Source organism: Podarcis erhardii (genome assembly GCF_964252035.2).
Source record: "Podarcis erhardii genome assembly, chromosome: 15".
In the NCBI taxonomy this organism is placed as follows: domain Eukaryota; kingdom Metazoa; phylum Chordata; class Lepidosauria; order Squamata; family Lacertidae; genus Podarcis; species Podarcis erhardii.
In genome coordinates, this window is record NC_138505.1 from 12341957 (window position 1) to 12561643 (window position 219687).

The 219687-nt window shown below is 47.9% G+C and overlaps 10 protein-coding genes and 3 long non-coding RNA genes across 28 annotated transcripts in view; 5 read left to right on the top strand and 8 right to left on the bottom strand.

Annotated features, from left to right (window-relative positions):
* Positions 1 to 36369, bottom strand: part of PLCB3 (phospholipase C beta 3) — a 67657-nt gene extending 31288 nt beyond the window's left edge. For both annotated transcript variants that reach the window (XM_081840872.1, XM_081840871.1), the window contains exons 1-14: positions 36236 to 36369; positions 22194 to 22271; positions 16437 to 16505; positions 14855 to 14998; positions 11810 to 11889; positions 10619 to 10672; positions 8983 to 9058; positions 8625 to 8725; positions 6942 to 7108; positions 5102 to 5248; positions 4463 to 4620; positions 3048 to 3130; positions 2828 to 2912; positions 1719 to 1902 (exon numbers count right to left, since the gene is read on the bottom strand). In XM_081840872.1, coding sequence (XP_081696998.1) covers positions 1719 to 1902; positions 2828 to 2912; positions 3048 to 3130; positions 4463 to 4620; positions 5102 to 5248; positions 6942 to 7108; positions 8625 to 8725; positions 8983 to 9058; positions 10619 to 10672; positions 11810 to 11889; positions 14855 to 14998; positions 16437 to 16505; positions 22194 to 22271; positions 36236 to 36334 — 1525 coding nt within the window. In that variant the 5' untranslated portion in view covers positions 36335 to 36369. The remainder of the gene's footprint in view (positions 1 to 1718; positions 1903 to 2827; positions 2913 to 3047; positions 3131 to 4462; positions 4621 to 5101; positions 5249 to 6941; positions 7109 to 8624; positions 8726 to 8982; positions 9059 to 10618; positions 10673 to 11809; positions 11890 to 14854; positions 14999 to 16436; positions 16506 to 22193; positions 22272 to 36235) is intronic.
* Positions 36370 to 42496: 6127 nt separating this feature from the next.
* On the bottom strand, positions 42497 to 48200 carry LOC309330133. Its single transcript, XR_014151299.1, has 2 exons — positions 47559 to 48200; positions 42497 to 43039 (listed from the first exon to the last, which is right to left on the bottom strand). It is a non-coding gene; the product is annotated as an uncharacterized lncRNA (long non-coding RNA).
* Positions 48201 to 50800: 2600 nt separating this feature from the next.
* Positions 50801 to 60843, top strand: PPP1R14B (protein phosphatase 1 regulatory inhibitor subunit 14B). The gene is made up of 4 exons (XM_081841466.1): positions 50801 to 51705; positions 57025 to 57108; positions 57888 to 57920; positions 60344 to 60843. The coding sequence occupies exons 1-4, from the start codon at positions 51478 to 51480 to the stop codon at positions 60410 to 60412; spliced, it is 414 nt and encodes a 137-aa protein (XP_081697592.1). The 5' UTR covers positions 50801 to 51477; the 3' UTR covers positions 60413 to 60843.
* A 2615-nt stretch (positions 60844 to 63458) lies between these two features.
* LOC309330127 lies at positions 63459 to 65248 on the top strand. The gene is made up of 2 exons (XR_014151291.1): positions 63459 to 64447; positions 64780 to 65248. It is a non-coding gene; the product is annotated as an uncharacterized lncRNA (long non-coding RNA).
* A 364-nt stretch (positions 65249 to 65612) lies between these two features.
* LOC309329991 (peptidyl-prolyl cis-trans isomerase FKBP2-like) lies at positions 65613 to 72272 on the bottom strand. Of its 4 annotated transcripts, none has more exons than XM_081841365.1 (6): positions 72126 to 72272; positions 69746 to 69924; positions 67063 to 67175; positions 66347 to 66393; positions 66108 to 66143; positions 65613 to 65777 (listed from the first exon to the last, which is right to left on the bottom strand). In XM_081841365.1, exons 2-6 carry the CDS (start codon positions 69911 to 69913, stop codon positions 65716 to 65718), a joined length of 426 nt encoding a protein of 141 aa, XP_081697491.1. In that variant the 5' UTR covers positions 69914 to 69924; positions 72126 to 72272; the 3' UTR covers positions 65613 to 65715. The 4 variants fall into 4 exon arrangements, with proteins under 4 accessions (XP_081697491.1, XP_081697490.1, XP_081697488.1 ...); XM_081841364.1 differs by lacking the exon at positions 72126 to 72272 and adding an exon at positions 71545 to 72046; XM_081841362.1 differs by lacking the exon at positions 72126 to 72272 and adding an exon at positions 70980 to 71456.
* A 7679-nt stretch (positions 72273 to 79951) lies between these two features.
* VEGFB (vascular endothelial growth factor B) lies at positions 79952 to 94832 on the bottom strand. Its single transcript, XM_081841422.1, has 7 exons — positions 94228 to 94832; positions 90388 to 90442; positions 87802 to 88001; positions 85924 to 86000; positions 84437 to 84469; positions 82257 to 82382; positions 79952 to 80555 (listed from the first exon to the last, which is right to left on the bottom strand). Exons 1-7 carry the CDS (start codon positions 94300 to 94302, stop codon positions 80510 to 80512), a joined length of 612 nt encoding a protein of 203 aa, XP_081697548.1. The 5' UTR covers positions 94303 to 94832; the 3' UTR covers positions 79952 to 80509.
* A 5551-nt stretch (positions 94833 to 100383) lies between these two features.
* Positions 100384 to 146225, bottom strand: DNAJC4 (DnaJ heat shock protein family (Hsp40) member C4). 2 transcript variants are annotated; one of them, XM_081841323.1, is made up of 7 exons: positions 146087 to 146225; positions 133201 to 133342; positions 125813 to 125912; positions 110993 to 111207; positions 109140 to 109313; positions 102664 to 102750; positions 100384 to 100683 (listed from the first exon to the last, which is right to left on the bottom strand). In XM_081841323.1, exons 1-7 carry the CDS (start codon positions 146208 to 146210, stop codon positions 100536 to 100538), a joined length of 990 nt encoding a protein of 329 aa, XP_081697449.1. In that variant the 5' UTR covers positions 146211 to 146225; the 3' UTR covers positions 100384 to 100535. The 2 variants fall into 2 exon arrangements, with proteins under 2 accessions (XP_081697449.1, XP_081697450.1); XM_081841324.1 differs by having other exon boundaries at positions 146100 to 146172.
* Positions 146226 to 148894: 2669 nt separating this feature from the next.
* On the top strand, positions 148895 to 159210 carry NUDT22 (nudix hydrolase 22). Of its 2 annotated transcripts, none has more exons than XM_081842637.1 (7): positions 148895 to 149013; positions 153634 to 153787; positions 156402 to 156899; positions 157252 to 157362; positions 157473 to 157570; positions 158226 to 158319; positions 158832 to 159210. In XM_081842637.1, the coding sequence occupies exons 1-7, from the start codon at positions 148910 to 148912 to the stop codon at positions 158934 to 158936; spliced, it is 1164 nt and encodes a 387-aa protein (XP_081698763.1). In that variant the 5' UTR covers positions 148895 to 148909; the 3' UTR covers positions 158937 to 159210. The 2 variants fall into 2 exon arrangements, with proteins under 2 accessions (XP_081698763.1, XP_081698764.1); XM_081842638.1 differs by having other exon boundaries at positions 158226 to 158247.
* A 2004-nt stretch (positions 159211 to 161214) lies between these two features.
* On the bottom strand, positions 161215 to 169119 carry LOC309329914 (rho guanine nucleotide exchange factor 11-like). Of its 5 annotated transcripts, none has more exons than XM_081841139.1 (12): positions 168968 to 169119; positions 168083 to 168288; positions 167233 to 167408; positions 166077 to 166223; positions 165250 to 165329; positions 164828 to 164953; positions 163975 to 164092; positions 163330 to 163508; positions 163155 to 163230; positions 162212 to 162379; positions 162019 to 162106; positions 161215 to 161337 (listed from the first exon to the last, which is right to left on the bottom strand). In XM_081841139.1, the coding sequence occupies exons 2-12, from the start codon at positions 168112 to 168114 to the stop codon at positions 161262 to 161264; spliced, it is 1266 nt and encodes a 421-aa protein (XP_081697265.1). In that variant the 5' UTR covers positions 168115 to 168288; positions 168968 to 169119; the 3' UTR covers positions 161215 to 161261. The 5 variants fall into 5 exon arrangements, with proteins under 5 accessions (XP_081697265.1, XP_081697267.1, XP_081697263.1 ...); XM_081841141.1 differs by having other exon boundaries at positions 166077 to 166158; positions 168935 to 169115; XM_081841137.1 differs by having other exon boundaries at positions 168935 to 169109.
* A 2197-nt stretch (positions 169120 to 171316) lies between these two features.
* On the bottom strand, positions 171317 to 184760 carry LOC309330192. The gene is made up of 2 exons (XR_014151361.1): positions 184476 to 184760; positions 171317 to 171862 (listed from the first exon to the last, which is right to left on the bottom strand). It is a non-coding gene; the product is annotated as an uncharacterized lncRNA (long non-coding RNA).
* On the top strand, positions 174812 to 187848 carry LRRC71 (leucine rich repeat containing 71). Of its 6 annotated transcripts, none has more exons than XM_081841008.1 (16): positions 174812 to 175610; positions 179235 to 179353; positions 179622 to 179741; positions 180933 to 181073; positions 181204 to 181279; positions 181406 to 181480; positions 182147 to 182215; positions 182625 to 182784; positions 183798 to 183881; positions 184094 to 184183; positions 184767 to 184913; positions 186024 to 186129; positions 186238 to 186326; positions 186841 to 186949; positions 187252 to 187367; positions 187556 to 187848. In XM_081841008.1, exons 2-16 carry the CDS (start codon positions 179260 to 179262, stop codon positions 187679 to 187681), a joined length of 1602 nt encoding a protein of 533 aa, XP_081697134.1. In that variant the 5' UTR covers positions 174812 to 175610; positions 179235 to 179259; the 3' UTR covers positions 187682 to 187848. The 6 variants fall into 6 exon arrangements, with proteins under 6 accessions (XP_081697134.1, XP_081697132.1, XP_081697131.1 ...); XM_081841005.1 differs by lacking the exon at positions 174812 to 175610 and adding an exon at positions 178131 to 178445 and having other exon boundaries at positions 182625 to 182760; XM_081841004.1 differs by lacking the exon at positions 174812 to 175610 and adding an exon at positions 178132 to 178445.
* A 2590-nt stretch (positions 187849 to 190438) lies between these two features.
* On the top strand, positions 190439 to 198132 carry TRPT1 (tRNA phosphotransferase 1). Its single transcript, XM_081843026.1, has 7 exons — positions 190439 to 191903; positions 192400 to 192481; positions 193458 to 193627; positions 194135 to 194309; positions 195131 to 195187; positions 196118 to 196228; positions 197630 to 198132. Exons 1-7 carry the CDS (start codon positions 191811 to 191813, stop codon positions 197689 to 197691), a joined length of 750 nt encoding a protein of 249 aa, XP_081699152.1. The 5' UTR covers positions 190439 to 191810; the 3' UTR covers positions 197692 to 198132.
* Positions 198133 to 198210: 78 nt separating this feature from the next.
* Positions 198211 to 219127, bottom strand: FERMT3 (FERM domain containing kindlin 3). Its single transcript, XM_081842935.1, has 15 exons — positions 218937 to 219127; positions 212602 to 212771; positions 211634 to 211867; positions 210015 to 210140; positions 209198 to 209366; positions 208470 to 208572; positions 207687 to 207794; positions 206270 to 206404; positions 205620 to 205669; positions 205191 to 205315; positions 204438 to 204544; positions 203508 to 203717; positions 202581 to 202705; positions 199397 to 199538; positions 198211 to 198936 (listed from the first exon to the last, which is right to left on the bottom strand). The coding sequence occupies exons 2-15, from the start codon at positions 212759 to 212761 to the stop codon at positions 198757 to 198759; spliced, it is 1974 nt and encodes a 657-aa protein (XP_081699061.1). The 5' UTR covers positions 212762 to 212771; positions 218937 to 219127; the 3' UTR covers positions 198211 to 198756.
* Positions 219128 to 219687: the final 560 nt, after the last annotated feature.

Below are 219687 nucleotides of genomic sequence, written 5' to 3' on the forward strand. Positions count from 1 at the left end.
CGGCTTACACATCATAGATTCTAGTTGAAGAATGTGTTAGCTGCTCAGGAAGCCTGGACTCATCTTTTGCCAGCTACAGATGAAAACAGATGCTCATCTGAAAGGTGGGGACAGACTACAACCAGTACATCACCGCGGTGCTTAAACGTTGGGCACTGTGCCAAATTCAAGGTTCTGGTATGAATTTACAAGGCCCTTAACAACTTGTGGCAGGGATACCTTAAGGGAGTTCCCAATTCTTCACATCCCTGCCCAATCACAGAGTTTTGCAGAGGGGTGGTCTTTGTTCGTGCCCCCCCCCCAATGGCTCAGAAGCATGGCTTACTTCCTCCTGGAGCCATGCAATCCGTATTGTGGGCCCAATTCTGAGATCAGACAGGCCTCTCTCCCTGTTGAACTTCAGGTGCTCAACAAAGACCTTTCTATTCTAGCAAGCATTTAAATAAGCTGTATAAGAATAAGCACGAAGGAGGTTCCCAGCCTGCTCATAGGTCCTTATAATATCAGTGGAAACAGTTGGTCTTGGAGAGTATTAACCGCTTCCAATTTTAACCTGAAGATTGCCACTTGTCCAGTTTTAATTTTAATTGTTTGAATTAATTGTGGGATGTATCTTAATTGATTGATCGCTTGTATTATGCATATTGTCTTATTTATATGATGTTAGCCACTCTGAGCCCAGCTTTAGCTGGGAAGGGTAGGATACAAATAAATATTATTATTATTATTATTATTATTATTATTATTATTATTATTATTATGCCTATTTATAGAACTTTAATCTCCCCCCCCCATCACAATCCTTTATAATAATAAAAATTTCAATAACTTGGTACAGATATGACATCCAATATAATAAATTCCCACAACTGAGACAGAATGTGCATTGTAAAATAAAGCAGGTATAAGTTATTTTGTTATCAAACCAGTGACCAGAAATGCTTAAGAACTGCATCTGACCAAAAGAGTCTTTTGCAAAATCAGAGGCAGTAATTTACCATTTTGTGTGTTAAAATATAAACAATGAAGTAACGGAGAAAAATTTCCACATTTTATCTCCTCTAGCCTCTCTATTGCACTCTGTCGTTTTCTACTCCCATCGAGTAAAATGCATGCAGCATCCCCTTTGTGAAGCAACTTCCATGCATGTAACTACAAGTAAGAACCTGCTTAGATCTGATGTTTGTTAGCCCGTGAGTTTTGTTCTAGATGGGACACGGGTGGCGCTGTGGGTTAAATCACAGAGCCTAGGACTTGCTGATCAGAAGGTCAGCGGTTTGAATCCCTGCGACGGGGTGAGCTCCTGTTGCTCGGTCCCAGCTCCTGCCAACCTAGCAGTTCAAAAGCACATCAAAGTGCAAGTAGATAAATAGGTACTGCTCCGGCAGGAAGGTAAACGGCATTTCCGTGCGCTGCTCTGGTTCGCCAAAAGCGGCTTAGTCATGCTGGCCACATGACCCGGAAGCTGTACGCTGGCTTTGGCCAATAAAGCGAGATGAGCACCGCAACCCCAGAGTCGGCCATGACTGGACCTAATGGTCAGGGCTCCCTTTACCTTTGTTCTAGATACCGTATCATTTTGGACCAACGGGTTCTTTTATTGACTGTGGTGAAAAACTGCCTTGTGACCGTATACGGTTAAAAAATGGTCTATAAATATTGGAAATAAATAAATGCACACACCTATGTCTGGCTCTGCAAATAATTAAGACGCATACCTAGCGCAGGGGAGCCGGGCTCACCCACTCCGGATGAATCGCTGTAGGAGCTGGGTGTCTGCTCCAGGAGCCTTTTCCGAATGCTGCCTTCAGATCCCTTGCCGTGCACACGGCGCTTCTTATTTTTCACCAGGATCCGGCCCAACAACTCCTGGGGACTTGGCAAAGCTACGCCAGGCTGAAGCTGCGGGGGGTGGAGCGAAATGGGAAATGTTAAGATGTTAGCAAGAGCAGGAGATCTTCACAGACTAGGAGACAAGGCGGGTGCTGATGCCCTCAAAAGATAAATCTATTCACAGAAGGGAAGGAGGTGTAGCTCAGTGGCAGAGCTGTTTTGCGTGCAAAAGCCCACAGGTTCACTACCTGGCAGCTCCAAATAAGATCTTGGTCTGAAATCCTGGAGCGGTGCTGCTTATGAGTGTGGACAACAGTGAACTAGATCAGGGTGGCCCAACTGGCTGCACAATGCCTTGTCGAGCGGGGAGTGAGGCCAAAATTTGACACCCCAGCCTTCACACTGCCTTCCCAAAGTCAGGTAAACAAGGTGCTGGGCTTTGGGAAGAAGGTGCGATGCTCTGGCCGGGGCCTGACGCTCTCCCACCTCCTTCCCAAAGCTGGGAAAACACTAATTAGACTTTGGGAAGGAGGCAGGAGGACTCTAGGACCCTGTCAGAGCCTCACACCTCCTTCCCAAAGCCCAGTGTCTCTGAGTGCTGCATACAGCCCTTGGGACTACCCTGAGCTAGATAAACCAAGAGGATGCATTCACCAGATGCCCATTACTTGATTTGTTTCTCCAGGCTGAACTCTAATTCTCTGAAGCTGTCAACTGAGCATGTGCAATGGCTGCCCGAGCCGTACACACCTCAGCTTCACCACAACTTCCGTTTTCAAATTGGATGGAGGCTGGTTTGAGGCAAAGGACATCAAACAGAAGCTACAGGGTACCTGTGGATTGTGGCTAACATCAGGCGTACTCGGTTTCAGAAACCAGCAGTGCGAGCAAACTGGAGTGGTCATCTGAACACAACCTAAGTAAGGACCACAGCCGCTCCCAACCAACCCGCCCACATGTCATTCCCCTGGTTGATCTTGCTCCCAGAACACACCGGATATTTATCCAAAGGATCAATAAGGAGAGCATCCCCAAATATGCTGCGGCAATACTCTGCCATCTTCGCCTGCTGCTTTGCTCTGCGGAAGGAAAACAAGAAACACAGAGGAAAGGTTACCAGTCACACAGGCCTCTCTGATCATACAGCGCTGTAAGAAGGAGAGGGATGAGGATGACAGTCTCAGACAAGCCATTGCGGCACTACAACTACTCACGAGTCAACGTGGTTCTCAAATGAGAGGATAACAGGGAAAGGTGAAGTCTTGAAGGCACTTTCAGCAATGGCCTCTATGACTTCCTGTAACAGAGTGAGGCAGAGAAAGGGGTTAAGGCAGAAGTGGGGGGTGTTTCCAGCCTGAGGGCCACACTCCCTTCTGGGCAACCTTCTGGGGGGCCACATGCGAGTGGTGGGAGGGGCCTGAGGCAAAAGTGAGCAGAGCAACCTTTGCAAATTTTACTTTTCCACAGTAGGCTGGTGTCTTCACACACACAAGCCCTTCTAGCCTCCATTCTGACAATCAAGAGGCACATTCGAGTTCAAGAAAGTGCAGAAAAAGTGAGGTGCGAAGCAAGGCCAGTGAAGGATGTGGCCTGAGGAGAGGGGGTGTGGTATGTGGAGAGTACTGAGGGCCTGGGGAGGAGCACATTGAGCCCCCAGGCCTGAAGTTCCCCACCACTGGCTTAAGAGGTCAAGAGCACTTATTTGCTTACAGTGGGAGAGTTTGGGGTGGGTGGGGAGAGGTTGCTACAATGGACAATAAACATAAGAGAAAGTTCCCCATCAATGTTCTGACATGTTTCAGGAGGATTCTGCTCCCACACCCAGGCCTTGAACAAAAGGCTGAACACATGGATGGGGAGCCTCGCAGCCTCTAAACACATTGATGGACTACAACTCCCATCATTCCTCGCCATTGGGTCATGCTGGCTGCAGCTGATGGGAGCTGGAGTCCCACAGCAGCAACTGGGAGAGCCACAGTTTCTGCTTCCATGACTAAAATGATATCAAGCAGGGACTGGACCTCTGAGGTCTCACCCTTGTTGGATAACTGGTGCTTCCATGATCAGAGGCAGTCCAGATCTCCACCTGACTATGCCAACCTCGGTCTCACTGGTTGCAAATAAGCCTTTTAAGGTAATATTCCAAGCTTACCTCAGGAACAGGTGTGGGGAACTGTTGGCCCTCCAGATGCTGCTGAACTACAACTCCCATCAGGCCCAGCATGCATGATCGGTGGCCATGCCTGAAGGGAGTTGTGGTTCAGCAACATCTGGAGGGCCAGCGGTTTCCCCAGACTTGTTTAAAAAGGACCCTCCAGGTACAGATTTGGGATGTTTCCTCCTGCCAGTTTAAAGCGTGAGGAGAAAACACTCCCTTCCAAATAAGTTGTGGGCAAGGAAGGATATCATCACCTTCACTGCCAAGGAACAGTACTCATTTCAGGAGTCTCTCAGTGTCCCGCCCTCAATGGGACCCCTGCTAACTTGGAAGTGGCGCAACAGGCCAAGTAGACTGCCACTGATCACATGCTGAAAAACTGGAAATGGCAAACACAGGTAGGAGGTTGGGCACCCCTCTGTTGGCCTTGGGGACTCTTGCAAACAGCCAACCGGGCTGGGTGCCAGTTACCTTGAAAGGGATTTCAGTCGTCATGGTGAATCCGTGTGTGATGAAGGGCTCCTCGTCTTGGGGGCGCCCCTTCCAGCAGTCCAGCTCAATGCAACGGCAGCCACTCAGCAACACCTGCCGGTACATCTCCACTGAGGAATTGCCTGTCAGCTGCCCAGCTTTTTTGAAGGGAGAGGGAGAAGATGATGGGGAAATGTTAGATGCCTGGGGAGAGGAGAGACAACCAAGCAACGATACCAGACCTCAAATCCTTAGAAGAGGCAAAATAAAACGTGAAATAAAGAAGGCCAGTAACTCTGAGCACAGAGGAAGACACTTGATCTCCAACAGGGATGCATTTTCTGCACAGCCGGCCTCTCACAAAACAATTTCACCTCAGGATATAATGAGGAAGAATTGCTCTGCCACAAAAAAAAAAAGGCAATCATCTTTCTCAACCCCTATTTTCCTACACCTCCCAGAGTTCCCTGGGACTGACTGTGAGATGCCTCTGAGAACTGCAGTGCTGGGGGGGAGAACAGAGGGTCTCCTGAAAACTCTTGGCTCCCTTAACAAACTACAGCTCCCAGAAGACTTTGGGGGTAGCGCAGGCGGCAGGCACCCACATTCAGGGCAAGTGTCTCTGTTCGGTGCACGTACCTGTGAGGTAGGTATTATGTGAAGAGTTAATAAAGTAGCTGCTTAATGGCTGGGTCATGTCGTCACTTAAATCCAGCTTTTCGGGGGGCACAATGGTGTTCTCTTCTCCCCCCAGGTAGCGGCCAAACCCTTCCATTGACATCTGGTCTGCAGAAGGACAGACGGGGAAAGAAAAGCAGGTTTATAGAAGTAGGCAAGAGAAGAGGCATGCTGAAATAAGTGGGGGAAGGACTGTGTTTATCTGTGCCCCACTTTTATTTATTTAATACATCTATACACACAGACACACACACACACACACACACACACACACACACACACACACACGGGGTTGCTCCCCCTACCCACCAAGCCCTTTGCCAACCCTCCTTTTCCAACACCTAACCAAACTGCCCCCCTCTTTGCACCTCATTCACCCCTTTGCCTAACCCCCAAGTCCATCCCCACTCCCCTCAGTTTGCTGAGGCCCCCTTTTTTGTCTTCTTTCTATGCATATTTTTTTTTAAAAAAATTATTGATTTTCCAAAAATTATAAACAAACAAACATAAATCCTAACTGTAATTATTCCACTCTTAATAACATTGTTACATGACTTCCTCAAATCCCCCTGGCTGAATTTCAATGTATATCATTGTAACAGTTTTCCAAAACAAATTTCTCATAAAATTTACTTAATCAATTAACATCTTTCTTTCTTTTCATTTTAAATTTAAACATATTATTCTATAACATTACATATTTAAATCCTAAACCTATCTGGTATTTGCAAGTATTTCTATTTATGCTGCAGCCCCTTTTAAAGGAGAGGGGGAGGCTCTTCACAAAGCTGTTTGCCAAACCGCTCTAATAACAATAATATTATTATTTGCACCCCACCCATCTGACTGGGTCGCCCCAGCCACTCTGGGCGGCTTCCAACATATACAGAAACACAATAGAACATCAAACATTAAGCACCTTCTCCCTTCTCTTAAACAGCTTGCCTGGGCTGTCGGCCACCCACACTGCTTGCTTGCTCGCTTGCCTGCCATTATACTGGGATTTATTTCTCGCCATTATTATTCATTATCTTTATATACCGCCCTTCATCTCAGAGCAGTTCACGAGATAAAAATACAGGATAAAAGCACAAAATAAATAGTTAAAATGAAAACTAAACGAAAGAATAACACCCCCCCCCCCACACACACACCAAACCTCTCAAAAACATTTAAAAGGCTGTAGAATATTAATCAGCCAAAGGCCCGGTTGAAGAGGAACGTTTAGTTTGGTGCCTAAAGGTATATAATGAGGGCTCCAGCTGAACCTCCCTGGGGAGAACATTCCAGAAATGGGGAGCCACTACAGAAAAGGCCTTTTCTCATGCTGCCACCCTCCGGATCTCTTGTAGAGGAGGCACACGAGGAAGGGCCTCAGAGGAGGACCTCAGGGTCCAGGTCAGTTTATATGAGGAGAGGCGGTACCTTGAGGTATGAGGTCTTTTGGCATGGCTGCTGCAAACCATAGCATGCAACAGCCACATTTTGCATGTACATAGGTAGGTATATACACCCTATAATACATGCACCCACACCCACACATACACACAATAGGTATACACCCCCCACTTTATATCTATTTACACAAACACACCCACAGACAAATGGAACTAAAAAACAGTAACAACCCTACAATACAGTACAAAACAATACCTCCCACCCAGTGCAAAAAACAAAAAAATTGAGCAGCACATTTTAAAAACATCCGCCACCACCTCCACCCGCTCTGTATTTCTCCATCATCATCACCACCACAACCTGCATCTCCCAGCCCAAATTCTGGAGAGGGGGGCAGGCTCACCACGCTGCTGGAACTGTTGGTTGGGCTCATACTTGTTGATTAGCTGGCGCACCTGCTCCCGAGTCAGTGGCGGGTAGAGGATCTCGTTGAGACGGGGGTCTCTTTGCTTCTGGTTGATAAAGTCCATCAGCTGGTCCAGACTGAGGTAAGGCTTCCCCTTGGCTCCGCTGTTTGCAAAGGAACAATCAGAGGGAAGGCAGAACAATGGCGCTTTGGCCAGTTCCAAAATTTGCAACTGATAAAGGAGGCACCCCCGCCCTTTAGAATTAACAGAACAGAACAATTCGTTATTGCCAAGCCAATTCATGTAAGTCACCTGAGAGACTTCAAAAACGCAAGCCAAACTGTTTGTGCAGAAAACAGGAAGTTTGCTTGTTACTGGAATAAAATGGTCGGACAGGACATCAGGTCGGGAATTCTGGCCGCACTGAAAGGGCACCAAGAACTAACAACCCAGAACTACCTAGAGCAGTGTTCTTCAACCTTGGGTCCACAGGTGCTGTTGGACTACAACTCCCATCATCCATAGCTACCTCAGCCAATGGTCAGAGACGATGGGATTTGCAGCCCCAAACCATCTGAGAACCCAAAGTTGAAGGAAAGTGGCCTAGAGGAGAAATGGGGATTTGTGGTCCAAAAACATCTCAAAGGCCACAGCTCCCATCAGTCACAGCCAGCACAACCAACAGTCATGAAAGATGGGCATTGCAGTAGCCCTACATGAGCAGGGGCTCATGTCTCCCCTCACCCCAATATACGGCACATTTAGACTGGTGCTTTTTTGCGAGTGTGCAGTGGTGCCTCGCAAGACGAAAAGAATCCGTTCTGCGAGTCTCTTCGTCTAGCAGTTTTTTCGTCTTGCGAAGCAACCCTATTAGCGGCTTAGCGGCTTAGCGCTATTAGTGGCTTAGCAGCTTAGAAAAAGGGGGGGGGAGCGAAAAAAAATCGCAAGACTCGCAAGACGTTTTCGTCTTGCGAAGCAAGCCCATAGGGAAATTTGTGTTGTGAAGCGCCTCGAAAACGGAAAACCCTTTCGTCTAGCGGGTTTTTCGTCTTGTGAGGCATTCGTCTTGCGGGGCACCACTGTATTCTGCAGCATGTCATTGACGCAACAACAGTATGTTCGCGGTGGATTTATACTGGACTGTCCACACATCATTCCCTTTTATTAGTCCTTCTGTGATGCTTCCCATCTGGAACGACACTCTTGCATCATAGCGCAACAAAAGCAGGGTGAAACCTCCCCCCAGAATGTCTGCAAAGTGTATAAAGTTACAGGATCTCAGCAGGAAGTGAAGGGATTGGAAATGAAGCAGTGTGTCCACCCTAAAATGGTACAAAAAGGCACAAACGGTACTGAAAGTGGGATTGCATATAACCACTCTGACCCCATCATCACGAATTATCATCGACGCACAATGAAAAGGACACTTGGAGAGGCCCCACAGAACACAAACATGAACATTGCTTATTCAGAATGGCATCTTGTTTAATCAGGATTATATTGGTTTTTGTGTAACTGTTTTTGCTAACATTTGCATAATCTGTTATCAAACAAAGATACGCTGTACTCTTTTCCACAGTAATCCTCAAAGCAAGAGACCAAGTCGGTTTCCTCGCTTCAGATATCCTGTCCTTCCACACCACTGTCTGTCCCCCGTCCCCGACTCTCCTTTTACTCACATTTCCAGCAAGATCTTGTCTATGTCTGGACGAAGGCAAAGCTTGTTCAGGAAGCGTTCAAAGATCTCCAGGGTGAACTCTTCAGGTTTGATAGATTCACTCTAAGGAGCCAGAGAGGAATAAATAAATAAAAGACAGTGTACCCCACACTACAGTTCTGGGGAGGCCAGGTAAGGGTCAGGGGGGAGGAGGAGGAAGAAGAGAAGGAAGAAATCAGAGATAAGAATAGAGTCAGGGAGTTAGGCTGGCTTTGTGGCAGCAAGACCAAGATCCAGGGGGAAGGATGAGGAATGCTGGGAAGGGAGGAGAAGGTGAACAGCAGGCAAGAAATCAATACATTTTTTTTAAAAAGTCATACCCTGTTAAAATTAAGACCGCAGGACTCCAGGGCCGTCTCCACCCGCTTTTTGTCAGCTGAGAACATTTTCAGGATGCTACAGAAGGAGGGAAATGGGAAGCTCTTTATCAGACTTGCAGAGCTAATGAAGGTGGAAGCAACAAGCCAGACATGTCGGAAGGAGACCAGCAAAACAGAAATAGGCCAAAAAAGGGAGAAGAACGTACGCAATACAAAAGGAGGGTAGCCAAGACAGTGCCTTCCAGATGTTGTTGGACTACATGTCCCATCATCCCCAGCCGCTGGACATGCTGGCTGGAGCTGCTGGGGCTTGGAGTACAACCATTTGTGAAGTATACCATGTTGACTATCCTGGAGCTAAGCTTTTTTTAAAAGAGAGAGAGAAGCAAAAGGCATCCTGACTGCAGTATTCAAAGAGATACAGTGGTACCTCGGGTTAAGAACTTAATTTGTTCTGGAGGTCCGTTCTTAACCTGAAACTGTTCTTAACCTGAGGTACCACTTTAGCTAATGGGGCCTCCCACTGCCGCCGCAGCGCGATTTCTGTTCTCATCCTGAAGCAAAGTTCTTACCCCGAGGTACTATTTCTGGGTTAGCGGAATCTGTAACCTGAAGCGTCTGTAACCTGAAGCGTCTGTAACCCGAGGTACCACTGTACAGGTCAAAGGCCACCTGGGGCCAAAGGGCAGGGGGAAGGAAATTAAGCTTCAATGGAGCTGATGGGCATGGGGTGGAGAATTTATTTATCAGGTTGTCGCCTACTGGTGTGCACTCTCCAGTTTCCCTCTGTGCATTTCGCAGACTGCACATGCAAAGAGCAAAAGCAGCTGCTATTCACAAGGAAGCAGGCCTTCCTGCTGGGGCACCCACTAGGGAGTCAGACAGCTGCTTCAAGGAGCCATCTGGAGTGCCAGCCCCTCAGCAGGTCTCCAAAAGTAAACCCTGCCCAACCACACACCCCTGGGCACGGTTTCAAACTGGTAAATCTTCAGGAGGGGCAGCTGCCCTTGCAGTTAGGGTTGTAAGAAGGCACCATTTGCAGTTCCATCCTGCATTTGTTGGATGTTTCCGTTCTGCTGCAGTTCACTTCCTCTACAAGCAACATTATTTGTCTTGCCGACTGCTATGGCAAAATTACGCACTTTACATAATTAATGATGTGATTATGTAATTGCAAAATTAATTACATAATCAAATTATTGCTGTCATTACAGTATTCCACCTTATTCATTGCAACACAAAGGAAATGCAATGCAAATCGGGAGGGGGGCGGGGATGGCGAGAACGTAATCAATTACGTATCATTTACAGACTGAAAGCAGAAATGGCGAATACGGATCATAATCGCCAATTTGATTTCCATATCAGACATGGGACACATAAGGGGACACCTGCAACTTCTGCTACCATTTCCATTGGAATTCTCTGACATCGCTGTTTGCAATGCCCACTTGGAGTTGAAGGGTGGCTATAAATAGAAATAATCTCTCTTTGGAGTGACACCTCTCTCTGAGCAACAGACCCTAGAAGCCGAAGCTTCATCAGGGGCACCACATAGAACGTGGGCCTCAGGACAGAAGAGGGAGGTGGGGATAAAGCAAGCACAGCGGTTTTGTGGGTGAAAATATAACCTTACTTCTTGACAGGGATCCTTGCATCCTGATTGACCTGGATCTTGAGCCGAGTGTACCTGTGAGGTTATAATTGAGAGTCAGCTGTATACCACAAATTTGCCTTCCCTCCTACTAACCTATGCAAGGCAGCATAGACAGGGCTGTCCAGCTCAGTCGAGAGAGCAAAGGATCACTGTGTCCCTCCCACAACTGCGATAAGATATTTTAATTCCTTATGACTGTCCCCTTTCAAGCAACGGAGCCCCACCAGCCCTTACAGCAGGCACGGAAGATATTTGGCCCTCCAGATGTTACCAAAATACAACCCCCCCATCCACCCCAGCAAGCATGGTCAACAGCCAGGGATGATGAGAGACATAATAGTTCAGCACTATCTGGAGGGCTGAAGGTTCACAACACATTATCTTACAGGTAAATAGGTAGAACATCCTATACTTCGGCCTGAGCCACCAACAAGAAGGCAGCAAAACAAACCACAAAGACCAACAGCCCCAGAGGACACAAATCCAGAGGGACATGGGAAGCTGCCTCATACGAAGTCAAATCACTGGTCCATCTAAGCTCAGTATTTTATTTTATTTTAAATGATATTTTATTAAGTTTTACAATAAAAACACTACATATACAACAAACATCAAAACACAAAAATACAAACAACATGCAAGAAAAAGAATGGGAAAAAAAGAACATTTTGTATTCCAAATTAAAATTAATTAACAAATTCATTCTCATTAGCTTTATCCTTAAGTAATTCCTTTCTCATATTATACTTTCCCGATTTCCGTCTAATATCAATCCCTTCTTTCATATTTTTGTTTAACTTTTTTTACTAGAACCCCTTCATCTCATTTCAATGTCTCAACATTCAAAAATTTTGCAATGTTTTTGTAAATAAATTTTAAATTTCTTCCAATCTTCTTCCACCAACTCTTCTCCTTGATCTCGTATTCTGCCAGTCATTTCTGCCATTTCCAATTTCCACCATTTCCACATCTAAGCTCAGTATTGTCCCCATTGCCTGGCAGTTGCTCTCTTGGGTTTCAGACAGGGGTCTCTCCCAGGCCTACCTGGAGGGGATGATACCAGGGACTGAACCCACAACCTTCTGCATGCAATGCAGACGCTCTGTCACTGAGCTGTGGCCCTTTCCCAGGAGTCTCTACCCTGTTTAAAACGGCAGAAAGTCGACTCACGCTTTTTGCAGGAAGGTGTTTCGTGAGGCGTTCTGAGCCAGGATGTTTGTGGATAGTTTGAACAGCTCCTCGGTCCACAACTAGATAGGAGAGGAGAGGCAGAACAGGGTGAGGCCAGCCGCTCTCATCTGCCCTTCCCCATCCCATCGGCACCCTCGGGCCTAACGCTCCAGCCCATACCCTCGAATTCGGATCATTAAGCAGGGCAGCCATACAACACATGCTGTCCAAGTTTGGCATGGTTAAAAAGGAAAAAGCTGTATCATTTGGAACTTTTTGAAGTTATAGAAGTTACAGAAGAACAGCTATATTTGTATTCATTACAGTAGCGGCATTTTTTTACCCGTGCCTCTAAGCAACTTATAAAAAGAAAACAATGACAACATTAAAATAAGATAAAAGCAGCCATAAACAAAAACTAAAATACTCAACCAACAATATATTTAAAAGGAACAAGTCCTACCCACCCCACTTAAAAGAAGAGCACAGGAAGGGTCACAAACATAATTATCCTCCCAATTAGAAACCATTAAGCCTGGGTAAATAAGAATGCTTTTTGCCTGGTGCCTAAAAACAGAGAGTGATGGCACCAGGTCTGCCTCCCTGGAGAGAGCATTCCACAAACAGGGAGCCACCCTTGAAAAGACCCGGTCTTTCATCTCCCATGCCTCTCTTGGAAGGGACGCAGATGAAGAACACAGAGTCTGAACTGATACTCAGAGTAGACCCATTGAGTATTATGGACATGGCTAAGGTCATGTACACACTTCAGATTACTCTGCATCAAGTGCACCTCAAGGGCTACATTCAATCCATATATATCTTAGGAAACACAGTACTGGGTTTTGATGAGTCCCCCGCCCCACTAAAAAAAAACAGCTTCAAATTGAGCAGGGGGGTGAAAACAACTTAGCTGCATTTTTAGCCAGTAATGTATACACAGCCCAACTTAGGCCCACCAATTTCAACAGGTTTTCTTGGAGTGAAATTTAGCTGGCTATGATTCAATGAAAGATGCAAGAGAGAGGCTTATAAATTGTGCACAGTACTGTTATTTAAGTGGATATTCCCATCAGTCCTAGCAAGTGTGGCCAATAGCCTGGGATGATGTAAGTTTTAGATAAGCAGCACCTGCAACCTCCGAGCGGTTTACAAGGTCAGTTTGCTTCAAAACACACACTTAAATTACTCAACCATCTCTAAGGGAAGTGGCTACTACTGACATACACCCCCCCCCAAAAAAGTGCACTATTAATGTTATTATTGAATATTTCAGGTTTTTTTTCTCTCTGCTCCTCCATAAATTGATTTTAGAAACCAGGACTGGGTTAGTGCGGGGAAAATACAGGTATTGACAAAGGAACAGGAACAGCAGCCAAAAACCAGAAAGAATACGGACACCTATCCTTACAGCATCAGTGACAAAGCTGTAAATTAAAGCCAATTCTAAACCAAGATTGATTAAGCAATAGAACTGTAAGTGCATTAGAGGAACAAGGTCTAAGCCTCAAAACTGGGGATGGCCATTCATTACAAGACACTAGTGGAGGGAGGTTGTTTTGTATTCTCCAGCTTGCGATCATTTGTGACCTGTGAAAATATCTAGAAGGTTCAAACAACTGGATTCTGGGTTAGTTCTTCCTTGGGGGTGGAAAGTCTGGGGCTCTCCGGATGTTGCTGAACACCAGCTCCCATCACCCCATTGACCATTGGCCAGGCTGGGTGGGGCTGATGGGGGTTGGAGTCCAATCCCACAGGTTCTTCCTGGGGCTGCTCTGTGCATACACTCCCAAGTGCACAGTTTGCAAGGAGTGTGAAAATGAAGTGTCAGGCAGCTGTCCTGCAGTACCCCACAAAATAATTAAAAAATGACAAGGCAGTTTCTGGAACCTGGAAGATCAGCGTAATTTATCACAACATGGTCTTTATTTGCAGATTAATTCATACAGATTTATCATATAGATTTACCTTATTTGTCCCACGCGCTGGTTGCCAGTCCGGGCCCAGTTCAAGTTATTGATGCTAGCATACCAAGCCCTAAATGGCTTGGTATCCAAATACCAAGATGGCCTCACACAGTATCAGCCATCTCAGATCCTGTGACTCACAGGTGAGGCCTTGGTGATGGTACTGCCACCAACTGGGAGCTGCCCAGATAGCACACCCCTATGAAAGGGTCTTCTTGGTGGTGGCCCCCTGCTTGCGGAATGCCTACCTTGCTGTGCAGAGTGTCTCCTTCCATATCAACATTTGGGAGGCATTTAGAGACATTCCTGTTCACTCAGGCCAAAAGATACATTTCCTGGCAACCCTGAAATCATTGGCTGAGATAATTTTTTTTTTACTGCTTTTAATGATATTGTTTTAATGATGCATTTGCTGCCCTGGGCTCCTTTGGGAGGAAGGGGAGGTTATAAATTGAATAAATAGTGGTAAGCAACAACGGAGGCAGCCACAATGCTGGAACTGGGATGCTAAGGCACTTATATGAAGATGAATAATCCATCTCGAACAGAAGAACCGGCCTCATTATTTAATGGAAGGTTACTGTGTGGCGAAACCTTCCAGATACTGGCTCCATTTGCATTGTACATTGACAGCAGCCTCATGCCATTTTAAACAATCATGGCTTCCCCCCAAAGAATCCTGGGAACTGTAGTTTAAAACTGCTGAGAGGTGTTCGAAGACTCCTATTTCCTCACAATTCCCAGAGTTCCCTGGGAAGAGGGGCCGATTGTTAAACCACCCTGGGAACTGTAGTTCTGTGAGGGGAATGGGGGAGGGTCTCCGAACTATAGCTCCCAGGATTCTTTGGGAGAAAACATGATTGCTCACAGTGTTATGCATCGTGCACATGGAGCCACTGTTGGGATTCCACCTCTCAGGTACTCTAACCACCAACCATGCTGGCTGGGACTGATGGGCACTGAAGTCCCAACATCATCATCTGGCAGGGCCATAGGTTCATCCTTGTATTAAAGAACTGTTGCTTTCTTAAAAAAAGAAAAAGAAAAAGAAGAGTTCAGGGTGACACTCCTGCCCTACCTTGGCCGTATCATCCGGAACAACTGCCATGAAGTTGAGGAAGCTGACGTTGACAAAGTCTGGACCGTGCACGACCGTCACCAGCATCTCCTCGGGCCGTTGCTCTGGCCCCCCAAAGCCAAGAATCTCCCGGATCTTCGGGTCCTACAGAAATCAGAGTGCAAAGGGGAGAAGTTAGCCTGACTGGCACCAATGGCATTCCCAACCCTATATGCCTAGCGAATGCCGTTAAACATGCACTTTTTGTGTTATGCAAATAGCAGCCTGGGACCTGGCAAGTTAACTCTCTTCCCTCTGCCAGGGTGCCAACAAAAACTACCTCTCTGGAGCTGTTCTTTGCATTTCACGGAAAGCTCCCATTTCGTGCTTCCCTTGAAATGCAAATAGCAGTTTCAGAGGAGGGAGGGACAAGGAAAATCTTTCCATTTCGCTTTCTCTTGGTTTCTCATTTTTCACATCTTAAATGCAGTTCTGCACATCACTTACTTTTCCAAAAGCCCTCTTGAAAGTAATTCAGCATTTTAGTGCACGTTCCTCCTAATAAGACACATTTCTGTATGCAGTTCTGCCTAATATGCATATTTTTTACAAAGCAGTTTCCACTAGTATTGTGCAATTTTGTATGTTACTTTCACTAATATTTGTACTTCAATGCACAATTTACCCCAGTTTTTGTACATACTGCTTGGCTGGAAAGTGGTGCTGCCAAATCTGGAGATGTGCTAAGGTTAAAGGGCGGCTGTGTTGTCAGTTTTCACATTGCTTCAGAAAGTGTGAATTGGGTGAAGTTTGCGTTCAATGCAAACTGAACCAAATTGCTCCTTGATCCCTGTTTCACTCAGTGGGGACACAGTGGTCACTGTGATTTGTGCCTAGATGGTCCCAGTAAAAAAGAATTTCAGAAAGTATCCTGCGGCACAATGAGGTTAGTGTGTGTCTGGCCATTAACCAGAAGGTTGGTGGTTTGAGCCCATCCAGGGATGGCTGTGGGCAGGATTCCTGCACAGCAGAGGGTTGGAGGAGTAGATGGCACCTGGGGTCTTTTCCAACCCTACAACTCTATGATTTTATGATTCTACCTATTAGAGATCCCAGAGAGTTACTGTCAGAAAAACAGGCAATACGGTGGCCCAGGGCCACATTCACACCATACATTTAAATCAGTATCATACTACTTTAGATTGTCACGGCTTCACCCCCAAAGAATTCTGGGAGCTGTTTGTTTGTTAAGGGTGCTGAGAGTTGTGAGGAGACCACAGTTCCCTTCACAGAGCTACAATTCCCTGTCAATACATTTTGATTGTTAAAGAACTCTGGTAATTTTAAGTACTGGGAGTGGGAAAGGGATCAGCCAGCAACTACAGCTTCCAGATTTTTTTTGGAAGAAGCCATGGCTGTTTAAAGTGGCATAAGACAGCTCTGTGTATGGCAGAAATCTGCAGCTCTTCAATGTTGCTTGAACTGCAGCTCCCATCATCCTTCACCGCTGACCATGCTGGCTAGGCCTGAGGGGATTTGGAGTCCAACTATCTCTGCAGGGCCACAGGCTTCCCCATCCCTGGTGGAAGGGAATCACCATTACCTTTGGTAGCTTGGCATAGCGCCCGGTCCGAGTGTCACGGATACAGCTGATGTCCAAAACGTCAACTTCCTGAGAGGGGAAAGAGATAGAGAAAGAGAGACAAAGAGAGAGCGAGAGAGAAAGAGAGAGTTCTTGTCACTTAGTGCTCTTTATTAGCAGAGACTACATATTTCCAACAGGCTTCTCCGCTAACGAGAACTGCGAAACGTGTTAATTAGGTTAGATAATGAGGTCTCTTCCCTCCGCGGCAAGTAATGTATTAATTTTAGCTCCTTTTTTGCCAGTTGCCATATTTCATACAACAGACGCTTACTTTTGCATAATTAGTTTAAGGAGAATGTGGCCGGGGGAGGGGGGACAAGACGCCAAAACAACAACAACAACACACATTTGTATCCATTATATTTTGCTTGCAGATACCCATTAGAATAATTTGTCGCTTTGTGTTCAGGAGTCATAATGCAAAAACCTCCTTTCCTGCTCTCTCTGTAATGGAACCAGAAGGAAACAAATTTTAATTTTATTGTACTAGATTTCCATTAATTACCACTGTTAGTTTGTGGCTTTTTGTGAAGTCCTTAAAACTTTAAGAACATAAGAAGAGTCTGGCTGGATCGAGCCGGAGGCCAATCTCTCTCTCAGGGGCCCTCAAGATGCTCATGGGAAGCACACAAGCAAGACCTGAGTGAAACAGCTCTCTCCCCAACTTGGGATTCCCAGCAGCTGATACCCAGAGGCATATTTCCTCTGACAGTGGAGAGAGAACACAGCCATCGTGGCTAGTTCTGGGTAAAGGTAAAGGTAAAGGGACCCCTGACCATTAGATCCAGTCATGGCTGACTCTGGGGTTGCGGCGCTCATCTCGCTTTCTTGGCCGAGGGAGCCAGCATACAGCTTCCGGGTCATGTAGCCAGCATGACTAAGCTGCTTCTGGTGAACTAGAGCAGCGCACGGAAACACTGTTTACCTTCCCGCCAGAGAGGTACCTATTTATCTACTTGCACTTTGACGTGCTTTTGAACTGCTAGGTTGGCAGGAGCAGGGACCAAGGAATGGGAGCTCACCCCGTCACGGGGATTCGAACCGCCGACCTTCTGATCGGCAAATCCTAGGCTCTGTGGTTTAACCAAAGCACCACCCACATCCCTGTTCTGGGTACATTTCCTCAATTATGAGCTCTCTTTTAAAAAAAAAATCACTAGCCTTTTGACTTGTATATAAGAGAGCAGATGCACACGAGTTATTCAACCCAATTTCTTAGCTTAATACTCAATAAACCATTCCTTTCTAAAAAGTTTTTTGTCCTGATTTCTTATTCTTCCGGTAAGTTTCGCCATTTCTGCATATTCCATTAGTTTCTGTATCAATTCTTCTTTCGTCAGGACCTCTTCAACCTTCAGGGCAAATAACATTCTTTTGGGCAAATAACATTCTTGCAGCTTTAGTCACATAAATAAATTCCTATACTGTTTGGGTAGTTCTTATCCCATAATTCCCAAGAGAAAAGCTTCTGGGGTTTTCTTATGAATGTTATCTTAAACATCTTCTTCAATTCATTATATATCATTTCCCATTAAGCTTTAACCTTATTACAAGACCACCACATGTGAAAAAAGCTGCATTCTTTCGCTTTACATTTCCAATGCAGATTCCACTTTGATTTATACATTTTTGCCAATCTACTAGGTGATAGGTACCATCTATATAGCATTTTATATATAGCTGCAGTTAAGTAAAGGAGGCTGCAGCAAGGTTGCTGGCAAGAGTGAGACTTTGTCATCATATGACACCTCTGCTCAGAGATCTGCACAGGTTGCCCATTTACTACCGGGCCAAGTTCAAGGTGTTGATGTTAGCACAAAGTCCTTAACATTTACTTGCAGGATCGTCTTACTCCATATATTATACCCATCCGACTGCTTCCTTCTGTGAAACTGGCACTGCTACAGGTGCCACGTAATACTCATTCTGCAGTTGTAAGAAATCAATCTTTTGCGTGTGGCAGCAGCACCTACACTTTGGAACTCCCTGCCTATTGACACCAGGCAGGTGTTTTCGCTACTGTCCTTTCAACACTTGCTTAAAACGTTTTTGTTTAGGCAAGCCTATTCTAACATGCAGGATACTGAAATGCATTTTAAACTCTTTTGCTTGAACAATATATAGAGGATAGTATTATATATACTGTCTTTTCTCTATTTTATTTCATTCTCTTTAATTTTAAGTCATAACTCAGAGGCTTTATTACAATCAAGTGATATAAATGTTGTGAAATATAAAAATAAAGTAAAGTAAAATAAAACAAAATACACTGACTTTGCAAAAGCTCTCCAGGATTTTAGGCAGGGAGGTGGTACTCTCCTTCATTGGGGGTTATTAAACAGAGTGTGGGTGGGCATCTGCCAGGGATTCATTATCTGTGATTCCTGCATTGCAGGGGGGTTGGACTAGATGGCCCTTAAGGTCCCTTCCACCTCTATAGTTCTGTGATTCTGCCGTTCTATGACGCTCTCCCAGCCCTGCTTGGAGATGCAGGGGAATGAACCTGCAACCTTCTGCATGCAAAGCAGATTCTACAGTCCTTTTCCCATATACTGCAATCCTAACGCGGGGGGGGGGGGTGTCAGGCGAGCTGGCATTTCCTGCACACCCCCAACAGACAACAGAGTGCTTTGATTTCCCTTCCTCGCCTTTCTCCAAGCCATTCTGCTAAGCACGGCCTCTCTCTCTTTTTCTCCCCCCTTCAGTTCCCTTTTTGCCATTCAAGCAGCTTGGGCTGTATATATAGCTACTTAAGCTAACTGTTTTGTCCTGGGCAGCTGCCAGATGCAAAAGAGCTTTAACCACAGGGAAATTGTGTGGTAGCAGTAAGAGGAGGAGAGGTGGAGGGGGTGGCAGGAAACAGGGCTTCCCTCCAACCAAAAGGAAATTGCTGCTAGGCGTTGGAGTGGGTAGGAATACGGGATCAAAAGAGCTCATCCAAAGAGGAAGGGCTTGGGGGTGCAGGAGGTGGGGGAGGGGGGAGAGAGAGATAATTTCTCCTGGGGCTCAGGCATCCCATGTGAGCCATAAACCCTTGAAAGACATTGCCATTGCTTCTCTTGTAGGAGGACGGAGAGGGAAATGCATCCATAGAGGGGCTTATCTTTTAAATCAGGAATTCGATGGCTAACAACTTAGATGGTTTCAAAACAGCACTAAACAAATTCACAGAGACGACTACAGTATAAATACTGCTCCCAGTGTGGTAGGCAGATAGCAGGCCTTGGGGCGCCAGTTGCTGGGAATCACAAGTGCTGGGAGTGTCCTGCCCATGGGCTTCCCAGAGCCATTTGCCACATCCCCACTATTATACCTCTTTGATAGCCATGGCTCCTCGACTCCCCCCCCCCCCAAAGAACCCTGGGCAATTTGTTATGGGTGCCGAGAGTTGCTAGGAAACTCTATAACTCCCCTCACAGCGCTACAATGCGCAGAGTTCAAGGAAAGAAGGGTTGGTTGTGTAACCCGCTCTGGGAATTATAACTCTATGGGCGGTTTCTGTGGCGGACACCCAGCTCTTTAAATGTGCTTGAAATGTATGGCATGTATGGAACCTTGAGAGCACAGAGACCCAGGTTCACATCTGGCCACGAGGATCATTGGATGGAGCACAGGTCAGCCCATAGCTGTCAACTTTCAGATTTGGAAATAAGGGATCAGCAGCCTCACCTGTCCCAGGGACAGTCTATGGGATATCTAACAAACCGGGATAGCAGCAGGAAGCAGCAGGAAACGGCTCTGGAATAAGGGAATTTCCCTCAAAAAAAGGGAAGGTTGACAGCTATGGGTCAGCCACTTCCTGCACTACGGAGCAGGGATGTTAGGAGGATTACAGGCAGCGTTAGAAATTGAGATATGAATGCTAGGAGCTAAATGGGACCTTAAACTTAGGTTATGGGTGCAACAATGGAATGTCTAGACGCGCTTTTTTATAACAAGAACACACAAGCTTGCTGCTAAAATGTTATGTTCATTTTTCACATGGTTTAATCCTTCCCCTGCCTGTCCCCTAATACTCTTTAAGAGGGTCTCTTCTCCAGTCTTCAGAGAGTAGCTTGAAGTGGGGAGGCAGAAAAAGGTCTTCTTTTCCTTCCACACTGCAGTTTTAACCCGAAATCTTAGACACAGTACTGCATCCCCAGAGCTCAGAAACTGCTCGCGCTGATGAAATTCCCTGTCGCAAAATGTGCCTGGAACAATGGGAGTTTCGAACACTGATTACAGGGGAGGCGATTGTATACTCCACCATTAAACTGCTGGGAAGGTTTGGGAGTCTTTTTGAGAAAAATGTTAGGGCCACTTCAGAAAAAGCCACACTCAAGTCACAACGTGCCTTACTGATGTCAATGCACGATGAACTCTGGGCCTTTACTGTCTGTTACAAGTATTGAGGTACAACGGCCAAGTTTTGGGGTGCAGGTCTCCGGAGGATTCATTACGAAGCCGGAAAAGCAAAGGAAGCAATTGGGACAGGAAAGAGAGCAGCAGCCGCTGTTTCAATCAGTTTTTTTTTATTTTTTAAAAACCCGCTCCCTCCCTTTCCGCCTCTCTCCCTCTCTTTGGCTCCCACCCCAGAATTCTTGCCAAACCAGCTTAACGACTCAAAAGGCATTGACAAGAGAGTGGAATGAACAGCCTGGGCCTCTGCACAAATCACTCCTTCCCCTGGGGCCAGTGAACTGCACGCAACCCCAAAGGCAGGGCCCTGGACAAGCCGGGTGCTCTGTACTTTCAACACCTTCCAGCAAGGGGCGCTTGGAGAACTCCACTCTCCAGCCACCCAGCAGCATCCCCAAGTCACAGGCAAACAACCACATGCAAGCCCATCGAAAACACTTTGTTGTTGTTGTTGTTGTTTAGTCGTTTAGTCGTGTCCAACTCTTCGTGACCCCCTGGACCAGAGCACGCCAGGCACTCCTGTCTTCCACTGCCTCCCGCAGTTTGGTCAAACTCATGCTGGTAGCTTCGAGAACACTATCCAACCATCTCGTCCTCTGTTGTCCCCTTCTCCTTGTGCCCCCCATCTTTCCCAACATCAGGGTCTTTTCCAGGGAGTCTTCTCTTCTCATGAGGTGGCCAAAGTATTGGAGCCTCAGCTTCAGGATCTGTCCTTCCAGTGAGCACTCAGGGCTGATTTCCTTCAGAATGGATAGGTTTGATCTTCTTGCAGTCCATGGGACTCTCAAGAGTCTCCTCCAGCACCATAATTCAAAAGCATCAATTCTTCGGCAATCAGCCTTCTTTACGGTCCAGCTTTCACTTCCATACATCACTACTGGGAAAACCGTAGCTTTTACTATACATACCTGGCTTCCCCCAAAGAATCCTGGGAACTGTATTTTGTTGCGAGTGCTGGGAATGCTGCTGCTGCTGCTGCTGCTGCTGCAAGTGACAGACTACAGTTCTCAAGATTTGGGGGCAGGGATGTGCTTCAGAGGTACAGAATGCACACAGATAGACACAGACATGCACACATCCTCGCAATGTCGCCGACCTCAAAAGATAAAGGACACGCTCGTAAGCGCCCAAGCGTTTCCGGCCTTGGTCACCCGTCACAAGTGATAAGAAGCTTTACTTTTAAAAAACGAAATGCATATAAATAAAAATGCAGTTTGAAGAGGCTGGAGAGAGAGAGAGAGAGAGAGAGAGAGAGAGAGAGAGAGAGAGAGAAGAGACAAACAGAAAGACTTCTAAAAGCAGAGTGCATATATCTACCATATTTGGGCCAGTCCAGTAGAGGAAAAATCCTTTAGGGTCAACCCGTAAGGTCACCAGAGCCCGGCTTGTTGGTTCCTAGGAATGGGGGGGGGGGGAGAGAGAGAGAGAGAACAGTCAATACTCTTCCACCAAGCCATAGACGACAACTTTCCCAAAACTGTTTATCATATGTTGATCTCCTCTGTTTTGTGCAACTCACAGGGGTCTCCCACTCAAGGGACAGGTCCAGTACACAACTGCCAGCTTCGGAGATTTGCCAGCTGTGTGCCAGGAGCCATCAGGCAGTAGTTTTAAACAACAGCAACCTATTGCTTGTGAAATTTATATAATCCACCTGGCCCCAGGATGGCAGACAATAAAGAAAAACCCTCCAACTTTAACATCTTGAAAATTGTCTTTAAAACAATTCAGAAACGGTCGCAAACAGGGAAAGATCTTTACATAAAAGGCTTGTTGGATGAGGAAGGTCTTCAGGAGGCACCAGCAAAACCACCTGCCCAATATTTAGCAGGAGGGAATTCCAAAGGCTAGGTACCAAAACCCTAAAGGCCCAATTCCTACATTCTGTGGAATGGGCCTCCTAATGAGATGGCATTTGCAAGGCATAATGATCAACCAGGTTTGTAAGGGATGGAAGCTCAGCAACAGTGGTCCATACACTGATAACCTTCAGGCCTGATTGCTGTAATGTGCTTTACCTGGGGCTGCCCTTGAATTCAGTCCGGAAGCCGCAGCCGGTGTCAAAGGGCCAACACACAGTTCATTTAATTTTATTGAACAGAATCTATATATTGCTTAATCAACAAAACCTATAAGCAGCTTGCATACAATATGAATATACCATGAAAATCGCTGATAAAAACCAAGTATTAAAAACAAGCTCACCTTAAACCACTTTTTGAAAAACAGACGGTTTAAAAATACGTATTATTAAATAATGATGATGATGTAGTGAAACAGATGTCTACATGTCTGGGGAGGGTTTCTTGAACAAAAAAGGCTTTTAGCAAGTGCCAAAAAATTGTACAGGCAACGACTAATTTACATGCGTCCAATGGATGCTGACTGCGCACACACGCATTGCGCCAAACGCAGAAGTGACATTTAAAATGGCAAAACTGGGACGAAAAAGGCACAAAACCAGCACTTAGCTATCCCACAAGCCTTTGCACTGACTGTTGAGGCCTGTGGAGAGTTGGGAGTTTGAGCAAGTAGGTTTGGAGGGAGTGCTGCTGTTTTTTAAAGGGCGTTTCAACAGTTTCCAGAGGTTTAGAAGGTGTCTGCAGGCTTTTCCAATGGCGTTTCAAATATAGGCGATTTCATGTAAATGAGCAATGCCTTGGAACGTAACTGCCACATAAACTGGTAGTTGCCTGTACAGCGAGAGCAGTTGCTTTGGGGGGTAACCCATAGATAATGCCTTTGCTGAAAGTGTTGCATTGGCTGCCATTTTGCTTCTGAGCTGGATTCAGAATTTGACTACTGGTACCGATATGGATCTGAACCAAATTGCCTCACCCACTACACCCCACCCCAGTCAGGTAAAGATGTTCATTGTCGGAGGCACTAGGCCCCTGAATACCAGCTGCTGAGAACCACATGAGGCGAGTATGCTGCACTTTGGGGCATCCCATAGGGGACATCTGGCTGGTCACTGTGAGGGAAGCCTTTGGTCTGATCCAGCAGCTGGGCTCCTCCTCCTCTTCTTCTTTGAATTTATATACCGCCCTATACTGGGGGGGGGGGGGGTCCTCAGGGCGGTTCACAGAATAAAATCAAGATACAAAACCACAAAACACATAATAAAAATTAAAACAACCCAATAGCCCCCCCTCCAAAAAAAACCACATTTTAAAAGGGCATAGGATGTAAATCAGATCAACCAAAGGCCTGGTTAAAAAGGAATGTTTTTGCCTGGTGCCTAAGGGTGTGTAATGAAGGCACCAGGCGAACTTCCCTGGGGAGAGCATTCCACAGATGGGGGGCCACTGCAGAGAAGGCGTGTTCTTGTGTTGCCACCCTCCGGACCTCTCTAGGTGGCGGCACACAAAGAAGGACCTCCGAAGATGATCTCAGAGTTTGGGTAGGTTCATATATAAAGAGGTGGTCCTTGAGGTATTGCGGTCCTGAGCCATTTAAGGCTTTATAGGTCAAAACGAGCACTTTGAATTGAGCCAGCTAACTAACTGGTATCCAATGCAGTCGGACCAGGATCGGTGTAATATGCTCAAACTGTCTTGCTCCGGTGAGCAACCTGGCGGCTGAATTCTACACCAGCTGAAGTTTCTGAACCATCTTCAGAGGAGTTCCTAATGTTCTTAAGACGTGCTGATGGCGCCATACACCCCTGCAAGAAAGCATGTTGCGACTCGAACATGTGCCTTGCACTCCCAGTTCTCTGGAATTCTCTTCCCTTAGAAGTCAGGCAAGCCCCAACACTGCACAGTTTTCAATGGTGGTTGAAAACTTTTCTCTCCAGCCTTCTCAATTCAGTCATTTTTAAATGATCATTGATTCATTAATTGCCTTCTAAACAATTATTGCAAAGCGACGTACAATTTTTAAAAAAGCATGCAAACAGCAGATGCGGGTTTTGGTTTTTTAAAATAAAAACTAAAAACTAAAACCTAAAACCATATAAAATTGCCGTGTCTAAGATCCATTTATTCAGCTGGGAAAGCCAGCCACAACAAAAATTACTTCAATTGTTTCCGGAAAGTGCAGAAAGTGCCTCAAGAGGAATGCTATTCCACAGAGCAGAGGCTGTCCCAATGAAAGCCTTATATAGAGTCATATAATTAAAGAACTGGAAGGGACACCAAGGGTCATCTAGTCCAACTCCCCAGCAATGCAGGAATCACAGCTGAGGAATCCCTGACCTATGGCCATCCAAGCTCTGTTCGGAAACCTCCAATGAAAGAGGGTCCACCACTTTCTAAGGGAGTCCTTTCCATCGTCAAACGGCTCTTACTGTCAGAAAGAGGCAGAAATTCAACATGTATAGCTTTTCCTGGCACAGGGGTGCAGATGCTGAACACCTGTCTGATGTTGCAACAGTTACAGGCACAGGATCTGTGTCAGGGGGGAGTAAGGCACAAACCCTACCAATACGATCCCCACCAACTCTCCCCGCCATGGGTAACTCCATTCCAAAACAATTTGAGTTGGAATCATAAAGTATCTACCTGTAGAGCAGTTTTATACAAGCGTAAGATTTCATGCCCCAAGGAATCTTGGGAACGGTTTGAGGCCTTAGCGGTTTTTGTATGAGAGGCCCAAGCCCTCTCACCTGAGACACCAACTTCCGAGGGAGAAGGGGGGGGGGGGCGCTGACGTCACTCACATGGCGTTGAGATGTCGAGAGGAGCCAGTGGCAGAGCCAAACGCAGTGGCAGCATGGGTTCAATGGCCGGCAGCTCCATCTCCTGCTGCTGCGTCTGCTTCCCCAGTCCTTCCCCTCTGTGGCAGGAGGAAGAGAAGGAGCTGGCCACAGAATCTGGGCCATGTTCGGCTCCACTCTTGGCCTCCTTTGCCTCCTTTGAACATGGGGGGGGGTCCAGCCTTTCCCCCCAAATATTGGGGCCCCCAAAAGGGCTTGATCCCTAGGAGTTGGAGGCCCTGCCTCTCACGGTAGGGCCCAGTGTGCAGCAGCTGTGAAAAAGGCAAATTCCATGCTAGGAATCATTAGGAAAGAAGCTGAAAATATATAAATTGCCAGTTTCATAATGCCATCATACAAATCTATGGCACAGCCACATTTGGGAGTACCATTCTAGTCACCTCAACTGAAAAAATGGATATGGCAGGTTCAGGAACAGGCAACTGAAACTGGTCTTTATACAACTTTATTTCTTTGGTTGTCCCAGAGAATCCTGGGAAATAAGAAAATGATCAGGGGGGTGTAGCAACTCCCCTGTGAAGGAAAGTTTACAATATTGGGGGCTTTTCAGTTTAGAAAAAAAAAAAAAGGCAAGGAGACATGATTGAGGTGTATACAGTGTAATGCACAGTGTAGAGAAAGCAGACAAGGAAAAATGTTCTCCCTCTCGTGTAACACTTGAAGGAAGCATTTCTTCACACAGTTAAAATTATGGAATTTGCTCCCACCTGAGGTAGTGATGGCCAACAACTCAAAAAGGCTTTAAAGGGGGATTTAAACAGTTTCCTCATTGAGAGGCTTGAAGCTACAAGAAACCAGACAGAGGGCTTTCTTGGTATTGGTGCCCACCCTGTGGAATGTCTGTCTGTCAGATGTCAAAGAGATAAACAACTATACCTAGGACTTTCCAGAGACATCTGAAGGCAGTCCTGTATTGGGAAGGTTTTAATATTTGATGTCGCGTTGTACAGTTGTACCTCGGTTTAAGAACAGTCCGGTTTAAGAATGTTCAGTTTACAACCCTGCAAAACTGGAAATAGTGTCCTGGCTTGAGAACTTTACCTTGGTCTAAGAACGGAACCCGAATGGTGAACGGGCACCGGCGGCGGGAGGCTTCATTAGGGAAGGCATGCCTCGGTTTAAGAACAGTTTTGGTTTAAGAATGGACTTCCGGAACGGATTAAGTTCATAAACCAAGGTACCACTGTATTTTTAAATTCTGTTGGAAGCCACCTAGGGTGACTGGGGCAACCCAGTCAGATTGGTGGGGTACAAATAATAATTATTATTATTATTATTATTATTATTATTATTATTATTATTATATAAATTAATGAAGGCTAAGGGAATGCTCTGCCTTTGTTGCATTCATTGTCAAAGGCAGCATGTCTCTGAAAACAGACTTCTGGAAATCCCAAGTAAGAAAAGTGCTGTTGAACCCAGGCCTTACTAGCAGGCTTCCCACTACGGCATTTGAGTGGCGAGGCTGGGAGGGAGTTTCATTTGTTGATGTTAATTCGTTAATTCTGTTTCTGTCTGAAAAACCAATAAAATGTGTGTGTTTTTGAAAAAGACAGAGGTCACCAGCAGGCTTGAGGAAACCCTGTGGTGTGCTAGAGTACAAAAAAAACCCTTACAGAAAAACAAACAAACAAACAAACAAACCTAGAGATGGAAAGCCCCCAAACATCTCAGTGATGACTGACCATGTTCAGTGGCCACAGAATAGTGACTGACTTCAGGGGGTGGGAGAAGAGAAAACCAGACCTGGAGGCTGCCTATAGCAAGAGAAACCCACAATAGGAACATTTGAAGCTGCCTTATACTAAGTCAGACGGCTGGTCTATCAATCTCAGTATTGTCTTCACACTGACTGGAAGCATCTCTCCAGGTTTTTCAGGCAAGGGGTCTTTGCCAGCCATACCCAGGACTGAACCTGGGACCTGGTGCATGGAATGCAGGTGCTCAACAACCAAACTATGGTTGCTCCCCTAAAAATAGAGATTCTAATCCTCATGGTTCTCAACGAACGGCCATTTTAAATAGGAACATAGGCAGCTGCCTCATGCAGAGTCAGGCCACTGGGTCTGTCTAGCACAGACTGGCAACAGCTCTCCAAGATTTCAGACAGGGGACTCTCCCAGCCCTACCTGAAGATGCCAGGGATTTCACCTGAGACCGTTGGCATGCGAGGAAAGTGCTCTACCACTGAGGTATAGCCTTTGCCAAACATTTAACTGTGACATGTTATCATAGGCCCCACTTGTGACTATTAAATTCAGCCTGTAAATCTTTCAGTCTTTAACTTAGACCCACCCAGCTTGGGGGGAAAGTTTCTCTCACTACCATCATCCAAGCTCTTTAGGGACTCCATCCTCACCCCCACTTGCCCTCAGTCCTTTTAATACCTTTTATCAACACACAGCTCACATCACCACTCAATACCTGAAATTAGCCTCGGAAGCGGAAGTGTGTAAGGGACAGCTTAGGAAATGGAGGAGAAAGAGCCTACCACTCATCTGCAAAAACGCTTAGGATCTGCACAATAAGCTCAGGTCTCCAGCCAAACAGCAGGAAAGAGCCCACGCCCAGATCCGATGGCTTTCAAAGCAGGAACGCTCCAAAGGAGACCCCCTAAGTCTTGCACGGGAAAGTAAGTGGCCTGGGAAAAGTGGAGAGAATCAGGCTTGGCGTCAGCACCAGGCATTTTCTGGCAGCTGCCCAGAGCCCCCTGGCGCCGGCAGGACCCCCTCTGCCCCCTCCTCCTCTAGTTTACAATTTGTCTTGGGCTGTATCCATGTTAGCCCTCCTCAGAGTAGAGCTATTGAAATCAATGACCATGACTAAGCTCAAGTCCATTCATTCCAATGGGTCTTCTCCGAGTAGGACTTAGTTGGATACCATGCACCACAGGGGTAGCGGATGTAGTGCCCTCCAGTTTAGTTGTTGAACAACAACATTCTCCCCTAATTGTAGGCCAAACTGAGTGGGGCTGATGGGAGTTTGAGTCCGACAACCTCTAGGAGAGCATTGTGCTGGCTTCCCCTGATCCACGTGAGGCAGGCAGCTGCCATTTTAGATGCGTAGCATGGCATTGTGGGAAACCTAAAGTAGCAGGTACCTCGCCATCAGGCTTTCCCTCCAACATCAATTTATTTAAGTTCCCGGGGTGGGGGATATGAATTCTATAAACAAACAACAAATAAATAAATCCCCCTTAGGTACTGGCCATCACAGTATCCTGCAGCAGCTCATTCCATAGGTTAACAATGCGCAACTCCTGTATCCACACCACCATATATTGAAAGCCCAATTATACCACTTAAGGCTTAAGCAGTCATGTCTTCCCCCAGAGAACCCTGGGAACTGTAGGTTGCCCCTCAGAGAGCTAAAATTTCCCCCCCCCCCTTAACAAAGGACAGTTCCGAGGATGCTTTAGGGGAAGCCATGTGCTTTACATGTATGGTGCGAATGTGACCTATGTGAAGAAACACTTCCTTTCGTCTTTGCTCATTCAGCTTCCTTACACAACCCACGGTTCTGAGGGAAAGTGAAGGGACCTCTCTCTCTCTCTCTCTCTCTCTCTCTCACTCACTCACTCACTCTCTTCACACCATGTATAACGTTATAAGTCTTAATTACGTTGATTATGTCTCCCTAGACCAGATTAGGAAACCTGTAGCCTTCCAGATGTTGATAAGACCCCTCTTATCATCCCTGGGCGTTAGCTACGCTGACTGGGGCTGACGGGAGTTGGGGACCCATCTGGAAGCTTACAGCTGAAGTTCTAAGCTAAAAAGTTCAAACATCTCTCAAACTTTCCTAATATAGAGGAGTTGCTTCAGCCGCCCTGATCATTTCAAATGCACTCTCTGCTACTTTCTGCAGCTCTGTGATATCCTTTTTTGAGACTGGTTAGTCAGAACCATACATAGTATTCAAACAGTCTTGCGCCATATATTTACAGTATTGGGAAGCTTTACGAAACTGGCAGGTCTGCTTTCAGATAGCTTGCCTAAGAATCTCCAGCAAGGAATCTCTCCTTGTTGGTGCTGACACACAAAGCAGGTTGATGTTTTCATAGAGTTATCCAGCACAACCCCAGGATCTCCCTTTTCTAGTTAGCCTCTACCAGTTCGGAACAAACCGGTTTATATGTTTATATATGAAACCCTTTACGCTTACTTACACTAAACCCCAATTGCCGTTTTTGTTGGCTGTTCGTCCAGTGGAGATATTTATAGTCTGCTCAGATTGTCACCATCCTGAACAGTTTGCTGTCACTCACAAACTTGGCTAGCTCACTGCTCACCCCTGACTCAAGATCACTTATGGATGTTAAACAGCACCAGACCCAAACAATACAGATCCAGCTCCCTCCCCACGACCGTGAGAAATGTATACTTATCCCTACAATTTATTCTTTAAGCAAATAACAATCCATTAAGGCAATGCACAAAAGTTTACTAAAAATTCTTTGGCCAGAGATTCTGTTAGTTAGTACAAGAATGGTTTTCTCTTTGCAAAAGCCGTGCTGATTCTTCCTCAGCAAGGCTTATCGTTCAACATTCTTTATCATTCTAGCTTTAATCATGCTTTCTACCAATTCTCATGGGACAGACATTAAGCTAAGAGGCATCATTTCTGCATCCCTTTTCAAAAAAATAGTGTCGTGCTCAGCTATGCCCTAATCATCCAGTAAAAAACATTATTTTTGTTAGACCAGCAATTTCACATTTGAGTTCTTAAATAAGTCTTGGGCAGACGCACTGACTCATAAACCTCGAGCCCTGGATTCAAATCCCGCTACTCAGCCATGAAGTTCAGTGGGAGATTTGACTTAACCTACCTCACAGGGTTCTTGCAATAATAAAGTGGTAAAGGGAGAAAAACCCCAACCCTGTATATGCTCTGAGCTCTTTGCAGGGTAGAATGATAATCTAATAAAAACATATTGAATCAAGGTTCCACACACACACCACCAAGCCTCCTCCATTTTTTAAAGACTGCTTACACACCATACATTTAAAGCCCACCCTCCCCGACCCCCAATAATCCTGGGAACTGTATTTCACCTCTCACAGAGCTATGGTTCTTAGCACCCTTAGCCAACTACAGTTCCCAATAATCCTGCAGGCCAAAAATGTGCGTTAAATGTACAGTAAGAATGTGGCCCAACTGTATAAATACAAACAGGGTAACCTGCATTTTGCTGTGCCAGCTTGCAAAGTTTTGATTAAAATTAGAATGCACACAAAATCCTATTTTCCCTGTCAAAGATTTTATTTCACTGCATTGTGCTCCACACTACACAGAAGCAACTATGAAGTTCCTACCCACCACCCCACACTTTGCCTTTGTCATCTGAAAGGATTTGGCTGTTCTCAGTGCACCCTCTCAAACTCACCCCCCCCCCATCCATGGCATCACAGGGCTGTGGGAATCCCCCTTAGGCCCTGTATTAGTGGGGGGGGGAGCTCACAAGACAGGAATTTTAATAGAGACCATATGCACTCCCATTGGTCAGCACGCTAAATACCCAGAGACCCTGAAACTCTGTCTGGAGATGAAAAGGAAATGGGGGTGGGCACTGGAGGCCGGGAGCTGGTTCCGGACACTGCAAAGGACTCCAGAGCGGGGGGCCATTTCCAAGCAGCTCTGTAACAGCATGCCCCCACCCTGCAAATCTTACATCACCCACCCACACAGAGAGCCCTTCCCTCATCAGCTGCCCTCTGGACTGTTATCGCCGTGGGAACATTGAACGGGAATCATTGTTCCAGGCTCTCCCACTTATGATAAGGAAACCACTGTAAAAATGAGAACCTGGGCGGAGGCAAAGTCAGTCAGGGATCGTATCTAATGCTCACACATTGATATTTCTGGGGCAGGGTGAGGAGAGATAGAGGGTGGAAAGGCAAAACACAAGGCATCCCCCCCAAAATAACCCAAAACGTTTAAATGTCAATATCGCCATCACATGCCAGCAGCGATTTCAAGGGTACTTAAGAGAAGCAAAGGGCACCCTGATATCAGGATAATGCAGGAGGAAGAATGAGGGGTACCTCAAGATGAGCTCTTCATTTGCTGGAGAGTGGAAGCACACAAAACCCCGTTCAGATTGCCCTGTCTAATCCTACAAGCCCCAGTGAAGCCACCCATCTGTACGAACCTGTTGCACCGCTCAGGATATGTCAGTCAGGAGAGCAAGAAACTCTTGAACTCAAGGTCATGGGTTCGAATCCCATGTTGGACAAAATAATCCTGCATTTCAGGAGTTGGACTAGATTACTCGCATGGTCCTTTCCAACTCTACAATTCTATGATTCTTTTAAACTACAGGTTGTCTCCAATACGTTACTCCTATTCAGAGTAGACCCACTAAATTCAATGCACATGCTTAACTGGGAACCATTAATTTCAATGGCTCTACTCTAAGTAGAATGACTTTCTTCCTCTTTCCTAGCAAACATGGAGATTCCCTCCACTACATAGACACCTGCCCCCCCCCCCATTTTATCCTCACAATAGCCCTGTGAGGCAGGCTCAGCTGACAAAGATCAAAGAGAGATTGAGGCAATTGCTACCACTCTCCCCCAGGGAAATTAACTGACCTGGGAAATTATCCGTTTTTGAGAACTGTTTTGAAAGGAAACGGATGGGAAGGGGGAAATTAGCCGCAATTTGCTGCTTTGACATTCTGGCCCCGCAGATCTGGGCTGGGATGCTGGAGAATGAGGAGAATTAAGATCAGAACCAGACAGGGGAGGGAAGAAGGGAAAGTATTCCTTGTTTCCCCATGTTGTTTGCAGTGTTGGCTGGGCAGATGAGCTCTCCATCTTCGACCATTCCAGGCAAGAAACAGGATTCCCCCGAGAGAGGATTTGTCCTCACAGCTGTTTGAGAAGCATTTCTGAGGCGAAAAGGGGGGGGGAGAGGGCCATTGGGGGTGTCATTTGGCAGACACCTCAGAAACATGTTTTCTCAGGCTGTGCAAATAGTCATTAGATTCACATCCTTGGGTAAAAAAAGGCGGGGAGAGAAAGTAGCAAACAATCAGAGTGAGGGGTAAAGAAGAAATATGGGCAGTTGAGGGTTGCAAAATCCCTTGCTTTCTCTCACCCCCAGACACATGTACACGCATGCACCTCTCTCAAACCAGGCCCACGTGTCTTGCCTCCAAAACAGCCTGCCACCCTCCCAGCACCAATGTGGCCTGGCACAGGATGCCACAAATCACTAGGCCCACATACCCCCCACACACACTCCATGAATTTGCCACATTTTAGAAGAGATCTTCTGGGCGGGAGTGCAGAGACTGGGTGAGATTGTGGGTGTTTGCAGGAATTTTTCCAGCAAGGAAGAGTAAAACGCTGACCAAAATGAAAATATTGTCTGTATATTTTGCCTCCTATCTCAGGTTCTACGAATGCTAAAAACCTGACTCTTTGGTAAAAAGAAAAGAAAACTGAGACTATGGTTCCTCACCAGGAGGGAACTTCACCCTTCCCCACCCCAGAGTGAACACCCACAGATAAGACACAAAACTGTGAGCGTGTTTACACACAAACCACAAACCAGTGTCAGAGATTTCTTGTTAACACCAAACTTTCGCCCAGTTTTCCTCTAACAGAAGGAGACAGACTTCCCTATCCATGCTCACCCTCCCCATAATATCCTGACACAGGAGTCTGGGTTGTGTATACAAAACACACACACATGTGCACAAAGAGAAAATATCACTTTGCGTGTACTGGAGCTTCCCTTAGCATTTTTCCTTAACAGTTTCAATCAGGACAAGTCCTGAATTCCTTCCCTTAAGTCCTGAATCTTCTCTACTAAGGGGTGATTGCCTGCCCCCCACTATCTTCCCCCCCTCTCCCTGACACAAAAACCCCCTTTGATCAATGAGAGGGGCCCAGGCCCATTGATCTAGCTTGTATGTCTTTTTTTTTCTTGCCTAAGGCTCTGGGCTTCCTTTTTTGGGGTTGGATAGAGCAAAAGGAAGGAAGGCCAAGAGGGCTGTTGTCATAGTGCTTAGATTGTGAAACCCCCAGCAGGGCCGAAGGAGGGAAAGTAAGGGGGGGCAGAAGTCAGAAGAAGCTTGTTCCTGCCCCCCAGTAACCAAGGCCCTAAGGGAATGGAGGAAATAATCAAGGATTTTTTATTTCTGCCCCACAATCACTGGGCCCCACTGAAGTGATCCAGAGGGTCCCTTCGCTGTAAACACCCAAAGCCCCATTCAGGCTGATCTGCCAAATCCACCCCCACAATTCAAATGCCACCCATCTACTCATTCTAGGTCCCACATATAATATTTATTGGTTTTTAACCTCACTCTTCCACCAAGGGCCTCAGGCCTCTACCTCCCTTCCAGTTCTTCCTAAGCAACTACACTCTATTCCGAACTTAAAAATGGAAAGCGTAATGCTGGTGGTCAACAAAAGAGGTTCAAAGACTGTCTCGAGGCAAATCTTTTAAAATGTAGTATAAACACCAACAATTGGGAAACCCTTGCCTGCGAGCGCTCCAGTGGAAAACAGCCTTTACCAAAGGTGTCATGGGCTTTGAAGACACTCGAACTCTGGACGCAAGGGAGAAACGTGCTAAGAGGAAGGTACGCTTGGCAAATCCACCCGTGATCAACTCCCACCTGGAAACCAATGTCCCCACTGTGGAAGGACGTGTGGATCCAGAATTGGCCTCCACAGTCACTTATGGACTCATTGTTAAAACCGTGTTTATGGAAGACAATCTTACTCGGCTACGAGTGATCACCAAAGAATAAGAAGATGATAAACTCTCCCCACACCCGACACCATCCGCCCATCTCCAAGACAGACCCAAACTCATAGAGCTTCAGAGACTGCCTTTGCTTCAATTTTGGGTCTAAGTAGCTCAGTGGGGCAGGCCTGTATGCATCTGCTGCAAGAATGCACCCCACTGAGAGCACCCCATGAGCATACACACACTCCAAAGGCTTGGCCAGTCCCCTTGCAGGCAGATTCCCCTATAGGGAACACCCATGCCCCATAGAGAGCCCCTGTGAATTGCAGTACAGTACACAACCTCTTTTTATAATAAAAAACACTTCATGTTCATGTACACACACCAAAACCAACATTCGGGGCACATGGGAGTATAAATGCACCGGAAACTAAATGGAAGCGGGTGGGCTGGGGGAGAGACAGGGATAGGGGGCTGGCAGTCAACAGAGGATTCAACAAAGCCTCCCTCTTTTTACAAACACTGAGAAAAAGTTGGAAATGTTGGAAGGGGGGGGGGAATGCTTCTTGTCTCCCTAGATACCACCCAGCGCATTGCACATTTAAAGAAAAAAATCCTTCCGGCGCAAGGAAGGCAAAAAGATAGCTCGATTTGAAGACTTCGGGAGGTTAAAGTTCCAGAAAAAGGGAAAAAAGGCAAGGAGGGGTCTGTCTCCAGAAAGAGTCAGGCTAACAGGAGAAAAAGAGAGAAAGCAGGAAGAGTGGGAGGGGGGAGAAGGCATCAACTCCACCCGGTGCCTTGACAGCTCAGGGCAAGGGAGCCTTGGAGAGGTCACGCTTGGGGGCAAGAGGGACGGGGAAGCGCGACAGGGGAGGGTCAGGCTGAAGTTTGGAAGTGGAAGTTGGAGGATTGTGTTGGAGATATGTTATAAGGGGGCTTAAAGGAGAGGAAAAGGCAGCTTTGGGGCCCACCGAGAAGGTCTTTTTCAAGGAAAAGTGGCTCTACAAAAGGAAGAGATAGGGTGGGGTGAAACAAGCAAGTCCGAGGGGACCCCCGTGTTTTCTCCAACCCCTTCCCAGGTTGTTGCTCTGCTGCGAATTGTGGGTATACATGTGTCAAGAAATAGAAGCCAAAAAGAAATAAATAGCAGAATTAGGGACTGGGAAGGGGGCTTCAAGGAAGTGGGGGGGGGGTCCCCACTTAATACAGAGACCTTTTTTCTCTCCTTTGGGAAGGGGCACCTATGCAAACCATGGGGGAGCTGCAGATAAGTGAAAGGGGGGGATTTGTTTCTGTAACAGAGTTTGCACGAAGCCACCAAAAAAATAAATGAATAAAATAAAACTCAAATGTAAAGAATTGGGGAGTTGCAAAGGAATGGAATTTAGGAGTGTCATAGGAGATAAGGGGGGAAGGAGGAGGAGAGTAATCTAGAGAGGGAGTCAAAAAGGAGGTCTAAAGTGTAGGAGAATAGAGGAATAATATATTTCTCTCTACAAGAAGGGAACCCCCAGTAAATAAAACAGCGGGGTGTAAAGATACAGATAGGGGACAAGATTGCTTCCCAGAAAGGATCCACCACCCCACAAAAAAACCCAGAGGCAGCAGCAGAATAAGAGAAGGGGGAAAGCAGGGGAAATGGGCAAACTACCAAATCTTTACTTTTGGAAGTCAGCGGGTTCCCCCCAAAATAAACCAATGGGGTACACGGGCATGGAAACAGACTGTTGCGCAGGAAAGTCCGACAATCTGAAGCGAGGGGACAAGTGAGGGAACGGGGGCTTCTGGTGGCCCACGCACCCACCCCACTGAAAAGGGGGGTCCTCTCTAAGATCAAAGCAAGCCTGCAGAAGGGAGGGTGGCTATTTTGCAAGAAAAGTTTGCAACGCGAGGAAGGGGGAGATGTGGGCTCGTCCCGCCCTCCGAGACTCACCTCGTCCCATTTGATGAACTTGCTGCCTTTCATCAGGGTCTCCGGGACCTTCAGGGGCTCCAGCTGGAGCGCGTGGACCTCCGGGCGCGCCCCGGCCATGGCTGCGGCGCTCCTGGCCCGGGACCCCCGCTGCCCGTGCGGAACCGCCGCCGCTGCCTCTCCCTGGGCGGGGACTGCGCGCAGGGGTGGGACCGGCCCGGGAGAAGGCGCTTAAAGAGACCGCCCGGTTCCTTCTTGGAGGGAAGCGGAGGAAGGAGGAGCTGCGTGGCGGGGCTGGGGGCGAGGACTCCGGCGCGCAGTGCTCCGAGCGCGCGTAAGCCCCGCGGGGATGGTGGCGAGGGTTTACTTCTGGAGAAACCTGCCCGGGAAAGTAGACCGTGCGGTGCAGTGGTTAGAGAAGCTCCAGATGTTGTTAAGACTCCAACTCCCATCATCCCTGGCCAGTGTCCATGCTGGCAGTGGGCTGATGGGAGTTGGAGTCCCAACAACATTAACTTATGGTCTGTGTATGTGGTTTGGGAGCTGCAGGGTCAGGGGGAAAACAATGCTGTCCAAGGTTGTAAAGACTGCGGAGAGAATAATTGGGTGCGCTCTTCCCACCTTGGATCAAATCTATGCTTCCAGGTGCCATAAGAAAACTGCAGAGATAGTGCAGGATAGTGCACACCCCAGAAATGATCTTTCAGATTCTGCCTTCTGGAAGAAGGTACAGGGTTATAAAGACTAGGACTAGCCGTCTGAGAAAGTTTCTATTCAAATGCGATTTTGGTTTTAAACGCAGTGTAAGGTAGTCTCTAGGGCACTGTGGGTTAAACCACAGAGCCTAGGACTTGCCAATCAGAAGGTCGGTGGTTCGAATCCCTGCAACGGAGTGAGCTCCTGTTGCTCAGTCCCTGCTCCTGCCAACCTAGCAGTTCGAAAGCACTTCAAAGTGCAAGTAGATAAATAGGTACCTCTACAGCAGGAAGGTAAACAGCGTTTCCATGCGCTGCTCTGGTTCGCCAGAAGCGGCTTCGTCATGCTGGCCACATGACCCGGAAGCTGTACGCTGGATCCCTCGGCCAATAAAGCGAGATGAGCGCCGCAACCCCAGAGTCGGTCATGACTGGACCTAATGGTCAGGGGTCCCTTTACCTTTAAGGTAGTCTCTATGTGAGTATATTGTATTCAGTTATGGGGTATCAAAGTTTTTAGGGGCTAACCAGGCTGGGATAGCTGGCTTGTTGGTTTTTGAATGTCTGATGTAGATTTTTCAATTTCGCTGTTCTGCATGGGACATGACAATAAAGATTATCGTATCGTAAGGGAGCCCGCCTGCTCCCCCACTTCTAGGTTTAGGGTGTCGGATTCAGATCGGGGGAGACCCGGGTTCAGTTTGTGCGTCCCGCCAGCCACAAACAGTAGAAGAGAGTGTCCCCACAGGCACCTGGATGGCCGCTGTGAAAACAGGAAGCTGGACTAGATGAGCCATTGGCCTGATCCAGTAGGTTCATTTTCTTTTCTCATGTTCTTACGTTGAGGCCAAACAGCTTCTTCTGGAAAGCTCACATTTTTTTCCCACCTAGAAGCAAATTGGTCCTCTGAGGTAGACTGCCCCTATGGCTGGAGGCTCTACTTAGCTTCCACTGCTAATAGTAGACAGATTCTCTCCATCCTATGATCAGTGCAATTTGGTGGTGTGGACCTGGAGGAGACCAGAGTTCAAATCTCCACTTGGCCATAAACCACACTGGATGGGCATGGGGACAGTCACTGCCTCTCGGCCCAGGGTTGTTGTGTGGGGATTGAATGAGGAGGGGGAGAAGCATGTAAGCCACCTTGAGCTCCTTGGAGAAAAGATGACAGGATATTAATTCAATCTATTATTATTATTATCTCTTTTGCTCTCAGCCAAGCCTACCTCATAGGGTTGTTGAGAGGATAAAATCCACACATGTATTCTGAGAACATTTAAATTCCATCTAGGGCCATGCTGCCAAAACAGTAGATACTTAATCCATCAACCACTTTTCAGGATTTCTGAAATCCCAGACCTGTGATACGGGTCTCTCTTGAGGAACTGTATCTTTGTCCTGCAAAGGTGGTTCCCTACTTCTGTTCTAAAGGTTGCAGAAAAGATTGGGGGAAGTCTTGCACCCATTTTATAGATTATGGGAGAGGGAGAGTCCTGGGATGGCAATTATTATGCTGCCGGATGTTGGGTGGTGGTAGTCAAGGAACAGCAAATGCGGAAAGTGCTTTAAGGCACTGAGGCTGGCTGTATATACATTTAAAGCACACCCTCAGAAAAAAAAGGATACGGTACTAGTTTGTTCAGAGAAACTTCCTCAGTGATACCCCTTTGTCCCCATCTGCACTATTTCAAGCCGTTTCATTGCACTTTAAACAGCCATGGCTTCCCTCACCAAATCTGGGAACTGTAGTTTGTTAAGGGTGCCGGGAGTTGTTAAGAGAGAGCCCCAGTCACCTCACAGAGCTACAATTCCCAAAGTTCCCTGAGAAGAAGGATTGAGTATTAAACCACTCTGGGAATTGTAACCCATTCAGGGGAAATAGGGTTCTCCTAATAATTCTCAGCACCCTTAATGAACTACAGTTCCCATAATTCTCTGGGGGGAGCAATGACTGTTTAAAGTGCAGTGAAACTGCTTGAAATAGTGCAGAAGGGGCCATTGTTGCTGTTCAGAAGGGCTATAGTACCAACAAACAAACAAAAGTGGGAGAAAAATATGCCAGAACTTTTGTGGTGTAAAACATTCCTGAATTTCAGCAGGATATGCACTCCTTGGAAGGGAAGCGGTGTGGGGGACCCTCCCCCCCAAAAAAAACCTTTGCAGGTACAAACGGTATTGAACGTGGGAACCTGTGTGACTGCTCTGATAGCACCAGGAACGCAAATCATCACAAGTATGAAATAAAAAAGATGTCAGCGAACTGAGGGGCTTGTTTGTTGAGAGGGCAGCATGCCATGCAAGCCTAGGCAAAATGAAATTTAAGTGCAAGCTGCTTTTGAGATTTAAGGTTGTGGGCCCTTTAAGGAGGCAGAAGAGTGCTGTGGCACTGGGTCATAAACATCATTAAATGTCGCTCATCTCTGATCTTAGAGTGGGATGGGAATTTCCCCAGCTTACAGCTCCTAGCCTGAGTCACTCACAACAACTACGCCATCTCCAGGGAAGAAAGGCCTAACTAGGAAAGGGAGGTTATGGCCTTTGATATCTGGGTTGTGGTCCCGGCCTTCTCCTGCTCTCCTTTTCCACAGATGTGATGTTCAAACTGCTGAACAAGGCTGCGTATACACCATAAAGCACATTATAAAGCACATCCCCCCCCCAAGAATCCTGGGAATTGTAGTTTGTTAACGGTTCTGGGAATTGTTACTTTGTGAGGAGCAAACTACCGTTCCCATGATTCTTCAGGGTTAAATCATAGAATTGTAGAGCTGGAAGGGGTCACAATGGTCATCTAGTCCAAGCCCCTGCAATACAGGAATCTTTCACCCAATGTGGCGCTCGAACCCACAACCCTGGGATTAAGAGTCTCAAGCTCTACCGACTAAGCTATCCAGCCATACTCTTTCAAGGTACAACCATCTCCCTAGTCCAAAATGCAGGCCACTACACCAGACAGTCTCCATGGCCTGTGGTTGTATACTCACCATACACTGAAAGCACATATTTCCCCGCAAAGAATACTAGGAACTATAGTTTACCCCTCACAGTGCTACAATTCCCAGCACCCTTAACAAACTGCAGTTCCCAGGATTCTTGTGGGGAAGGGAGGGGGGGAAGCCATGTGCTTTTAAAATTATGGTGTGTCCACAGCCCAAGGCATCAGATCTCAAGCTAAAACTGTCTTCGCAGGGCCGCCGTGGGAAAGGAGGACCTCACCAGCTGTAATTTAGTGGCCAGAAAGGTCAGATGTGCACCAGGAAAACCTAGAGAGAATAAAATGCTGTTGTTTTGTTCCAGGCTGGAGGGCTTCCCCTGTACAGAGAGCGATCTCAGCCGCACCCTGCTTTCAAGAAAGTTATTTAACAGGATCATAGCGCTAAGCCAACTTGGCCGTAGTCCACGGAGGAAAGCAGCCTTCGCTTTTGAACTTCCAGGGAGTTGGGAGAGAATGTAAACACAGAGAAAAGGAAGAAAACAGGTCCTGACCCCACAGACTCTCTTCCTCGTCTGCGGAAGGGAAAACTGAATCACAGCCACCAAGTCACAGCGCAGAGGCTATGCTTACATCTGAGCGAACTCTGAGCGTATGTGTTTGCATAATCAGGGTGGGAAGGTTGCAAGATAAATTTAAAAACAAGAACAAGTCATTATTATTTTGATGTTGCACTGGATAATGCTTATTCCACTTCCTCCCCCACTCCCCCCATTTTCCTGCCAGGGTTGTGGGCGGCCTGGAAACACACCTGAGAAAGAGAGCTTTGCATTTCTCTACAAACACAGACATGGATATATATATATATATAATGGAAGTGAGAGCTGGACCATCAAGAAGGCTGATCGCCGAAGAATTGATGCTTTTGAATTATGGTGCTGGAGGAGACTCTTGAGAGTCCCATGGACTGCAAGAAGATCAAATGTATCCATTCTTAAGGAAATCAGCCCTGAGTGCTCACTGGAAGGACAGATCCTGAAGTTGAGGCTCCAATACTTTGAGAAGAGAAGACTCCCTGGAAAAGACCCTGATGTTGGGAAAGACAAGGAGAAGGGGACGACAGAGGACGAGATGGTTGGACAGTGTTCTCGAAGCTACAAACATGAGTCTGACCAAACTTCGGGAGGCAGTGGAAGACAGGAGTGCCTGGCGTGCTCTGGTCCAGGGGGTCACGAAGAGTCGGACACGACTAAACAACAACAACAAAATATATATATATATATATATATATATATATATATATATATATGGGCCAGACAAAAGCCCATTGGCTTCCTTGTATCACCTGACATCCGCTGTGTCTCGAAGGTGTAGTACCTCCTTCAAGCCAGAAGTATTGGTGGCGCCCAAGTGCAAGAAAGAGAGCAAGCCAGTGGCTCCCTCTACTGGTGAACTGCCACGGCAACACAAGCTTAGATCAGGCTTGGTCTCTGGTTCGAGACCCAAACCCTCTACGTCGTCAGGGAATGCATGGCTGCTTACAACAGAGTAGCAAATACAGTGGTATCTTGGTTCTGGAACATAATCCGTTCCAGAAGTCCGTTCGACTTCCGAAACGTTAAAAAAACCAAGGCACGGCTTCTGATTGGTGCAGGCGCCCCGGAAACAATAGCCGACAGCCACATTGGACGTTCAGCTTCCAAAAAACATTCAAAAACTGGAACACTTACTTCCGGGTTTTCGGTGTTCAGGAGCCGAAATGTTCGAGTACCAAGGCATGCAAGAATCAAGGTTCCACTGTAATACAATAATTCATGTTTCCAAATTATCAAAAGAGTTCTCCTTGACTGTAACAGCCTTGGCACATGTAGATAAATGCCTGCTAAATGCCTTTAGACATGTAATGAATATTTTATTTTAGCAGCCTAAAAGTGCACTACTGGGGCTGTCACATAAATGTGAAACTCACACCTGTCAACTGCAGGAGGTATAATAAAAATAAAAATAATATTATTTGTACTCCACCCATCTGACTGGGTTGCCCCAACCACTCTGGACGGCTCCCCACAGATATAAAAAAAATTAAGCATCAAACATTTAAAACTTCCACATATGATGGTTCAAGTCCCCTCTCTTCTGAGTGCAACAAAGCCACTTTTTAAAAGAATTTTTGCAGTTAGGAAAGTGATGAGGAAATGCATAGAAAAACGTTGGATGAACAAATGATGAGTGGGAAGCATATCAGGATCGACGTTCAGTAAAGATAATGCATGGTCCGACCTCCACATAAGCATCCTACAAGCAAATCGGGATGAAGGCTCAATAAACAGGTGCCCAGATGAGCCCTGTGACCCTCCAGACATTTCTGGACTACAAATCCCATCGTCCCTGACCATTGGCTGTGCTAGCTGGGGCTGGTGGGAGTTGGAGTCCCAACAACATCTGGAAGGCTATCAGTTCCCAACTCCAGGGCTAAATTGCACATTCTGGTTCAAATGATGTCTCTCTTCAACTCTCGGTTGCCCATCAACAACACGCAGACCTTCCCACAAATAGCACGGGGGTCAAAAGGTGCTTTAGAGTCATGTAGGGCAGCAGAGAAGCTGTATATATAGCTGTATATATAGACCCCAGGATGAGTTACACAGACACACACACCATTCCTTTTTTTAATACAAACAATTTCTATACTCCCACGATGGTTCCAGGGGCAATAATTTTAGCATTTGGCTCCTTTTATGGCGAAAAGCTCTCTTCCAATCCCCAACCTCGTTTATTAACGGGGAGTTTATTTTAGTCTTGACAAGATGGCAACGTTTACTCCCGCAACGCTTAGTTCATCTTCCTCCGTTTGACACTTTCTGTGCAAGACGGGCTGGGTGCCGAATCCAATTCCATCGACTAGACACACGCACCCCAGGGCCACGATCCACAGGAGACGGTCTTCCGGGGGAAAACCTTGAATAAATGAGCAGAGGATTCTGGCAGTGCAGTATCTGAAGAATTTCATCAGGGATCTTCAGCTGTCCAAGCCAAATAAATAGAGAAATAAAAATAATAATACCCCCGTCATTCAGTGAAGCTTGATTCATTTGCTTAAAACAATGAATCATGTCAGATTACAAGGCTGAATGTAAACATCTGACCAGAGGCAGCGCCCAAAGGAGACACGCTTGACCGTCTGCCAAGGTCCCACACCTAGGAACAGGAAGAGAAATTTGATTCAGTTTATATCTAAAGGCAAACGTACCTGATTTGCACTTTACAAAACAATAAGAGAACAGAAACACAGCCATCTCTCGAAATTTGCACTTCTCTGAATTTCACAACACAGATCCGGACAAGTAATGTGTACAAAATTCACATACTAAAGTGTGCATGTAAATGCATATATTTTTTTAAAAATAACATACGAACATTGTATTGCATTAGGCAAAATTGCATATAAAAAAGTGTATATTAAGAGGAAATTGCCTTCAGATGTTGATGAATCTTCATGAGGACTTAAAAAAATATGTATCCCAAACCAAACTTTAGACTGGAAAAGGGAGAAACTGAGAAGAACCAAAATTGATGTATTTGCCCATCCCTACTTACACCCAATTTAGAAACTTCCCTATACAGGGCTGCCTTCAGATGGCTCAGGGCTTAGAGAACTCCATAACCTTCAACATTTCCCAGACAAAAATAGGGACATCCTGCCATACCCTCCAACATTTCACCAGTGAAATTAGGGACGCCCTAAGGAAAAATGGGGTGTTTTGAGATCAAATCAGAAACCAGGACAGCTTCTGTGAATCCAGGACTGTCTCTGGAAAACAGGGTCTGGCAGGGTCAGTGGTTGCTGGCCGAGTAGGGTAAATGAGGCCTTGCCCCACCAACCTCTGCCGGCCCTCTGTCAGCCCCCACTGGGCTGCCTCCTTACTTACAATCAGTACAGGGGTAGAGTTGGCTGCCAGTTTCCTCCACCTGCATCTCAGTGTTGCCCCTTGGAGAACTCATCATGGAAGAGGAGGAGGATGGGGACAAAACTAGAGTGACCGTCTCTGCCTGCCATTGCCTCTGGCTCCATCTACTGGCGGCTCCCTGTCTTCTGCCCTCCTTGACCTAATGGGTACCAGCCACCCATGGTAAGGGGCATGGCTGGGGAAGGGGTCTGGCCTAAGGAGAGGGCCAAACAGAGAGCAGGTGGCCTCAGGTCGTCCACCACCGATGTACTATAAAATCTAAATAATAAAACACAAGACCAATAATTGCAAAAATCAAATGAAACGATCTGTTAGAAGGCAACATAACACTGGCTGTATTTCTGTTTATTTTCTATGCTTGAGATGCAAATCCTGGGCTGTATCTAACTTAACTTGCACTCTGAGTAGACCCAATGGAAATAATGAACCTAAGCCATGCCTATTAACTTCAGCAGGCCTACTCTGTGTAGGTCTAGCATTGGCTACAACCCCTTATATTTAACCTGATCAGATCGGAGAGAATAAATGTTTCACCTCCTGGCTCATAATCTGATATCTTAGAATCAGGCAGACCAGGCAAAAATCTAGTTTGGGTCTAATACCAAAGAAAGGTATACGATTTACAAATTATTATTGTAACTATGAGTAGCATGGATATCACTACAAACATATTAATGCAATATACCCAACAATGATACGGTCTGAATTTATTTTTTCTTGTACACCCCTTTTCATAGAATTGTAGAGTTGGAAGAGACACTGAGGCTCATATGGTCCAGTCCAACACCCTGTAATGGGGGAATTCAAAGATACAGAATCCCCGGCAGATGGTCATCTAACTTATTTCAAAGCTTCCAAGGAAGGAGTGTCTACCCCCTTCCAAGATAGTCTGCTCCACTGTCAAACAGCTCCTAACTGCCAGGTATTTCTTCCTAATGTTTAGTCAAAATCTCCTTTCTTGCCATTTGAATCTCTTGGTTTCAGTCCTACCCTCTGGAGCAGCAGAAAACAAGCTTGCTCTGCCTTCTGTGAGACAGATATTTAAAGATGGCTCTCATATAATAAATAATATAATAATAAATTTTTATTTGTACCCCGCCCTCCCCGGCCAGAGCCAGGCTCAGGGCGGCTAACACCAGTAAAATTACAATTAAAAAAATCAATTTAAAATACAGGTTAAAATATAATTTAAAATGCAACCTCATTTTAATAGTAGATCAAAACCATAAGGGGAGGGAAACATAAGGGTCAGACAGTCCAAACCAAAGGCCAGGCGGAACAGCTCTGTCTTTCAGGCCCTGCGGAAAGATGTCAATTCCCGCAGGGCCCTGGTCTCTTGTGACAGAGCATTCCACCAAGTCAGGGCCATTACTGAAAAGGCCCTGGCCCTAGTTGAGACCAATCTAACCACCTTGCGACTTGGGACCTCCAAAATGTTGTCATTTGTGGACCTTAATGTCCTCCGCGGGGCATACCAGGAGAGGCGGTTCTGTAGGTCACCTCTAAGCCTCCTCTTCTCTAGGCTTAATGCACTTAATGGTGTGTTTTTTACTGTTTTATAACTTTAGTGAGTATATTATTAAAATTTTATGTAAAGGGGGGGGATATAGCTTGAATAACTTTATAGAGGGCAATGCAGCAAATATTGAACAAACTTCTATTTGTCCATAACACAAAAATGTGCTGACCCCAAAGGCACCTTAGCAAAACCTCCCAGTAGTTCCATGTCCAGAACTAGGACCTCTACACATCCTTTGCAAGGAAAGCTTTAAGAGGCGATCACATAAATGCTTTAAAAGGAGACAATGAACTGCACTTAGAATATGTGAATTTTTAAAATTACTGTTATTATTTTAGAACCAACATGGGCTGAGCTACACAGGGGAAGAGACCACTGAACTTGGGCTCTGACATACCAGGCATTGCCATAGGGTTGTGGAAAGAAACCCTGGAGAAAGCAAGATAAAGGCCAAACTGAATGTGCCGTTTTTGGAGTCTTGCTTCAACACCTGTGGATATCTGTTGTCCTGGGGAGACCTTGCCATCTAGTGGCAGGTGTGGAGAGCTGCAGGCAAAAAGCCTGTTGAAGCAATTTTCTCCTCTCCAAGCCAAATTACGAGAATGAAGGAAGGACGACTTGAGGGAAGGAAAAAGGAGAAGTGGGCGTTGCATTTTTAAATGGGCATTTCTGTGCAACTGTAGAAAAGCAAGGAATTTGATACCGGATGCAGAATTCAACACACACATACCCAAATTCCACCTCTGCTTTTTTGTTTTAAATTTCTAGACCTTATGTTTATCAAGATTTACCTGAACGAAACTGCCCTGGGAACATGACTGGAGAGTAGTGCAAAAAGACATAAGAAAATACTTGTGGACAATGTTAGGTAGAATCTCTGCTTGGGGTTGACAAACTCTACAATATGCTGAACTCAATTCTCCCCCCCCCCCAATATTTTTTCTTGTTTTTCATTGCTGAATGGATGTTTGCTGTGTAAGCCAGTATAGATCCATATAGGTCCATTTGCTGAATTTGCATAAGGGATGCAGGCCACAGACTAGGCCTAATGATTAGAGATAGATAGATATCGACAGATAGCGCAAAACACAACAGTGCCCACTAGAGGTTAACTATTGTATTGTTTTTCTGAGTCACATCATAGCTGTCTTGCCCCATCAATCATCATCATAGCCAGGGTTCTCTGCGTGAACTAATGATTAACAGGGAGATGTATAAATAAATCAGAAGATGTACGCTCAAGATTCAGGTCAAACAATACGAAGGACTTCTTCAAAGAGCACCTACAGCGCATTTCCCCTTCCAAGCTGGGCAACCTAGAATGCTGCTTCAGACAATTCTGGGTGCAACATCAAATAATATATATATATATATATATATATATATATATATATATATATATATTTTAATGATATTGTTGAGATGGAGAAGGTGCAGAAAATGGGCAATCAGGATGCTATTGAAGCATCTCCCATATTTGCAGGGGGGGTGGCGGCTTACAATTTGTGGGTCTCTGAGGGAGCAAGACACGTAAGGGGAGACACTATTGAAGAGCCTATGTGATGGAGAAATTGGACTGAGTTTTTCCCTTTCCTGTTGAGTGGAGGCTGGTTCATTTGGCAAATGGGGCACTGCCCCACCAACCTCAGTCTGCCCTCAGCCAGCCCCACCTGCTTTCCTTCTTTCTTGCGACCAGTCCAGGAAAGTGATCCCACCTGCCTCAGTCTCAGTGTTGTCCCTTGTAGAATTCAGCAGGAAGAAGGAGGATGGGGACAAATGTAGCATCAGCTCTGCCTGCCATTGTCTCTGGCGCCACCTACTGTTGGGCTCCATGCTGTCTGCCCCATCAGACCCAATGGGCACCAGCCAGTGGAGCTGAAAGGAGCTGATTCACTGCGGACAAGAGGAAAGACTTGCTCCCGCACAGCACATTGTTAACCCTGCCAGCCATCAGTTTAGGGGGCTTTAAAAGGGGATTAGACAAATTCACAGAGGATAAGGAACAATGGCTACTAATCATGACGGCTATATTACCTCCATGATTAGAGGGGGGCCGAGCCTTTGAATTACGAGTTGCTGGGGATCACAAGCGAGAGAGGGTTATTGCTCCCATGTTCTGCTTGCATGGAAACAGAACTGTGGAGTTGGAAGGGACCCTGAGGGTCATCTAGTCCAAGCCCTGCAATGCAGGGATCTCAGCTAAAGCATCGACGACAGATGACCATCCAACCTCTGCTTAAAGACCTTCAAGGAAGGCAGGCCACAGATGCTGATGTTTTCAAAATGCAACCTCTCATTCTGGAGAAGATTTAGGTTCCAAGGAAGGAAGCCACATGGGTCACACGGAGGATCAGCCTGCAGAGGAAATGGGGAGCAATTGTAAAATGTGCAGAAATGTAATTTGAATTTGCATCCAGGAGCACATAATGCAGTATGCAAAATGGCCTCAGTTTCCCGGGGTCCTAGGTTCTTCACTTTAAAAGATCTCGAAAAACAAGTGGTGGGGGCAGGAATCTCTGTCCAAAATGCCAAAGAGCTGCTGCCAATCTAGCCTATACTAGCCAACGATCTGACTCAAACTTCCTATGTTCAGAAGTGTGCCTTGCAGCTGCTGGCGCTGCTGCTTCCCCCAACTCTGGCAGGAAGTGGCTGAATTAAGCTTCTGTTGGGGCCCAAACCACGTGGTCCAACTCCCCCCCCCCCCCGCCAAGAGTCTTGTATCTTAAAGCCACAGAGGTCTTTTTTAAACAAATTTGGCATTCAATCACACGGTATAAGGTTGTTTCCAGACTCCTGCTTAGGCAATGCTGGGACCAGGAGGATTAAAACTCAGATCCAGCACTTGCTGAGAGTCTGCCTTTCATTTGTGCATTTCACTGTGCAGAGAGGAGAAAGCCCTGTGGGGTGTTGGTAGCAGAGATTATGCCCTTCCAAATCCCAGTTTCTCCCAATCCACTGTGAGCAGGGTCTCTGATTTTTTATTTATTAAAAAAGCTACAAAGAAACCAACCAACCGTCTCTTATTCCAGGATAATAGCCTGCTGGATATCTGCCTGATGTGATGCAGTGAAAAGCATGCTGTATTTTTTGCAGTTTGTGTTTTTATGTTGTAACCGCCCTGAGACCTGCGGGGATAGGGCAGTACATATACATAATTAATTAATTAATTAATTAATTGGATTATAGGTGCCCCTGCAGAACAAAAAAGGGGCATCTTTCTCAAGAATAAATGCAGATATAGTTGAGATAAGCAATTGTTGCTTTGGGGCATTGCTCTAATCTTCATTTTTAAACCACAATCTGCTTAGAGTTGAAATCCGAGTACCTTGTTAGCTGATAGTGAAGGGGATTAAGGGAAGTTTATCCGGAGTCAATAATCAGGATTAAAAACAATACCATGATGTGTATCCAAACCAAGGCAAAGGGTGACAACATCCCAAACACAACAAAGCCCCTCCCCAGAACCAGATGAATCACAGTACTGGAAGCGCCAGGGTTACATGCTGACCCTTCCCCCTTTAAAAAATAAGTATCTCACTTCCTCCTCACCACCCTGGAGTTTTGCCCTCTTCAGATTTGGAAATCATATTTAAATAGGACAAATATGCTGTTGCAGAATGGCAGAAGCAGGAAGCAATGAGACTTTGCAATTGGATTGGGGTAGAAGTGGAGTGATAGGGAGGGGTGTTTGTTTGTTTGTTTGTTTGCTTTGCAGAAATAGCCCCCCACCCCACTTAACTGGAAAGCTCCACGGGACTCCTCCTTTAACCAAAGTGGCTTCAGTTTTGTGTGTATACGTCACATATACACAGACAGACAAAATTTGTGTATACATTAGAAAGCATACGTTCTTCCAAAATGTCTGTACACAGACAAAATGATTCAGCAATATCATTACCATCACCAACGCACACACACACACAATTCATATATATACATGATGCAGTTGACGCAATGAAAAATGTATCCATCTGCCTGATATGACATCCATATTTGTGCCTATCTGGACTAGCATATTTGTATACATGCATATATTTTATCGAGTGAAATAAGCAAGCATGTGTCTGTGTACAGAGACTCACAGTGCATTTTTGGGCCGTAGTAAACTGAGTTTCATTCATGGTTATTGAAATTTCATACATACTTTTATCAATATATTACATCATAAATAAAGGCTTGCACCAACTAAGTTCTACTTTGAGTAAACCCATGGAAATCAATGGACGCAAGTGAATCATGCCTCTTTATCTTAATGGGCAAAACAAAACAAATTCCTTCCAGTAGCACCTTAAAGACCAACTAAGTCAGTTCTTGGTATGAGCTTTCGTGTGCATGCACACTTCTTCAGATCTGAAGAAGTGTGCATGCACACGAAAGCTCATACCAAGAACTGACTTACTTGGTCTTTAAGGTGCTACTGGAAGGAATTTGTTTTGTTTTGACTATGGCAGACCAACACAGCTACCTATCTGTATCTTAATGGGTTTACTCTGAGTAGGACTGACATTGGATACAAACATCGGATCACAAGCACTTGCACTTCATTATTCCATTTTTGTTCCAACAGGCTTTTCCAGCTGGCTAAATGAGCCTTTGCCCATGAGTGCCTGTTTTGTATCCTTCTTATTTTGTTTTATTATTATTAACATCTATTTATATGGCTCTGTGCACAATAAAAAAAGCAATTCCTCTCCAAATCTCGTATAATCTAACACTATTTAAACGCATCTGCCTTTCCCCTGCTGTTTCTGTTCTTTATTGTACATCACCTTGAGACAATTGTGTAGAAGGCTATGAATAGATTAATAATAATATTAAATCTTTTGATATGTAAGAAAAAAAAATATGTTTCTGTGTCTAAATCTCTCTCTCTCACACACACACACATACAATTTGTGGTTCAGAACTACCCCTGCTGCTATTGATGTCCTGACATTCACGTGGACGCCTTAACAGCATCCATACGATGCCAGTCAGGTCACAAGCATTAACCTAATAAACAAATGAAGCCATTAAACTAAGATTAACCTGATGGAAGCTAATCCACCCGCCCCTCCTCTCTTCCAACAAGGCGCGCGGAGAGATAGAGATCAAAGCGACTGACAAAGCGGAATTTTCAAACCATTGTGGCAAAGCAGACAGAAATTGGTGCGTGCGTGTGTGTGTGTGTGACAACCGGGCACACCCTTTTGATAAGAGAATAGATTGAGGAGTGGGCGGAGGGGGGTGGGGGAGAAAACATGTCTCCAGACAGGAGATCTGAAAGGGGGGGTGCATTGGGGTGGGGTGGGGCAAGCTGGGGGGGGTGGATGTGGTATCAAAGAGAGAGGCGGGCGCCCAGCCGGCCAGCCCTGGGGGTGGTCAGGCAGGGCAGCTGGGCAAGCGCTGGCTGGAGGGAGAGCGACGTGCTGGCCCTTTAAGGGGGCGGGGTGGGGTGCGGGGGGGGGGAGCGGGGAGACGGAGCCAGCGCAGCAGCAGCAGCAGCGGGACAAAGGGCCGAGGCGAAAGCGGATCGGAACCCGGACTGGACCTGCTTGGCTTAAGGAACTCCTGAAGCGGAGTGAAGCAATCGCGCCCGGAGGGTGGATCGGGTGGGCGGAGAGTCGAAACCGGTTTCTAGTTTTGCAAACAAAGAGGAGGAGGAGAGAAAGAAAGGCGGAGTTCGGGATTCCGGTTCTGGTTCGGCGCCGAGTTATTGCCCTTGTGTGTGCAAGAAGAGGCCAGATCCAGACCCCATCGCACGTGGCGCAGGGAACAAGGAGCAGCGATCCATCATACCAAACCAAATAAAAGACCCCCCGGTTCCTTCCCTGGGTTCGGACTGCACGTGGCGCTAGTCCTCTTGAGGCTCGGTTCTGGGCAGGCTTCGCATCGAGCTCTCTTTCTCTCTCTCTGCCTGCCCCTCCCTCTCGGTTTTTGGTTCAGCCGAGTGGGGTTTGGGTGGGGAAGCCCAATCCGGTGCTGGGGCTACTTCTGCCCTCTGGATCCAACCCGGGGGTCCCCACCACGTGGCGTCGGGGAAGGAAAAGAAGACAAAAGGAAGACTCGCCAAGGCAGGAAGCGGAGTCAGCGATTCCGTGTGTGTGTGTGTGTGTGCGGTGGATCCGCGCTCTTTTTCCTTCTCGCGCTCCGGTTCCGATCCGGTTCGGATGGCGGCGCCTTGCAGCCCAGAGAGCGGCCCCCCGGCGGCTGCGGGGACGGGGCCCCGGGTGTATTTCCAAAGCCCCCCGGCGGGAGAACCGGCCGCAGAGGAAGAGGAGGGCCCGGTCCGGCGCCAGGGGCGGGTGACGGTGAAATACGATCGCAAAGAGCTCCGAAAGAGGCTCCACTTGGAAGAATGGATCTTGGAACAGCTGACGGTCCTCTATGACTGCCAGGTAGAAAACTCCGAAATCCTCTCCTCCTCGCGCGGGTTTCCCTACAATCCCTTATAATTTAGCTTCCTTCCATCATTCAGGTGCTAGATCGCGGCCCCTATAAACCAGACCCACTTTATGGCGTCCCCTTATGGAGCCTGTACGTGCATTTCAACCGCTCACTCAATGAATCTTGTTCTTACAGTTGCAGGCTTTGTGCTACTCCCACCCCACAAAAATTACTTGTAATAATTTCTTTTTTAAGGTCTCTGCCCCCAGGATCTTGCTCAGTCTTGAGGAAGGAAAAGGTTTATGGACCCCAAAGTATACCCTATGCCCCAATACCATCTTGATCTGGAGGGCAGGCCTCCTGGTCACATAAGCAAAACCTTTACAATAATATTATTTCCCATCACAGCAGTACAAAGAAAGTGGTGGATAACAAAGAATGAATGAGACGCTGTCTAGAAATGCAGGCTTGACTTTCAACTTGATGCTCCTGCCACCTCCCCAAAAAGTCCCTGGAAATCCTGACCCTTTTATGTTGGTGTCCCCCAAACCCACTCTTCCGGAGACTTTAATGTCTCCAGCTCCTCCACCCTGTTACATCCTCCTTATCACCCAACTTAGATCCTAGGTCAGCTCATGCAGCCTCTTCCCACCCCACCTTGTCTCCCCATATATGCTGCCCCATTACCCTCCAATGCAGCCCGGGTTCAGGGAGTGGCTACCCAGGCACTCCCACCCCTGTTACCTGGTTCTTTTGTCGTCAGGTATTGTGCAGGCTCTGAAAAGGGACATTGAGGACTAGTGACCCGCAGAGTGGGGGTCTCGCTCCTTGGCAAATTCCACCCACTGAATCGGGGGACCGTTTCTAACCCAATTTACACCCCTATGCAGCCCCTGCCCCCTCCCAAGCTTCAGGCCTTCCCCCTCTCTGCAGCCCCAAGAACAAACACCCTTAGTTTCTGGAAGGCCCCCCATTTCCACTGAGTGTGCCTGATGCCACCCCTCCCATTTTTTATTCCTCCCCAAGCCCACACTTGGGTGCTTGTTCCCACCCTCAGAATCACAAATTTGTAGTTTCAAGGCCTGCGCCTCTCCAGAGAAAATGGTTTCCACAGACCAGAAAAAAAAACTCTTGCCCCAGCCCCCCCAAACCCAACTTTTATTCATTTATATTTTTAATTTAAAAGGGCATTATCTAGCGATTTTTGGCTCACCAGGGCATCTTGTGTTCACTCAACCACCCGCCTCCCCTTATCTCCGCTGGGCATTTGACCCTGTGCCAGTTTTCCTCTTTCTGCTTGCCAAATTTTGGAGCGTACGCTTCAGAAGTGACCACATGCCCAGCAAAATGCTTCACCCTCTCCCTCCCGCCCCAAGATTCTTCTGTTCTTCTTCTTCCCTGCCCTGGAGGGGCACCATCCCTGGAGAGATGGTGATGCCAGGATCCCTGCTTTTATTCCCCACCCCCTCCAACTAATGGTGAAGGTCACTTAAGGTCACAAGTACTCAAAGGCCTTCATGGGGCCTGTGTTCGAATCCTCCTTTTCCCCAACCCCTCTTAAAAAAGAGCAAGGCGGGAGGGAATTATCCTCTCCTGATTTTGCAGCATTGTGGGTGGGTGGAGGGATTGTGATGTGGGGAGTGGCGTTCCCCACCCTCTCTGCTGTGCATGCTATGCTCTTCTGGGTTTGGAAGTGTGGCCTTAGGCCGCAAATGCAGCTGTCTCTTGAGAGGAGCAGCTGTCTTTTAAGACACGGCTTTTCTTTTCCTTTCTTTAACGCTGCAAGATGCTTGTTGCCAGAAACCTTAAGGGGAAAATGGGTGGGTGGGATTGAAACCAAGTAGGGGTGTGGGCAGTTGATGGTGCTAACCCTGCCGCCCTCCCCCTGGACTTGCGGCCAAGGTAGCATTCGAACACGAGACCAGTGTCTAATTTTTTTTACTGTCCAGGCCGCAGCAGCAGGATCAACTTTCTGTCTGCCCTCTCCTTGTGTGTGTGTGCCTGCACACACACCCCGCCTGCCAAATGTCATCTGGCAGCTGGCCAGCCCGCTTACTGGGGTGGGGGGGGATTTAGCTGGCCATATGGGGCTTGCGTCTGAGTAGGCTAATGGGGCAGTAAGTAGCTAGTCAAGGGGGTCGGAAGATGAGCCGCTGGGTCTTTGCAAAACAAAACACACACTAGTTGATTCACAAATGCCAGGGGGAGTGTGTGCGTGACCCAGTTACCTTTGGCCTTGTTCTGCGGCTGAGAATGTACCTCAGCTGTATGAATTCTCCTTTGCATCCCTCAATGACTCCCTTGTTACCAGGCTGCGCCTTTCGGCTGGAGGTACCAGTCAGGGCAAGTCCTGCGTGGATTTAGCAGGGAGCTTAAAGGAGCTTAGGGTTGCAGCCAACGCAGCCCTGCTCAGAGTAGACTCGCTGAAATTACTATTTATTAGATTTATATACTGCCCTGCATCAGAAGGTCTCAGGGCGCTTCACAATATTAACATGAATGGACTTGCATTGCTCAGTGCCTTTTATCTGTTTCAATAGGTCTGCTCTATAGTAGGATTAAGGGACGCTGGTGGCGCTGTGGGTTAAACCACAGAGCCTAGGGCTTGCCGATCAGAAGGTCGGTGGTTCGAATCCCCACAACGGGATGAGCTCCTGTTGCTCGGTCCCTGCTCCTGCCCACCTAGCAGTTCGAAAGCACGTCAAAGTGCAAGTAGATAAATAGGTACCGCTCCGGCGGGAAGGTAAACAGCATTTCCGTGCGCTGCTCTGGTTCGCCAGAAGCGTCTTAGTCATGCTGGCCACATGACCCGGAAGCTGTACGCCGGCTCCCTCGGCTAATAAAGCGAGATGAGTGCCGCAACCCCAGAGTCAGTCACGACTGGACCTAATAATCAGGGGTCCCTTTACCTTTACTATAGTAGGATTATCCCCATTTACAACCCTTAATCTGCAACCCCTAGCCCCACTTACGTGGGAGAAAGCCCCACTGAATTATTATTAGTAGTAGTACTATTATTATTAATCAATTAAATTTGTATACCACCCTGTACTCAGGTCTCAGGGCGGTTACAATGTAAAATTACAATATATAAACACAAAATAAATAATAAAAACAAACAAACCCCTTTATTGGGGTTGTTCCCCAACACATTTTAAAAGGGCATTGGATATCAATCAGCCAAAGGCCTGGTTAAAGTGGAACATTTTCGATGGCCGCCTAAAAGTGTATAATGAAGGTGCCAGTGGGGCTTGCTTCTGAGTAGACTTGGTTAGGAGCTGGCTGCTGGGGTCTCCAGCTGTGTTTGGACTACAGTTCCCATCACCCCTGGCCACTGGTCCTGCTAGCTGATGATGGGAGTTGTAGTCCAAAAACAGCTGGAGACCCCCATTTGTGAAACCCAGGACTAGATGATCCTCAGGGTCCCTTCCCACTCTCTGATGCTATGAGTAGCATGTACGGGAAACATTTCAAGCACATGGTTCCTCCCCCCCAAAAAAGAATCCTGGGAACTGTAGTTTGTTACAGGTACTGGGAATTTCAGCTCTCTGGCAGGGGAAACTACATTTCCCAGGATTCTTTGGAGGAAACCATTACAGTTAAAGTGATACAAACATGCTTTAAAGGTGTGGTTGTGGATGCCAAACTCTTTTAAGACGGTACCTACCATCCATATTTTGTTTTCCTCCAAAAGTGACTTCTAAAACTTTCAAAACTGCTGTCCAATAAATAAATGCTTTACACAACAGGTTGTGGATCCCCCCCCCCCAAATTTACTCTAACTGATGAACTGACTAAAAGTCCTCTCAGGAAGGCCTCTCTGCTACCCTAAAGCCTAGGGAATTAAGGTCTGCCTCCAGTTTCCCACAGATTGCCTATAACTCCCTCTAATAACAAACTCTGGCTAGTGAGGGAAAAAGATGAGGCTTTTGGGGGAACCCCAAGGTTTCCAAAAGTACAAAGAAAAATTGTGGGGAACCTAAGACCGCACCCCGCCCACCTCCCCAAGCAATCCAAGAGTTCCTGTTGGCATGGGGTATCCTGAAAAGGGCATGCCTGGGTGGATGGCCGGCCATGTTTTGTTACCACTCTTGAGTACCTCTTGAGTGCTAAGCACTGTACACAGTACCAAAGCCTGGTGTATAAGGCAGCAGAATTAGGTGGTTTGAGAACATTTTCTGCCTTGATGACGTGCATTGAAAGGCATATGTGGAGGAGGGCATTGAAATGATCCGCTCTTTCCCACCTCCTTTTTCAGTTCCAGTTTAGGATTAGGCCACCGACCGGCATCCTCCTGACCTAGAAGGTTCAACTGTTCAACTTTTAAAACAGTTGAAGCCAGGAAAGGAGAGAATGACAATGATTAATCAGGTGCCCACCCCCCCACCCCCCCCAGCACAACCTTCACAGTTGGGGACTAGGGTTGGAAGCCTTAACATTGTAGCTGCTTGAGGGGGTGTGGCAATGCCTGCCCCCAAATGAGCTGAACCCCAAAGGGGCGTGTGTACACACACAAACAAAACTTGTAGCAGATGAGTGTGGCAGGATTCCAGTCCTGGGAAGTCTGGAAACAAAATCCTCGATAACATCCCTCTCTTTGAGAAGGCAAAAAGAAAACAACAACTTACACCCAACTGGTCTTTGAATTGCCTCCATCTATGGGGCAGGGAGATGCCCTTTTACTAACACCTTAAAAAGGTAAAGAGGCCGACTCTGGGGTTGTGGCCCTCATCTCACTTTATTGGCCAAGGGAGCCAGCGTACAGCTTCCGGGTCATGTGGCCAGCATGACTAAGCTGCTTCTGGCAATCCAGAGCAGCACACGGAAACACCGTTTACCTTCCCGCTGGAGCACAACCTATTTATCTACTTGCACTTTGACGTGCTTTCAACCTGCTAGGTTGGCAGGAGCAGGGACCGAGCAACGGGAGCTCACCCCGTTGCAGGGATTTGAACCGCCGACCTTCTGATTGGCAAGTCCTAGGCTCTGTGGTTTAACCCACAGCACCACCCTACTAGACACCTTACCAATGCTGAAATTATATGGAGAGGTAGGTAGGGGGTGAAGTCCCCCCCCCCCACAGAATCCTAAAAGGGGTTGTGTTGTTCCTGTAATCTGAACACTGCAACTCTGCCCTTTATTATACAATTTTAGTTCATTTGAAGAGTTCATTTGAATCGCGCACTCTCAGCCTTCCCCCCCCCCCCATCCACTGCCCTGGGTAAGGTTTTTACATGCAAAACTCCTTTCATGCTCCAGCTACACACACACACCTTCAAACAATAAAATGACTGGATTCCTGGCAGGTTCTTCTCTTTGTCTTCTTATAGGAAGAGGAGATTCCGGAGTTAGAAATAGATGTTGACGAACTCTTGGACATGGAGAGTGATGAGTCTCGGAGCGCCCGAGTGAAGGTAGGAGCTGGGTTGGAAAGGGGGAGGGTGTCCCTTCCTTTTCCACAGCCCACCCCCCCCTAAAAAAGGAGGGGTTGAGAGGAGGGGGCCCCCCCATGCACTGCCTGGGAAGACCAGATGCTGTTTTCGCACAATGGCAGCCAAGCAGTGGGTGGGCTGTTCTGGTCAGCAATCTGGAGACCATACGTATCTGCCAATATTTCTTTATATATAAATAAAGAGAGTGGCCTTCTGTTGCTGCTATAAACACTCGGGATTTGGCTAGAGATTAAGGGTGAGTTTTAGACTGGGATTTCTATTTTCGGAATGTATCAGAAATGGGGAACCTACAGATGTCACCAGGCTCCCATTAGCCCCGCTTAGCGTCACCAGTGGGTTTGGGGGTGATGGCAGTACAGCGACCTATCTGGGGGGGTGGGCACGGGTCCTCCCACACCTGCTCCACCACCAAGCTGTGGGTCTTCCCCTAAAAATTTAAGATCCAAGTCCTCATGGTTCTCAAAATAGGAACACTGGAATCTGGTTCATGTGGAGTCAGACTATTAGTCTATCTAGGTCAGGGCAGCCAACACTGGCTGGCAGCTGCTCTTCAGGGTTTCAGATGGGGTTCTCTCCCAGCCCTGCCATTAGGGATTGAACCTGGGACCTTCCGCATGGAACAGAGATGCTCTGCCATGGAGCTGTGGCCTGTCCCTCAATGAGATCTGGGCGGACAGGGCTTCCCGCTTGTCCAAACCTTTGGCATCTAAATTTATCTTTTCTTTTTCCAAAAAAAACAGGAGCTCCTGGTTGACTGTTACAAGCCCACAGAGGTGAGTGCTTGCCTGCCTACCCTGAGTCCACCCCACCCCGCTTTTCCCATGACCCCTTAAATGCTCCCACATCCTTCCCTTCGAGAAGCCCCCCATGTCCCAGCCCTCCTCCCTTCGCAGCTGCTTTCTTGGCAGATCAGGAGAGCAGCAGCAGCTGCCTTTGCCCAGCGCCAGCTCCCAATCTTCTCCTGTTCCTTCCTTCTCTCACAGCAGGGAAGAGAGTCCCCTCCCATTCCGGCACCTGTTAGGGGAGGGGCTGCTCAGCTGTCTCCCCTCCTCACCCTCCCTTTTCCCCTGGCAGAGAGATTTCAGGGAAGGATCTCAACTGCCACAGAAAGCTGCTGGTTTCATCACAGAACGGGAGGCGTTGCTTGCGTTTGTCGTTTCTGCCCCCAGGGTAGAAGTAGGCAAGAACTGTCTTGCTGGATCAGGCAGCTCAAGGGTGGGCAACCGCAGGCCGTGCTGCCTGGCCCACCGAGGCCTCTTTGTCTGGCCCTTGGGACGCTCCCCAGGCCCTGCACTGCCTTGGCTCCCCCTTCCAGCTCTTCCGCCTGGCTGGAACAGAGATCATGCCTCTTGCTTGTCTGGCCGCAGTGAGCTGTCCTGGTAGGAGGCTCTGAGTTTTGTGGGGCTGGGCTCTGCAAAGATAGAGTCTGCTGCCCCATCCACCCATGGGCATGTGGCCCTCAGAAGGCGGCTCCCTAGGAAATCGGCCTCAGGGCTGGGAAAGTTTTCCCCATCCCTGGCCTAGATTCCAGTGCAGTTCCTAGATTTCCAGCAAGTTAAGAAGCCAGCAAGCCAGAGCATGAAGGCAGTGCTCTCCCTGCCCATTTGTTGCCTGAGTTTGTAACACTCCAGTGTACTGCATCTGAAGCTGGAGGCTCTAGAGCCTTTAAAGCGAACAACAATGAGCAAAGAATCACTTTGCTGTGAATTATAGTGGTGCAGCAATGAAACTGCCCGCACATTTGCAAAGCTAACCAGGGGCCAGTATGGTTTCAAATTGGATGGGGGAGCGTATGTTGTGATTGCTGCATTGGAGGGGGTTGGACTGGATGACCCTCGGGGTCCCAACCCTACAACTCCCCTCCCTACTAGTTTTTATCAGCCAAGGGAGGCACGGGTCCAGGGCGCAAGTGGTTGCCCTGACCGACCCAAACGCCTTGTCTACATCTGAGCCTTACTGACGGAAACTCCTCCGACACAACAGGACCAGGCAGCGCTCTGGGCACCCCGTGAGATTTCATCTGCTTTAAGATCTCGTGGATGCCATTGATTTTATTTTCAAAATGCTTTGCCAACAAGTCTGGCCAGACTGTAAGAGTCCCCTGCACCACCTGGACAAGTTCTGCCGGATGGCACAATGAGGATGCAATGGAGGCAGCCAAGTATGCCTTCTTTGTTGCCTCCACTGCCACTAAGCAGGCTCAAGTCTGAGCCCTCACCAGTGTTTGATCTGAATCCTTCCATGCAGATACCCCTAGAAGTTCACCAGCAGGATGCAAAGATGCCTGCCAGACTTTGTTCATCCCCGGTGCCTGCATTTCGGGGGTAGACTGCCTCTGTTTGTGGAGGTTCTGCTTGGATGTAATAACACATTTAAAGCAGAGGAGAGGAACTTCTCTTTCTTAATCTGAGGGCCACATTGCAGGCTGTACCTCAGGTTAAGAACTTTGCTTTAGGATGAGAACAGAAATCACGCGGCGGCAGCTGGAGGCCTCAGATTAAGAACAGTTTCAGGTTAAGAACAGACCTCCAGAACAAATTAAGTTCTTAACCTGAAGCACCACTTTAGCTAGTGGGGCCTCCTGCTGCCACCGCGCTGCCGGAGCACGATTTCTGTTCTCATCCTGAAGCAAAGTTCTTAACCTGAAGTACTATTTCTGGGTTAGCGGAGTCTGTAACCTGAAGCATATGTAACCCAGGATACCACTGTTTAAGCAGAGCCAGAAGCAAAAATGGACAGGGCAACAGATGTGTACATTCCAGCCACATAAGACCAAGAAAGCAAGAAGCATTATCACAGTTCCAAGTTTTCTCACCTGCATTAAAACCTTCTGGGCTAATGGGTATCATGTGATGTAAGTTCCAAAAGTTAATGATGCACTGAACTATTGGGGGGCAGAGTTAAAATACGCAGCCAGCTCGAGTCTACAGTTGTGTACACACTGTATGTTTAAAGCACCCAATTCCTCCCCCCACCCAAAAAAAAGGAACTCTGGGCACTGTATTTACCCCCCACTGAGCTACAATTCCCAGCACCCTAAACAAACTAGAGTTCCCAAGATTCTTTCCCCCCCTGTATGTACGCAACCTAAAAGGGCAGATTAGAGATCCGGTGCCTATGCCTTCTGCATTGACTCTGGGTTCCTTGCTAACGACCCACCCTTTCCTCCTCTCCCCGGCCTCCTGTCGCCCACCAGGTTTTCGTTGCCGACTTGTTAGACAAGATCCGTGGGATGCAGAAGCTCAGCACTCCACAAAAGAAGTGACTTGCCACTGGTGTGATGATCTCCCATCGCTGCCCTCCTTCCTCTTTGGAGAGTTTGTCATTGAGACTCTGGCTGCTGGCTGGGTTGGAGAGGGAGAAGGGAGCTTTTCAGGGGTCCAGTGGAGAACCAGCTACTGCCCTTATAAGAGAAGACCTTCCCTTTTCGGTGGGATTGCCTTGATAATCAAAACCATCTGGACACCTTTTTAGCAATACCAAGCTGCTCCTTCCTGTCTTGTCACCCTCCTCCACCCGTGAGCGTCAGAGGAGGGGAAGAGGAACGTCTGTTTTCCAGGGGAAGAGAAAGAGGGGTAGGATCCTGAGAAATCTCTCTCTCTCTCTTTTTTTTTTTTTTTAGAACGTTTGGGTTGGTTTTTTTTTTTTAATTATTTGCGTTTTTATATAAATTTAATAAAAATGCTTTGAGAACAAGGGTCTGGTTTCTGCTTTAGGGGACGGAAGTGTGCGCCAGGGCAGACAAGTGTTTGTGTACGTGTATTTTAACAAAACCTTTTCACTTTTAAAAAGAAGAGAAAGCAGTGTTATGCAAGCAAGTAGTGTGGCAGGCCTTGGGGGTGAGAACTTGGGTTCAGATACTTACTTGACCAGGAAAATTAACGCATAGGCAAACTTGGCCCTCCAGATGTTTTGGGGCTACAACTCCCATCATCCCTAGCTAACGGGACCAGTGGTCAGGGATGATGGGAGTTGTAGTCCCAAAATATCTGGAGGGCCGAGTTTGCCTATGCCTGGCCTACAGTCTACCTCTCAGGGTGGCTTTTATGATGAAATAGAAGGGTGAGGAGGGGAGAGAAAAGAGGGCCGCAGCCACTGTCTTTAGTAAAATAGGCTATAAAACTGAATACAGTGGTGCCTCACAAGACGAAATTAATCCGTTCCGCGAGTCTCTTCGTCTTGCGGTTTTTTCATCTTGCGAAGCACGGCTATTAGCGGCTTTAAGAAAAAGGAAACAAACTCGCAAGACATTTCGTCTTGCGAAGCAAGCCCATAGGGAAATTCGTCTTGCGGAACGACTCAAAAAACAGAAAACTCTTTCGTCTTGCGCGTTTTTTGTCTTGCGAGGCATTCGTCTTGTGAGGTACCACTGTACCTGCTTCTCGCTTATTACCAGTACTAGTAAAAACTGAAGAGTTTTGGCGATTTTTGGTTTGCTGGTGAATTGGCAGGACATTTGTGTCACTCCCTGGCCAAGTATGTAGGACTGGAGTGGGGAGAATCCAGGTTCAACTCCCTTCTTGGCCAGAAAACATAATAGGTGACCATGGGCAAGTCGCTTTCTTGGCCTATAACCTATCTTGCAAGGCAATTGTTGGGCGAGGGCAGGGTGGAGGGGGCTATGGATGCTGCCTTTTGCTCACTGAATGTGAATGAAATAATATCCACTTCTGGCTTATCATTGTCACCCATACTGAAAAACAGTAAAAAACAGAAGTGTTTTGGAGATTTTTTGGACCAGCTAGGCTGGTGAATTGGAAGTGAAGAGGAAATTCTGCTCCCTGCTCCCCAGTGGACCTTCTTCCCCTTCCTCACCGCCTGCAGCAAGTATTTTCAACCAAGTGCATCTGCAGGCCAGGCCAAGTGCAGAGTTACAGGTCCCCCAGTTAGCAACGCTGTCCCTGGTGGGGACGCAGGCGGAGCCTCCCCCTCCCCTTCACTTGTGGCGGGGCTGAACTCAGCAAGGAAAGAATGTCTTCTGGGGCCTGGAACTAATCTGGCTTCGTGTTTCCTGCCTGAAGTCACCAGGCAAGTTTTTTTTGTGTGTGTGTGTTTTGCGAAATGGCCGGAGCTGGCCCCGGCCTGATTTTTCCACGTGGCTCTTCTTTCCAAACCAAGATGCCTAAGAGGGGTTGGCACTGGCCCCAGAGGGGAGGGAAAGGAACAGGGAAAGCAGGCACCAGAGCCACAGCCTTGCCACAAAACACTACGTGGTTCCCAGACTGGGCAGGGCAGGGCAAGAGAGATGCTGTCTCAAGGGTGGAGCAGTCCTCCTGGCTGCTGCGACCGCAAGCTGCATCTTGCAAGGCTCCCTTTGGCTCTCTGCCGCAAAGGGCGTGGTTGCCTTTAAAGCAGGTGCCTCATTTCCTGCAGCTGGAAGAAAGCCAGAGTTCGCTTTCTGCCAGCAAGCACAACCTCCCCAGTTTGAAGAAAGAGGCTAAGCCAGGGGTGGGGGGAGCTGTGGTCCCCCAGCTCTCCTTGGGCCCCAACAACCCCATGGCCAGGGATGATGGGAAAGATCCAAGAACATCTGGAGGGTCTGGCAGGTTCCTCACCCACAAGCAAACCCAGTTTCTCACTGTGGCCTTGGCAGAATTTGTTTTTATGAAGGAGGGGTGGTTTAGTTCTCTCCCGCACACATACTTTTCCCTGCTTTCCCTCCTTGGTTGATGCAAGGAAGTAGTTCGCTTGCAAAGCCGCTTCTGCTTCTCTGTGCCAAGAAACCATAAAGATTCACGTGCCAAGGGATTCTGCTGCAGCAACTCACAGTGGGTATAAGCCACCAACCTAGATGGCTTTAAAAAGGATTTGACAAATTCAGAGGGTTAGGCTACCTGGCCATGTTCTCCACTGTTGGAGGCCATACGCCCATGAATGCCACCTGCAGGAAACCTCAAGAAGGAAGAGTTGCTGTTACACTCTGATGCTGCTTGTGGGTGTCCCATTGGGGCATTTGGTTCGCCACGGAGAACAGAATTCTGCGTGCTAGATAAGCCCCCGGCCTAGTCAGACAGGTTCTTATGTTCCTAACATCCTAGGTTGTTTTAATTTTATTTTGGGCATGGGGGCGGGAAGCAACTTTCTAACCCTTATGGCCAAAGGATGAGTCTTGAAAGTTATGTGGTGAGAATCACACTGAAATCAGAGTGTGGGAAATGGCAATGCTTTCTATGCTCTAAAGGTGGGGATGGGGAGTTGTGCCTTGCTAAATAGGATTTTTTTGTTTGTTTCTCCACAGCCCTGACAGGAACAATTAATTATACCACACACGAAAATCACTTCGCTGGCATTATTTATGGAGGTTGCAAAATTAGGCACAAATGCAATTTGTAGGGGTTGGTGTTTTTTTAAGTACAGCGTGCGCACACACTGTCTCAACTGTTCTTCATGCTGAACAAGGGAGGCTGGAGAATGGTCTCTTTGCAAAAGGCATTCTGGAGCTAGTCCCTCTCTGTCAGGGAGGATAAGTGAGTTCCTCACAGCAACCCATCCTGCCCCTTCACTATAGCCTTCTGCAGCAATGCTCACAACTGTTCACTTTCACAGTAGACAATACTGGCAGGGTCCCAGCAGCTTTCACACTGGTGGTTTCACTGGGGGAGAACACCCCCTCGCAGTTTTCTGCTCTGCAGTGCAAACTTATCTGTTATATCATGTTCTCACCCTGCTTCACTGTTCACAACTTTCACGGCTCGTTTATTCAGTACAGGTTGTCCTGAAACAAACCCAAATTGCACTACAAAGTCAGCGCATGCTTCAATTAATTAATTACACAGGTTGTTGGGAACGTGGCTTCACAAATCCCCATATGCCTCTTGTGGAGGTCCAATGCCACAAGCACAGAAAAGGCCCCCAGAATCCCTTGAAGTCTATCACAAGGGGATTTTGGGATGTGCCGCCTACAGCAAAGCACACGATATTCTCCAGAGCTTGCTTTCTCTTGGCAGGTGGACAGGACCAGACTGTGGGCAGCACAAGTCCCCACGTTAAGCCAGACCAAAGACAGAAAGGTTGGCTTTGGACAGCCTGGCCACCATGACTGCCCAATCCTGCTGCCAGCCACACACAAAGCACAAGACTTGCCTGCTCTGCAAGTCTTTTATTGGGCTTCCAATGCCCCAATACTCTGGGAACGGAGAATCTGCAGCCTTCTAGATGTACGTAAACTAAAACCCATACCCTCTCAGGCCACTGCCCAGGCTGATCGGAAGCGACATACCCTACAATCCAACGCCATCTGGATTCTGGAAGGACACAGGCTGCCTGTCCCTGGCAAGCTCTCTGTGAAATTTCATGTACAGTGGTGCCCCGCAAGACGAACGCCTTGCAAGACGGAAAACCCGCTAGACGAAAGGGTTTTCCGTTTTGGAGGTGCTTCGCAAAACGAATTTCCCTATGGGCTTGCTTCGCAAGACGAAAATGTCTTGCGAGTTCCTGCGGGGTTTTTTCCCTTTTTTCCCCCTTTTCCTAAACCCTAAGCCGCTTATCAGCTGATCCGCTAAAAGCCGCTAAACCGCTAATAGCGCTAATCCGCTAAGATGTCAATGGGCTTGCTTCGCAAGACGAAAAAACCGCTATACGAAGAGCCTCACGGAACGGATTAATTTCGTCTTGCGAGGCACCACTGTATAGGGAGCTGCCTTGCTTAGGAGCCCAGCCCTTAGTCGATCTAGCTCAGTATTGTCTACATCTGTGTTCTTCAAGCTTGGGGCACCAAATATTGCTGGATAGGGCTGGGAATATCTGGTTTTCTACATCACAATAGATCACCAGCTAAACTTATTGATATCCCGATATATCACAATGTCTGAAATAAGGATAGAGCATTGGCTGGCTTCACGGTTTTCCCCACATAGTGATTTTAGTATAGCAAACACACACACACCCCCCCAAAATATTGCCAGGTCAAAAATTATGAAACTCGTATCACAATATGGACTTCAAACTGGTTTTAGATGATAGATTGCCCAGCCCTACTGCTGGATTACAACTCCCATCATCCATCTGCTTAGCAAATGGTCAGGGATGATGGGAGTTGTAGTCCAACAACATCTGATGAGGCCCAGACACCACTCAAAACTGACAGGCAGTGGCTCTCCCGGCCCCACCTGGAGGTGATGGGATCAGGCCAGAGACCAGACACCTACAAGGACTTGAACCCCTGAGGCTGCCTTACACAGTCAGGCCAGCAGGGCACCCAGCCTAGTAATGTCTGCTGCAACTGGCAGCCTCTCTCCAAGCCTCCAGGCAGAGGCCTTTCCTAGTCCTCATACCTTAAGTCATATTTGCCGAAGATGGCAGGGGTTGACCCTGGGGCTTTCTGCACCCAAATATTTGGGGCTCCCCCCCCCCCGCCACAGAGGTCAGACTGGCCCAAATCTTGAGCCCAAGGAACCCTCCACCTCCTTGGAACAGCGTTGCCCCTTCTCCTGCCACCAGGCCACCCGCTGCAGTCACAATACAACTCTGGTCTGTGCTTTTATTTGGCCCATCGGTATCAACAAATCCTGAGTCGCGTCTGGAGATTACCTCCCCTCCCCGCGTGCCCCCTCCCCCGAAGAGATGTCGCTACAATTCCTGCCTTCGCTCAATCTTCAGCAGCTCAACTTCAAAGATTAAGGTTGCGCCACCTGGGGGGAAAAAGAAAGGGAAATCACAAGTGCAGGCTGGAGGGAGCGGTGCTGCGAAGAAGCACTACCCATCCCAGCCCCTAGAGCAGGTGCCAGAGGGCCCCTGGAAGCTTTGAGGGCCCCACAGTTGACTGCCTGGAACTCGAGCGGGGCCACTAGGTTTTGATCCCTTCCATTCTCATCTCCTGGTTTTCAGAAGGCCAGTAGGGAGAAAGCAGCTTAAGAGCATGGTATCAACACTTCGCTTGGGGTGGGGAAGGAGCCCCTGCCCATCTGTTCAGAATCCATAGCAGGACTGATTCCAAGGGGGAAAGGGCACGCACGATTTACCTGGGATTTTGGGTGGTGCTCCCCGGTCCCCGTAACCTGTGAGCAAAGGGAGAAAAATGGCAAAGTTACCCAAGAGATCAAAGAGTTCCCATAGTGCAGGGATGGCGCGATCTGTGGGATTGTTGTGGGATTTCAACTCCCACTGAGCCCTGCCAAAAAATGATGATGGCAACCACCCTGGGGCAGGTTCTGAACCCAGGAGCCCGATTTCTTCCCCCTCCCCCGTTCCAGCTCCTCACCCAGCTCAGAGGGGATGACCAGCTTTCTCTTCTCACCTTCGCACATCCTAGAAAGACCAAAGGAACAGTATAAATTCAGTTACCAACCAAATACAGTACACGGCTTTGCTGCTGTACAAAAGCAACACGAAACAGGAGGGCTGGAATCTGACTTGAAAATAATTACTTCATTCATATCACTTAATCTTCCCTTCTAACGTTGCCTAGGGGCAGCTATCAATATAAAAATTACATACAAATGAAAAAGAAGCACACTAAATGTAGTTAACACTGGAGAGAAGCACAGGATAGATGAACTGTCCTGATTAACAAGACACTTTAATAAATAAAATGAGCCGGGACAGATGGATTTTCAAAGGTCATTAGAAGATGCCAGCCAGATCTCCTGGGTGCAATTGCACAGAGTGCTCTCCCCCAACATTCCCGCCAAAGGTGCCGCTGATGCAGTTGGAATACAGCAGAGGCCCTTCCTTGAGGTCATGCCCAGATTATGGAATTCTCTGCTCTTTATAATAATAAAAAAAAGTTCCAGGAGACCCAAATAAATAAAGTTTTAGGAGCTTTCCAGCATCCTTTGAGAAGGGAGAGTCAAAATCTGTGCTTCTGACTTGCCACTGGAGAAATTGCTTTGTTTCCCCGTTCGGGTGCTTGAAAATCAGCAACCACAACACAGCGGTCACTGCCACACCTGATCCCTGCTGGAAGGAAGAATTTACCCAAGCAAGCCCTGATCCCAGCCTTTAATGACTTGTCCAGTTCCTAAGGAGAAGATAAACGGCTGATCACGAGTCAGGCTGCTGTCGAACTCTGTCCCATCCTCCAGCTTGCCCTATGAGAGAGTGTGGAAGTTAAAAGGGGTGTGAGCCAGCCAGGGTTTCTTCTTAAAACATCCAAGATGCTGTGCTTATTATCCCAAAAGAAGAACAGCCCTGTGAAGTAAGCCCAAATAGAGCCCATCTAGTCCAGCACCCTGTTCTCACAGTGACCAACTGGATTCCTCGACAGGAAGGCCACAAGCAGGACCCAAGAGCAACTCTTGAGAGCCAGTGTGGCGTAGTGGTTAAGAGCGGTAGTCTCGTAATCTGGGGAACCAGGTTCGCATCTCCGCTCCTCCGCATGCAGCTGCTGGGTGACCTTGGGCTAGTCTCTGAAGTCTCTCAGCCCCACTCACCTCACAGAGTGTTTGTTGTGGGGGAGGAAGGGAAAGGAGAATGTTAGCCACTTTGAGACTCCTTAAAGGGAGTGAAAGGCGGGATATCAAATCCAAACTCTTCTTCTCTCCCCACTTGAGATTCCCAGCAACAGACATTCAGAGACATACAGACAAGGGAGCCAGTGTGGCTAGCAGACACTGATAGCCTGGTTCCTCATGGATTTGTCTACTCTTTTAAAAGTCATCACTACATCTTAATAAAGTGAATTCCATAGCTTTAACTATGTGCAGTTTTAACTAAGCACATGTATACAAACACCCTCCACAGCAGGAGGATGGCCCTCCAAGTGGCCCTCCGGAGTCCAGTCATCGCTGGACTACAACTCCCATCATGCTGGCTGGGCTGATGGGAGTTCAACAACATCTGGAGGGCTGAAAGTTCCCCATCCCTGCTCCACCCTAGTAAAGAAACCCCAGGGTGTTTCAGCCTTGCTCTCTCACTGACTGACTAACTCAGGGCACATTCACACATGAGTGTCTATCACTCAGTGATTCACTGCTCCACTGCAGAAAGTGACTCATAAGAACCTGAGAGGCGGAAGCCCTGCTGGGTCAGAGCAAAGGTGAGTCAGGTCGAGGGCCCTGTTTCCTAACAAGGGTTAATGAAACGCCTGTTGAGAAGGCCATGAAATTAATTAAAGCAGGACATGAAATTAATACACCCACCCTCTTTTCCCCTACTGCTCAGATGACCAGGGGCCCTCAACTCTGGAATCCTGCCACCATCCAGAGCAGGGATAACTGCCAAATTGAGATGGTTTTAAAAGGGGATTATTTATTTACTTGGTACATTTCTGACCCACCCTTCATGGTTCGATCCCAGGTCCACTTACACATAAATTTTTAATTTATAAAACAAACACATCCCTTTAAAAAAAAAACTTAAAAAGGGAGGACAAGACTATCAGTGGCTACCAGACACTAATCTCATGATGCAACCCCCAGGATTGTTTTTGAGTACCATTAGCTGGGGGGAAATAGCGCTGTCATGCTTATGGGATTCCCAGAAGGATCTAACTGCATAAAAGAGAGCTCTGCTGCATGAAGCCAGTGGTCCATCTAGTCTAGCACTCTGTTCTCAATGGGAAGCATGCGAGCAGAACCAGAGGGCAATGCTGCTCTCCCTAACTGTGATTCCCAGCAACACAGAATTCAGTAGCATACTGGCTGGCTGCTATGGGAAAGAGGAAACTGAACTAGGTAGCCTTTGGTTTGATCCAGAGGGGCTCTGCTTATGTTCTCTGGCCAAGCAGAGGTCTGGAAATTGCAGAAAGGAACGAGTTAGAGTAACCTTATGTCCATATGGTTGGAATCAAAGGGGGGTAAAAGCTCCACGCCCTTCTCCTCCTCACACAGGGAACACAAAATTTTTCTCTGGTTGTCCATTTCCTGCATTCAAATTGCCACATAACACAGCAGTCATTGTGTGAGTCAGCAAGGATGCATGGCTGAAAAAAGCAGCTGAGCCAAGCATATGCTGCAATGGCAGCATTTAGTAGTGGGTGCAGAATTCAGTTGCTTCAAGAATTCCTTTTTTAAGAAAGCTAAGCATCTAGTCCTTATGGTCACAAAAATTTCCGTCAAAGCCTTGGAGATAATCCTAGTGAAATCTCAGAGGGGTTGCTGAATTCAGATGCCAAGGAGTAGACAGTTCCATGAGACACAAGACACGTGTGCCTAATTTACAGTAGGATTCTTTTTTTCTTTTATTTCTTTCTGTTGAAGCTCTGAACTTGGGTCACCCACAGACGTCTGCCTTCCTAAACAAACCCAACCCCACCAACTTAGCAACCACACACACACCAATTTTGGCAGGAGTTGCTGACTCAGGTCTGCTTCAGGTCAGGGATGGGGAACCTGCAGGCCCTCCCGGCTGTTGGGCTCCAGCTCCCATCAACCACAGTGAGCATGGCCAACAGTCAGGGATGATGGGAGCTGAAGTTCTGCAATACCTGGAGGCAGGCAGGCAGGTCCCCCAGCCCTTCCCAAAGAGCCACAACTCCGTGATGAGAGAGCAGGGGCTGGAGTCTAGAAATGCATGAAGGCCCGACAGGTTCTCCACTGGATTACAATTCACCCTTTGACAATTATGTCTCTCCCCCGTGGCTTCTGGAAAAGACCCCGCAAACTTCAAGGTGCTCAGCTAACACTGACCTGCCCTTCCACATCACGCCTGCAGCACTCACCGTATAATGCATGTGGAGCACATCACCCTTGCGGGACTTGATGGGGCAGTTGTCCACCCGCTTCTTGACCCCAATCTGGAGCTTCCGTTTGCCTTCCGTGCCCAGACCTAGCGAGAAGACTGCACACAGTGCCAGAGCGAGTAATGTTGCTCCCTGGCTCACCTGCATCGCATAAGCTCCTGGAAGGGCAGAAACTGGTTAGCTGGGGAGAGCTTTCTGTGGCTAAAAGTCTACTGTCACCACTATCTCTTGCTTTGTTGATCACAATGTTACAGGAAGGCAGAAATGGAGCTGGCTTCCTGGCAGTGGTGTCGCTGCCTTTTATCAGGAGGCAGAGGGAAGTTGGAGCTGTCTATGTGCACCAATGGGAGTACTTGAATGGCTCCACCAGGGTGCCCACAAAGCCCTGATTTCCCCAACACTTCACCCCTCCCTATAAGCAGCAGTGACATTGCTGCTGGCAAGCAGGCGCGGCAGGCCCTCCTCACACTGGGCAAGCCACTTCTGCGGAAAGGGATCCATTCAGCAGCTGCCAGACATAGGGTTCGGTTCACTGTCCTTGTACATACAGGAAAAGGAATAATGGGGAAGAGCTCCAGTCCTTCCATGCCGACACATACCAAGACATGAGTTCTATTTGGGAAGGTCTACAACACAGTCATAAACACCTGCCTTGCATGCAGAAGGTCCCAGGTTCAACTGTCAGGTAGGGCCCTGCCCCGTTTTTCACATGGTGCCCCAATGAACAGAACAGAAGCCTCCTCCCCATGAAGGCCCATCCTTGAATTACAGTAATTCATGCAAATTCAACACTCCCGCCCCAGTCGCCAGCACCCCCAGCTCCTACCCTGGCATGCAACAGCATGCGGTCCATTCAGGTCCCCCCGGGAGCCTCCGGACCCTGACTTACCCGTGCGGCCGGAGGCGCCTTGGACTCTGCTCCCTCCCCTGGTGGCAGCCGCCGCCACCCCACTCCAGATTCTCTCAAGGATACTGGGCTGTAGCCACCCCAGGAATAATCCAGCAAGGTCTCTCTGCTCCACCCTCCCTCCTCTACTCCCTAGTCCTCTAGACAGGATCTCCCCATATGAAATCATCCTTATTTCTAACCCTTTCCCTCAGGTATGAGCCTAGCATTTCCTCCCCCCTCCCTCCCAGGTGCAGTATCTCCCTCCCCCAACCCATGCCCCCCAAATAGCACCCCCGCCCTAAGATACCCCATATCCACCCTCACCTTGCCCCCCTTTCCTAGGGCCCTCCTTACGGAAGGTCCAAACCCTGGTCTCCTCTGCTTCATCTTCTTCATTACAATTTGTCACCTTGGCCCAGACCCACATGATCCCAGCCCCAGAGGGATCCCTCACCTTGTGAATCCAGACATCCCCAGGACCCCCACCCGCAGGAACTGGCTTCTCTCGGGGGATCCAGACCTGGCTACGTTCTGGGGAACAACCGACACCCCTAGATTCGGGCTTCCACTCTCTCTGCTTCCCCTGGGGGCTGGCTTCCCGTTGCAGCCACGGCAGCCCCATCCTATCAGGGGCCCTGGCTGGCTTGCGGGGCACCCAGACCTGCCCAGAAGCCTCCGCAGGGTCCCGGTACCACTCCTTCTGGACCCACATCCCAGCTCCCCTTACAGGATCCCTCTGGGGACCCACATGCCCCAAGATCCCCCCGGAGTGGCTGCGGCTGACGCCCCGCGCCGGGAACTCTGGTTCCTCGCCGCCTCTTCCCCTGACCACCCCGGGGCCCCCCGCACCCAACTCCCAATCCTCCCTGTGGGAGAGCTGGGTCCCCACCTCTTTGGGGGCGCCCTTTCCTTTCACGGCCACAGCCACGCAGGACTCGCAGACCCCCACGCACCACGAGGCTCTCTTCTCCTGCCTCGCTGCTTGGCTGCTCCTCCCTGAGCCGGGCGGAGGGCGGCCCAGGCTCTCCAGGCTCCCGCTGCCTGGGGGCCCCCCAAACCCACGAGGCCCCCATCTGCTCATCGTGACTCTCCTCGGGCCACCCTGTCCCTGCGGGGCCTTCCCCACGGCTGGGGCCTGGATCCCCCCATTGTCAAGGGCCCCCACGCCTGGACCCCAGGACACCTGGGTCCCGACGTCCCTCCGCTCCAGCTTCCGTGGCTCCTGCGTTGCCGCCGGCCCTGCGAGGCCCTCCTCGCTCCCAGCCACCCCCCACTTGGGCGCGCCGGACGCCTGGGTCCCTTCGGGCCCGCTGGAGCCTCCCCGCTCCCTCCAGCCCGCCTCTTGGGGCTGCCCCATATCTAGGTCCCCAGGCTGCTGCTGCCGACCCTCGCTCGGTCCAAGGCTCCTGGGCGCCCCCCTTCCCTGTCCCCCCGTCTCCTCAGGACCCCCCATCCGCCCCCCCTCCTCACCTCTCCTTTCCTCAACGGATACCACCCCCCTCTGCGCATGCGCGCCTCGTAACGCTGATTTGCCTAACAACAAGGGAAGCAGCCATGGGGTCCGCCATGTTCCTTCGCCCGCCCCGAGGCAGGTTGGCCGCCGTCACGTGATCAGCGCGGCGCCATGTGACAGGCGCTCGGCTAGCTATTTTATAAAAATCAATGACCGGCATTATGATTCTGGTTCTCCTCACTCGGGACATGGGAGAACTAATCAGAGAAATAAAGGCATGTCCCCCCCCCCCTCAAAATACAAAAATTATAACGGCCCCGGCTTGCACGTGACAAGGCCAAGGCGTCACTTCCGTTCTGGGCTGAGCTGCAGTAGGCGCACTGACGTGTGAGAGCTCCCCCTGGTGTTGGAGTGGAGAAAGGGGGCTCCCCGGCCTCTCTGAAAGTGGCCTCGTATCCACGTGGCTCCGATGATGATGATGATGATTACCCCGCCCATCTGACCAGGAGGCCCTAGGCACTCTGGGCGGCTTCCAGCAAATAAGCCTGTTGTGAAATGAGCCTCTTGGTGAAATACAATTTTTTGGAACATATTTCTCCAATGCGATTTTATTTTTTAATTGTTTATTAAATTTATTTTTCTTTCTCCCTACGCATTGTAAAACCTACATTTCATCCAGCTCCCAAGTGGTTAACAATAAAAATTGATTTTATTTTTTTTTAAATCATTGGGTAAAATCTTCCTTGGCATGCACTTTATTTTTAATGTATTTATTGATTTAATATTTTTCATTTATTTCAGCAGTCCCAACGCACGCTGACGTTGGAGCACATCTCACTGATGGGAAATGGGGCTTACTCCCCAGTAGACATTCATAAGTTATTTCCTACCCCGCCCCCGCAGTCAGGTGAATTTAGGAACACAAGAACCTGCATCAGATCTTGGATCTATCTAGCTCTCAGTCTACATTGACTGGTAGTGGCTGTCCAGGATTTCAGTCAGGGGTCTTTGCCAGGGATACGTGGAGATGCCAGGGATTGAACCTGGAACCTTCTGCATGCAAAGCAGATGCTCTACCGCTGAGCTATGGCCCTTCCCCAAATGTGCTGCACCCACTGCATTGCAGCCTCTCCTTGTATGATGCAAACCAAACGAGCAAGAGGAGAGGGTCATTCACCCCTGATGCTCTAGTATTTTTGTGCGCCAACACCCATCCTCCCTTCCTAGCTTTTAGTAGTGGCCTTGGGAAAGGTGGCTGCGGAGAGAGATTTCTCCCCCCAACTCAACATTCAGGCCTCCAACTGGACTCTGTAAATATTGACTCTTCCAAGGTTAGGGCCAAAGTCTGCTTGGATACCCCACAGGGCAGCTTTTCCAAATGCCCATTCCTGGGAAAGACATGGCCATGTGTCCCAGGCTGCCCATAGGACATGAACCCAAGTTAGGAGGCCCCACAGGTCCCCACCACTTCCAAGAATCTTGTTTCTGAATGTGGCCAAAGGTCACTCTCATCCGATGCCCTGTTTCCAAGGCCGGCCAGTCAGATGTTTTTCGGGAAGACCACAAGCAAAGAGATGGAGGAAAGAGTCCTCCCCTGTAATTGGCCTCCCTGTTCTCTGGGTATTGTGCCTCTGAACATGGAAGTTCTATTTTAGCTGTGGCAGTAAGGCTGGTTCCAGAAGGTTGGCAGCGCTTGGTATTTACCAGAGCCCCAAGACCCATGGCGCTGCAACGTCTTCTTCGGACAAAACACCCAGGAAGATCAGGAGTAGCCTGGGAGAAGTCTCAGTTTGCACATCATAGGTATTCCAAATTATGGGGGCCCAATGAGAGTTCAGTGCCTGAGCCCACTCCCAAATCCTGGAGCCATTGATTTTCCTCCATGGATGTGTCCTATCCCATTTCAAAGCCAGGGAAAGCAGTTGCTATCACCACCACCTCCTGAGGTAGCCAATTCAATAAATTAACAATGTACTATGTGATGAATTAAATTTATTTTGGCTGTCCTGGATGTCTTGCCAGTCAGTTTTGTTGGCTAGCCCCAAGTTCCATTACTACAAGAGAGGGTGGGTAAATCGCCTTCCTCCCCACTTTCTTCACGCAACACATGCTTTTATCATCCTCTGTCGTGCTTCTCTTGGGCGTCTTTGATTCTTAACCCAGGGATGGGGGACCTCAGCCCCAGGGGACATATATGGACCTCCACAGCCCTCCATCTGGCCCTTGGGACCCTCCCCAGGCCACACCCCCTCCAGGGCCCAGCTCTGCAACCTCCTTGAAGGTTTTGCCTGGCTGGGATCTGTCCTTGAACTGTGATAATGCTCTTGCTTATCTGGATGGGAAATAGAATGTGCATATAGAAACCAACCAATTGCACAAAGGTAAGATTTACATTTGTTACCCCACCCATTTTTGCCTTTGGCCCCGCCCACCCCTGACATGTGGCCCCCAGGAACTTGTCAAGAATAGAATGTGGCTCTCAAGCTGAAAAAAATGTTCCCCACTCCTGTTTTAACTGAAAAGTCTGAACTAGAGTTGTTAGGAGACTGCTATTCCCCTCCCACAGCTACAATTCCCTGGGAAAAGGGATTGGTGGCTAAATCACTCAGGGCATTCTTTTGGTACTGACATGTTTGCCACCCTGGAATCCTTTGGTGGAATTACAGGACTGTACAGTAAGCCCACAACCTGTGTGCATGTATCTTGTGCACATTCAGCCTTATGGACTTGGGAACGATTAAAAAATATACTGTATATATTAAGGGGGCAGATAGGGGAAAAAAGACTTCTGCAATCCCAACTGCCATTGCACCTAATGTGTTTTGACTATGTGCAATTTTGGCTTTAGGTGCAGTCCCTGGAACATAACCCCTGTGTAAGTTGCTGGCTTAATTTATAAATTTAGCAAAATAATAATAATTAGGGTTGGCCCAGGTCAGGAGCACCCCAGACCCTGAGATTTCAGGGCCCAAACCTGAGACCTGGGGAGGCCACTGGTGACATCATCAAGGGCGGCCCATCCATTAGGCAAGATGAAGCCACTTGCTTCAGGCAGCAGATCTGCCTCCCTGCACTAGCAGGCTTTCACCCGTGCCTCACATAACCCCACTGCCCTTGCCACTGCATCAGGGCAAGATCGGTGCCAGGGTGTAGGCAAAACACCTCGGGCCAGCCCTGGGGGTCATAGGGAGACAAGCCCTGGTGTTGTGATGGGGGTGGGCCCTGGTGATTCTTCCTTTGCGCTCCCTCCCACCACTGAGCCCTGGAGACGGAGGTTAATTGGGAGAGGGGAGGGGAGGAGGGCAGATCCCTCAGAGAGTCTGTGCAATAATTTGGAGCTGGCTCCCACTGGACTAAAGCTTGCAAGCTGCATGCGTAGTCTTCTTGATCAATTTTTTTCCAGGCACTCTCTCTGTGGAGATTTGAGCCCTCCCCCTGCCAGCTGGAAGGGGCCAAGCAAACCTGGAGGCTTCAGGGCAGCCCTGGAGGTCTGGCAGCCCTAGGAATAATAGATAGCGGAGTATGGTATGTGACCTGGTCAAGAGAGAGGGGGAGGCAGGAAGCTCCCGGGCACAAGTCAGCCAAAGAAGGGGAAGGGTGAAATATTGTGCAGAGGCCCAGGCGCCAGAGCCGAGGCTGTGAACACACTCAATGCAAACCCTTCCAAAGAGACCACCACAATATATTAGACATATATGGTCTGGAGACTAGCCGATAGTGAAATATGTAAATACTTGTAAGTGTGACAAAATGAGCAGAAAGGAGAGAAGACCACGGACACGTCATCTCAAGGCCAATCAGCCATTCTAAAGACAAGACCTTCAAAGGCAGCCGTGCTGCCAGCTCAATGCAGTTTTGCGATGTGATTTAGCCATATATGTCAAAGAGCAACTGTCTGTTTCCCAGCCTCTGTTTTGGTGGATGATTTTGGCCAGAAGTTAGAATTGACATCCTCCCCGCCCCCCAGCACCCTTGGCTCTGTCCCTGGTCCAGGAACCAGATTCACAGAGATGTGAAAAGCAATGCTTTTCTTGCCATGCCACAAAGGGAAACCTAGTCTCTAGTTCAGGGGTCAACGGGCCAAATCTAATTCACAGGCCAAACATCAGACTCCAAACATTTGTCCCTCCGTGCCATTTTTCTGCACCCATGGCTAACTGCCCCACACCCTGATGTCATTTCATGGGGAAACTGGCTGGTGTACCTGAACCCTGCAGTAAGTAGGATTGACACATCCTGTTCAGGAAGTCTGGTCCTGCTTGGGCCACTCCCAAGGGCCAACTTGGACAAATGGGTGGGAAAGCCCACCTGCCAATCACCTTACATCAGTGTAACATCAGATGATTGGCATGTGGGCAGTCCCACCTACCTGTTCAAAGTCAGCCTTCTGGGGAGGTGGGTGGAACATTCAGAGAGCTGTAGATCTTTGCGAAGTGCTGGGGAACCTGCCTCCTTCCAGATATTGCTGGACTACAATTCCCATCATTCCTGGCCACGCTGGCTGAGTCGTGAGTCCAGTAACATTTGGAGTGCCCGCATGTAATTATCTGTATGGCAGGCTTTGCCCAGTGATATGCGTACAAAGGAAGAAATGACAAGCCTTCCCCTGAGCACATGAGGAGTGCATACGCACACAGTTTCTAGGATTCAAAGGCTTCCAGGTTGAAGAACCTGTGGCTTCCGCAATTGGGAAGCCTTTAGAGTCCTCGCACGTCCCCATTTAGGATCAATCTGCTTGTTGTTATGGAGCCAGCTCCTTATTCTTCCAGTTATGTGAAACTCACACAGCCAGGATCCCCCGACACACACACACTGACACACACACAGAGCAGGCATGGCCTGGGGAATCCATGCGGAGAAGCACGTCTCCGCCTGGCACTGCCAACGCTGGGCATGGCTGGGCCCATTCAGCCAGCCTGGGAAAGAAAGGAGCGAGGGACTCAGTCATTCACGGGCCCTGAAAAGAGGAGTCGAGTTCCACCGGGCTGGGGAGGGCCAGAGGGAGGGCGCTGTGCTAACAACGGCAGCCCAACTGGAGCTGCAGGAAAAGCCCGGCACTGCTTCACCCTGGCCAAAATACCTTGCCAATTTATAAACTGCTACCCATTAGCCATAATAACTAAATGGGAACGGTGGAGCAGCAAGTAGACATGGAGCCAAACAGAGCCTCCACAAGCAGAGGCAGTCTGCTCCATACCAGATGCTGGCAGTGGGAGATGGCTATTGTCTCCATGCCATGCTTTGTGGGCTTCCCAGGGGCATCTGGCTGCTGACCACTGATGGAAGCAGGATGCTGGGGCAGTTAGAGGGTAGACTCTGGATTTTTACATCTCTGTGGCCTGGCAGAAGACTTGCTTGTCTCTTCCAGAAATGCAAAGAATGCCCTTCTCAGAATGAGGCAGCCTCCTCTAGGGTATAACAGGGATCCCTTGTGGATACTTTCTCATCCATTCATAGCACCCGCTTTTTTCCCTTTTGCAAAACCTTTGGCAGAAAGTCTGCTTCCATGTATTCAGCAGCAGCTGGGGCTAAATATGTTTCACTGAAATATTCCACCAGCACTCCTTTACCCCGTCTACATTTCCTTCCTCTGCCCTGAGGCAATTTCTAATTTGTAAGCTTGCCCCCTTTTACTCTGTCAAACACCACTGAGATCTATAAGGAGTGGGGGACCTTTGGCTCTCCAAATGTTGGTGAATTATAAATCCCCTGGCACCTGCCCATGCTTGATGGAGCTGATGGGAGTTGTAGTTCATCAACATCTGGAGGGCCAAAGGTTCTCCACATCTGCTGTAGATGAATAGAGATTAAGGTTTTAATGCCACAGTAAACATGCATGTGCCCGGGATGCTTTCCACTGTGGGCTAATAGCAACTTAGTGGAGTGTGGGAGGGGGAGGGGGAAGCGTTTTGATTCAGGAAATGGCACAGGAGAAAGTGTGAAATACAAATTTCCTCTTTTCCTTGAGGTTTTCCAGATAAGCTGGCCTCTAGAAGTACCTGTAATTAAGAACGTGCACCTGAGTTTGATTATTTCCTCCTTCCTCCCCACCCATTTTCCTTTTGTGCTATGTCTTTTAAGAATATAAGCCTGAGAGCAGCCATAAATGTCTCATTTACGGTTGCCTATATGCTGCTCTAGAAGTCTTTATTTGGCTGAAGAGCAAAATAAAAATTATTTAAATAAATACATAAAATAAAGCCTATCTTCCCTGAGCAGCATTGCCCTGGCCAATATTAGAGTCCCTTCTGGCTGCCATTAGGTAAATTGGGGGGGGGGTATGGGAAGCCTGCTCACAAATCTCCTGCACAAATAGCATTGCATTTGCTCATGCTTATTCCTAGGGACGCGGGTGGCGCTGTGGTCTAAACCACAGAGCCTAGGGCTTGCCGATCAGGTGGTCAGCAGTTCAAATCCCCACAACGGGATGAGCTCACGATGGGATGAGCTCCCGTTGCTCGGTCCCTGCTGCCCACCTAGCAGTTTGAAAGCACGTCAAAGTGCAAGTAGATAAATAGGTACCGCTCTGGCGGGAAGGTAAACGGCGCTTCCGTGCGCTGCTCTGGTTCGCCAGAAGTAGCTGGCCACATGACCTGGAAGCTGTACGCCGGCTCCCTCGGCCAGTAAAGCGAGATGAGGGCCGCAACCCCAGAGTCGGTCACGACTGGACCTAATGGTCAGGGGTCCCTTTACCCTTTACCTATTTCTTATCCTCCAAATGCTTTCATTAACTCCAGATTCGACATTTGAATTGACCGCTCCTAGGGGCAGGGGGCTTACCTAACATCTGCTCTAACCTGTGAAGCATCATATATATTGCTAGCCTGTTAATTGTTAAGTTGTAACTGCAACAAGATGCTGCAGCACAGCAAGATGTTGTTTGAGAATCCAGCTAGCTGTGCCCTATTCCAGAACACTCCATTCCATATCCACCTAATAGTCAACCACCTTTCTGTGGCTATTGCGTATGCTCAGTCCTTATTGGAGTGTTTTTGGGGTTTTCCCCGACTTAGGATTCTTTTCCTAAACCTTGTGTGTGTGTGCGTGCGCAAGGGGGAAATAGCTGCTCTGTCTGGTGTTTGTGTATGTCAGTACATGCATTCATTTGTTTGAGTGAGCAGGCTTATCAACGGTCACTCATTAGATGAAGTGCCCTGGGCTTCATAAACATTTAAGTAAAGCCAAATTTCCCCAGATGTTTAACCCAGGAAGCTATTATGAACGGGAACACTTTCACTGTAAAATCTAAAATACCTTTGAAAATACAGCTGAACTCACCCCACCTGTTGCCTCCTTCTCCCCACCCTATCCTAATCTAAATTTAGGAGCATAGGAATCTGCCTTCTACTGAGTCAGACCATTGGCCCATCCACCTCAGTATTGTTTACTCTGACTGGCAGCTGCCCTCTGAGGTTTCAGGCAGGCAGTCTCTTCTAGCTCTTCCTGGAGACGCCATGAGGGACTGAGCCTGGCATGTTCTGTTTGAAATTTAGATGCTCCATCACTGAGCTACCACGAGGCTTGTCCTTTGCCGCTATGACTCTGTCAAGCAGGGTTGCAAACATGGCACCCTTGGGTGCACAGGTAACCCACAGAAGCCTTTCCTGGTGCCCACAAGGTCCCCTGCTGAAATCAGGCTAGCTCATAAACTAGACAGTAGTCTGTGCTTGATCTGCAGTGTGTGTGTGTGTGTGTGTGTTGCCCACAACAACTTCTCTGGTTTGTAAATGTGCCCACTAAAATGGGCGAACCCCACACAAACTACCCACGATGAAGAAGAACGGCATTGTGGGATGGCGTTCTGGAAGGCACGCAAGGTAGAGAGGTCGCGGCTCCCAGGAGCTGTGTCTTAGTGGCAGATCTTTATGTTAAGAGTAATATTCCCTCTCATAAAAGAGCGGCTCTTTGTGACTCTTCTCCTTCGGCCTGGAAGAGGGAGGGATGCCGGAAGCTTCCCCAACGCACCACAAAAGGTGGGAAGAAAGCGAGTGAGGGGCGGGTGGGAAAAGAAAAGAAAGCTCCCTTAGAGGAGAGACAGTTATAAATTAGAAGCAGCCCAGGGGAGGCCCAGGACAAACAGACGACCAGTTTAGCGGTTGTTGTTTTTAAATATGAGTGGGACTGATCTCAGTGTCCTGACACTGAGGAGATGCTCCTTCAGTCTGCCTTCCATGGGAGTGTGGTACGGCTCTTGCGTGTGGTACAGCCTCCTTCCGCTGTGAAGAGAGGTAATCCGGTATGGTGTTGCAGTGGTAGATAAAGAAGACTGCTTCTCCTTCCCCAGCGACCATTGGACGTCTCCTTGGCAAGTCCCGTGCTTCATTCCCACCAGAGAAAAGTCATCACCGGACCGAGAAAGGTCCGAGATCCAAACTCCTCCAAGTCCTGGCTTCCTGTGCAGCTACGCTTTTGCTTTCCTGCCGGATCGCCTGCGGTGTTTCACACACCTGCAGTAAGAATAAACCCTCCTTTAAAAATGTCCTCTGGTTTCTTTATACCTGTGGGGACTGGCTCCCACTGGGGCTGGCAGGGCGGAAGTCAGGGAGCCCAGCAATAGGTGGGAGCCGAGGCAATGACAGTTGTAAGGAGAAGGCAGGCAGGCATAGACTGAATATTCAAACAAACCGCTGTGTTGCAAAGAGAATGTCAACAGTCTAGGCAACACGGTGACCATATACATACGTAACAGACAATCTTTATAAAATTCCTTCAAACCATAAAATGTTCAGAATGAAACCATTAGTCTCAAAGTCTCTGAAAATCTTTAAATGAAGCGAGGTACCAAACTTTGTACGATGAAAGACAAGCTGTGAAGCTTTGTGTATTCAACAAATATGATGTCCAACACTGAACAGTGATTCCGGATATTGACTACTGTTTCGTAGAATTCTTTGTCAGTGTGGTGGGAGGATAAAGAATGCTTCATAAACCCATCTTATTTTGAATGAATGCATGTAAATGAAAATATCAAATGCTGTGGAACAGCGCTCATGTAATAATGTAGTCACCAGTCACCATGCTGACAAAGAATTCTACGAAACAGTAGTCAATATCCGGAATCACTGTTCAGTGTTGGACATCATATTTGTTGAATACACAAAGCTTCACAGCTTGTCTTTCATCGTACAAAGTTTGGTACCTCGCTTCATTTAAAGATTTTCAGAGACTTTGAGACTAATGGTTTCATTCTGAACATTTTATGGTTTGAAGGAATTCTATAAAGATTGTCTATTACGTATGTATATGGTCATCGTGTTGCCTAGACATTGTTGGCATTGACTGAGGGCAGACTGAGGGTGGTGGGGAGGGACCCCCTTTGCCCAAATAGAGTAACCGTCTCTGCTTGCGTCCCTTCAAGGGGTCACAGGAGGTAGAAATGTTTTCTGGGGTGCACTCATAAAACTAGCCCCACCCCCTCCGTCTGGCACCTGCATTCCGAAAAGGGTGACTTTCATAATGGGGAACCAAAGTTTAAAAACTTGAAGCCGTTGGTTTGAGTTCTACCCCCATAGCAGGAGAAAACGTGCTTGTTCCACATGGAAGATGTAGCCTGCATGTTTTCTCCTGCTCTTGAGGGTAGGACTCAAACCAATGGCTTCAAGTTACAAGAAAGGAGATTCTGACTAAACACCAGGAAAAACTTTCTGACGGCAAGAGCTGTTTGACAAGTGGAATAGTCTCCCTCTGTGGGTTGTGGATTTTTCCCCTTCATTGGAGGTTTTTAAGCAGAGGCTGTGTCATGGACACTTTAGTTGAGATGTCTGCATTGCAGGGTGTTGGACGAGATGACCATTGGGGTCCCTTCAAACTCTACGATTCTATGAAATGAAATAAGCCAAGTTGTTGGCTTGGATCCAGGTACCTTAAGAGGTAACATTTCCCATAATGCCCTGGGAGTTGTGGGCAATTAAAATGGTGGCCCTAAGCCACAGATCTGACGTCGTTGCTACTGGCTGGAGCTGCTGCCCGTTAAAGCCTGCCAGGGCCCATCAAAAGATTGGGGGGGGGGGTGCCACTAGCACGCACTTGGCCCGAGACTCCCTCAGGCCCAATAGTATCTGGAAGGTACCACACTGGCGGTCCCTGGCCTGAAAGCCCACCATTAGAGGGATGTTCAGGGTTGGGGGGGGGAGGGAGGTGAACCCCACCTGCAAGTGGCCTTGTTGAATTCCCAGCCACGCTGCTGACAACGGACGGAATCACGCTTGCATACGCATTCACATGTCAGTGGGTTGACCCGCTTCTTCCTGTCCGGACAGGGCGCGCAAGACGGGCTGTTGGGAGAGGAGGATCCCAAATGAAGCAACATCTTGGAGGAGTGCCTTCCAAATGTGTGGGGTTACAAGCTCACCCCACATTTCCCCTCTTTTTAATTGTTTTCAGACAGCGTCCCTCCTGTGCCTTTTAGCATGTGGAGGGTATGTGTCCCCTTTTTACAAAGGACATTCCTCGATTTGGAGCTTTGGGGCTACTTTTGGTTGCAACATTATTGGATTTTTAAAAAAACAAGTTTACCTATTGGTGAGCTTTGTGTTCATTTAAATTTGGATGTACATTACATGAACCATTGATTGTTCTTTTTATTCCCCCCCCCCCCCACTATTGGTATTATTATGTATTCTCACTGTACTACCTTGTCAATTAAGCGGTGTTAAGAGGTATATATAGAAATTAATTGTATGTATTAAGCAGGATATAAAAGAATTATTGTTATGGCCAAAACAGTTTTGGATTGCTTTTATGCGAACTGCTTTGAACACAGATGTATTTGCAGAAAATGTGATTGATAAATAAACTGAATATGACTAGAGTGAGTCCTCTGTTTGAAAGGTTATCTGGTCCAAGTACTTATGGCTCTGGGTTGCGTCCGTTGTTTGTTAAGGGTGCTGAGAGTTGTCAGAAGACACCTATTCCTCTCACAGAACTACAATTCCCAGAGTTCCCAGGGAAGAGGGGTTGATTGTTAAATTACTCAGAGAATAGGGGAAGGGGGGGTTACTAACATCTTTTAGCACCCTTATCAGACTATAGCTTTCAGAATGTTAAAGTGCTGTAATACTGTTATAAACGTATACTGCAAATGGGGCCGAAATTCTATTCAGGGTAGACCCCCTGAAATTAATAATCTATGCCACTCATGCCCATTAATTTAGGGGGCCTACGCTGAGTAGGACTAATATTCAGGGGCGGAGCAAGGGTGATGTGGTGGGGGCGGTCCGCCACAGGTGTCACCACTGAGGGGGTGACAAAATGCCGGGGCCTGCTGCGTCTGCAAGCGTCTCTCCACGCTGCCCCAAACGGTCGGCCTGCCGCCTCCCCCTCAGCTGTAGGGTGGCTGAGTGGGAGGAGGCAGTCAGACTCCTCGGAGGCCCCTTGGGCGCAGGGCACATGCCCGATCGGCTTGCTCCACCACTGCTAATATTGGATGCAACCCAAAGAACCATAAGATGTATTTTAATGCAGGGAGTTGGACTAGGTGACCCTAGATGACCTTTGCAACTCTAAAATTCTATGACTCTATTGATGCTCCCCCAACATCATCATCATCACCATCATTATTATTACAATATTATAATTATTAATTACCCACCTTTTACCCTAAATTCCAAGAGCAGGTAACAACAATTGCAGCAATTAAACTATTAAAAACCAGTTAAAAACCTACAACCACAGAAATAAGGTGGGTCGTAAAAATATACAGTGGTACCTCGGGTTACATACGCTTCAGGTTACATATGCTTCAGGTTACAGACTCCGCTAACCCAGAAATAGTGCTTCAGGTTAAGAACTTTGCTTCAGGATGAGAACAGAAATCATGCTCCGGCGGCGCAGCGGCAGCAGCAGGAGGCCCCATTAGCTAAAGTGGTGCTTCAGGTTAATAATAATAATTAATAATAATAATTTATTATTTGTACCCCGCCCATCTGGCTGGGTTTCCCCAGTTAAGAACAGTTTCAGGTTAAGAACGGACCTCCAGAACGAATTAAGTACTGAACCTGAGGTACCACTGTACATCTCAAGTTTCAGAGTACAGTGGTAATTCTAGTTTTGGATGGGATCCGTTCCGGAGGTCCGGTTGGATCCTGAGGTTTCCTGAACCTGAGGACTGCTTCTGCGCATGCGCAGACCGTGCGGCGAAACCCGGTAAAATACTTCCGGCTTTGCCACGCACGCATCCCGAAGTTTACGTAACAAGAGGATAAGGTATATGGAGGTTTTGACTGTAATGTTTGTATATTGGTACAGGGTGCTTGAGGGGAATTAAAACCTACACACACACACACACACACACAAAATAGAGGCCTATAAGAGGGAGAATTTTTTTTACCTGTGCGTGGGCAATCTATAAACTTCCTTTGGTCTGAAAAGCAGAAGAATAAGGTTAGTATTTGGTGCTTGTTTGGCATTGATGGCTCCCAGCACTACCTAATCATTGCTCTTCCCCTGCAAGCCTGCGAGCAGAATTATAACTGGCTTAAGAACATAATAAGAGTCTGGCTGCTGGATCAGGCCAAAGGCCCATCTAGTCCAGCATCCTGTTCTCACAGAAACTTATGGGGAGCCCGCAAGCAGGACCTAAACACAGGAGTGATCTCCCCTCCTGAGGCTCTCTGGCACTGGCATTTGGGATCATACTGCTTCTGAAAGAGAAGGGTGAACCTAGTCATCCTGGCTCATAGCCACTGGCTAGTAACCTTCTCCTCCATGAATTTGTCTAATCCTCCTTTGAAGCCATCCAGGTTGGTGGCTATCACGAAATGGTCCCAGTCACCTGGAGAAGAGTGACTAGTGGGGTGCCACAGGGTTCTGTCTTGGGCCCGGTCTTATTCAACATCTTTATCAACGACTTGGATGATGGACTCAAGGGCATCCTGATCAAATTTGAAGATGACACCAAACTGGGAGGGGTGGCTAACACCCCAGAGGACAGGATCACACTTCAAAACGACCTTGACAGATTAGAGAACTGGGCCAAAACAAACAAGATGAATTTTAACAGGGAGAAATGTAAAGTATTGCACTTGGGCAAAAAAAATGAGAGGCACAAATACAAGATGGATGACACCTGGCTTGAGAGCAGTACATGTGAAAAGGATCTAGGAGTCTTGGTTGACCACAAACTTGACATGAGCCAACAGTGTGACGCGGCAGCTAAAAAAGCCAATGCAATTCTGGGCTGCATCAATAGGAGTATAGCATCTAGATCAAGGGAAGTAATAGTGCCACTGTATTCTGCTCTGGTCAGACCTCACCTGGAGTACTGTGTCCAGTTCTGGGCACCACAGTTCAAGAAGGACACTGACAAACTGGAACGTGTCCAGAGGAGGGCAACCAAAATGGTCAAAGGCCTGGAAACGATGCCCTATGAGGAACAGCTAAGGGAGCTGGGCATGTTTAGCCTGGAGAAGAGGAGGTTAAGGGGTGATATGATAGCCATGTTCAAATATATAAAAGGATGTCACATAGAGGAGGGAGAAAAGTTGTTTTCTGCTGCTCCAGAGAAGCGGACACGGAGCAATGGATCCAAACTACAAGAAAGAAGATTCCACCTAAACATTAGGAAGAACTTCCTGACAGTAAGAGCTGTTTGACAGTGGAATTTGCTGCCAAGGAGTGTGGTGGAGTCTCCTTCTTTGGAGGTCTTTAAGCAAAGGCTTGACAACCATATGTCAGGAGTACTCTGATGGTGTTTCCTGCTTGGCAGGGGGTTGGACTCGATGGCCCTTGTGGTCTCTTCCAACTCTATGATTCTATGATTCTATGATTCTATGGCCTGTCTCTTCTTCAGCAGCCCCCCACCCTTCTGACTCTCACCTGCATTCACAGGTAGTGTGCTCCTCAAAAGTCAGCTGCTGCAAGTGGCTGCGTTGGAACTTGCTCAACAATAACACCTGGAGAATGGGAGAAAGGAAGGAAAAAGGAGGCCATAAGAGGACTGTTGATGGTTCTGACCCAGAATTCATCTGGGCAAGGGATTGAGGCCCGGTGGCCCTCCAGATGATGTTGGACAAACTCCCATCATCCTTAGTCATGCCAGCATCTCTACCCATCAGATGGGACGTGGGTGGCGCTGTGGTCTAAACCACCGAAGAAGAAGAAGAGGAGGAGGAGGAGAAGTTTGGATTTGATATCCCGCTTTATCACTACCCGAAGGAGTCTCAAAGCGGCTAACAATCTCCTTTCCCTTCCTCCCCCACAACAAACACTCTGTGAGGTGAGTGAGGCTGAGAGACTTCAGAGAAGTGTGACTAGCCCAAGGTCACCCAGCAGCTGCATGTGGAGGAGCAGGGAATCAAACCTGGTTCACCAGATTACGAGTCTACCGCTCTTAACCACTACACCACACTGAGCCTCTTGGGCTTGCCAATCAGAAGGTTGGCAGTTTGAATCCGCGCGATGGAGTGAACTCCCATTGCTCTGTCCCAGCTTCAGCCAACCTAGCAGTTTGAAAGCATACCAGCCACGAGTAGATAAATAGGTGACGGGAAGGTAAATGGCATTTCTGTGTGCTTTGGCATTTGTCACGGTGTCCCGTTCCACCAGAAGCGGTTTACTCATGCTGGCTACATGACCCGGAAAGCTGTCTGAGGACAAACACCGGATCCCTTGGCCTGAAAGTGAGATAAGCGACGCAAACCCATAGCCAGCTTGGACTGGACTTAACCGTCCAGGGGTCCTTTACCTTACCTTACCCTTCAGATGTGGGGCAAGTGGGCATGGCTTAGGGAGAAGCAGCCTCACAGGCCAAATTTTGCCCATCATGGGGTCCAAATTTGGCCTGGGAGGCTGTTTCTCCCCAAACCAGAGGTTCCTCACTCTGCAAAATGCGGACTTTAGGGGCCTAAAAAAAGGAGCTCCCACCTTATAAAATAAAAATAACCAAGTATCTGAATAACTAACTAATCAAAGGACAGTATATGTGTATGTAACTTGTTAAGATACTTTTACTCACCTTGCAGGGCTACATTTTCCAGAGCTCTCTGTGGAAAGGGATTGGTTGTTAAACCACTCTGGGAACTGTAACTCTGCAAGTGGAATTGGGGTTTTCTAGCAACCCTTGGCCCCCTTAACAAAGAATTATTTGGGAGGAAGCCATGACTGTTTAAAGTGGTATCATAGTGCTTTCCGTTTGTGGTATGAATGTAGCCAATATGTCTAAAAATATTGTGAAGCTTTTTATTTTTATAATGATATTGAGAACAAACCAGAGCAAATATTCTGGAAAACAAAAAACCCCCAGATTTTGTGGCTGTGGTTCACTTATTTACTTTTTCATTTTTGAGGGTGGGGGCAAGTTAACCTCACATGTAACCAAGAACTGGCCTATCAACTTTGCAGGATCCTTCCCTCTTCTTGAAGGGTGCTAGGTGTCCTGGAAATATCCTGAGCCATGAAGGCTAGCCCTTTAGGATGAAAGGGGCACTGCCCACCTGCCTCAGTCTGCCCCCACCGAGAATATAAGAAGAGCTTTGCTGGATCAGGCCTGTGGCCAACAGTGGCCAACCAGATGTCTCTGAGAAACCCACAACGGCTGTCTCTGAGGGCAACTCTCCCCACATGAATTTGCAGGCATCCTGCCTCCACAGGGAGAACATAGCTGTTGGCTGCCACCACCACCACTCTGGAGGGCAAAAGGTTCCCTGTCCTGGCCTTACTGAGGGGATTTCCCCTATTCTTGCCCCAGTTCGTTACCTCCATGGTCACTGTATACGTCCGGGACGGCATACACTGTGCCGATTCATCAGCGCAGCAGCCGACACAGCGCTTTAGAGCCACGCAGGAGGGCACAATGAGGTGGCTGATGACTAAGTCCGGGTACTCCTTGTCCAGAGATACCATTGTCTCCTTGGCTTGGCAGGCGCTGCGGCTGAACACCTCCAGGAACCTCACCACTAGAAGAAGAAGAATCATTGTCAGAGGGCTATCTCTGAGGAGGGAGGGAGGAGGAGGTATCCATTTCAAACAGATTTAAACACTTAATTTGGTGGCTCTGACTAGGGGTGGGCAAATCCGCTAATCTCCGTTTCTCATTTTTCCTGGCTTAAATTCAGTTCTCATTTCTGCATTTGCAATTGGGTGTTGTTCTTTGTTTTTAAAGTGCTCATCAATTTTTGTCAGCGTTAGTGTGTATTTATCCCAATATATACATAAGAAGAGCCTGCTGGATCAGGCCAGTGGCTACTGTGAGAGCATCCTGTTCTCACAGTAGCCAACCAGATGCCCGTGGGGAGCCCACTGCATGCAAGATTTGGGCACAAGAACTCTCTCCCCTCTTGTGTTTTTCAGCAACAGGGAAATCAGGAGCTTTACTGCCTCCAGCTGTGAGGGCAGAGCATAATCATCATGGCTAGGAGGCACAGATAGTCCTCTCCCACATGAATTTATCTAATCCTCTTTCAAAGCCATGTAGGTTGGTGGCTGTCACTGCCTGCAGTGGGGGGGAGTTCCACAGCTTAACTGTGTGCTGAGTGAAGAAGTACTTTTTTTTAAATAGCTGTCCTGATTCCTCCAACATTCAGCTTCATTGGATAGCCATGAGTTCTAGTGTTATAAAGAGGGAGGAAAAAATTCTCTCCACATATATATATATTCTTTCTACACACCATGCATAATTCTATAAACTTATTTCGTGTCAGCTCTTGTTGAGATTTTTACTAAGCCAAAAAGTCCCAAGGCTGGAACCTTTCCTCACAGCGGTTGTCGCTTCATCCCATGGGTAGGCAGCCTAAGGCCCGGGGGCCGGATGCAGCCCAATCGCCTTCTAAATCCGGTCCGCAGACGGTCCAGGAATCAGAGTGGTTTTACATGAGTAGAATGTGTGCTTTTATTTAAAATGCATCTCTGGGTTATTTGTGGGGCATAGGAATTTGTTCATTCCCCCCCCAAAATGGTCCAGCCCCCCACAAGGTCTGAGGGACCGTGGACCAGCCCACGGCTGAAAAAGTTTGCTGACCCCTGCTCCATCCCCTTGACAATTTTAGGTTGAGCTTTTCGGAAACTTTTCCAGCTATACGATATCCTTTTTTGAGGTGAGGTGACATATTGGTACAGTGGTACATACACTTCAGGTTACAGACTCCACTAACCCAGAAATAGTACCTCGAGTTAAGAACTTTGCTTCAGGATGAGAACAGAAATTGTGTGGTGGCGGCAGCGGGAGGCCCCATTAGCTAAAGTGGTGCTTCAGGTTAAGAACAGTTTCAGGTTAAGAACGGACCTCCAGAACGAATTAAGTACTTAACCTGAGGTACCACTGTACTCAACTTTGCCTTACATGCACATCGTTTGGCAAAGCAATTTCCCCTGACGTAATCCATTTCTGTCCGTCATTTTCAGGAATATATGCATTTTTAGACACCCTTTCTAGTAGTATATACATTTCTAGACACATTGGCTAGAGAATGGCATTGCAAAATTAGGAATTTCGAAGGGCAGCTGTTTTGGTTTTTGTATCATTTCAGAAAGTTTGAGTTTGTTAGTTCAGGCTTTCAGTGCAAACGGAGCCAAATTTATTCCCCACTCCCAGAGAGAGCCCCTTGGAGTGTGATACAAATAGAAGAAATAGCTAATAAAGCTCACACATAATTATCAATGGGCATGGTGCTGTAAACCATCAGTAGGAATAAAAATAAACCAGAGTCCTGGTTAAGAAGTCTAAAAATTTGAGAGTGAGCAAAGGGGGAGGTAGCAAGTTTATTGAGACTTGGACAGGAAGGGGATGGCAATAGTGTCCAACAATAGTTAGATCCTATCATCCTATCAACAATAGTTCAAGATCCTATCCTGCTAATTAGTTTCTTTCCCCATTCAGTGAGGGAAAATGTGTATATTAAGGAAAACTGCAAACAAACCTGGGCATGTTAGGAGAAATCCACCCTAAAATGCCAATAAACTTTTGTGGGGATATTTCTTTTTAATTGCAGACTGGTGTGGAAATTTAGAGAGCTGAACTTATAACTGGGGGGAAATGAGAAACTGAGAGAACCCAAAATGGGGAGATTTAACCTGCTCTTTCCTTTCATTTTATCATCACAACAGTTCTGTGAGGTAGGGCCAGGCTGTGAAGAGAGTCACCAACCCAAGATTAGGTCCCGCAGTGGGCTGCATTTGAACCCAGGTCGCCGCAGTCCTAGACAAACACGTGTGAGCTCAATATCTGGGGCTGGAGGAAGATGTGTTTTGGGGTGTTTTTTTCTAACAGTCCCTCTCTCTCTCCGTCCAGGAGTAATGCGCAACCCCACCCTCAAAACCACTGTCCTCAAACTCCGTCGCTCTTACCTTCTGTAACTGGCTCCACAACTGGTTCCATCTCATTAGTTGGATGCGGCAGAATCTGCAGATAGATCAGAAACAGCAGCAGATCAGAAATAGGGAGGGCACTTTGAGGAGTCTGCTTCAAGCTATCTGGGCCACAGGGATCCATGCACTGGGAACCTCTGGGCTTGATCACTGCCATGCGCCTTGCATGGAGCCTGGTCCAGAGACTCCAGATCCTGCAAAACACTCCCACTAGTCTGTTGGTGGGGACAGACCACAGCCAGCACACAACACTGGCGCTTAAAAACATGCGCTGTTGTGGGGGACATGTCTGCACCATTTTATGGTCCCGTCTCTCCCCCCCTCCCCCACAGCTCTGTTACGTGTAGCAGCTTTTTTGAGCTATGCCACACATACACACAAACACGGCAGCCATTTTGTGACTGGCGCTAATGGCACTTCCTGAGGATCCCAAATGTGCCTGCCCAAGAGGTAGATTGCCTCTGAACATGGAGGTTCTGTTTACATGTCATGGCTGAACAACCACCTCCACAAATTTGTCCAGTCCTCCCTTTTAAGGCAGCCACCACCGCATCCTGTGGCAGTGAGTTCCACAAGTGAATTACGTCATGTGGTGTGAAGGAGCAGCCCTCTCTGCCAACAAGAACATCATTAGAGCCCTGATGCTGGATGAGGCAAAAAGGCCGATGGAGACCAGCATCCTGTTCTCAGGGTGGCCAACAACTGTCTATGAGAAGCCTGCAGGCAATGTTCCCCTTGTTCGTTCCCAGGATTTTCCTCAATTCCACTTGGTTCTCTAAGCCTTCCTTCCATGGCATCGTCATCAGTGCATCAGTGGTAGCAAATTCCAGAAGCAGGTCACACACACATAGTAATCTTCTTTCTTTCTTTCTTTCTTTCTTTCTTTCTTTCTTTCTTTCTCTCTCTCTCTCTCTCTCTACCTACCTACCTACCACTGAAAGATCCCAAGGGGGGCAGAAGACATGAAGGCTGTAAATGTGCTATAGGAATTATAATCTGCAACTGTGTGTATTTACTATACATTGAAAGCACACCCAAAGCACACTCTTTCCCTCAAAGAATTCTGGGTGCTGTAGTTCACCCCTCACAGAGTTGCAATTCCCAGCAACCCTTAACAAACTACAGCACCCGTAATCCTTTGAGGGAAAGAATGAGTTTTAAAGGCATGCCGTGGTATACACAGCCTGGATCCCTAGAGCAAATGGATTTTTATACGGTTTTATTTAGAATATTTATATTGCCTGCTCATAGAGATGCCTGTCACTGAGCCAGTTCCCAGTGTGTGCATAGTGGTGTAATGGTTAGGCTGTTAGACTGGGACCTGAGAGGCCAGGGATTCAAATCCCCACTAGGCCATGAGTGGCCTTGAGCCAGTCACAGCCTCTCAGCCTCACCATGGTTGTTGTGAGAATTAAATGAAGAGGGGGAGAACCACATATGCCACCTTGAGCTCTTTGGAGGAAAAAACTTGGGATATAAACACAACAAAATATTATTATTATTATTATTATTATTATTATTATTATTATTTTGCATACCACCGTACACCCACAGATCTCAGGGCAATTTACAATACAAAACTACAAAATAAAAATATTTATAATAAAAATAAGAACAAACCAATCCAAAAATCCCGCTAGCAGCAGCACCACTGAGAAATGTACTATTGGCTGTATTCACACTGTATTTCCCAAAGAATTCTGGGAACTGTAGTGGCTTAAAGGTGCTTGGATTTGTAGCTCTATGAGGGGTAAACTACACTTCCCAGAATGGTGCTGGAGAGCGGCAGGCCCAGTGCCAGTGGGGCATTAGCTGAAGGCCCCAGGGGCCTGGAAAAGTCCCTCGGCAGCTCGAGCCGGCTGCCCCACCACCCACCACCCTCCCTGCCAGGCTCCTGGGTGCTTTTTGGGCGGCTGGTGTTGCTTTTAAACAAGAGCAAAGCTCAGCTGCCGCCACCACCAGTGGCTGCCCGCTGTCTTATGTAGCTCAAAGTTCACGTCCACACCATACATAAAAAGCACATGTTTTCCCTCAGACAACCCTGGGAACTATAGTCTGTTAAGGGTTCTGGGAACTGTAGCTCTGTGAGGGGTAAATCTCAGTTTCAAAGGTTATTTGGGGGGAAGCCATGTGCTTTAAATGTGTGGTGCGCTTTTACAGAAGTTCCGCGTAGGATGACAGCCTGATCGGTGGCTGGACACATGCATCATTAAATTACCCATATGGTGGGCAGAAAGTGCAAGCGCACATGGGGCCATGCCAGGAAGGAAGGAAGGGAGGGAGGGAATTTATTTGTCAGAAGCCATGTGGCAAGAACCCACAACTCTTGAATAGCCAACATCCAAGTGGCCAAAATTGCCTATCTGCTGATTGGTGCACGGTGACTCTGTTTCTAAGCTTTGACCCACAAAATGCCCTTCTCTGTAGTGTGAGGTGGGGGGGGGGAGCAGTGGTTTGTAATGTTGCTGTAAGGATCCTTCCATGTGCAATGCTTTGAAGATTTGAAAACTCAATACAGGTGTTATCTAATTTGTAACCTTTATTATTATTTACTGTTAATTTGCAAATCCTGCCTTTAAAAGTGGCATGCAAATTATGAATAAGGTCCAAGGTGGGTTATTGCTGGTTTTTGGGTTGTTTTTTTTTAAGAAAAAGCTAACAGTGCAATCCTAAAGAACTTTACTCAGAAGTGAGTCCCACTAAGCTTACTGTTACTCCAAGGTAAGCGTTGCATAGGACGGCAGCCGAAATCCTGATATTCTCTCTGGCTATCGTTTAGACACAGCTGGAGGGAAATCTTTTGGGGATTTTTACCTCTGTGACTGGCTAATGTGAAAGGATTGTTTATGTGTCCCAAGGTTTAGCTCCGTGATCCGTTTTTGATTTTTAATAACTAAGGCTGAATCTTGGAAACCCCTGCGAAGCAAAGAGCCTCTGAGCATTTGTCAAAGGACACGAAGGGGCCCCTAATCTCTGACAAGCAAAGTCCTTACATAGACCCTCTATCTATCTATCTATCTATCTATCTATCTATCTATCTATCTATCATCTAACTATCTGTCTATCTATCTATCTACTGTTATTTAAGGGTACTGGGAACTGTAACTCTACGAGGACTAAACTACAATTCCCAGAGGGGTTTTTTTGGGGGGGGGATGCACTTTGAATTTGTACACAGTTCGAGTGGGGCACCCAAAGCAAAGCATCAGGATTTGAGTGAAACGGGAAAAAGTGGGGGGGGGGGGGAGAGAGAGATAGAAATGCCAAAAAACTTAACAGTCCAACCAGCACCACAGCTTTGACAATCAACGCATAATCGATCACATGACACAGTGCACACACACTATTTGAATGGCAATGCCCATCAACTGGGGGGTACCCCCTCTAGTATTTTATTGGGGGAAGGCAAAGGGACCTCGGCCCCTAGTAGTTGTGGCTCCTATGTCCTATACCATCTGGGCACACCAGTTTGGGCTATGAACTTCTCCCCGCGCCCCCTTCAAAAAAAGCCTCGCCCCTGCCTGCAGTCCTGACAGCACCCCATAACCTCACCCCCTTCTGACACACCTCTCTGTCTTCCTCCGCATTGGATGCCCATCTGAAACCCACCCAGCCTTCTCTGCCAGCCCCCATTAGTGCCAGCTCGCTATCCCATGCCTCTGGGGAGTTATTTAAAAAACGAAACAAAACAAAAAAACCCAAACTTGCTTGCCATCTCTCTCTCCTCTCACCCCGCTTCTTGCTCAATGCCAGGGGCTTTTGGGTGCCCACTCCCAGCCACGCTCTCCGTGCGCCCCCCAACGTCCTGTGCCCACCTACCGTCGTGGCGGCGCAGTAGTGCAGCTGCAAGGTGGTAGCCAAGAGGAGCTGAAGGGCACCGCAGGGGGCGTTCATGGTGGTGCCAAGGCTGCCGCTGCCGCTGCTCCTGCCGGGCAAGGGGGCACACGCGCCCGCCTCGGGCTCCTCTTGGAGACTTTTCTCCAAAGTTTGCTGGCTCGGCGGCAGCTTCTGGGGCTGCTCTCCAGTCGATTGGGGAAGGAGGGCGTCCAGGATTCCCGCCCCCCCCCCGCGCCCCTCCTCCAGGATTTGCCACTCAGACAAAATGCCCAGCCGACGGGCAGCCGCCACTCAGGAACTGGGCATTGCCCCTGCACCTGGGCATGGCTCAGATCAGCCTGGTGCCCGGCGCAGCCGCTCGCTTCTCTCTCGGTGCCATCCTACTCCCAGCACCTGGGCGCAAGGAGAGCCAGGGGCGGGTACAGGTGCATCTCCGCAGCTGCTGCCGCCGCCGCTGCTGCCCAGGGAGGAGGTGGCGACGGCGGTGTCGTCGTGCCAGGCGGCCGCAGAAGTAACTGGGCTCCAAGTCGAGGGGGGAGAGAGAGAGAGGGAGACAGAAGCTGCTGGCACAGCGAGGAGAGGGAAGGAGGCAAGCGAGCTCTCATGTGACTGTTCAATCCCACCCTAAGGGAGGGAGGGAGGGAGGCTGAGCCTGGCTGCTGGCGCAGGTCAGAGAAAGAGAGACCGGTGGGGGGATAGGCACCCCCTATCCCAAGAAAAACCTTGAACCATACAGGTCAAGGAGGGTCTGCTTCACCCAGCATCCTGCACCCCATCACACCTTAAAGCAGCCACAGCTGGATGCTTTGGAGAGGTTTCCTCTAGAACTGGTGAGGGCAGCAGGCTTCAGGTCCCTTCAAACTCTACAATGTTGTGAGTCAGATGGTTAGACTATCCAGCTGTTTTCTGAAAACTGATAGGCAGCCGCTCTCCAGAGATTGAAGCAAGAGTATCTCATTGAGGGATGAACCACTCTGCCACTGAGCTATGGTCCTTCTCTAAAAAATGAAACAAGATTATTCCAGTCCTCATTGTCTGCTCTATCGCTGAGTGATGTGTGTGGGTTTTGGGGAGGGCAGTTATCTTCTGCAACATGACATGGCGGGTTTATATTGGGCCATCCACACTGCCCTTTCGCTCTGTTGTTTTGCGAGGCTCCCCCAGGGTTAGCGCACTCTTGCTATTCAGAGGGGCGCTCTTGCGCAACGAAAGCAGGACAAAGCAACAGCAGCCCTGGAATATTTGCGGTATGAAAAGTTGCAGAATTTCAGCTGGAAGTTACAAGACTTGCACCGATTGGAAGTGACGCAGTCTGTCCCAAAACCTTTGCAGCCGGTGAACAAGAAGATTGAAAGCAGGATTGTGTATAATCGCCACCAAGCCATCATGAACACAAATCATCATGCCTTCTGGAAGCTCAGAACCAGGAATGGAGGTGACACTGCCATCTCTTGCTGTTTGTCCACACAGCAGTTTGGCATTCAAAGGTAGACTACCTCTGGAGTTGGAGGTTCCATCAGGCACTCTGCTGGGCTAAAAGTTGGCAGGGTAGATTTCTCATACGCTCCTCCTCCTCCTCCTCCTTGGGAAGAGCCACAGAAGTCCAAGGGGCCATTGCACCTGGCCCATATTTTGTGGCCAATGTTAATCATGCAATTTTATAATATTGTTGCAACCTGCCCTGGGTCCTTACGGTGATAGGTGGGCGAGAGAATCTGAGAGATACGCCAGTGTGACGTAATGGTTAGAGCAGGCATAGGCAAACTCAGCCCTCCAGATGTTTTGGGACTACAATTCCCATCATCCCTGACCACTGGTCCTGTTAGCTAGGGATCATGGAAGTTGTAGTCCCAAAACATCTGGAGGGCCAAATTTGCCTATGCCTGGGTTAGAGTGTCAGACTATAGGACCTGGCAGAGCAGGGGTCGAATCCCCACACAGCCATTAATCTCACTGGGTTACCTTGGGCCAGTCACCATCTCTAACCTACCTCACAGGGTTGTTGTGAGGATGAAACGGGGATGAGATGAACCATGTACACCACCTTGGGATCTTTGGAAGATAACAGTGATATTATATATATAAATAAATATTTTAGGTGGTCGATGCTGTGACTTGCAGTTTGTTCTACCCCAGAACGGGTAAAATAAATACACAGGGTTGGAGGGCACGCTCTGTCCAGTGTTGGCAAGGTCTCCTGCAGACTTTGCCAACCTGGTGCCCTCCAGGGTTTTGGATGGCAGCTCCCATCAGCCCCTCCAACTGGCAGGACCAATTGTCCCCCCTGTAATCTAACAACTGTTGTTACCCTCCCTAGCACTTATATTTTACAGCAAACTTTGCCAGCCTGGTCCATTTCCCCCCATGTTTTGGACCGAGCTGTATTAGAAACCATTGGGAGGGCACCAGGTTGGCAAACTTCCCCTCAAATGTGAACTAACAAACTAAACCACATCCTTTACCTAACTCTCCTAGAGAGTCCTTACCAGAAGAGGGGACCCAGGAACACAGAAAGCTGCCTTCTGCTGAGTCATACCATTGGTCCATCTAGCTCAGTATTGTCTACACTGACTGGCAGCAGCTCTCCAGGGTTTCAGGCATAGAGTCTCTGTCGGCCCCACTTGGGGATTGCACCAGGGACCTTCTGCATGCCAAGCAGATGCTCTTGACCACTTGGCTACGGCTCGTCCTCCATGAAGCAGACTTCCTAAGCAGACTTAAAACCCTGGTACCTGGTTCACCAATTAAGACACGATTACGCTGCTTTGCTTGCTAAAGGAATCCAGCGACTGGGGAAATGCCTGGATTAGCCATGGGGTAGATGGGGAGGGGGAGATGTGCCGGGTCAGAATGGGAGGGGAGGGGCATGAATTCCACCCAGATTAGAGGGGGCCAATGCCTCTTCCTATCATTGCAAGGCTTTTCGTGCCTGAATTCCTTCAGTCCCGCTTTCCACATTTTCCCTCCTCCAATATATGTTAGAAGTAGCTCTGGCATGGCACACAACAGGGATGTGCAAAGGCCATATCATCTCCTGGAATAAGTGAAGTTAGCTATATCCCTGTCCCCTGCTGCAAAAACCTGGGTCATTTATGGGCAATTTCTGTTGGAAAACTAGGTGCTTCCTGAACCAGCCAGCAGGGGGTGGTAGCTGTATAACACACACCCCTGCAGAGATACTGCATGTGAATCTATGTGCAAGTACACATGAATGCACATGCAAGAGGCACACTTCTATTTCATTATTTTGGTTATGGATGTTTATGTCCTAATGTCCTAAGTGTCACTAACTTAACACCCCGCCTGCGAGATTTGCACCGGCTGCCAGTTTGCTGCCGGGTCAAGTTCAATGTGTTGGTACACATAAGACCATATACAGCTCAGGGTCAGGTTAGCTGAGAGACCGCCTTACTCTTTATGCACTCAGTAGATCCCTGTGATCTGCGGGGGAGTTTCTCCTGCAAGTTCCAAAGATCTGGGAAGCCCACTTCACAGTAGCTCAGAGCAGGGCTTCTAGGACGGCTGCCTGTTGAGAAACAACAGGCACCCTTTGGAAATAACGGAAGTAATTATTGTTCCAGCAGGTTTTCTCAGCTGGATAAATGGGTCTTGACCACAAGCATCTATTTTACTGTGTTTTGCTTTAAGCGGATGGGCATGTTTAAATTTTTTAAAAACCTGCTCGCTGATTTCATTGTACATTGCCTGGTGATGATTGTGGGGAAGGCAATTAATAAAATACTGGAATGATCATAACGAATGCTTTGCCATTACCCAACTTCGTAAGCTCCCACATGCCCAGTGGCGTAGCGTGGGTTGTCAGCACCCGGGGCAAGGCAAGTAATTTGCGCCCCCTAACCCGTGGATTTGCGCCCCCTAACCCGTGGATTTGCGCCCCCTAACCCGTGGATTTGCGCCCCCTAACCCGTGGATTTGCCCTAACCCCAGATGTTGCGCCCGGTGCGGCCGGCCCCCCCTGCACCCCCCACGCTACGCCACTGCACATGCCGCATCCTTTGCGTGAACATGTGCACACACAGGCCCTCCTAGGTGCTGGGGACATACATGTACAAACCCTTGGGCATGCTCCAGCAGTTGAGGGCTGCTCCTTTATCCCCCTGCCGCCTCCCTCCTGAGAGCAGGAAGCTTTGTAGTTCAGGCCCCTGCGCACAATGAGATTAAACCAGCATTTCACACATAGTTCCCCTTGCAAGCCATGGTCTTGCTAATCCTCCCTGCACGTCACTCTGAGCTACCTCCAAAGGTTCATTTTCTCCTACACTCCCCCACCCTCTATTTGCTGGAAATAACAGGCTCCAAAGGGGGCAAGGGGGCACAACCTTCCTTTCAATACTTGAGTTTCCCTCTACTTAGTCCCTGGCTGAATACACACCATATGGTTCCCCCCCCCCAAAAAAATCCCGGGAACTGTTGCTTACCCCTCAGAGAACTACATTTCCCACCATCCTTAAGACACTATGGTTCCCAGAATTCTTTGAGGGAAGGCAAGTGCTTTAAATGCATGGTGTCTGCGCAGCTCCTCTTTATTGTGCCCCGGCACAAAACATTTAAAGCCACTGAGGCATTAAGCCCAGAGAAGGCTGCCTGTGGTATCTCTGCATGAATCACTGGTCTAGGCCTTTTGTCAATCAGCCACTGCCCAAGGCGGGGTAATATTGCCATGCCTTTGCACTGAGCGCGACTGAATTGCTTCCACTGTGGAAATACAGAATTACTAGCCTTCAGAAGAAGTTACCCATTTCATCTCTGAGTGAGTAACAGCCCTAAGCAATCTCCTTCCAATCACACTCAGAACAGTGAAAAAGAGGGTAGATGAGCTGTTCTGAGGTCCCATCTCGATTATGCATTTAAGGCAATGCCATAGCACTTTGAACAACCACGGCTTCCCCCAAAGGCCTGTAGTTTTTCTCAAGGGTGCCAAGATCCATCTTCCACCTTCAAAGAGCTTTAATATTTAGAGTGGTTTTAACAGCCAATCCCTCTTCCCAAGGTGCTCTGGGAATTATAGCTCTGTGAGGGGAATAGGACTCTCCTTACCTTGCCTTCGCAAACAACAATTTCTAGGATTTTTTGAGGAGAAAGCTCTGTTTAAAGTGGCATGATAGTGATTTAAACATATAGTGAAGATGGGACCTGGGTGTGGGTGGGTGTTTAATTCTTGCTCTTACAAACCTCTCATGTTTAGAAAATGCTGCTTCAGACAACACAGAGTGGCAAAGCAAGAGGAATGAGTGGCGTGCTGTTTGGTTACCTGGAGGTTCTGCTCATCTGAGCTGCCCACATCAAGACTGCAGGTTTCCACTTTCCAGGATGGGCTGCAACACTGAGTTGGAGGATGAGGGAAAAGCTGTGTGTCCCCTTTCCATATTTGAGGTGTCACAGGCCCAGCTGTGCTGGCTGATGGAGCCTGAAGTCCACAGGGCAGAGGAATAGACTGGGCCAGTTCCAACTGCTGAAATATTCAGCAGCCAGCTTGGGAGGACACCCTAGACCTGAGGTGGGAAATATTTTTCAAAATGAGGGCCACATTCCCTTCTGCGCCACACTCTGGGGGCCGCATGCCAGTGGTGGGTGGCCCCAGAGCCAAAAGTGGGTGGAGCGACCCATGCAAATTTTACCTTTGTACAGTAGACTAGTTTCTACACACACTCCCACAGCACTCTCTGTCTTCCCATCCAGGAAAGCAGTGTCAAAGTTCAGGGAAGCATCCCAGCCAGGCAGAAAGAAGGATGTGAAGCAGGACCAGTGAGGGGTGTGGCCTGAGGAAGTGAGGTGTGCTGTGGGGACAGTCCTGAGGGCCAGGCATTTGGCTCCCACACCTGAGCTGCCCCACCCCTGCCATAGACCAAGAGCTGGCAATGCAGGCCGTTGCCAATCCTGGCTCCTAGACCCTGCTTCCAATTAAACTCCTGGGTGGAGAAACATGCTTTAAGCCAAGCCAGACCATCGGCTCCATCTAAGCTCAGTAATGTCTGCACCTGTCCAGGGTTTCAAGGCAGGGGGTCTCTCCCAGTCCTACCTGGAGAGGCCATAACAGGGTGGAGTGGAGGAAGGGCAGAGGGCATATTTCTGTGTGGCAAGAGAGGTAGGCCAAGGAAAACAACAACAGAGGCCCAGTTTTCACTGCACAGCGATGTTTCTATTAGGAAGGAGGACAAGTGGAGAAATGGGTGGTGGAGGCTCAGAAATGCCCCTTCCTCAGCAGCTGGCCACAACCAAAGGCAGGGAACCCAGGCTTGAGGATTTCAGGTCCAACTTAGTTTTTCTTTTCATTTGGCAGTGGAGATGGGGGGAGCCGTTTCCCTCCCAGAGTCCAAGGCTCCTCCTGGAACTTGCTTGGAGATAGCGCTGTTTCGCTGGGCGAATTCGGCATGCTTCTGCCGCAGTAGCTCCTGCTGCTTCTGGAAGCCGATGGACCTGGGGTGGGGGAAGCACAAGCACCGCGGGTGAGAACCAACCAGGCTTCCTCCAGGCAAGCAAGCTCAGTGTTGCAGAGTGCTAAAACAAGCAGCCACCTTTATCAGCCCAAGGGGCACACTGACATTGCGGGAACCTTCCAAGGAGCCAGTGATGGTCAAAAGAGGGCAGAGCAATGGATGGGATTCTCACCCATGCACAGGAAGCCCCATTGCAGTCATGCAGAAATCAGTGGTACACACACAGAAAGAAGACACACACACACACACACACACAGAGAGAGAGAGAGAGAGAGAGAGAGAGAGAGATGTCTCTCTCCATATCCAGGCAAGCAAGAAGCATCATCAGAGTTCAAGGACACATTCCAGCCAGGCAAAAGCATTCAAGGAGGGTGCAAAGCAGGGACAATGAGAGGCATGGCCTAGGGAGGAGGTATGGCCTGGGGAGACTTCCGAGGGCCAGACAGAGGGGCCTGGAGGGCCACATTTGCAGCTTGGGCCTGAGGTTCCCTACCCCTACAGTAAATCAAGAGCCTACTCAAAAGCGCTGCAAACCTTAGTACTGTGTCCCACATAAGCACACGTTGCACTGCAATGAATTCTTATCCCAGTTTTCAATGATACCAACTTCTTAAGTGCAGCCTTATTATGAGCTGGGCAGGGACTTACAGTTTTGTTGCTTCTAGTTTAACTATTTATTTGTGCTTTTATACTGTATTTTTATCTTGCGAATTGCAAGATATTTTGATAAAGGGTGGTTTGTTGGTTTGTTTGTGTATCACATTTGTTAGTCATTTTAGCTTGCCCAAGCCAAACCAGAGTGGCTTACAACCAAACCAACCAACAGCCCCACATTAAAACCAAGGATGGGTGGGAAATACAGTATCTGGGTTTACAGTTAACATTAATTTGTCTGCCTGCTAATCGTTCGCTCACCCCGCACTTTCGCACTTTCCAGTGCATCTCCCCGTAACTATTGTAACCGAAAGAAGTTGGCATTTGTTGTTGTTTTTTGAAGTAGGTTTGTTGCGCTAGGACGACAGAGCCCTTTAATCCGCTTTAAACGCCCAAACCTAAAGTTCTGATAAGCGCATGAATCCCTTGTGCAAAAGACAGACCATCTGGAGACATCCTAAGAGAGAATCCCAGGATACCTTGGGAGAAGAAGCCACTGTCCCTTCCAGACTGTTTTACAGGAAGGATTCAATTGCATACTGGAAATTTAGGTTTGCACAATTAAAGGAGATCAAACAGCTCTGGTGCAACGAATCCAAGTTAAAAACAACAGGCAGACCTTTTTGAAGTTAGGAAAACAAAGTTAGGAAATGTACTAAGGAGTGTGGGATAAAGGACTGACTAGTGGAAAGACATGCAACCACCACACAAGAAAATCAGAATGGAATGACAATGAGTGCTTGTATAATCTCCCTGCAAAGAAATCAGAACAAATTAAAAATAAGGTACTGGGGGCAGAAATCCGCATCTCAAGGATCTCAGCTTTCAATTTATTTATTTACTTTTAAGAGGCAAGTTTCTAGTCCTCATAGCCTCATGGGTTTCACCTGTTGGGGGTGGCAATTGCCCAGTAAAGTCACTTAAAAAAAATAGGAAGGGAAAAAAAAACTTCCAGTGGTCACACCATACATTTAAAGTACTTTTATACCACTTTAACGGGCTTCCTCCAAAGGATCCTGGGAACTGTGGTTTGTTAATGGTGCAGTACAGTTCTCAGCACCCTTAATGAAGTACAGTTCTCTGGATTCTCCATAACTGCTGAAATGGTATAATAGTGCTTTAAATTCACAATGTGGACAACTTGTAGGGTTCAGTGCTACCCAGAGCTTTGACTGTACTTAGCAAAACTTAAAAATAAATTATGGAAATTATGGAAATTAAGGAAAATACAGTCATGTTGTAGAAAGAATACAGTTCACATTGAGGGTCATTTATGTGGGGTTAAAAAAAATGAGAATACATGTACCTAGCCCGTTCCTTGCTCTCATTATATATCTGGGTTATGACCCGGTCCTTCTCATCCATGAAGTTGTTGTGAACTTTCTCCAGCTTCCTGCAAAAAAGGAAGAGAAAAAAGGTGTTTGGGTAGGTTTAGAAGTGGAACAGAAGCAGTAAAGCATTACTGGTTAGCGTTGGTAATGCATTTAACAGAAACTGCTGTACTGCAGCAGAATGGAAACAGTAGTGCTGATTGCGAAGGACCCAGGGAGGGCAGAAATCATTGTGCCTCCTTATAGCCCTAGCTCAAGACAGAGGCCTTCCCTGGGGTGGGAGTGCAAGGAAACAAGAGATGGTGTAAGACCAAATATCCTGTTCCCTTGCAGGTGGGGGAAGCAGTCAGATATATTTTCTGCCCTGGTCCGTGACTTTTTTTTACAACTGGGGTGGGAGGGTTTGGGGAGACAGATGTGGAAGAGGATGAGATGGACTCTTTTGGTTCGGAATTCCAAGTGGACAATGAGGTCCATCTAGCTCAGTGTTGTCTACACTGAATGGCAGCAGATCTCCAAGGTTTCAGGCAGGGATCTCTCCCAACCCCACCTGGAGATGCCATCAGGGATTGACCCTGGCACCTTCTGTATGCTAAGCAGTTGCCCTGTCAACAAACAACAGCCCCCCCCCCAATGTTCCCTGCATTCTATGTTTCAGTTGCACACAAATGCTGTTGGTGCTGGGTGTTTCCTTCCATTTGGCAGACTGCCTTTCCCTCTCCCTGAATGTCTGACAACATTATATTCACAGCAAGTCAAAGAGACTGCTACTGCTTATTCCACTAGTGCCTCACCTCCTGAAACAACGGCAGGGGTGCCACGGTTCTAATAAATACAAGTCCTATTGATGCGCAGGGAAGAAGAGCTAATGAAGGACTCAACCCACCCACCCTGTTTCCATCTTCCCAAATTTCCATGAGAAAATGTCTTGCCACTTAATAGCCTTTTTGTGTGTTTACCCTGGGCTCCACAAAACTGGGCTTGTGTGGTTTTGTGTGTGTGTGTGTGTGTGTGTGTGTGTGTGTAAAGCAGGGAGGGTGGCAGAATTTGCTATGAGCAAACTGAACTGGCCCACAGACTGCTTGTCCGCTCTTTGCAAGACAACCTTCCTTGCAGATTTCCCCTAATACTGTTTTGCTTTTAGCATTTTTCTAATATGACAACATTTGTTCCCACACAATTTACGGCTCGTCCAGACTCCCCCCCCCCCTCCCCACTTTCCACAAGGGAAAACCTGCTATTTATCACAGAACTGGTGCAAACAGCAATTGGGTTTTCTGCAAGTGGGCATTTGCTCCAATTCAGTGGTACAGAGCAGGTTTTCCCAGGCAAAAAGCTCTCAGAACCATGCTTCCTAGGCATGGGACAAACACAAGTGTGGACACCATCACTAAATTTGTCCTCAACTGTCTGCTAACTGGGTATTGCAGAAATGTGTATTTACTTTAACATCACAGTTGAAGTGTTGACGTGATTATGTTAGCCATTAACCACCATTAACATTCATTGTTTTATCGTTAACCTTTCTCTCGCCTTTTACCCCTGTGGCTTAGCCAAATGCACGGAGAAAGCACAGCCACTGTCTTACATCTTAATGTGAATCCATGACATCTGTTGATGCAACCCAAAATGGGCTTTGTGTGTATTTTGTGAGAGTTCAAGGGCAAGTCTGATGCACGTATTTTTTTCTAACAATGTCATAGTAATGGGTTAATTTTCCTATCATCTTGTTTATACTTATTAATCCATGCAAAAAGACAATTTGCAGTTTTTGTTCTTTTTTTCCTGGGCAAAGTGCAGGGGGGGGGGGAGGTTGAGGGGAAATTATCAGCACTCCCTGAGAGCTATGCCTTGGCTCTTGACCAATTATGAACTGAGCTTTTGGGGGTGTGGTGAGTCACTCATTTGCTTGGCAATATACGTGAAAATGCTAGTCGGCTGACAAGAAAAGAAATGGCAAAGAGCTGTAACTCCAGTGAGTGGCTGGGTGTGGGGAAGAGATTCATCACCGCCTCATCATCCTCACTTGAACTGACAGTAACCCTGCAGCAAGATGCATGCTTCAATGGGCAATCATCGGCTCATTGAGTTTTCAGTCAGCTCTGAAATCGTCATAAAAAAGTTGAACAGCAACGCTATTTCCGAAAAGCTGAAGGACCGGATCAGGAACAGTTAAAAATAGCGAAGTGAGAACTGAAACGAAACGGTACGGGTGACGAGTCCGTCGAATTGGATTAGATCCCGAGTGTAGAGCGTTTAGCTTCTTGAGCAGGCAGACGGCATTGCCCGTCCCAGAATCCTTTGCAAACGCCGCCTTTCGTTCTTAGCCAGCAAAATAAAATGAAAGGAATGTTTGTGGACTGACTGACAAGTGCATCCCTCAGTTCCCAAGTCTTTATCTGTGGGGAGATCACTCAAAGGTTCTGGAAGCGGGATTAAAAAAGCAGGCTGGCAACCGCCTGAGGAAAATGCCAGCTGAAATCTATCCATGGGTGGCCTCCACTGGGCATTTTTTGGTGGGGCAGGGTTGTGTCTTAAGCTCCACCAGCTTCGACAGCTGAAGGTGCCCTCCCTTGACAACCTGGGAAGAAGCAGGAAGCGGCAAAGCCGAGGCTCCCTCGCCCCAGCACTGTTCATACTGGGTGCATACCTCCTCCTCCTCCTCCTCCTCCTCCTCCTCCACCACCACCACCCCAGACATGTTAACTGCTCTGCAGAAAGATCCTCTGATCGCCGCCCAATACTGCTGCATGAATGAAAAGTGAGTGGATGCATTAATTATTTTATGAATGAAGAAGAACGTAAGAAGAGCCTTTATGGATCAGGGCAAAGGCCCATCTAATCTAGCTGCCTGTTCTCACAGTGGCCAATCAGATGCTTTTGGCATGTGGCGGCTCTCCAAGATTTCAGATGCGGTCTCCCCCAGCCCTACCTGGAGATGGAACCAGGGGCCTTCTACATGTAAATCAGATGCTCTGCCCCACACCCCCTGAGCCACAGCCCTTCCACAAACTTGGGGGAATGAGAAGCACGGACGGAGAGGCAGTTGATGGCAAGATGCCCTGCAAAAGCGGGAGGGGCATTCTTCCCCTGTTGCTCATCTCCCCACATGGGTGTGGAATTTGATTCACCCATGTGCCCTGCCCCCCCTTTTCAGGCCCCTTTAAATGCCCCTCCCCGTTCAAGCATAAGCAGGCATGTTTAATTGCATTAGGCTTGATTAAAGGCTGCTCACGATTAATCTCTCCCTGGTCATGGCCGGCTAATTAGGCAATGGATTAGAATTAGAATTGGCTGGCTGGCTGGCAGCCGGGGTTGGCAGGCTGCATTGCTGGGAGGGGGGCGGCGAAGCAAGCCAGGGGAAAAAAGAAAGGGAAAGAACCAGCTCAGCACCAGCAACTGCACAAGGGTCCACCGTACCAACAAGATAGGCCAAAAGGATGCAAAGGCAGTTGTCTCCGGAACCATGAGGGCTTGCGTCCCTTTCTGGGTTCAAAAGGAGGGACTTCCCCTACATGAAATCTGTGTGAATGTAAACCAGCACCAGCTTCTGCTAAAGAGCCCATGGCCTACAAGTGTCTGGTGTGGGCTCCTTCTATCTGCCATGCATGTTGCAATTATCCACGAAGCTCCCTTATAAAAGGACATACAGGCAACTCCCCTATTTACCTGTGTTCAAGGCACAAGCAACCGCGACCTCACGCATCGCTGTGAAGCCAGAAGTGGCATGAAAAGGGTCAAAAACGGCCTCAAAATAGTACAGAAACAGCAAAAATTGCACACAAACAGCATCTAAGAATCCCACGAACCTTTGCAAGTGCAATCCCAGCAGCCCTTGCACCTACCTTTGGAGGCTGTGGAGAGCTGGAGTTTGAGCAAGGAGGTTTGGAGGGAATGGTTTTGGTGAAGTTTGGTGGGATTTGTTTTTTAAAAGGTTTTTCAAGGGCTTCCAGAGGTTTAGTGCATGGGTAGGCAAACTAAGGCCTGGGGGCTGGACTTGGCCCAATCACCTTCTAAATCTGGCCCACGGACGGTCTGGGAATCAGCATGAGTAGAATGTGTCCTTTTATTTAAAATGCATCTCTGGGTTATTTGTGGGGCATAGGAATTCATTCATTTCCCCACCCCAAAAAAATATAATCCGGCCCCCAACAAGGTCTGAGGTACAGTAGACTGGCTCCCTGCTAAAAAAGTTTGCTGACCCCTGGTTTAGAGGGTGTTCACAGGCTTTTTTCAATGGTGTCCCCAATACTGTATACACATTTTCACTTAAATGTGCACATATCCCCCACACAGAAATAGGAAGTTGCCCGTACTTTTTCATGCAGCACGTAGTTAAACTCGCTTGCATAGGAGGCAGAGAAGGCCACCAACCTAGATGGCTTTAAAAGAGGATTACAGTGGTACCTCGGGTTACATACGCTTCAGGTTACAGACTCCGCTAACCCAGAAATAGTACCTCGGGTTAAGAACTTTGCTTCAGGATGAGAACAGAAATCGTGCAGCGGCAGCAGGAGGCCCCATTAGCTAAAGTGGTGCTTCAGGTTAAGAACAGTTTCAGGTTAAGATTGGACCTCCGGAACGAATTAAATACTTAACCCGAGGTACCACTGTAAATAAATTCATGGAGGAAGACAGCTATGAAAGGCTACTAGCCATGATGGCTAAGCTCTGCCTCCACAGCTGGAGGCAGCCATGCTTCTGAATAGCAGCTGCTGGAAGCCACAGGAGGGGAAAGGGCTCTTTTGCCCGAATCCTGCTTGCGGGTTCCCCACAGGCATCTGGTGAGAACAGGATGCAGGATGAGATGGGCCACTGACCTGATCTAGCAGGCTCTTAGCTCATTATTGCCTCCACCAACTGGCAGTGGCCCTGCAGGTAACCAGGCAAGAGATTCTCTCCCAGCCCTATGCTGCCAGGAATGGAACCTGGGACCTTCTTCATGCAAAGCAACGATGGCTTCAGCTATGATGGGGCTGATGTCAGCATTTGGAGGGCACTGGGTTGGCAAAGGGAATTCATGGAGAGAAGACAGCTGTGATCAATAAGTGGAACCTCCATGAGCAGGGGCAGTATACCTCTAAACAACAGCTGGGCTGTGAAGAAACCAGGAAAGGGAAAATCTTGCTTTTGCGTCCTGACTGTGGGCTTCCCCTAAGCACCCAGGTTGGAAAGAGGTTGGTGGAATAGTTTGGTTTGATCTAGCAGGACTCTTTCTGTGTTCTTATTCTCTCCATGTTGCATGGGGAGGGGAATGTGAGTGTGGCTTAAGGCCACCTGGAAAGTTCACAGCTGGGGCAAAATTTGAACCGAGGACTTCCTCATTTGTAGCTCAAGTGTCTTAGCTACTAAATTGGAAGGATCATTGCTCTGTGGCAGAGGGAGGGACACCTCCTGCCTGCAGAAGGTCTCAGGTTCACTCACTGGCCCCTCCGAAGAAAAAGATTTCAAGCAGCAGGCGAAGGGAAAGGCCCATCTCTGCCCAAGACCCTGCCGGTCAGAGAAGGCAATATTAGGCAGGATGGGCAAATGGCCCAGCCTGGGAGAAGGCAGCTTATAATGTTCCAGTGCTCCTGCCTTGAGCTCCTTAGAGAAAAAGGTGGGATATAAATGCAAAATAAATAATGATCAGCAAAGAACTGCAGTGGGTTGGACTAGACGACCCTTGGGGTTCCCTTCAACTCTACAATTCACACACACACACACACACACACACACACTCCACCAAAGAAGGGAGAGGAGTTGGCTCCCAGTATCAAGGAACAAGAGTGGCTTGCAAATCACACAGCCTCCTCAGAACTTTTGGGGCTGCCCACTTTTCCACGCAGCTTGTCTTCATGATGGTAAAGCAGGGTGGTGTGGGCAGGATACCTTTGGAGGCGGTCCAGGGGTGAGGAGGCAGCAGGGCGTGCTGTCAGAGAAGATTCCCAATGCCCTACTTAGCTCTTTGCCCCTGCATTGGCTCAGCAAACTATGCGGAAGAAACTAACGCAGCTAAATCTGTGCGATGCATTGTCTAGCTTCACCAGGGCAGCGATGGGGAAGCTGTTATAGCCCGATGGCATATTCCCTTCTGGGCAACCTTTGGGAGGGGGCGGAGAGAAGGGCAAAAGTGGGTGGAGCCAAGGATGCAATTTTTTACCTTAGTATAGTAGGCTAGTTTCAACACCCACACTCACACCCACACCCCTCTCTCTCCTTCCTCCAGGCCAGCAGGAGGCGCTATCAGAGTTCAAGGACACATCCCAGACAGGCAAAAGCACTCAAGGAGGGTGTGGAGCAGGGCTGGTGAGGGGTGTGGCCTGCTGAGAGTTCTGAGGGCCAGATACAGAGGCCTAGGGGGCCACTTTCAATCCCCTGAGCTTCCCCACCCCAGAACTTTAAACCTGGAACCTTCTCATCTGGTTTTGGGTGGTGGGCAGGGACGGAGGAAAAGGGAGCAGCCCCATACCTGAATCCTATGTAGTGGGCAGATAAGCCGCCCACTATGACGAGCAAACAGTACGCAAAGATGTATCTGTTCTGGCGACGCTTCCTCTCGAACTCGGGGCCTGAGAATGACTCTGAAGGAGAGTAGTGGAACTGTTGCCAATACCGTACGTCCTCGTTGGGCTCTGATGCGCTCCTGCAGGGAAAAGCAGAAAGTCAGCACAGGGCTGGCACAGAGACCGCTGCACTCTGGTTGGCTGGCTGCTTACAGAACTGGGCAGGTGCAAGATTTTTTGGTGCCCTCTACAGTTGGGGGGCGAACAGGGGGCTGTAGAGCCTGAAGGAGGAAGTTCTGGCCTTCCAGGTGGGGTTGGCCTCCATCTCCCATCAGCCCCCAGCCAGCATGGCCAATGGCAAGAGATGATGGGCAGCTGTAGCTCCAAAACACCTGGCAGCCCAAGCTTGAAGAGCCCTGACCAGTGGTGGTGCAATGTAATTTTGTTATGTACTGAGTTGAATAGGATCCAAAATGCAGCAGTCTGATTGGTCCTAGAACAATGCAGCAGTATGATTGGTCCACAGGAGCCACCCAATCCAGCTCCAGGTGGAAGTGAATCTGCAACCTGATTGGCCTACAAGAGAATCCTGGAATTAGCCAATCACGTGCGGCCCATTGTGTAAATAATGTATATAAAGGAGATATTTGGGGGGAACTTTCATTCCTCACTACTATAAGCTGAATAAAAAGCATGAAATCCACACTCGACTTCGAGTATATTTCAAATTGCTTAAGGCAGAGGACAAAGAAGGATAGCGATCAATGGCTACTAGCCAACGGCAAGGTTGCCTCTGAGTCCCATTTGCCAGGGATCACAAGCGAGGAGAGCCTTCAGGTCCTGCTTGTGAGCTTCCCATGTGGTCGGCCCCTGCCAGAACAGGATGCTGAACCAGATTGGTCTGACCCCCCAGATGGGCGGGGTATGAACAATAAAATTATCATCCCCATTATTATTATTATTATTACTACTGCATACCCTCCAACCTTCCTGCGGATGCGTCTTTCTGTACCAAGCTCTCAAAGGAGCCGGCTGACTCGCACAAGAGTACAGCACCTCTGCAAGTGTTGGTTCATCCTCCTCCACGAGCTCAGCACTGGAGGGAGAAAACGGGACATTCCGGGATTCAAACCAGAAGCTGGGATGGCTTCTGCAATTCCAGGATGTCCAGAGGAAATCAGGACACTTCAGGGTACACTGGGAATCGCAAATGTGATTTTATATGGTGACCCGCCCTGAGATCTGTGGATGAAGGGCTGTATAGAAATTTAATAAATGATAATAATAATATTGATTGGGATGTGGGTGGCGCTGTGGGTTAAACCACAGAGCCTAGGACTTGCCGATCAGAAGGTCGGCGGTTCAAATCCCCGCGACAGGGTGAGCTCCCGTTGCTCAGTCCCTGCTCCTGCCAACCTAGCAGTTCGAAAGCACGTCAAAGTGCAAGTAGATAAATAGGTACCACTCCGGTTGGAAGGTAAATGGCGTTTCCGTGTGCTGCTCTGGTTCGCCAGAAGCGGCTTAGTCATGCTAGCTACATGACCTGGAAGCTGTAAGCGAGATGAGTGCCGCAACCCCAGAGTTGGTCACGACTGGACCTAATGGTCAGGGGTCCCTTTACCTTTACCTTAATAATAATATTAAGTGGGGAGAGTTGCTGTTGTGCTCAGGTTCTGCTTATCAGGTTCCCATAACAGGCACAAGGAGGTGAGAACAAGATGACGGACTGGATCTTTTACCCTTATGTGAGCCGTTGGCGTGAAGCTCGCAGGACAGGAAGCTTTGTTCCCAGAGCTGGGGGGCATCTCTCGTTCCGTACCTTTTCCCGAAGTTGCCCAAATCAAAAGGGTTCCTCCAGGCACTACTGCTGGTGCTACTGCCATGGCTGCCTGGGGGAGGCCGAGCTTCTTGGGCTGCTTGTGTGCTGTCGTAGCGCCTCCTGCTGCTGACCTTGCTGAGCACCCGGTAGGCCTCATTGAGCTTCACAAACTGGCTGTGCAGCTCAGGGTTGCCTGGGTCGCTGTCGGGGTGGAGCTGTGGAGAGGAGAGGAGCTCAGGTGGTTAGAGCGCAGTGCTGATAATGCCAAGGTGGCAGGTTCTATCCCCGCATGGGACAGCGGCATATTCCTGCAACGCAGGGGGCTGGACTAGGTGAACCTCAGGGTCCCTTCAAACCCTATGAGAAAAGGCTGGCCTCATACGCGCCCCTCCTGCACCCCCCCATCCCAAAGATTTCCCAAAGAGGATTTGCTGCAGCTTCTGCTTCTCTGGTGATTCACAGGTCATGGTGGAGACCTGACTTACCGTAAAATACTGAGCCAACTGGCTTAATATTTATTATTATTATTATTATTATTATTATTATTATTATTATTATTATTATTACTACTACTACTACTACTACTACTACTATTTGCATTTATAGCCAACCTTTTTTCTCTCTCCAAGGAGCTCAAGGTGGCATACATGGTTCTCCCGTCCTCATTTAATCCCCACATCATCCCTGCAAGGTAGGTCAAGTTGAGAGGCAGCGACTGGCCCAAGGCCTCCCAGTGAGCTTCACTGGTGAGTGGGGATTTGAGCCCTGGTCTCCCAGGTTCTCTTCTGACACTCTAACCACTACACCACACCGGCCAGCACAAAGCTTATGCAAAGGTCAGACTGCATCCAGATTTTTATCTGAGCATTTGTTTTCCTTTTTTTACTACAGCGAGCATTCACCCTGCATTTATTTTATTTGATCAAGCAATTTATGTGCCACTTAACTGCAACAATCTCTAAGCGGTTTACAGAGAATAAAAATTAAAACTATAAAATCAGACTTCAATTAAAATGCCTGCTGGGAGAAAAGAAAGGTATTCCATAGGCACTGGCAGTTCAGCAGGGAGGCGGCTCGTCTGACCTCAACTGGAAAGGAGGCCCGTAAGATTCTTCCTGATTTGCAAGCAGGGCATTTGCAGGTCTTCCCCTTAACCAGCTGTCCAACCCACACTTTTCAGCACATTTCCCTATCACCTTCTTAACCACAATGGTGAATTTGTAGCCCTAGGGCAACGGAGCACTTTAATTCACCTTAAATTGTTCAAATCTAAATTCCCCACTGAATCAGAGCAACTGCCAATGGGGTTTTCTGCGGACCAATGTTTGTTCCTGAGCAAGGGGGCAGGTCTTCACTGCCTGAGGAATATAACATCCACCTGGGAACATCAACCAAGCCTGTTCGCAGTCCCCTGTCAAACAGTTCATCTGCTTTGAAGATCAGGGGACTAGGCAGACTGGGACTTGTTTCTGGTTGCAAATCCTCTCAGAAGGCCAAGAAGAGAGGACCTTCTCTTCTCCCTCTGTATATCTGTAACACACAAGCCGCCTGAGAGCAAACCAGCTGGATTCGACTTGCCAGAACTGGCATTCTAAGTCTTGAGAGCATTTGGCACTTCTTCCTGTATGCACTTTCTTGCAAGCGTATCGTTGCTTCAGAAGGACTAGAAACTTGCTGCTTTGAGTTTTTGTGACTGAAAATGGAGATCCTCAGAAACCGGCCTCCAACACTTCTGCAGAATGACAGCATAGGTACAGCTTCCCAGAACCACCTTAGCCTTCCTCTTATCAGATGTTTTGGCTAACATTTAAACAGTCACTGCATCGCCCTCCCAACGCCCTCCCCGCCTCCTGCAGTCCTAGTCTCACCTGCTCTAGTCTCTTCTCTTTTTGGTACAGCATCTAACACACTGTTGGCTTTGAATAGAAGCATAAGAAGCTGTTTTTTCCTTAATCAGACCATCGGGTTCATCTAACCAGGGGGCTCTCCAGACATCCTTTCTACTGTGCATTCATGATTATTTGTGCTCATGGTGGTATCAGGGCATTAATTTGCACATGGCCCCACTTTCAATTCCGCAAAAGTATCGGGCTTGCATTTCCAATCGGCGCACAACCCATAACTCCCCATGAAAACTTGCAGCTTTTTATATCACTGAATGATCTACGGCTGTTGTTTTTAATCCCGCTTTACTTCCACAATAGCACAAGAGTGCCTCCTCCAAACGACAAGAATGCGCTAACACTGGAGAAGCACCACAGAACAAATATTAAAGCAGAACGATGTCTGCATGGTCCAGTATAAATCCTAATGGACCATGCATATTGCAGAGTACACAATAAAATAGATGGCTGGAAGGGTCCAAAGACACTCCGGTCACCCCAGGCTGGCACCCTCCTCTGTAAGCTGCTGCTGTCTGAGCTTGGCTGCCAGGGAGGTGAGGCATTGGACTCAAAATCTCTAATTCTATCTGGCTAAGCTGTAGTTGTCTCCTAGCTGAGCTTTTGCAAAAAGCTGACTACCAGCAAAGGGGAGAAGGGCCTCGCTGGCTTGTTCCAAAAACAATATGTTGGGACAGAGACCCTGGCCTGAGGCTGCTGCTGCCCCTGCACTGGCCGCCCCTGTATTCCCACAAGACCATCCATCACAGAGCCGTGCGCAGTGGGTGGCAACAAAGAGACGTTGCGAGCCAACATGCCGAGACCAGGAGCTCCTCTGCTTCCCGGACCGGAGGAGAGGCAGGCGAAAAGAGTTCAAGGCTGCAGCCTGATAAGTCTCTTCCTGAGGAAGATCCCAGCAAAGACTGCATTCCAGGCTGTCCTCACAAACTGTTAGCAAGGAAGGCATGGGGTGAAGCTGGGTGGGAATTTGTACTCAAGGGTGTTCATGGGTGGGGGGGGGGGAGAAGGACAGTCTGATCCCATAGCCTGGTCCTGGTAAGAGCCAGGAAACCTTATATGTGTATCTGCACCAGTCCAAGAGGAAGGTCCTTGAGGACTTCCTGTGTAGCTCAGAGCTTTGTGGGCCCGATTGCTGTGTTTTTTCCTAGCCCATGGGCTGAATATGACCATGCAGGTATCTTTATCTAGGCCCCAGGACTCTTCCAGCCTCCATCTCACCTCATCATACCCTGCTCTGAGCCCTCCTTGACTACTTTTTGCCATGGACGATGGAGAGGTGGGAGTTTATTGGGTGTAGAATGAATTTGTTTGTTTGTTTGTTTATTACATTATTACAGTTGTAATCTCATAATGCAGAAATCTCTGGATTTCACATAGATGGAACATGGCCTACCGTACAAAGCTCTGTCCGCTTTCCCCTCTAGCCTTGCCCACTGCTGGCATGTGCCCCATCCCCCAGTAGGTGACCCATAAAGAAATGTGGCCATGGGGCTTTAAAAACCCCGCCACCTCTGGTCTGTAGTTGTAACCCACCCTGGGATTTATGTGAGGCGCAGGAGGACTTGGCCTCAAATATCTAGATGAACGATGGCCACTTCCTTCCCCGCCGAACCTCTTGGGAGTGGGGAGGCTCTTCGTAATTCCACTGGACTCTGAAACTCAGGGTGGGGCCATTCATGTGGCAGCCCCTAAGTTGTGGAACTCTCTCCCCACAGAGGTGGGCCGGACACCTTTGTCAGATAGCTTTTATAATATGCTGAAGACCCTTGTGAGAGAGATATTTTCAGGACCCACCCTGTTCCTGTGACTGTCATTTGTTTTAAACTGTATTTAATACTGAATTTTAAAATGTTGGGACCTTAGGGTGAAGGGCAGGTAAGAAACCAAAATAATGAGAATATTTAATAATGCTATCTTTCTGTGGGTTGTATCCGACTAAGTTCTTTTCAGAAGTCGGTGAACTTAAGTGAGTCATGTCTATTAACTTCAGTGGGTCTACTGTGAGTAGCACTTGCACTGGATACAACCCTTTTTTCCTTTCTAACTATAAATGCACAAACACAACAGCACTCTCCCTTTCTCCCTCTCATACACAGATACACACTTGCCATCTTCAGCCTCACTTTTTAAGGAGCTCAAGGCAGTATAAATGGTTCACTTTCCCATTTTTATCTTCACAAGAAATACCTGAGGTAGGCTAGTCTGAGAGAGCAAAGGGCTGAGGGGAGATATATATATTTTTGAACCAGTACCTCTTCAGTCCTAGACTTGCCACTCTAACCACTACACCACTCGGCCTCACCTAATGTCCTCTCCCTGCTAAACGAGGGCACTGTACGAGCACCTAAAAGGCCCCCGGGGAACAAAAGTGGGGTACAGAGCACCAAGGAAAAACCACCAGGGCGAAGTTGCCGGCAAGAGAATCTCACACTCGCCGCGCCATTCAGCTTGTCATCTTGACACGCTCCTCTGATTTAGCGTCGAACACAAGCAATTAAAACAGCCCTGCAGTTAAAACCATGGAGGCAAGAAGGGGGTGGGTGGGATTTTGGCTGGTGGAGAAAGAAATGAGGGGAATTTAGAATGGGGCACTTGTTCTCCCTGGAGGTAATCCTTCGGGTGAAATGAGTTCCCATAGACAACTCAAATGCGGGCTTGGCGGCGGGTGGGAAGGGGGAGAGGGGCCTGGAAATAACAGGGACCTCTCTCCTCGTCCGACTGCAAATCATGTCAAGTTTGTAGAAAACAAAGCGGCCTTCCTCCTCTTCCTCCTTCCAGGAGCTGGTTGAAGTATTTCAGTGCTCCCATTCAATTCTTAAACGCCTGTTAACTACCATGAAGCCACACGACAAATCTCTCTTTTGCTGTCTCCACCACAAAATCTTAAACTTTCAGGTTGGTTCTGGCTGCTTCCTGGCAACCAGTTAATTGACCAGTTCATCCTAATTTGTTTGAAGAAAGTTTGAAAGGAGGTCAGAGACCATTCTGGCTTGATTTCATGGAGGTTGAATTGCATTGTTGTGTCAAGCAATTGTTATTCCCCGCTACACACACAGACACCTTGCAGTGAATTTACCTCTCACTTTCCTTATCATAAATATCAGGCTTTTTGGGGGGGGGGGGCTGAGAGATGTTTGCTGCACAAGAGCACCAAACTCACTTTAACTGTGCAACCTGAATTTGAACGCAGGACCTCTAGACGTCTTTTTTTTAAATTGCGCATTCATGATGTTTTGGGATCACGGTAATATTGAGGCAGTTATACGTGACCCTGTTTGCTGCTTCATTCCCCATTGGTGCAAGTCTTAAAATTTCCTGCCAAACTCTTGCTAACATTTTGCACCAGAAGCGTTCAGAAGGTTCTGTGTCTTTCTTGTGCCCCACCCCCACGGACACAATAAGGGCGATAATGTTGAACGAGCATCACAAAATGACTAATAACTCAGAACAATGTATTGGCGTTCTCGTATGAATCTGCCACTGATGCACTATTATTGAACCAATAAATATACTTGGGGGGGACGGGACCCAGCAGTCTGGAGATGGCCCCTTGTAGCATTTTCTCAAAGGACGATGATTCCTAATCAAGTAATTCAGCTCCTGAAAAGCATATTCCTTTACTGTTCTTTTTTTAAAAAATCTGTTTATTTCATCAACACTTGGTGGCTGCAAAAAGCCTCTCACTCACTTTGGTTCCAAAACACATGGCACTCGCCCTCGTCAGCTGAAGGCAAATACAGCCTCCCGGGACTGTAATATGTTTCATGACCACAGAAGAGCAAACATCCCTTATTGCCTCTCCCCCGTCTTCCGGCCCCCCACCCCCGGCTGGCTCCCCACAATGCAAAGCTGGCATCACTCAGCGGAGGCCAGAGCAGTGGACAACAAAGATGTTCTGGAGCGATAAGGGGGTTGTTTCAGTTGGAGGCTGCATGCAGATTTTCCCCTTACATGGGGAAGTGGCGGGGGGTGGGGGGGAGGAAGCCCAGCACAACATCCTGCTCCTTTCAGGCCCTTTAGGCGGTATTAAGGACAGGGCAAGTATGTCAACTTCAGTTTCTCCTTTTTCCCATTCTTAAATCCAGTTCTCCGCATGTACACGTCAGCATGCAAACTTACGAAAATTCATCAAGATTTTAGTGCGATGTTTTCTTCTAACACACAACGCAACTCTGCCTAATACGCACATTTTTGCAAGCAATTTTCCCCAATATAACGTGGGCTTTTTGTACATGATTTTCAGCAACAAACGCATTTTACGCATTCCTTACCATAGCATGTTTGTGGACATCACTTTTGGCTGCAGAAATGCATTGCAAAATTCAGAGAAGTAGGGCTCTCGACGGATGGCTGTGTTTTGGTTCGTGAATTGTTTGGGGAACTGTGAACTTGGTAGGTTCGTCTGGACTGTGAAATGAACCAATTTTCTCCCCCTCTCTGCCCCCGTTCCCTAGCCATGATGCCCGGCAGATAAATAGATGTTCAGAATGTTAAAGAGTTACGGATAGCCTGCCGGTCCCTCACCCAGCCCCGCCGTCAATCCTCCCCAGCTAAAAAGGAAGCGCAAAGCTCAATGTCCTTGCAAAAGAAAAACGCTTGCTATGCTGGGCAAACCAATAAATCCTCCCTAATGGTTAATTAAGAGATTTGACGCAGGAAAACAAGCAAGCTGGAGGGGGAGGCAATTGTTTTAAAGCAGCAGGTCAAACGCACACAGGCAGACCTTATTCTCCACTGGTTTAAAATACCAGGGTAGGAAGAGAGGGACAGAGGGCGATGTGGGGGGGCAGGGGCAGGAATGTGCCAAGCAAAGGAAGAGTCCCAGCTGTGATCTGTCTTTTTTGGAAGAGCCTGGCTGGGACAAGGTTGTGGGTTCCCAAAATGTGTCCCCACTCCCAGCGCCTCCAGCCTTTTGAACCCCTGTGCAAGCCCTTCCTCTGCCAAGCCGCCATTGGGCAGCTGCTTTGAGTTAAGGTCCCTCCAAACTGGTTTTGTGTGGGTAGGTGCGTTCTGCAACACGCCACTGATAGCGCAACAGTGCATTAGTAGTGGGTTGATAGAGGGCTGCTTGCAGATCATTCTGCTTTATGAGTAGTTCGTAGAATCCTAGAGTTGGAAGGGATCCCAAGGGGCATCCAGTCCAACCCCTGCAACGCAGGAATTACAGGTAAAAAATCCCTGACAGATGGCCAACCAATTTCTCTTCAAAAACCTCTTATGAAGGAGAGCCCACCACCTTCCCACATAGTCCATTCCACTGCTGAACAGCTCTTACCGTAAGAAAGTGATTCCTATGTTTAGTCAGAATCTCCTTTCTCATAATATGAATCCAGTGGTTTGGGTTGTACCTTCTGGAGCAGCAGAAAACAAGCTTGCTCCGCCTTCCATGGGACAGCCCTTTAGATGGTTGGAGATGGCTCTCATATCAAGCATTCTGAAATGCTTGATAATAATATTTTATTATTATTTATTGTGGGAAGCTGAATGTGCATAGATTAAATGCGCGCGTGTTGCAAGTTACAAGTAGTAGTTGTAGTTGTAGTAGTAGTAGTAACAACAACAACAACAAATGTGTGCAAAAATACATTAGGGAACATTTGCAACAATATACGTATTAGGGGAAATTGCATATGGGGGGGGGGAAATGTGTACATTAGAAGAAATGCATACTGAAACACTGGTGAATTTTCATGAGGATTAAAAAACAAATGTATGTATGTATATTTGCAAACCGACGTGGAAATGTGAAAAACTGAAATTAAGAGTGGAAAAATAAGAAACTGAAAGTGATCGGCTTGTTTATCCCTCCCTGCAACCAAGGATGGCTGATTTTGTCCTCGTGTGCACTTGGGACGCTCCTCTTTGGCCCCAGGCACAGGTCTCCTCTCTATTTACCTTGCAAGTGGTAGCTTTCGGGAATGGCGCTAGACAGCAAACACTGGCCACTGGGCTGCTGCCTACAGGAAGAACTGCATGAAGTGAGGTGGGGGAGAGGGGATGTGCGTACAGCAGGGCTGACTTTACCTCCTTCAGCAAAAGGGAGTGGTGAGCTACCAACTAGGCCCGGTGGGGGGTTGTTCTCTTCTGATGCCCAGGCATTGCCAAATCCCTCCTGCCCAATAAAGAGCTTCGGTCTTGAGAAACCCTCCTTTGTTTCCACTGCAACCAAAGCTAACCAAACATTGCCATTTCTACCTCAACGGTCCGCTAGCGAACTTGAAGGTATGCAAGACCCATCTCTCCGCTCGACCCCTGGCAGACAGATTACAATAACACTCTGCAAGGCTGGGGTGGTGGAGGAGACATTTATATTGCATAGATGGGGCAAGGATGGGGAGGGGGAAGATGTTAACCAATCGCAGGCAGGCGGATTCTAAAGCCTTAGAGGCATCTTGCCCCTTTGCACCGAGCCAGCTCCAAAACTTTTGCAAGAGTGCCTGGAACGCCCCCAAATTGTACAATGTTTGGTCTGCCTTGATCCTTTCCCCCAGTATGATCTCCCCTCTCTCCTGCAGGCCTGGCTCACTCTCCTCTAGCAGGAGAGGGCTGCATGAGGGTGGAAGGGAGAAGGAGGGAGTGGAGCTGGCGAAAGGGACAGAACGTGCCCCTAGCAGACCACCTCATGTTAAAAATCTACTTGGGTGAGGGGATGAGGCAAGCCACAGACAAAAGAAAAGAAAGGGAAAGAGCCCCAGTTAAAGATTGATGGGAAGTGCTACTAGCTACGTGGGGCCTTTTGACATCGCCACCGCCGCTCTCACTCCAGCCCCAGTTTTAATTCCCGCCCGGGTTAGAGAAACAAGCAAACGTGTTCCACATTGGCCCAGACCTAGAGGCCCTTCCGCCCGGCCAAAAGAGATAAAAAGATTCCCAATGCTAAGATTCCTGGGCAGCCCTCCAAGGCAGCGGAGGCCAGAGGCGGGTGAAGGAGGGAGCCAGCCAAAGCGGCCACAACTGGGAGAGACGGTTTCGCCATGGAACAAGGGCAGGGGTTTTCCCAGAAGGGATTCTGGAAGAGAGAGATTGTACAGTGAAGCAGCAGGGGGACTTTCACGTGCATGGCTTAAATCAGCCTTGCATTTGACAACTTGTCTCTGGTAGCCATGGGCGACCGGAAATCCCACGCAGGCGAGTGACTGAGCTGACGGAGAAGGGATGTATCCATTCCATCAGTGGAGGGAGGTTTGCTTGTTATGCTTTTACAGGAGGGGAAAAGTGATCATGAAGTGGCACAGTCCACTTCTGCCATCTCAGGACTCTGCTGCCTTATGCTATGTGTGTAAAATCAGGACTTGGTAAGAGAATACAGGAAGATATGTGAAGTTATTTGTCCAACATGTTCAGTATTGTTTCCTCTGCATGGCAGCAGCTCTCAAAGAGTCTCACACAAAGGAGACTCCTTTCTGTCACCTGCCATCTCAGGGGTGGGGAACCATTTTCAATTGGGGGGCCGCACTCCCTTCTGGACAGCTGTCTGAGGGCCACATGCCAGAGGCAAAAGTGAGTGGACCATCAAAGATATATTCTACCTTTGTAATGTAAGCTACTTTTTCCACACACTCTCTATGTTTTTTTAATGCATTTGTATGTGATATACCACCCTCTGCACAAGTCACAGGGCAGTTTATAACTGAAGCATGCAGATAAAAATCTGAAAGAATAATGCGACCCTTTAAAAACACAAACAACAACAAATCAAGGAAAGCCAGTTAATCTGTCCTCCACTGAAACAAGCAAGAGGCATTATCAGAGTTCAAGTTACACATTCCAGCCAGGGAAAATCACTCAGAGTGCAAAGCAGGGCCAGCGAAGGACTGCGGCCAGCAGAGGGTTCCAAGGGCCATACAAAGAGGCCCAAAGCGCCGTATCATCCAGGCAAAAACGTTAGTCACAATCAGTGGTGTTTCCACTGAGCTGCAGTTCAGTTTCTGTCAAATGCTCACTGTCTGTAACTATGTAACTCTTTAAGTAACTTATATTCATTTCAATGTAAAGGAAGCATCAAAACAATGTAAAAAAACCCAAACACCTCATCAATTGTGCAGTGTTTGTGGACTTAGAAGCAACAATGATGTGGAAAAATACCAATCAAATTCATTTGACTGGTTTTCATTCCCAACCACAAACATGCAAACTCCTGCAATTCCCACTTCCTTTTCCATTGGAACTCTCTGGTATTATTATTTATTACTATCTGGTATTACTATTTATTTGTTGCATTTATACCCCACCTTTTTCTCCAAGGAGCTCAAGGCAGGGTATATGTTTCTCTTCCTCCTCCTCCTCCCCCTTGAATCCCCACAGCAAACCTGTGAGGTGGCTTAGGCTGAGAGGTAGTGACAGGTCCAAGTTCACCCAGTGAGCTTCAGGGCCGAGTGGGGATTTGAACCCTGGTCTCCCAGGTCTTAGTCCATCCCTGTTTGAGGATTTAATGCCTGTTTTTATAAAATGCAGTATGGCTACCAATGGGGACAAAATATGCAAGAGGAGGACTGGCCACAGACCACAGGCTCAGCCTACAAATAAAGCAGTTTCCCTCCACCCCACCTTACACCTCTGAATAAATTGCCTCCACTTCTGATTTGTCACACCCTCCACCCCAATCATCCAGACGGGAGTTGGGTCGAATGTTCTCTTCCTCACTGGTGCAAGGGCTTGGTCTCAAAATAGCTCCTCATTCTCCCATCCCTGATGCAGCTACTAACTGGGGACATTGAGCCCAACCAGAAGCAAAGGGCAAACAGTCGCTCCCCCCCCCCCCCGAGAGGTCCAAGTACCACTTGGAAGCGATCAGTTAAATAGCTGGGGTGGGGAGGGAACAGATGCAAAGCTGCTTTCTGAGCAGTGGGGGGGAAAGGATGGCGGCAGGTCTGGAAGATGTCACTTTTTTCAGGGGCAGAGGGACAAAAAACAGCTGCGCGCAGATGGCGAGAGAAGCTATAAAACACTTGGCACAGGGCTACCTCTGCTGAAAGTGATATAGTGGGTTGTTGTTGTTTTGTAATGGCTAAAGAATAAAAACAAAACGGGACACACAGCAAGAGCTGCTACTGCACAGCTGGGAATCCCACCCCACACAAATTCCACGCAGAGGGAGCCCAGATTTGCAGCTCTGAAATTCTAACAGTCTTTAAAAGCACAAGTGACCTGCTTGCACAATGTAATCCATTTTGCAACTGCCGGGGGCCCCTCCAGACTGCTGGGGTTTGAGGGTGGGCATACTCTGCAACATGGCACTGATGCAATAACAGCGGTGGGCTTATATCGGACTGTCCAAACATCGTTCCATTGTGTTAGTGGATCGGTGATACTTTTTCAACTTTACAGAGTTCTTGTGGCATTCTTACTCTATAGTACAACAAAAGCAGGGCAGAAACTAATAAACCCTGGAATATTTGTGACATAAAAAGTTATAGGATTTCAGAAAGAAGCCATGGGACATTCATTGGTTAGAAATGAAGCAGTCTGTCTGCCCCAAGACATTTGCAGCAACAAACAATGCTGAAAGCAGAATTGTGTATAACCACCCTGGTACCATCGTGAGAACAAATATGCACAATAAAAGGGACATCTACTATAACTCACTATAATAATCTCAATAATAAAAAAGGGACATCTGAAGGGGCCTTGGATGTTTTCAAATTTCCTAATGTTTGGGGCTGGAAGGCAAAGGACGGGAGATCTGGCCCACGGCAGTGAAAGGTGGGAGAATTATGTGGTCTATAGAAGCTTATTTCCAGTCCCACTTTTGCTACTCTAAAAAGCCCTGGAAAAAGGCATGGCTTCCAAACAACATCCTTTGCAGTCGTAAGGCCTAGAAACTATTTTCTTTTTCTTTAGAACGAAGGCAGAGATTTTCAGGATTCCACACAATTAAATCCAACGTTTGCATACTGTGCGACTGTGCACATTTGAAGTGCACAATACCTGGAAACTTGCGTAAGGTTTCTGCGAAGACAGACGGTAGTACTGCCTTAACGAGCTTAGGTCTGAGCAGAGCAGGTTTAAACACATTTTGCCCCAGAAACCCAGCAGTCTTGACCTTCGGGGGGGGGGGGGACCTAATTGCTGGAGACGCAACTGTCCCGAGTTCATCCACGCTGGAAGTTAAAAGCACCAAGCAGAGGGATTACTAACTGCTCTGTGGAAGATTTTGCAACCACATCAAAAGGGTCTGAACCTCTGGCACTGAGGGGGGTCTGCTTCCTCCTTAGTGGCGCCTAGCCAAGCCGAGAGAAATATCCACTGGAGCCACTCTAATTGTGGGCCCCTCCAGACTGGTGTCCTATTGAGGGTGTGTTCTGCAGCATATTTTTGACACGATACTTGAGCATTAGTGGCAGATTTATTCTTGTTTCATGATGCTTCCCTGATGTTCCCATGTGTCAGCAGCGGGTGTCAACTCACACGGCATCTGTGAAGTTAACACTTTGTTTGAAGAATGAAGAAAGCTCAGGAGGCCAGGCCTAGTGAGCACAGCAACTCGTCCTGTTAGATCTTGCCCCACTGAGGCAGTTGAGGGGACTGAAGGTCCCCACGTTCCCACACTTCTCTAAGTCTCCTCCTTCTCTGAGTCCTTCCCAAGCAATCTGAGACTTTGCTGTCTTGCTTGCCTTTGCTCTGCCCTCTTCATACCTCTTCTGGTTCTGGGAGACCAGGGGGAAGGGGAGGTAGTCACAGCAGGAGAGGCAGACCCTCTGACTTCATCTCTGTTTCTTGGCCCCTCTGCTTCTGCCTCTGATTCTGGGCTGCTCTCTGCCACAGACATTAAACCCTGCTACCTCTACAGCTTCCAACACCTCCTCCTCCCAGTCTGCTCCCTTCTCCCTCTGACCACCCATCCTCATCCCACCACCAATCTCCTGGCTCTGAGACTTCTTCCCTTGGGGGTTCCCCAGCTGGTGCCTCCCACCACTCCTCTGCATGCATCGTCATCCAGTAATGACACATTACTGCCATCTAGAAGGGCTGTAGCACCACAAAAGCGGGACAAAAAAGGATCCAGAACATTTGTGTATAAAAAGTTTCAGCAGGATGTTACAGAATATGCACTGATTGGGAATGAAGCAGTGTAACCAGCCCAAAGCCTTTGCAGGTACAAACCATGGAAAGTGGGATCACGTGTGACAGCCATAATAGCATCATGAGCACAAATTGTCACGAATGCACAACGAAACAGACATCTGGAAAGGCCCTGCCTCACAGCAGGAGGTGCAAATAGGTTCCCCAGCTTGCAAATGTGTCCATGGGCTCCAGAAAGGGTGGGTTACCCTACGATGCTTCCTGCAAGGCCAACTAACCACGGACACTGGAAGTGCACCAGAAGGAAGGGGCTATTGCTGAGTGGTAGAGCATCAGCGATGCCATGCAGAAGGTCCCGGGTTCAATCCTGAGCATCACCAAATAGGGTTGAGAGACACTCCCTGTCTGAAAACCTGGGAGAGCCGCTGCCAGTCAGATTAGACAATACTGAACTCAATGGACTTATGAGGTGACTCAGTATAAGGCAGCCTCCTACCTTCTGCCCAGGGATGCTCTGCCAGCCTGATGCTACAATGCAAGAATCATTTTGGCTTGACACATTCAAAGGCAGAGTCAGTCACTGCAAATATGCCTGTTCTGTGCAGTATGGTGAGTGCCATTTGAGGTCTACCAGCTTAAGTGGCTCCCTAGGCTATCTATATGGTAGAGACAGCTCTAGAGTGCCTTTGGGATCAGAGCACAAGAGACTGTTTGATTTTAAAAAGCCAGGTTGCCTCTTTCTAAAGCAGAATTCAAAGGAGCACCCTCCTGCAAAAACAAACACTGTGCTGGTTTTCCTTCGGGAAGTGGATCCAGGGCTCTTTCGGCTCAACACTGCCCTCTTCAGGGAAGAAGGGAGAGGAGAAGATCCAGGACATACCTGACCGTACGCAAAGGATGTTTTAGGTAGCTTTAGAGATGTCTTTAGTGACAGCCATGGGTGTAAGAAAATTTTGCTTCAGTTCACATTCAAAGGCAAACCTACCAAATCTGCATTCAAAATAATGGGCAAAGCGAAACACAGCCCTCCTCTGAAATGTGTGCTTCTTTGAATTTTGCAATGCAGCTCTTCAGCCAAGCAACGCATACAAAAAAAATTACACAGTGTGCATTAAATACAAACATTAGTAAAAATAGCATGTAAAGAATGCATTATATTAGAGGAAATTGGTTTGCAAAAATATATGGATTAGGCAAAAGTGCATATAAAAATACTTACATGCTGATGCATTTTTATGCAAACTGATGTGGAAATGTGGGGGACAGAATTTAAGATGGGGGAAATGTGAAACTGAAAGTGACAGGTCAATCCATCCCAAGTTACAGCACACACAAAGCTTAATTGCCCTTCTCCCATCCAACGTAATCCACAGTGGTCACTTCCCAACCGCCTCTTTCATCCTATTTTTTCCACACAAAGTTTGTGGGAAGGTTAAATGATGTCGGCTATTTACTGTGCATATGCTTCCAGGAAGGGTTACCCCACACCTTCCGGCACATCTTCCCATCCACTTCTGACGGACTGACTGTTGTCTATGCTGGCTGAGGGTGACGAGAGCCGGAGTCCAAGAACATCTGGGTGGCCAAAGGTTCTCCATCTTTGGCCTAGCAGGTAGGCCTCTCATAGCATCCTAATGGAGAGGTTCAGCCACCCTTGTGTACATAACATACGATGAAAGCACATGGCTTCCCCCAAAGAACCCTGGGATCTGTAGGTTGTTAGGATGCTGGGAACTGTAGCTCTCTGGGGGTGAGCTATAGTTCCCAGGATTCCTTGGAGGGCAGGGGGTGTGCTTTAAATGTAGGATGTGTATGCTCACCAAGTCAGCTTCAGGGGGTGCTGTTTCCTCCTGCAAATGTATATCCCTCTGTCCCTCCCACCCATTTTATAACACACCTTCTTTGACTTGCTGAAGAAGGCCTGCTTGATCTCCTCCAGGGTGGCATCCTGCTTGATCCCCAGCAGGTCATAGTAGCTGCTGTTCCTGGCTGGTGACCTACAAGGAGGAGGAATTGGTTATGCTGACGTCATCGCCTATGTCTCCTCCCCACCCACAAATCTCTCAGTGTTGACATTTGTTTATTTATCACATTCATGTACTTCCTTTCCTCCAAGCTCAAGGCGGCATGCATAGTTCTCCTCCTCCCCTTTTCATCCTCACAACAACCCTGTGAGGCAGGTTAGGCTGAGAAACAGTGACTGCCGAATGGGGACTTGGATCCTAGTCTCCCAGGTCTTAGTTCCACAGCTACACCACATTGGCTCTGACATGTGCCACCAAGCACTAGTGTGGCCATTTTAAGTCTTTACCATTCCTAGAAAGAAAGTTAGGAGAGGATTGGAGTATCTGCGTATCTCTCGTTGGAAACAGAATGTATGATCTATTGCTGTATCAGGGGAAAAAAATAACAAAGAGATTACATGCATCAAATGATATTGTCAGGGAACTGCCATCGGAGAGACAGGTGGTGGACAGGCTCCAGGAGAATAGGAGAGAATCTGCAGCAGAAGAGGGAACCAGCAGGGGGAGTGCAGGAGTCACAGCGGAGGGGAGGCTCTGGGATGCTTCCAGTGAGAGTAGTGGAGAGGTAACGGGACCCCCGTTGGGAACTCCCACCCTTCGCCGGAAACTGTCACGCAGAGAGTCACGAAGGCGCATGTCCGTCAAACAGCTTTTATGTTGGCGTAAATTCCGTAGACGCCCACTGTCAGATTCTACCAGCGACTGACGGAGTCATGCTTTGGGGGCTCCGTTAGTGCATCGGTTTGGATGACCAGCCAAACCCCAGAGGGATCAAGCTTTTACGCACAAGCAGCTCATTATCCCATCAAAGCAATCTGACAGTCTTTGAAAGCAGCTTGTGCAAGCAGAAGGCATCATGAGCGAACCAGCCGGAACCGGAGGAGCAGGAGCTGGAGCTGGAGCAGGTCCAAGCCTGCAAGAAAGGTACAGGGCGTTGGAGGTCCAGCTGGCGCTGCAAACGGCGAGGCTCGAGGAGAGGAGGGCTCAAGATGCAGATAAGGGGAAGACCACCCCACTTGCCAGACGGGTGCCTGGACTGGTGCAGAAATTTGGGGGGGGATCCCCGGAACTATCAAGCCTTTAGGACAGAGATGCAATATGCTCTCAATCTACTGTTTGATGACTTCCCCGACGAGAACTCTAGAGTGGCGTACGTGATTGGCCATCTAGAGGGAGGGGCGAGGGACTGGATTCGGCCCCTGATGGCAGCCAATAATGAAATCTTAAAGGACACAATGAAGTTTTTCCGCGCCATGGACTTGATGTTTTCCAGTGAGATCGAGCAGGGAGTGGTGCGCAGGCAGTTAATGGCGTGTAAACAGGGGAGCCGATCTGTACGTGAGTACTGGACTGAGTTCACCATGCTGATTCATAGACTTGGGTGGGACCTTGCTAGTGAACCTATTCAAATGCTGTTTGAAGAAGGTCTCTCTCCGGCAGTGAAAGATGAACTTTCCCGGGCGCCTAGGGCGGAGTCTATGGATCAGCTGACTAAATCAGCGCTGTCCATAGGGGCACGCCAGGAAGCTAGAGCTATGGAAAAGCGGGAAGGAAAGGGAAAATTTTTACCAAGCTGGACCTTAGGGGGGCATATAACTTGATACGTGTGAGAAAGGGGGATGAGTGGAAGACCACTATGTTCACCCCCTTGGGGGCCTTTGAGTACCTCGTTATGCCTTTCGGATTACAAGCGGGCTCCGCCTGCTTTCAATCATTCATGAATCACGTCCTGGGGCCACTGCTCTACAAGAACTGCGTAGCGTTCTTAGATGACGTCCTGGTGTACTCAGACAATGAGGAGCAGCATGTGCGAGATGTAAGAGAGGTACTGAGCAAGCTGCGAGAAAACCGGCTGTGGGTGAAACTGGAGAAGTGTCAGTTTCATACCAAGGAGGTGGAATTCCTGGGGTACCGGTTGTCTGACAAGGGATTGGCCATGGATCCCAGCAAGGTTCAAGCGGTACTGGAATGGAAAACACCAAAGACCAAGAAGGACGTGCAAAGGTTCCTGGGCTTCGGAAACTTCTATAGGAAGTTCATCAAAAACTTTGCCCATTTAACAGCGCCCATCACGGATTGTCTTAGTAGCAAAAAGAAATTTGTTTGGACGGGAGAAGCGCAGAGGGCGTTCGAACGCTTAAAGCAGGCGTTTGCGTCGGAAGAGCAACTTTTGCACGTGGATCTACAACAACCAATGAGAGTGGAGACTGACGCGTCAGACCGAGCGGTGGGGGCCGTTCTTCTCCAGCCGGGAAAAGATACGTCTGAATGGAGACCGTGTGCATTCTTCTCGCGGAAGTTGAACAAATCCGAGAGGAACTACACAGTGTACGACCGAGAACTGCTCGCCATTCATGAAGCATTCCGGAAATGGCGGCACTTGCTGATTGGGGCGCAGCACAAGGTTCAAGTCCGAACTGACCACAAAAATCTGGAATACTGGAGAACAGCCCGAGTGCTGAACCAGAGACAAGTGAGATGGGCCCAGGAGTTCTCCAAATTCCACTTTGAGATTCGTTACGTGCCCGGCTCCGAGAACGTGAGGGCGGACGCTCTTTCCAGGAAACCTGAGTACTTAGAGGGGGAGGGAGCGCCTGAGGCAAGGCATGTAATCCCTGAAGACCGCTGGGTGTGTGGGGCGGCATTGGTGGGGCAGAGGGAACTGATAGAGGGTACGGAGAACGATGAATACGCCCAAGAGAAACTCAGAGAGCTCCGGAGGACAGAGGAGAACACAGGGGGGTTCGAAGAAAAGAACGGGGCGTTGTATTACAAAGGGGCACTGTACATACCCGACGAGGAACTGAGGGGCAGAGTACTCAAGCAGTTGCATGACAGCCCCACAGCGGGACATTTTGGACAGCACAAAACCATGTGGTTGGTTACCAGGGAGTTTTGGTGGCCCAAGGTGAGGGAGGACGTACGGGAATATGTTAGGGGTTGCGACAGGTGCCAGCGAGCGAAAGGAGAGAGGGTGGCGCCAGCGGGGCTATTACAACCCTTACCCACGCCCGAAAGGCCATGGGAGGCAGTATCCATAGATTTTATGACGGACCTGCCAAAATCCAAAGGCAAAACAGCTGTCATGGTGGTGGTAGATCAATTAACCAAGATGTGTCATTTTATAGCTTGTTCACATGCAGTCACAGCGGAGGAAACCGCCAAGTTGTTTGTAGAACATATTTTTAAGTTGCATGGCGCCCCCTTGAGGGTTTTGAGCGACAGAGGGAAACAATTTACTTCCAGGTTCTGGAGGAAACTTATGAGCTTACTGCACGTAGAACTCAATTTCTCAACTGCCCGGCACCCAGAAACCAATGGGCAAGCGGAAAGGGCAAATGGGATTTTACAACAATACCTGAGGTGTTATGTAAAAGACAGAGAAAATGATTGGGTGGATAAGTTACCTCTAGCAGAATTTGCCTACAACAACGCGGAGAACGTGTCCACAGGGATGAGTCCCTTCCTGGCAAATTATGGGTGTCACCCCCGGGCATTCCCAGGAGAGGGAGGGGAGAGGTGGAGCGTGCCGGCGGCGGAATATTTTTTTGAAGAGATGGAGGCGATCCACCGTCAGCTTCAACTTAACTTAGAGAAAGCCAAGGAAGAATATAAGAAGCAAGCAGACAGAAATAGGAGGGAAGGTGAAACTATAAGGGTGGGGGACCGGGTGTGGTTGTCCACCCAAGGGCTACCGTTCAAGGGCGGGAGTAAGAAATTGAGGCCCAAAAGATTGGGACCCTTTGAGGTCATACAGCAGGTCAACCCAGTGGCATTCAAACTCAGGCTGCCCAGTCACATGAAATTACACCCAGTATTTCACAGGTCATTACTGTCGCCGTACCGAGAGGGACGTGAGTGGGGGGAGCGTGAGAGAGAGGCCACCCAAACGCCCGTGATAGAAGAGAGAGAGCGCGACATGAACGTGGCAGGAATCATTGATTCCAGGTGGAAGGGGAATCAGGTGGAATATCTGGTAGAATGGGAGGGGGAAGTAGAGTCGGAAAACACTTGGGTACCAGCAGAGGTAGTCAATGACGAGGTTTTAATAGAAACATTTCATCAGCGTTTCCCAAGAAAACCGCAACCCGTGGCACGATTTAGAAGGGAACACTTTGGGACCACCGATGAGGAAGGAGAGTTTGAAGGGTTCCCAGAGTCAGGGGTGGGTGAAGAAGCCGACTCTGACGAAGAAGAGGAAGACGGGGAGAGAGACGGTACGCCGTGGCTAGAAGTGTTAGAATCCTCGGACGACGAGGAGAGTTCCTTCAGGGGCTTTCCGCCCTCACCGCCAGTGGGAGAGGAGGCGGGAGGGGGTGAAGGGGGCCCTGGGGGGGAGGTGGATGTCAGGGAACTGCCATCGGAGAGACAGGTGGTGGACAGGCTCCAGGAGAATAGGAGAGAATCTGCAGCAGAAGAGGGAACCAGCAGGGGGAGTGCAGGAGTCACAGCGGAGGGGAGGCTCTGGGATGCTTCCAGTGAGAGTAGTGGAGAGGTAACGAGACCCCCGTTGGGAACTCCCACCCTTCGCCGGAAACTGTCACGCAGAGAGTCACGAAGGCGCATGTCCGTCAAACAGCTTTTATGTTGGCGTAAATTCCGTAGACGCCCACTGTCAGATTCTACCAGCGACTGACGGAGTCATGCTTTGGGGGCTCCGTTAGTGCATCGGTTTGGATGACCAGCCAAACCCCAGAGGGATCAAGCTTTTACGCACAAGCAGCTCATTATCCCATCACAGATATGAATGATGCAAATTATTTTGTTGACATACGGCATCCTTTTATAAAACACTTTGCTGATAATCCTGAAGAATGGCAACTACCAAAATCACAGAATGGATTTTGGCAAACTTAACCAGGTTGATGAGTTCAGGGGGTGGGGGTTTGGATTTTGGTTTTGTATTCTTTCCTTTCTTTTTTTTGGTCATTGGAAATAAATAAAATAATATTTTAATAAAATAAAGAAAATTATGAGGCTAAATGTGCTGGTACCTTTTAAGTGATTCTGTGAAATGAAAGGGAATGTGGCTACCTTGGATACTTTTTCTGGTACCTAGGAATGCTCCTTGTTGCTGATGGACAGCAACATCATAGGTGTGTGTGTGTGAGAGAGAGAGAGAGAGAGAGAAAGAGAGAGAGAGAGAGAGAGAGAGAGATGCTATTGTGTTGTGTCAGTGGCGCTCTCTTAAAATTTGAAGTCTGGTCCAAAAAGGTTGACAACTCGTGGTCCACACATGCTCACACTCCCTTTCCTGTCCTCCATCCAAGCAAGCAAAAGGCATTTTTAGAGTTCAAGGGCACATTTCATCCCAGGCAAGAAACACTCAAAAAAGTTGCCATGCTTGGGTGTGGCTCGGAAAGGGGTGGCGGTGGCCTAGGGCAGGCTTCCTCAACCTTGGCCCTCCAGATGTTTTTGGCCTACAACTCCCATGATCCCTAGCTAGCAGGACCAGTGGTCAGGGATGATGGGAATTGTAGTCTCAAAACTTCTGGAGGGCTGAGGTTGAGGAAGCGGAGAGTCCTGGGGGCCAGAGAGGCTTTGAGGGGTGCGTTTGACTTCCAAGCATGAGGTTCCTGATCTACACAGAATAGCAACAGCTCTCCAGTGTTACAGAGAGGAGTTTTTCCTCCTACTTGGAGATGAGAGGATTGAACCTAGGAGACTTCTGCATGCAGAGCAGACACTCTCCCACTGAGCTGTGGTTTTTACTAAACAACAACACAGGCAGTTGGTCTTTAAGGTGCTCAGTTGGTCTTTAAGGTGCTACTGGAAGGAATTTTTTTATTTTGTTTTAACAACACAGGCGTTAGTCTAGAGGATGCTCAGAAAAGCAAACAGGCTGAGGGTGGCACTGGGAGCTGACATACAGGGCTCTTTCCCTCCTTCCCCTGGGTACACAAAATTCAAGAATCACTGTGAAGAGTGCTTGGTAAACGATACGCAAGAAATAAGTCTCACCTCTCCCCCTCCCCCCCACATGCATACAGAGAGAGAGGAAATAAAAGAACAGGCGGTTCATTACAAACTCAAGAGGACAAGACTGAAAAGAATATGCATAACATCCACCAGCTGTGTATATAATATCCTCCGTAATCCACCAACCAAAATACTCTGTTATCGGTAAGGACCAGAATGGGAGCAGCTTGCCAATGGAAGAGGATGCAATTCTCCCACTTCCTGTGATTCCTTTTTTTGTTTTGGGAATAAATCTTGATAATTCAACCAGAGTAAATAGTTAAAGGAAAGGAGAGAGAGAATTAAACAGGTGCGGGCCTGCAAAATGGGTGGGCTGTTACGCTTCGTGGCTCCTTGCCACTGGAGACAAAAGAAAAACAAGGGAGATTTCATGCGCTGGGCAAATGCAATGGGGTGATCCCCTGAGTGCAGCGTGGGGGAGCCTGTGGGGACCCTCTTCTGAATCCAGAGTACTCCAGAGAGCAGTAGAAGGGACCTGGAAGCACAGAAGATATATTTGGGGTGGGTAAGAGCTGCCTTGTATCATTGCTCTGCCCTGCTCAGTTCTGTGTCCTCACCGGCAGTAGTTCTCCAGGATTTCAGACAGAGGACATTTCCAGCCCCACAAAGAGATGCCAGGGATCGAACCCAGGACCTTCTGCATACAAAGCAGTTGCTCTACCACTGAGCTATGGCCCTTCCCCTCTCTTACCAGCCTTATGGTATTTATCCCAGGCACAGTCACTCCAGAGGCCTTATTCCGCCTGCCTGGTATTACAAACACCCCTAAGCCCTTTTCTGTGACTGACAGGGGCTCTGAGGACTGAGAACACACACACGTCCTGGATAGCACACCAGGCTTAAGTCCCAGCCTAAGGCCACAAGGTCCTGGGTTCATGTCCCCAACATCCTGTCATGACCCTGGGACTGGTTCCCCTTTCTTCAGGTGAGAAGACTGAGGAGCCAGAAGGGGAAATGGAAGAGAAACGTCTTTGGCAGAAGCCAAGAGACACTAGATTCAGACTTAGGTTGCATAGACACTACACATTTAAATCACACGGCTTCCCGCCAAAGAATCCTGGGAACTGCATCTTGTTAAGGGGGCTGGGAAATGTAGTTCTGGGAGGGATGAACTACAGTTGCCAGGATTCTTTGTGGGAGGAAGTTATGTGCTTTCAGTGTATGGCGGGCACACTATTGCCAATGCATCATCAGAAGTCTGCTCTCATAGTGTTCGTCCTGAGCTTTGTTCAAGGCCCTGCATTGTAATACATCCCAAATGAGCCAGGAGGAGAGCACTCACCGGCTACAGAACGCGGTAGAAAACACACGGTGCCTGGCACTTTGGTACAGCCAGCAGCAACGGCACATGGAAAAGGGAACAGCTAAGGTCATATTCAGACCTCTCGAAGAGCGCCACACCCTGGTCCTGGGAAGATGCCGACCTAGGAAAGAGAGAGAAAGGGAAGGCCTCTGGGATTTGAACAGTTGATGGATGGTGTGTCTGTGTGGTGCTTTAAGGTCTTAAAAGCATTTCACGGGCATAGATTGACTCAGTAATCCGTACAACGGTCTTGTAAGCTAGGCCAGCATAATGAACATCCCCCATGCTGCACTTGGGAGAGTGAAACCCAAATTTAAAAGTGGCTCAGGTAAGGTCACCTCGAGAGCCTTGCTGCCAAGCCAAGATTATTTTATTTAAAAGATGTGCATCAGGAAGCACTGGCAAAGTCCCCCGAAAGGATTTTTCCTTCAGATGGCAGGTTTGAAAACAAGTTGATCCTCTCAAACTGTCCCATTCAGTCCTGAAACATCTAGAGGGCACCATGTCACCAACTGGCACCTCTCTGGTGAATGCCTTGTGTACTTTGTACTGGGGACCCCAATTGGGGGGGGGGGATTCTTTAAAAACTTGGAAACAGCATAAGGGCTGTTGTGCTAGGATTGCCCAGGCCCTTGACCTTGCCATGCTGGGTTTGTGAGGGTCTTCAAAGTCAGGATAGGCAGGGACAGGGGGATGCTGCTCAACGACTGATTTAAGCTTCACCCACCCCAACTGGAAGAACCAGCAGGCTAGGAGTCTCTGGTCATATTTCCACGATCTGCTGAACTCTGGCCAGGAACTCACAGGTGGTTGTGCTTTGCTTGGCTTCTTTCAGTTGTGGCAGCCCTTCCTTCTCTCATACAGCTGCACTGGCTTCCAATTCATTTCCAAGGACAATCTAAGGTGCTCCTATTAGCATTTAAGCCCTTGAAAACCTTAGGCCCCAACTATCTGAAAGGTCACCACCCTTGGAAGTTCGGTGGGGATGGGGAGAGGGCCTTCTCTGTGGCAGCCCCTAAGCTGTGGAATTCCCGCCCCACAGAGGTGCATCCTGCACCTTTCTTTATATAGCTTTTATCGTATCCTGAAGACACATCGTTTAACCCTGGCCTTGGCCCTTGACACCATATGGTGTCAAAGGCCAAGGCCAGGGTAAAGCGATGTGTCTTCAGGTGTGTGTGTGTGTGTGTGTGTGTGTGTGTGTGTGTGTGTGTTAGGACCCACTTACCCTATTCTTGGGATTGTAATTTGACTTGAACTATTTTTTTTAATAATATTTATTAAAGTTTTTTAAACAATAAACAAAAAACATACATAATAACATAGTCTTTTCAAATTTCCACATTTCATTCTCCTCTTTGGACTTCCTCACATCTCTTGTTCCTGCATTCTGAACTCACAAATTTTGCTAGCAAATTATTTACTTGTTTCCATTCATATCATATAATTATCCATTATTAAATCTCAAATTTTAGAATTTAAATCACACTTTTGAGATCTTAATTTGAAATATTGTTTATCCAAAATTTGTCTTTTCTTTCAATTACATTCAAATTTATATTCCTTCTTACTAATTTGTTGGAGCCGTGTTATTACAAATCTTACATCTTTCTTAACATTCATACAATTTACAATGTTTTTGTAGATAATCCTTAAATTTCTTCCAGTCCTCCTGCACCAGTTCCTCTCCCAGGTCTCGGATTCTGCCAGTCATCTCAGCCAGTTCCATATAATCCATCAGTTGCATCTGCCATTCTTCTAGCGTGGGCAAATCTTGAGTTTTCCAGCATTTAGCAATGAGTATCCTTGCTGCTGTTGTAGCATACATAAAAAAAGTTCGATCCTTCTTTTGCACACTCTGGCCGACAATGCCTAAAAGAAAGGCCTCTGGTTTCTTAGGGAAGGTATACTTAAATACCTTTTTCAGCTCATTGTATATCATTTCCCAGAAAGCCTTCACTCTAGGGCAAGTCCACCAGAGGTGAAAGAATGTTCCTTCAGCTTCTTTACACTTCCAACATTTATTGTCAGACAGATGGTATATCTTTGCGAGCTTGACTGGAGTCATGTACCACCTATATATCATTTTCATAATGTTTTCTTTCAAGGCATTACATGCCGTGAACTTCATACCGGTGGTCCATAACTTTTCCCAGTCAGCAAACATAATGTTGTACCCTATGTCCTGTGCCCATTTTATCATAGCTGATTTGACCGTTTCATCCTGTGTATTCCATTTTAGCAGCAAGTTATACATTCTCGAAAGTGTCTTAGAGCTGGGTTCTAACAATTCTGTTTCTAACTTTGATTTTTCCACCTGGAATCCTAATTTTTTATCTGACTTAAAGGCTTCTTTAATCTGAGCATAATGTAGCCAATCTTGCACTTTCCCCTTTAGTTTCTCCATACTCTGCAACCTCCAATTGTCTCCATCTTTCTCTATTATTTCCCAATATTTCGGCCATTTGGCCTCCATATTGAGTCTTTTCGGGGCCTTAGCCTCCATTGGTGATAACCACCTTGGGGTCTTGTTTTCCAATAAGTCCTTGTATTTTGACCAGACATTGAACACTGCTTTTCTGACAACATGATTCTTAAAAGCCTTGTGTATTTTAACCTTGTCATACCACAGATATGCATGCCAACCAAAAGCATTGTTAAATCCTTCAAAGTCTAAAACATCAGTGTTTTCAAGAAGCAGCCAATCTTTCAACCAGCAGAAAGCTGCTGATTCATAGTAGAGCTTTAAGTCTGGCAGGGCAAAGCCCCCTCTTTCTTTAGCATCAGTTAGTATCTCAAACTTAATTCTGGGCTTTTTGCCCTGCCAGACAAATTTTGAGATATCTCTTTGCCATCTCCCAAAACACTCCATTTTATCCACAATCTGCAAGGTTTGAAACAAAAACAACATTTTTGGCAATACATTCATCTTAATAGCAGCAATGCGTCCTGACAAGGAAAGTTTCAGTCTTGACCAAACATCTAGATCCCTTTTAATTTCAGACCAACATTTTTCATAATTATCTTTAAATAAATTCATGTTCTTCGCTGTTATGTTTACCCCTAGGTGACTTGAACTATTTTTAATACTGTATTTTTTAAACTGCTGCAACCCAGTATGGGATCTTACACTAAAGCACAGGTAAGAAAACATGTAAGTAAATTATTATGATTGCATTATCCGTCAGCTGCTTCAGATGTCTATTAATGCCTGGACTTTCTCTGACCCATAAGATTGGATCATGCTTATATTGTTTTCCTGTTTTTTATGGTGCACCTTTATTGTTGTTGTTATTTATAAGACTTGTTACCTGGAGATCTCCGAGTAGTTAAGAATACAGTGGTGCCCCGCAAGACGAACGCCTCGCAAGACGGAAAACCCGCTAGACGAAAGGGTTTTCCGTTTTGGAGGTGCTTCGCAAAACGAATTTCCCTCTGGGCTTGCTTCGCAAGACGAAAATGTCTTGCGAGTTCCTGTGGGATTTTTTTCCTCCCCCCCCTTTTCTAAGCCGCTAAGCCACTTATCTGCTTATCCGCTAAGCCGATAAGCCGCTAAAAGCCGCTAATAGCGCTAATCCGCTAAGGCGTCAATGGGCTTGCTTCCCAAGACAAAAAAACCGCTAGACGAAGAGACTCGCGGAACGGATTAATTTCGTCTTGTGAGGCACCACTGTACATTTTAAACATCAATGCATTATACCATAAAAACAGAACAAGACAACCCCTTAACAGCCGTAGGAAGCATTGGGAGATAACATCATCGTAGTTCATCTTAGGACACACTTGTATTATTTTTATGCTGTATTTTTTGTATACCACTTAGAGAATTTTAATTATTAAGTAGTTTAGGGCTGCTTTTAAATTAACTAAAACACTTTCCTGCCGTTGAGTAGGAAAGTGGACTAGATGATCCCCAGATTTCACCCACCCAGAAAATGCTATTGATTGTTCATTTCTGCACAGTGCTGGAACAAGACTCCATGTTTGAATTCTCTCCCAGAGAAGTAGGAGGAATCTTTATTTCCTTGCTTCTAGAAAAATAGTACATCAGGCAGAAGGGCTATACTGGCTGAACCCTTGACCTTTTAACATGTCAAATTTGGCCCGTTGCCTGACAGCTGCCTCTGGTGTTCCCAGTGTTAATCCAGAGCCAAACAATTATCAGAATCCACAGAAAACCTTTGGACGTCCCCCTCCAGACGTCCTTTTTATTCTGTATTTAATCATAGAATCATCAAACTGTAGATTTGGAAGGGACCACAAGTGTAATCTAGTCCAACCTCCTGCAATGCAGGAATCTTTTGCCCATCGTGGGGCTTGTGATTGTTACTGGGACAATTCTACACAATCCCACTTTCCATAATTGTTTGTGCCTGAAAAGGGTTTTGTGGTGGACGGACCGCTATGTTTCCAAACAGTGCGTGCCTTGTAACTTCCTGCTAAAATCCTGCAACTTTTGTGCCGCAAATGCTCTTGTGTTTGGCTGGCTGGTTTGTCCCCCTTTCGTTGCTCTGCGGCGCAAGAGTGCCCCCCTCTGGACAGCAATACTACGGTAAACATTGGGAAAGCATTGCAGAGCAGCTAATAGAATGGAATTATGTGTGGACAGTCCAGTATAAATCCAGCACCAATGCACTATTATTGCGTCAATGGCAAGTTCCAGAATAGACTATCACACACACACACACACACAACCCCACCAATCTGGAGGAGCCCCATGGCTGTTATCTCCCGCTGACCTTGAAGCGGCCAGGGGACACCGGTCCCTTCCTGGCTTCAGTCAGGCACTCCTTTAATCAGGAGCCAAAAATTATAAAGATGCAGTTCTCCATCTGCATCCCTGTCATTCGGCTGAGTTGTTGCTATGGCAACCACCCTGCGACACCCCCCCTTTTCTCTGTCACGTCCCATCGCCACAAAACCATCAACGTGCCTCCCTTTGCCCTTTCTCAGCGACAACAAAATAATCATTATGATTTCTCGCTGTCTCCTCCAGGTCCAGGCTGCACTGACGGCTAGCTTGCTCCTGAGCTGATGTGGATGAGGAAATCAGCAAGCCCCCCCACAAAATTCATGCCTGGCCAGCCGCCAGCCCCCACCCTGACAGCTGAAGTGCTGAAGCAAACATTAACCAAGCAGAGGAAAACCATCTCAGTGGGAGGCAAGCCTGTTAAAACGGGGGAGCGGGTTTGCGATGTTACGCATACGCTGTCATTTTCCTGCCGTTTTTTACAGATAAAAGAAGGATTTGCCACCTGTTTGGCTTCCCAAAGCGCCTTACACTGGCTCAAATCCTCTCTCTGCAACCTCTCCCCACCACTCACAGGATAACAGTCTTGCGAAGTTAAAAATATAACACGACAGACATAGGAGGCTGCCTTGAACTGAGCGTCACACACCATTGGTCCATCTAGCCTAGTATTGTCTTCGCTGACTGGCGGCAGCTCTCCAGGGTTTCAGGCAGGGGGTCTAGCCCCACCTGCAGATGTGGGGAATTGCATGGGATGTCCTGCATGCAAAGCAGACACTCTGCCCCTTCCCACACCCACTGGAGATGCTGGGACGCCTGGGATTCAAGAGAAGAGAACACAATTTTAGAGAAAACGTCTGCTTGCAGGAATCGTATTTCCCCCAAATATCATCACCCCCTCTAACTTCGCCATCCCTTGGTTTCTCAATGCAGGAAGAAGCGAGGAGGCAAAGGAGAGTTGGGGGGGGGGGATACATGCAAAGGTAAAAGAGAACACTTTTTAAACAAACACCTTGGAAGACTATTCCTCATGGGAGGTTTTTAAACAGAGGTTGGGTGACCACCTGTCAGGGACTCTTTAGCTGTGATTCCTGCGTCGCAGGGGGCTGGATCAAAAGCCCCTTGGGGGTCCCTTTCAGCTCTACAGTCCTGTGGTTCCATGAAGTGATTGCATCTCCTTGACTGAGCAAACTGCCCCAAGAGAAAGGGCACTGACTGGCTGCCTGGATGACTAGCAGTGTATTTTTAGCAAACTGTTTTGCTGGCCCGAGTCAGAGACCCGTCAGCAGGGCCACCACCACATAAGGCTAAACTCATTTCAGATTAATTCAGTGGACCCAGCGCATTGCAATTCTTCCTCTGTTTACAGTGGTACCTTGGTTTTTTAATGTCTCGGAAGTCGAACATTTCGGTTTTCGAACTTCGAAAACCCAGAAATAAATGCTTCCGTTTTCGAACACGGCTTGGAAGTCCAACAGCTTCCGCTGAGTGTATATGTTATCTTTTTCAATTTTCTCTATTAAAAAATTGGCAGACCAATTTTTGCGCAGCTGTTTCCAAATGTTTTTCCGAATGGTCTTCCGGAACAGATTACATTCGAAAACTGAGGTACCACTGTATTTATTTCCATTTCAGAGGTAGGCCAGGTACTTTTACACACACACACACACACACACACACACACAGAGAGAGAGAGAGAGAGAGAGAGTGTTTCCACCACCATCTCTTCCTTTCTGCCAACTCAGCAGTATTAAGTGTTTATTTCTCCTTGTTTCTGAGTTTGCAGAAACACCATCTGGCTCATTACAGTGTGGAGCACATGGAAATAAATTCTACACCATTAATCAGGACAAAACAAACAAACAATCAGATAGAAAGAGGCCAAGCCAAGCATCCCAAAAGGGCAGTTGTAGGTGCTTTGTAGGCACCAGCAGCTAACACTTGGGGAAGGGCAGAGGATCAGTGGGAGAGCATCTGCTTTGAATGCAGAAGGTGCCAGGTTCAATCCCTGGCTTCTCCAGAAAGGGCTGGGACAGTTTACCAGCAGGTTAATCACATACAGAACCTTATTCCAAAAAATAACTTAATACTGTAGCACTTTCTTCTAGCAGTGTTCAAAAAATGGAATACTGATCGAGGAACAGCAATCTTTTCTCATCAGGGAATGATAAGAGCCAGCTGGCCTTCCATTAACATGACTGTATGGTCTGGTAGACCCAGGAGAGTTCAATTTAGTCCCTTTGGATGAAAACCTGTGTCCTTCAAGCAGAGGGCACAGCCCAATCAGATTTAGATAAGGGACAGTGAAACCTTCTGACCCATTTGTCAGAGCAACCAGGGCTTCTGTCTCAAAGCAGGTAGAAAGGCAATGGAGCAAGGAGACTAGGGATTCAGTCCTTGCTCTCTTAGGTCCCCTCCCAGGCATCCTTTTTATTGTGCCCTCCTGACGATTTGCGCTTGTGGTAATGGTTATACCCAACCCCTCTTTCAACACTGTTTCATGGAAGCATAGAATTGTAGAGTTGGAAGGGATTCCAAAGGTCATCTGGTCCAATTCCCTGCAATGCAGGAATCTCAACTAAAGCATCAATGACAGACAGCCATCCAACCTCTGCTTAAAAACCTCCAAGGAAGGAGAGTCCACAACCTACCAAGGGAGACTGTCAAACAACTCTTACTGTCAGAAAGCTCTTCCTGATGTTTAGTCAGAATCTCCTTTCTTATAACTTGAAGCTATTGGTTCGAGTCCTTCCCTCTGGAGCAGGGGAAAACAAGCTAGCTTCCATGTGACAGCCCTTTAGGTATTTGAAGATGGCTATAGTATCTCCTCTTTTGACAATTTGTGGCAAACCACAGTTTGCTATTTTGTTCATGCAAGGTAAACAATGGTTTGGGCAAACCATAGTTCTACAAACCACAACACTGAGGTCACAACTGTGGCTGACGTAAGCCACAATTTGCAAAGCTCACTTTGCACCTCCATTCATAAAGTGCTAAGGTGTGCGTGTGTGATGTTCACATCACTGCTGACTCGTTTTTCTAGTCGGATTGAAGCTGGTTTGAGAAAATAATGCATCAAACAGCAGTATTTGTCAAGAAACTACAGGATCAGCATGGATGGTGGCTAATGTTGTGCAGATTAGGGTTGAAAAGCTAGCAATAGGGGTGAACCGGATGCAGAACAAGCAGCAACATGAACATACTCTGAAGTTTGCATATTAGAAAAAGCAAAAAGGTTTGGAAAGAACTTGCCCATCATATCCCCAAGGAGAAATTTCAACTGTAACGGCACAGTGTCTGCGACTCCCAGTCCCTGCAGCAACTTTTACCATACTAATCAAACCAAATGCTAATTAGAACAGCTCATGCACACCGAGGCTTAGGCTGCAACTCACTTTTAAAACCTCACTGCTCCTTTCAGCCAGTGTAGCAAATGGGAGCCAATCCAGCTTTATTGCTAGTATCATTTCTGCCCCCCCCTTTTTAAATTAACTTTTTTTTTTTAAAGACAAGTAAACAAAGCAGCCGGGACCCACAGGCCATTTGTTTTCACAGTAATCCGGTCGCTTACCAGCAAGCACTACCTATTAAACTAGGCCAGGTTAGTTGCACCCCAGGGAGAACTTCAAGAAGAAGTGCAGACTGGAGGAATTTAGGACCGAAGAAGTTCAAGCAACAATTGCTTAAAAGAAAACAGAAATAAAGGCACAGGGTGCAGGGGTGAAGGAAAGGAATATTTTGAAGCGTCTGACAGCTGCTTAAAATGCGCAGGCTTGGAGCCCCCTGTGGGGTATTACGGCTGCACACAAAACAACCTTGAAGCTGTCGGTTGCATGCTGTGCTTAAACCCCCACAGGAAATACCGAAGGCACAGAGTGTTGCTTCAGTCCAGTGTAGCCTATTCAAGGGGAAGGGGGTCTTGGGTTAACCCAGGGGAGCACACTGTAACCTGGCAGACAAGTCTGAGCTAACAGCTAAGCCACAAGAATTTTACCAGCTGAATTTAAACCTTGAGAGGCTATCGCTGGCCTGGCAATTGTGCACCAACACAGGAAGTCAGTCCATCTGCCTCAATATTGTCTACACCAAGAATGAGAAATCTGGGACCCCCCAGATGTTCACAGAATCATAGAACTGTAGAGTTGGAAGGGATCCCAAGGGTCATCAAGTCCAACCGCTAAAGCATACATGACAGATGGCCACCCAAGGAGCTTCCACTATCCCTGGCCATTGGCGACACTGGCTGGAGTTGGAGTCCGAAAAACATTTGGAGGGCCTCACAGGTCCCTCAATCCACTGATGGGATGGAAGCAGCTCTCCAGAGTCTCAGAGAACAGTCTTTCCTGGGCCTGCCTATACATGGCTTGACTACTGAGCCATGGCTGTTCCCTAAATGATGGTCTGCTCTGTTGAATGAGCAAGGTCAAAAGGCCAAGCTCCTAATATTTAGACCTGGCTTGGCCAATCTCATACTGTCTCCTGCTGCCTTCATGGCACTGATGCTGTGCTGACACAATGCAACCTTTCCCAATCTGGGGATCTCTAGATGTTGCTGAACTCCATCAGCATGGCCAGTAGTTAAGGATGAATGAAGTTGAGGCCCAGCCATATCTGGAGGGCCACAGGTACCCCACCACTATGCTAGATGGACTTCTGATGTCCTGATGCCACATAACAGCCACTGGCCCTCAGAAGACAAGCTCTACCTCCAACTTTTATTGGCTGAGCAGCTCTGGTATTACAGACTATCTATGGACATTCCAACTTCTCAAGAAGAGTTCTCAGTCCAGCTCCAGCCAGCATGGCCAGTGGTCAGGGATGATGGGAACTGCAGTTCTGCAACATCGAGAGGGCCACAGGTTAGGGAAGGCTGACCCAATGGCTTTGGTGCCCAAAAAGGACTCTTACCTCACACTGTCTCACACTGTCTCAAGTAACCTATAAGAGAGCTGGGGTTAACAAGTCACACAAGAGTACCTACTTTTTCAGTGGGTACAACTGGAATCCTAGTGGGCTGTGGTATTTTAAATTAAAGGAGAATAGCCAGAATGTTTTACATAGTATGATTTGTGCAACTGGAAGAAAAGTTAAATGGGGTGGCCACAGAACTGTGCCTGCAGATGCTTATCAATATGAATTGTTTTACACAGACGTAACTCGATGAATGTAGTAAGTAAAATAAGGATTATCTTCAAACACAATTTTTAAAAGCCACAAAACTTCAAGAATGTCTTTGGTTTTTCTTCATGGTTTGTCTCACATGTCAAAGTCCCTGACAAACTCCACTTGACCTACAAATGTAACATCCATTTCCATGCTGTTTTAAGCCCAAATTTAGCCTTCATCAGGCAATGGGGCGGTGGGGGAACTATACTCCCCAATGGAGCTGGGGGTGGGGAGCAAGGCGAGATGAACTCCTGGCATTCCTTAAGCGCAGCAGCAAAACAAACAGCAATTAGGTCACTAAAACAGGTTTAACTCTCTTACTTCTTACACGCCTTTTTTTGCTTCCTCATCCCACAAGGATTGCTATAAAGTTGAAAGGTATCTGCTAATCTGTGCTATACAGAGGGTGGAGGAATGTTTTGGATATCATCTTTTCCCTTCAGCTAATGCTCACACTCACCCCTACATAGCCAGGCCACTCCTTTCAAAACAAAGACAGTAAACTTTTGTAAAATAAAATATTTTTTTAAAATCCCCCAAAACAACCAAATCTATTATTTCTTTCAGGTATTTATTTACCACTTGAGAAAATTTCTAAGCAGTGATGGGCATGGTTGTAAGGCACATCAGACCATTGCCTGAAGCTAAGCAAGTCTGAGTCTGATCAGCGTCTGAATTGGTGGCCACCACATGGGCACTGTTTTAAGCTCCATGATAAAATATATTCACATATTCACATACATACATACACACACACACACACACACACACACACACACCACAAAAAAAGCCCAAGCCTCTGCTGCAGAACGTGGTAACTAAGGGCTGGTAGTCTTTGGGGCACTTCTGGACAACTTGTTTATTGAGCACTGGTCCCAATTTGTTTCAGGGGAAGTCTTCAGGGGAAGACGCTGCACCAAGCAAGCAAGCAATCCCACACTTTCCAATGGATTTCCAGCCTCGCACCCAGATTTTACCGTAACAGATTTCCACCCCACTTTCCTGTTTTCAGGAAGTCTGGGTTTTGAAAGTACGTAATCAGGCTTACTGCGCAAGACGTCCAACTGTGCAACCACAATGTGAGTGAATCCCACCCCAAAACAGCAACGGTATGGAAGCACCCTTGGAAATCTTGTGCTCTTGCACACTTCCTGTGACCTTTTCACACAGAGGTACAGAAATATCATTCCAGGAATGCGAAAACAGAGTGGAGGGCAGGGGTGGGAGTGGTAGCAATTGAGGATTGGGGCCTGAATTGCGGGGAGCTGGACCACACAACATTTGGAGTCCCTTCCAACTCTACAATTCTATGAACACACAACATGGGGAAATTGTATCACTGGTGTGGACCAGAAACAGTGGTATAGCTATGAAAAGAATACTTAAACCATGCATTGTGTGAAGCCTGGTGGGCCAATTATTCATTTATTAATGTATATCCTGCTTATATGCCAAAATGACTTCTAAGTAGTTTAGAATTAATCAAGAACACAGCAGGGTGGTGGGGAGGCACTCAGCTACTTGTCTGCAAGATAGTGCCTTATACAGAAGCATTGTAACAGCATAATCCTAACCACACTGTGTTGGGGAAAGGGCTGTAGCTTGGTGATAAGAACATCTGCTTTGCATGCAGAAGGTCCCAGGTTCAAAACCCCGGCATCCCCTGGGGGAGTCTCCCTGCCTCAAACCCAGGAGAGCTTCTGCCAGTCAGTGTGCAGACAACACTGAGTTAGATGGACCAAAGCTTATGTTCCTATGTCTGCTCAGAAGTAAGTCCTAGTGAATTTAATGGAACTTACTCCCAAGTAAGAGAGGTTAAGACTGCAGTCAAAGTTAGCTGCTTTTATCCCCCACAGCACTGAAACTACTGAGACAAGTTACTAAAAACATAAATCCAACTGATGTTCATCTAACTTAGCATGGATTGCGCCCACTATGTCATAGTAAAGGTAAAGGTAAAGGTGAAGGGAACCCTGACCATTAGGTCCAGTCGTGGCCAACTCTGGGGTTGCGGCGCTCATCTCGCTTTATTGGCCGAGGGAGCCGGCGTACAGCTTCCAGGTCATGTGGCCAGCATGACTAAGCCGCTTCTGGCGAACCAGAGCAGCGCAAGGAAACGCTGTTTACCTTCCCGCTGGAGCGGTACCTATTTATCCACTTGCACTTTGGCGTGCTTTTGAACTGCTAGGTGGGCAGGAGCAGGGACCGAGCAACGGGAGCTCACCCTGTCGCGGGGATTCGAACTGCCGACCTTCTGATCGGCAAGTCCTAGGCTCTGTGGTTTAACCCACAGTCCTTTTTTTATTATTACATTTTCTGTTTTACAATTTAAAATACTCATTTTACATCCTTAAGTTATCAATGACTTCCCTTCTTCTCTTTCCATGGATCATTTTACATATCATGAATCCCTGCCTATTTCACAGAAACTATACCGATCAGTATTCCATTACTGCATCCATCAAAACTTATTTACACTGTTGAATTTATCCTAATGCTGCCAGCGTTTTCAGCTGTACACAATTATTTCCCATATATTCAATAAACATTACCATTATAGTTATGTATAACACAAATCTGTAATATTGGTATTTATAGACTGGCTATTTGCACGAAAACCATTAACATCCCAAATATGATCACCCCATAATTAATCGGGTGCGGGTGCCCAAAATCAGAAGGGCGGAACCATACAAATGCCGGCAGATTTTTCCCGGGGTAGGAAACGGGAGGGCACTAACGTCAAAAGCAACAGATAATGAAGAAGGCAGATACTGTTGCAAGGAGCGGGGTTTGAAGGACCAATAGTTTTGAACAGTGTGGAAACGGAAGGCGCGCTGCTATTAAACGAGCAGTTAAATCAATACCGGCCCCCCAAGGCCGAAGGGGGAGGGAAGGATAACGCAAGGAGGAAAGGGGGAGTGGTAATGGTGGGGACACGGCGGTTACCATAGAAACTCACAGTCAGCCCTCGGGTCGCGACCGCCATTTTGATGCCGCCGCTGCCTCTTCCAACTCGCCGGCTGCACTTGGGCCCGCCCCTTTCGAAAACGGAGGAGGGGTGGAGCGACATCCGGGCACTTCCCAATCACCTTGGGCTAACCTAGTTAGGAGTCAAGTTGACTTTTAAGCTAAAACCTTTTGTTAACATTAAAAGCAAATCCCATTGAATGCAATGGGGCTTACACACAGGTGCAATCGCAGCCGCAATATAAACTGATAGCATTTGTATATTGTAGTTCCTTTTCCTGGAATATATAAATATGAAAATACATAAATTTGCCCAATGGTTGCATTAGCAGTTGTATACATTGCATGCACTGCCTTTTACAACAGGCGTGTCATGTGAGATGCAAAAATTGGGCAGATCTCCTTACTGTCACTGGGAACCTGGGTTTCAATTTGCAGTGGAGAGAGGAAAACTTTACATGCATCACGTATATGTGTCCACAGTTAATAGTTAATATGTTAAAATTGTTTTTCTTTTTCATGTTTCTGGGAGTTGCTCCTGAAAACAGTTGTGAGGCGCTTCCATGGGCATGATTATGTGTTTTTAATCCACTAGAAGGAAGGGGAAAGGGATTCACTGAGACCAGATAGATAGGTTCCCCACCCACATCTTAGAAACTGGGCAAAGTCTCTGACATGATAGGGCCCTTTGGTAACCAGTCTTCACTGCTGATTGCTTAAGGATCAGGGGCCAGTTGAAATGTTGGCCACCGGAGGTCTGTGGCATCAAGTGCCTCTCTCTCCTCCAAAAGAACTGCTGTCCACAACTTGTTTGCATTGAACATTGTTTTCCTGATAGTAGCCCACAAATGTCTGAGGTCAACACACAGCCTCTGATCCAGACAGGTCAACAGCTACTGACGCAGACTATGCTAATGCTGCTTTGCTTTTTTTTTTTAAAAAAAATGCAAATGAAATACAAGCTAAATCCAGGGGGTTTAAAGGGCAGGAAATGTCAGGGCCTCAGCCAAACCTGCCTGCCTTGACTTGAAAAGGAGATCCACAGCAAGCAGTGCTGTCTCTAAATGAAGGCTGGGGACAGATCACAAGTCCTCCGTCACAAAGGTTGTGGGAATGGTGCCAACAGCCAAGGGAAGAGGGTGCAGGAGGGGCTCTTGCCAACAAAACCCACTTTTGTCAAAATTGCTACAGTGACTTCACCCTTTCACTGGGGAAGGGAAGGGGAGGGATAATGGTCCCTTTTCTCTTGCCTGGGGTTCCCCCTACAATGGCTCCAGTCAGGGCTGCTTAGTGGAAGTGTCAGAAAGGGGATGCTGTTGCCAAGGGAGCAGGGACTGTCATGAGGGGCAGGACCCCCACATGGTGTCAAGGTGAGGTTATAGTATAGAGAGAGAGACGGAATGGTGAGATGTTCAAGAGGCTGTACAACTTGGAGATTCAGTTTTATTTGAAGAAAAAAGGAAGACAAGAGACTTAATGGTGTTTTTCTAATATTTGGTTTATTTGCAAATGCATAAGCATAAACGGAGACAAGCTGCATACACGCCCCACAGAACATAAGAAGAGCCTAGCTGCATCCTGTTCTTACACTGGCAAAGCCAAATGCCCCAATGGGAAGCCCACAAGCAGGACCTGAATACAACAGCACTCTCCAAACTTGCAGCTCCCTAACAACTGGCATATTGCCTCCAATAATGGAGGCAGAACATAACCACCATAGCTAGTAACCATGGATAATCTTCCTCTCCGTTGATCTGTCTATTCCTCTTTTAAAGCCATGTGTTAGTGGCCATCGTATGTGAGCAAACCTCATAACTGAAATATGTGCGGTGTGTTTTTCAACCCTTTCGGTAGAAAAATCCCCTGTAGAGTATTTGTTTCATGAAGCCAGATGTTCCCCAGCAGGCAATAAATTAAAAAGCAAGCAAGACTTTTACCATGACAGGCACCATCTTGAATCCAGCCAGGCTGTGTTTGGTTTCCATTTATGCCGACATAACTGGAGAAATACTTCAAGAAAGAAGCCCGGAAACATTTCTCTCATTTCCTTTTCGGACAGAACACTCCTCTTATTTATCTACTTTGTGGCCTTCATTGTGTTCTGTTATCTATTTCACAGCCAGGCTTGAGGAAAATGAAAGTTACCAGTTTATTTTGGTGGGTCTACTCTAAGTTGGAGTTACTTGGACACAACCCTTAAAATTTCTCGATTTCTAGATGAACACAAACAACTGAAACAACTTTGGGACAGCAGACAGCAGATGCCAGCTTTGTGTAGCTAATAAATAAAGTATAAAAACTGTCTTTGGGATTAGATAAACTTCTGTAGTCTGCATTTTTTAGATTGTGTTGATTTTTCCATGGAGTATCTGGAAAAAGGACCAGCCACCCCAGAAGCAGAGGTTTGAGGCAAAATACCTTGAGGTCTTTAGTGCTGGTCAGCAAGGAAAAATTAGTCATATAAAAGGAGAATCCCTGGATGCCAGGACCCAAGATTGTGGCAAGTACTCTTTGGTGAGAGAACACCAGCAGAGATTTAAAACCACAAAACATGCAGCAAAGTAAAACATAGAAATATAGGCTGTTAGACCTTTATAACAGTCCAAAGTAGTTCACTCTTCCCCCAACATAGAAAAAGCTTGGTAAGTTAAAAATTGTTTCTTTACAAACATGCCAAAGGTCAGGTTCATGTGCTTTTCCATACATCAGTCAGAAAACACAGGCTGTACAACTTGGCTTAGTTACAGTGGTGAAAGTTCCTAAATTATTGGTATAGGAACTCAACAACGACTTGTAAGAGCCATGCAGTCTGAGCTGCAGCAGCCAACTCAAAACCCCTTCACGTTCCAAATTTCTCAGGCAGACTGGAAGGAGAACAAAGACTTGATTACCTGTTCCCACTCAAGGTGAGCTAAGCCTGGTATTAATTAGACCTAAGCATGATGGTTATATGAGGCTGATTATCCCACATCTACCTTGCTTTGTATTCACGTTGATGAATGAATCAATAAAATTTCATTTGCTTTAGCTGTTAATCAGGCAGGGAGTGTCTCAGGCTTAGCAGGATGTTTTAGAAAGATAATAAAAGAGACTCCATGGCACACACAATACAATGGAACAACAACCCAGTTTCAAATGTAAATGAATTTAACTGAAAATTTGCTGTCATTTAACTAGTGGTGGCTGGTGCCCATTGGAATTGATAGAGGGGAAGGTAGGGAGTCCTCACAGTAAGTGGATCCAGAACCAATAATGTTGTTGTTGTTGTTGTTTAGTCGTTTAGTCGTGTCCGACTCTTCGTGACCCCATGGACCAGAGCACGCCAGGCACTCCTGTCTTCCACTGCCTCCCGCAGTTTGGTCAGACTCATGTTTGTAGCTTCGAGAACACTGTCCCACCATCTCGTCCTCTGTCGTCCCCTTCTCCTTGTGCCCTCCATCTTTCCCAACATCAGGGTCTTTTCCAGGGAGTCTTCTCTTCTCATGAGGTGGCCAAAGTATTGGAGCCTCAGCTTCACGATCTGTCCTTCCAGTGAGCACTAAGGGCTGATTTCCTTAAGAATGGATAGGTTTGATCTTCTTGCAGTCCATGGGACTCTCAAGAGTCTCCTTCAGCACCATAATTCAAAAAGAACCAATAATAGGCTGAGCCAACTAATTCTAGTTTTGTTCTGCAAGGGACAACACAGAGATGCAGGTGCAGGAAGCTGGCAGGCAGGGTCAGCCTCTGGACCAGTTGCAAATAAGACAGGCAGGTAGGGTTGGGGGGGGTGCCTGAGGGCTTCTTCTTTCTTTGGCGATCACTCGTAGCTGAGTAAGATTGTCTTCCTTAAACACGGCTTTAACAGTGAGTCCGTAAGTGACTGTGGAGGCCAATTCTGGATCCACACATCCTTCCACAGTGGGGACATTGGTTTCCGGGCAGGAGTTGATCACAGTGTGGATTTGCCAAGCATGCCTTTCTCTTAGCACGTTTCTACCTTGCGCCAGAGTTTGAGTGTCTTCAAAGCCTTCAAAACCTTTGGTAAAGGCTGTTCTCCAACAGGAGCACTCGCAGGCCAGTGTTTCTCAGTTGTCAGTGTTTATACTACATTTTTTTAGATTTGCCTTGAGACAGTCTTTAAACCTCTTTTGTTGACCACCAGCATTACGCTTTCCATTTTTAAGTTCGGAATAGAGTAGCTGCTTTGGAAGATGATCATCAGGCATCCACACAACATGACCAGTCCAACGAAGTTGATGTTGAAGAATCATTGCTTCAACACTGGTGATCTTTGCTTCTTCCAGTACACTGATATTAGTTCACCGACTGAAGTTGGTAGGCAGAGCTCCATTTATCTTAACAGAGCAGTCTCCACTGCATTTAAAGGTAAAGGTAAAGGGACCCCTGACCATTAGGTCCAGTTGTGACCAACTCTGGGGTTGCGGTGCTCATCTCACTTTATTGACTGAGGGAGCCGGCGTACAGCTTCTGGGTCATGTGGCCAGCATGACTAAGCCGCTTCTGGTGAACCAGAGCAGCGCATAGAAACGCTGTTTACCTTCCTGGTGGAGCATTTAGTAGTGCCCAAAATCTGCGCTCTGGACAAAACATGGTTCAAAAGTTGGCACCCTCCTCTGGCTTTTGGCTTTTCACAGCGTCCCATTCTGCTTCCATCAAGCTGGGATGAGCAAGGAAGTGGGATATAGGGAGTTCAGAGCAATAGGGTTGTTATGTTTATTTTATTTTCTTCTGGCAGGATTCATTGCTGTGGGATGCATTGTTGTGTCAGTTGCCTTGAAAAGATTAGTCTGCATAAAATGCTGCATCCGTTTAATGACAATTCCAGGGCACAATCTAGTTGGCCTTAAGGTTGCCAACTGAGCAGGGAGGGAAATGCCCAGCCTGTTGCTAGTCAGTTTTGCGCTACAGAATAATCAGTTGAATCTTTTCCCACAGCACTGAGAAGTTTCCCCGAGATTATTTCCCAAATAACTGTCTGCAGACTGAAATGGCAGAAGAGCAGGGGCAGAATGAAAAATTGGCCGCTCCAGTTTTGGCCTATAAATATACCAGCGTCCTTTATGGATACAGCAAGGAGCTGAATGTATACCTTTCCTTTCCCTCCCCCAGTTATTATCAGCCCCACCCCCTGTGAAGTGTTCCCACTGAGATTAAAATTAATTAGTCCCAATTACAAATCAGATTACACATATCCTCTTGGGGGTCAAAGCTCTTACTGAATGAAGCTATTGCCAGAGGGGGCGTGTGGATATTTAGCACAAACGAAATGGGGGCTGGAAAGTAATGTTAATTTCCACACATGCCAAACCATCAAAATGCCTTTCTGTGAGACTGTGAATGGTAAGGAGCTAGGAGGGAGATAGGCTTTTCAGCATTCTCTGCTATAACCATTGCACACACATCAGGAATCATGGCTTGTCATGGGCTGTCTGTTGCTGTGTTCGGTCACACTTAGGAATGAGAGAGGAATTTCATTCAGTTCTCATTTAAAGGCAAATAATCTATCTAATTTGCATTTTCTGAAACAGCATGTGAAGCAAAACACAACCACCCTTCAAAATTTGAACTTATCTGAATTCTGAGATACAGTTCTCCAAACCATGTTTACAAAAAGTAAGATATACTGTATTTGGGGAAATGGCTGCATTAGTTAAAATAGCATACAAAAAGGCATTAAGAGGGAATCAATTGCAAAAATGTGCCCATCAGTAAAAAAATACAGTAAAAGCATACAAAAATGTGTTTATTAGGAGAAAATCTCAATAGAATGGTGATGAAGTTTCATGAGGATTTATTTTTTAAAATCACAAATTGTTGTAGAAATGTGAACTTCATTTAAGATGGGAAAATGAAAAACTGAGAAACTCAAAGTTGGCAGATCCTTCTATCATTTTCAGAGTGACAAAATACATTAGGAACTAGCATTTATAAGGACAGCTATTGTTCCAGAGCATATAGCAATAAAAGAAAGCAGGGAAGGGTGTACTTTAGTGGCACAGAACAAGCCCCCATAAAAGGATAAAACTCTCATATACACACTTTAGTTGCAAGGTGGCATTGGGCCAGTTGCTCTGGTGTTTTTGCCTCAAAGGATTTCTTCCTTTATCTATTTCGACGGTTTCATCTATCTTCCTTGTTACTGCTGTCAGGATCCTAATCAGATTCATCAGTCTCTTTTTCTTCTCTCCCTCTCAATCCCAAATGAAACTCTTCATTCGGCAATTTTCTTCTCCCGTATTAAATTGTGACATAACCAGCAGCTCCCCAGCTCATGGTGGCTGTCAATCAGCTCGCTTGCGTTTATTACACACTGGTGTCAGAATGGGATTAGCGCAAACCAATTTGTGCTCTGCGGAGGCAGGGGACAGGGAGAGGACTAGGGAAGGCGCTTGATCTGAAAGCGGGGGGAAGGGGACAGCCACAAGCCCCTAGCTGGTTAAATGTAGGAGTTTTTAATCGATTAAATCTACATGTGTTCGCATTCTAATTATAAAATTATTCCAGGTAGGAAAAAGCCTACTTTGCTTTTACATGTCACGGCAGGCCCTAGTGACATAGGCGCCGACTCCATGGGGCCTGAGGGGGCCCGAGCCCCCTCAAAAATTCGTTTGGGGGGGCTCCGCCCCCCCAATAATTTAAGAAAATTATTAGTTATATTATGCTTTGTAAAATCACAAAATTATGTTGGTATTTTTTATTTTCCTTGTTTGACGATAGTTACCTTTTAAAATACATTCAGTAATGAGTTAAAACAAAGCCACTCCCGATCTAGAGAGGGGGTGGGGTTGCGGGCTCTCGACCCATCAACAATCTCGCGGGGCTGGCGTCAGCCCCGCGAGAAGCGGGGATTCCCCCTAGCTCATTAATATTCACCACCCACGGCGGCAGCCAATCGGCTGCCGCAAAGGGCGGGCCCTCACAGGTTCACTTAAGGTCGGGGCAGCCCGGGGCTCGCCCCTTTCGTTCCCCCAGCAGCAGCGGTTTGGAGGTCTTGGGCCCCCCCAATATTTTTTATAAGTCGGTATGGGCCCCCGCCCCCCCAATATTTTTTATAAGTCGGCGCCCCTGCCTAGTGAACATTTGAACATGAGGTGTATCAGGCCAGCGGCTCATTCAGTCTAGCATCCTGTTCTTGCAGTAGCTAACCAGATACCCACTATGGGAAAATCAGTAAATGGATTATGTTTAGTGGTCACAAAATGCAGGGCAGGGATGAGAGGATGAGAATGGAATGGCATACCTTCCAAACAAGCATGGCTGGCTTAGATTGGCATCCTGAACCGGAACACTGCGCTAATAAGTAGAATCATAGAATTGTGGAGTTAGAAGGGACCCCAGGGTCATCTAGTCCAACCCCCTAAAATGAAGATATTTTGCCCAACGTGGGGCTCAAACCCACCACCCTAAGATTAAGTGTCTCAGGCTCTAGCGACTGAGTTCTTACTAATATTATTACTCCTCTCGTAGTAGTAATAATAATAAGTTAAAGGCATAAGGATTGGATTCACTGATTTTTCCGGCAGCCTAATCCTGGAAAAGAAGCGTGTCGGTATCAGACAAGGGGGCAGGCTGATAAAGCAAGCGGTTCGGGAGCTGCCCGGAGCCGAGGAGAGACACAGCAGCAGGCAGCGCCGCTTTGCAAAAGCAGACTTCCTTCCGGGAGGCGGCGGCAGAGAGGTAAGGAGCCTGGCTCGCTAGCTAGGCCCCCGATTTCGGTCCTTTCCAGACACACACACCCCTTTCCGATCTCGCTGTAGCGCAGCGGAGAATGAAATCGAGACGCCTGCCCGGGCGGGCGCACAGCAGCGCGCGTGGGCACCTTGCAAACGGGGCGCGCGCGTAGTTCGCAGGCTCCCCTGCCGGTGGCGCGGGGCGCCGAGGGTTAATCCGGATCGAACCGACGTGGCGTCGCCGTCACTTGCATAATAGGCGACTTTAATTAGGCAGCCCGGAATGTGCCCGGTTAGCAAATGCGCAGATTAAACGCTGATTGTCTTGGCTAGGCGCGCGCGCACGCAAGCACACGGTTAACAAATAACACCAATAAAGCATACGAAGCGAGCTCCATTGTGACGTCCGGAGCATAACAGGCATGTGTTTTAATTGGTGTGCTAATTCAGCCCTCTTGGCTTCACGTCGCTTTCAACAGCTGGGGGGAAAGTGGCAAGCGAACCCATCTGTTCCCCCCTGGGTAGTAACAGTTCCTGTCTTTCTTCCTCCCAACCTACCAGAAAGAAAGGGATATTGTTTTGTATTTGTTGGGAAAACGAGCAATAAAATCATACAGATCGAGACAAGATTACAGTGCAGGCATGATTATATTCAAATGGAGCTTCCGAGTATACAGATAGTCTACCTTTGATTACTTTATACCAGGCAAGGCTGTGAGATTCTCAGAAATGTCTAGCCGGCTTGTGGTGGTAGATCTGGGATAGGGAACCTTTGGTCTTTCAGATGTGAAAGCTTCACTCTGCTGGATGGACCTCTGGGGTTCTGATGTCATGTAGCAGCCATTGGTACACAAGCAGACAGAGCTGTGGAACAGACGACCTCAGAAGGTGGTGGACTAATCCATCGGAGGTTTTAAAACAGGTTGAATGGCCATCCATCAGGGATTCTTGATTCCTGCATTCCAAGGGATTGGACTAAATTATGCTTTTCATCCTTTCAAACTCTACAGCTCTATGATTCTATGAAGTCTAGACACGCTTGACTTCTAATCTGTATTGGCTGAGCTGCTGTGATATTCTGAACTATCTATGACTATTCCAGCTGCTCAAGGAGAGTTCGTAGTCCAGTTACTGTGAGGAATGATGCTTGTCAGTTTGCCTGGGATTAAACCTTCATATGGACTTGATGGAAGGGAATGCTGCTTGGGAGGAAGTCTGTTTCAAAGTATCCTTAAAATCCAGATTATTCTATAAGAATGGTAACCTGCACCTGGGAAGGGAGGTTTTGTTCTGGCCCGCAGAGGAAACAAAACAGCTTATATTATTGTAACTCAGGGGTCGTAGGTCGGTGGTAGAACATTTGATCTGCATGCAGAAACTGCTAGCTTCTCCAGGTAAGGCATGGGATCTTCCCTGTCTGAAACCGTGGACAACCACTGCCAGTCAGTGTAGACAATACTGAACTAGATGGACCAATGGCATGGTATGAGGCAGCTGCCTGTGTTTCCCAGCAAGCTGAGCTTTAACACCTCATAGTGCTATCTCTTTTACTGTAAATACTTAGTTGTACATTCTCTCTTACTCCTTGTAAATTTAAAATTAAACTAAAGTGTATCGGACACCTTCTGGAAGTGTGAAGCCAAGATACAATCACCTAAAATCCCACACCTTCCTTCTTAACTCTCACCCTTCCTACAATAACTAAATCAACTGTGTACACACTGTATCTTTAAAGCACATTATTTTCCTGAAAGACCTCTGGGCCCTGTAATTTTCCCTTCACGGAGTAACAATTCCCAGCAAGCCTTAACAGGCCACAATTCCCAGGATTCTTTTGGGGAAGTCATGTGCTTTAAATCTACGGTGTAGGCACAGCCTGACTCAGTCAAAGATAAGGCAGGTTCCTCCATTTCTACTCTTTTATTGATATCTAACTCTTTCAGACTTGGCTTATTGTTAATTCAGTGTCTGTGCCAATTAACACTTGCTAGTGTATTTTTAATGAGCATGATAATTCCCCTTTGGATAAGGATGACAGTGATTTAGATTTATATTTGTGGTCCTTGTTAACCCTTAGGGTACCAAGTTTCCGAGTGCGTTCAAATCTCAAAAGTCAAAAGAACCCCAAAGCAGAGTCAGGGTTGCATGTGAGAACTGCAGGCTTCTGTGCAAAGTGCACACTTCATGTCACGCCCTCCTGGGCGATAGGGAGCCAAGAGGTCCTTGCTCTAACCCATAGTCACTACTTCCTATTGGTGCTATTTTTTAATGCCTTGGGCACAATTTCTTCTGTGGGGGTGGGAGAAAGCTGCACAGATCTGAATATTAAAACAAAGGAGTCAGGATTTTTATTGGCTCTGCCACTGTGCCTTTAACAGCAGCCAGACATACCAGGAAATGATTTAACAGTTTAAGTGTGTTGAGCTGCTTTAGAGATGCGGGGGAGCTGGGCCTATACAAAAAGTTGGCAACCTTGCTCTTGGGACTTTTTAAATTTTTGATTTCTGTGCATCAGGCAGCTGCAAAAGGCACAGGAGCAGAGCCAGAAAACTACAATAGCAATCCTACTGTGGCAAAGACACCGGGGATATGGGTGGATAACTTTTATTCTTATCTTCCAGGTGCCCTTAGATGGACAGAGCAGGCAGAAGATGGATCCTGATATCTCTCTCCTCTTCCAGTGCCCATCTCCCAATGGCATCACAGAGGCTCAGGTCCGAGCTGAGCTCTCCCCACTGTATGACCGGCGCCCACTCCCTGGCGACAGGGCCTGGATCGAGACAGCTTGGGTGGCACGTCGCCAGCAGAGCCCGTGGCTCTTTGACGGAGCCAAATTCCGTCTCCACTCAATCCAGCTGGAGGGGGACATCTTGACCTTCTGCCTCGGTCTCACCTGCTACAAGGACTTTGTGGGCACCAACTTGGCGGACGCAGCCGGGCAGCTCCAGGAGCGTGGGCGTGAGGACTTGGGGAACAGCCAGGCCTACCTCGCCGAGCCCCTGGGAGTGGGCGCCATGCTGCACACAGCAGATGACAAGTTTGTCTTTTTGCGGCGGAGTCAGTGCGTAGGGGAGGCGCCTGGGAAGATCGACATTCCTGGAGGCCACCCTGAACCGCAGGTTGATGGAGTGCCTGGTTTTATGTCTTGGGGGAGTTGCTGTTAACAAATGGGTCAAATTTCAGTGCTGTAAGAAGTGATAGGGCAGGCATCAGCTTTGCAGCTTATCCCAAGGGTTCCCCTGAGTCCATCTCCTTAATTAAGGTGGACCACAGCTTGGAAGTTCTCCTGCCACTTTAGCTTGGAGGCAGAGCATCTGCTTTGCATGCAGAAGGTCCCAGGTTCTATCCCCGGCATCTCCAGGTAGGGCAGAGAGCCTCCTTGCCCGAAACCCTGGAGAGCCATATGGGCCATAGAGAATGGAGCTGTGTTCCTTGAATGGGCCTGTGTTCTTCCTGTGCCTCGCTTTGCAGGTTGTCATGGGAGATGCCACCTTGGAGGGGCCTGTCCGTCACCAGGACCTCCCAGGAGAATCTGTGGTCAAGGAGTTGTTCTGTTCTGTGCTGCGAGAGATCCAGGATGAGGTGAGGAAAGGGCAGGGAAAGGGGAGCGGCCAACGACTAGGCTGCCCTCCCCTCGTCTCTGAACCAGTTTTTGAGAGTGACTCTGAACCAGCTCCCCCTTCCCTTCCCAGGTGAACCTTCCACTGCCCACCCTCAGCAGCCCAATGTTGCTCGGAATAGCCCGGAACGAGACCAGTGCAGGCCGCTGCAGTGCTGAATTCTACATCAGGTAATGTGCTGAATCCTGATCTGAAAAGTAGGCCTCCCTCATCACTATTATCCTGGTACCAAGCTGTGGTTAGTTATGAAGGGTGCATTGATTTCCACCCCCCTGCTTACGAATGTTTTCGTTTTATGCATTATATAAAAATGATTCCATGAGCTGATGGGGCAGCACTGTAGGAAACAACCCTAAAGAAAGATCTTTGCCAGGCTCTGAAAGGAGAATAAGGTAGCTGTGCCAGCCAAATCACCCTGGAGTTAGCATCCCACAACTGGGGTGCCACCGCTAAGAAGGCCCTCTCTCTGGTATACATCTGCCTCATCTTGGATGGTGGTAGCATCCACAGAAGGCCCTCTGTAGAAGATCACAACGCATTGGTACATACATATGTATGGAGACAGCTTGCCCTTCAATAGAAACTCTTCTATTGAGCCCTACCCAATAGAGGCTCATCCATTCTTTGTCCAGCAGCTCAGCTGCCCCATCAGGGTACAGCCTCAGCTTCTCCCTCCTTTACCCCACAGTGTGGGCCCTGCCATGGACACCTCTTTCTCCAGGCCCAAAGTCTCCCCAGTTTAGTCTTCAGCTCCTAGTCCCTATGCCCACCCTCAGCTTCGCTGGTTGCTTTCTTCTCAACTTTGCTATTCATTAATTAATTCAGGTGCAGTCTCAGCTCTGAGCAGGTGAGGCACCATTATGCTATCGGGGGCCCTGAGGCCCAAGAGTCAACCAGCATCATCTTTGTTGACAGAGAGGTAAGTGCTGGAGCTGGAGGCAAAAGTGTGTAGCTCAAGGGTGGGCAGCCTTAGACCTGGGTGTCAAATACGGCCCTCCAAGCCTCTCTGTCTGGCCCTTAGGCTTCTTCCCAAGCCACACCCCCCCACCGGCCCTGCCTTACACACCCTCCTTGAGTATTTTTTGCCTGGCTGTCTTTGAACTCTGATTATGCACATAATTATTGGGACCCAATTCCTAGTTTATATTGGTAAGATTGGACAGCCAGCCATCTAAGCATACAGGAATCTCCTAGTTTCCCCATTGGCAAGTGCTAAGGCCCCTTTAAAGAAACATATGCCTCCTCTGGAGTCAATTTAGAGTTAATTAGAATACATTAAAATGAAGTTCATCGTCCCCCTTTTTGCATGCCAAGGCACTGTGACCCTGTCACCCCCAATATAGTAAAATAACTAGACAGGACACAAAGTGTAAGTGTCAACCCCATTTTCTGCATCTCTTTTAACATATGGCTGCCTTTTTCTCTGTGCAGGATGTCCTGACAATGGAGCAGAGCGGGGACTTTTGGAAGGAACTGTGCCCATCAGCCAAAGGGGCCATAGAGCTCTACAGAGGGGTCATGGGCACATGCCAATGATGAGCCCATTGGGATGAGGTACTTCGAGGAAGTGAACTACTCTCTCAGGGACTATTCAGAATTACTTTACAGATTATCCGGTTACCCCAAAATCACCAGCAGTCCTTTGGCAAAGAAGGAATATTATGCCATGGATACGGATAGTGGGATTATTCTCACCTCCCAAACCTCCCTTGAAACTGCACTGGCTGAGACCCACCTTAGCGCCTTGTGAGCCCTGTCGCTGTGCCTGTTTGTGCAACCTGTTTCTCAATAAAGTAGTATTATTTTTTAATTATTAGTTTTCTCACCCATGGTGTGATTTCAGGTTTCCTAGCATGCACTGGGCCTTTCTCTGCACCTCCAATATCCTCTTCTCATCTCAGTTACTAAGAGCTTCCTCTTCCCCCTATATCAGATTTCCCAATATATCTAGGTGTGGTGCACCCTGTTTGTACAAATTATTTGCCAAGAGAAGTGAATTCTGCAAGCAATGTTGCAGGGTGGAGTGCTCAGTCTTCCAGCCATGCCCTTTCCCAGGATACTCCATTCCACTGTTGGGCACAGCAAATGCCTCTAAGTACCAGTTGCTGGAAACCATTGGAAAGGAGAATTGTTGTTGTGCTTGGTTCAAGCTTGCCGTCTTCCCAGAGGCAACTGGCTGGCCACTGTGAGAATAGTATGCTAGACTAGATGGGCCACTGGCCTGATCCAGCGGAGTTTCATCTGGAGCGTCTTTAAGAGGAGAAAAAACAGTTAAAGTTAGGAGTCACTGTAAAATGTCCATCAACCTAAAAAAGAAAGAAAGCAAGAAACCAGAACTGCAGTAAAACTCACCACGCAATCTCATGGGAGGCTTTTTAACAGAGGTTGGATGGGCATCTGTCAGGGAATCTTCAGCTGTGATTCTTGCACTGTGATTCTATTTTCATAGTTATTTCTGTTTCTTTTGCACATGCAAATCACAAATGTGCAAAGAACTGCAGTAAAAAGGGCCCAAGATGAGAAGGGCTCCCAAACCGCTCAATGAACAAAGTTTGCCTCCTCCCAGGAAGAAAAGGGGCAGTGAGGCCGGACCCTCTGTTTGTGTGCTACATTTGCACATGGTCACCCTACAGCTATGGAGTGTCTCCAGAGTTGTGCAAGAGCCTCAGAAGACTGAGGAATTGGGGGAGGGGGAGCAGGGTGGCGTGAGAGCAGTTGCATTTCAGGGATTTAGCTGATCTTCCCCCAGAGCGTTGCTTATCTGGATTACTAGCAGCTTGGAGGCAATTAACAAATGGGGATCCGGGTCCCCCCACAATCCCACTAGTCTTTCACCCACCGCCTGAAGCGGATTAGTGTCTGAGCTGTGACCCGAGGTGCTCAGGTGCTGCATTTACTTGGCTATTTCTGCTTTATACAGGGGACATCCCTCCCCAGCCCCCATTACACAACAGGCATGGCTTCAATCCATGGTGGGTTGCCAACTGTTGAGGGTGAAGTGCCCTAGTCTGCTCTTGTGCAGTTTAACAGCTGCTTCATCTGTCTAAAGCAGTGTTGGCCAAACTTGGTTCTCCAGCTGTTTTGGGACTACAATTCCCATCATCCCTGACCACTGGTCCTGTTAGCTAGGGGTGATGGGAGTTGTCCAAAAACAGCTGGAGACCCAAGTTTGGCCAACACTGGTCTAAAGGAATTGAGAGGGAATCCCCCCCTCCAATGACATGAAAGGTTACCTCAAACACCTTGCTAACGCCAGCAGATCAAGCTGAGGTTGAAAGCATAGGTGCACGGGCAAATAATAAAAGCTGGCAACCTGTAATCCATGTAAAACTCCAATCTGTCAGACTCCAAAAGGGTGTGAGATTAGGGACAGCTTCATACACATTGTGTTTTTCTTAACTCTTCATGCTTTTAAAAAGGTTATTATTTATGAAGCATAGTTAATGTGCCCTACACTTTACAGAGGCAAATAGTTCTCTGCCTCAAAAAGTTACAATTGGTAAAAGGAGGCAACTCTCCACACAGCCAGAACTTCTCATGCAGTAATTTGAGGCATGGGGGGATGCTGCTTAGGTGCAGGAAAGAACAACTTCCTTTATTTTCTTGTTACCATCTGCAGAATTCTGTTTTGATAACCTCAGTTGGCCCAGAAAAGCTAGTATGAAAAAACGGCTCTTGACAACCCATTGGTCTTAACTAGTAGCAGGAACAGTGTTTGAGGAGCAGGGTAATTGGTGATGGTACAACAGAAAGATCCCCCCAGCCCTGCCGCTGTCGCCATTTTATAAAGTCTGTGGAATAATGCAAAAGGGTCTTCTAATAAAGCTCTGTGAATTTAATTTATTACATGTGAAGTTAATATTATCTCAGATTCCCTGAGGGCAAGGTGGCATTTCCCTTGGCGCGCCTTACTGCCTCTTCCAGAAGTTCCATCCACCTGCCAGGAAAAGAGGGGAGGGGAGAGAAAGACTCACTAAAAGCCCCTGAAAGGAATGGAATAGCTGTGATTTGTCATTAGAAAGGCAGACATTAAAGAGAGGCTCCATATTAATCTCGGGGGCATCTTTGTCTGAGGGAGGGGGTACCAATATCTATATATTTTATACATTTATATTTACATCTGTGTCTGTGTCTGTCTGCCTGGATATTTTTGGGACCCACCTAATTTGTGTGACTGTAAATTGTTTTAAACCGCTATTAATATTGTGCTCTATTGTAACACACACACTAGGACCTTAGGGTGAAGGGCAGGTAATAAAATATAACATTAACAATTACACACACACACACTTTTAAAAAAAACCACAACAACCACAGGTGTGTGTGTGCACATGTACAGAAATAGCTGGACACCTGCCCAGAATGGAAAAAGGCAGCAGGAAACAGGGCAGGGCAAGGCAGAGAGAGGAGCAATTGAGGGCTGGTTAGTAAAAACAACTCCAAAACACATCCTGGATACATTCCATCAAGCTCTGCTTGTAACTGGACAGCAAACAGTGGAACAGCAACAAATATCCATGACTGAAAAAGCAGGAAAGTGGGAAAGGTAAATGTGCCACACCCACAAAGAAATGTCTGTTCCAGAATTGTGGGGGAAACAACTGGTAAAAAATCTTACATATTCTTTTCTGAAGGTGTTGAGGCAACGAGCTCATACAGATGGGGTACCAATTCGAATGTGCAAATGACAAAGAAAGCTCGCGGATCTGGACAGACAGGAGAGACAAGATGGAGGAAGAGGCAACACGCCAGGGCTGGTCTCCCTAGCTTACAACCTTTAAATGAGGAAACATGGTTTTATCCCATTTTACCTGTGGCCACGGAGCGGATCAGCACCACATTCAGCTTGAGGACGGGGCTGATCGTTTGCCAAGCGCCTGAGGAGCCCCACACCCTCTTCCTGTGGCACTTGAGAACCAGTCTCTCATCCTTCCTCTGCAGGAGCAGCAGGAGATTTTCCAGCAGCAACACGTGCAAGTCTAAGAGAGGCAGAGATTTTGGAGTGGCTAACCAGCTCTGCGTATCCAGATAAGAACATCAGGAGAGTTTGGCTGCAGAATCAGTCCAAAGGCCCCACTAGTCAGAAGAACAAAGGAAGCTGCCTATACCAGTTCAGGCCACTGGGGTCCATCTAGCTCAGTAATGTCCGCACTGACTGGCAGCAATGGCACTCCAGGATCTCAGGCAGGAAGTCTTTTCCCCAGCTTGACCTGGAGATGCTGTTGGGGATTGAACCCTGGACTTTCTCCATGCAAATCAGGTGCTCTGTCACCAAGCTAGGATGGCCCTTCTTCTGAAGGCAGCCTGTCTGGGAGAGTCTTTTAATCTGTGGCCTGTTGCTTTAGAATTTCAAACACCACTGGAAGTTTTGATGTTTCAACAGCTGATGCTTTAGTTGTTTTTTGGGGTCTTGCTCTAAAATTGCTTTGTTCTGTCAAACTTTCTGCAAGCTGCTTGGTTCATCTAGCTCAGAAACCCAGCCAGATGGGTGGGATATAAATAAAACTATTATTATTATTATTATTATTATTATTATTATTATTATTATTAGTCTGACTGGCAGCAAAGGCTCTCTTGAGGATTTGGGGCTCAAGAGTCTTTCTACCACCAAGCCACAGGGCTGCCCCACTTGGATTACTATTAAAAGTGGGATATAAACAAAGTCAGCGAGAGAGGAACTGCACACAAATCTTCACTATGAGAGGCCTGTGCCACATGTGTGTGTTCGTTGAGGTGAGGTTGACAGCCACGTACCCACAGTCTTGTCTTTGCGCAGGCGCCAGCGCAAGGGGCCCTCGTAGATCAGGCAATGATTCCGGAGGTCAATATTCTGGACAGACGGGACAGAAAAAAGGCAGCATTTTGAAGAGCAGGGAAGTAATATAAAAGCAGGAACTCAGGCAGAGGGCGATGATGGGGAGGGCCATACCTTGAACTCCGCTGCCAGTGCGTTGGTGGTCCACTGCAGCGAAGTGGTGTCCAAACACATCTGATAGGTCTCCAGGCGATGATGGTTTTCGGCCTTCTTCACAATCTCTTTCACACACTGAAGGATTTCCCGGCATTGGTCCCGAGCCTGGCACAGCTTCTGGTGCTCTGAAGACTGCCCTAAGCAAAGAAGGTGCAGAGAGAGAGAGAGGCTGTCACACTGCTGTTAAAGTTTGTTTCTATTTACCAAAAACTTGGAGGCTGCTTTGGAAACACAGGGGTGGTCCCTAAGTGGTTCCCAACACAAAACAGACACAACACTGCATTTAAAGGAAAAACGACCTTGGACAGATGAGCAGCACTGCAGTAGGAATACATAATCCCAAGCAATCCTTGTTTTCTCATAAGAAAGTTGGCCTGTGAACAACTCTTGCAACCCTGCAGCCCCACCATCTGCTAATACTAGCAATGGAGAGGTGTGTATACTGTACCATCATCACTGATGTGTGCATTCACTTTCCACAATAGGCTACGCTCCATGTAGCCCACAACATCCAAAGGTCACAAAGCATAACATTCAAATTATAGGAGATACGACTCTCCTCCCTCTCCCAGGACACACATAAATATGTAAAGACAGAGATACCATCAGTGTGTTTGATAATATTATCCAGCAGCAAAGGGTAGTTTGTCAGCTGCTGCATTTCGGAGAGGATGAGATCTTTCAGTTGATGGTGGCGGCACTGGTAGTTGCTCTCTGCTTCCTGGGAAGGGGAGACAGACAGACAGACAGACAATATGCTTCTGTGACCATATGGAGACTGGAGACATGTCCTGTCTGTGGGCTTCACTTTGGGGCATCCGGCTGTCAACTGTGAGAATAGGATGCCGATGGCCTGATCCATCTGCAGGGCTCTTCTTAGGTTCTTATTCTTATGGTGGGCATGTAGGTTTGCAAAAGACCCATCCAGGGGACAGTTAGAGAATCACCTTCCTGATGGAGAAGAAGTGCAGAGATTTCAGGAGCCTTGAGATCTGGGTCTATGGCAGGAAGAACAACAACATGCCCCAGGAAAAGAAGGAAAGCAGGAGGGGGAGACGTGAGTCGATGGTGGAGCTGTTTTGTCATTGTAAAAACTGAGGCTGGAAGTATGTGTATGGCAAAGGGGAGAACAACATAAGATGAGTCTGCTGACTCAAGCCAATGTCCCATCTAGTCCACCATCCTGTTCTCAGAGTGGCCAACCAGATTTCTGTGGGAAGCCCACAAGCAGGATTCAAGCACAAGAGCACTCTACCCACCTGTGGATTCAAGCATTATTCAGAAGCACTATCGCATTCAGGGTGGGTAGCAGGGAGAGGAGGACAGGCCTCTGGCCCTCCAGAATGGAGAAAGAGCCCTCTGGGGACTTCCTCTTGCACTCCGCACTGAAAGCGCAGACCCAGCATCTGAGACAGTCCCTCCCTCCCCCTTCCTTAGCGTATGAGCACAAAGATACCTGAATGATGAGCCGGAATCGAGTGTCCTTCTGCAGCTTGGTCTCAATCAGCTCCAGGGCCTTGGACTGGTTCACGCAGAAGTCAGAGACTGCCTGTTGGATCTCTTTGCGTGCAGGCCCACCAAACTGGGGGAAATGAATTATTATTATTATTATTTATTATTAATACCCCACCCATCTGGCTGGGTTTCCCCAGCCACTCTGGGCAGCTCCCAACAGAATATTAAAAATACAATAAAACATCAAACATTAAAAACTTCCCTAGATGGAAGGGGGCAAAGGGGGCAGGGGAGAGGAAACACTTCCTGGTTAGAATCAGACAGGTCAGGAAATCAAGGGGCCAAACTCAACTGGAGCCCCAAACACTGCTTACACACGCAGTCGCATCACCACCAGCAGCCCATCCACTCATATATTGTTACCTGGGAAAGCATGACGTGCCCAATTTCATGGATGATGGGCCCTTGTTCTTGAAGTGTTTTCATCGATTCTGACAGAGAACCTGGAGAAAGGACAGGAGGAGGGAATGGTGAGAAAAGGGGCCTGGGGAAATAGCCACAGCAGAGATGGGAGGGGGAGAAGGACAGACATGGTCTCTATCTCTTTTTTTATAATCATGCCCCCGGTGATGGGCCTCAAAGCTGGCCCTTACAGAGTGGCAGACCCTCCAAGTGTCCCCATTTTCCAGGGACAGTCCTGGGTTTACAGAAGCCATTCCAGTTCCTGATTTGTTCCCAGAATGTCCCGCTTCTCCTTAGGACGTTCCTCTTTCCATTGGTGAAATGTTGAAGGGTATGGAGTTATATGACCCCTAAGCCAAGGAGATAAGACATCTGAAGGCAACCCTGTATAGGAAAGTTTTTATTATGCTTTTATATTTTGGAAGCTGCCAAGCATGGCTGGGGCATCCCAGTCAGATGGGCAGGGTATTATTATTATTATTATTATTATTATTATTATTATTATTATTATTGAATAGGATGTCCCTATTTTTATCTGAGAAATGTTGGAGTTCCTGGGGAGCGCTGCTGTTGCGCTCAGGTCTAGATGAGGCCCCCTTTGGCCTTATCTAGCTGCCTCCTGCAGGGCTCTTCCGATCTTCTGCTCCAATGGTCCTCCTGAGCGAGGGCCTTTGATGGAGGCGACCTTCTACCCCTGACCCGCCCGTGAGCAAGCAACGATCTGTGCGAGACACAGAATGGGGGCCTAGTCCAAAGGGGCTCCGACTGAATAAGAGAGGCAGCCTTACTGTGAATCTTCAGCAGCTCTGGGAGGTTGGGGAAGAGGAGGGCCAGCTCCTCCTGCGAAAGAAGTTTCTCCCTAAACATGCGCTGATAGAAGAAGACAGTCAGGACACGCAAAAGCCGCAGGTGAGAGGCTTCTGTCACAAACAGTTCTGTGCAAAGAGGGGGGAAGAATGTCAGCTAGAGGTCAAATCCCAGCAGGATCCAGGAATGAGGCAGCTAAAGTGGGTTCATTGAAAAAAGCCTTGGGTTCTGCCTTTCAAGAGCAGATTGATCATGTTCTCTTCCTGGAGTTGCTATGGAGTTGCTGTTGGTGGAGCATTAAGAAGCTGCCTTCTTCAGTCAGACCCTGATCCACCTGGCCCAATGCCTACTTGTCTTTGACTGGCAGGTGGCTCTCCAAGGTTTCTGGGGTCTTTCCTTCTCATTCCTACCTGGAAATGCCATCGGATACTGAACCTAGGGCCTTCTATATGCAGAGCATGTGTTCCACCAAGGGGCTGTGGCCCTTTCACTAAAGATAAAACAAGATTCCAGTTCTCACAGTCCCGGATAAAGGGCGCTGATTTAAATGAGAATGCAGGAAGCTGAGTGAAATACCATTGGGCTCTCTGGCCCAGTGTTGTCTATAGTGCTTGGCAGAAAGTGCTTCTCTAGAGGGGTTCAGAAAGGGGACATTCCCAGCTCTACCTGAAGATGCCATCGGGGATCAAGCATGGGAGCTTCTGCATGCTCTCCACCACTGAGCTATAAGTCCCTTCCCCAGCATGGGCACCAATATGCAGCTGATAGCTCTGGTTACCAGCGCAACACACACAAACACCATTCATCTATGGATTTCCCTTCCTCCTCAGAGACATTACAGCACACTTCAGGGCCAATAAGCCTTCTTCCCACCCTGCTCCCCTGGCCCTGTGTCAGAACGTTACGGGTGTCCATCTTTACTGACCCATGTGGGTCTTGCCTGGAGGGAATTTCACTAATGGCCATTTTTAAGAACTAAAAAGTTCCAAGCTACATGTACAGCCAAGGACCCAATTTCCAGGAGAGATCTCACTAGGCACTTCTTCCACTTTTGCTTAAAGTAAGTTGAGATCCTTCTAGAGCCCCATTACTTTCTGAGGGTAACCCAAAGTATGAGCCACAGAATGACCTCCTCACCATTGATGGCTTCCTGGTGGTCAACCTCCCGCTGTGGCAGGGAAGACGCAACATGGCGGCCGACAGTGTCTTTCCACTTCTGTGAGCTCAGGTCTGACACATAGAAGAGGTCATCCCCCAGCAAGGAGGGGAGGGAGGGGTCTGAGGTGGACCACAAGTTTGGCGTCTCGATGTTCCTGTGGGGGATTGAGGAAATGGGAGAGGCAGGATGTCAAAAGAGGGTCTGGTAAAGGTCCTCTGGCCTCATAGATTGATTTTGGACCTTTCTTGGGGCTCAATGTTTTACATATCATTAAGGAAGGAGACATGGATTTCCGTTATCACATTCTTGGTGGACAGACATTTTGCATATTATGTATACTTTACCGTTTGATTTTATTGTATTTTGTATTTTAAGTTGTTTTGAGACACTTTAGTAACAAGTGATTAATAAATAACAATGATACCTCAGTGGGACCCAAGGGAGTGTTTTTATATGAAAGGCTTTCGAGCTGCATTTAAGCCCCTCTGGGGCTTCTTCCATGACTTTGGCCAGCAGTGAACATTGTGGATGTGGAAGAGAGGGAATAAATGACAGGAAGCATGTTGAATGCAAACGAGGAGTGTCTCTTCCTCCTCCTCCACCACCCTCCTACTGACAGGAGGGCCTTTGTGTTCCTTGTGTTCCTGACCACTCCATATAAATGGCCTCCCTCAACCAGGTGCCCTCCAGATGTTGTCAGACTACAACTCCCATCAGCCCCCAGCCAACATGGGAGTTACAAGGGTCTAATAACCGATGAGCATCTTCAAAAACTGGCCACAGGGGACCACCCAGCTTCAAGATCTCTCCCCTACCCCCCAACTTTACCTTCTGTGAAAAGAGGACAAACAGCCCCCCATTGTGCAACAGGAAATGACAAACTGCCTGCACTTTCAACTGTACTGAGGAACACAGATGTCTACGCTTTCAGCGGATCCAAAGGCAGATGTCTGCACTTTCAACGGAGCCAAGGAAGGCCAGTGTCTGTACTTTCAGCTGATCCAAGGCTCAAAGCAGACTCCTCACCAGGCCTCCTGGGAAACAAATATGAAGGATCCCAATGTCGGTTGTGAAGTCAGAGTCTGGCCTATCCCTTAATTTACCACCCATCCTGCCCTCTCAGTTGGGCCAGGCAGCTGGATCTAGGCCACCCTTATAGTTAGTTCCCCTAAATACCCCCAGCCTCACATGCCTCTGGGACATCAAGGGAAATAAGGCAAGCCTTTTAATTTTAGTGTGTGGGCTTCATTGTATCATGGAACCAACTTCTCTTTCAACTCGGGTACACACCTGCATTCACAACATCTAGGCATCTTTTATAAGACCCACCTGTGCTCCCAGGGACCTTTCTTGGTGCTTAATTTTATGATTACATGAAAATCCAAACTTTCCTCCAAATAACTCAAGGAGTTGTATGTGGCACTCCCCCCCCAAAATTATCTGCACAATAGCCCTGTCAGGTAGGCTAGGCAGAGACTTGGCCCAAGGTCACCCAGTGAGCATCACGGCCAAGTGTGGATTTGAACCCTGGTCCGGAACGAACCGCTACACTCCAGTATATTATAATTTTAACTACCCTTCCTCGTTTGCTATTTCCAGGGAGAGAGATGTGGGAATCCCTTTCTCCTCCCTGACAGACCCTCTGAACAAGGGGCTGAGACAGGTGCTCCTTGTGTTTACCTGGCTCGTTCGTATAGAATAATGCATGTCTACCTGTATTAGTAATTGAGATGACATTGCATAAATAGGTGGGTATATTAGAAGATGTAAGGTAATGTTCTATAGGAAAGGGGAGGTGGACTGTTAGTGGTGAGTGATGATTGGCTGAGCCGGCATTTGAAGAGTGGTTTGAATGCTGGGAGGGAGTCGGTTGAGAGTCAGTTAGAGCCTGGAGATCAGAGAGGGAAGAGCTGGGGGTGGATGTGAAGCAGGGTTGGTTAGATGAGTGGCATAAGAATAGAATAATGGCCTGGTTAGAGCTGTACTGTAATAAAGGGACAGATAAGATACTCGGACATTTGAAACAATAAGCTTATGTAGTCAAAGGCATTTGCCACAGATTTCTGACACAATGAAAAAGCTACACAGATGGGAGATTTCATTTCATTTTCTTAAAACGCACATAGACCTTTACAACTGAACATTGCCTTCCGTTAAGAGTTTGGGTGTAATCCTTGACGCCTCCCTTTCCATGGAGGCGCAGGTTACAGCAACAGCCAAGGCGACATTTTTCCACCTTCGCCGCATCAAGCAGTTGGTCCCTTACCTTTCCCGCCCCGACTTGGCCACAGTGATCCATGCGACGGTCATCTCCAGGCTTGACTACTGTAATTCGCTCTATGAGGGGCTGCCCTTGAAGCTGTCCCAGAAACTCCAGCGGGTGCAGAATGCTGCAGCGAGGCTCCTCAGGGGGTCTCTGCCATGGGAGCATATTCACCCAGTGCTTTTCCAGCTGCACTGGCTCCCGGTGGAGTACAGGGTCAGATTTAAGGTGCTGGTTTTGACCTTTAAAGCCCTTCACGGCCTAGGACCCTCGTACCTACGGGACCGCCTCTCCCGGTATGCCCCACGGAGAGCCTCAAGGTCCATAAATAGCAACACCCTAGTGGTCCCGGGCCCTAAGGAAGTTAGATTGGCTTCAACCAGAGCCAGGGCCTTTTCAACTCTGGCTCCGGCCTGGTGGAACGCTCTGCCTCATGAGACCAGGGCCCTGCAGGATCTGATTTCTTTCCGCAGGGCCTGTAAGACAGAGTTGTTCCGCCTGGCCTTTGGCTTGGAGCCAATTTGATTCCCTCCCTCCCTCCCTCCCTCCCTCTCTTTTTTCTTTTCCTTCTCCTCCTGCGATGAGGCTACATTTTAATATTTTAATGTTCCATTATTTTAATGCTGTATTTTATTTTTGTTTTTAAGTTGTAATCATTCTTCTTGTTTTTATTATTGTTTGTAAGCTGCTCTGAGCCCGGCCTTGGCTGGGGAGGGCGGGGTATAAATAAAAATTATTATTATTATTATTATTATTATTATTATTATTATTATTATTATTATTATCTTGAAGCCCTCATTTAGTGTTTTTTTCATTTGATCTTTCATAAATCTGTTTTATTCCATCACTTGCCTCTTCCTAGTCTATATAAGGGCTACTGATGGCTCCTAGTCACAATGTCTGTGCTTTGTCTCCACAGTCAGTGGGAGTAATGCTTCTGAATACCAGTTGCTGGAGACTGGGGCAGTGGCAGAGGGGTGGAGAGCACTCTTGTGTTCGGATCCTGTATTGAGGGTTTCCCTCAGGCATCTGGCTGGCCACTGTGAGAACAGGCTGCTGGACTAGACGGGCCACTGGCTTGATCCAGCAGAGGTCTTACGTTCTTCTGTTCCGATCTAAGTGATCTGGGGGTTGGGGGTGGGGAGGGGTATTTGGTAGGAAACCCAGGAAAGACCCAGCTCATAGTACAATTTGAAGTGAAAAGGTGGCACAGGGAAGAGTGAGCAGTGCTAGAAGACCTCAGAGCAAGGGGGTTGGCACAACACCCATCCCTTCCACCCGTCTGTCCCCCTGCAGCTTCACAGGAAAGGAAGTAAATTTATACAGTATGAAGGACAATTGCAAGCAATTAACAACACTGGCAGGACTTATTTAGGAAGACTTGTAATGTTGATTATATATACCTTTATACATATTGGTTAAATTTTTTGACAATGGAAAGGACATAAATGTAAAGAGGAAGTAGTATATAATGCTATGATATAAAAAAAGAATTACGGTAACCATGAGATGGGAGGGAGGGAGGTTGACAGTTTATTTGAACAAACTGTAGAAAAATATGAATGTATTTTAATAGTATAAAATGGAAACTTAATAAATATTATATTTTTTAAAAAGGAAAGGAAAGGAAGCTCATAGGAGGTGGCCCTAGGTCATCGCCTGTCAGGCATGGGGCAAGCAATCATGGCAAAAGCTTCCCTTTGCAAACATCCTCCAACTAGGCCATCACCACCATGCCTGCTTCCCAGAAATTACTCAAGCTCAGCCACAGATTTCTGACACAATGAAAAAGCTACACAGATGGGAGATTTCATTTCATTTTCTTAAAACGCACATAGACCTTTACAACTGAACATCAGAAAACACCTCCCAGCTTCCTCTGGCCGGACAACACCAACAAGGGCCCTGGTTCCAAGGCAGGGTCAAGATCCTAAAGTCCAGCGGCCTGTCTTTTTATTTTTTTATTTTTATTTTTATTTCAAAATGCCCATAGTTGGTCTTGAAGCCACCACAACTCCTGGGAGAGGTTGGGGGGGGGGGGGAGAGAGGAATGTTTGCAGGGTGGTGGTGTGTCACCAGCTCCTCCTCTTGGCCAGAGATGGTGGTAAAACAGTTGCTCTGGCAGGGGAATGGGATGTGTGGAACAGGGGTGGTGGTGAAAGTGGCTCCTCTTGGGGGGGGGGGTGGCTTCTCCTCTTGGTGGGATGCAGGGTGGGAGCTGCTTCTCTTGGTGGGGCAGGGTGGGAACAGTTTGAGTGGGGTAGAGGGAGCTCTGAGGGGTGGCTTGGACCAGAAGAATCTCCTTTCTGTCCCAGTGTACAATTTCTACAGGACTGCCTTCTGGCCTAGAAAAGAGAGAAGGAAGGTACTTTACAACTGCCAAATACAGCACAGCCACCAGTCTGACTCGCAATGGGAGTATCTCCCCACCCCACACCCCACAGGCTCCAGCTCCTGAAGGTATTTTTGAAGGTGGTGGGCTGCTTGATGTGCCTGCCTGCTCACCTTTTCATCACAGCACTGAGGTGAAAGCTCTCAATATTGGGGGGTGGTAGTGGTGTCAAGGATTTTTCAAAGACCTCTCCATTTGCTCTCTTCTCCAGCTTTGGGCCCTCAGCCACTTCTCTCTTTAGAGGAGCAGACCTGATACTCTAGGCTTGGACGCACCCCGCTTATTTGCTTTTGAGTCTAGGTGAACAGAGAGGGGCACTCTTGAACAGCACATGGGGATCAGGGTGAGGTGAGGACTTGCAATACTTACACAATGAAAATGAAAGTGGAAACCTCTTCAGTTTTCTCATCCTACATGAATGACTTGCTCTGGAAGAGCAGCTAGGAGATTGGCACCACTGGAGACCACCCTCTGTGCCTTCTTTGATTCTTTCCCCCAACACACACAGGCAGCTTCCACCAATTTGTTCTCTGGCTCTAGAGTCACATGATTCATACTCCCCCTCCATTTCAACCCATTAACCTGCCTTTCACAACTGAGGCCAAGTGCAGATGGGTCAGAACTTTGATAAGAGGAAGTGGAATGGAATACCAAGTCCTCCACATCCCCATTCCTTTGGCCTGCTAGAGCACCGTCCCACCCCTCAACTCCTTGCTTTCAGCCTGCTGAGCTTTTGTGAGAGCTGCTTGATGGTCTGGAAGATAATCTTGGGTGAGACATCTAGGGCCACTGCTGAACCTTTGAGGGAGGTGGGCAAAGCATCCTTCATACCCTCCACCTCTTCTGAGCAAGAGGAGACATTGTGGGGGTGGGGGGGTGGGGAGGAGAAAGAGAATTGTGAAGGGAAAAAAACCTGAATTACAGGAATCACATTATATGCCCAGCACCTCAGAGAACTCCCAGGAAGTACCAAGATGGGAGGGCAGAAAAAAGGGAGATATATCTAAGAGTCAAGCACTTGCAGATTAAATCTAAAAAGGTTTTAAGCAAGAACAATCTGCTTCCAGAAGGATCCACAGAGTCCCCTGCTCCTGTCCCATCATCCTCTTGTGATGTGTTCCCTTGCACTGTTGGATCAGGATCAGGAAGGTGGGTTAGTCTGCAGTTGCAGCTTGTCACAATACAAAAGGGTTGGTTTTTTTGCAGATGGGAAGCCATTGACAAGGATGGCTGAGATGGCACAAGCTAACTGTGTCCTCTGTCCCCCCCCCCAAAAAAAAATCCCAATGGGGAGCTCTCACAGGGACAGGCTTGCCTCCGGCATCTTGATACCACCCTTGGCCCTATTCCCCCGGCAAAAATCACCTATCTGCTTCAACTCTACCAGAGGGAGGGCAATCTGAGGGCAATCTCAGAGAAGATACACCTCCCCCATTAGCTATGGCCTCAACCGGCAGTCGCAGGCCCACCTTTCTGTGCCATTTTGTGGTGGCTGCCATCCCCTTCCAGGTGGAGGAGAACCCCCTGCATGTTTGCCAGCACCTCAAGGTAGCTCCTTGGAAGGAAGCACCTGCATCTCTGTGGGTGGGTGGGGAGGTGTATGGAAGATAACAAAACAGGACAGAGGGCTTCCTCCCGGATTTTGACCTCCAGCTCAATAACATTGGGACCTTCTTCTTAGGCAGGGTGGTGACTGGGAAACATTTTGCTGTGGGGGGAGGGGAAAAAGAAAGGCATTGGAGAGTCTAAACCAAAACAGCCACCCCATCGATGTCCAAAATGGGAAGAAGCCAATAGTGGGGAGGAGGGGTGCCAACAGAGAAGACCTTCCCTCTCTCCCTGGTCTTTTCAAAGGGAGAGGCAGGAAATGAGCAGGATACTCCCAGAATGCCTTGCAACCCTGTTGGATCTTCACTCCTTACGGGTGTGGGTGTGGGTGACTATCAGCCACTCACCAGAAGTCCCTAATCTCCTGCTTATCTTGCTTCTCTGCTCCAGGGTAGGGGAGACTGCACTATCCACCCATCAAGCTTCACCCACACCTCAGCAGCAAGCAGCAGAATAGCAACAAACACACAATACTGAAAAAGCAGGAAAATGTGGAAGATAAATATGCCACACCCGCACACAGAAAAGTCTGGTTCAAAATCTGATTGGTTTGTGACATAAGCCATGGCCGCCATCTGGAAGCCCGCTTGAAGTCCTGGGCTGTTCTCCCAAGACCCCTCAACCCTCTCCTTCCACCTCAGCAGTTTGACCATGAAGGGTACCCTTCGCTACCATCTTCTTCATCTACTCCCTCCTACCGAAAGGGGAAATGGGGTGGTTGGAAACAGCAGGTAAAAACCTTACATCTTCTTTTCAGAATATGTTGAAGCCACTAGCTCATAAATCTGAGGTCCTGGTTCAAAGGTGGAAATGATGAAGAGGACTCACACATTTGAATGGAGAAAAGAAACAAGATGGAGGAAGAGGCAACACGCCAGGGCTGCCTTGTTTAGCTCACAACCTTTAAACAAGGAAACATGGTTTTATGGTCTCCCTTTTCATCTGTCACGGTCCGGTTCACGGGTGATCAAAGTCCTAGCTGAGGACGTCGGGACCGGGGGCAAGATGGTGGGGTAGGAGCCGGAACGGGAGTCCAGGAGTCCGGAGGCCGAGGATCAGAGAGCTGGGAGTCAAGAAGCCAAGGGTTCGAGGGTCAGGAAGTAAGGAGTCATGGTCAAGGGTCTGAGGAGTCAAGGAACCAAACGCAGCAAGGTAGGGAACATGTTGCTGCGGCAAAGAGCTGAAGGGAAATGCTGACCTTATATTCCTTCCCAGCTCTTGCTACCAGGTGCTGTGAGTTACCAATCAGCCTCACCTGTGAGGCCGCACCTTGCCTCTTCAGAACAAACTTAGGAAGGCCCCAGTCCTGTTCACAGGGCCTGGCTCCTGCACGCACACCTGACATCATCCATGAGCAGGGCTGAACATCTACTTGTTGTCTGAAGAGCCCAGCACCCTCTTGCTGTGGCATTTTAGTACCAGCCTCACACCCTTTTGCTTCAGGAACACTAGCAGATCCTTGTACAGCAACGTATGCAGGTCTAACAGAAGCACAGATAGTGAGAGAGGTTGTTGTTAACCTGCTTCATGTATCCTGATGAGAACATTGAGTGCGTTTGGCTGCAGAATCAGGCCAAAGGCCCACCTAAGTCAGAGGAACAAAGGAAGCTGCCTATACCACTTCAGGCCATTGGCATCCATCTAGTTCAGTACTGTTGACACTGAATGGCAGCATTTATAAGTGCAATTGGTCTGTATGAGTTCACTTTCGTGAAATCTTTTTCTGGCTTCAAAAATAGGGTTAATGTACATTTTCCATGTTTGTGGGACTGACCCCCCCCCCCAGATGTATAATAATGTATAAACTGAATAATTTTGCAAACCATGGGGAGAGCTCAGTTTGAAACACTTGGTAATATTTGCCGGAGAATCCATCTGGTCCCAGTGATTTACCTGTCCTAAGGTGCTTAATAACATTAGTAACCACTTCCTGAGAAATTGAAGTGACCCTGCAATGCTCAAACCGGATTACAACGTCCCTTGGGAATTCACCTGCTCTGCTTTTCCCAGTTGGGACTCTATGAGCCCCCTCTAAATCCACTGAGGGCAGTGGATTATAAATGGAACCATATCCGCCCCTTCTGCTTTTTCAGGTAAACCACAATATTTAAGGTTTTCTGTCTGTCTCTGTCTGATTTTTCTTCTAGCTTAAGTTGCCTTTTGAAGCAGCTGAATTTCAGATTGATTTTCAAGGGCTGTATTCATAGCTTCATTAGATGTTTTGAAGATTTCCTTAAGGTCTCCCAATAGTGAGTCAAATCATCTTTCAAAGAAGACTAGAGCAATTGCCCAGTCTGAGGCTAACGCTTGTAGGATTCAGTTTATGTAAGCGCCTATGACACCCTGTCGCCCTCCATATTGAGAGCAGATTTCCCACCTTTTTGTTGTCCCAGGCCTCCCTTTGCCATTATAGAGTAGGCCTTGCGTGAGGCCTCAGAACAGATACTATTTTCTCCCTTAAATCAAGTTTTACAGTTTTGCTTTTTGGACCTTGAGCATTACCTTACTGGAGTTGTAAATTTCTGGGTGCCAAACCACTTTTTAAAGACCACTTGATGCATTTATTGTCCTGTGGCAATCAGAGACATTTTGATTCTTGGCTACCCATGCCCCTGCATTTCATTTCTATCCCACCATTTTCTAAGCAGCTCAAGGTGGTGTATATGGTCCTATGTCTTAACTGTTTATGTGGATGTGCAAACGCAGGAGGGTCCTCATGAATCATGCGACAGCTTTGGAAGTCAAGGGGCAGAAAAAGGCAGCATTTAAACGAGGGGAAGAGTAGTATAAAGCCAGGAACTCAGGCAGAGGGGGAAAGGGAGGCCATTTGAACTCTGTCACTGGTGGGTTGCTGATCTGTTCCAGAGAGGTGGTGTCCAGGTACTTCAAATAGTTGTCAGGCACTGCTTGTTTTCTACCTGCTTCACTGCCTCTTTTGCATACCAGAGAATCTCTTGGCATTTGTCCCAGACCGGGCAAAACCTCTTGTGATCCAAGGCCTACCCTCAGCAAAGAAGGTGCAGCGTGAGAGAGATGGGCTGACAGCTACTAGTGGTTTATTTTTATTTACCAAAAATCTGCAATCTGCTTTTGAAAAACGGGTGGTCCCAAAGCGATTCACCACACAAAGCAGAAACGTTGCATTTAAAAGCTCGCATTTAGAACAAACTGGTATTGTAAAATCAGATTTAGAAGCAGGCACAGGAGCCAGTCATAATGCAAAAAGATCCTTGTTTGCCGATACAAGAGTTGGTTCCTGAACAACACTTACACACTACAGGCACAGACCCACAGTGTGCTAATGCAAATGTGTGTGCATATTACATAAACACACAGCATCACCTACTTGCGTGCTGACATTTCACAGTAAGCCATGCTCAAAGCAGGTCACAACATTCAAAAGTTATTTACATAATAACAGTGCACAGTTCATTCAGCCAAGTGGATACTTTGGGGGGGGTCTGTATGTCTCTTTTCTCTGCATTGCTTTAAGAGACCCCCCCCAAAAAAAACATTATAACTGATTTCATGGAATAAGACCTGCACTCATTAGATCTGACACTCAGCCATGTCTGTGTGTGAAGATTGTGTTTTTGCTAATAAAGAGTTAACTTCAACTTTGAACGGTGTGATTTACTGACTGGCACGCTTTCTGACAATAGGTCTGGCCACCTCTCAATATATTTTGGCCAAACTCGGCATGAGGGTTCCTGAGGTGGGACTGGCAGTTGTCATTGATGTTTGGACACCAGCCATCATTTTAACTCAATATGGTGGACTGATAAGTCACTTTGGTATGACTTCACCTGTTTTATGGCATAGGCTAGGCTTCGTAAGATATCGTTGCTCAGCATAAGGGTTCCCAAGGATGGGGGCCAGTAGTTTTCATTGATGTTTGGATGCTGGGTGCCATTTTGATTCAAGATGACAGACCCAAACATGACTTTAGCCCTCTTGGGGCATAGGTTCAGCCACCAATCAAGACAGCATCACCAAATTCAGGATAAAGGTTCCTAAGGTGGAGTGGCAGTCTTCATTGACATTTGGATGTTGAGTACCATTTTGATTCAAAATGGCAGACTGAAATATGACTTTGGCATGACTTCCCTTGGTTTTTGGCATGATGAGTCCACACTCACAAATAACACTACTCATTTTAAAAACACTTTTTTGTTTTTGTTCCTACAAATCTGTGGGTGGCACTAGGCACTCCCTGCTAGTGTGTGTATGTGTGTAGGCTTCTAAGCAGAGTCAAATGGAAAGGATGGCGGGGGGGGGGGGGGAGATTTTAGGGAGAAAGTGTGGGTCTATCTCAGGGGTCAGCAAACGTTTTCAGCAGGGGGCTGGTCCACTGTCCCTCAGACCTTGTGGGGGGCCGGACTATATATATTTTTTTTTTGGGGGGGGGAATGAACGAATTCCTATGCCCCACAAATAACCCAGAGATGCATTTTAAATAAAAGCACACATTCTACTCATGTAAAAACATGCTGATTCCTGGACCATCTGCAGGCCAGATTTGGAAGGCGACTGGGCCGGATCCAGGACCCCGGGCCTTAGTTTGCCTAGCCATGTATTTATTCCCCCTCCACCCCATTCAGCTTGTATGAACAGGGGAGATGGGGGAACCTGTACTCTTGTCAGGCCCTTTGGGGAAGGGCTGGGAAGTGGGGGTCTCCTGCTCCGCCCCCCATGCCAAAAGTTTCCTTCCCCAACCACCTCTCCCCAGACCATAGCAAGCAGCACCCAGATCAAGCCCTTTTGGTGATAGGGGAGGTCAGGGAAAGCGGGAAAGGGAATATGCCTCTTTCTAGCTCTCTTCTCCCCACTGCAGGGGCCACAGGGCCCCGAAAGACCCTGGGGGAGCTTCACACGTGCCCGTTCCGCAGGCGTGGCGGCGGCGGCGCCCTTTGGCGAGCAGGTGACAGGTGGATGGAGGGGGATGCCTTGACTTTGGCCATCAGCGCTGCTCCTGCGCCCTCTAGTGGCAACGGGGCTTACTGCAGCCGCTTCGGCCCTGCCTCTTTCCCCGCCTAGCTGCTGCCGGGTTTTGGTTGCCACGGCGACCGCGGCCTACACAGCCGTGCGAGGCCTGAGCTGAGTTGAGGGAGGGGGCTGACCTCGATACTGATATACCGCTGTTACCTCTGAGGCGCGCGGGGGTGGGGTGAGGTGGGGGGGTGGGAAGAGGGTTCGTCACGTGGCCTTGGCAGGGAGACTCACCTTCTCCAATAAAAGTGGGCGCAGCCTCGCCTTAGAGAGCTTCAGCCTCCCTCTCAAATCCTGCCCCATCTCCCTTAGGGTCCTTCTTAATAAGTCGCCAGCACCCACTTTGAGGCCCCTCCTGCCCGTTAGGACTCCACCCCACATATCCCCATGGCTGACCGTCAATTGCTCCCTCTTTGTCCCGTTTCCAGACCCTCATAGGGACCCCCAACCCACTGCTACAGAAACCCCCTCCCCCGTTCAGCCAAGGAGAGAGCCTTCTGACAGAATTTTGAATCTAACAGATTCCCCCCTCCAGGGACCTCCAACATCTCAAAAAAATCAGTCATAATCTAAGGGCCTTGAAGCTCCCCCCCCCCAGTCTCTGTTGCTTCTCCCAGAATTCATTAATCCCCCCCCCCAGCCCTCACATCTTTCAGCTCTTGTCCCCATTCAGGGACCTTCACCCTCCACTTCCTGCAATCTCATGATTCGTTTCTTTGTCCTCACAGAGTCCTTTCCAGAGGGAGGGGCGCCATGGGGAAAAAAGGAGAGCGGGGGGCCAAGGACAAGGCTGCAGCCTTGGAAGAAGAAGCCAGGAATGCTGCCAGAAGGGCTGAACATGGGGAAGGTAGGAAGATCTACTCTGCCCCCCCCCCCATCTCTCATTCTGCTTTGACTCAGCCACGCTCTAGGGAAGTTTTCAATCTCATGATGATCCTGCGTGGCTGATAGATGGTGGCTTGCTGTGTTGAGTTCCACAGTTGAGCATGGATTGCATCTCAGCTCCACTCTACTCTAGCCACTAGCTGCCACCACCCACATACAATCTTAGGATCTGAATCCCAGCTGCTTGGTCTCTCTAAAGCCCTCCCGGGGCTTCTCCCCTTTCTTCACAGAGGAATACCAGTGCACAGGGATCCTGGAGCAGGATTTCTTGGAGCTCTGCACCCGGGCTGGATTCCAAGAGATCCCAAAAGTTACACTGAGGCCACACCCCAATTCTTTCGCTGTCCAGGGTGAGTGGTGCTCGTTCCTCTCAATAACTTCATTGAGCTTTACATCCTCTGTAATATTTCCCCACTTCACAATGAGGCACATGAGTTACAAATACTGGGGTTGGGGGTCAAGAGTTTAAGGCAGTTCTCGGTGCTATCTCCGCCGTCCCCTTGGAAGTTGCTACTTCTCTGCAGCACAATCCTGACAACAAACGAGTGCATCTTTGCTCAAATGCTGAACCTGGTAGCATTTTTCTTACAGTGCCTCAGTTACCAGCATAGGGGCAATCAACTCCATAAAGTATTATAAACATCCCAGGCATCTCCAAGTTGAGCTTGGAAAGATTCCTGAGAGCTGCTGACAGTCAGTAATTGCTAGAGGGACCGATGATCTGAGGCGCTTTAAGGCAGCTTCCTATGTCCCTGTTTAACTCAATTAGAACCATGAGGACTGGAGTTTATTTTTAGAAGAAAAGGAGTATCTCAGTGGCAGAGCATCTGCCTTGCAGAAAGGAAGCCAAAAATTCAATCCCCAATGGCACTTCCATGAAGGGCTGGGAAAGTCTTCTGGTCTGAAACCCTGGAGAGAACCATTATTGGTCAGTGAAGCCTGGATTGGGTTAGATGGACCTCAAAGGTCTGACTCAATACACTTCAGCTTCCTGTGTAAAGATGGCCATCTCTTGAAGCTATCTATACCTCCAAAATCCGTTTTCACAGAAGATGAGGCATGCACTTGATCAGCCTTCCCCCACATGGTGGCCTCCAGATCATGTTGGACTACAAATCCCATCAGCCTCAGCCAGCACACCCTGCGCCTGTCAGCCCCAGCATTGTATGGACATGCTGGCTAGAGCTGATAGAAGTTTAACATATGGAGGGCACCACGTTGGCAACAGTCACCTTTCCACAGACAGGTGGGTACAGACAGATGGGAGAGCAAAATTCTACCCTCTTGGGAATGGCCAGACCAAAGAGGCAGCTGCTCGATGGAGAGACATCAGATAAGGTGGAAGAGGCCAGGTAAGATTATCGCTGAGCAGAGAGGAGGCCATGTCTGGTCAATGAATCCAGAAGGGTTTGGTGCTCTGTAGGGTGCCAGCTTAGCTTCCCTCCTGGAACCATGTCTTGCTCCTTACGGACCCACGAGAGAAGCTGCCAGGCTCTTTCCTCCTTGTTGCTACCCTGGTGAGCTCTGACTTGTCTCCACAGAGGAGCCTGACCCACTGGCCGAGAGGGAGGGTCCCTACATCATTGCACAGATCCAGTGCAAGTATGCCTTCTTCCGCCCCACCATCCAGGTGGATTTGGAACATGAGGACCCCAAAACCACTAAGGAGATCTTCATCCGGAGTGAGTGAGGTGCTGTCCCTCTCCCTGGTCCACACAGACCTTCCGCCTCCCCTCTTTGTGCCCCCCTGAGCAGGGTGGGCTGGGGGCTTCAAGGCCAATGAAAGCCCCACCTGCTTTTCTCTGTCAGCAGACTGGAAAATTGAAGACAAGATGCTGGGTATCTTTGCCAAGTGCCTGCCAGCTCTTTCCCACCTCCAATCAATTCGGTGAGTGGCCCAAAGTCCTGGGGCAGGGGGCATGGCTTTCAGGCTAGTGGTTTACCCAACATCCTCCTGCAAAGGGGAATACTTCTCCTGAATTCCTAAGTTTCATCCACTCTGCTCTCCTTTCAGACTCTGGAAGGTTGGCCTGACAGACGTTACCTTCCTCTCTCTCCTCTCCATTGTGCCAACCTGCTCCACACTCAAGTAAGTCTTGGCTCAGGGCCTGTCAGGCCTCAGCCAGGGTCTCCTCCCCTCTGTCAAGTGATGAGGCAGCAGCCTGGGAGTCCAGAGGCAGACAGGATGGTCACTTGCAGCAGGCAGGAGCGAGGGCTGAGGCCCAGGCAAGGAGGAGGGCAACACATTTCTCGGACGGATGAACTGGCTGGAAGGCTGGGCTTTTAGGGGCCCAAGTGAGCCAGAATTGTAGGAATGGGGGCCAAGGCTGAGGTGGACCCCTTGGCACCACGGAGCTTTGGGCAGCCTGATGCCCTGAGATGCTGTTGGGCCCCCACCATCCATGATCCTTGACTGACCATTGGCCATGCTGGCTGCTGGGGCTGCTAGGAGTTGGAGCCCAACAACAACTGGAGGGCCACAGTTTGAGAAGAGATGGCTTAGCCAGCCAAGGTCACGGGAGATGGCAAATGCTGCTGGCATAGACAGGAAGGTGTTCAGTCTTGGCACCTACTTCCCGCCTGCAGAAATGCCCTGGTTACTTGATCCCACAAGCACCATCTTGATTTTTTCTTTTTAAAAATAAGATCAACAGTAGAATAATGGAAAGGGGCAAATGCCTGACAGTGGCTCATGTGCATTGGGTGGGCAGAGAAGGAGAGCATATCCACACCCCTCTTCTCCTTCTGCTTGCAGGACACTGGCCGTGGAGGGAAACCCTATGCGTGAGCGATTGTACCACAAGCTGGTTGCTGAAGAGACCAAGTGAGAACTCAGGGGATGCCTGGGGGGAGATTGGGAGTGGAAGACTGAGCTCTGGGTGTGTCTGGGGGAGGGCGTGTGCATGCATGTGTGCATGGAGGTCTCTTGCCTCTAGCATACACAGAGCCCAAAGGAAGGGAAGGACCACAGCTCAGCGGCATAGAATGTCCAAGGCCCAGTCCCCGGGGATGAGAAAAGATTCCTGCCTAAAACTCTGTAGAGCCACTCTGCCAGTCAGTCTTGACAATACTGAGCTAGATGGACCAGTGGTTTGACTTGGCATAAGGCAAGACAGGAGCCATAAAATATGTGTCTGGTGCAATTGCAGTAATCCAGGCCCTTTCTAGGGCAGCTGGGTGCCCAGTCCTGCTGAGAAGTGGCCTCTCCTTTCTTTCTTTTCCTCTCCTCTCAGCTTGGCCCACATTTCCCTCCGGAACAACGAGATCGATGACGAGGCGGCCTTACTGATTGGGCAGGCGCTTTCTTCTCTCAAGGGCTCAAACAAGAACCTTGCCTCCATCAACCTCAGCTATAACCACATCACAGATGTGGGTGCCGGCTACATCGCCGATGTGAGGAGGCCTGAGGCAGCTCTGCACCTAGGCAGGGGCCGAAGGATTCAGGGCCTACATTCTGCTCTTGGAGGTTCAGGGGAGGGAGGGTGACTTTCTCCGAAGAAAGCTAGGAGTGGGAGCTACTGGCAAGAGTGCTGTAGGGACAGACTGGGAGGTGGTTTAGAAATAGCATCCCAAGACTGAAGAGATGGGAGAGAGCGGTTTGTCAGGATGGAGGAAAGGCTCTTGGGAGTGCAGTTCCTCTGTCAGTTTACAGCTGACCACTGGCTCTTTGGTGATCCAGTAGCAGTTTGCCCTTTTTCCTTGGTGTGGCTGGAAAAGTCTCTGTTTGTAATTTTGGCGTAGTGAAAGCTCTTTGGTTCTCCTAGCCAGGCATGGCCAAACTTGGCCCCCCAGCTGTTTGGGGACTACAATTCCCATCATCCCTGACCACTGGTCCTGTTAAGCTAGGGGTAATGGGAGTTGTAGTCCCAAAACAGCTTGAGGGCCAAGTTTGGCCATGCCTTTGACCTAGGCAGAAGATGCCATTGGCTAAGGTGCCCTTTTTCCAAGGTAGCTTCCTTTGGCAAAAGGCAACTCACGTATTGGATTGGAATGCAGGAAAACAGGATCAGCAGTTGCTGACTCCCCATTGAAACAGACATGCAACTGTTATAGAAGGGCAGCCCTTGTGAGGCAGCTGCTGTTTTGAAAAGTCCAGTGGGAAGGCATCCTTGCTTTTCGCAACCCATTTGGACTGGCAGTGCTGCCTAGAATCACACTGGTGTACGTAGACAATTTCAACAGTGCTCACAGAACAAATTGGGAGTTTGCCCATCAGTATTTGGAAGCCTCGGAGAGTTGCATCCTCGACTTGGCCAGGGTGGTTGCAGTCCTGGGACTGCTCCGCACCCAGGGCCTTCTCTCCCTGAGAATGTGACCTTGCTCTCCTTCCAGTCCCTTGGCCTCCAGCCACTTAATCCCCCCCCCCATGCTTTTCCTTCCATGTCTTTCCGGCCCCTCCTGCGCAGGGCCTGCGGCTCAATCGTTCGCTGCTTTCCTTGTCACTGGCGCACAACCAGATCAAAGATGAAGGAGCCCTGAAGCTCGCAGAGGTCAGTCTGGCTGTGGCCCTTCAAGCGGTTCAGGAGGTTCCCCTTTTTGGGAATGGGATACGTGGGACAGGAGCCCTAATGGACAACATTGCTGCCTCCCTCCCTTCTGTAGCAGGCAGGCCTCTGCAGCCAGGGCAAGGAGAACAGCAAGTGGGTCCAGGGAGGGATGAATATCTCACCATCCCAACAGCCTTGCCCTGCTCACTCCACAGGTTCTCGGCCCGTTTGCCCTCACACACATGGAGGTGGTAGAGAGGAGGAGGCTTCTGCTGGAGAAGGAGGTCCAGGAAAGATGTCGCTTGGTAAGCAGGAAGGAGAGAAGTGCCAGAGGAAGTGGGGGGGGTGGATGAGTGGGCTCCAGAACCCCCCTCTCTAGGGCCTGAAAGTTTGCTGCAGAAGTTGGCTGTGCCCAGAGCTATTTGGCTTGCCTCTGCCATGGCCTCATAGAGAAACTGCCCACCAGCCCTAAATCTCTGGAACTGTTTCTTCTTGTTCTTGCACTTTTCGTTGCTTATTTTAGGATGAACCACAGTTGGTCATGTAGTGTTTATTATTATTATTATTAGATAAATTTTAAAAAGCTGTGAAACTTACCAGAAGTATGGGTGGAGAGGGACCACGAATGGCTGAACCAGCGTTCAGTTTGCTAGGATGCATGTCAGTCCTTCCATTTCCAAAGCCAGGCTCCCTCTATGGCTGCACCGCACATTGCAACTCTATCTCCCTTTCCCTCTGAGTCTCCTGCAATAAGTAACAGAGCTTGCGTAGTAGGAGACTACCCTGATCCATTTCTGCTGCCACTGGGCTGGGGAATCCGCACAGGGCCATTTCTGCCAAGAGGCTGCTATTCTTCTGAGCCGACTCTTTCCACTCCTCTCTCTCAAGCCACAGAGACATGCGGAACTGAAAAACGAGCGCCCCTCCAGCCACATGAGCAGCATAGCCCTCGATAAGCTGCAGACAGCCAAGACCACCAAAGCCACCACTAAGAAGAAGGAGAAGGAGAAGGAGAAGGAGAAGGAGAAGGAGAAAGTGAGAGCCCTGGAGCAAGCCAGGAGACAGTCTGAAATGAGGGGACCCTAGGAATGCTGTTTTGAAAGGCCTTGCCCTCACTGTGGTTGAGGGAGGCAGGGGGTAGTGGAGAGATGGGGTTTCCTTCTTGCCGGGAGGCTGATTCTCCTCCTCCTGTTTTTCTCCCATGGCTTCTGCCTCTGCTTCCAGAGGCTAGGCTGGGGACTGTTGGGTGCAAGTACTTTTCTGTGGTGGCTCCCCATTTGCACAGATAGCATCTCAGACAGGGGGAGAGCCTTTGGTCCTCCCTAGCCTTGACTGCTGCTTTTCACTTTTGCTTCCACTGACTCTTCATGTGCTTTGCCAACCTCATTTTCTGCTCTGCTGCTAATTGGTGTGGAAGCCATTTAGCCTGAAAGCCCCCTTGAGGCAGGATACAAATGAACCTGTCCTCCTCCTCCTCCTGAATGCTGCACCGTTTCCTCTTCCAGGAGAGGGCCTGCATCCCCCTCCCCGCCCCTGGTCCTTCCCTTCTAATGTCCCAGCCTCTAAATATAACCCCCTGACAACCATCCCCCCCCACCCACTTCTGCCGCTCTAATTAGCAAAGTGAAATATAAAACCTTTTCTACTTTCTTACTATCTCTCATTGGTTTTGTTTACTGCTTTGTGTCACACCTTCTAGTTGTGGAATTCACTTAGTAAGTGAAGGATGGAGGAAGCAGCAAGGCTGGGTTCCCAGTCTGGGATACATCCCCTTCCCCCTCCCCGATTATCTCAGCCCTGACCCCTTCTTCTTTCCCTTCCCACCAGCTCGTTTGGCTGAGGTGTGATTCTGGATGTGGGGTTGGATTTGAATAGGGTTGCAATATTTCAAAAAGTAAAAACCAGGACATGCCGAACTTTCTTGAGCTTTTTTGATTGACTCGCCTAAGATCCAAGACCAAGTGCCGCCTTTCTGAAATTCCCTCCGGATGTCAATTCCGCCTTTGAAATCCCAGTAATGTTCGGGAAAATCCGAACAAATAGCAGCCCTAGATTTGAACCATTTTTAGAGGGGTGGGGGAAGGGACTACGCACTACCTATTTATTAAAAAAAAACAACCAACCCCAACCTTCCCTTCTTTCTAGGAACTTCCTAAGAAGGATGACAAGGGCCAGGCCAGTGCAGCAACGGCTGCACCAGCAACACCAGCAGCTCAGTCCAAGAAGGAAGACTCCAAGCAGGCCAAGAAAGGTGCCCTCTTTCCTGCCATTTCCTCCCCCTCCCTATGGACTGTTTTCAGGCCTTCACTGGCACTCGCAAGGGCTGCTTGACCACAGCCTTCTTGATTTCCCCCCACAGCGGCTCCTCCTGCCGAACCGAAAGCCGCCCGCGGCAAAGGAGCAAAATCAGGCACCAAAGACAAACGGGCTCAAGTCATAGAAGTGGAGGTGAGGCTCATTCGAGCATCGTCCAGCTCAGCTCTTGACCTGGCTTAGTTCTTCAAGGAGGAAACTGGTAGCCCCAGCCCCTCACCCTTCCTTGACACCAAACAGCCAAACCTCAAGGCAAGGATCCTTCCCCTCCTCCTTTACACAGGGACCATCTATGGCCCTCCAGATTGTGTGTTTGGAGCCCAAAAGCAATAATGGCCAGTAGCCAGGGGTGGTGGGAGTTTCTTCTCTGCCCCATCCACACACCAGCCCTTCCAGCCTCACATGTTCGCACATTCGCAGAGTGTAGGAGAGGGCTGGGAAACATCTATGGCCTTCCCAGTGTTGCTGGACTGTAGCTCCCATCACTGTCATCATCCTTGACCGTCGGCCATGCCAGTTCCTGCCAGGAAGCATTGATGACCCCCTCCCCCATTACTCTAGAGTCAAGGACTTCAACAAGCTGTTGAATGGCTGCCATCTTTCCTACATGGTGCCTTCGCCTCACCAGCCTTTCTGTTTTCCTGGGCAGGTGATAGAGCCCACTGAGATGGTGAATCCGCTGCTGGAGCCAGCAGAGCACAGGGATGGGCAAGTCTTCCTGCCAGGCAACCGGGTCCTCATCTACTTGAACCTCATCCGTACGTCTCCCCTGGAGCAGCAGGGCCGGGCTGGGCCAGGCGGGGAGAAGAGGGTGACTCACCTAGCGGCTTTTTGTTGGGAGCCAAGGCCTTTCATGGGGCTCCTGACCAGCTGACCCAGCTGCTGTTGTTTCCTGATTTGTAGATGACTCTAAGCAGAGCCAAGTGCTTGGCCAGCTGTGCTGGCTCCATTCAGTTTCCAAGATGGGCTTGGAGAGGGTGGGGACGGGAGGAAGCACCTTCCGAACGGGGAGGGAGATCCTGAGCTTAATTCTCTTCTTTTGCTTCGTGCCCAAACTCAGGTAACCAAATCACAGAGAAGGGCTTGCAGGCCTTTCTGGTCGCCTTGGAGCAGCAGAGTGTTAGGGTGGCTCCTGGAGGCAAAGGGCCGATGGGCCTCCTGCGGCTGTCACTGGCGGTGAGTTTGGGGATGGGGATGAGGAAAATAGCTGAGCCTTTGGGGCCTGGTTCTCTTTCCATCTGAAACTTGCACCCTCCCTCCTTTATGGGATTGAGGATGAGCTGGGGAAGCCTTACTGGTACTGCAAGCTTTGCAGGTACCTGCCTCCCTCAATCCCTCACCTGGATCATTTAAAACTGTTTCAGAAAAACAACTATCCAGTGGACAGCAAGACCTATGCCAGGATCCAAGAGCTCATGTGGACACGTGACCCCATTCCCAGGTCAGGGACAGCGGCCAGGGTGGCAGAAGAGGAGACGGGGGCGGCGTAGAGCTTTAGCTGGAGAGCACACAAAAAATCCAGGATGATCCCACTGGCCTCCTCACAGTGCTCCTTGGATTCAAGCATCACTTGTCATTTGAACGCAGGGAGAGGGAGGAAACTGCTTCCCAACCCAATTCAAGAGAAGTGCAAATAAACCTGATGCTCATCTCCTCACTTAAGGGTGCAGGATCCTGTACTAATTTAGGGAAAGATTTCAGGGGGAGGAGTCACTCTGTGGATGAGAGGCAGAGAATTGACATAATGGGACTGCCAAGTCAGAGGGTCGTAGCAATATTTATCCTGCTGATAATGGAATTAGAGAACTCCAAATCCACCATCCCTGCCTGATAATATGCATAAAATCCAGGTTATGGAGTAAATAAGAGGCCTGACCTGCTAGGTTGACAACAGTTGGACTTGGGGACATCTAGGAGAGACCCCCTCCCCCCAAAATCATTGCTTTCTTGTGGCAGGATGGGGCAATCACTGGGCTGGGGGGATATGGCATGGCCACTAAGACCATGGTAATACCCACCCCAGCCTGCTGCACCCCATCCAACACACTCCACTCATCGCAATATTTTCCCCCTCACTTGCTGGACACACAGACTCCTCACACACAATGAGACCCCCAAAGCCCCCTCTCCCTTTGGGAAAGGGGAGGCTCTCAGAAGAGAACTGCCCCTTAGAGGAGTTTGCTACAAAGAGGCTCACCTTCCCCTGTTGGCGAGACCTGTCCAGCCCTCACTTCCCTCTACAGCATGTGCAGAAACCGCCTTCTTGACTGTTGGACCCCCTATTAGTCAATGCGCTAAAGTTGAGACCCATCAGCTACCTTTGCCTGGTTTAGCCGAACACTGGAAGCTGTTTCCCGGGTTGTGGATCCTGTTGGCTGCAGACGTCTTCTGGGAGCCACAGGGGAGAGCTGAGTGCAGGGTGCAGACCAAAGGTGGACAGACTATCTCAGAAAGAACACAGTGTGTCCTCCACCAGAGTGAATGGTGAGCAATGATTGGCTGAGAGTTTGAAGAGTGGTTTGAATGCTGGGAGGGAGTCGGTTGAGAGTCAGTTAGAGCCTGGAGATCAGAGAGGGAAGAGCTAGGGGTGGATGTGAAGCAGGGTTGGTTAGATGAGTGGCATAAGAATAGAATAATAGCCATGGTTAGAACTGTAATAAAGGGACAGATAAGATACTGGGACATTTGAAACTATATACTTGTGAACTCAGGCATCTGGAAGTCCTCATTCAGCTTTCTTTCATAAATCAGTTGTATTTTGCCAAATGCCTCTTCCTTGGCTACGTGAGGGTTGTTGACTTGTTCAGATAAAAAATTACCTATGGTGGCAGTGCAGATCAAGGGGGCGTTTTGTAGAATACACAGAAAAGGCCCAGCTCACCTTTAAAAATTGAAGAGGTGGCACAGTTCCAGAGCGACTCAGAGCAAGGAGGGTTGGCACAACACCAGCCCCCTGCAGTCTCACAGGAAAGGAAGCTCATTTGGAAGAGGGGCGGTGGCACCCCCAGATCCCCCCCTGCCGGGCCTGTGGCAACCAATCATGGCAGCAGCTTCATTTCACAAAGAGATGCCAACACCACAGCTGCTTCCCACAAGTTGATCAAACTTGGGCATTAATTTATGACAAAAGGAAAAAGCTACACAGACAGGAGAGCAAATTAATTAATATTGATTAATGAATGAAAACCCATTGAAAGGAAGAAAATGATCATTGGCTTTTAGCAGATTGAACAGCAGAAAAGTGCACATGCATACCCAGCAGCTGGTAAAGTTTCTTCCACTTTGGGACAGGAAACTAGGATTCCAGAAGGAGAGGTCAAAGTTAGAAACAGAATTGTTAGAACCCAATACTAAGAATTTGTCTAGAATGTATAATCTGCTGCTAAAATGGAACACACAGGATGAAACGGTTAAATCAGCTATGATTAAGTGGGCACAAGATATTGGTCATGATATTATGTTTGCTGACTGGGAGCAGTTATGGACCACAGGTATTAAATTCACGGCATGTAGTGCCTTAAAAGAGAATATAATGAAAATGATCTATAGGTGGTACATGACCCCAGTCAAGCTTGCAAAGATATATCATTTGCCCAATAACAACTGTTGGAAGTGTAATGAATGCGAAGGAACTTTTTATCATCTTTGGTGGACCTGCCCGAAGATTAAGGCCTACTGGGAAATGATCTATAATGAAATTAAGAAAATCCTTAAGTGGACATTTGCAAAGAAACCGGAGGCTTTTCTCTTGGGCATGGTAGGCCAAATGATTCCAAAGAAAGATAGAACATTTTTTATGTACGCAACAACAGCAGCAAGAATTCTTTTGGCAAAGTACTGGAAGACTAAAGAACTACCTACTCTGGAAGAATGGCAGACCAAGGTGACTGAATTTATGGGACTGGCAGAGATGACCGGCAGAATTCGTGACCAGAGGAGAGAGACAGTGGAAGAGGACTGGAAAAAATTTAAAATTTATCTTAAAAATTGTTGTAAAATTTCGGAATGTTAAGATGTCAAGGGATTTGATATAAAGAATTACAGCTGCAAAAATTTAAGCTTAAGAAAATTTTAAAGAGAATTAAATATAAAAATGGATGAAGGATTGCTAAAAAATTTTAAAACAAGGATGCAGTGAAGGGGAGGTATGGGGAAGTCGTGTTATGTTTGTTTGTTTTTTGTTTATGTTGTAAAATTAATAAAAATTATTTAAAAAAAAAAAAAAGTTTCTTCCACTTTGTTGGCATCCCCCTGCAAACGAGCTCTCCCCCCCCCCCGCCCAGTCTCAGGCTCCTTTACCCTTGGAATGACCTTCCATAGGCCAGTAGTAAAAAGCAGGATAAAGCACACAAAAGGAGGCTCAAAAGGAAGGTGGACAGTGCCACCTCATGGTCGCCCAGCACCTTTATTCCTGGACTGAGTTGTGCATGCTCACTCATTGCACACAAGTGCACACGCACACACACACACTACAATCTCATTGGAGAAGTGAAATCTTACAAAAACAGTTCTTTATTGCAACTTTCAGTAGCTTGGGAGTGCTCCTGGATCCGACAGTGTCACTTGAAGCTCAGGTGGCCTCAGAGGCTCGAGGGAGTGTTTCCAAACTATGGCTGGTTCGTGTGACTTGGCCACAGGACTCCATGCTCTGATAACTTCCAGGATGGATTACTGTAAAGTGTTGTGCGTGGGACTGCCCTTGAAGACACTTCAGACTGCGCCCAGGGGTGTTTTGCTGCTGGAGGCAAAACCCCCTGTGCCTGCCCCACCTCGGCCCTCACCACTGCCAGGCGCTCATTGTTGCCAGCAGTTTGCCACCTCCTGTGCCTTGACCCTGATGGTACGCCCATGAATGGCAGCGCACTCCTCCACTCTCCCCTGAGCTACCCCAAAAAAGTTGAGCAGGACAAAGATGGCAGCAAGTAGAGGAGCATGCCGCTAGGGTCAAGGAGGTGGTGGTAAACACCTGGCAGTGGTGTGATGGGTCAGTGCACCTGGCTGTTAAAACCAGAAGGTTAGTAGTTCAAGCCCACCCAGGGATGGCTATGGGCAAGATTCCTGCTTTGCAGGGGGTTGGACTAGATGACCCTCGGGGTCCCTTCCAACTCTACAATTCTAAGCTGCCTTATACCAAGTCGGACCCCTTGGTCCATCCTGCTCCCACATCGCCTGCACTGGCTGGCAGCGTTTCAGACAGGGAATTGCCAGGGATTGAACCTGGGACCTGCCGCATGCAAAACAGATGCTCTACCACTGAGCTGCGTCTCTTGCCTGTAGAAAAAGAGACCATATAAGTAACAGCTTTTAGGTGGGGAGTAGGAACTACAACTCCCAGAAGTCTGTGCGGTCCGTCGTGCTCGCTGACTCTTAAGGACGTCAAGGTTTCCTCCTGAGCGCCGCTCGCACTTCGGGAGCGTGTCGTTTAGGGAACTGGGGAGGGAGGCGGTGTTGAGATTCGAAGTGGAGTCCTGGGAAAGACAGGGGAGAAGAGAGAAAACTGGGGAAGCTGCAGTAAGTAACTGGCATGGGGAAATAAGGATTTTGGAAAACAGGTACAGTAGTTTCAACGCCCCCAGCCAACTACCCGTGGGGTTTCTGGATTTTTGAGTCATCATCATTATGGATGGAGAAGCACCAGATGCTGGGGAGCGTCTGCAAAATCCTCCCAGAAGAGGCAGAAAACACGGAAACCGGAGGAGTCACAGAGATCAGGTAAAAATACAATAGCCTTGTTAGTTGTAGCCCACCTTGGGAGGATACCATTTTCCTGTACTCCTTTTAAAAAATAAAATGAAAGAGCTGCTTAGAAGGGAGAATTCTAAGACTGGCAACTTCTCCCATTTCCTTGCAACCTCTAGTGAATTTTTTGCACCTGTGCCAACTTTTTAAGATACTCCAGCCCTGGAAAAGGAGGGTCTCTGGAGGACAGGATTGGCCCTGCCCTCCACCTCTCCTATAACTGCAGCCTGCAACAGTGTCTGAGGCCAACAGCATCTGCAGGGCACAGTATTGGCTCCTGCCTACCCCAGGCTAGGGCTGAGAAGACCCAGGAACAATTCCTTCAACCATGAAATTCACTTTACTGGGTTGTTGGGGGAATCCGCACAATGTATGTTTCCTTGTGCTCTCTGCAGAAAATTGGGAGCATAAAATGTAAAAAAAAATGAATATTCGCCCTCTCACTGTTTGTCTCCAAACTTTGTTTCAGGATGCAGGTGTTCGCCTCTCCAAGGCTCTTTCTTATGTGCTGCGCCATGGGGCAGAGAAGTTGGGGCTACAGATGGGGCTTGGTGAGTGTTACTGCCCTTCCACTCCCCACAACACTGCCTGGGAAAAAGAAAAGAAAAAAAACCTTCACCTGCTCCTGTTCTGCCAGCCACAGGACAGTTAAAGGCAGAAGAGCCCTGCCAAAAGGAAAAGCTGGCAACCCTCAAATGTGTCATTTTTAAAAAAACTGGAAGCCATTTATTGGTGGAGCAGCTTCTAAAGAAAACCTTGCCTAAAGCCCTGTTCAGATGAACCACCCACCCACTCACCAGCCCAGCTGGAATCAATTTGGGACAAACCCTGGCCCTCTGAGCAGGGAGGAAATTTTTGCGATGAGTTCCCTGCAGAGCACAGGTGAATTGAGCAGTAGAGCCAAGTTGCAGGGGAAGAGAATTTAATTAAATCTGGAATGGGGAATCTGGTTCATCCCAAGGGCCGCTTTTCCATTTGGGAAACCTTCCGAGGGCCACATGCCAATGGTGGGCGGGGCCAGAGGCACATGTGGGCGGAGCAATAAATGCACATTTTGCTCTTGTACTTGCGGCTCTACACATTTCTACACATACACTCAACCCCACCACTATTTTCTGTCTTCTATCCAGACAAGCGAGAGGCATTATCAGAGTTCAAGGACACATTTCAGTCAGCCCCAAAAAGAGAGAGGCGGGGGTGGCCTGGGGAGAGTTCTGAGGGCCACATAGAACGTCCTGCAGGGCCACATTCAGGCCCTGGGCCTGGGGTTACCCACTCTTGAATTAAACTTTTAAAAATGGATTTACCTTTGGTTTCTCGAGCTGCTCTAGCATTTGGCACCGCCCTGAATTATAATTGCACCTGTTGCTCCGTTATGCTCCATTCTCACTATTAACGTTGTGGGGAATTTATTTAAAAGCTTTCTACATTTTTAGCCATGCTTTTCTCACCTCAGTCCAGCTAGCTGGCTTGACAGCGCTGTCAAAGAAGGGAGTTCTTAAACGTTTTGTTCTTCCCAAACTGCAGATGGCTTCGTGGATGTGTCGGAGGTTCTTCATCTGCCACAATTTAAGGCTTGGACCCTGGAAGACGTGCAGCGCGTTGTGGAGACAAATGAAAAGCAGCGCTTTGCTCTACGCCCCCACCCTTCCAGCGGGCAGCTCCAGATCCGTGCCAATCAAGGGCACTCACTGCAGGTGGGGAAAAGGGTGAAGGAGTTGTCATATATGGGAACAAAAAACGGGAATGAGCTCCAATTCCATGCTAAATGCCAATGTGGTATTAGCCTGAGTTTCTAGCCCTTATGAGTTGTGGAGTGAGGAACCTTGGGGCTTCCAGGCCTCTGTATCTGGCCCTTGAAACTTTAGACAGCCCTGTTTTATATTTTTGAATGTTTTTGCCTGTTTGGAATGTGCCTGTGAACTATTGAGTTCCTGAATATCGAGGGGTGTTTGTGAGGGTGCATAGGAACTAGCCTACCATGCCAGGATATAATTTATATTTGTTGCTCTGCTCACTTTCACCTCTAACCCAGCCCATCACTGGCATGTGGCCCCCAGAAGGTTGCCCCAAAAGGAATGTGGCCCCTGGGCTGAAAAGGGCTCCCTGCTAGCCCCTTCCTTATGGCAGCAAACTTGAAAGTATGTGGGCTCCCTCAGGTAAAACCTCATAAACTGACCATTAATGTTCCATGAACACACCAGGTGTCTGAACTGGAGTTGATCCCACTACTGGACCCACGGGATTTCCCAGAGGTTGTGGCCCATGGCACCTATCTGCGCCACTGGCCAGGAATTCGCCGCAGTGGCCTCTCACGGATGGGAAGGACGCACATCCATTTAGCGCCAGGGTTGCCGGGGGATGGAGCTGTCCGGAGTGGTGAGCATACTGTTCCTCGTGTTGCAAACCTGTGGCCTGCAGTGCCCCAACTCCCATCCCAAAGCAGAGAAAGAAAAATACCTGGCTGTGAATTGAGATTTTTGCCTAAGGACCTTCTCTGGCCGGTTGGGTTGGGGGACTTCTCTGCCCAGGAAGCTCCCTTAAACCACATCAGACCATTGGTCAATCCGGAACAATATTGTCTAACCAGCAGTGGGGAAGCTGTGACCCACAAGCCTCATCAGGTCTGCCAGGCCTTTGGATTTGGCCTGCATCCTGGAACTCATTTGTACTACACATTTAAAGCAGTACAGTGGTACCTCGGGTTAAGTACTTAATTCGTTTGAGGTCCGTACTTAACCTGAAACTGTTCTTAACCTGAAGCACCACTTTAGCTAATGGGGCCTCCTGCTGCTGATGCGCCGCCGGAGCCCAATTTCTGTTCTCATCCTGAAGCAAAGTTCTTAACCTGAAGCACTATTTTTGGGTTAGCAGAGTGTGTAACCTGAAGCGTATGCAACCTGAAGCGTATGTAACCCGAGGTACCACTGTACTGCACCGCTTTCAACAGTCACGGCTTCTCCCAAAGAATTCTGGGAAATGTGGTTTGTTATAGCTGTTTCATTGCTGCTAGAAGACCCCGTTCCGCTCACAGAGCTCCAATTCCCAGAGCGCCCTCCAGGAAAAAAGATTGATTGTTTAACCATTCTGAGAATTGTAGCTCTGCGGCAAAGATCAGAAAAAGAGGGACTGTCTCCATTAAAGAGACATGACGGGAGTGGATAACAGAGGCCCTTAAATTTGTTGTTTTTCCTTTCTAGGAATGAGAAGCAACTGTGACGTGGCTATAGTCATTGATGTCGCCAGGGCTCTGGCCGGTAAGTGGAAAGGAACTAGAGACTGTGTGGGTTGTACGCATTCTCTCCCTATGGTGCTAGACTCCAGCTCCAAGCATCCATGCCCGTTGGGCAGCCTGGTGGGGCTGATGGGAGTTGGAGAGCTGCAGACTCCCCTCCCTCTCCTGTAGGTCAAAGGAGGAATAGGACAAGCAACCCTCTAACACAATCCCCCACCCCTTTGCTTGCCGCCTGCTCAAAAGGAGGGTTTGTAATGGGGCTGGCACCATAGGGCAGCTCCCTGGGAGGGACCACTGCTGACCTCACACAGAGACCCAGTGAGCACCCTCTTCATCAGATGAGCACTGTCCCTTTAGAGAAGCAATTAGTTAACTGACATTTCCCATAGCCCCATAGTCTGCTGCCGTGCTGGCTGTTCTTGTCATAACACTTTGTTGTTAAGAAACGGGACTGGGTTGCTGAAGGGTGTCACACTGGGGCCAGGGACACTGGGAGACTGATCTCACTGCTTGCTAGGATGAATGACATGGGAAGGGAGAGACCAGCCTGGCTGCTACCCATCATACAGCAAAAGTGTAGCTGCAGGGAGCCTGCTTCTTCCCCTCCCCACCAGAAAGAACTCTTGTAAGAATGTTGTGATTCAGAACTAGCATCCGATTTTGCTCTCCTTGCCCTCAGGCTTACAATCTTGCTCTTTATCATTGTAAGCAAGTTTGCTGCTCTGGGTGCCCCCCTTTTTTTTTATCCAACAAGTGGTGTAAAACTACCTTGAATAAATGAATGGAATCCAAGCATCCTAAATCCTAGGGGGCCTTCCTCCCAGCCAGCAAACCCCTCTCTGGAATGGACTCCAGACTTGCCTGTCATTCATCTCGCACCACGCTATAGGGCAGGGTGAGGAAGTGGTTCTGGGCTGAACTGTCTCACACCTGTGAAATGTCTTCTCTGCAGATGGAATCAAGTTTTACTGCTCGGCTAATGAAGTGATCCTCACTCCTGGCGATGCCAATGGGCTGCTGCTCCCCTGCTACTTCATGGAGGCCCTACAGCTCAAACCTAGGCGTGAGTTGGGCAGCCTGCCTCTTGCCACTCTGGCCCGGGAGTGCTTGGGCAGCTTGTCATTCATGCTGCTGCAAAACCCAGAACTTTTGAGGCGTGCTGGGTGGGCTTGGGGGAGAATGAATGAATTTTACACAAATCTCGTGAAGGATTTACTGTATTTTTCTCACCATAGGGCGCACCGGACCATAGGGCGCACCCAGTTTTTAGGGGGGGAAATCATGGAAAAAAATATTTCCCGCCCCCCCAGCCCCAAAGAGCAGCGTACAGGCTGCATACAACCTCTCCTTGCCGGAGAGGTTGCGCGCAGCTATGGAAGAAGGCAAGGCAGCGAGCGGGATGGATCCCGCTCGCTGCTTTGGCTTCCCCTTTAGCCCCGTGCAGCCTCTCCTTGCCGGGAGACGCTGCGCAGGGCTAAAGAAGCCATAGCCCCGTGCAGCCTCTCCCTGCTGGAGGGGTTGCGCGTGGCTATGGCAGAAGCCTGCATTTGCTCCATAGGACGCACACACATTTCCCCTCAAGTTTTGGAGGGGGGAAACTGCGTCCAATAGAGCGAAAAATACGGTAGTTGCAGCTGCATTGAATTAGCACTTCAAGGTCCAGCTTGCTCTAACCCACAAGCCCTGCAGTGCTGCCTTTCTGGGCTGAGATCACAACCAGAGTCCTGCACATGTTGTTCTCTAAACCCACAACCCTTGCCAATACAAACCTCCCTGGAAGCCCTGGCAATCGCAAGTACTTGTGCATGACATAGTTGCTATCTCACAAGATTGTCAAGGGGGTTGCCCTGTCCATCTGTCAAAATTCCAAATTCCTGCACTCTGCTGCTGAGGTGGGCAGTGGCGGTGGCAGCACCAGAGTAGGATGGTTTCTGAGGAGCCGCTGTGGCCTGTTGTGATTGTTCTGCTGCAGCTTGTTTGGGCCTCCAATGCAGCTGCGATGGGCCAGCAGCTCTTGGAAGGCTAGCATCACTCTGCAGGCTACAGCACCACCTGTTGGCAGCCAAGCAAACAGTTGCATGACAACAACCCTAAGCAAATACAAAACGGGAGAAGATTCCCACCCTTCCCCAAGCAGCTCAGGGCAGCATGCATCGTTCTCTCCCCTTGCCCACTCTTGTCTTCACAATCTTGTGACATAGGTCAGCCTGAGAGAGAGAGAACACAAATGAACATGACTGGCCAAAAATCCCCCAGTGAACTTCATGACTGGGATTGAATCTGGATGTCCCTAGCATTATAGCTACTAAGCCCAATTGCCTTTGTACATCCTCAGGACCACTTTTGTTTCATGTTCCTGCAACATGCCTTGCAACTAAAAATCAGGAGTGGAGGCTGTAATCTCTATACTGGGTGCTCAATGCTTTTATGGGGAGTCACACCATGTGCTTTTTTTGTCCCCCAGGGTGTGTGTTGTCCCTCAACTGTCCTGATCCTGAGCCACTGGATGCATCTACCTCTACGTAATTTATGTCACTTACATTCATTTCAATGTAAAGCCCTTATCCAAACACTTAAAAAGAAAAGCAACTGATTACATATTGTTTGAAGTGATGATGTGAACAAAATACTGATTGTATTCGCTCAACTGATTTCCATGCCAGACCACAGAGGAACTGTAGCAATTTCTGCTTTTCTGTTTCCATTGTACTTCTTTGGCATCCCTTTTCCTTGTTGGGAATTTTATTTTTTGCTTTTTTTGGCTTTTCTCCAGCCTGCTGCTACCTCTCCATTATGTCTGGGTGGTGCTGTTTTGGCAGCGTAAGCATCAGTACTCAAATCTGAACACAGAGAGCAGAGTGAATTATTCTCATCATCCACCTGGAAAGCAAGAAACAGAACAAAACAAAAGAGAAAAACCAAGGATAGACTACCCATAAATGAGGCAGATATTGTTTTTCAGGTGAACAGTGAGATGATATGTTTATTTCACGGAGACAAAACAAGTCATTGTGGGAAAATGTGGGGAAAGGACAATGAGAAGCGTTTCCAAGTATGTATTTATTTATATATTTTTATAGCTCCTTGGGATAGATAATGAAAACAAAAAAAGCAAATTCCCCAGCAAAATAGACAACAATATAATTTTGTGACATCGAAATATCCTTAAATGCCCCCCACAACAATTGCTGACTTAACGCTGAGCACACACTCTCCCCCCAAGTGAACTGCAGACTAGGAAGGCTCTGCAGGCTATAGACATCCTAACATAATGCAAAAGGGCAGATAATGGATTTGGGGTGCGTAGGCTGGTCCCAGGAATTTGCGCATCCCCTCCCAAGAAAAAGGCATGACAAGACATCCCTCCCTCTCTACAACAAGCACGCCAATTGCCACACTCCTTAGAATACAATTCCTGCAGATCTCTGCTCCTACGCTCATATTGGGAAATATTTATCATGCCCAGTAAGTATTCCCAAGCGATTATAGGGCACAATTGACCCCGGTTAAGAGTCTCTGCTTAGACGCCTCCACAAAGAGGCTGGCCTAGTGTGCGCAGTTTCTGGGGGAGCCCTAAGGTGTGGAAGAAGGTCAGAGAGCTTCATGGCCTCCCGTCAGCTTGTGGAAGAGTTCTTCATCCAGCGTCTGGCTCCTGTCATTTGCGCGGGTGGACAAGAAGATGTACCCGCCAATGTACTCATGCACGATCTTGCAGCCAGCAGAAATGCAGCTGAAGGCCACGTTGATGTGCTCATCAAACTCTATGGCCACCTGGGGAAAGAAGGTTAAAAGCTGAGCTTGCGGACGTCTCTTTGGGTGGTCACCTATGGTGCGTATAAATCTTGTACAGGCGAATAAGCAAAAAAGTTTAAAGGGTTGTTCTCTTTAGGCCAAAACTGCAGTGGGGGACGGGGAGGAAGACATGTCCTTTTACTTGTGCATTTGTCTCAATCAATTCTAATGCAAGGATAGGCAACGTTGGTGCCCTCCAAATGTTGCTCAACTCACAACTTCCATCATCCACAGCCAATGGTCGGGGACGATGGAGCATGGAGGCAGGGGCAGTCTGTCCTGTTTTGCCACTTAAGGGGAAATGGGAAGGGCTGTGCCGTCGCCCGCACTTCCTGCCCTCTCACCTGCACTGCTACTTTGTTAGTAAAAGTCAGGGACTGGCTACGAGAAATGCATATTCAGAGAACTCAAATCCCAAGCTCCCCACCCCACCGCTGACCTGCCGGATATCCCAGTTGACGTTCCACTGGCGCATATTGCTGAACCGCCAGGTCTTCACCACGTCTCCAACGGCCAGGTCAATGCGGATCAAGCGGTTGTTGGCGATGCCCAAGATTTCGTCCTTCCGGCTGCCCTTGAACCTGCACACAAAGATGGCAAGGCTCTGCGTTTTTGCTTGCACTTATAAGGTTCCTCTACTTCTAATCTAGAGGGAGTGTGCGATTGAAGAGCTAAAGGCTGTGTCATCACCATCACTGCAGGGAGGGTGGGAGCTGCTACAAATTTAATAAATAATAATAGCAATAATAATTATGGGGGGGGCTGGTTGCCTCTAAGAGCTACTACAGCCCCCTTCTCTACATTTTCAATCTTCAGTTTAAAAAGGAAAGCAAATCGCTAGTCAGTCCTCATGTTTTCAGTACAGGCAACTCCCCATTTATGTGGGGGTTGCGCTCCGAGGCACTGCGTGCATCAGCGGGACACAGGTAAGCCTGTCCCCGCCCTGTTATGCCACACACCCCTTCCTAGTGTCCAAAACTGCATATGCCAGCAATTGTGCGCATGTTGAATGTGCGCAAATGAGGAGTTACCTGTAATAGAAGCATTGCAGGTATGCAGTGTTGATACCTACTAGCCCAATAGGAAGGAATCTGCAGTTCGTTGGGGGAATGAATGCAAAAGTTCTGGGATGGTAAGTGTTTTTACCTTTTCTGTGATTTTTGAAAATAATAGCAACAAAGTTTTGCACTATGAAAAAGTTAATACATTAAATAAAGTAAGGGCTGGACATCCCTATACATTTTATAGTAAACCACTTTGAGATTTTCTACAATCAAACGGTACATAAATCGCATGAATTAAATAAATAAAAATGGTGTTGTGGCATTACAAAGACTAAAATTTATAGTGGCTTAAGCTTTGGTAGGCTAGAGTCCCCTTCATCAGAGGCAGTTAAGCTGCAAAAGTTTATGCAGCAATAAATTTGTTAGACTCTAAGGTGCCACAAAATACTTCGTTGGGTTTGCTGCAATAGAATAGCTGAGCTACACCTCCAGAATTTTTTATCCCAAATTATAAATCATTTATGCAGCTTAACATTGTAAAGACATGATCCAGCCACGAACTGCGCAATTTTTAACTCCATGAATTTCAGTAAGAAAGTTATCCAAAGCAATTCCTATTTAGGAGACATCAGGAGACTTTGCCTAGCAATGGGTTGTATCTAAGCACAGTCTTACTCAGAGTAGACCCACTGAAATTAATTGGCATGACTAACCTGGCTTCATTATTTTCAGTAGGTCTGCTCTCAGCAGAATTTAGTTTGATACAACCCGGTGTGTTTTAACATGGGCTCAGCTCTTTGGTGCTGAAAACCAACAGGATTTTAAATCTGCATTTGGTTGACCTTGATCATTATTTAAAAAAACACAAAATAACCAACAGAGGTTGCTCTGATGCAAAGTCCAACATCCTGCCTTCCACAGTGGCCAACCAGATGCCTGCAGCCAGCCCTGATGGCAGTGGTTCACTCCTTTCATTGCTCCTCAGCAACCGATATTCAGTGATATCTGTGCTTCTGAATCTGGAAGTTCCATTTTGCCATAATGACCAACAGCCCTAGATAGACCTCTCTGGATTTTTTGCATGTCTTCTTAGATGGTTTTAACACATCTGTCACCCTGTCAGACCAAAAGGCCCATCCAATCCAGCAGGCCCTGAATGCAAGAGAGACACTCCTAATCCCCACTGCCAATCTGTTATTCTCAGCAACTGGTATTCAGAGGTAAACTGCCTCTGACTCTGGAGGTAGAACATAGCTATGTTCTATGCATGAGATGAAGGGCTCCCTCTTGTCTGCCTTCTCTGGTTTCACTGGTTGCCCCCAAATTCTACTATTATCAGAGGTGTGTGGGGTGTTGTGTGCTACACATCAAATTATTTCAATTAAACACCTATCATGAGAAAGGGAGAAGGAAAGACTTCTTCAGACATGCAAATAACTTCCAGAAGTTGCCTTTCAGAATAAAATAAAATACCATATTTTTCCTTCTATAACACGCAGATTTTTTCTCCTAAAAAGGAAGGGGAAATGTCTGTGCGTGTTATTGAGCGAATGTGTGGTCCCTGGAGCCAAATGGCGCGAGGGGAGGCAAAAAAAATCAAATCGCGCATCTCGGAGAAGGGAAACCTGAAAAGAGGAAGCGGCTGCTTTCCTGCATTCTGCCTCAGGGTCTTACTGCCCACCCACCTCTGTTTCCTTGCTGTGTTTGCTCAAACGGAACAAAGAGCAGGGAAAGCCCCTCCCCTCCAGGCAAGCAGAGGGGAAAGCAGAGTGTCGTCTGCTGAAAACATGCAGGAGGGAGAGAGAGAGAGAGAGAGAGCGCGCGCGCGAGCTGGCTGGCTTGGGTGGGTAGGTGAGGGAAAACTTTTGCCTTCCTTTCCTCCCTCCCGTTATACCCCTCTCCTGCATTCTTAGCCAGCTGCTTCTCTGCACACCCCTCTCGTGCTCCTTGTCCGTTCTGTGTTTTTCCTTCCCTCCCCACTTAAAATGTGGTTAAAAAGCATGGATCCACATGGATCCTCAGGATCTTTGCATTTGGTCACCCCAAATTCACCATCAGATCACATAGCATGTCCATGGCTACAGCCTGCCCCCCCAAAATCACGCACCCACTGTTGCCTGGGGCTGCAGTGGTGCAAAAATGTGGTTAAAAAGCATGGATCCACATGGATCCTCAGGATCTTTGCAATGGGTCACCCCAAATTCACCATCAGAGCACATAGCATGTCCATGGCTACAGCCTGCCCCCCAAAAATCACGCACCCACTGTTGCCTGGGGCTGCAATGGTGCAAAAACGTGGTTACAAACCATGGATACACAGGGATTCTCAGGATTTTTGCATTGGGTCACCCCAAATTCACCATCAGATCACATGTCTGTGGCCACAGCATGAAGCCCAAAAATGATACATCCACTGTTTCATTCAGAATGTTTTTTCCCTTGTTTTCCTCCTCTAAAAACGATGTGCGTGTTATGGTCAGGTGCGTGTTATAGAGCGAAAAATACGGTAATTAACGCTGAAAGATTTTTCATTTGTGCTGTCGAAACCAGCAGCAGTTCATGAAAAGGTGCTTCAGTTCCTCCCAAATGGTTTTCAGGGAAGCTCAGCAGTTTCTTTACCTGACTACAAAATAAGAGATGCCAAAATCGGGAAGCGACTGCCAAACTTGAATAAACTTCATCTTGGCATCAGGGAGCGACAGCTGGGCCACGTTCTGGTAGGCCTCCAGGATGCGAGGGGTTAACTGTGAGAGTTGCAAAGGGAGAGATTAGTGCAAACCTCCTCCTTGGCCTCACAACCATTGTGCAAAAGAATTTAATCAAGGTATCTCAGGAGGTGTGTGAATGCATAGTGAATCAACAAAGCAGCTTTGAAAAGCCCAAGGCAGATTTTAATTACGTGTATTTTTTTTTTTAAGGGACGCGGGTGGCGCTGTGGGTTAAACCACAGAGCCTACGACTTGCCAATCAGAAGGTCGGTGGTTCGAATCCCTGTGACGGGGTGAGCCCTGTTACTCGGTCACTGCTCCTGCCAACCTAGCAGTTCAAAAGCACCTCAAAGTGCAAGTAGATAAATAGGTGCCGCTCTGGGGGGAAGGTAAACAGCATTTCCGTGCGCCTCTCTGGTTCGCCAGAAGCGGCTTAGTCATGCTGGCCACATGACCCGGAAGCTGTACGCTGGCTCCCTCGGCCAATAAAGCGAGATGAGCGTCGCAACCCCAGTCGGTCACGACTGGACCTAATGGTCAGGGGTCCCTTTACCTTTACCTATTTTTCTTTTTAAAAAGAAATTGGTTTGATGTTTGTGAACTGCTTAGAAGCTACTTTGGCAACTGAGAGGTATATAATAAATTAATACTAATAATGTGACCATGATGGGAGTTGTAGTCTTGAGGGCCAAAAGTTTCCCACTCCCAATCTATAGAAATGCCCCATGTTAAGACTTCAATGGATCTGATTTGTAGATTGACTTTTTCTCCTGGCAACTGCTGCCAAAGCAATCAGTCAGTGGTCAGGGTGGTTTGGGGCCGTGCGGCCCAAAATTACCTGCTTTGGTTTGAATTTCTTCTGGTAGCGAGGAGACACGAGCCACTGGGCTCCCTCGGCCTGCTGGGCAAGACGGGCGTCCGGGTTGGTTTGCTGGAGCTTTAGAAAGGACAGGATGTTCTCCACCTCGGCCTGGTAGGATGAGTCTGCCATGGTCTTCCCCTTCGCTGCCAACCTACAACCTGCCATCCAACGGGCATATTGCTGCTCCTGGTGAGGGAGAGGAGGAAATCACTTGCCTTACACTGAGTTCGCTCTAGCTACTCCTACAACAGCCCCTCACCCATCCTTATACAAGGCTGTTTGGAGGAAATCAACTGGGATGGCGTTAGATCCGAGGTCCAGGCTTTGTGGGGGCAATTCTATGTACTCGGCCTGGAAACTGCAGTTAGTGCAGAATACTGCATCACAGGTTATTGAGAAAACCAAAACCCTGGCCGCGTTCTTGCCATACATTTAAAGTGCTATGATACCACTGTAAATAGCCATGGCTTTCCCCACAAAAATTCTGTAGTTTGTTAAGGGTGCTGAGTGTTGTTCAGAGACTCCTGTTTCGCCTCAAAGAGCTATTGTTTCTTTATTGATTTATCAAGCTTATTAGATTTATAGAAAATCTCAGGATGGTTCACAAAACCCACTTCCAGAGTTCCCTGGGAAGAGGGACTGATGGTTAAACCACTGGGAATTGTAAGCTCTGGGAGGGGAACGGCGGCCCACCTGTCAGAGATGCAGTGCTGCAGTTGCACTGATTTTAGATGATGACTTTCAGGGCTCCTTCCAACTATGGTAGGGTTGCCATAGTTCAAAAAGTAAAAACCAGGACTCCCCGAAAAGTTGTTGAGCTTTCTTTTTAGGAAGACCCCAAGATTGTTGACGTATGGCAGCCCTAAACTGTGGTTCTAGACCGGGCTTCCCCACCACCCCACTCACATCGGAACATCGCAAGTGTACTTCGCTCATCCCATCGGGGGAAGGTACCAAGAGCTTGATGCAAAATTTCTGGCCAGAGATGTTGACGTCCGGCACAACCTCACAGCCTGGAGTGGGGCAGAAACAGGGTTAGGAACAGTTAGAAGCTGGCATACAATGCTGTCTTATGCAGAGAATTGGGACCACTGGTCTGTCTATCCCTACACTCATGGAGCTGCACTTTCTCTTTGAGGAAAAGGGCTGGAGGCTCAGGGATAGAGCAATTTTTTTGCAGAAGGACTCGGGTTCAACTCCTCATGTCTCTAGATAGTTCTGACAGGGACTCTTGGTCTGAAACCCTCGAGAGTCTCTGTGCCAGTCAGTGTAGATAATACTAAACTGGAAGGACCCGATGGTCTGATGCAGTATAAGGCAGGTTTCATATACAGTGGTACCTTGGTTTACAAACTTAATCTGTTCCAGAAGTCCGTTCTTAAACCGAAGCGTTCTTAAACCAAGGCATGCTTTCCCATAGCAGCAGGGGACTCAATTTACAAATGGAACACACTCAACATGTCCTGCTTCCAAGGCAAAGTTCACAAACCAAAACCCCTACTCCCGGGTTTGCAGCGTTCTTAATCCAAGTTGTTCATAAACTAAGCTGTTCTTAAACCAAGGTACCACTGTACTCATATTTGGAGATGTGCTCCATCCTTTGTAGGCCGTACTAATGCCGGATTGGGAAAGAGGCGTTGGCAAGGTGGCTGGACTCACCTTTGAGGCTGAGTTGCTGCACAGGTTCTCCCAGAGCTTCTTCAGGACTCTTGTAGTAGGAGATGGAGGTCTCTTTGAAGATCACCCAGTACTGCTTGTAGCCCTTCAGAGTCAGCTTACGGGGCCTGTAGAGCAAAAAGGGTGACTGACAGAAGGACATGAGCTTCATCTCCTCTTCTCCCAGCTAAACACACCCAGCTCTTTCATTTGTTCCCCATAAAGCCTTGTGTTCCAAACCCTTAAACATCCTGGTCAATTCCACCCATTTTGCTAATGTTTTTAGTTGATCATAATATCCCAGCCCTTCCTGGAGATGACAGGGATTGAACCTGGGACCTTCTGCATGGAAAGCAGGTGATCTAACCACTAAGTGCCACTGCCCTTCCCCAGGATCCATTCCCTCATGAAACATACGGTTTGATAGCTCACCTGAATATTCGGAGATAATCCTTTAACTCTGGGATAACTGTGAGACTGTCCTATTTTGGAAATGACAAATATGTGTTGTTGTGGTGGTGGTGGTTTTACATATTTCCTGTATTTATAGACTGCCTTTCAGTCTCATGGTCAAAGAAATAATAATAATAATAATAATAATAATAATAATAATAATAATAATAATACAAACAGCAGAAATAAAACAATGCAACATTTTGGGTTGTCTCCATCTAGGTTCTACTCCAAGTAGACCCTGTTGCAATTAATGAATGTAAATTAAGTCTGTCTATCAACTTGGGTCTACTCTGAGAAGGCCTAGCACTGAATGCAATCTTTTGGAACTCCATTCTGGTACTTATCAGAGAAATACCACCCCTCTTGTCTTCTGGACCTTGGTGGAAAGACTTTCCTTTTTTAACAAGCCTCTTAAGTGGAGATCTTTATTGCCGTCTGTACTGGATTTGAAATAAAATAAATAGCCCATTTCAGAAAACCCCAAAGGAAAAAGGGAACTAAATAGCAACAGAAGCAGAAGCAGCAGCTGATAGAAACCTTGCTGGCAACAACATTCAAATCAAGAGAGGGAGGCTCCAGTCAGAATGCCTCAGCATAAGGGAAGGCAGGCCCTGTTGGGAACTTACCAGAACGTTGGGAGCTGCTGACGAACCTTCCAGTTTGACCTCCAAGGTGGCGAGGGCCTTGTCCAGGTCATCAAGGCCAGAGTCACCAGACTGCTCCACGGGATTGGTGTTCAAAGACAATTCATTGATATGATACTGGAAGGAGTGAAAGCTCTGAATTAGCTTTGTGCAATACTGACACTCGAGTCTCAAAACAAAGCTCTGAACACTTATTTCCTTATTTATAGAACAATTTCTTCACACTTCCTAATGCAGGGGCAGGGAAACTTTTTGAGCTCGAGGGCCTCATTCCCTTCTGAGCAACTTCCCGAGGGTCAAATGCAAGCAGTGGGCAGAGCCAGAGGCAAAAGTGTGGGATAACCAGCCTCATATAACCAAAGTGCTTAATAATAATATTATAATAATTTATTATTTGTACCCCGCCCATCTGGCTGGGTTTCCCCAGCCACTCTTGGCGGCTTCCAACAAAGATTAAAAATACATTAAAATGTCATACATTAAAAACTTTCCTGAACAGGGCTGCCTTCAGATGTCTTTTTCAGTCTAATTAATGCACGAAGGGGTTAATACCATAGAGTAAGCTGTCCTGCCAGGCTTAGCAAGGTCACATCCCCTTACCTTGGGAGGAAATGGGTAATCAGGCCTATTTGTTCAACCTTTGGTCTACCAGAGAAGCTCAAGGTGTGAGGAGGTCTGAGCTGGTTGCTGGAGCTCAGAGCACATGGCTCTTACAAGCCACTGTGGAGTACCTATACCACTAATTTAGGAACTTTCAGCACTGTAACTAAACCGAGTTTTACTTCCTGTGTAACTTTTTTTGAATGCTGTATGAAAAAGCACATGAATCTGGCCTTTGGAGAGTTTGTAAGTAAATCATTTTTTATTTTTGTTACTTACCAAGCATGTAGTCTTTTTCTATACCTAGGGGGAAACTTTGAAAAGGCTAATTTTAAAGGTCCAGCAATCTATGTTTCCATGCTTTACTTTGCTGCATGTTTTGTGATTTTAAATCTCTGCTGAGGTTCTCTCACCAAAGAGAACCCCAGAACCGGATCTTGGTGTCCAGGGAATTATCCTTATATCCCATATATATCTATTTTTCCATAAACCAACAAAGCAAGCAGAGCAATTACTGTAAGTTTTCCTTTTTTGCAGTAGGCTAATTTATATACACGCTCCTCTCTCTGTCCTTCGTCCAGACAACAGAGAAGCACCATCAGCATTCAAGGACTAATTCCAGCTCAGTTGGTAGAGCAAGAGACTCTTAAGCTCAGAGTCAGGGGTTTGAGCCCCTTGTTGGGCAAATGATTCCTGCATTGCAGGGGGTTGGACTAAATGACCCTTGTGGTCCCTTCCAACTCTGCAAGCCTATGATTCTAGCACTCAGAAAACTTTTTGTCCAGGGAGAAAAGGTTACCTGCAGAGCCGCAAACACCACCATCTCTTCCTCGGTGCAATCTGTCTCCTCTAGTAGCACGGCCCAACGCGCCTGTTCATACAGCTGGTTGATCCTCACGGCATCGTACTACATGGGAGGGAACGAGCAACAGCAGAGGCTGAGTGCCAAACCAGGGTTCAAATTTCACCTCCTCCAGGAAGTTAAGTGCATTTTTAACCCACCTGTCTTCCTGTCTAGGTGGAATACAAGATCCTCCCTTACATCAGGGATGGGGAACTTGTGGTCCTCCAGAAGTTGGGACTCCAACTCCCATCAGGCCCCAACCAGTATGGCCAATGGTCAGAGATGATGGAAGCTGGGAAACCAGCAACACCTGGAGGGCCACAGTTCCCCCCTGCTTTGCCTTACACATTAAAAAGCAAAGGGTGGGGACTTGCTCTGCAAGAAACCCCCTACAAATTGGTAGTTCCCTGTGGCACACACTCCAAGGCAAATGTATGTTTTAAAATGCTAAATATGTCACATACGAAACATGTCACAGACGATGGGCAGAGCAACCCTACATCTTCAGCAAGGTTTACCAACACTTTAAAAAAAACCTGTTTATATGTTTTGCTCCCTGGTCATTAGGACCAGAAGCTCCCCAAGTCGCGAGGAGTAGAAACGCACCTACACACACACAAAGACAACTGAGATCCTCAGAAGGATTTTGGAGCAGCCACCAGCTTAGAGGGTGCATATTATTTTTTACAGAAACAAGTGGGGTAAGGCTGAAGGCCCAGATCCCAGGGGAGCACTGACCTTGGGCTCCAGATCAAAGAAGCTGTAATATTTGAAACGTAGCCACAAACAATCGTTTTCTTTCACTTCTTGCTGCAGCAAAGTCCGCGACGAGTCCAGCCACCTGGGAGAGAAATCCACTCTTAATTACAAACATGGAATTCCAACCAGCGCTTGAATCTTTCCTGCAAAATACTGTGTTTCGTTTCATCCAGCAGTATACAAATTTTGTTAGATCAATTGACACAGGTTCCCCATTTGCGTAGTAGATAAGCAGATACCATTCTCTATCTTTGGCTTGGAGCCAATTTGATTCCCTCCCTCCCTCTCTCTCTTTTTTTTCCCCTTTCTTTTCCTTCTCCTCCTGCGATGAGGCTACATTTTAATATTTTAATGTTCCATTATTTTAATGTTGTATTTTATTTTTGTTTTTAAGTTGTAATCATTCATCTTGTTTTTATTATTGCTTGTAAGCCGCTCTGAGCCTTGGCTGGGGAGGGCGGGGTATAAATAAAAAATTATTATTATTATTATTTATTATTATTATTATTATTATTATTATTATTATTATTATTATTATTATCTAGCAAAGTATCTCAAACTCTTGCATTCAAGACAGTGGTGGACCTTGGGGTCTCAAATTACAGCCCTGTGCAACACCAAAATTCAGGGGTCACGCCTTTCGCCTTCCCTTCTACAACATAGTAGTCCTACAGTTTGCCCAAGCTAGCTAGCCCTCTTCTCCTTACCTGCTGTTGATCTGCGTCTTCTCGGAGAGGGAGCCTGGCCGGTGCATCTGCAAGATCTGATCGGGTGTCAGTCCAGTCTGACTGACCGACAGCATCCTGTAGCAGGCCTCAGTTTCGGCACTGTCCGAGAAGTGAGCCGGCATGCCGCGGAACAGCTGCTGCTCTGCACCTGGTGACAGAACAGAATGGAGGAGGGGTCATGGCTGCGGAATTGGGCAGCCTGTATAATTTGTCTTCTTGAGAAGGATCATCGTATGACCTTTGGCTTGTTCAAGTAAGTGCAGCTGAACTTCTGGGCTCCATGCGGCGAGAATAAATTCCCCGGGAAGAGACCCGGTTCCAAAGAGAGAAGTGCCTCCCACGGAATCACAGTATTTTACAGCCGAATTGAGACCTTGGAGGTCATTCCTGCTCAGTGTAGGAATCTTGCAATAGCAGCATCCCTGAAAGCCTCTACTTACAACACCTCCAGTGCCTACCACCTCTTGAGGCAGACGCTTCCATGGTGAAAACAGCTCTTGCCATCAGGATGCTTCTCCTAATGCAGAGGTAGCCTTCCAGAGCGGGGCCTTTTCAGTTGTGGCTCCTCATCTGTTGAATGCTCTCTCCAGTGAGGTCCACCTGGTGCCTTCAGTGACATCTTACCTTTTTTTCCAGGTTTTTCATAGACTGAGATAATGTTGCTTTATCCTATTTCCAGTGAATCCTGAAGCTACACACTTTTGCACAGGCAGGTGCATGCACAAATGTACACACACACACACACACACACACACACACACACAGTCAGTCCTTTGGACACCCCTAAGTTCCTTACTTGCTGGCAAGCGCACCCCAGTCAGGTCATGGCTTGCTACAGAGCTCCTCTCTTTGTCCTTCTGCTTCCGCTTCTCCTTCTCCTCCGGCGCACGCAGTAACGACAGCTCTTCATAGTGACGGATACCTGCAGAGGGGCAGAGGCTGCATGAGTCCTTTATTCAGGCTAATCATAGCCAGATAATTTCAGTTCAGTTTGCATTTAAAGGCAAACTTCCCCAATTCTCACTTTCCAAAAGAATATGAGAACCGAAACACAGCCATCTTCAAAATTTAAACTTCTATGAGCAGACTCTCCAAGTGTCCCTATTTTCCAGGGACAGTCCCAGATTTATAGAAGTTGTTCCGGTCTCTGATTTAATCCTGGAATGTCTCACTTTTCCTTAGGATGTCCTTATTTTCATTGGATAAATGTTGGAGTTATGCAACCCTGAGCCAAAGAGGTAAGTAACTATACAACCCTTAGCAGACATCTATGTAGGGAAGTTTTTTAAAATTTTTATTATGTTTTTATATATGTTGGAAGCTGCCTAGATTGGGGCAAACCAATCAGATGAGTGGGGTATAAATATTATTATTATTGAATAGGGTGTCCCTATTTTCATTGGATAAATGTTGGCAGGTATGTATAAATAGTTGCAAATAAAAGTGCAAACTCTACAATTCTATTATTCTAAGGGTGATCAGCTGCATAGGAGGGCAGGGAGCAGGATTAATTGTGCAGAGGAGAAAGTTCCAGCTGTTGTAGCTTTCTCTGCCCCTGCACAATGAATAAAAATGCAGTTGCCCTGCCTGCATTTGGGGCCATGCACCCTATCCTCCTCTGATGTCTAGACCATAGGGTTTGGAAACACAGCATCAGAAAGCCCAGTCTCTGAAACAGAACCAGCTGGGCAGGCACTAAGCAAAGGGTCACCAAAAGGTTGGGGACAGTGAGCCCCATTGCAACGTTCAGAAAGTACTGTGGGTGCCACTCACAAAGTTTATGTGCGATAAGACAAAATGGCTGCCGGGAGGAAGTGGAACAGCACAAAATGGCTGCCACACCTAAATTATCACAGAAACAGATACGAACACAACATAATGTGGGTATGCCCCACGCCCCATTTCCATCGCTATGCTTCCTCACAAAGAGAAGCTCTTTATACCTCTCTCTCCTCTGTTCAAAACAGAAGGGAGAGCAGGGGCATCCAGTTAAATGTGGGCACGTTTAAAGGGCCATGGTCAAGCCGGTGCAAACAGCATACTGTCCAACTTTTATGCAGCCAAAACTGGTTCTGCTCCCGGGTGAGTCACATGACCCGCACAGTGCTCTCAACCTGAAAAGTGGTCCCCCCCCCCCCGGGTGAGATTTTGCACGGTGCCCAAAAACGCGCGAGATCGTGACACCCAAAATGGCCACTGTGATCTCGTGAAAAAATGGGATGCTCCTTATTTTTCTGGGTTACTTGGGAGGTATGAAACAGGAATTGAGCTGGGAGAGCAAACAGTCTCTAGCATATTTTGGGTTTTTGAGGAGATACTGGGTGCCCATGGGCCTCGCACTGGCAACCCTTGCACTAACTAAATAACATTTCAGAGCTTTGGAGACAAGCACTCTGAGCTTCTTGTGGTGCTCACCAAGTATCTTGCAGAGGTCAGCAACTGTGCGGAAGACTGGCTGGGCAAAGTTTGCCCGGATCCTGACTTTGCAGCGATTCGGTAGGGAAAGGAGTATAGGCTTGTGCTGGGGAGTGAACCGAAGTTTGGCATCAGCCAAGATCCCGTATTTATCCAGGCTCCAGTTGGTCTTCAGCAGCCAAAGTTTCTTCTGCTCCCACCACAGGGCATGATCTGACCAGTCCCTCTGAAGCTCTGGAAGCAGGAAAGTTGAGGCAGGGAACACCCTTTAGCATTAGCATCAAGACACAGGCCCAGAGAATACAGAACTGAAAATAATAAATAATCCAGGGTGGCTTGATTTAAATGAGCGTTGGGAAACCTTTTTCCACCCGAGGGCCGCATTCCCTTCTACACAACCTTCTGGAGTCCACCTGGTTTTTAATGGCTCCATTTCCCCCATTTTCTCTGTGCTCCCTGCATTAAGTTGACATGGTACAGCCACTTTGCAAGGACTGTGCCACCTCAGAAACAGCTGTCAAAATGGCCCTAGCCCTGTTCAGCTAAGAATAGCTTGGTTAGTTCTAAGCCTACTTATCACATCACCCTCCAAGTGGGTTGTAAGGGGAACTAGCACCAGTTCCCCTGAAAATGACAGGCTCTAAGCTTATACATACTGCTTATCTAAGCAGTGCCAGAAACCCACACAGGAAAGGATCCGACCACAATTCCCCCACCCCCACTGAGTCACAATTATTCTCCCAAACACACACAAATGGGTCCAGGAGTATCCTTTGTACAAACCATAGAAGAATCCTGGGAACTGTAATTTGTTAAGGGTGCTGGGCATTCTACCTCTGTGGGAGGAAACTATAGTTCCCAGGATTCGGGGTGTGTGCTTTAAATATATGTTGTATACGCAAGCTGAGTTGGATATCACCCTCTTTCAACAAGAAAAGCGGTGAGGGAAAACATCTTGGAAGACATACCTAATTTATCCACAATCTGCAGCATTATGCCGCCGATATGCATGTTGCCGGTGACCCGGAGGGTGACTGGGTCAGCTTCAGGTCCCAGATCTTCCACAAAGGCTCTGAGCTCCCAAGAGTCATCAATGTATTCCCCACTGGCTGTTTTCAGCCCAGCCATGGTGAGAGCCCTAGAGAGGAGAGGATACAAGGGTTGAGAGAAAGAAAAAGCACCGACAGTTCATTTCCAGGCTCAATTCAATAAGCTCCTTCTACCGTTCCAAGCCTTAAACCTGTGGCAGAAAACCATTTTCATATTGGGGGCCACATTCTCTTCTGGGCAACCTTCTGAGGGCCACATGCAGGGGCACCAATTCCAGGGGGCCTGGGCACCCACAAATGTGTTTCTGTGGGTGCTCAGCCTCCACTCCCCCCACCCCCCACTGCTGCCTGCCGCCACAGTAGGTGGTGTTCCTTGGGAAGAGGGACTGAGTCTGAGAATTGTAGTTCTGGTAGGGGAATCGGGGGGGGGGTGTCTCCTAACAACTCCCAGCACCCATAACAGATTACATTTCCCAGGATTGTTGAGTGGGGGGGGGGGAGCCATGAGGGCCTTCTCGGTAGTGGCGCCCTCCCTGTGGAATGCCCTCCCACCAGATGTCAAAGAGAACAACAACTACCAGACTTTTAGAAGACACCTGAAGGCAGCCCTGTTTAGGGAGGCTTTTAATGTTTGATGTAGTACAGTATTTTAATATTTCTTTTTGGAAGCCGCCCAGGGTAGTAGTAGTATTATTATTATTATTATTATTATTATTATTATTATTATTATTACAGTGGAATGATTCTGCTTTAAACATATAGAGTAGATGAGGTCTACAGGGGAAGGAATAGCATAGTTTAATACTTTTGTGTCAAAACAAAAGACAAAACCACTCCTGGAAATTTTCTTTTTTAAAACCGAATGCTAGCATATTGCAGGGAGAGGCCCAGCACTGTGCAATGCACTCTCTATATTTACAACCTGCAAGCCAGGTTTGACAAGTAACTCATTTCTTCCTGTGTGGTTTGAAATCAAGCAGTATCATCTTCCATGCGCCCAGAGCAAGGCTCACTCCTGCCAGCAGGATGGAACAGAACTGGGTAAGACACTTCCTGTCAAAGGCCTTGTCTAGACTGCTATAATCTCCAGATTCTTGTCTTCCTTCCTTTCTTGGTACTATGATCTCCCCTCTCGTTGTGCTAAATTTGTCTTTTGCTCATGTTACAATGAGACATGATGGCCCCAAAGCCTCTTCTATGAGCTGCGTGGAACTCTGCCCTTCAAGCTTCCAGTCCTCTCTGAACTCTCCAAACTAAGTGCATTGCCCTCCATGCCCCAAAGGTGGCAGAACAAGGCCACCGATAGATTGTTCAGGGGTGCTGCGCGGCAGGTGTGGGGAACCTTTGGCCAAACAGATGCTGCTGAACTCCAGTCCCATAATGCACAGCCATTGTCCATGCTTTCTGGGGCTGATGACAGTTGTACAGTGGTACCTCGGGTCACAGACGCTTCAGGTTACAGACTCCGCTAACCCAGAAATAGTACCTTGGCACAGAACAAATTAAGTTCTTAACCCGAGGTACCACTGTAGTTCAGCAATATCTGGAGGGCCAGGGATTCCCCACACCTGCTGAATGGGTTAATACCAAGGAATGCAACATGACAGGAGGCGGTGATCACATCCGCACCATATATTTAAAGCACATGGGTTTCCCCAATGAATCCTGGGAATTGTAGTTCGTTAAGACTGCTGGGAATTGTAGCTCTACAGTTCCCAGGATTCTTTGGGGGGAAGCCATGACTTTCAAAGTGGTATTCTCATTGTGCATTAAATGTACAGTGTGGATATGATTAGTGTTTAAAAGGGGGGTGCAGCCAGAGGGGGCACCTCCAAATGCTGTTGGACTACAACTCCCACAATAATAATAATAATAATAATAATAATAATAATAATAAATTTTATTTATATCCCGCCCTCCCCAGCCGAAGCCGGGCTCAGGGCGGCTAACAACAATCAACAATCAAACCATCAGATATTCACACATTCTAAAAATATTACATTATAAAAATCAATTAAAATCAAATTAATGGCAACTAATTAAGCAAGATTCTAAGCAGGTTGCCAGAGGAGGGAGTCAGGCTGCGCCCTGACCAAAGGCCTGGTGGAACAACTCTGTCTTGCAGGCCCTGCGGAAGGATGTCAGGTCCCGCAGGGCCCTAGTCTCTTGTGACAGAGCGTTCCACCAGATTGGAGCCGCAGCCGAGAAGGCCCTGGCTCTAGTTGAGGCCAGCCTAACCTCTCTGAGGCCTGGGACCTTGAGGATGTTATTATTTGCAGACCGTAGGTTTCTCTGTGGAGCATACCAGGAGAGGCGGTCCTGACCATTGGGCCAAGCTAGCTGGGGCTGATGGGAGTTGGAGTCAAAGAACATCAGGAAGGCCACAGACATTCCCCGTTCCTGCTTCACAGCAAAAACATAGCAACAAACCCCAAAACAGTAAATAAATTCATGACATTGCATGGGTCACAGCCCTGTGACTATCACGCCCAGAATCAGGTGAAATGTCTGTTCGTTTTGCTATGGTAGTGAAGGGCGAATCTTCCTAATCTTACTTGGCAACCCTGACCAGGGTTACCAATCATTTCATGCTCACGTTGAAACAAGTGAAACATTGTTTTAAAGAACAGCCAGTTAGCAAGTTCCCCCCTCTAAATTTATAGCTTTGTTCCAAGAGAGCCAAAACATGCACAACCCCGTTAGGTTAGGTTTAGTCCAGCATCCTGCTCTGACAGTGGCCAACCAGCTGCCTCAGTGGGAAGGAAGCCCACAAGCAGGACCTGAGCATGACAGCAACTCTTGGGTAGCTCAGAACATGAGACTCTAAATCTCAGGGTTGTGGGTTTGAGCCCCATGTTGAGCAAAATATTCCTGCATTGCAGGCGGTTAAACAAGATGACCCTCATGGTCCCTTCCAGTACATTTCCATGATTCCCACCTGCACTTCCCAGAAACTGGTATTCAGAGGCAGAACTGGCTGGTGATCCTGATCCAGGCCGAGAGCAAGTTTGGTTTCTGCTCAGTCTACCGTGAGTGTGAGGCAGGAGTGTTTAGAACGAATATTGACCAACCAGCATTGTGCTTCCTATTACTGGTCCTTCAATTATCATCTTTAGCCCTATTTTTTGTGCTGCATGTGGCTTTCCTTTTGGGGTGATGGTAACGTGTGCCTGAGTGGCAAGGGGTTACCATTATACTGTCCCAATTTTGACATCCATTCCAGTAGTCATGGGCAGGGAGATTCTTATTTGTGGGGTAAGACTCCTCATCACTGTTTCCAGCCTCCCCACTTCACAAGAAATCGCTGGATACCTTTCTACCGAGCCCTCTGTTTTGGCAGTGGTAATACTGAATGGCAGGTCAGTCCAAAGCAAGACCATAGTCATCATAATGTGATTGCAGATGAAGGGGCAGATCTGACATGGACCACTAAGACCTGGGGGTGCGGGGTGAGCTTGGTGGGTCTAACCTAACTGCATTGTGCCTTCCTGGGTATATGGTGCAGCATCAGGCTCAACTGGAAGTTTGGAGATGGAGCTGCCCATAAGAGCTCCCATCTCCTCCATTAGGAAATGTCTTGATCTCAGGGCAAGCATACAGCATCTGTGTCTAGTGTTGGAGCAGAGATACAAACTGGGGATACTGCTGACTGAACTGGCCCAGGTGGATTTTAACCTGATGTTGGAGGATGCCAGGACATTTGTGATTTTAACATCCACCCGGAGGCTGTGGGGGCATCTCAGGGCTTGATGGCCTTCACAGCCACCTTGAAGGAGTCTGAAATGATCAATGACACAACATGCCAAGCAGAGCATATGCTCGATGTAGCCTTTGCCTTGAGTGATGTTGTGGGTGGTCTGAAGTGGTGTCTGTGTGCTCTGCTCCCCTCTAATTAAGTCTGGCTTGGTGGTGGCAATTTGGCCCTGCAGGGGTGGTGGACCTGTGCAGATGGTCTGCCCTTGGAGAGAGGGATGGGTTCCTGGGAGATCTTCCAGCAGAGAAACCAGAGGATCCTGTCACAGCCCTGGTCTTGTTGGGGAATGGTGAGATGCGACGGACAGGAGTCAGGATCATCCTTGAGCTTGTTTTCCAGCATTACATACCCCAGCTGGCTCTCTGGTACTTTTGGGAGCTAAGGGCTATGAAGCAAACTGGATGAAGAGTAGAGTGGCTAAAAAGGAAGGGCAGCTGGGCCAAAATCAGGGGAATTGGGACTGAGTAGCTTGTTCCTGTCCAGTTCCAGTATTGTTGCTACTTAGGTTACATACACACCAATTCCTGGGAATTGTAGTTTAAGGATCCTGGATCCTATAGCTCTTTGTGGGATAAACTAGAGTTCCCAGAATTATTTAGGGGAAACCATGTGCTTTAACTATATTGTGTGTATGCAAGCTGACGTCATAGGTTTGTTCCATCCCATTTTGTTCAGACTTTTTGAAAGAACTCACAGAAAGCTCACATTTAAGTTTTATGCGTCTTGTACACGCTTTACATAAAATACACATTTCCCCTCAATCTTTTCAGTTCATTTTCCTGTAAAGTACACATTTTGTACACTTATTTTTCCATTAGATGTATTTCTGTGCATGCATCAAAACTGTATTGCAAAATTCAGAGGAGTGTGCAATCTGACTGGGAATTGCGCTACAGTCCACAGACAAGTTGAGTAGCATTGGATTGAGTCAGTCCACTGGAAAAAGGTAGAGCAAGTTTCTCCTTCTTCCCCTTCATTTTTAAAGCATGTATTTTTACATTTTGCTTATGGGGAAGCAAAGTACAAGTGCTGGTAAGACCTCCACCATCCATCATCTAAATTTGACTCTGTGGCAAACAAACCTAAATTAGCAGTGCCCAAAGTAATTTGAAGTCATTTCAAGCAACACCCCCTCCTAGACACATACAATCCACACATACAATCCACCATGATCAAGTGTCAGTTATTATTACAACCGTTTCCAGGAAAACCCACAAGCCCTTTAGCATATTATCAAGAGTAAAGGTGACCCTCCTCTTCTTTACAAGTGGGCACAGTAAGAAGTGGGATTCTAATTTCTCTCTCTTGTTATGTGGGTGGTGCCATTTTGGCCAAACAGGGATTGGCGTTCACACCCTGAGCATCAGAAATAGAAGGAAGTAGAGGCATTTCACTTCCTCCAGGGCAAGCGACTGGGTATTTTACAGGGGATGTTCCCTTTGTCCTGGATTAAATAACCTAGAGAATAAAATAGCACAAGTACGCTAATGCTCCCTAAGAGAAATTGGGTGTTTATGAACTGGAGATGAAGAGGTCTCCTAGCATTTTTTAATGTGCTTGATTTATCTTGGGTCAGCTTGCTGTTAAATGCACAGGAGGCAGGGTCGGTACAGCCAACCTGCCAAAATGCTTAAACTGTAGAAGGATCCTCAGAGATATGCAGAGTAAGGCAGACCAGCATTTAAATCCCATGTGAAGTCCTGCTGTAGTCAACAGTTTTAACCAAACAATAGAGAAATAGTTGAACTAGAATTTATCACCAAATTTGATTCCAATTTATTCGGAGCTCATTCGTAGCCAATGCTCTCCCACCCACCCTGCAACACGAGATTTAAAGTCAGGAGGATTTGTATTATTGCCAATCCCTTCCGATGTGAAAGGTCACTGTACTTACAGTGGTCATTAGACTTTTGCGCAGAATTACCACAGGCTAGAATAAGCTCTTCCCTTCCAGAGTTTCTTTCCCCCTACTGTTTGCTACTTTACTCTCTGTGCCAAGTACAAGGATTGGAGAACCTGTGGCCTGCTGCATGTTTGCTGGACTCCAGCTCCTATCATCCTTGACCATTGGTCATGCTGGTTGGGACTAATGGGAGATGGAGTCTAACCACGCCAGGAACGGTGGCAGAATCTCCATCCCTGCTAAGGAGAACATGTGAGGAAGTGTGCTGTGACCTACATAGGATTCTCCCACAAAATAAAGAACAGCCCTGTTGGAGGAGATCAATGGTCTATCCAATTCAGCATTCTGCTTCCCACAGTGGAAAACCAGATACTTCCAGGAAGTCCACGAGGAGGGCTGGAAAGCAATCACTGTCTCCTGTTGTGGGACACCTAGTTCAAGTGATGGCCCCACCATTGTTGGACTTCGGTGGAGAGGCCCCATGGGTTTGTGCACAAGTGAGCCTGTCTAGGAATAGTTGAGAGGAGGAGGAGGTGGTTCCTCTTCTTAATCTGTCAAAACTAAACCTGTAAGCCATAAACCAGATAAGAACCCTACCTTGAGGCTGCGGTCTCTACGCAAAGAGCTCTTTGGACACCAGCGTGGACCAGGAAGAGGGTTCGGGGATTTCTGTGGACTGCTCAGTTGACTTGTTGGCGTCTCCACAAGGCCCCTCAGCTCAGGGCGTTTCTCTGCACTCCCCCACCTCTTATCAACTTCCTCCCTGCATGTGTGACACACACACACCGGAACTGCCACTTGCTCAAAAGTGGAAGTCATTTTTGCAACCTCGTGTTTGCTCTGAGCAGGAAGCTTTTATAGCTCTGTGGGTGGGTCAGGCACTCGGCCAAGCAAGGACTTGCTAGGATTGTTTAGAGCTGTATTTCAAACACACACCCCTCAACACATATACGTACCTGCGACCAGGTCACGGCTTCCGTTTTAACAAGATGTGCAAGCAGGGGACAGCAGCCTGCCCCCTGTTGGCTACAAGGGGTAAGAGCACCCAATCTTGGGGCTATTTAAAAAACAAAAAACCATTAAGGGAATGCTTTTTACACACACACAAAGGTAGATGGGCTGGATGAACATCTGCAGCAGAATGATTGTGCACAATGGTCAATATTAGTTCAAGACTGCAGCTGGGGGGAATTGTTTTTGAGTGTGGCCATGTAAAACACACACACAAACACACACACACACACACACACACACAGCTCCTTGCAAACAGAAAATCAGCACATCAGTCAAAGGGCTGATGTGCTACTTTTATACACACAGTGGAATTTTCTTGACACAGGGAAGTACA

Coding starts and splice junctions, on each gene's coding strand:
- VEGFB (XM_081841422.1), bottom strand. CDS start 94,302: ATGAACGCCCCCTGCGGTGCCCTTCAGCTCCTCTTGGCTACCACCTTG. Junction 82,383..84,436: donor TATAGATTGCCCACGCACAG/GTAAAAAAAATT, acceptor CTCTCCCAACAG/CCCGTCTTGCGCGCCCTGTC. Junction 80,556..82,256: donor TTCAACAAGGCCACTTGCAG/GTGGGGTTCACC, acceptor TTCTTACTGCAG/GTGTGTGAAACACCGCAGGC.
- PPP1R14B (XM_081841466.1), top strand. CDS start 51,478: ATGGCGGCGCCTTGCAGCCCAGAGAGCGGCCCCCCGGCGGCTGCGGGG. Junction 51,706..57,024: donor CGGTCCTCTATGACTGCCAG/GTAGAAAACTCC, acceptor GTCTTCTTATAG/GAAGAGGAGATTCCGGAGTT. Junction 57,109..57,887: donor CTCGGAGCGCCCGAGTGAAG/GTAGGAGCTGGG, acceptor CAAAAAAAACAG/GAGCTCCTGGTTGACTGTTA.
- TRPT1 (XM_081843026.1), top strand. CDS start 191,811: ATGGATGGAGAAGCACCAGATGCTGGGGAGCGTCTGCAAAATCCTCCC. Junction 191,904..192,399: donor GGAGGAGTCACAGAGATCAG/GTAAAAATACAA, acceptor ACTTTGTTTCAG/GATGCAGGTGTTCGCCTCTC. Junction 196,229..197,629: donor CCTACAGCTCAAACCTAGGC/GTGAGTTGGGCA, acceptor TTTGTCCCCCAG/GGTGTGTGTTGTCCCTCAAC.
- LOC309329914 (XM_081841139.1), bottom strand. CDS start 168,114: ATGGGGGGCTGTTTGTCCTCTTTTCACAGAAG. Junction 163,509..163,974: donor TATTATCAAACACACTGATG/GTATCTCTGTCT, acceptor TTCTTTGCTTAG/GGCAGTCTTCAGAGCACCAG. Junction 161,338..162,018: donor ACACCTTCAGAAAAGAATAT/GTAAGATTTTTT, acceptor TTTTCCTGGCAG/GTGGATGGAACTTCTGGAAG.
- DNAJC4 (XM_081841323.1), bottom strand. CDS start 146,210: ATGTCGCTCCACCCCTCCTCCGTTTTCGAAAGGGGCGGGCCCAAGTGC. Junction 133,343..146,086: donor GCTGACTGTGAGTTTCTATG/GTAACCGCCGTG, acceptor TCTCTTTCCTAG/GTCGGCATCTTCCCAGGACC. Junction 109,314..110,992: donor TTGGGCAACTTCGGGAAAAG/GTACGGAACGAG, acceptor TTTTCCCTGCAG/GAGCGCATCAGAGCCCAACG.
- FERMT3 (XM_081842935.1), bottom strand. CDS start 212,761: ATGGCTGGGCTGAAAACAGCCAGTGGGGAATACATTGATGACTCTTGG. Junction 211,868..212,601: donor GCAGATTGTGGATAAATTAG/GTATGTCTTCCA, acceptor TCCTGCTTCCAG/AGCTTCAGAGGGACTGGTCA. Junction 205,670..206,269: donor CAGCAGCTCCCAACGTTCTG/GTAAGTTCCCAA, acceptor TTTCCAAAATAG/GACAGTCTCACAGTTATCCC.
- LRRC71 (XM_081841004.1), top strand. CDS start 178,210: ATGCCAAAAGTTTCCTTCCCCAACCACCTCTCCCCAGACCATAGCAAG. Junction 181,280..181,405: donor TCCCACCTCCAATCAATTCG/GTGAGTGGCCCA, acceptor CTCTCCTTTCAG/ACTCTGGAAGGTTGGCCTGA. Junction 182,216..182,624: donor CTGGTTGCTGAAGAGACCAA/GTGAGAACTCAG, acceptor CTCTCCTCTCAG/CTTGGCCCACATTTCCCTCC.
- LOC309329991 (XM_081841362.1), bottom strand. CDS start 71,367: ATGTGGGTCCAGAAGGAGTGGTACCGGGACCCTGCGGAGGCTTCTGGG. Junction 66,144..66,346: donor GGTCATCCCCTCTGAGCTGG/GTGAGGAGCTGG, acceptor CTTTGCTCACAG/GTTACGGGGACCGGGGAGCA. Junction 65,778..66,107: donor AGCACCACCCAAAATCCCAG/GTAAATCGTGCG, acceptor TTTTCCCCCCAG/GTGGCGCAACCTTAATCTTT.
- NUDT22 (XM_081842637.1), top strand. CDS start 148,910: ATGCAGTCTGAGCTGCAGCAGCCAACTCAAAACCCCTTCACGTTCCAA. Junction 149,014..153,633: donor ATTACCTGTTCCCACTCAAG/GTGAGCTAAGCC, acceptor TTTTTCCGGCAG/CCTAATCCTGGAAAAGAAGC. Junction 158,320..158,831: donor TCATCTTTGTTGACAGAGAG/GTAAGTGCTGGA, acceptor TTCTCTGTGCAG/GATGTCCTGACAATGGAGCA.